Source organism: Leopardus geoffroyi, chromosome D4 (genome assembly GCF_018350155.1).
Source record: "Leopardus geoffroyi isolate Oge1 chromosome D4, O.geoffroyi_Oge1_pat1.0, whole genome shotgun sequence".
In the NCBI taxonomy this organism is placed as follows: Eukaryota; Metazoa; Chordata; class Mammalia; order Carnivora; family Felidae; genus Leopardus; species Leopardus geoffroyi.
In genome coordinates this window covers 69,904,748-70,113,415 of record NC_059342.1, presented here as the reverse complement: position 1 = coordinate 70,113,415, position 208,668 = coordinate 69,904,748, and the positions used below count along the sequence as shown (strand labels likewise).

The following is a 208,668-nucleotide window of genomic DNA, read 5'->3' as shown; positions in this document are numbered from 1 at the left end:
ACATTTCTTCATCGTTGTGATCAGTGTGTATATACTCTTTGGTTGTATTTCCCCACCTAACACATATCTTCCCTTTTTAACACAGATCCTGCTCTCACCAATTTAAATGTCTCTATATCCACATAACATGGTTAACCTCACTTATCCCCATTATCAGATATTTGAGTTCTATCCAATTTTTCACTCTTATAAATAGTGCTGCTATGAATGCCTTTGTAAAAGATGCTCCTTACTTTGGATTCTTCCCTTGGGAATATCTCCGAAGAGGGCTTACAAGGTCAAAGAGCATGAAATACTTTATAGCTCTTGTTTCATATTGCCAGATTGCTTTCTAGAAAGATCCAATCTCTGGGTTGGAAGGACCTTAAAGGTCATTAGTTCAACTCCCCTATTCCCTCTGAATGCTTGAATCCGTCTACGATTTATAATGCCACCAGCAATGTATAAGCATTTCTACTTACCAGTAGTTCTGCCAGTATTGGGTTTTGCCATTTTAATTTATTTTTGCTTGTTTAATAGATGTGTATAGTTGTTCTTGAAAGGTTGTTTTATTTCATTAATTGCTAGCAAGGCTGAGCACTTTTCCACGTGATGATTTACTAGCTGTATTTCCTTGTGTGTAGAATGTCCATCCATTTCTTATGACCACTTGTTAAGTGGAGTTGATCTCATATATTTGTATCAGAACTGTATTTTTATGTTGTATAGTTTGCTCTCCTGTCCCTATCCTTAAAACTGAATGGTGCCAATAATTTGATACTAATGATTATAAAAAAAAAAAAAGTAATGCCTCATTTACTAGCATTGTTGTAAAATGAGGTATGTAAGCAAATATTCAGATAACAGAGGATTAACCCTTTAAGTGCTGAACTTTAAAATTTTAATATTTTTTTTTGAGGGAAATCTTTCTAAAATGCATTACGTACTTCCCTGCCTTAGTAAACAGACTATACTGGAGAGTATTTAACCTTTTCTTGATGAGTCATGGTCATCGTTGTAAAAATCAGCCCCTTTTGTACCTTGGTGTGGTGCAGTGATGTCATCAGGAGCTATCAAAATACATAGGGCTTGGCTTTGCCTTTCACGGATTATTGTGCTGTTTTCACTGATGAATTTTACTGCTTTCTGCTCTATTGGTGAAGCCATCTGGGGCATTTGTGGTGTTTGGGACTTTTTACTCCCATACTGCATGACCCCTGGCTATACTTTGAAACAGCTTTACCTGTTCTTTATCTTGTGCACATGATACAAATGTGTTCCTGTACAAGACTGGGAAGCTATCTGTTTCTAGGGTTATAACCTCTTGCCAATCCAGCACCCTCCTCCTCTTCTAACCTGCTTTCTGAGTCTTCTGCTCTTCACTTCCTGCTCTCTGATGGAAACCTCCAGGGCAGAATGGAAGTGTTCTTGGGGAAGCCAGGAGACCAAGTATGACCTATGTGTCAGGTGTGCTTTGCTACTGAGGAGGGATGCATGGGCTTTTTTGGACGCTGTTTTCAGGAGGCTCTGAGTCTCCTGCTTTTCTCCCCACATCCTCCTGGGTTCACAGATGCTTCAGAAGTCGATGTCACTGGAAGTCTGATCGCAACAAGTTGGCTGTTACTGTATATGAAAACCCAGTACCTTTGGCAGCTCAGCTCTAACCAGTAAAATCAAGAAGATTCCACTGTTTCAGCAGTTGTCCTGGTTATTTGCCTACTTAGATGTAATGACAGGTGCCTGGCATGGTGACCTGAGGAGATGACATCATGTTGGGTGAATTCCTAGGGACAAAAATGAATTGCTATAATTGCTTCACCTTTTTTATATACTTAAAACAAACGACAGCACCATACGGTCACACAACACATACCTTATGTCTGGGGGTGGGGCTCAGCTTACTGACAGAATCATGTCAGAATAAGGGCTCCAAACTGTGGGCCACAGACTCCTGGTGGGCATGGGTGGGGGTAATACAAGAGGCCTGGGAATCCTGCAGTTCACAGAGTTTGTGGATTGCAGACGGCATAGAATATTGAGAAACTGGGTCCTAAAGCATTCAGAAGATTCCATCTGAATGCACCCCAAATTTTTTTCAGTTTTTTTGCAACTTGAAATTTTTTTTTTGTATGTTCCCAATGTTCTGCAAACATCACCACTAATTCCAGAACATCTCCATCGTTACAAAAAGAAACTGCCTATCTACAGTGACCACCAGTTCCCCCCACCTCCCTATCTCCTTAGCAACCACTAATTTACTCTCTGTCTCTGGATTTCTGCCTATGGATTTGCCTATTCTGAACATCTCATATAAATACAATCCTACAATATGTGGTCCTTCGTGCCTGGCTTCTTTCACTTAACACAATGTTCTCAAGGTTCATCCGTGTTGTAGCATGTATCAATCTTCATTCCTTTTTATGGGTGAATAATATACCATTGTATGGCTGTACCACATTTTATTTATCTATTCATCAGTTGATAGACATTTGAGTTGCTTTTCCTTTTTGGCTATTATGAATAATGTTAACATTCATATACAAGTTCTGTATGAACATATGTTTTCAGTTCTCCTGGGTATATAACTGAGATTGGAATACAGCTGGGTCATGTGAGAATTCTGTGTTTCACTTTTGGAGGAACTACCAAGATCATAACTTGTATTTCATAAACAACCAAAAGTGGGGGGAAAAATCGCATATACTAGGTGGTCAGAAGAATGGGCATATCTGTTACTGGTCAGACACTGTAATGCAGCACTGAGAGGGAGTTTTTATAAAGAAAAAAGTTGTTTTAGAGAAATGGTTTTGATGAGAAGAGAAAATAAAAGTGCTATCTGTCTTTTAAAAATGAAAATGAAATTAAACTCAGGTGCATCTGTAAGTTCTTATTTGAATTTCTGGCTCTTGGTTAGCCAGTAGTCTCAAAATGTTCAGGAAACGTGCCTCCCCCAGAAAATGTACACTATTGAGAAAACCACAGTATTTCTTGGCTGCTCAGCGAATTCACATCACTGGGGAGCAGAAGGTCTCTGAAAAACCAGGGATGTAACAAAGAGGGGAACAGGTCTCCCACCAGGGCTCAAATCTTATAAAAAGAAAATCCCAAAGGTAATTTAAGTGATTGGGGGAGAACTCCATGAAAAGAAGCAGCCAAGTCAGTAGGGAATTGAGGGCTGGAGTAGGTTCCAAGGTGCTGGTGACGCATGCAGACTTTGAGTGACCAGTGATACCTAGGAGTATTCTCCCTAGGAAAAAAACAAATCCATGCATCACATGCTCCAGCACTATCATAAGGTCCTTACACCACCCCTGGAACCTATCTGTGGCCCCTGTTGAGTCCGTGGACTCCAGGTCCCTCGATCCAGATTACCTGTAAGCCTCATTTTAAGCTATGGTTGCAAACCCACCTCCAACACCACCCTCAGCCCCCCCCCCCCCCATCAACAGCAACAACAAAAAGCCCACATGGTTTTATCAGACCAATTTACTGGAAGAATGACCTGGTTTTCATTTGCTTTCTATCTGGCACCGTCACTGTTAATTGTAGTTATTAAAATGAAGGGAATAAAAAAGAAAGTGAAAGATAACAGCTTGGATTCCAAAACCAGAAATGTTTGTTTATTTTTTGGTGGGGGAGGGGCAGAGAGAGAGGGAGACACAGAATCCGAAGCAGGTTCCAGGCTGAGCGGTCAGCACAGGGCCCAACACGGGACTCGAACTCATGAGCTGTGAGATCATGACCTGAGCCCAAGTCGGACACTTAACGGACTGAGCCACCCAGATGCTCCCATCTTATCTTTTAAATTTTATTTATTTATTTATTTATTTATTTATTTATTTATTTAATGTTTATTTATTTTGAGGTGGGGGGCCTAGCAGGGGAGGTGTAGAGAGACAGGGAGAGACAGAATCCCAAGCAGGCTCTGTGCTATTAGTGGGGCTCGAACCCACGAACCGTGAGATCATGACCTGAGCGGAAACCAAGAGTCAGACGCTTAACCAACTTAACTGAGCCATTCAGGCACCCTTCATCTTTTTTTCAGAGCAATAAATCTGATCTGTTTCTTGTAACAACTGGTGTATTGGGAGACCTAACAAAGCCCAAGCTTTTCATGAGTTACACCTGATTCACTTGTCAGGCTAAACGTGTTAAATTTCAGTTGGACAACTCACCATCCGTGCCAGCTGCTACACAATAGCAAATACCTGCCCTCTGGTTCACATAGTACTTTTGTGAGCCCCATCTCCCATCTACCCTGGGCCAAAAAAGGTTGAGATCACTAGTTTCTTTTGAATATTTGTATTTCATAATCTTCTGCATATACATTCATGTTATCTCTAGCACCAAACCCTGCTGAGCATTACCTCTGTCATCTTACCTAAGCTTCCTTGCCTTCACAGAGGTTACTGATATACTATTGCACAACAGTCTGACTTCTGGGCCTGCATTTGGAACCTCTGTGCTTTTCTGCCACCATAATTATTTTCTTTGTGTATGCAATGAAATAAAAAGAAATAGAAAAAGCAGGCTAAAAATGCTGGCTCTGCAATACCAGCATGAAAGGAATTGTATCCATGTTTTCTAACCAAAAACAGTTGAGCAGTTATCACTTCAAAACCATCAAAAGATCTCCAGGACCTAGTTGTATCTGGCTGGCTCAGTTGATGGAGCATATGACTCTTGACCTGAGTGTAGTACGTTTGAGCTTCATGTGGGGTATAGCGATTACTTAAAATAAAACACACACAAAATTCTAGGATCTGGCATGTTGTAAGTGCGAGTTGTGGGTAAACGGCTAAGTAAACAATGGAATGGATTTGAGAAAGAGAATTTAGTGTGGTCGTCACACATGGTGGAGTCCTGCCAGGATCTGCGCTGCCTGCTGAGGCTAAACCAGTTGCCTGTTTTGTTTTTTAAATATAATTTATTGTCAAGTTAGCTAACATATAGAGTTACAGTGTGCTCTTGGCTTTGGGAGTAGATTCCCATGATTCATCACTTACATACAACACCCAGTGCTCATCCCAACAAGTGCCCTCCTCAATGCCCATCACTCACTTCCCCCGCCCATCAACTCTCAGTTTGTTCTCTGTATTTAAGAGTCTCTTATGGTTTAACTCCCTCTCAGTTTGTAACTATTTTATTTTCCTTCCCGTCCTCCATGGTCTTCTGTTAAGCTCTCAAATTCCACATATGAGTGAAAACATACGATATCTGTCTTTCTCTGACTGACTTATTTCACTTAGCATAATACCCTCCAGTTCCATCCATGTTGTTGCAAATGGCAAGATTTCGCTCTTTTTCATTGCCGAATAGTATTCCATCGTGTATGTAAACCACATCTTCTTTATCTATTCGTCAGTTGATGGACATTTGGGCTTTTCCCATAATTTGACTATTGCTAATAGCACTGCTATAAAATTGGGATACATGCGCCCCTATGTATCAGCACTCCTATATCCTTTGGATAAATTCCTAGCAGTGCTATTGCTGGGTCATAGGGTAGATCTATTTTTAATTTTTTGAGGAACCTCCACACTGTTTTCCTGAGCAGCTGCACCAGCTTGCATTCCCACCAACAGTGCAAGAGGGTTCCCGTTTCTCCACATCCTCACCAACATCTGTTGTTCCCTGAGTTATTAATTTTAGCCACCCTGACAGTTGCCTCCTTTTGAAGGGGTTAGGTTATGCAAGGGCACCAGTCGTCTCCACTGTCCACACATTTCAAAATTCTGGAGGATAAGCCCTGAATTCGGCCCGAAAGCTGGGCTCTAGTTTCAGCTCTGGCTCTAAGTATCTTAGTTTACCTATCTGGATAGTGGGGATCCTGCTGTTTTAACTTCCTTCTGATATGATCCCAAGAAATAATGGGCATAGTGAGTGCTTCATATAAAACAAAAAGTGCTGGAACAAGATGATGGGGGAGGGCAGGAATTCTGGCAAGGTGTGTCCAAGGTACACTCTCCGGGGAGCACTTCTAAAATTTGGATGTGCACTGAGCTCTCTGGGGATCTTGGTAAAACGCACATCCTGACTCATGATTCTGCGGTGAGGCTTGGGATTGGTGATGCTAGCGAGCTTTCTGGGATGCCCATGCTGCACGCCCGCGGACCGCACAGAAGCAAGGGTCTAGAAGGGCCAAATCTGTGTGTGTGGCGGGGGTTGGGGATTCGTGGAGGGAGGAAGGGGAGATGGGGAGACTGGCATAAAGGGCGGAGGAAGACAAGCTGCTAGGCGAGGGTCCGAGCCGGGAGGAGATGCCAGGAGGCAGGACCAAGGCTTCGCGCCCGCTGGAGGATGCGCAGAGCGAGGAGCGGGGCGCGAGGAGGCTGGCGGGGAGCGCGGCCGCGCTGCTGCGCGGGATGCGGGCGGGGGCGGGCGCGTGCTGGCGGCGGCAGCGGCTGCGCAGTCCCGGCCCGGCGCCCGCGGCGCCCCCGCTGCGGCCGGAGCGGCCTGGCTTCGGGATCCGTGCGCAGCGATGGCACAGCCGCCCCGGCAGCGCCCGGGGGCCTGGGTGCCGCTGGTCTTGCTGCTGCTGGCCGGGCCCGCCACCTGCGCCGCCAGCCCCGCGGACGACGGCGCGGGCCCTGGGGGCCGGGGACCCCGGGGCCGAGCGCGGGGGGACGCCGGTGCAGACGAGGCGGTGCCGCGCCACGACTCCTCCTACGGCACCTTCGCCGGGGAGTTCTACGACCTGCGCTACCTGTCCGAGGAGGGTGAGGGGCTGCGGCTGGGAGACGCGGGGTGGGGGTGGGGGACCGAGGGGGCGCCGGGAGCGGGACCGGAGTGGCGATTTGGTAAGGATGCGAATGGAGGCAGCTCTGGGACCGCGGGGACCGGGGTGGGGAGTGCACTACTCAGACCCCCGCCGGCCTGCAGGAGGCACACGAAGAGCCGTCAGCCCCTTCCACCCGCCTCCTGCTTTACAGGCCAGGAGAGGGAGGTGGTCAGCAGAGGTCTGCGAGGCGAGGCTGCGGACCCGTGGGGCTGAGCCTAGTCTCCCCAGTTCTCAGCGGGTGGCCTCCACTTTCTCTGTCCGAGGTTGGGGTAACGGGTGGTAGGGGAGGAGGCCGCCATCTGGCCTGGGGTGTGTGAGAGCAGGGAAGCTGGTGGGGAGCAGAAATCACAGTTTAAAGTGATGCCTTATTTTCTCCCTATTTGTATTGACCTAAATTTGCGGTGACTAGGGCCCCAACCTACCGGCGTTCTGTTCCTGCTCACTGCCCTGCCATCAGAGCTGGGGCATAGCTCCTTCCCCACTTCCGTCCCAGTTCTTTTCTGTTACCACACACGTTAGGGTCCCCTAGTGTGAGCCATCATTGTTGGGGGCTGCTGGGCCCAGAAACTAGGGGGTTTGTCAGCCAGAGACCTCCCTGTGGTGTTGCTTCAGTGAACACAAAAGCCAAGCTGATTCTGTGCAGAAGAAATAGAAACTGGCCTCTTAACTGCTGCAATTTAGAAAGTAGTGATTTTCCTTTTCTTCTGCTAAGAGGGATATGCAAGAATAAAATTGGGGTTGAAATGTCCCTGCAACTGATATGATGCTGGGTATGTTTGCTATGTAGGATTCGGTTCAGCTGCATACAACAAGCACTCACTAATAGCTTCAATAAGATAGAAGTTTCTCTGTCATGTGAAGAAATCTAGAAGTAGGCAGTCTGGGCTGGTATCGGAAGCTCTGTGCTCATCAGAGACACTGGATCCTGGTCTTCTGTTTCTTCACGATTCTTAGCATGTAACTTCATGGTCCCAGATGGCTGCTTGATCTCCAGCCATTACATTCACTTTCTAGGCAGTGGGAAGGAAGAAGTGGGAAGAAGGTCACTGATTACCTTCATTGGCCACAGTTTAGTCATGTGGTCACATGCAAATTCAAAGGAGGCTGGGAAAGGTGGCCTTTTAGCTGAGAAGATGCCCAGTTAAAAAAATGGAATTATTGTATCAAAATGGAAAGAATGCATTTGGGGAAATAGTTGGGTAGAGGTTCAGGTGCTAAAACAGAGACACCTACATATAGTGGCTTAAGTAAGATACTTTGTTTTTTTCCTCACATGAGTCTGACTGGTCTGGGCAGGTGGGACAGCTCTGTTCCATAAGGACATTCAGCAACCTACACCCCTTCCATCTTGTTCCACCTTTCAGCAAAGCTTTGTCCTCATCGATGTGGTAGAAGTTGGGTTTCTTGCATGTCCTCGTTCAAGCTTGAGGAAAGGAGAAAGAGAGGAGGTTCGGGACAAGCAGTTACCTTTCAGGCTGCTTGCACAGATGACTGCTGCTCACGTTCCTTCGGCAAGAACGTAATTACATGACCTAGCTGCAAGAGAGGCTGGGAAATGTAGTCTTCTACCTGGGCAGCCATATGGCCGAGGGGGGGTGGGCAGGGAAGGAGAGAGAGGGGTAGTGGGAGGATGGCAAGCGGAAGCAGCATCTATCACTCTGGAAAAGAATAAACATTTCAAAGCCCATCTGTTTCTGAAAGCATCTAATACATATTTATTCTGTTGGTAGTCAGCCCAGCACACTGCCAGGTGACTCACACATGGCACACGAGAGCTCATATTCTCACTGGGCACAAGTGGAGGAGAGCAGGGGCAGACACTGTATGTCAGTTTGTATATACAGAGGGAATGAAACTGTAGAGTCCAGACGGTTTATGAACATGGACATCAGGCAGCTAAGGCCACAAGGAAGATTTTCTAGAGTCGAGCTAGGAAGCACAAAAGACTTTGGTGAGACAGAAAAGGAAGGGCTTTTAGGTGAGGTGACCCCACAGGGGCAGCAGGGCATGCGATGTGTGTAGACATCCCTACTTTGTCTGCTTCCCTTTGTCACCCATTCTGCACATACAGCCTGAAGCTTGGTTCTAACCCCCAGAAATCCGTGATGGTTCCAACCTGCTCATTAGATGAAGCTTCAACTCCTTTATCTGGAGTTTTCTGTTTGGCCCAGTTTCATTTTACAGCCATTTCTTACTCCTCCCCTTTGCTCACCCTGGGCTTTCACTGTCTTCTTCTCTCTCCAGTAGTCTCGCGCATCTTCGGATGCAGTCCTACAGCCATCTGGCGGGTGCTAGTGGGGACATTTGTGGGCTGAGCCTCTCGGGGCAGCACCTCCACCAGAAATCTCTGGGCCTCGGTTTTAGCCCTATGGGTCCTGAATACAGGCTTTCTCAAGATCCCTCGAAATAACCAGTGACATTGCCTTTGGGGACTGCCTGAGAGGGAGAAGCAGAAGCAGGAAATGTCCCAGGTGGATGTCCTAACCCAGAAAGCGAAGGGAAAGAAGATGTCAGGAAGCAGTGTCCCATGCTGTCGTGGGGCCCCATAGCATGAAGGTGCAAAGTAGTTGATGGATTCAGGAAATGAGAGGTGAATTTTCCTGGGATGAATTCAGTGGAGAAGGAAGTGGGGAGGGTGGGGGGTTGCTGATTGATTTTGAAGGAAGTGACAAGTGAAGAGCTAGAAATAGTGCCTTTAAACTACTCTTCCTATCAGTACAAATCTAGTGATAGGGCTTCCTGTTTCCTCTCTGCAGGGTACTCTCTTCTCTGGTTCAAAGTAGCCAACTAACTGAGTTTTCAATGAAAACATGAGCTGGTAGTGTGAAATCAGAAAAAGGCAATTAGAATAATGGGGATGGAGGAGTCACTGAAACCTTGTCTAGAAACCATTTCTCCAGTGTCCAGATAGTCCAAGACCCCCAAAGCCAGAGGCTGAAAACTGGCTGATTTGGGATCTTTAATTGCCTCCTAACTGTTCATTTTTTTTAATTTAATTTGTTTTGGTTTTATTATGCTAGTTCTCAGAATTCGTAGGGATTCCCATGGTCTTAGCCTATACAACTAATCCTTACATTCCTAACTCCTCCACTGCCACCTCTTTCAGGGAGCCTTCCATGATTTTCTCCTTCTCCCACCCTCTGCCACCGAGTGAGGGTATTCTCTCGTATCATACAATCTAACCCTACCATTGACCCTTTTTATTCTCTGTGATCAGGAGTTTCGATAGGGCCTTGGTGCTTGAATTCTACCACTCATACCCTTTCCTCTTGAGGTTCTTAAGGCAGAATCTATATGTGCAGAACAACAGAATGTAAAACAGATCACCTCATGATTATGGACAAAAATCCTATTCTGAGGGTTCTCTGAAAAAACTTAGCTGGATGTTGTTAGCTTAGCGTTAAATCCCAAGTAAAGCCTCCTGCTCTCGTCTCGTTGCCAGAAAGATCTGCAGGTCCTAAAGTCTTACTGCCAGCCATATGAATAGTGGTAGCTGGTTTGCCCTGCCTTGGAAGGAAAAGAGGAAACATATGCATGGTTGCTTATCTTTAAGGCACAGTGATGTGACCACTTGTAAAATGTGGCCCAATCAATGAGCTTCTGACCATTGAATTCTGACCACAGTTTTTCCTACTTGGTAAGAACTAGTAAGACAGTAGAGAGGACAGAGCTCGGGGAAAAGGGCACAAATTCCCTCATCTGCCTATATTCTTCCTACCTGTACCATGTGGTAGGTACTTGTATGTGGATCCTTTGCTCATCACCCTACCAATCTGGAAGTTCTTTAAAGGTAAATAATCTACATCTGATCTAACTATATATCCTCCATTAATGTAGTCTGGTAATAACACGAATTGGAGCTAACTTTTAATAAGTGCTTACTGTGTGCCAGGTATTGCCTTAAGTCCCTTATCCATATTAACTTAAAAAAAATTTTTTTACCGTTTATTTATTTTTGAGAGAAAGAGACAGAGCGTGAGGGGGAGAGGGACAGAGAGAGGGAGACACAGAATCGGAAGCAGGCTCCAGGCTCTGAGCTGTCAGCACAGAGCCCAATGCAGGGCTTGAACTCATGAACCGTGAGATCATGACCTGAGCTGAAGTCGGACACTGAACCGACTGAGCCACCCAGGTGCCCCTCCATGTTAACTTTAAATCTTAACAGCAACCCTCTGAGTTAGATGCTACTATTAGCCCCACTTCAGAGTTAAGGAAAGTGACCCACAGAAAATTTAAATATGTTAGTTAACTCACACAGCTAGAAAGTAGCAGAGAACTTTGTAGGTTTCTTGATTGACTTTATGGATAAGGTGGTGCAGGGTGTCCACAGCCTGTTGGTGAAGCAGAGGGTCCCTGTTGACCTGCACTATGAAATAGAGTGGGACAGGCTGAATGAGGTATTTTTGTGGGCAAACCTGAGGAAAGGGGCTCGGGATCGATGGAATAGTTGGGAACTGAAGGTTCCTGCATGGTGGAGTGCCACAATGAAGGCTTTGCTAAATGGGTGTTCTCATGTGTGTGGAGCTTTACATATTTTACATTATATAAAGTCCCTTGACGTTTTTACTTCATTATGACTCTGATAAGCAGAAATGATGATTCAAGCAGTTCAGAAAGAGAAAGAGGCTGGTGCAGTAGTTCTCAGACTTGAACAGACAGCTTCTGGTTAAAACTTCAAGGAATCAAGTACTAAATTAATACCTGAGGCTGTGAGCCAAGCAGTCAATTAGAAGCAATAAATAGCAAACCAGAAGCCATTAACCACCCAGTGGAGTATGGCAAAACAGGCTCAAGGGATTGCAGAAAAGAAACAGACAGTGTCTGTGAATTAGACAAGAATGGAAACCACCAATATTCATCAATTGATACATATCTGGGTTATTTCCCATTTTTGGCTATTATGAATCATGCTGCCATGAACATCTGTGTACAGGTTTTTGTGTGAATGTATGTTTTCTCTCTCTTGATATGAGTATTTACATAGAAAATCAGAAAGAACAAACATCTATAAATCAAGAGAATGCAATGAGGTCACCATAAACAAGATCAGCCTATGTAAACCAAAGGCTCTCTTCTTTAGCAACAATAAGCTAGAAAGTGTCAAAGAAAACAAGATATTATTTAAAATAGCAACAAAAATCTGTATAATGTCAAATTTTGCCTAACAAAGAATGCCCTGGTCCTGTGTAGAGAAAACTTTTGACCTATTAAGATATATAAAGGATAGGAATAAATGGGAAGTATACCATGATCTTGTAAGGAGTAACTTGGTATTATAAAGATGTCAGTTCTCCCCCTATTCACCTATCCATTTAATGCAATTCCAGACAAGAGCCCAGCAGTATTTGGGGAGAGAAATTGACAAATTATGATCTATCCTTTACATGGAAGAATCAAGTTCTGTGAATTGCTGAGATACGTTACAAAGCCTAGTAATTCATATAGTGTGGTCCTGGCTCAGGAACAGTCAGATAATCTAAAAACAAAGCAGAAAGTCCAGAAATAGACCTATGTTCATATGAGAACCAGTAAATTATTAAAGGTGTCATCATAAGTTGCTGGGGAAAGATGAATTATTTAATAAATGGTGTTGAGAAAAATTGATTCAATGTAGGGAGAAAAATAAAACTGTTTTCTTACCTCACATCATATAAAAAAGTAAATTCCAAATGGGTCAGGTCTAAATGTGAAAGGCAGTACCACAAAGTCAATAAATAATCGTGTGGGGAAATAAATCTCTTCCTATCCTTAGAATGGATGCTAATGTCTTAGACAAGACTCTAAAAGCACAAATCAAAAGAAGAAAAATTATTTCCTCAACTACATCAAATGTAAAGATTTTGGCCCAAGGAAGACTGTCAGAGAAAAAAAGTAAGATTGGTGACAGACGAGAAGGAAAGAAATGCATGTGAAAACAGCAAACTGATAATCTGGAATACACACAAAGTCCACAAGAAAGACTGAAAACCAAGGTTTAAAAAAAAAAAGGCAAAGGTATTTTCACATATACACATCATAGAGGAGGAAACCCAAGTAGCTGATACAGATATGAGGAAACATTTAACCCCATTAGTACTTAGGAAAATACAGATTAAAATCCTGAGAATGTTGGATGGCATCAGGTACAGGCAAAGGTGTGAGGAAACAGGGACCTTGTGCATTATGGATGGGATTGTAAACTGGTGCTCCCAGTCCGAATACTCATCTCATTGAGCTTTGTGGAATTACAGGTGGGACCCAATCATTGCTTTCCATGGTTTATTAAAACAAAACAAAAACCTCTTGCGTATGTCTACAAGAAACACACGTAAGAAAGTTTGTCTCCTTCATTATTTGACAAAGCAAACACTGAAGGCAATTTCAGTCTCTAAACTTCGGAGGTTATTTCAGAAAATGCCATTATATGTACATCATGGAATGCTACTCAGGAGTGATAACAGGTCTCACATTGACATATAGGGATGGACTTCCAAAGGGAAATAATAAACAGAATGAGATTTAACACACAGTGTCATTTATGCGGGTGAAAAGCATACACAAGCTATCTATTTTTCCAGAGCACACATATGTAAAAATAAACATGTGGACAGTGGTTGGTAGGTTGGGTGGGCCCTTGATAGTCTGCTCTGCTTGGGGGCTTCCAGACCTTGTGCATGGCCATGGAATGGTCAGTGCAGTGCAGCTGTGGACAGCATGGCAGGACAGCGCTGTTGGCATAGTGAAAAATTGGCCCTGGAACCTCAACTTTAGATCCAGGTTCAGCTGAAGGCACTTTAGAGATTAATTTATAATGTAATCATGCAAGACTTTCAGGATGGTGTCGTTGGGAATATGAAAGAATTTTTGCAACAAGGCAGGACCTTACCCTGGGCAGGCATGCCCATCCCCTATGAAGAGATGAGAAGCTTACCCCCCAACTCCATGTTGGCGGGTACCCATTATTACTAATGTGTGCTTTCAATTTATCAAGTAAAATAATGCTTTTTTAAGATATGTATGTCAGAGTTCTCACTTTGTGAAAACCTCCAGCCTTTGCTGAAGGATATACCTGAAATACACTACACCAAGTGTCTAAGATGGGGAGGAAAATGGTGTTAGGAATGGATTAGGGAAAATATTAAGATGGGCTTTACATAGACTGATAAGAATGTTCCATAAACAAAGAAATACCATCAGTTTAATTTGGTGTACCTATGTGCTTAAAATTCTACAATCAAGGGGCGCCTGGGTGGCGCAGTCGGTTAAGCGTCCGGCTTCAGCCAGGTCACGATCTTGCAGTCTGTGAGTTGGAGCCCCGCGTCAGGCTCTGGGCTGATGGCTCAGAGCCTGGAGACTGTTTCTGATTCTGTGTCTCCCTCTCTCTCTGCCCCTCCCCCGTTCATGCTCTGTCTCTCTCTGTCCCAAAAATGAATAAACGTTGAAAAAAAAAATTAAAAAAAAAAAAAATTCTACAATCAAAATGATTTTCCAGTAAAATTGTACAGTGCATGGAAAATGTCCTATTGAACAACACTATTATCTAGCTAGTTATCAAGATGATAACAGCTAATAAGGTACAGTCTTTACAGATACATTGCGTTGGTATTCAAGGATTAATCCATTTAGTCTCTATCAGGATCCAATCAGAAAGAAAGGCAGAAACCATATTTAAGCCTTTTTTTTTTTTTTTAACAGGATGCCCAGCCTGGGAATTATCTAAGTAGGTATTGGGGGACTGGAGAAGCAAAAAGGAGCACAGAGACAGTAACTGCAGGAAGCAGCCACCAGCCCTGGGCCTGGGGTGGTGGGAGGGGTGGGGGCAAAGAGAAAGGCTTGAGACTGTAAGAACCTAGAAGCTCAGACAAGAGACCACCCCCAGAAATGCAGCCCAGCCTCTGAGAATGGGGCTCTCTGCACAGCTGCTGATGGTTCCTTTGAAGGCATGATGGGGCTGGTTGTGGGAATCTAGAAAGAAGCTGGAAAAGGTGAAACCATCTGTCACCACAATGACGAAGTAGAATCACTGAGGACTTGTGTAGTGGACAACAAGTCAACTGGAAGGAATGGTCTTCTTTCCTTCCTCCTACCTCCCAGCCTCCCTCCAGTGTTTCCTTTTGACAGAGTCTAGCCAGCTGGCAAAGGAGAAATGTGGTTTGCAGAGTACTCAGCCCATCATAGAGTTGGCTATAGAAGGCTGGGTTGTAGCTCAGAGACCAAAGCTTAAATACTGGCACACAGTCCAAACTTATTTTATGCCAAATAGATTATTTAAATTCAAGGAAAAAAATTGTAATATTGCTGTGCTTAATATTGCTCTGCCAACCCCAACTAATCTAGTGAAATTAATTTCTGGTGCAGATAACCCAGCGTGAGTACACAGTTTAAATGGGGTGCTCCATAACAAGACTGCTCTCACGTTAGATCAGCTGGCTACCCACAAACCCCCTCAGGTTCTGTAACTCACTGGAATGTTTCACAGAGTTCAGGAAAGTGCTATACTTACACTGAAGGGTACAGTTCAGGAACAGCTGGTGAAGACACACAGGGTGAAGTCTGGGAGTCTCCCAAATGCAGTTTCTGTGCCCTCTTATGAAATCAGGCCTTGTCACTCTCCTGAATATTAGTTTGTTCACCCACCAGGAAGTGGCACTGAGTTTCAGTGTCCAGGGTTTCTACTGGGGTCTTACTACATAGGCATGATTTATTTAGTCACTGGCTACATAATTGAACACAGTCTCCAACCTCCCACCCCTCCCTGGAGATGGGGCTGTCTTACAGCCCCAAACCTCGAATCACCTGATTGGTCCCTCTGGTAACCAACCCCAATCATGTGATCCCAAGGTGCTCATGAATAACAAAGACAGTCCTGCTAGGGAATCCCAAAGATTTAGAGCCCTCTCTTCCCAGGGACCAGGGACAAAAACCAAATTATTATACAGCATCTTACAAAACAAGAGAAAAATGTGCCCAAATGCATTTGACAAAAGAAGTTCTCATTTCAAGTTTTAGAAGCATATACGATAATAGGAAACTAGTGCTAGAAAAGCCCTGAGAAGCCATTTTGCCAACAGTAATAAAGTAGTTTGGTACATTTATAAGTGAGTTTTGTTTCAAAAGTTGCTCTTATTTAGAACTAAGAAACCCATTCTTCTAGAGATGATCTTACCCAATAGTATTGGTTCTGTGTATTTTACAAAACTTAATAATAATCCAATAGTAATAATAATTGGCATTTATTGAGCTGGAAATAATGCCAGTGCATTATTCTAGATGCTAGGAAGTAGGAAAAAAATATGGAGAAACTGAGAAGCAGCATTATAAGAGATTGTCTTTTTCAGTTACTTATAGAATTTTTATTTTTTATTAGTAACTTTTTTTGAGAGAGAAGGAGAGCGTGTGTGCAAGCAGGGAAGGGGCAGAAAGAGAGGGAGAAAGAGAATCCTAAGTAGCTTCCATGCCCAGCACAGAGTTCTGTCTCACAAACGTGAGATCATGACCTGAACCAAAATCAAGAGTCAGTTGCTTAACTGACTGAGCACCCAGGCGTCCCGGTTACCTATAGAATTTTTTTTTTTTTTAATTTTTTTTTTCAACATTTATTTATTTTTGGGACAGAGAGAGACAGAGCATGAACGGGGGAGGGGCAGAGAGAGAGGGAGACACAGAATCGGAAACAGGCTCCAGGCTCCGAGCCGTCAGCCCAGAGCCCGACGCGGGGCTCGAACTCACGGACCGCGAGATCGTGACCTGGCTGAAGTCGGGCGCTTAACCGACTGCGCCACCCAGGCGCCCCTAGAATTTTTAAAATGTAAGTAGTCATTGTATTGTATTCTGAGAAAAAAAATAACGTCAGCATTGTAGTGAGAAATAAGAAGAACATATATACAGATGCTTAACATAGTTTGTAGCATTAAGCGGTTGCTCAATAAAATGTTAAGAGAAAAAAAAAAAACACCTCATCTAAGGCAGGTGTCAGTCTATAGTATCAAAATAGATTTAGGACTGAGCATATAATAAGCATAAAAGTGGAAAAACTGATGCATTTGGCTCAAATGCTTAAAGATGGCAAAAAGCTAGGGCTGTATTTTAGCATGTGGTCAAGATCTAGGGTAGTAGAAATGAACTGTCCATGGTGTACAGATGTGTGCCAAGAAAGTGTGGCCTGATGGCTTGTTAATTTTATTTTTATTTATTTATTTTTTAATGTTTATTTTTGAGAGAGAGAGAGAGTGTGTGTGTGTGTGAGCAGGCAAGGGGCAGAGAGAGAGGGAGACATAGAATCTGAAGCAGGATCCGGGCTCTGAGCTGTCAGCACAGAGCCCGACAGGGGGCTTGAACTCGCAAACCATGAGATCATGACCTGTGCCAAAGTCGTATGCTTAACCAACTGAGCCACCCAGGCGTCCTGGTGGCTTTTTTAATAAGGCATAACCTGATGGAACAAAGTAAACAAAGCCTCAAGTTTATATTTATTTACATTTCTTAATGTCTGTGGGTGATTTTATTTATTTGACAATCATGTGGTCACCATCCAATGCCAAGCACTATGCTGGACAGAGAACACAAGATGAATCACACATGGTTCCTGTGTGCCTGGAGTTAACAGCCGAGGAGAAAAATCTTGCTGTCACAGACTGGAAGTGTAATGTAGGGCTGCCCTTCAGTGTGTGGTTGAATGCATTATGATGTTAAGTCATCTTGCAAGAAAGATACTCAGCTGTTAGAAACGGTGTTGTTTGAAGAATTTAGTGAGATATGAAAATGTCCTATACAGCTTAATGAGGAATGGAAGTTCAGAGAAAGGGGAAAATCCTACTATTGTGTATAGATATAAATGGAAAGGAAAACCTGTACCATCAAATATATATTTCATTGTTGATTTTTTTTTTCTCTTCGAGCACATGTGCTGCGTGAAAACTGATTTTCACACTCCCAGAGACTGTGGTGAGCCAGTGGTTATATGGAATTTTGCCACCCCCTGACTCAGGTTCCTTGCCTGTAAAATGAGGGAAAGGCCACATATTTTCAGTTAACATGCAAGACTGTCTCAAAGATGTGTACTGTGCACCCTACCATCATGAAGAGGGTGATTAGGCTTAAACAAAGCCCTTTTCTGAGACCCGAAGCCTTTCTAGACACGTGTGATAGAAAATAGTCAATATATTAAAAAGAAAAACGTCTCCTTGGAAAAGCTGTCACTGGATTTTCTAACCATTGTTTATTCTCACCGTCTAGGTTACCCTTTCCCTACTGCTCCTCCCGTGGATCCATTTGCCAAAATCAAAGTGGATGACTGTGGAAAAACTAAGGGATGCTTTAGGTTGGTAGATCTGCGAGTTGGATATCTTTAAGGCTAAGACACTGATTTACTTCTCAAGGTAGTATTTAAATTGCATACAGTTTATTCTAATCAGGGCCTGTACCCCCTCACAGCTTCAGCAGGGATGTGGCCTGTTTCTGGTGGGCACCCCAGATTTCAGTCTTAGACACCATAAACTCTAGAATGCTACTTGGCACTGGAACGCTCTGACCTGGTTTTTCACTTATGACCATACTGCCATTGGCCCAGGTATCGACTCCTAACCAGTTGGCTATATGAAAAAGAATCGTGGCACAGGCTATGTCTTATTAGGCTGTGAGCGGGACAGACAATGATAGACATCTAAGACCTCCAGTTCCTTTTCAAGTAAAGACTCATGACTTAGGAATATCTGGATGATACTAAATAGTCATTAAACACTGATTATTATAGCTGGTTATCTTAGGTTTAGTGAGTCCTTCTGTGATTATTAGTAGTGTTCTATCAAGACATGATGGGAGCTGGCAAACACCAATACAGACAGTGAACCTCCCATCCAGACAGCTCCACGTTGTTGGAAAAGCCTCCTCCTCTTTGAATTTGTTATTTCCTAGGATAAATTGTCCTTGAGTAAAGGTTGTGATGGCCACTGCACTGGAAGTTCTGAATTTTTTTTTTCTTTTCTTTTCTTCAGTGCTCAAGGAGAAAAAATTGAATAAAGGGGTTTTGAGTTTTCTTTGGATTACAAAGGTATTTCTAAGGAATTTTTAAGAATCCAAATAATACTATTATTGAGGAACATGGCCAGCAATATTAAGCCTAGTGATGGGTGACATTTTTGAGGAGGGAAGGAATTTCAGTACCTGCTGGCTTCAGGGTGACTTGTTTTCTGGCACATTCATTTCTCCTTTAGCTTTCCTTACCCCCGTTCAGCATTTTCAGCCCATTCCATGTTGTCTTGAAACTTACATCTCTTCCCACCTACTCAGGGTACCTGCCAGCCTTGTGGCGTGTTCCCTGCCTCCTCAGTCAGCACTTGACAGCCTTGTGCCCTGTTTCTTCACATGCCTCCCACCTGAGCTTCTGTGGTCTCACCTGTTGCTAGTTTTCTGCTATTGTGAAAATGGTGTAAAAATGATGTTCCTCAACTAGGGCTTTCAGATTCTTAAAGGGTCCACAAGTCTTCTGTAAGAAAGTTTACATTTGCGTTTCCATTTCAATAGTGCTCCTTAAAAAGATTAATGTCTGCATAATCTGACTATCTGGATAACCAGTTTATACTGCCCTATACTCTGGTGTCTAAATTTGTAATTGTGTTAGCATCAGGTAGCCTGACAGAGCGCAGATTTTATAAATATTGATGCATTCGTGCTCAGTGAATACCAGATGAGGTATCCATTTGGTGTATTGTACATATAAGGGTTTTGCAGCGGTTCAAATAGATAAAAGTGGAGGAATGTGGAATTGTGTTTAGTGGAATTGTGTTTAGTGGTAGTGGTAAGAGCGTGTTCAACCAAGAGACCCTGCACAGTATAGTCAAATATACCCCTATGCAGGTATGCAAAATCCACCTTCAGTAACACTGCATTATCTATCGCACGGATGCTGGGAATTTGAATGTTCCTGGTTCTGTAGTTTAACTTATATTTCGTTTGTAAATTTTTGTTAGTTTAGTTGTATGGGAATTTGTAAGTAAAGAAGAACTGGTATACATTTAATTAACAAAGACAGTTTATTAACTCAGATTTTTTTTTTCCTCTGGAAGGGATTCAGAAATAATTCAGTAATAACTAGTCTCTGAGAAGCTCTAATATAATGTCAAGAATACTGGCTGGGAGTGGAGGCCCTACTGACTCACTGTGGAAGCCCCTTCCCATCTCTGGTCCCTCAGGATGTATGTGGATAAAAAGGAGCAGTTAGATCCTCTCTGTGTTCTCTCCTGAGTGAAACTGGTTTTGAGATCCCTGGTAGCAAAGATCTAATTTATCTGATAATCTTGCTGAGGTGTGCCTGATGCATTGATGACTTCTTAATGTATTTATGAAGAAGTAGTGATATGTTTTGATATGTCCTATAGATATGGCAAACCGGGCTGTAATGCAGAGACTTGTGACTACTTCCTTAGCTACCGGATGATAGGGGCTGATGTGGAATTTGAACTGAGCGCTGACACAGATGGTTGGGTAGCAGTTGGATTCTCTTCAGACAAGAAAATGGTAAGACGCGAATCATGATAAAAGGTGATTTTTTTTTTTCCTTCAGTTTGCTGTGCTACTTTAGATTTTAGAGAATGGGCATGGTTTTGTTTCTCTAGGTTCCCATGCCACTGTTAAATGTGAGAAGTGAATTTCTAGCATTTGATTTCCTTTTTCAAAGCAAAGCAAATAAATCGATCAAAGCATAATATGACTATATTGGTTATGGCTCTCTGATTGAAAGTTAAAAAAAATTTCAAGCTGGCATAAACAAAAGAAAGGGTTGGTTATGAGAATACAGGGTATCTTGTGGTACCCGCATTTATTAGTTGTTATGGCAATAATATTGCAAGAAGCGTCTCCAAAACTACACCGTTTATAAGCATTATTTCTCGTTCACATGTGTGTGATTTGGCTAGGGCTCAGCTGGGCTTGGCTCCTGTCCGTGGGTTGGATTCAGGTTTTCTCTAATCATTCTGGAACCAGCAGCTACCAAGGCATGTTGTTTTCTTGGCAGAGGCAGAAAGGCATGATCCATCCAAACTTACTTCCAACCTCTGCTTACATCACATCTGCTAACATTTCAATGCCCAGAGTAAGTCACACTGTGAAGCCCAGAATGAAGGGACAGGAGAGTTCACTTCTCTTACCAAGAGGCCCCTTGAAAGTGTGGGTATGTAATACTAGTACTGGGGATTGAATAATTGAGTCTAACAATTCATTCCTCCATAGTACACATGGGCAAGAACACATCTGGACCTGAGAAAGACCAGAAGCCAGGACCAGGAACAGGCAGGGCATTAGGATCCCAGGCAGCTGTCTGTCTCTTACCTGTGCTTCTCTCTGTGCCTCTGCTGTGTTTTTCCCCTCCTTGCTCTGTAGCACTATCATTTGCCATTTCACTGTGCCAGGGTGCTTTCCAACAGCCAGACTTTCTTGGGCCTCTGTACCTCTGCACATGCTGCTGTTCTATCAATAGGAGCCACCTTATTCTCTTCACCTGACCTGTTGTGAGGCTCCTGCAATGAGAGAAGGCCAGCTCAGACAGGGTTAGAGCAGTGGGAGTGGTGAGAAGTGCTCAGATTTGGGGTGTGTGTGTGTATGTGTGTGTGTGTGTGTGTGTGTGTGTGTTTTAATGTTTATTTAAGAGAGGGAGAGAGGGAGAGAACGGGGGAGGGACAGAACGAGAGAAAGAGAGAATCCTAAGCAGGCTGCATGGTCAATGCAGAGCCCAACATGGGGCTCAGTCCCACAACCCTGGGATCACGACCTGAGCCAAAATTAAGAGTCGGATGCTCCCTGCTTCCGATTCTGTGTCTCTCTCTCTCTCTCTGCCCCTCCCCCATTCATGCTCTGTCTCTTTCTGTCTCAAAAATAAATAAAAAACATTAAAAAAAAAAAAGAGTCGGACGCTCAACCAACTGAGCCACCCAGGTGCCGCTAAAGATTTTATTTTTAAGTAATTTCTACATCCTATATGGGGCTCAAACTCACAACACTGAGATCAATAGTCTCATGCTCTACTGACTGAGCCACCCATTTTTTGGACCTGTTTTTTAAAACTTTAAATGTACAGACAATCTGTAAGGATAGTGCAACACATTTGCTTCACCCAGATTCACCAAATAACTTTTTTATTGTGGTGAAATGTACATAACATAAAGTCTGCCATTTTTAGCCATTGTAAAATGTACACTTCAGTGGCATCAATTATATTCACAGTATACAACCATTACCACTGTCTACTTCCAAAACTTTTTTCTTTTTTTTTTTTTTAACAAATGATGTCACTTTTCCACACGTGCTTTATCTCACTGCCCTGCTGTTGCTGCTGGTACTTGCTATTATTTCTATTATTTTCTGGAAACTTTGGAGATTAAATCTATTTATTAAATTCAGGAAGTTAAACACTAATATGATAGTATTATCAAATATACAGCCCATTTTCCAGTGTTGTCCATTGTCGCAATACTATCCTTTATAGAAAGTTTTATTTTATGACTTAGGATTCTGTCTACGAACACTATTAGTTGTCATGCATTTCTTTATTTTGCAATCAATTCGTAGCCTTTTTTTTCTTTTTTTGGTCTTTCATGACATCGGTCCTTGTGAAGCTTGTAAGTATTTTTGTAATAGTTTTTGTAATCATTTTTTGTAGAAGTCTCAGTTTGGGTTTGTTTGATTGTTTCCTCATGATTAGGTTACTTTTGTGTTGTCAGCAGGAATACTAAATAGCTGGAGATGTATTCTTTGAACATCACATAAGGAGGCATTTGATGTCAGTTATTGTAATGCTAACTTCACTCACTTGGTTAAAGCTTTTTTAATAAAAAAAATAGGTTTCTTTGGGCGGGATTTCAAATTACAGAGGTAATGAAATGGATATATCTGAGTGAGATTTCCTTCTAGCAGAAAAGTTTGTGAAAGACACACCTTTGACTTCTTCCCCCATTGTTTTTCATGTTAGGGTGGTGATGACGTCATGGCCTGTGTCCATGATGACAATGGCAGGGTCCGCATACAGCACTTCTATAATGTAGGCCAGTGGGCAAAAGAGATTCAGAGAAACCCTGCCAGAGATGAAGAAGGAGTCTTTGAAAACAATCGGGTCACCTGCAGATTTAAACGCCCTGTGAACGTTCCCAGAGATGAAACAATTGTCGATCTGCATTTGAGTTGGTATTATCTGTTTGCTTGGGGTCCAGCCATTCAGGGTAAGCTCACACTTCGGCATCCTGTTTAAACACCAGACACTGCTTTGCTTGTGTTCATTATTTTTTGGGCAAGAGAGTGATAAGCCCTTTGGATGATACAACAGAAAAAGGAGATATGATCCTGCCTTCAGGAAGTTGTAATGGACTTAAATACACAGACATACAAATGGACAACTAATACACATACGTAGCTAGCACAGTACAAGGTAATTTATGATGAGCTGTGTGCTTAATGGAACAGATCATATATCTGCTATATGTGGGGGTATGTGCTGTATTAAATTCTCACAACATTCTCATTTACTCCTCACCACATCCTTGAAAGGTATAGATATTATCATCCTCATTTTGGAGAGATTAAGGAACTTGCTCAAGGCTATACAACTAATTAATGGAGGAACTAAAATTCAGTCCTAGGTCTGTCTGACTCCAAAGTCAGTGAGTACTCTTAGCTCCTATGTTCTGAATGTAAAAAATACTGAACAGGAAAGGACATCTTGAGACTTCTCTAGAGATTGACACCAAGCGTCTCATTAGTGTTCACTTTATGACTGTTCTGGTGGTCACAAACCCACCAAATTATCCTATAATTTAGCCCATTGCTCCTCAGATTTTAATATGTACAGGAATTGCCTGGCTCTATCATTAAAATGCAGTTTCAGTAGGTCTGGGGTGGGACCCAAGATTCTGTGTTTCTAACAAACTTCTCAGTGGATGCTGGTCCATTGATGACCTCACTCTGGGCGGCAAGGCTCTTCAACAGATCCCCCACAAAGACCCAAGGATATCATGAGACCTTTTGGAGGCTGCCAAAATCACGTTGCATGGTGTCTTCAGCCTTCCTCCTGGCTGATCAAGCCTAACGGCCTAAAAACGAAAGTGAGTTAGTTGTTCATGGTGCTTGTAGGAGAACTCATTCTGGCTCCTAGCAATTAATTGCATCTTTCTGTACTGTGTGCTCGGCAACTCTCTGTTGCCTAATCTTCTTCTTCGAGTTGTTTCCATTGATTAGTCTGGAGAGTTTATACCTTTTTTTTTGCCTGTTTCTAATTGGGAAATCATTTGGATGCCTGCAGATTTGTGACACCTTCCCCGTTTGCTTATTTCCCACGATACCAACAATGGGTCTGCAGTTATATCCTTGAGAACTTTCAGTACTCACGGAAATAAATTATATCTTAGCCTGGAGAAATGAACTCATTTAAAATGATAGCATTTGAAAATTAAAACTTTAGATTTGAGTGTGGGTTCTCCCTCTTGGTAGCTGTACCCAGCCTTTATCTAAATTCTGAACTCCCAATTTCTTTGTATCTAAAATGGGGATGATGATAATACCAACCTCATAGGATCATTGTAAGCATTAAGTAAAAACAAGTATTTGAAACTCCTTTACAAGTTGGAAAGTGCTGTACTTTGGAAAGTCATCATCTGGCGTAAATGGAATAATAGCCTAACATTCTAAGCCCTCCTCAAGTCTGATCCCACGTTGCCTGATTAGCCCTCTCGGGACAATTGTTCTTGTCTCTGTCCTCAAACAGAACAGACATATTCCTACCCCATATATGGGCTTGTGCTTTTCCTGTTTCTGGAGCACCTTCTGTGGATTAAATTACTCTCTATTGATCATATCTTATATACTCTCTTAAAGTCTCTCAGAGGGGATACACTTTAAGCTAAGGCTTGAAGGGGATATAGGATTAGGTTTCCCTCAAGGGAAGCCTGATGTGGAGGTGCATGGTTAAACCTTGGAGCCCATCATATGTGACCAATGAGGGAGGTAGGTTAGGTGGGAGAGGTGATGGGATCTGCTGAAAGAAAAATTTCCCAGGGTGCCTGGGTGGCTCTGTCAGTTAAGTGTCCAATTCCAGCTCAGGTCGTGATCTTATGGTGAGTGGGTTCGGGCCCCACATCGGGCTTTGTGATGACAGCGAGGAGCCAGCTTTGGGTTCTCTGTCTACCTCTCTCCCTGTCCCCTCCCCCACCAACACTCTCTCAAAAATAAACATTAAAATTTTTTTTTTATTAAGAAAAAATGAAAAATCTCCATGCCAATCTGAGGAGTTTGAATTTGTGTTGACAGGAGCCAGCACGGACCCTGGAGCAGGCAATTAATGTGTCAAATTTGTTGGGCTTCCCTGCCAGATGGGACTTTAAAAAACACTCACTCTGGGGCGCCTGGGTGGCTCAGTCGGTTAAGCCTCCGACTTCAGCTCAGGTCATGATCTCACAGTCCGTGAGTTTGAGCCCCGCGTCGGGCTTTGAGTTCCGAGTCGGGCTCTGTGCTGACCGCTCAGAGCCTGGAGCCTGTTTCGGATTCTGTGTCTCCCTCTGTCTCTGACCCTCCCCCATTCATGCTCTGTCTCTCTCTGTCTCAAAAATAAGTAAACGTTAAAAAAAATTAAAAAAAAAAAAACACTCACTCTGAGCCCTATTTCTTTTTTTTTTTTTATTTTTTTTTAATGTTTTTATTTATTTTTGAGACAGAGAGAGACAGAGCATGAATGGGGGAGGGGCAGAGAGAGAGGGAGGCAAAGAATCGGAAGCAGGCTCCAGGATCTGAGCCATCAGCCCACAGCCCGACGCGGGGCTCGAACTCATGGACCGTGAGATCGTGACCTGAGCTGAGATCGTGACCTGAGCTGAAGTCGGACACTTAACCGACTGAGCCACCCAGGCGCCCCTCTGAGCCCTATTTCTAAGGAGACCTTTGTATTGAATTCACATGCCTGTAGTCTCCTTAACCCGAGGTCCATGTGGCTTATTCAGGAGGTCAGGCACTTTGAATCAATTTCAGCTTATTAAGCATCCCATACACACAGCCTTCCTCTCTTTACATGTCTCACCAGATTAAAAAAAAAAAAAAAAAGTCTCCAGTCCAAACACTTGTTTGGTATCTGAATCCTTCTACTTTCTCTACTATTCCACCTCACTCTGCCTGTCAGACATACAGATGCACACATAGCACACCGCACACTCTCTGGTCTGGCCCTGGCAGGCCACCACTTCCTGTACCACAGACAATGAAAGAGACTTCCATCTGTAAGCAAGTATGACATGATCAGGAGTTGTTGATGATCCATTATATAAAAGATCTGTTTGAGGGAAAAAATAGTAGCTCTTGCTGCTTAAAATCAAAATACAGTTTTCCATTTGGTATTAGTAAGATAAAACTCATCAGACACCTTGTAAGTAGGCATTCATACAGTGCTAAGAAGCAACAAAGTGGGGTGCAATAGATCAATGGTATTGTTCTGGTAGGGCGGTGTGGATTCATGAAAGCCAGCCTTTTGGGGTAAATTTAGCTACTTTTTATGTTCTTTCCATTTCTGTGTATGTACAAACATTATGGAGAATTCTGATGATAATTCTAATACCTGATTCCAGATCTTTATAATCCTCGCTTATGTATTCAATGCGAAAGACTTGTCTAGTTTTTCTGTTGTTTGCATACATCATTTTAAATCTGTGCGCTTTTTTTGACTACCCCCTTCCTTTTGCTTTCTTTCCTAAAGGCTCTATCACCCGACATGATATAGACTCACCACCGACTTCAGAGCGTGTTGTCAGTATTTACAAGTATGAAGACATTTTTATGCCATCGGCTGCCTATCAAACCTTCTCTTCTCCATTTTGTTTGCTTCTCATTGTTGCCCTGACCTTCTACCTGTTGATGGGAACTCCTTAACCACAGCTGCAAAGCCAACATATTAAATGGATTAGAAAGTCTTTAGTATAATATATTTCTAAAGAGTATGCAGTATAATTTTAGTTTTTATTATTTAAAAAAAAAGACTTCTATGATTTCAGCTTTTTGGAGGAAAGAGCAAGCTTCTTTTCTAATCAAAGAAGATTGTTTAATATTGATCCCATACTTTTGGAAAGTAGTTACTTAAAATTTTTCTAAGCACTTTCAAATGTGTTTTCTTATTTCAGCTTTCATACCATCTCTGAGTTGGCTTGATGAAACTTATTAGTGCCAGCGTATTGAATGAGATTTGAAGTCGAAGAAAGCTGCCTTTTTGGTGACACCCATGCCATGTGGCCTTGGCTACTTGGTCAGATAACACATAACAAGGTAGAGAAAGAGCTAGGCACAGGGTCTCTAAACAACCTTTACTCTTCCGACTACAGCTCAATAGAGTTACCTGAAGCATTACTAAAGAGAACTTCACTGGATGGTCCTGGTTCACGACCAGCCTTTTGGGCAGAAGTTTCAAATTTCCATAAATGTGTTTGGATATTTATACAGCTGATGGGGAGAAAGGGAAAGGTTACAATGATAAGAAAATGGTTCGTATTTACTTGCAATTTCTTCTCAATCAGGGAGTAGTTACAAGAAAATATTTTTATTGCTGTTTGGAAAGGTTAGAAAAGGAACTGTGAGTGTACCTGAAGATGTACAACTATATTAATGATAAAAAAAAAATATGGGCATTCTTAGTGATTAGAATTTGGACTCTTCTATCACTGTATTTTATAAATTAAGGTATTCATCCGTGGTTACAGCTAATTGTATTGTCAAGAGTTGACATCCACTGGGTGTATGATTAAATATGTATTATAATAGGCAAAGCATCTTAATAAAAATGTAAGGCATTTTGAAAATAAATCAACATTTTTGAAGATTGTGGAGATTTGGAGTAGAAACTTTTTAAGATGACATTTTTCTTTAATTAGAAAATGGGAAATGACCCCTAAAGTGAATTCATCTGGAGTTATCCATTCAAAGTATTCAGACTTGTAAATTGGACCAGCAGTCAGCATAATTTATAATAATTCGTAGACTTAATGCATTCTGTTTTTTCAAAGGAACCCAAATGTTCCTTTGTTCCAAACGTCTCTGCTAACAGCCCATTCAGAGGAAAAGAGTCTATGGATATAGTTAATTGCTGATGGATTTGCATTGTAGAATTTTGGAGTCCTCTGGTTTGCGTCCCCGCCCCTTGTTGCTTTAGAGCTGGCTCCAACTTTGTGGATTTTGTGATTAAACAAGACTGGAGACTGTGATTTCTAATGCCATCCTTGGAATTCACATCAGGGTGAAAGTCCACCTGGGGAGAGAGCTTTCGAATTCTGGAACTGTACAAAAAAAAAGGAAAACATCGAGATTCTGTGACATGGTTTACCAGGTGCATCCGAGGAATGTAAGAGAAATAATCCTCTTGCAGATGTAGAGAGATTAAATGACATTTAGTGAGCGAAAGAGTTGGGTGTAGGCTTCAAACTCAGGTCATCTCGTTCAAGTCTGTGGCTCCACCTCACTGTGATTGCCTCGGACACAACTAAGCCCTCTGCTTGCTTCCAGCTGAGGATGGCCTGTGCACACCTTTTAAGTTGTATCTGTTGTTTAGTAGTAAGGATACGGAGTAGGCAGGCACCCACCTTGTATATAAGAAGGCAAATATTTTTATACTTCATGCTCATGTATATAGTATTTCGGCTATAAATAGATTGAGACTAAAGAGAGACAGGCTAGCCTCTGTAGCAGGCAGGGAATGAATAAATTAACGGATTTTCCTTCTGCTTACATTTCAAGTCAAGCTAATTTTTCCACAAATTATTTTACTTTGACGACCAGTTTTGCATATTTGTGCTTAGAACGTTTTCTGACTTCTTACTGCCACCAGGGTACAATGCAAACCATTTTTTTTTTTTTTTTTTTTGCAAACCATTTTGATTACCTCCAAAATCATCTTTTGCTCTCACTCACCTCTCATGGTGTTGCCCATGCCCAGACATCTTACACTTCTGTGCTTGCTGAACTCCTACTTATGTTTCAGGTCACGGCTTCAATTGTTCTTCCTCCACTCCCCTGGACTAGATAGGTTTTGGTCCCCGCTGTGTGCTCCCACAGCACACTGGGCTTCCCCATCGTATTACTCATTGCACTTCAAACTCTTGCTCACCCTCCCTTGCTAGCTCCCTGGTGCAGGGACCATTTCTTGTTCCTCATCATTGTAACAGGCACTGCTACACAGTAGGCACTCAGCAAACATTGTTCCACAGAATAAGTAAATGACTGTACTTCTGTGCCAAGTTTGGTTGGTTCAGAGGCTTATATTTCGTATACAGTGCCAAACTGGCCAGCCAACATTTTTGTATGCTCCCACTTGTGATCAAACCGTAAACCATTTCTTTAGTGAACACTGAACTTCTGAAACACAAATAGGAAGATGGTTCCTAGCCATGCTATTTTATCCTACAGCGAAACTTCGTGGATATTTTTAACAATAATGGTTGTTCACAAATAAGAATTCACAGACCAGGGATGCGGAACGGCATTGCACTGTCATTTCACAGAATCATTATAGGCACACTGAAATTAAAATTCTGTAGACTTCAATTTCATTTATTCTTACCTATTACAAAAATAAATTTCTATTTTATCTCTATATTCCCATTTTCCAGCATACTACTTGTCACAGGGGAGATGCCTAACCAGTTTTTTAAATAAAATTCCTGAAGAGAATAATAACAGCTAAATGTATTTAGTGCTGTTCTAAGCACTTAATGTGGATTAACCCACATTATCCTACACATTTATTAAATGGAACCCACTCTCCACACTCAAATTAGGTAGGTGCTTTTTCCTCTCTTTACTGATTCACAATAAACAGGAGGACTTTTATAGTTCTATTTGGGGAAAGGGGTACGGTTTATTTCAACTTCCTTCTTAAAAACATTTAGTCTTTGTTTTATCAGTCATTTTAGTGCTTTTAATAGTTGTTTTTTTTTAATGTACAGATTGGACAATACTGGAAGAATGTATTTGTCTTAGTTAATTTTTAGAAGTGATTTACCTAAAACCTCAGGTCTTCTTGTTTGGAACCCAGTGCCATTTTATTGTGCCACTGTAGTCTCAAAGCTGAATTTATAACCATGATTTCAAAAACAAAATGCAGGAGCCATATTTAATGATCTTAAGCTGGCTTTTGTTGTTAAGGAAATCGGAAAGTTGGGACCACTCAGGATAGATTTTTCATCCCAGATAGTTTTTCCTACAACTTCTGTAATTAAGTTTACCACCTATATTCTGGATTTTGTGTTTCCAAGATGTTACCCCTGAGGTTGTGTGTCCTTCTTGGCTCTAGCCTGGGGTCTGCATACTTTTTCTGTAAAGGGCCAGATGGTAAAGATTTTAGGCTTTGCAGTCTCCGTTTCCACTCCTCAGCTCTGTTGCAGTAAATTCAGAACCGAGTGAGCAGCAGTTTTAAATACTCTGAGCTATGGAAATCATGAATGACTTTTACTGTCGAATTGCTCTTCATGGTGGGGATTACAGTGTTTAAGAATAATTTATTTCCCTGTAGATTTCTTTTCAAGGGTTCTCTAAATCTGTTACACCCAGGAGAGAGTTTTACACACATGACTATAGCCTCTCCTTTGTGTATCCTAATGGAAAAATGTTCGGGAGCCCCTGCACTAGGCCAGATGCTGAGATGTGTATACTTTGTTGTATATAATTGTATATAAGTGTATATCCTTGTTCTCTAAACAGAATTGGTTATGTTTAGTGAACAGCTGGATTAATCTCAGTGTGTTTGTATATATATTTGTACATACATGATAAGATATACATAAATCTCTATATTTACATGCCATACCCATGTGAAGGTCTTTGTCAGGATTGTTCCTGTTTCTGATCTCTTGAACACTGTAAAACCCAAGAGATAAAAAAACATTGTGCAGATTGCAGGCAAAACTACCCTTTAGTTTATAGGAATTTAGTTTGTAGAAAGGATTCCTTTTTTTAAGCCTTGCCTCCACCACTCAACATTCTATGAATTGTTAAAAATATATAACGTATCATTGTTGAGTTTGACTTTTCTATACGTTTAGTTAAGAAACTAAAGCTAATGTTAACAGAGTAAATGGCATGTTGATACAGCCTGTACCTGATTTGTATTTAGATTCCCTATTCAGGTATTTAGTTTCAAGTTGGACTTCTTTGTTTTTATACTTAACAAACGACTTGAGTAGAAGTTCCTTGTCACAAAGTAGAGGCTATGCTAATGTGATTTTAAGTATGTCTGGAGACTGAAAATTGAAGTGATTCCTCAGGCTCTTTGAGATTTTTCACGTAAAATACACTGATGCTGGATTGTTTTCAGTTCTCCCTACCCCTCCCCCCCGCCTCCCCCAGGATATTTGCTATTAGGCAAATAGCTGTTAAGGTCTGTTCTTCTGGAGGGTAAGCGATTCCCGAGGGTCATGGGGTGTGGCGGGTGTTGTGGCATTCACCCAGGTCACTGGAGTAGTTACCATTTCATCACATACGATGTCCTGCCATCTGGAAGAGTGAGTGCAGCTTCCCCACTTGCCTTATTCCCACAGACATGCTGACATGCTGGAATAGTCTGGCTCCAGGAGTATTCATATACTTTTTTGAGACTGTCTACAAATACTATTTTGTAAAAAACTATGCCTTTAAATAGACACCGATGAGTTATATTTGTTTTATAATAATTGTGTACCTAATGTTCAATTGTTATTGATTTTGAGATTTATGTATATTTATAAGCCTGTCCTATGTGAATTTTTACTCCAAGACGTGAAACCTTACTAATAAAGACATGGATTTCTATTTATGTAAAGTAATTGTAGCAATATTCCTAGACGCTACCTAAATGATTATTCTGTCCATTTTCCATCTCAAATACTTTCACCTTTGAGAATTATGTCACAGTTAGGATACATTAGCCAGATTTAAACTTTAAACTATAAATTCTCAACATGGTTTGAAATTCTTCCTGTTGATGTAATTAAAGTTAGTTTGTAATTCCGTATTGCTTTGCTGTGGTCTGTTTTGGTTTTCTGTGGTTTGTTTTACATGCTTTCCATTAGTAAAGTCTTCCTGAATTCGTAGACCTTGGAGAAGATTGGCAGCCGGTCTTGTCTGACAAAGAGTAAAGTCATGTGGCAGTAGTCAGGTAAAAGTCCTTCTAGAGAAACAGTGTGCAGAACAAAATTGTGTTCATAGATTCAGCTTAATACCTTTATCAAATAGTAAATGGAGGCCTATGACCCCATTTCAGGTATACAGTATTAATCCGTTGTAGCACAAAACTAGCTCTCAGAATTTCAGTTACAGGTCTTACTGGGAGCTAAATCGTATTATATGTTAGAAATAGTTAGAGTTTAGTAGTAGAGTCTCCTGAATCATTATGGAGGTATGGGAATTGCAGAAAGTAGTAGCTGAGTGGTCAGTGCTATTGGGGCTCGATTGAGAAGCTCAAGGAATGTCACTTTAAGAAAGAATTAGGCATTACCACATTCTGCACTATAGGCTGTTCTTCAGCCCCCAAGAAAACAAATACAGTACAGTATTTCGTTATTTCTTGGTATTGTAAGTGTTCCCTGTGGTATTTATTTTGCAGGATACTCAGTGGATAGTTCATCTGTCAGACCTGCTCCTGGCTGATGTTTGACTTGGGATTTCCTTAGGGCTCATTGCCAGGGGCGAGGGCCAGGGGATAAGCTGCAAGAACAGACAGCAGAAGTGGAGTGGATGTCAAAGTCACCTGAATCTGGGAGGTCAAGAAGCTTTGACCACTTGTTCATTCGTTTCTTCAACACTTATTGGGGATTCTTATGTGCCAGTTCCTGTGCTAGACATGAAACGAGGGGACTGCAGGAAGAACAGCTTTTGATTTCTGCCCCTAAGAGGTGCACAGCTTAGTGGGGAGACAGACACATAAATACCATGATAATACCTATTGGTGACTGCTGTGGGAAGGATGTACTCAGGTGTGGTGCAAACCTGGAGTAGAGACCCTCACCCAGCCTGGGGCAACCAGGAGAGTAGGCACTGGGCCTAAAGCTGAATCTTAAGGAAGGGGTAGGAGTAAAGCAGGCAAAAGGTATGGGAGACACCCCCAGGAAAAAGGAGAGCAACTCCAGAAGAAAGACCAGCAGGATGTGTTCGGGAACCACTGCCATTGCACAAGGTTTGTATGAGTTTCCCATTGCTTCTGTAACAAATTACCATATATTTAGTCTTAAAATGACTGAAATGTGTTCTCTTGCAAGTCCGGAGGCCAGAAGTCTGAACTGAATCTTTTTTTTTTTTTTTTTCAACGTTTATTTATTTTTGGGACAGAGAGAGACAGAGCATGAACGGGGGAGGGGCAGAGAGAGAGGGAGACACAGAATCTGAAACAGGCTCCAGGCTCTGAGCCGTCAGCCCAGAGCCCGACGCGGGGCTCGAACTCACCGACCGCGAGATCGTGACCTGGCTGAAGTCAGACGCTCAACCGACTGCGCCACCCAGGCGCCCCTGAACTGAATCTTATGGAGCTAAAATCAAGATGATGGCAGGGCTGATTTCTTCTGGGAAATCCAGGGGAGAGGATCCTTCCTTTCCTCTTCCAGCTTCTGGTAGCTGTGGGCATTCCTTGGCCTGTGGCCCCACCACTCCAATTTCTCTGCATCCTAGGTCAGATTGCTTCTCCTCTTAGGTAGCCTCCTCTCTCTCCCTCACTCTGATAAAGATATTTGAGATTACACTTAGACTCTACCCGTATAACCCAGGCTAATCTCCCTTCTCAAAATCTTTAATCACATGTGCAAAGTTCCTCTTACCATGGAAGGCAGCACACCTAACAGGTTGTAGGGGTTAGGACGTGGCTATTATGCATTCCATCACAGTGCTGAGGGATAAAGGACGAGGCAGGGAGTGGGGAGTAAAGGTGAGTGTGGCCCCATCACAGAGGACCTTGGAAGGCATAGTAAAGAGCCTGGACTCTTCCCAGGGTTAAGGAGCCTTTGAAGGGATCAGATTGTATTTGAGAAAGGTCACTCTGGCTTCAATGTAGAGAATTGAGTGGAGCAGGAGGGCAGAGAGAGACTGCCCAGAAGCTTCAGTAACATCACCATGTGTTGCCAAGAACATATAAACAAGTGACACTTGATTCTCAAATGCCAATAGTTTACTTATAAATAAAGAAGGATTAGTTTGGCCAATTTGAAATGTATCCAGCATCTTCTGGTTTTCATTCTTACTCTGATTTACCCAGAAGGGTGGGTGTTTATACCCTGGGTGGCCTCAGCCTTCGTTTGAGTGTATTGTTAGGAGTAGAGCCAAGGAAGGGGCAGGCTAAGCATTCCAAATCCTGATCTGTGATTCTCAAATTCAACCATTCCAGAAAAAATGTAAGTCTGACCCGTAAAGACGCAGAGCCACAACTGAGGACACCTAAGACCAACCACTTTCAGGATAGGCACTCTGGCTTTCAGCACAGAATTGTTAATCATAAAATTCACCCATCTTCCCAACCCACCTTCCTCCCACCCTAGAAGAGTACGCTATCTTGGTTGCAGACTTAAAAATTTTTTTAGAGGGGGTGTGTGTGTTGGGGTGGGGGGGTGTTTCCCAAAAGAACTGCCCAAGCTTCTTAATCACCTGGTTCTCTCCTGGGTACATGGGCCTCAGTTGAGTTCCCTGAATCAATTTGATAATCTCTTCACTAATCCTTTCATTAACTAGTAAGATTATCTTTGTTGACGTGGCATGGAAGATTGGCTGAAGCTGGAAGGCACAGACCTGAAGGATGGGAGCCTAGAGGCAGGAAAGGCTACACTTTACTCAGGGAACTGGCAGGACCCATGCAGTAAGTGGGGTCATGTGTCCCAGATTGGGAAGGGGGGGGGGTTGTAGTTAGGGATGGTTTGCAATATTTGTTCTTCAGCCACTGAGATTTTTTTTAATCTCTTAGTAATTTCTCACATATGCACTAATTAACTTTCTAAACAATGTTTATTTTATGTTTGAGAGAGAGTGCACAGGCAAACAGGGGAGGGGTAGAGAGAGAGGGGGACAGAGGATCTGAAGCAGACTCCGTGCTGACATCCAAGAGCCCTGTGCGGGGCTCAAACTCACAGACTGGTGAGATCATGACCTGAGCCAGAGTCGGACACTTAACAGACCGAACCACTCAGGCACCCCCTTCCTAAGCTTCCTAAAACAGTCATCTACCTTTTTAGCCTGCCAGTTTTATCTAGTATCAGACATCCATGGTAGGGAAGGCAAGTAAATTTCATCTTTTGTGCCTACTTTGTTTAGTTGATAGTGGTTCCCTACAATGTTCTGCTGAGGAGTTTTCAAATATATTTATTTGTAAAGTTTACTTGTTTTTTGAGAGAGAGCACAAGACAGAGAGAGGGGGACAGAGGATCCAAGGTGGGCTGTGTGCTGACAACAGAGCCCGGTGTGGGGCTCGAACTTGCAAACTGTGAGATCACGACCTGAGCCGAAGTCAGACACTCAACCGACTGAGTCGCCTGGGTGCCCCAAGGATCTTGAGGCTATGTTAGGCTCAGGGAGAAAGAGATCAGTGGCTGATTAGCAATGTCTGCCTTGGACTTAGCAAAGAAAAGTGGTAATTGCTATTTGGAATTTGAATGCATGTCTGTTTGATTACTTTTTCACATGATCTCTCCTCCTCCACCGTGCATACATACTACTTGATACGTGACTTACACACTGCATGGTTTTTTGTTTTGCTTATTTTTTAATTCCAGTAGAGTTAACACAGTGTTAAATTAGTTTCAGGTGTACCATATAGTGATTCAACAATTCTCTATATTACTGGGTGCTCATTAAGATAAGTGTACTCTTAATCCCCTTCACCTAGTTCCCCTCTCCCTCCCCGCTTTGGTAACCATCTGTTCTCTACAGTTAAAGAGTCTATTGGTTTGTCTCTTTTGTTTCCTTTGTTCGTTCATACACACTCCATTGTAGGCACTGGATTTTGTGCACAGCAAGTGCTCAGCACAATTCAGCAAATGTTTGTAGAGACACTTGGAGAACTCCAAGACGCAATGCCCTGGAGAATCCTCTCCCGCCTGTGTTTGCTTTATCTCTGGGGCTTTTATCTCCATACCTTGGGGAAGGGGCGGGGGATCCTGTGGACATTAATTGTTGTTTAAGAGCTACCTCTTTGGCTTCAAGAGAGCCGCTTTGTCACCCTGAGGACCACTGTCAGATTCTCACCATATCCCAAGCACTATGCTGCTGCTTTAGACACACTCTTATTTCGCAAATCCCCACAGCAGCCAATGATGTAGGTATTGTTTTCTCTGCCAGACAGCTTTCTGTTGCAAGAAATGTGAAACCCGACTAAAACTGGTTTAAATGATCAGGGAATTGATGGGTTCTGCAACAGGAAGGCCAAAGGCAGCTTGATCCACTCCCGAGTCCATTTTACCTCCACTGTATTCTAGATGTCCGTGGAGGCTGTCCTTGCCTGAGGCGGTTGGAGTGGGGCCAACAAAGAAAACTCACGTAGCCTTGTGATTTGGAGGAGAGGCCTAAAAGCATACATCCTATGAGCTATAGGATCAGGTGGACTGTGCGTACCCTTCTCAAATTTAGTTTGTGGGTCCTACACCTCAGTATTTTAATTTGTCTCTGCTCTCAACCACAAGAATGCCTACCAGAAACTTTCTCAGTGTTTCAGTAGCATTTCCTGGAGGAAGCACAAACAGGCTTTTTGAAAGGCTACTGCTCATGCACTTGCTCAGCAAACCCTGAACTTCTGCTTTGTACTATGAATGTCATACGCGGTGTCTGGTGCTGGGGGCACAGAGATGAAGCAAACCCATGTAAACCGCTTAACTTTGACCATAGTGTGGTAAGTATAGCCATAGCATGGTGAGCAAAATTCTGTGGGAACCCAGACTTACATTAGACCATATAAATGTTAGTCTAGTTCGTTTCCAGTGCTGCGGCCATCATTTCTGTCAGACTTCCATTCTTGACTAGAAATTCTATTGGACACTTGTCAGTTCTATTACTTTGGCTATTAGAACAGTTTTGAAATAGTCAGCATTTTGCCTTTTGCTGTGACTTGGAAGCAGAACACCATGACAGGGAATTTTTGATTTTTGATTTGTTGAGCTGGGGCCCCAAACAGTTTAGGCAACCTTACTTCGGTAAAATGGAACTTTTTTTTTTTTTTTTTTCCTAACCAGAGGAAGAGAGCTGAGTCTTTGGTTGGAAGACAGAGGATGCTTGGTCTTTGTTACCTCACCTACTTTTTTGGGTAGGTTCTGAGCCCCTGTGGCTAGAGGACAGAAGGCCAGACATGGAAGGAACTCTTCATGGAAAGAGATACAATACACTGAGTACAAGTTGCCTGGTTTAGGGTTTGGGTCACAAAAGGGCACAGGGTGGGCAAGTCAGGGAGAGGGACTTCCTCCCCATCTCTGAGTGGAACCCAGCTCTTTGGCACTCTGAGGATTAGAAGTTTGGGAGTATCCAGGATCTGGGAATAGTGACATAGGCACTGGCAATTCTATGACAGGAACTGGAGTCAGGCAGCGGTGTGGGCAGCAGGGTGGATATAGGGTGGTTGGTGGTGGACTCATGGCTCTGGGCATTTGTAAGGTACCTTCTTTGGGATTCCCTACTCATTACTGAGGACTTTTTGGGAGGAAGGCTAAGACTTTATTGCAATATAAATAAGAGCTTGGGGTCAGTGTAAAACAGGCACTGAAAGCAAATGTGGCCACGATTGCAACCATAGTCTCAGCAGCTCTAGACAAAGTAAAGAAGTAAAGCAAATATAAGACCACTGAAGCAATATATTTACAGAGTCAAAGTCCAAAGACCACTTGAAAAACAAGAGCTGTGACCTGAAACCTAAAAAAAAAATGGGATGGAAAGGAATTATTTTTTCTTTTACTTTATGCTCTGAATCCCCTTGCCTCCAACCCTTAGTAAGCAACAATTTCGTCATCTGAAACCTGTGGATAATGACATTTGTCCTGTCTACTTTAGAAGAGAAACAAAAATTCTGTTTAAATTGGGGCACCTGGGTGGCTCAGTCGGTTGGGCGTCCGGCTTTGGCTCAGGTCACGATCTCACGGTTTGTGGGTTCAAGCCCCACGTTGGGCTCTGTGCTGACAGCTCAGAGCCTGGAGCCTGCTTCAGATTCTGTGTCTCCCTCTCTCTCTGCCCCTCCCCCACTTGTGTTCTTTCTCTCTCTCCAAAATAAACATTAAAAAAATTTTTTTTAAATTATGTTTAAATTAATATGAAAACTTATTGAAAACAGAAAAAGGGTAACCTGCAGGGTTTCAAAGCAATCACAGATTGGGTACTCAGTAAAGCCTGCCTGCTTGCCCTTTTTTTCTTTTTTCTTTTTCCTTTCTTCTGCCCTCCCTTCTTTCATCTCCTTTTAACAAAAATGTTGTTTTTAGGTGGTGTTTGAGGTGTTAGTAGGCTTGGATCCCAGGACCTTTCCAACATAATAACAGAAGCACTTTGCATTACCCTAGAGCTTATCTTTTTCTTTTCTGAGACAAGAGCTTCTGTTATTATCATTTCCATGTGACAGAGGGGAAATTGGGGTTGGGGCCTCAAGCGACCTGACCTTAGGTCTCAAAAAGAAATAGTGGCAGTTTGGGACTCTGGTCTAGGGCTCTTTTGCGAAGTTTAGATAGCTTGCTCACTGACACCTACCCCAATGGCAACAGTAGCTGTACATTACAGTCCACTGAGGAGCTTTAAAAAACATGCCAAAGATCACTTGTCACACCAGTTAGCATAGTAGGTAAAACAATTGACTTAGGAGCCAGATTCTGAGTTTGAATTACGCCTTTACTACTTAGTAGCTGTGTGACCTTGGCTAGGTACTTAACTTCTCTGTGCCTCAGTTTTCCTTTTTTAAAGTGGGGATAATAACACCATGTTCTCTGTAGTATTGTTCTAAGGATTCAGTGAATGAGGCACTTAGAACAAGGTCTGACATACAGTAATCTCCATTTTATTTATTAAAGAATTTTTTAAATGTTTTATTTATTTTTGAGAGAGACAGAGCATGAGCAGGGCAGGGGCAGAGAAAGAGGGAGACACAGAATCCAAAGCAGGCTCAAGGCTCTGAGCTGTCAGCACAGAGCCCCACGCAGGGCTCGAACCCACAAACTGTGAGATCATGACCTGAGCTGAAGTTGGACGCTTAACCGACTGAGCCACCTAGGTGCACCCCGGTAGTCGCTAGGAAAAAAAAAAAAATGTTTATTTATTTTGAAGGAGAGAGAGAGAGTGAGTGTGTGCACGAGCAGGGGAGGGACAGAGAGAGAGAATCCCAGGTAGGACCTGAGCCGTCAGCACAAAACCTGACCCAGAACCTGATGCAGGCTCCATCACCCCATTGAGATCATGACCTGAGCCGAAATGGAGTCAGATGCTTAATGAACTGAGCCAGCCAGGTGCCCCTGCTATTTAAAGTCCTACACCAGAGCAAGCACTTTGCTTCTTAAATAAACCAATAAAATTGAAGGTGGGGATCGTCTTGCACAAGTGCTCCTCCACCCTGGGATTCTAATGTACAGCCTGGATTTTCAAACTGTGAACGTAGTGCCTCTTGGAATTCCGCCCCTTGAAAAGTTAACTTTAACCAATGGGTGAGGAACTTTTTTTTTTCTCTCTCTGCAGATGATGAGCCCAGAAACCTGTTACCTGCATCTGCAGGGACCAATGGGCGGAGGAAATTGGGGGAGGAAGAACACTCTCCACACCCTCTGGGAATTGTAGTTCCCCATGGGGCCTGTAGGCGCTCAGTGGCCAGCTAGGAACTACAACGTCCATAATGCTGCGCGCAGAGCGCCTTTACCTCTTTCCCGCGACTCTCGCTCGGCTTTCCAGTACCGCCTCTTGGCGGCGGCAGCAGAGGCACCATGGCCGACGACGGCCGCCCTGCCGAGGCGCCCAGCCCACGGGGCTCCCCGGGTCGGGCGCCGCGGGTCCCGCGCGCGGTCGGGCCGGGAAGCGGGGTCAGCTGCGGGGAGACCCCTAGGACGCCGGCGCTGGCGCTGCGCTTCGATAAGCCCATCAAGCAGGCCTTCTACAATACGGGGGCCGTGCTGTTCGTGTGCCTGTGCTGCGGCGCCGCCGTGCTCGTCTACTTCATCCTGGAGGCCTTCCTGCGGCCACTGCTGTGGGCCGTGCTGTGCGGCACCTTCCTGCACCCCTTCAAGAGCTCGCTGACGCGCCTGGGCCGCCACTGGCTGCAGCGCCTGCACCGCGCGCACACGCCCATCGTGCTGGCCGCGCTGCTGCTGCCGCTCTGCTTCGCCGACTACGGCGTTGAGGCCCTGGGCGAGCAGGCGCTGCGCCGCCGCCGCCTGCTGCTGCTGCTGGGCGCCGGCGGCCCGCTCCTTTACGGCCTCTACTGCCTCGGCAGCTACCTGGGCGTGCAGGTGCTGCTGGCGCACGCCGGCGCGCTCATCTGCCGCGGGCTGGACTACTTCAGCAGCCTGTGGGTGAGTGAGCGGCCACTCGGACACGGTCCATGGGCCCAGGGCACCCCTCAACACACACCCGGCTCCCGAGGGTGCCATCCTGCAGCTCCTCCTCACTGTGCAGGGACCATCAGAAGTCTCCGCTCTCCTTCCCCTGCACCTAAGGAACTTGGCCCACTTCCTTCCAAAGAGAGGGCGGGTGTGGTTTGAAACAGCTGTTCTGTCCCCGCCCCCATCTTAATACTCTAAGGTGGTTGTGTCCCTAGTTTGGGAATCGCAGTTCCGCTTTTCAGGTTGACTTGAGCATGGGCAGGTGGACTTGAATTTACCCCTGGGCAGCGTGCGGGGCGGCGGGGGGTGGGGTCCGACCATCTTTAGTTCTCACGGGAGACTTTTCTGGATATCAGCTGGAAGGGACCTTAGAGATCCCAGTCCAGCTTGTCATCCTGCAGACGGGAGAAGTGACTACTTACCAGGCTAGGGCTAGTTAGGGACAAAGAAGGGACGGATTGACTCAAGTTTCTCAAGTCATAAGACGAAGTTTGCTTCAAAGGCCGTTGCTGCTTCTGAGTTCAGGAGCTTTCGAGTATACTTGGTGTGAGGCACCTGGGCCTGCTCCCACGCCACACTCGACTTCTTGGGAACCACTTGTGGAGGAACTGCTGTACCAGAGTACCTTGCCTCCCGCCTGGATTACTTAAGCAGACCGAGTAAAGAAGAGGTAGATTTGCTTCTTGGATCGCCCTGCGCTTATTCATAGAAAATTTGGGAGCTTTAGAATTGGAAAGGATTTCAAAGATAATCTAGTGGCACATTTCCTAACTCAGACTAGATTCTAGACCAGTTAATCCCCCAACTATTTAACCGAGGGCTATTAAAAACAGGTGAATATTTAATGCATGAGAATGCTAATTCGTCAATAAACAGTACCATTTAAAAATAATTTTCTTTGCTTTTGTCAGTGTTCAGTGCACCTTGACATCAAGTTGCAAAATGATACCCCTTATGTGTGAAACAAAGTTTTGAGTTGCTAAGGTTATTGGTGGAGTGATAATTGATTCCAGAACTCCTGTATTCTCTTGTTCTGTCACTACCACCTCTCAGTTTCCATTGAAAGGGGATTGAACGTGTTGATGGATGCTAGGGTTTGTAGGGGTTTAAAACGAGTAAGATGCAGGCTTTGTCTTCAAGGTCATGGAATCATACGTGAACATGTTCTCATGGAGATGGCAGACAAGCACGTCATTACCAACCCATTATGGGCCAGCGAGATATTGGGGAGCACCTCATCCATAATTTTGGGATGCTGTCTGTGTGTGCAACTGCTAAGTGATCAGACCAGCTTTGGCCTCCAAGTGGCCTGGGCTATTTCAGTTGTAGAAAAGAGGGATGTGGAATGACCTTTGAACTCCTGGGGCTTGCTGGATTGTCAGGTGGGAGTGATCCTGGAGTGTTTTTACTGCCAGATGCCTGCCACTTCTCAGGAGAGGCTTCTGAGGCACAGAGAATGTGATCGTCCCAAAGTCACATAACTTGTGAAGAAATCCAGAGTACGCTTCATCTCCTTTACCCTGTTATTTATACCTTCCGTGCTATTTCTTGTTTCACAGTTCAGTTGACTGCCTCATATAAGACCGAATACTATATGCTGTTAAGAAATATAAATACTGTGACCTGATTTCTACCCTCAAGAAATTCAGTCTTGTCAAAGGCAGACGCATGTACAGTTTCTGCTGACATTTTGACTGTTGATACTGCAATTTAGTGTAAATTACTGTTGGCAAGACCACACAGCATATCCACGAAACTATAGGAAATTGGAAAGTAAAAGATCTAACGTATAAATAACGTAATGTCATACTATACTAAGAAGTTGAATACATGGATAAATTGGCAAGATTAGTGGAAAGTGGGGCATTTCTGCCAGTTACTCCCAGTGAAAAATGAGATGAGGAATTGAGTACCAGTGAAGAAGTGCCTGTAGCTGAATGTATGTAGTTCTGAATATCTTTTTTTACAGAGGAGAAACCCTCAATTTTGTACTTTACTCGAATACCCTTGTATGAGTTGTGAATGAATGGAAGAGGGGTAAGGGCCAATATTAATTTGGCTAGAAGGCGGGAGGAAGGTCTAGCCAATTAATGATTTTTGTTGTTTGTTTATTTTGAGAGAGAGGGAGAGAGAGAGCGCTCAGGGGGAGGGGCAGATAGAAAAGGAGAGAGAATCCTAAGAGGCTCCTTGTTGTCAGCACAGAGCCCGGCCCTGGAGCTCTGTCTCATGAGCCATGAGAGCAAGACCTGAGCCGACATCAAGAGTTGATGTTTAACCCACTGAGCCACCCAGGCACCCCCGATTAGTGATTTTTAAAAGGCTTGCAAGAGCTGTTTGGCTACAGTGATGGGGGCACAGGAAAAGAGTGGAGGAAAACAAAACTATTGTAAAAGAGAGTATGACTTAACTAGAAGTGCATAGGAATGGTAGAGGGGCTTAAATCGAACCAGTGGGTCCCCTAGGTTGATCTGAATTTGAGAGAAACAAGGCTTGAAGTTGTGGTTTCTTGCAGCAACCCTTAGGGGTGGGCGGGTAGATGGGGGAGAGGTGTACTTGGGAGGCAGAGACGGGGAGTCCTCAGCTCTCCGCCAAAAGGGCAGATTAAGGCCTGACCTGAAGTGAAGGAACGTCGTGTGACTGGGCAAGGAGCCCACTCTGTAACTTTCCTGTCTCAGAGTTCACAGTCGGTGTGGTTCTGTGAGCCCACACAGAGCTGTCTTGGTATAGAGAAAGAGTCCATATTTTCTAGACAACTTGTAAATTTGAACCTGCTGCTGAAGAGAGACATAGATAGGAAAGGGAGGGAGAAAAGTTACATTTAAGCAAATCTACGTTTTGGGGAGCCGACATTTCATACCTTTAAGATCCAACTTTTGAGCATCTATCACATGCCAGGCACTGTATCAGGTGCTTTCATGGGTGTTGTTTTCTACTCGCAATTATCCTGTGAAGAATGAGAGAGGGATTTCATTGGTGTAAAGACTGGTTTAGAGATTGATCTGTTCATTCCGACAGTAAATGGTTCAGCAGCCCAATCAGCAAAATTCTTTTGTCAGCAAAACTCTTAGGAACCTTTTTTTTTTTTTTAATTTTTTTTTTTTCAACGTTTATTTATTTTTGGGACAGAGAGAGACAGAGCATGAACGGGGGAGGGGCAGAGAGAGAGGGAGACACAGAATCGGAAACAGGCTCCAGGCTCTGAGCCATCAGCCCAGAGCCCGACGCGGGGCTCGAACTCCTGGACCGCGAGATCGTGACCTGGCTGAAGTCGGACGCTTAACCGACTGCGCCACCCAGGCGCCCCTCTTAGGAACCTTTGATAAGAATTTTTAAAAGTTTCCCCCTACTTTGTTGTGTTTATTTTTATTTTATTTAAAAAATTTTTATAACGTTTTATTTATTTTTGACAGAGAGAGCATGAGCGGGGGAGGGGCAGAGAGAGAGGGAGACACAGAATCTGAAGCAGGCTCCAGGCTCTCAGCTGTCAGCACAGAGCCCGACATGGGGCTCAAACTCACCGCGAGATCATGACCTGAGCCGAAGTTGGACACAACTGACTGAGCCACCCAGGCGCCCCTACTTTGTCGTGTTTAAATGTTTTAGTTTAAGTTTTTAGAATAGAAACTGATTTTAGTTATTTGGGGAAAAATGTAGAAGAATATCAAGACTGGACTAACCATACATGTTCCCCCAAAGACCCTTGGATTCTAGTCTTCTAGAAACCTTGGTCATCACTTTCCTTCTTTTATCTTTGTATCTGTTCAGCTATTTCCAAGTCCTGTACAGTTTTCCTCTCTAGTGGCTTCCATACCTGTGTTCTCCTTTGTTGCCAATTTATCCTTCTAGTTCTGTTCCTCTTCACCTCATTTTTGGGTTTCTTCAGTCTCTTAACACCCTATTCTGCTTGCAAGTGAAAGACGAAGCATTTATGGTGTGAATAATTCTCTTAAACAGTTTGAAATATATTAGAATTTTGTAGGGACTTCAGAAGTGATTTCTAAGCACTTAAAAAAAAAAAAAATCACCTGTTGCACCAAGCTCACCTGTGACACAGTCCTTGGGGCCCATGGCATCTTCCCATGATGTAGAGTTATCAAGATAAAACTGAAAAGCAAATTCCCTCTCCTCCCCTGCCCCTTCTTCTTTGCTGGGAGTGTTTTGATCTTCCTGTCCCTCTTACTTAGTCCATACATGTTAGAAGATTTGGAGACCCTCTATAGTTTTTGTGTAATAGTAATAGATTTGATTTCTTCCACGGTTTCTGATCCCGTTGTTTCTATTTTACTTTATAAAGAAGTATGAGGTAGAAAGAATAGTGGCAGAAGGTGAGAAGACCGTAAATTCTACTTATTTAATTTTTTTTTTTTTCGTAAGTAATCTCCCCAGTGTGGGGCTCAGACTCATGACCCTGAGATCAAGAGTCCCATGCCCTTTTGACTGAGCCAGCCAGGTGCCCCGAGACTGTAAATTCTCAACTGAGCTCTGTCAATAGCTTGTTCTGTGACCTTTGACTGGCCAGGGCTCTTCTATGGGCCACTCCACTCCAGCTGTGTGAAGCGTAGGGTTGGCTTCCATGATTTCTCAGCTTCCTTGCACGGTTCCCAAGTGTTTGGCGGTACTGCCCAAGAGGCTCTTAGTCAGCCAGCCGGGCCCACTCTCTTCCACTTCTGAACCCTTGTCTAGGTGTGCTTTTGCTTGCCTGGCATCAGTAAGGAGGAAAGTTGCCAGTGCCTAGGTTCTTTCTCAAAGACGCTGATTATAAAAGATACTTGACTCTAAGTTGCCACACCACAAAAGAGAATAGTTTTCAAATTGGGATAAAGCTGTTTTAAAGGAGAATGAAATAGCTGAAGCAATCACTGATTGAGATTTGTACATTTGTGCAGTTGGGATTATGCATCAGGGGCTGCTGCTGGGAGGTTGTTCTCGCTGTGAAAGACTTGGGGAACTGTTTTTGCAAAAACATGCAACAGAAGCAAGCCCAGTTGTTTTTCCGGTTAGTGCCCACATGGCAATAAATAAAACCGTCTGAAAGGCAAAGTCTACTTATGTTTTATGCAGTTAGTATTTTATCAGAAAAGCCTATGTGGTTAATAAGCCTGATGAAAGGAAAATGTGATTATTAGTTAGTAGTGCTAAATAAATGTTGCCAGTTTTTATGGGACATTTTATGTGGTATTGAGCACACATTGGTGCTTTAAAGTGAGTATTAAATGTGTATTTTGAAAAGGATACATTGTTTTAAAGAACACACATTTGAGAAAGTATGCCCTCTTATATATAAACTGTGGTTCATTGATTTCCTCCATAGCTGGAAGCAAATTCATACTTGAACAGGATTGTTCAGCTACTAAACGTAGAGACAAATATAAAACTCTTAAAGACAGACTTTAGAAATCCATACTAGAAATTATATTTGTAATTTGAAAGTACAAAATCCTTATTTTTGGTGAATTTATTTTAAAGAATATTTAGCAATTTCAAAAATTGGTTCAAGTAAAACATGTTGTATGCAAAACAACTTAAGCAACATAGAAGTCTGTATGGTAAAGTGAATAGTTTCTTTGCCACCATTCCCACAGGGTAACATGTTACTATTGTTAACTGATGAATAACCAAAATTTCTTTGTGTGCTTATATGAACATATAAAGTATGGGGCATTTGTTTTTCAAAACAAAAATGGGGTAACATATATATACAATTTTGCACCTTGCTCTTTCATTTATCTTTGTATTATACACATCTTTCCTTGTTAGCACTAATAGATACAGCTCTTTCTTTTTAATAGTACTATAGTATATAAAAATTTTTTTTTCCAGATGTCTTTTAGAAAATATTCTTATTGTAGCTCTGAATATATGTTAGGATAATCTGATAAACATTTTTCAAACATTGGTAATTTATGTAATCATAACGGTTTAATAAGAAATCTATAAAGTGTTTATAAATGGTCATACTTTTTGAGCTAATAATATCCTGTGAATCTTTTCTGAGGAGACGCTTCAGAATATTGGGGGAAAAATATCCATAGGTCAAAAGAGGTGTTTTTTTTTTTTTAATTTTTTTTTTAACGTTTATTCATTTTTTGAGAGACAGAGTGTGAGTGGGGGAGGGGCAGAGAGAGAGGGAAACAGAATCCAAAGCAGGCTCCAGGCTCTGGATGGACAGCACAGAGCCTGATGTGGGGCTCAAACCCACAAACCGCGAGATCATGACCTGAGCCAATGTCGGACGCTTAACCCATTGAGCCACCCAGGCGCCCCAAAAGAGGTTTTTTAAGTTCAAAACATTTGCAGAGTGCCTGGGTGTCTCAGTCAGTTAAGCATCTGACTCTTGATTTCAGCTCAGGTCATGATCTCAACAAATGGTTTGTGGGATTGAGCTCTGCATTGGGCCCTGTGCTGTCAGTGTAGAGCCTGTTTGGGATTCTCTCTCTCCTCCTCCTCCTCCTCCTCCTCCTCCTCCTCCTCCTCCTCCTCCTCCTCTCTGGCTCTCCCCTGCTTATACTCTCTCTCTCTCAAAATAAATAAATAAACTTAAAAAAAATCTTTAAAAAAAAACCTCAAAAACCATATGCTGTTTATAAAGATGAAAATACTTTTAGAAAATTCAACACTTGAAGGAAAGCAGAAAGAAGCAAATTGCCCCCTGAAATCCAACTATCCAGAGATACTATTTTTAAATATTTGGGCTGAGTGTATTTTCACCAATACAGATTTACACACGTGTGCATTTATACTGTCATTGAATGTAGATATTCATCATTCCTCTGAAAGTCTGAAAAATTGTTCCAGTTTCTGGAGGTACCATTATTTAAAGAGTCCTTTACAAAATGACATTTAAGTTATTTTTTAAAATATTTTTTGCAGCCGCAGTGAACATTTTCAGATCTGTGTGCACAGTATATGGAACTTCTATAAACCAAACTAGGAACTTCCGTAAACCAAGTTCCTAGAAGTAGAATTGGGGACTGTATTTAATAAGTGGGTGTTTTAAACTGAAATAAGGCTATCAGTGGGTTTCAGGTTTACTAGGTGAAAACATGTGCTTCTCTTTAGACTATGAGTCTCCCTCTGAAATATGCAGTCTCTTTTCTCTCCCCGTAGGTGATACTGATTCCTTATGAGTACAGGTAAGAAACAGAAACTTACTAGAAGTCAGTTTAAAAACCATCATAGGCTTAATCTCTGAAAGCAGGTTCTTGTGCTTTGTTATCCCTGACTTATGGTCAGCTTTTGCTCACACAAAATATTCCATTTTTAGACAGCTATAGTTTGTTAGAAAAATTTATCCTCATTTGAGCTGCAGTGTGGTGTTTCTTGATTCCCACCTATTGTTTCTGCTCTCAGGACCACAGGGGTTAAGGTGAATGCCTCTCCCAGATGACTTTTTCCCAGCTGTTTGAAGATAGCTATCAAATCCTCATATTTTCTTCTTTTTTTTTCCTAAATGGAGCAGTTTTTTACCCCCCCCCCCCAACTATAGTTTGTATCTCCTATGTGGTGATTTCTATTTCCTTTCCCAGTCTGAACGTTATGGCTGTGGTTTTGATAGTGCGGAAGTCATTGAAACAATCATTTTTCCTGATATGAGCATTATTAATAGGCACTCACACTATTTATACTCCTGACTCACACTGAACCGAAAAGTAGCCTAGCCATCCTCTTCCCATTCAGTACTTTGCAGGTGAGTTTGAACCTAAGAGCAGATTTTTGTATCTTTCTATTAAATTTAATCTTTTTTGAATTAGCCATTGTTCTAGCTTCGGGATATCTTTTTGAATCATTATAGTCATCTCCGTTTTTATTGACTGTTGCCAATTTTGTGTAATCTGTGAATTCAATTAATATGCTTTCTAGTCTCTTACCTGAATTACTGACTCAATGTTTCATGGCGTGGGGCTGATTACCCCTGTGCGCACCGAAGACTGACCGTTTGCTGAGGATCATTTTTTAACAGATTTGGTATGCAAGTGTGCTATTATTATACTCTGATTTCATTCTGAGCTCTACAGCCCTGCTTCAAATTCTCTGAATTCCCAGGTTAAATTTGTGCAGTTCTGCAAGCTTGAACTCTTTTGATGCAGCTGTAGTTCCACTTCCCATGTGCTCATATAGCTGGGGCTTAAGATCTCTTGAATATTTCATCTAATAGAGTTGCTTGAAGAAATATCCTTTCCATTATAACAGAATTTGTGCTCATTAAAGGCACTTTGGAAGGTACAGAAAAAGGAAAAGGAAAACCAGAATCTTATCACCCAAATACAATTACTAACTTCTTAGTACATTTACTTTTCCTCCCACCATGCAGTAGCTATAATCATGTCACATATGTTTTTTATATTTTGCTTTTTCTTTAAGCATATCTTAAGAGTGTTTTTAACTCTATAGTTTTTGTTTAAAAAAAAAAACCAACACTGTAATGGTTGAATAACATTTTATTGAGTGAATCCTCTGTAGTTACTTCCCAGTTGAACTTTTGGGTTATTCACTTTTCACTATCCTAAATTTTACTCTGATGAGCTTCTTTATATTATAGAGACTTTTTCAGAATTTATTATTATTTAGTAAGGTTCCAAAGCTGAAGTCTAAGGTCAGAAGCTAAAAACATTTTTAAGACCAGAAGACTATTATTTTTTTGTTTTATTTATTATACAGTAGAGGGGAGGGGCAGAGAGGGAGAGAGAATCCCAAGCAGGTTCCGCACTGGTCAGCACAGAGCCTGACATGGGGCTCGATCCCAGGAACAATGAGATCATGACCTGAGCTGAAATCAAGTGGGATGCTTAACCAACTGAACCACCCAGGCTCCCCCAGAAGACTGTTTTTATTGATTGATACAACCCAAATAAAGTAGGAGATGGGTTTTTTTTTTTTTCCCTGTCTTTTGTGGTAATCACATCAGTTCCTTTTTCTTCATTCTCTGAATTGGAACTTAAAGTTCTTTTTTTTTTTTTTTTTTGCTTTAATTTGCCTCCCCCCCCCCCCCCCCCGCCCCAGGGTTCAGGTTATTTTAATAGGTTTATGATGCTCACATTGGTTTCCATCTTTTGTAAATATTATGAGAGTTTCTGTGTGGGCTGTGCAGGTGTTTCCAAGTGCTAGAGTCATTTAGTTTTGGTGTAGGGAAAACTGAGAGGGGGACCCTGGTGATTCCTCTGTTCTCAACTCTCTCTGTCTCTTCCTCTGGTAATATTTTTTTTCAGCTACACTTCTTCAGCTGTCCACATAACTCTGGACTAGGTTTAACCATCTCTTACCTAGATTACTTCAGGGGTCACACTTCAGCTGGCTGCCTTCTTGCTAGCTTTAAAAAAAATTCTTCTCACAGTTAACAACATATTTCATAGGCTGTGATGGAATCTTTTAACCCAATTGTTTTGGGAAAGCTTTCTTTTTTGTTGCTGTACTTTTCTAAATACTCATCTATAGAGCAAACTCGAAGAATTCCATGACTTAAGCTCTTGATTTAAGTCCATGGCTTAAAAATTGAATATTTTATCTTAAGTATCTTTATGCATCAAATAGTTTTGAACTTTAAAGTATCTTAAAACTTTGTGGGGTTCTTTTTGGTTAAGATTTTTTGCCTTTTAAGATTTTATTTTTATTTTTTATTTTTTTGAATGTTTATTTTTGAGAAAGCGAGAGCGCGAGCAGGGGAGGGGCAAGCGGGGGTGGGGGGTGGGGGGGGCAGAGGATCTGAAGCAGGCTCCGTTCTGACAGCAGAGAGCCAGATGTGGAGCTTGAACTCACCATGAGATCATGACCTGAGCTGAAGTTGGATGCTTAACTGACAGAGCCACCCAGTGCCCTTAAGATTTTATTTTTAAGTAATCTCTACACCCAATATGGGGCTGGGACTTGCAACCCAGGATCAAGAGTCACATGCTACACCAACTGAGCCAGCCAGGTGCCCCAAGACTATTGAAATAATATAACCATATATGCTGGATTTCAAATGCTTGTTTATTTCAAAACTTGATTTGTTTAAACAGAAGATCTATACACATGTCATTTAGCACCACCACCTTCATCTTATCTGTGTTATATCCACAACTCTCATGCTGTATAGATGTTTGCAGATTTTGTACTAATGTATGTTTATTTTCATGTGTATATATTAACAACTGTGTCTGTATTTCATTTATTTAAGATCTGGACACTGGTAGTTGGCTATGTGTTGGCTGTCTCATTCAAGTGGAATGCAAGCACTGAACGCTACTTGAGAGCAGTTTCCATTCCTGTCTGGATTATATTGCTTTTTCATTTAGGTGGGTCCCTTTCTCTAAGAAAGTCTAGCTTAAGATCAGCAGAGGCTGATTGTTTGAATTGAAGTGAATTTTTTTGTAGTGTTGTATGTTGCATTTAACATTCTTTAAAATAATCTTTAGAAAATGTTCTGCTTTAATCTTTCTTTAGTCTTTAATAAAGATGTTGTAACATGTCTATCTTTTGATTATACTGAATGTTCATTTTCAAAAGGTCCTTTAAAAATAAATATATCTTAAAAAGTAAAGCACACTTACAGTGTCATGGCATTTATGAGTGTCATACTTCAGGAGGATATAGATAAGCAGTTAAGTGTGTGAGAAACAGTTACAGGAACCAGAGGTATTTACGCCGGGTAAGAGAAGGGGACTGGGCTACACGAGTGGGGAGGAAGAGGAGGGAAGGAGAAAATAAAATATGGAAGCCTATTTGAAGGACTGTCCTGTGAAAGAATGGTTTAAACAGATCTCTCTACCTATGGGGGAGAGACGTCAGAGCAAGGAGTAGCTTCAGGGAGACAAATCTGTTCAACGTAAAGATGATTAGTGTCATCTGCTCAAAAGAATGAGTTTCCTGGTATTTGGGACTCTTTACTGTTAGCTGAATGGCTGCTAGGATGTTATAGAGTGATTTTTTTCAGGGACTCATCTCCAAGTTAAGACTTAGGGAACATTAGGTTCTAATTTAAAAACAAAATTCAGTAACCTAGAGCAGTAGTTAGCCTACTTAAAGTAGTTTTTAGAGCTACTTACAGTTAAAAATAAAACACCAGAGCTGATTGAAAGTCTTTGCTTAGAGACTGATGTGGAACAAAGCATTGCTTTCTAGCTTTGCTGATTTGGAATCCTAGAGGAGTATATTAGCAAGATCCCCTAATGTCCGATGTGACTCATTTTGAATTTGGGGAAGGCAGAGGAGGAGGCAGCAGTTCAGGAGGCTCTAGATTTACTCAGGGAAACACAAATGCCTGTGGGTAGGTACCTGGTCCTTGGCGCTTGTTAGCGTTTTTGCCTTTTAAACTGAGGATACATTGAAGCTTTTTGCAGTGCTGTTCTGGGCCATTTCACCCTCTCTTGAGAGATGGAGTTCACACCCAGTGGTATTTTCAGGAAATGAAATCAGGCTCCATGACTTTAGGTTCTATAACTGATGCAGGTAATTTTGAGGTTAAATGGAAGGTTTGAGTTCAGGATGGTCTTAAATCCTAGGTGTGCATTAGAATGGACTTGATTCCTCAGGTGATATGAGCCCATTAAGGGGAGGCTGGCACATACCCAATTTTATTTTTTTTTTAAATATTTTTAGTGTTTATTTTTGAGAGAGAGTACAAACAGGGGAGAGGCAGAGAGAGAGGGAGACACAGAATCCGAAGCAGGGTCCAGGCTGTGAGCTGTCAGCACAGAGCCCAATGCAGGGCTCAAACTCCCGAACCATGAGATCATGACCTGAGCCGAAGTTGGACGCCCAACCAACTGAGCCACCCAAGCTCCCCTGGCACATACCCAATTTTAGACGAGGGGCCTCAGCAGAGCTGGTTTTAACTGAGACAAACCCTGAATTGAGGCTTCATCTCTCTTAGGGCCTTTAAAAAAAAAAATTTCCCTGTGAAACAATTTTGTTAACGTCCTCTATGACAAATTGTTATGTCAGTTTACTAATTCTTTTAAAGATGTGTGCTAGGTTTTCAACTAAAAATGTTAACTCTTGATCATTTTCAGCATCCCTGGCAGGCTCATGGAGAATTCCAGTATTCCTGGTTATTGTTTTCCTGATGTCTGTGGGCACCCTCTATGAAAAACAGAATGGAAAAGAGTCTTCTGGTAAGAAATGGAACATTCTATTAATATTACTCTTAAGAAGTGTTTGAGAAAGTAGCTTTATTTTAAAAACATGCAAAGATGAAACTGCTTAACATCTGTTTAAAAATCTGTATTTTCTGAATAGAAAATAAACTTGTTTATAATATTTTAGGTTTTTGTTTTTTGTTTTTAAAGTAAGCTTCACATGTAGCATGGAGCCCAACATGTGGCTTGAATTCTAAGATCAAGACCTGAGCTGAGATCAGGTCAGACACTTAACCGACTGAGCCACCCAGGAGTCTCTAAAATATTTTAGGTTTTAAGACAGTGCCCCACTTCCCTTCCCCTGCCTTTTAAAAAAAATTTTTTTTTTTGCATTTTTAAAGGTATAATTCATATAACATAAAATTAACCATTAACTTTTTTAAGGTGGCATCTAGTACATTCACAATGTTATGTAACCGTTACTTCCGTCTAGTTTCAAGATCTTTTCATCACCCCAAGAGGAAACCCTGTACTCACAGCTAACTATAAAATTAGGTCATTTATTTGAAATCTTTTTTGTTTAAAAAACTTTTTTCTTAAGTTTATTTATTTTGAAAGAGAGATCACAAGTGGGGGAGGGTCGGAGAGAAGAAGAGACAGAATCCCAGGCAGACTCTGCACCATCAGCACAGAACCCAGCGGGGGGCTTGAACTCATGAACGCCGAGATCATGACCTGAGTGGAGATAAAGTGTCGGACGCTTAACTGACGGTGCCACCCAGACGCCCTGAGATCTTTTTTCTTAATGTAGGCATTTATCACTCTAAACTGTTCTCTTAGAACTGTTTTTCTGTCCCATAAATGTCATTTGTTGTGTTTCTGTTTTCTTTGGGTCAAGATACTCTTTGATTTCCTTTTTGATTTCTTCTTTGACACAGTGGTTAATGAGAATTCTACCATTTAATTTCCACATATTTGTGAGTTTTCCAGTTTTTCTGTTGCTTGTGCTTTGGTGGGTGTTCTGTCTAAAAGAAACCATTGCCAAATCCAAGATCATGAGTGTTTGATCTTGTGTCCTGTTGATCTTGTGTCCTGTTGATCTTGTGTCTTGTAACTTTGTTGAATTTATTCATAAGCTTTAATAATTTTTTGTGGTTACTTTAGGATCGTGCATATGTAAGAGAATCATCTGTGAATAAAAATACTTTTATTTCTTTCTAATTTAGGTGCTTTTTTTTGTTTTTTTTTTGTTTTTTTTTTTGTTTTTTTCCTTTTTTGCTTCGTTGCTCTGGCTAGAACTTCCAGTGCAATGTTGAATACACCATTTTCTTTTAAAGATTATTTTTGAGATACTATGGTTGCAAGTGATTTATATCCAAAAACAGTTTGTTAAAGATACAGGTTTCTTTCTTTCTTTTTTTTTTAATGTTTTTACTTTATTTTGTTTTATTTATTTTATAATTTTTTTTAATTTAATTTTTAATTTTTTTAAATTTACATCCAAATTAGTTAGCATATAGTGCAACAATGATTTCAGGAGTAGATTCCTTAGTGCCCTACCCATTTAGCCCATCACCTCTCCCACACCCCCTCCAGTAACCCTCTATTTGTTCTCCATATTTATGAGTCTCTTCTGTTTTGTCCCCCTCCCTTTTTTTATATTATTTTTGTTTCCCTTCCCTTATGTTCATCTGTTTTGTCTCTTAAAGTCCTCATATGAGGGAAGTCATATGATTTTTGTCTTTCTCTGACTGACTAATTTCACTTAGCATAATACTCTCCAGTTCCATCCACGTAGCTGCAAATGGCAAGATTTCATTCTTTTTGACTGCCGAGTAGTACTCCATTGTATATATATACATCTTCTTTATCCATTCATCCATCGATGGATATTTGGGCTCTTTCCATACTTTGGCTATTGTTGGTAGTGCTGCTATAAACATGGGGGTGCATGTGTCCCTTAGAAACAGCATACCTGTATCCCTTGGATAAATGCCTAGTAGTGCAATTGCTGGGTCATAGGGTAGTTCTAGTTTTAGTTTTTTGAGGAACCTCCATACCGTTTTCCAGAGTGGCTGCACCAGCTTGCATTCCCATGTTTTTATTTTATTTTTGAGAGAGAGACAGAATGCGAGCGGGGGAGGGACAGAGAGAGAGGGAGACAGAATCTGAAACAGGCTCCAGTCTCTGTAGCTCAGAGCCTGATGTGGGGCTCGAACTCACAGACTGTGAGATCATGACCTGAGCCGAAGTCAGACGCCCAACCGACTGAGCCACCCAGGTGCCTCTAAAGATAGAGGTTTTTAATGAGCTGTAAGATGGAGCATAGGGTGGCCGGATATTAATGGTCTGCACATCATCGATCAGACTGGACTTCTCCTTATCCATCCACGTGGAAACAGCTATGGCTGGAGAGGTAAATCTGAGCAGCACACGGTTTCTACAGCAACCGATGTTACTTCTTTCTGATGGTTATACATCAAGAAAAAGCAAATTACTAATTAATTGCAGCAGATTGTTAAAAGAAAAAAATTAATTTCTTAGATATCATTTTGTATAAATTAGAGAATACTACAGAGAAACAAAAAGAAGAAAATAAAAATTACTCAAAATCCCATTATGCATCTAAATGTTTACTAATGCCTTAAGACTTTTATGCCTTCAGAATTTAAAACACAAGAAAATTGGATTATAGTGAACATTCTGTTTTGTAATCTACATTTTAAATCTTATGTCATGAGCATCTTTCTATGTCAAATACACTTCTAAAACATTTTTAGCATCTTCATTTTATGCTAATCACAAGGCTATTTGTGGCATCCTTGTGTATTTGTATAGCTACCTTATAGTTTGTGTGTGTGTGTGTGTGTGTGTGTGTGTGTGTTTCCTTTTTTTAAGATTTTTTTAATTTTAATTTTTAGATAGTGCAAGCAGGGGAGAGGGAGGGAGGGAGGGCGGGAGAGAGAGAGAGAGAGAGAGAGAGGGAGGGAGGGAGAGAGAGAGAGAGAGAGAGAGAGGATCCCAAGCAGACTCCATGCTCCGTGTGCAGAGCCTGACGTGGGACTTGATTCCACAACCCTGGGATCATGATGTAGGCCAAAATCAATAGTCGACTACTCAACCAGCTGAGCCACCCAGGCCCCGTGTGTGTGTGTGTGTGTGTGTGTGTGTGTTTAATTAAATTGCTCTTTGTTTTTTTGTTTTTTGTTTTTTTTGTCTGGAAACCATCTCTCTCTGAGAGTGGAAAATAGGAGAGATTTTTTTTTGTTTTTTTTTCCAGTTTTCTTTATTCGCCCAATCTTCCTGGTCACAATCTATTAGTCTCTGTGGTTATATATCAAACCAGTAGAAGTAAACTTCTGTTTTGACAACTACTGTATGAAGCTTGGTGTTCACCACTTATTCCTCTGGGTAACTTTATCTCCCTTCCTCCCTCCCCTTTCTGCTAATAGCAATGGTTTATAGAGCTTGGCTTATCCCTCACCCCTCACCGCTTACCCCAGGATGGTTTCCTTTTTTTGTTTTTCTGGAAATCAGTTCTTTTCTTGTCTTTCTATCCTTATTTACCTTTTTACTTGAGGTGTATTTGACATATAACGTATCAATTTCAGGTGTACAACGTAATGATTCAATGCTTGAATAGTACATTGTGAAGTGATTATAATAATCTAGTTAACATCCATCACCTTGTGTAGTTACAAAAAAGTTTTTTTTTCTTGTGATGAGAACTTTTAAGATCTATTTTTAGCAACTCTCAAATATGCAATACAGCATTATTAGCTCTAGACACCATGCTGTGTATTACATCTCTGTGACTTATAACAAAGCATATACCTTTTGACTCCCTTCACCCATTTTTCCTATTTCCTTCTCCCAACTCTGGCCACCAAGCTTGTGTGTGTGTGTGTGTGTGTGTGTGTGTGTGTGTAACATTTCCACATATAAGTGAGATCATATGGTATTTGTCTTTCTTTGTCTGACTTATTTAGCTTAGCATAATGCCCTTGAAGTCCATCTAAGATTTCTTTTCTTTTCCTTTCTTTCCTTTTTTTTTTTTCTTTCTTTCTTTCTTTCTTTCTTTCTTTCTTTCTTTCTTTGGCTGAGTAATATTCCATTCTGTACTTATACCACATTTTCTTTATCCATTCATGCACTGATGGACACTTAGGTTGTTTCCATATCTTGAGGATTTTAAGTAATGCTGTAATGAACATGGGGTCATATAGATCTTTTCCAGTTAGTGTTTCTGTTTTCTTTGGATAAATACACTCAAGTGGAATTGCTGGATCTTATGGTAGTTCTATTTTTCACTTCTTAAGGACAGTTTTCTCCTTTTGACTGCTTTTGTACAGGGCCAAGTAAGTACTTCGTTGTAAGTTATGAATAATCTAGGTTAAAGCAGTGGTTTCAAATAGGTTTTCTCTTAGGTGTAAGTTCTCATCAGCTGGTGAAGGCAGCTCAGGGAGCTATGCAGACAGGGTTCTAAGACCAAGTTTTGAGCTGTGGGAAAAAGAAGGCCATGTTTGATTATTATTATCAGGCATAAACCCAGCATGGAGATGTGCTGGCATGCCAGGCAGATTTCTGGTATTTGTATTCTAGACTGTTACAAGGAAGGAAATCACAGGGACACAGAACATATGTTGAAAGCACATTTATAAATGTTGGGTTTTCTTGTTTTGTTTACTTTTATTCTAGCCTATTTCAGAATATTCATTTCTTTTTTAATTTTTTAAAGTTTATTTATTTTGAGAGAGATGCATGCGAGCAGGGGAGGGGCAGAGAGAAAGAGAATCCCAAGCAGGCTCCATGCTATCAGTACAGAGCCTGACATGGGGCTCGAACTCTGGAAACTGTGAGATCATGACCTGAGCCGAAACCAAAAGTCGGATACTTAACCACTGAGCCACCCAGACACCCCCAGAATAGATTATTCTTGATCTAGACTCCTTTTTATAGACTGCTAGTCTAGGTAATCTTCATCATAAAATAAATCTTTTAAACATTTTTTTTCTCTTAATTTGAGTATTTGTTTTTCCTCTTGCCCCTAGAACCTTGTTTCTTTTAGGCATCAGAACTCAAAACATCTAATCCAAATTAAGACAACCTTTCCCTTTTATTACAGCCAGTTCCCTCCTGTAGATGTCACTGTACTATAGTTAGGTACAGGAGTGCTTTAGTGCTCCACCAGGGCGGTACGTGCATTTATTCCTCACTGATCACTTCCATCGTCCTGTTGTACGACTTGTACTTGTTCCTAGGCACTATGTAGGCATCTTTCTCTGTGTCTTTTGAGCTTTGAATCTCACTGTTGTAGAAGCTTTTATGACCTATGATTCACTGGATTCACACAATTAATACTTTGGATTTGCTCAGATTTCAAAGCATGAAGTTTGTTTAGTTCCTAGATCTGGTAGAGTCTTCTTGTGGATCATTGTGGAGTTTCAGCTGTTCTTTCTGAGCCCAGGGGCCTTCCTCAGTGATTTTCTCATAGGCCTTGGGAGCTCTTACTTGGTATTTTCTGGAACATCAAGATAATGTATGGAAAAAATATTAAGTGTCAACTGTGTTTTAAAATGTACTTTTTTAATCCACAAATACTCCTCTCCCTGCCACCCCTCCAAAAAAAGACCCTTGTAAAGTAGATATGTCCATTTTGCTGATGAAGACCTTTAATTCTAGAGGTTAAGTAATCACTTAACCACAGTCACACAGGTGACCGGTGGAGCTAAGAATGAAAGCTTAGGGTCAAGGACTCCGGTGCTCTTTCCCTTCACCAGGCTCTTTGAACAAGCATCAGTCATCCGGAAAAGGTGTAGTGACTGCTGATCCCTCTTGTACTCAGTTGTAGTTTTATGGTTCTTAGTCTTTTTTTTTTTTTTTTTTGTGACGTTTTATTTATTTTTGAGAGCGAGCCTGAGTGGGGAGGGTAGAGAGAGAGGGGGACAGAGGATCTTAAGTGGGCTCTGCGCTGACAGCAGTGAGCCTGATGTGGCACTCGAACTCACAAACTGAGATCATGACCTGAGCCAAAGTCTGACGCTCAACTGACTGAGCTCCTCTGTCTTACGCATGGGCCTTGTTTGCCTCCCACAAGTGCAGGGACTAGCTACTCTGCTTCCTGGATCCTAGATGTCTCACTTGGTAGAAACCTGGAATCCAGCTTCAGTGTGAGTGCCCTTGGCCTTGCTTTATTGTTAATAATAGCAACATGGGCGAGGCCCTGCCGAGCTCTTTAAACATGCTCTTATTTAATTTTCTTTTTCTAAGTTTTCTTTTTATTTATTTTGAGAGAGAGCGCACGTGCGTGCGCAAACAGGGGAGGGGTAGAGAGAGAGGAAGAGAGAAAATCCCAAGCAGGCTCTGCGCTGTCAGCATGGAGCCTGATGTGGGGCTTGAACCCACGAACCGCGAGATCGTGACCTGAGCAGAAATCAAGAGTTGGACGCTTAACCGACTGAGCCACCCAGGCATCCCTCTTACTTAATTTTCTTAGTAATGAGTGGGATTAGTACTTCTACTTATTTTACAGATGAAGAAACATAGACTCAGCCTTTGACTCTGAGTAACTTTACACTAAGAAGTGCTTTTTCCAAAGCTAGGCAAACGAGCATCAGGTGTATCTTTAATACGCTGGACCCACAGTCTGAGAAGCATGAGCAAGTACAGCTGGATCTGTTCCTCCCAACACTGGTGATCGTTTATAAAAAAATCAGAAATGCCTTGGCAGGGAAGTCTTGGTGGTTGCCTTCATCATTTTGCAATAACATGCAACGTGAGTGAACAAGTTTGGTTCAGTTGAGGCTAAATCGGAAAAAGAAAAGGAACAGAGTAAACTTCTTACTGCTCATCTGCTACTGCCCTATCTGACACAGTCCAACAGGCCTAGGGAAACTTCGACTGGTCCATATCCAAGCCCTCGCTACTGACCAGTAGCATAATGAAGTGATGCTAGAAGCCACTGAGAGGGAGGTGTTTTTTCCACATTAGCAACGGAAACAGAAGCCTTCTTCAAAGGGAGCTTTACGTGCTAGGGAGATTTTACTTGGTATGCACAGCCTCTTTCCAGTAGGCATCACTGGATGTATTTCTGGCAACTGCCACTGTCACTGTGAAAGAGAACTAAGTAGATTGAGTATCTCCTTATTTGGAGCGTTTTCAAAACAAATTATGCTCTGTTTATTGAAAACGTTATTCTGCCTATTGTTGAGTTAGCCGTATTAACAGATCTGTTAATCTGTCAGAACATGTGATCTGTTTCTCTGTGCCAGACCGTGAGTTTCTGTCCCCTAGTGCTAGGCTGTTGGTGGCCTGCTTGTTTGGACTTGTGTAGATCCCTGTTATTTGGGCCTCCCCTTGATGCTGGCCCTGTCCCTGGGTAGATGGACACTTGAAACCTTGGATGTTCTTTCCTTTTTTAGGTTACAGTTCTTCGGTCCCAAGATTATGTTCCCTTGTCTGTATGCCTATTTTTAGCTGGGGTTTTTTCCAATACCATGACTTTGCCTAGATTCTCAGTCCTGGCATTCTTGCATTTGGTTTATCATTTCTGCCAGAACCCTTGGGGTTTTTGAAGCTCAGGAGGATATCACGAAGACAGAAGTCATTGAAGTGCCTGTTTGATAAGTAAGAGCAGTTGCCAAATCTTACGTCAATAATTTTCAAATACGCTTTTTGGATTTTTCCTGCTTGCTACTCCCTTCATTCCTTTGTCAAGTTTCAGGCCCTCTAAAAATTTGCCAAATTAGTTTGTGTATTAACTAGGATAATGCTGCATAGTTTTCATTGGTTTAGCTATGGTTCACTGAATATTTACTGCATTGTTTTAGTGATATCAGCAAGTTGGAGACAGGGTCTTTAAGGTGTGAGGGTTTAATTTATTGGCCTTAACTTTTCCTCAAGTCTTTCGGTGCCTACTATAGGTAAGATATTTTGCATAAATATCTGAAGATGTGTGCTAGGAGCATAAGACATTTAGGGAAATGGCCATAATATGAAGTAGAAAGGGGATGAGAGGCACAGATGAATACTGCACAAGTGTTAGTGGCTTACGCTTATAGTTTATTCTGCCAAAGCCAAAGGCTTTGAAATAGGTGGTGGTGATAGCTAACATTTACTGAGTGAGTCTTGCCTACCAGGTATTGTTCTGAATATTTCATATGTACTGTTTCACTTAATTCTCATATGAAATCAGAATTTAGAGAAGCCCCATTTCATACATGAGGAGACTGAGGCGCCTGGATTTTAAGTAACTCGCCAGTGGTCATCTAGCTAGTAAGGAGTAGATCTGGGATTTGAATGTGAGCAGTCTTGTTTCCTCACCTGTGCTCCCAAACACTGAGTTGTACTGATCGTGCTGCCTCTGTGCAGAGTAAACATGAGACCCTCCGTTCTCCCTCTGCATCCTGGTATCTCTCCGCTCTTCTCATTGTACCTTATGTCCTGGCCTTATCAGACTTCTTAAGAGTTCTTGGAACAGCACATGGTGTTTTTTTCTTGCCTTTGTGCTTTTACACTTGCTTTTTTGTCTTTCTGAAAAATTTTTCTCCTGCTGCCCTCTAAGACATAAACCTCTTTTTCCCCTCCAAGATAGACTGGTTCTGTTTTGTTTTGTTTTAATATGGCTAACATATTTTTTTTTAATGTTTGTTTATTTTTGAGAGAGAGAGCACATGCGCGCGAGAGAGAGCACGAGCGGGGCAGAGAGGGAGGGAGAGAGAGAGAATCTCAAGCAGGCTCTTCACTGTCAGTGCAGAGCCTGATGCGGGGCTTGAACCCATGAACTGTAAGATTATGACCTGAGCTGAAATTAAGAGTCAGACACTTAACCATCTGAACCACCCAGTGGCTAACATATTTAAACGGATTTAAAGGGTGGCATCTTTTACCATTCCTGTTAAGTAGCATCTTTGGAGATCCTTCCCTGACCTCCCAAGCATGGATTAGGTTGCCATCTTCTGTGCTCCCCAAATATGCTACACCTGTCTTTACATTAGCTTTTATACTGAATCATAACTGGTAGACTAAATATTAGACTGAGGTTGGGGCTTGGGTCTCAGTCTCTTAGCATGTAGCCTAGTCACCTGTTTGGTGAATGAGGACTTAGCGGGGGTTTAGAAATGTAAGTCAAACTACAGCCAAACTGAGAATCCATATTTGAGGATCTATAAAATTGTTACTTTGGAGCTACTGAAAGGACTTATTTTTCAGGCTCTCAAAGATGAGTCACTACTTCATTAAATAATTTGTGAAGAGGTAGGTTTAGTAATTTAGGACCCTTGACTAGTCTTTAATTTTTTTTTTTCAACAGTAAACCCCTTACCCATTTAGCCCATCCCCCCTCCCACAATCCCTCCAGTAACCCTCTGTTCTCTATGTTTAGTCTCTTATGTTTTGTTTTTATATTACTTTTGCTTCCCTTCCCTTACATTCATCTGTGTCTTAAAGTCCTCATATGAGTGAAGTCATATTTGTCTTTCTTTGACTAATTTCACTTAGCATAATACCCTCTAGTTCCATCCACGTAGTTGCAAATGGCAAGATTTCATTCTTTTTGATTGCCGAGTAATACTCCATTGTATATATGTACCACATCTTTATCCATTCATCCATCGATGGACATTTGGGCTCTTTCCATACTTTGGCTATTGTTGATAGTGCTGCTATAAACACTGGGGTGCGTGTGCCTCTTTGAAACAGCACACCTGTATCCCTTGGATAAATACCTCGTAGTGCAATTGCTGGATCATAGGGTTGTTCTGTTTTTAATTGTTTGAGGAACCTCCATACTGTTTTCCAGAGTAGTCTTTAATCTTATATAAGAAAGAAAACTTCGCTTTTTTTTTTCTTTAATTTTTTTTTTAACGTTTATTTATTTTTGAGACAGAGACAGAGCATGAACAGGGGAGGAGCAGAGAGAGAGGGAGACACAGAATCTGAAACAGGCTCCAGGCTCTGAGCTGTCAGCACAGAGCCCGATGCGGGGCTCGAACTCACGGACCGTGAGATCATGACCTGAGCCGAAGTCGGACGCTTAACCGACCAAGCCACCCAGGCGCCCCAAAACTTTGCTTTTTAAAATTTTACTGGAAGCATTTTTCTTTTCTTTCTCTACTCTGCTGTCCCAGGCTATTAATCATGTATTCCCTTCCTTTGCTCTTGAGTGGAGCCTGAGAAATCTCTCCTAGCTGCACAAGAAGCTAAATCCTGATTTGTCTCTGGTGTAATCAGTTTATTTTTGAAACTTCTATCTAGAATTCTAAAAAAAAATACCTAAAATGTCCAAAATTTTCCTCCATTTCCCCTCCCTGGTTGTTGACATGGTATTTCTCCATGGTTATCTCTCTAACCATAATCTGGAAATTTGGGGGTTGTTATCTTTGACACGTCATCTCCTTCATTACCTTTATGGGTTCATCATCAAGTCTGGTCCACTTTGACCACTCCATGTCTTAAATGCAGCCACTTTTCCAACATCTCCCCTTTAAACTGCTGCAGAGCATGCTGTCATCATGTCTTGCCTTCAGTGTTGCAGTAACTTCTCTCCCTGTACCCACTCTTGGTCCCTCCCAATTTGCTCTTGACCAAACAGCAAAAATGATTCTTTTTATATTTCAAAGCTGATCATTTACTTATGGACTGGGAAGGTGGGTGTGGTTATGAAAGGGCAACATGAGAGATCCTTGCATTGATGACACTGTTCTGTATCTTGTATCCATGCCGATATCTTTACTGTGATATTGTACTACAGTTTTGCAAGATGTTACCATTGGGGGAAACTGGATAAAGGGTACAGAGGGTCTCTCTCTATTATTTCTTATAACTGCATGTAAAGCTGTAAGTATCTCAGTTAAATTTCAGTAAAAACATCATTTCCTGTTTAAAACTCCTCAGTACTTTCCTACACCTTTTAGAATAAAGACTAAAGTATTTACTATGGTCTTCTATGACTTGGATCATCTGGCTCAACACGTCCAGCCTTATTTACTCAATACCACTTTCCCACTAGCGGTCTATGTTCCAGACACACTGTCTTTAACATGCCAGTGTCTTCACTCAGTGGCCTTCCTACTCACTTCTTCTGCCCCAAATATTATTTACATTCCTTTGATCAATTCCTTCTCATCCTTTGTATATCATTATTTTTATTTCTTAAAGAGAAGATGTTCCTGATTCTCTAGACTAAGATTTCTTCCACTAGGAGTTCATAAAATAGCTAGTGTGTTTCCTTTACAGCAGTCATTATAGTTTGTGTACATTCACATTTGTGTGCTTTTTTTTTTTTTAAGGTGAATTAACAAATTATCCCCAACTGTGGTAAGAATTTTTTTTTTTCCATGTGGATCTTCAATCCTTATGTGTCTCTTCCATCAGGCTCCACAGGGGCAGGGTCTGTGTCTTTATCCTCAGCATCCAATTCAGTGAATAGTGAGAATGTGTGAGACATGAAAGATTCTGTCTTTCCCTCTTTGTTCCCTTCTTGGTATCTAAGAAACAATTTAGATCCTTAGGCCAGGGGAATAAGTCCCAATCCAGATATCTTGTTCTCTTCCTAGATCAGGAGTTTGACTTGCTCTTTGATCGTCTGAAGATAAACCTCTTGTCAGATCACAGAGACGTTTATTAGAGGAAGGATAGGGTATGGTTGAGTAAGACGAATTCTCTTGATCCTCATGGTTCAGTCCACCAAAGAGCCATCTTAGGGCTTGGCTACTTGTCTCTGGGAGATGGCCAGCCTGGGATTTGCTAAGTAGGTGGAGCTCATTTGGAGTTTTCTGAATGGCCATGGCTGTTTTCACTGGCTTGGCAGAATTCTGTGCTGTCACACTGTGTATTGACCTACCCAAAGTAAGGTCCCATCTCCATGAGTGTGGGTGTATGATTTGGTGAGTGTTAGTATTCTTAGTTGTAGACAACAAAATCTGCCCTAGCTAGTCTAAATGGAAAGAGGTGTTGATTAGCACATAGAATTTTTACATATAGAATTTCGGGGAAGACCAGACAGTTAAACAAACTTAGATGTGTCACAGGCAGAAGCATTGCAAACAGGAGAAGTGCTCAGTGACAGCAAAGGACTATTTGAGTAGAAGTCCCATGGCTGCTGCTACCTGCCGCAAAGTAAAGATCAGGTAGCATTGCTTTTAGAACTTCTGCTAAGTTTTGACAGAAAAACCATATGCCTGCATGACTCTTTGACTTGAGAGCGTCCAAATTCCAGTGAGTCTCACTTTGGTCTTCTGGGTCTTGATAGGTGTGCCTTATTGGTGGAAACTGCATTTCACGTGGGACCTTAGCTGCAAGGGAGTCTAAGAAATACAATCTTTAAGCTTTCTAGTCTCTAGGAGGAGGAGAACATGCTAGAACCTGGTATTGTATGAGCTCATCTGTTGTTTGCCATAGTAGATTAAAGACTGACAGTTGACAGACCTCATTGGCCAGTAAATGTTTTATTTGACTTTAGTGCAAATGATTAAGCTTGGTGTACTATGTATTAGGAATTTAACATGGGAACATATAAAATGAAACAGAGTAATAAGATTACTTTAGATTTTCAGTGGTGGATTTTGCCTGTATTGAATTATGTACTTTATAGAGCTATATGATTTTTCATAGTACCCAGGCGTTTGCCTATGCATTCATGGAATGCAATTATCAAGAGCACTGAGTGTTGGCTGTTTCATACCGTATTAGGAGCTAGTGATACAAAAGAGAGTAAGACAGTCACAGTCTGCATTCAGGAAGCTCACAGACTTGGTGTGGCAGTGTTTTTCAATGTGCATTCAGATTGTGAAGTTTAAGAGAGCGGGACTCCAGGTTTATATATCCACTCTCAGCTGCATGCACCAGTGACTGATAAGCAGAGTCCAGGAACCAAATGTTTAGCAGACTTTCCTGTTGATTCTAAAGCATTCTCCCTTGGTGAAGAACCCCTGGTCCAGTGGGTCAATAATAACCATTTTGTTGTATTGCTTTTGAAAATTTAGTACTATGTTTCAGTTTGTAGCCGTTATTTCCCACTTGGTTTTAGAAAGTTTTGCAAACAGGTGCTTGTTTTACAGGAGCGGAGTTACCAGGGCAGGTTATCTCCATGGCAGCTTCTACTCTGGCAACCTTGGCCATCTCCATCACAGGGTATGAATCAAGTGCCGATGACCAGCCTTCCGACCAGCCTGCAGGTGACTGAAGGGATGTTTTCAAGTACAGTTCTGGAAATTGACATATACACATAAAGTATAAACTTAAGGACATGAGCATCACAGAATGCTATTTACTAGTCCTTCATTTTCCTTGATGTCTGTTTTTATACTTTTTCCTCCTCTCATCTTTGTTCTCACATACCACTTTTTTCATGCTTTTAATTATTTACCTTTTTTGTTTCTTTTCTTGAATCTTCATCTTTTCCCTTTTTTTTTTAAGAAAAATGCTTTTCTTTTAATTTTTCTTTTGTTATTCCTTCTCACTTTCCCTTCATATTATTTCCTTCTTCTCTGTGCCTCTTCTACGTTTTCCATTATTTTCTGCACTTAATCCTGTCCTTATTTTCTGTAGCCATCCGTTCTCCATTGTTCTGGTTTTGTTCTAACTCTTTACATTGCTTTTGTTGTTGATCCAACTTTTTCTTTTGGTTTTTATTTTCTGTCTTACAGTTCTCCCATTTCTCTGGCATTTCTTGCTTCTCAAAGTTTGCTTTGCGTGTCTTGTGCTGTTAATACATTGACTGTTTCCCCTGAAACCAACCTGTCTGCTTATTCTGGATACCATGCTCCTGCAAGATCAGCTGGTAGATTTATATCAGCTTTAAAGTCATACTGTACTCCCACAGAGTTCAGAAATGGAAAAGGCCATCTCTGTGCCAAGAAGTTTATTAGTGCCAGGGGCTTTGGAGTTAAGGAATATTTTTGGTGAGCTCTTCCTGAAGAACGGACTTTAGAAAAGTCTTAAAAGGAGAGATCAGCTAAGAAAAAAGCATTTGGGGTAGCAGGAAAACATATTTTTATTGCACATTGAGTTAGGTTTTCAAAATGAAGAGGGGATAATGTTTTGGTTAGGGACTTATTATTCTTCTGAGTATCTACCACACTTACCAGCATGAAGTTTCCAAATTAGAAAGATTCTCAAAGAGCAAAGTCAAACAGAAGTGTATTATAACTAGCTTGGGCTTTAGCCCCAAACCTCAGGATAGAATGTTACCTCTGATAAGATGGACTGACTTACCAGGATGCTAGTATATCAGTAGTAACAGTTTACTCACAGATAAACATTGAACATTATAAGAAACACTAAGGAGATTATAATATAACCATCAGAGTGCTACTATGTAGTTTCTTATGAACTTTATGAAATCACAGGGAAGGCTGTCTTTGAGCATTATTTAGTGAGTGTCCACTATTTAGTGAGCATCAGGTGCTATCCTATGTGCTGTTCAGCAGAGGGAGAACAAGACAGACAAGGTCTTAGCTCCCCTAGAAGTGACATTCAACTGAAGGAAGAAAGTGTGAAAGGGTAAGTGGAATGTGGTATAACTACATACAACTATGTAAAGACTGGGACAAATAGGGGGTTGGGGTTATGAGTGTTCTTGTTTCTTTCCTCTATTTTCTAGACTTTATGAAATATCTACTTTTTTTTTTTTTTAATTTTTTTTTTTTTTCAACGTTTATTTATTTTTGGGACAGAGAGAGACAGAGCATGAACGGGGGAGGGGCAGAGAGAGAGGGAGACACAGAATCGGAAACAGGCTCCAGGCTCTGAGCCATCAGCCCAGAGCCCGACGCGGGGCTCGAACTCACGGACCGCGAGATCGTGACCTGGCTGAAGTCGGACGCTCAACCGACTGCGCCACCCAGGCGCCCCTTTTAATGTTTATTATTTTAAGAGAGTGCACATGAGCATGCGGGGGAGGGACACCGAGAGAGAGGGGGAGAGAGAATCCTAAGTAGGCTCTGTGCCATCAGCATAGAGCCCGATGTGGGGCTCAAACTCATGAACTATGAGATCATGACCAAATCAGGAGTCCAACGCTTAACCAACTGAGCCATCTATGTGCTCCAAACAGTCTACTTTTGTCATTAACTTTTTTTTCTGGAAGGCAAAATGCAAGTTGTAGGGTCTTTATAATTTCCATCATCATGGCATATACTGAGTAACATTGCTTTAAGAGTTCTATGATTTCTGAGGCATGTGGTATATTTTGGTAAAACTAGGAAATAGAAAAATATAACCCTATAGTAAAATGTAACTTAGTAGTTGCTTTGTTAGAAAACAGTGTCTTATGTGAAATAATTCAGTGTGATCACCATTACTTGAATCCTCACCCCCAGCAATCTGTCACTGTTTTATTTCTCATTCTGAGAGAAAGACATGTTTCAAAGCCCTGGGTTCTTCTTGTAAGAGCAGTTGGCTCCATTTTAGTCGAATGACACTGAAAAGTCATGTTGCATCAGAAATATTAAAGATCTAATAAAATTATGTTAAAAGAGAAGTTTTTAAATGTAGGACTTCGGTATGTTAATATTTGTTGCTTTATACAGTTGAAGTAGTTTCCATGGGCTAATTATAATTCTTAGCTATTTTGTCATGTTTTTCCTTAGTTTTTCATTTAAATGATTCATAGATGAATACATGAGATAGATGACATTAAACCTTGAACAGCGTGAAGTGTATAAAGAGTAAAAAATTCCCCATCCCCAGCCCCACCCCCTAACAAACTTAATTTCCCTAGATTGAAATATGATCGGTAGTGTAACTCTCCACACACTTTTCAGTGCACATGCAGGCACGTCCAGATTCTTTTTCTTCTTTAACCCAGTGCGATCATACTATCAGAGTCCGTTTGCAGGCTTGAAACAGAGTAGCGTAGCAAGTTGCTCCGTGGGACTGTCAACTAATGTGGACTAATATGGTGGTAACTTTCTTCCTCCTCCTCAGAAACCATGGACACAGGAGAATCCCCCGCACCACTGTCCTCATCTCCTTCACCTTCTTCCCCCTCCCCTACTCTGGGTAGACAGAGGGCTGAAATGGGAACATTTCTCAGGAAGAAGAAAACCAGTGACATCTACTTCGTATCGCTCGTGTGGGCCATCGTTGGTGTCCAGCTCTGGTTGAACCTGTGGATTGTACAGTTGCTGCCGGTGCCTGTGGCAGGTAGTTGCTCACTTAGGGTCTTGTCTCCGAAGACATTTTTTCTTTAACTTTGGGATTTTATTTGATTTATTTATCTTATTTTTATTTTTGTAAACGTTTATTTATTTTTGAGAGAGTGAGTGAGTGGGGGAGGGGCAGAGAGAAGGGGACGGAGGCTCCCAAGCAGGCTCTGTGCTGACAGCAGCGAGCCCAGTGTGGGGCTGGAACTCACCGACCGTGAGATCATGACCTGAGCTGAAGTCGGACGCTCAACCAACTGAGCCATCCAGGCACCCCTAACTTTTGGATTTTAGTGTTTGAGATAATGCTACCCCCTTTTAAAACTAAAACAATTATATATTTAAAGGCATCTTCTAAGACTGGAAAAGTAAGTGACTCAGGTGCATTATTGAAGAGTTTGTTTATTTCTTTTTTATTTTTTTTTTTTAAGAGTTTGTTTATTTCGTACCTTCTTGATTGTTTGGGCTTACCTCTTACCACAGTCAGAAGCTTGGCCAAGTTTATTAACTCCTGAATTGATGCTTAGGAACCTGACATCCAGATACCTCCTACATTTGATTAGTTCTTTATCCTTTATCAAAGTTTTTCACTATTGATTTAAACAAAATTTTATTTTTGGAAGCCTGTTTTCCACCGCAGTTTAAAAATCTAAACTCATTGGACCATTTGCCTTCTAGATCATTACTTTTAAAACTTATTATTCTCATTAACTTGGACAGTTTTTAAAATTTTATTTTTTATTTATTTATTTTTTTTAAGTTTATTTATTTATTTTGAGAGAGTATTGCAAGCAGGGGAGGGGCAGAGAGAAAGGGAGAGAGAGAATCCCAAGCAGACTGTGTGCTATCAATGGGGAGCCTGATGCGGGGCTTGAACCCATGAAGTGTGAGATCATGACCTGAGCCGAAACCAAGAGTCAGATGCTTAACTGAGCCACCCAGGCACGCCCCCCCCCCCACCCCTTTTATTAAAGATTTGTTATGACCAGAACACTATTTAGTGCCTTTCCTTAGGGAACATAGAATATAAGAGGTTGAAGTTTGTTTCTGCTTCTTGCATCCTCAAACAGAACTTCTGTTCGGCAGTTGGAGTAAGACACAGTTGTCATTAAGCAAGCCACAGGGTATGTACTATAGCCATGGTTTCTATTAAGGAATTCATAGAAAAGCTTAGTGAAATCGTTTAAATTGCTCTTCTGGATTGCTCCATACTTTTTTGGTTTTGCCAGATGATTTATGCTGCCAAATGGTATCAGGTGCTGTTGGAACCCCTTTTCTTTAAAATCTGTTAGTAGGAGTTCCATTTGTCCTAGTCATTTCTTAACCTTCAGGCCATTATAGGAATTTGACACGTCCTTGAGAGAGCAGGCTGTAAGCAGGTGGCCCCCAGAACATTTTCCACAGCCTATAATTACTCTGGGCTTATTCTAGAGCCCTAGGAGCTTTCCTAGGACTTCTTTAGAGATTTAAAAATGTTAATGATGAAGTTGTTGAACTGGTATGTAACACTGAGCTCATGGTTCAAAAGAGTAAACTGTGAATCATTAGATTGCAAGGCCAGGGCTAAGGACACAGAAATCTCTGGAGTTAGGGAAATTATAGTAGTTGAGATCAATTATCCAGAGTCCAGACTTCAAGGCCCCTGCCCCCCACAGATGAGTAGCTCTTCCTTCTGGCCCCACCACTTTCTTAGTTGGCTTTTAACAGGAAGCTTAACGTCTGCTTGCAGGGCCCCCTTGCTGCCCAGAGTGGAGGGGTACCTTCATACTGTGCTCTGTGAGTGGTCTGTGCAGAAGTTGTGCAGTGCACAGCCTGGGGGCCACTTGTAACAGCCCTGCTTAAGCCCACTCTGCTTCTCCGCTGAACTCTGCTAAGAGATGCAGATGTACAGAGCAGCATCAGGTAGAGAAATCGGAGTACAGTGCACTGGTGTAAAATCATGATGTGAATGGAATACCTTCTACCCTTCGGGTCACTAAACATTAAACATCCAAGGAAAAGAATCACATTTGGCAAGAGCAGTGATAATAGCTAAGGAAATTAGGACATGTCAGGGGTTAGTATTCTTTACCCAAGAAGGGTGAGGGGTGAGGGGCCAAGATTGTAGTCCCCTAAATCTTCATGATCAGTGTTTTATGTTTATACGGGCTATGAAAGAATCGATGGCTCCTTCAAGGATTCAGATTTCACCATGAAGGTAATGTATGGGCAGATGGGGCTTGTAGGAAAAGTTATCGTCCCTAATTCTGTCTGTTTGGAATACCATGAACTTTTATCTCTTCCCCCTTGCCTTTTTTCCCCCCTTAATTGGTCTTTATTTAATATTAGCTTCACTGTTTTTTGAAAGGTCACATGAAATTAAAGGACCTTCTCATGTTCTGACTTTGTATGTTCTTTGTATGAGAAAGGACCTTTCTCATGTTCTGATTTTGGCTTTGTATGCTTTTCTTCGTTATAGTCTGGATCCTCAAAAAGCTTGTCATTCACTTTGGAGTCGTGGACTTCCTGGCGAAACGCTGCCGCGTGTGGTGGCAGGTGGCTGAGCACTTCCTCAAGGAGCGGCAGGAGGCTCTCGCACCATGGCCAGTTATTGGGCTTGGAAAATTCTTGTTGAAAGTTGATAGCAAGGTATTGTATTTTAAGACCTTGGGCTGTTTTGATGGAGTTTATAATACACATATTCCATTTCCTGGTATTTGGTGTTCATACTGGGATTGTTGATAACACATTTAACATCTAAATCTGTGATGAGATTTAAAGTTTAGAATTACGCCTTATGTGAGTATAGGATAGATTTAGTTTAAGTATTATGTAAGTAGTTTTCCCTCTTAAAAGTGGGAGAAAAGGATGTTCTAGAACACCTTGTTCAACTCCCTCATTTTATAAGGATCAAATTGAAATTTAGAGGGACTAAGTGACTTGCCTGAAATTATATTGCCAGGTAATGCCTCCTCAGTGTAGTGAGTATTTCTGGGGTAATTCCCACAGGTCAAATAATGTGTTAATAAGTCCTCAGGAAAATCTAGTGAATCACAGAAAACTGGGTGCAGCAGCCCTGTTTAGTGGAGAGACAGCAATCCATTAAAATTCGGAGGCAGTGGTTGAGAGCATGGACCCTGATTCCACACTGGTTTCAGATCCCGGTTATTCTACTCACTAGCTATGTGACCTTGAATGAGTTTCTTAACCTTTCTGTGCCTTGGTTTCCTTATCGATACAATAAATACAATAGAATGCACCTCATGGAATGGCTGTGAGGGTTAAGTGAGTTCCTAGATCAGTGCCCGGTATACAGTAAGTTTTGTGTAAGTGATAGCTGTGGTTGTTAATTTGTGTGTGTGTGTGTGTGTGTGTGTGTGTGTGTGTGTGTGTGAGAGAGAGAGAGAGGGGGGGGGGGAACACATGTACAGGATACAGTGGTCATACTGATCAAGAAAGGACTCACTGTTGGTGAGGTAGTGGGAGAAGGGAGGTTTTGCAGAAGAGGTGATGCCATAGCAGATTTTGAAGCACAAGTAGGGGTTTATTAGGTTGACAGGGCAAGAAGAACAGGTGGATGGAGCAGTGCACAGGTCGAGATGGCCACAGCATGACTTCTTAGGGAACACCAAGGAAACAGTCATGGCTGGAATATGCGAAGAGGTGAGGCTGGAGAGTCGGGTGAGACAGAATTGAGGCCTTCGTGGGTGCTGTGCCATGTGAGTTGGACTTCCTCACAGAGGCTCGGAAATCTTTGAGCGGGTCCATCCATAACTTCGGGTTGAGAAATACTGTTAGGTGAAACCAGCGTAGATAGGGATGAGAATAGTAACTGGAGTTCATGTGAGGTGGAAGGAAATAAATCTTTTAAACCCGTAGTAAAGTCTCCTGGGTCAACAGAGATGCAGGGGGATATGTTTCCTTACGTATTGTGTTGCCTTTCTGTCTTCCAGAAAGTTTGCCAGTTCTAATTCCCACCAGTGTAACCTGTGAGAATGCCCATTTCCTGAGCTCTTGCCGATACTAGATATTATAATGTAACAAAAAGTCCTTTTTATTTCAGAAAAAGAAGGATTTCAGTGTTTTAATTTGAAATTTTAAAAAATAAAAATGAGGTTGCTTATTGGCTATTAATATTTTACTTTTGTGATTTGCCTATTTGTTTCTTTTTTCAACTTTTTAAATAAGAAAGACTCAAAGACTTCTCACAGATTTTAACATATTGATCACATCTTCCTGGTATCGGGGTGAAGCTTTGTCTTACTAGCACAGATACAGTCTTTCAAACTGTTTAAAGAGGATGACTCCCATTTCAGTTAATTTTTGAAAGCCTTAGCACTGTCAGAAGGGATAGACACTAAATCTTGTTTTCAGAACCCCAGGTACTTGTATTTGGAACCCTTTACTCAAGAAAACTCTACAATTGTGTCAACTGAAGTTCCAGGGGCATCAAAAGTACTTTCTATGGAGCAGCCTTGTGAAAACTTGTCATTTTTTATTCAAATTTGTATGTCAGTTTGTTCATCATACAAAGGAAGGGAGACAGTAAAATGAATCAAACTAGGATTTGTGGTTTTGTATAATAAAACCTACCAAATGGCTATCAAAACTGAATATTTGTTTAATTATAACCGATACCATAATTATGTTTTATTTAGTATAATAATATACATGGGCTGCTGCTTTGGGGAATAAATCTCTTTCATATTTCTGTTAAATTTTAATTGATCGTACAGTGTTTTTAAAAATATTCCTCTATAGGAGATTGTTTGGAGTATATTTTTAAACATGCATCGAGTGTACTTTTAGTCAAAACTCTACAAACAGCATTTACATTTACCCTGATGAAATTATGCTTTTTAGCCTTTGTACTTTCTGGATCACTAATAATGCCGTAAATCTTATGTTTAGTGATTTTTAGATCCTGTGTTTACCAACTAGCATTAGTTATTATAGTGCTAAATATTGTGAGGTTTAGATGAGGTGACCGTTAGGTGAAAGAAAGGATGTTACAGAAAGTAGAAAGATATGTGCTTAAGTAATTGAGATGGAAGGAAATATACCCAATATTAACAGAATCTTAGATGGCCAGGTGTTCACTGTTCCAGATGAGCCCTGGAATGTTTTACTGTTTAAAAAAGATGAAATAATTAATACTATAAAGCTAAAAGTTCAGTGAACACATAGTATATGAACGTGAATTAATTTATACAGAGACTAAAAATCCTTTTGGTGCATGATATGTGAAAGAATCTTAATTATTCCTGTGATCTTTGGAATTTGGTGTGACTGTTTAAGCTGACAAGCATTCAGGTTATTTTATGTATTTTTAATGTTGAATTGCCAACAAAGCTTGTGTTGATTTCTGTCATTGTATATCTTAAAGGAATATTTTATTCACTTGATTTTAAAGCTTTGTTAATGCATTACAGTTATTTTTCTAGTTTTTTGTTTTCTTTTTTTTGTTTATTTTTGGTCTGGGATTATTTCCTCCTCATATTCTCGGTGACTTTCTTTTCTTTTCATACTATTATTGCATTCTCTAATGATATTCCACTGTTCTTATCTTTTCTTTCTTACCTTACCCCCTGTCCTCAAGCTCTGGCACTGGCTAAATAAGAAGGTAAATGAACACATGGATGTTGGTTTTTACTACTGAATTCCCCCTTTATCTCTATTCTCATTCTGTTTCTGTCCATATGTCAAACTTAGTTTATGCTTCTAAAAGTTCAAATTAATAAGCTATGGAAGGTCGTGAAGCATTAATACTGTCACAGTACAGTTTGCTAAACACCCAAAGCTATTTATTTTAGGATACATGGATGCTGTCTCCTTGCCTTGGTGTGTGTAAGAAGTTCTGTCTTGTAGTCCTTTTGTCCACTGTAAGTGATTGCTCTGTAATGTGGCCCAGCCTGATAACTCTATTCTTCTTTGATGTGTGAGAATACTTGATTCACTTGGCTGGTAATTTTATATAGTGTCTTTTTTTTTTTTTTTAATATAACTAGTATTCCAGAATTTCATTTTTAACTTAAAAAAAGATTGTGGTCATGGCCTGTGACATCTAATTTCATGTATTTCGCAAGGTATGAGATTGTATGTATGGTAAATGCTTCACATGATTTGCATGGAATAGGTTACATTTTTAATAACTTTGATAAAGGCTAATCTGGATAAATTAATGCTGTACCTCTGACATGTCCACATGTAGTAGTTCTAGACTTAAATTCATCAAATCTCTGGGACAGATAGCAAGAGATGACATTTATGCGTATTGTGTTTAAACACGATAAGACCCTAAAATTTTAACTGGAAATATTAGAACAGGTCTTAAGAAAGATGTACTTGTTGGAAATAGATCAAGGTGACATTTTTGACTCTAGAGATTAGGATTTCCTTCTTTTTTAATTTTTTTTTTAATGTTTATTAGAGTGAGCAGGGGAGGGGGAGGGAAGGAGGGGGAGAGAGAGAGAGAGAGAGAAAGAAAAGAAAAGAAAGAAAAGAAAAGAAAGAAAGAATTCCAAGCAGAGGATCCCAAGCAGACTCTGCTTTCAGCACAGAGCCCGATGTGGGGCTTGAACTCACAAATCCTGAGATTATGACCTGATCCGAGATCAAGAGTTGGACGCTTAAGCGACTGAGCCGCTCAGGTGCCCCAGGATTTCATTCTTTCAGTTGTAGAAGAAAGGGGAGACTTGACAATGCCTAAACGTGTGTAATAAACAGTGTGTAAAATAAATAAATACACTTATAAACCACCCCCCAATATATATGCTGCTGTCTATACCTCCATTCCCTGCAAAACTAATACGATTAAATAAGTTAAATCCTTGGCAAATGATAGTGCTGCAAACGGAAGTCACATTTTCTCATTTTGAGCAAAGTAGGTGGTTTTAAACACATCTCCAACTTGTGCATATTGAAATTAAATTGTCCTCAAGGGATGAGAGGAAGTAGAGTTAAAATCATTAGATTCAATTTGATTTAACCTTTGGTGACTACATGAATTAGATTACCTAATTTAGAAGTCTAACTCATAGCCAACTAGTGGTGACTTCAGTTATAAAAGGTTCCTAAGAGATCACGTGACGTTTTCCTTTTCTTTGATGATGTGGTGTAGCATAGATAAGACATTGGTGTTGAGCAGGAGTAAGTGCTTTAAGTTCTGAGGCTATATGTTTGAGGAAAGCACATAAGTAAGTTGATGTCTGTTTTATTACAATACGTCCATGGCCAGAAAATTTGAAGCACTGGTTATTTGGTATTTCAAGTTCAAGTTGGGTGAATTAGGAAACGAATTCAAGAGAAGTGAGGGTGAGAGAGAACACATCTATGGTTAGTTGAAACACAACCTATTTCCCAGGGCTTGTTTTTTTGTTTTTTTTTTTTTTAAATTTTTTTTTTTTTTTTTTTCAACGTTTATTTTATTTTTGGGACAGAGAGAGACAGAGCATGAATGGGGGAGGGGCAGAGAGAGAGGGAGACACAGAATCGGAAACAGGCTCCAGGCTCTGAGCCATCAGCCCAGAGCCCGACGCGGGGCTCGAACTCCCGGACCGTGAGATCGTGACCTGGCTGAAGTCGGACGCCTAACCGACTGCGCCACCCAGGCGCCCCACCAGGGCTTGTTTTATTTTGTAGTATTGATTATTTGCACTAAACCTCAACCATAATTTGGTTAAAAAAACAAAGTGAAATAAAAGCCTATAGGCCCAGAATAATGAAATAGGAAAACTCAGCAGTGGAACGATACTTTCTTAATAGGCTTGCTACATAAATAAAGCTAGTTTGGAATTTTCAGAGTCTTGGAGTATAACTGTACATTTACTGACATCTCTAAATTAAAAAAAAAAAAAAGAGCATTCCCTTTATTCACACTTGAAACACTCAGAATGTCATTTTAAGATGACTCCTCTTCCCCTTTAAGAAAATAAATTTAAAAACTAAAATAATTTCTCAGAATGTGGAAGACTGGGGAAATATCAGGGACTGAGTGATTTCATTGGGTAGGCAGTAATGACAGCTGGTGGCAGTGATAACAGGTGCTGTGGATTCCACTGCCCAAAGCTGAGCCCAGGACCAGTTCTGCCTCCTGGGACAGTGCCTCTGGCATTTCTTTAGGGATTCTCTCCTCCGTCCTCTTCTCCATACCATCTTTTGCCCATGTTTGTCTTTCTGTGTCTGAGTTGCTGTTTCCTTGAGAGTTTTGGTCCATTCACTCCAGGGGTTCTTTTCCTCCATCTGAGTTTTCTGTCCACTTTATTGTTTCCTTTTTATTGGTCCTTCATTCTATGCACCAACACCCCCTAGCCACACATTTTTTTCCTCCCATTTTGACTTTTTTTTTAATCTCCCTTTACTTTTTAATACTTTCTCTGTCTCTTTCCCACTCCTCTCTCCCTGTCTCTCTTTTTACCTCTCTCCCTTTTTATCCTGTTTTTTTTTTTAACCTTATTTTAACTGGCCATAATACGAATAGACACTTTCCCCCCACCCTGTCTTTTTTAGCTTAACGTATTGAGCATCTTATATGGTGTTATTTATTTTAAATTTTGAATGAAACATCTAACCCTCACTGTTATCTTTGCAATATAAATTTTCATTTAGATGACTCATAGTGTGGATTTTTTTCCAACCCTTAGGTAAATGACTTGTGATAGGAAAATTCTACCCTGGTTTAAAAACATAAAGCTTGATTTTGTAATGCTGATATACATAATTTGTTTGTGAATATCTCATGTTTTATGTTAGAAATACCCAGATACAAATTTAGATATACTTTCTAAATAAAGCATCATTTACATTAAAACATATTTCAGAATAGACATTTTTTAAAAAAATTGGGACTCCGAAGTTATTTTCAGAAATTGTTATTTGTGAATACAAATCTGGTCTTACTTCTGAAATTATTTATGCTTGGCTCTTTAAATCTATATTTGAGCTTTTACCATGTGCCATGCACTGCCAGGCTTGGGAACTACAGGGAGGAATCCTAGCACTAGCTCTTTCATCAGAAGCTGTCTCAAGAACCAAGTGTAGAATTGGTTTCTGATTGTGAAACTTTTCAGTTTCATTGATTTTAGAATGTACATTCAAATATGACATCTGACCTTCCATATCTTAGAAATGTGTTACTACTTTTTTAATCTCTACATTGTCTTTGATGCTTTGGTAGCATGCACTGAAAATTAACTCTGCTGTTTGAAGCTGTAATGGTCAAGATAAAAGTTGAACTTTTTATCTTTGAGTTCACTGCAGCATTGATTTCTTAGTGACAGTATCCGTTATGGAAGATAAAGGGATGCAAGCTTATAGCATGGAATGGAAAACAGATGTTTTAGAAGTCATGTTTTGTTTTTAACTACCATTCTTTGCTCTTGAGTGTTTAACTCACTGGAGAGCATAATTCAGATTTAAATTAGAACTCACTTCCTCCTCAATGCTGTAGCTCTTGTAGGGGTTGAGGGCCCAGTGTGGTTTCAGCAGCCATCAATGTAAATGATTGGCCTTTTGAAATGTTAAATGCCAGCTTTGCATGGCAGGAATTCTAGATAATCTATCAGAACTATTATATATTCTGAAAACAAAAATTTTGTTTTTGATATACGATTATTTGTGATTGTGAAAGATGAGAGAAGTTATATTCAAAATGGAATGTCAAGTAGCAGTTAGGGAGAGCATAATTTAATTATTGATTAAGGAATAACCATTACATTAATGATTAGTTTTTATTTATAGTCCATTTGTCCTAAAGCTTATGTTTTAAAAAGAATGGAAGTGTCAAATGGAATATCAGATTTAAAAAGTATTTGCTTATGAAGTCTCTCAAATACAAAAAGATGTAGAGAACATTGAGTCTGTCTCCAGCCTGATAAAACATTACCTGTATAATTAAAGCCCATTTTGTGACCTCCCTGATTGTACATCCACCTCCTAACTCTCCCCTCCCAGCCACCCTCATAATATTCTGAAGTTGATATTTCTGATGACCTTAACATTAGATTTTTATTATTACTGTTTTTGTAACCCCAGTGGCATCAAAAGGAAAAATATTTTTTTTATTAATTTTTTTAATGGTTTTATTTATTTTTGAGACAGAGAGAGACAGAGCATGAACAGGGAGGGGCAGAGAGAGAGGGAGACACAGAATCTGAAGCAGGCTCCAGGCTCTGAGCCATCAGCCCAGAGCCTGACGCGGGGCTCGAACTCACGGACTGCGAGATCGTGACCTGAGTGAAGTCGGATGCTTAACCGACTGAGCCATCCAGGCGCCCCAAAAGGAAAAATATTTTGAATATAATTTCCACTTTAATTTGCTTCTCTTTCATCTTGTGTCATTTAGGACATAACTGTTTTATAAGAGGCATACTTTTTCTAAAGCTATCTATTTGCTAATTGATAGTAAAATTTCATGAGATTTGAGGTCAGCTAATATATTACCATTATTTCCTTTAAAATATTAAAAGAATTTTTTTTAAATGTTTATTTTTGAAAGAGAGCACGAGCAGGAGAGGGACAGAAAGGGAGACACAGAATCTGAAGTAGGCTCCAGGCTCTGAGCTGTCAGCACAGAGCCTGACGCGGGGCTTGAACCCACAAACCGTGAGATCATGACCTGAGCCCAAGTCAGATGCTTAACTGAGCCACCCACGTGCCCCTAGAATGTATATTTTTCAAAGTTTATTTTGAGAGAGACAGAAAGCATGTGAGTGAGGGAGGAGCAGAGAGAGGGAGAATCCCAAGCAGGCTCCGTGGGGGCTTGAACTGAAATTGTGAGATCTTGACCTGGGCCAAAATCAAAAGTTGGACGCTTAATGGATTGAGCCACCTAGGTACCCTGAGATCTTTTTTTAAAATTTCATTTAGAATATTTACCAGATTCTAAATTACAACTTGAAATGTAAATATACCACTGTGTGAGAATTCAAACATAAATACAGGTTATGTTCAAATTGACTGCCATTTCTTAGATATGATGATAATAAATTCTTTATATAACAATGGTAATTAATGCTGTTAATTTTCTGAAGTTGCTTATGGCTTTCACTGCTTTAATCGTTATGCCATAGTTTGATTTGCAATGTTGAATATCCTATTTTGTCTTAATAATGTTTGAATACATATGCATTTTTATTAAGTTGTGCTTGAAAGATAAGTAATTCTCTTTTTCATTTCTGTACAGATGATCATCTGGTTGGAGAAGATGTTAGACAAAATAATTAGCATTTTCATCATATTTTTATTAGTGATAGGAACCCTTCTTTTAGCCCTACTCCTGACTGCAAAGGTAGAGTATAACAATTACTATTGCCATTAATAAACTCTTAATTGTTATAATTGTAGTATGCAGAAGAAGTTGGCAGAAGCCAGCATGGAAAATTTACTTTGCTTATAAATATATTTAACAATTAAATTATTTAAGATTTTTGCATTAGTAATTTTGTCACGAATTTGCCTAACTTTTATTTTTTTATGTGCATTTAAATTTTGTTATCAGAATCCTCAGAAGTAAGTGCAGATGAAAAAATTGATACTGAAGAATAAGTGGCTTCTTCTTTCAAAAGGAGAACTATGATCTGGTCTCATGACTCCTAAATTCATTAGTTCTTTGTTTCCTAGATCAGAATTTCTTGATTAGTTCCTTCCCTTCTTGTCTCATCAGTCTTTCTGCTAATTTACCATGGAATCTTTTTTGTTATCTTTTAATTTTTTTTTTTAATTTTTTTTTAACATTTATTTATTTTTGAGACAGAGAGAGACAGAGCATGAACGGGGGAGGGGCAGAGAGAGAGGGAGACACAGAATCGGAAACAGGCTCCAGGCTCTGAGCCATCAGCCCAGAGCCCGACGCGGGGCTCGAACTCACGGACCGCGAGATCGTGACCTGGCTGAAGTCGGACGCTTAACCGACTGCGCCACCCAGGCGCCCCTAATTTTTTTTTTTTTTAACGTTTATTTATCTTTGAGAGAGAGAGACAGAGACAGAGTGTGAGAGGGTTGGGGGCAGAGAGAGAGGGAGACACAGAATCTGAAGCAGGCTCCAGGCTCTGAGCTGTTAGCACAGAGCCCGACATGGAGCTTGAACTCACAAGCTGTGAGATCATGACCTGAGCTGAAGTTGGACGCTCAACTAACTGAGCCACCCAGGTGCCCCTACCATGTAATCTTTATTTCTTACTTTCTAGCTTACAATTCCTCTTTTTCTTCTTAGTTTGGACTATTAGAACATCACAGACTGGGTGGCTTAAACAATAGACATTTATGTCTCACAGTTCTGGAGGCTGGGAGTCCCAGATCAGGGTGCCAGTATGGTCAAGTTCTTGGCAGAGGGCCTCTTTCTGGTTCTCTTGTGTCTCTTCTAATGGCACTAATCCCATCATGAGGGCTCCACCTTCACAACCTCATTACTTCCCAAAGGTCCTGTCTCTCTCTCTCTCTTTTTTTTTTTTTAAATGTTTATTATTGAGAGAGAGACACAGAGTGTGAGCAGGGGAGGGGTAGAGAGAAGGGGAGACCCAGAATCTGAAGTAGGCTCCAGGCTCTGAGCTGTCAGCACAGAGCCTGACGCGGGGCTTGAACTCACAAACTGTGAGATCATGACCTGAGCCGAAGTCGGTTGCTTAACCAACTGGGTCACCCAGGAGCCCCCCAAAGGCCCTATCTCTTAACCATCATATTGGAGGTTAAGATTTGGACGTAAGAATTTTGGGAGTCTACAGACATTCAGGGTTTAACACCCTTCTTTCATCTAAGAAAACCATTCTCCAAAGTGCGACTAAAATTTTCTCTATATTTGATACATCTTCCTGACTTTTAAAACAAATGTTTATTCTGTATCTTAATCTTTATCTGAAATCCACTGAACTTCTCATCCTAGGTTTTGATATGTTGTTTTTCTAGGAGTTGTGAAGTTTATGTGAAATCATGGACATGAAAAATTTTCATATAGGTGCGCCTGGGTGGCTCAGAGGGTTGAGGGTCTGACTTTGGCTCAGGTCATGATCTTATGCTTTGTGGGTTTGAGCACCCTGTCAGGCTCTGTGCTGACAGCTCAGAGCCTGGAGCCTGCTTCAGATTCTGTGTCTTCCTTTCTCTCTCCCCTCCCCCTGCTCACACTCTGTCTGTCTCTCTCTCAAAAATAAACAAACATTAAAAAAATAAAAATAAAAACATTTTTTTTTCGTATAGTGCTGTAGAGGCATGGCAGTAAACGTTATCAATGGATAATCTGATACGCAGACTTTACTAAAGCATTGCATTGTTTCCTGCTGTGTCAGTTACCACTTGGAAGTCCTGTTCTCAGTCGTTCTCAGCCTCAGTATGTCCTCAGTCTTACCATTTGCTCCTAACAGCCTGCGCTCTCCATATTTCTGTTTCAGTTTCTGTGTGGTTCTTGTCTGTTCTTTGGATATGAATCATGTATAGTCACTTATAGAGACTGTATAGACTTTTTAAAGACCTTTTTTGTTTTTATTTTGCCTGAACCTGCCATTATATGTTCTTATCTTCTATTCTAGCTCCTAGAGAAATTTTACACCAGTATGATCTTCTGTTTTCCTTTTTCCTCTCTCCTGCTCTTCTTTCCCTTTTGTATTTCTCTGCATGGGGTCTTCTTGCCTGCTTATCTCAATTATGTTCATTTTTTTTAAAGTCCTTTTTCTTTGTTCAACCCATGCTTCAGTGAGCTTTTACTTTCCTGAACTTTGATAACATTTATTACCGAACCACTTCTTTGTGGTCTAGGACTCATGCAAACTGAGTTTTTGAAGGAAACTTACTGGTTATCTAGTCTTTTCTCCCAGCCAATAAAGGGATTATTCTCTAAAACACCATGAGGATATCCACTTTAATGTCTAATAGCCATTTCAAATGTAGTATGTCAAAAACCGAATTTCAGATCTTCCCTTGCTTATCTGTTCTCTTCCTCATAGTCTATTTCAGTGTAAATGACTACTCCATCCCACTTGCTTAGGTGAAAAGCCCCAGAGTCATCCTTGACTACTTCCCTTCTGTATCCACATCCAATTAGTCAGAAAATCCTTTTTGGCTTCATCTTGGGGTAGTAGCAGGGCAGCAATGTCAGGTAGTTCCTTTCCATCGAAAGCAAGAATAAAACAGTATAAAATTATTAAAAACACCATACCAGGGCATTGGAAAACCATTATGCAACAGTTTGAGGAGTATTTGCTCATGAAAAACTGTTACTGCATCTATTAAAACAGATAGTTTGTGGTTTTCTTGCTTGGAGATATTCTTATCCCGCCTAGCTTGGACAGCAGAAGCCTGTAGCTTTTCCCATGGAGGTGGTAGACTTGACTTGGGGCTGACAACAGAGTAGCTGTAAATTAAAGGGGGGAGATTCCGGAAGCAAGAGAGCCATGAAGAACTTAATAATAAGAGCATTAATAAACCATGCATCCTAGACTGGTATATGGGAGACCCCATGGAGTCCTGTGAACATTGAAAGCCTGGAGAGATTTGCAGATTGATTATGCCTTTGGTTGCATTTCTCAATTCTCATACATCTCAGGCTGCAGGGGATGAAGATTTCTATCGTGAAATATCTGGGCATGATTTCTGCCAAAATCGTTTGCTAACTGCTAAGCTGTGCAGGTTCAGGGGAAGGCTTTAGGCTTTAAAAAAATAATAAGATGAAAACACTGAGCAGAGACATCAATGACAGGGAAGGCAGATTTTGCGGTTTGACTGTAGATAAGTTAATTCCTTACTGAAAGAAACAACAGCTCTCAGAAAAACAAAACAAAATCCAGAGTTTCTACAATGCATTGTTTTAAATGTCTGATTTCTAACCCAAAATTATTAGACACACAAAGAAACAGAGAGGTATGACCTGGGGAGGAAAAAAAAAAAAAAAAAAAAACAGTCAAAGAAGTGGATATTTAAGTGGCTCATATGTTGGATTTAGTAAACATTTTAAAGCAGATATTATAAATAGATTTGCATATATATATGTACGTATCTATATATAAATATATCAAAAGAAGTAAAGTATGTTAATAATACATAAACAAATGCAGATGCTCAACAGAGAAATGGAGACTATAAAACAGAACCAAATAGAAATCCTAGAGCTGAAGAGAGCAGTAACTAGTGAAAAATTTACTAGATAGGCTTAACAGCAGATTTGGGATCCAGAAAAAAAACAATGAGTGAATTTGGAAAAAGATGAATAGAAGGTATCCAATCTGACACAATATTTGTCAAATAGTGGATGAGGAGAGACTCAAAGATTTGTAGGACAGTATCAAAGATTCTAACAGATACGTAATTGACATCCCAGAAAGTGAAAGGAGAAAGAGTGCAAAAAATATTTGAAGAAATTATGGCCTACGTTAAAAAAAATAAAAAAGAAATTATGGTCAAAAACTTTTCAAGTTTGATGAAAAACATTAAAATAGCCAAGAAGCTGAACAAACCCTGAGTGGAATAAATGCATATAAAACAAATACATACAAAACAAACCATACCTAGACAGATCATAGTCACCGAAAGCCAAAGAGAAAAAAATCTTTAATGAAGCAAGAGAAAAATTATGTATCACACACAGGAGAACAACAAAACAATGACTTCCTGTAATAAACCATGCATACCACAAGACATTGGAATGATATATTCAGTTTTGGGGAAAAAAAACAAGTAGTCAAGAATTTTATAATCAATGAAACTGTTCTTTAAAAGTACAGGCAAAATAAAAATATTTCTAGATAACCAAAACTGAGAATTTGTTAATAGCACACCTGCACTTTAAAGAACACTGAAGGAATTCCTTCAGACTGAAGAGAAATGACTCTAGAAATAACTTACGTCCAAAGGGAGGAATGAAGAGCATTTGGTAGATATGTGCATATGTATAAAAATTATATCCCCCACCCTTTTTCAGTTTGTTCAAATAACAGGACTATTTAAAAGTTTTAACACTGTATTGTAGAGTTTATAATACACATAGATGGACTATGTATGTATAACCATAGCACAAAGGAGAAGACTGGGATACAACCATAGTGGTATGGAGTTCTTATAAATATTTTATTGGAAGTAAGTCAGCATTAACTTGAGGTGATCTATGTTGAATTAAAGATGTGGTAAGCTTAAGCTTAAGATAAGGAAGCTTAAGGTAAATAGCAACCACTAACAAATTTTGGAGGAACTGAAATGGTATACTAAGAAATGTTGCTTCACACAAAAGAAGGCAGTAAAAGAATACCAGTAGGGATGAAACAGAAGACAAATCGCACAATGGCAGACTGAATCCAATCATATCAATGCGTATATTAAATATGAAGCAATTAAATGGCAGAGATTTTCAGACTGGGTATAAAATAGCAAGCTCCAGCTAAGTGGTATCTGTAAATGATACCCTTTAAGTTCAGAGCCCTAAAAAGTTTGATAGTCAGAAGATGAAAAAAGATACACCCACCACTCACACTGTAAACGTAAGGTTTGTAGGGTGATTATATTAATGTAAGAGCAGATAGTTTAAACAAACATTACTGAAGGTAAGTAAGAAATAAGGACTTGTCATAACGATAAAAGAGGTAACACTGCAGTAGGATTTACCAGTTTTAAAACGTGTGTATTCCTAATGGTAGAGCTAAATAGAAGGTGAAGCAAAATAGTCAGAATTAAAGGAGAAATAGACAAACCAGTGATTATGGTTAGGGATTCAGTAATACTCTTCTTGTGGTAACTGAGAGAATAAGTAGATAGAAAACTAGTTAAGAATAGAAAAGGCTTGAAAAACACTGTTAGTCAATGTGAAGTGACAACAGCAGAATGATGTTCTTGTCAAGTGAGCACGGAATACTCACCAGGGCAAACTGCCTGGTATGCCCAATTTGAAAATAGTAAAATATAGAGCATATTCTCTAAGGCTGGCTTGTTCCATTTTGTCTGTCTCATTTTTTGGTTATTGAGCAAGGTAAATTCTGAGATACAGTTTCAGCTGGCTTCCCTCCCCGCCCCCCTCAGAAACCTTGCTAAGTTCTTTATTTGCTTGTTTGTATGTCTCACACTGTTTCATAATTCTATAAGCACTGTTCATGCAGTGTTGATATTGCTTATATGTACTATACACACACACGTGTGTGAAATTAATATATTTATGTATTTGTCTTGTGTATATGTATAAATATTTGTATGTACCTATTCACATGTTGTTTTTCCTTAAGTTGTTGAGCTTCTTGAAGGTAGGGAGCTTTTATGTACTTTTTGTTTCCCATAGTGAGTGTCATAGGACATTATGTATAACAGCTGTTCAGTACAGGTTTCTAAATTAATTGAAACTAAGATGTGTAATTATTTAACTCTAAAAGCATTGTTCCAATAATAGTGTGGAAAAATAAATGTTAAATTGGGCTTATTTTTTATTGAGATTGTTTTTCTCTCCTATCCGTAATACAGGTGCATCAGGAGAGTGTGCACATGATTGAAGTCACAAGCAATTTGATTAATGAGACTCTAGCAAATCACCCTGAGTGGGCAAAGTAAGAGTATTATTTTGGCAAAATAGAAATGAATGGCCTACGTTCAGTATCTGCACAAAACGATCTGATCTTCATTGATGTATCTATGTTGGAAGAGAAAAGATGGAGTTTGCCAAAGCTTTGATGAATGTTGTTGTTTTTGCATCAGAACAGCATGTATTGGGGGATGGTGGGAGAGGGAAGAGTGTACCATTTTGGGAACAGTTTATGGTAAATGACTTTGTATTTGAATTGAGATTTATAGTTTACAACATGTATATGATTTGCAAAGGCCTTTCACCTACACTTGTATGTAGGTGTTCATCACAGTGACTGAGGAGGTTGAAGAGGCTATCCCCATTTCACAGATGAGGAAGCAGAATCAAAGGTTACAGAATTGGAGATAATCCCCCAGTGGCAGGGTCAGTAGTGTTTTCACATTGTGTCATTTTGGAGGCAGGGTAGGCAGTCTGTGGCTCAGGGCCAGATCTAGCCACCTGTTTTATTGGAACACATCCATACCCATTTATTTACATGTTGTCTGTGGTTGTTTGGGGGAGGGGGGGGTGCAAGAACAGGTAGAATTGAGTAGTCGTGATACAGATTTTATGTCCCGAAAAGCCTGAAATATTTTTACAGATAACATTTGCCAACCCCTGTCTTAGATAGGGTCTCTTTTTTACTTGCTTAATTTGGCTTCTGTGACAAGGGTTTTATGTCACCCTGTTGAATTTAATTGACAAACTGTATGGCCTTTTTTTTTTTCTTTTTTTTTTAATACCTTCAAAGTAGTCACTAATGTAAGTAGGAAGTACTCTGCCAGTTTTAGGATTGCAAATTGAGATTTCACTTGCTTTTCTACTTTGAATTGACTTTATTCCTTTATGTAAAACCTGCAAAGGACGTTTCTTGAACTTGGTTTAGAATCATATTTGAGTATCCTTAAGAAGGACATCTTTCAAAATGTGTTTCACACTCAAAGTGCTTGTCCTTAATATTCCTGGTTAGTTACCAATTGCAGTATATCCGTAGAAAGGAATAGCATTTCACTTAGCATTCAGTGACAATAAACTGTACATGCAGCAGCATGGATAGATCTCAGAATAAGTATGATGAGTGAAAGAAGTCAGGCAAAAAATAAAAAAACAAAAAACCCCAGAAAACCAACAACTGATACAGTATGATTCCATTTATGCTAAGTTCTAGGAAATGCAAACTAATCCATAGTGACAGAAAGATCAGTGGTGTCTGTGGATAGGGGTGGGCCCCAGGAAGGGAGTACATAGATGCACAAGGAGACTTTTGAAGGTGATAGATAATGTTTATTATCTTGATTAAGGACAGAAGAAGGGAAGTGGCATAATCAGATTTCATTCTAGAATAGTCTTTCCCTCTATACTATGGAGAAAAGATACACAGCATACAAGATTTGAGCCTTTTAGAGCTAGATGAGAGGTGATGAAGCCCTTAATTGTGGACATTTGTAGTGGAAATGAATAGGGTTAGTAAGATCTTAAGGAGGTTGGTTGGTGGTCAACTGGATATAGTTGGAAGAAATCTAGCATGACTTTTGTTTCTAGCTTTGAAAGTTGGTTGATGATGGTAGATTCAACTAGATAGGAAGTAGAGGAGCAGATACGGTGGGAAAAATAATTTGCTTCCTTTTTTTATCTTTTGTGTTTGAGGTGCCTATGATAGGCAGAGGCATCTGGAAGACCATTGGCTGTGTTGGTGTTTAGTTCAGAAGAGTGATCTGGAGTGAAGTTAAAAATCAGGCAGCGTTAATATCTCAAGGGCTCCTCTTTTTCGGCGGTCATTCTCCTGTAATGGAAATAAGCCCAGAGCCCCTCTATACTGGTTTTCAATGGCAATAGGACTGTCGCTGCTACTGTATTGAAGGCACACACAATCTGGGGAGCCCCAGATCAGAGCAGTTTAGAAAGTTGGTTGTTTTTATTTTTAAATTTTGTAATAATTCTAGATTCACCAGGCATGGCAAAGAAAGCCATAGGGAGGTCCATGGACTCTTCAGCCCATCTCCTCTAATGTTGACATCTTGCATGACTATGATACAATAACGAAACTAGGAAATGGACATTTTGCTAGTTTCACATGCATTTGTGTATATGTGTGTTTACAATTTTATCATATGTGTAGCTTCCTATAAGCTATCAAGACCATCAAGAACAGAACTGTTCCATAACCACAGGCTTCCTCATGCCACCCCTTTATAGCCACACCTACCCTCTACCTTCTCGTTTAACATATCCCTAACGCTTGGCAACCAATAATCTGTTCTCTGTATCTATAATATTGTTTCATGATTGATACATAGATCAAATCATAGTGTATGTAACCTTGTGAGATTGAAAGATTGGTAGTGAACAAAGTTCACTACTCATAATTCTGTTGAAGTTCATTGAAGACATTGTAGGTATCATTAGTGTGTTCCCTTTTATTGCTGTGTAATATTCCAAGCAGGAAGATGGAAGGAATTAAAAGCTGTTTAGGCTTTGATCATCTGTGGGAAGTCTGATTCTTTTGCAACAGATTAATGGAGGTAGACATGAATGAATACTAATGATTCTTGCAATCTCAGTACTCAGTGGATTCCTGTCCTGAAGATGGCAGTTGACTTTGTGGAAAATTCACGTAGATATATCTAGTGGGGGAGATACAGTTAAGAACTGGTTAGATATGCTGTCTTCCAGTGTGATGCACGTTTTATATACCCTACGTAGGTACCTCGACTTCCCATGAGTATGTTTTGTGAGCTGGTGGATAAATGACATAGGCAGGGTAGGGTCATCTTCACAGAGCTTCATAGAAAATGAAGTTGGAGCACATATTTATTCTTGTCTTGAACAATTTTGTTCACTTGGAGCCCATTTCTTGTTTTCTATTAACTAGTCTCAAGCCTGTTTATTCTCATGACCCTCCTCAGGAGATGGCATTAAAATGGTACTGAATGTGATTTAGCCTTCCCTTACTTGGGAGGAATCCCCCAGGCTAAGCTAAGTTGTTTTTAATGGGGCTGTTCTTTTGGTAAGTCACATTGTGATAGAGATTAACCTCTCTCCAGGAAGATGAGGGTAGGCCAGTCCAATTTCTAGGAACTTGGCTTCTCCTGACTGATCCCTCTTGACTTAGTGTAGTAGAATTAGTGATTGGTTCTGGTTGATAATAAGACCAAAGCACATCCCAGTTTGTCTCAGCCAGAGTTGCTCAGGTGTTTCTGGCCCTGTGTCTCTTACAGGGCGCTCATTGTGAGGAGGTCTGGATGGAACCAAGACCTTTGACTTAGCCTCACATCAGCTCTCCTCTCATCTGGAGCTCTTAGGACACCTGTGTGATGACGTTGGCAAAGTGTTTTCACAGTAGCCAGCAAGAGTTTATCAGGCCTTATAGATGCTTGTTAGTCATTAAGGATCTATTCAGATACTTCTGTCAATCTTCCTACTTTAACACTACAGGTTATGGGGCACCTGGGTGGCTCAGTCGGTTAAGCATCTGACTTGGACTCGGGTCATGATCTCGCAGTTTGTGAGTTCGAGCCCTGCGTTGGGCTCTGTGCTGACAGCTCAGAGCCTGGAGCCTGCTTGGGATTCTGTGTCTCTCTCTCTCTCTGACCCTCCCCCACTCACACTCTGTCTCTGTCTGCCTCTCTCTCTCAAGAATAAACAAACATTAAAAAACCAAAACAAAACACTACAGGTTATAATTTTCCCCATGAAATGTACTACCAGTTAATTGAAAACATTCAGCTCCCTTCAGAGCACTGATGAACCTGTAAATACTAGGATAATTTAAAAGGTACTTAATTTCTCCCAAATCCCATCTGTGTTTAAAGATCCCAGTTTCCTGGGGCGCCTGGGTGGCGCAGTCGGTTAAGCGTCCGACTTCAGCCAGGTCACGATCTCGCGGTCCGTGAGTTCGAGCCCCGCGTCGGGCTCTGGGCTGATGGCTCAGAGCCTGGAGCCTGTTTCCGATTCTGTGTCTCCCTCTCTCTGCCCCTCCCCCGTTCATGCTCTGTCTCTCTCTCTGTCCCAAAAATAAATAAAACGTTGAAAAAAAAAAAAAATTTTAAAGATCCCAGTTTCCTGTTCACATACTTAGATTATTATATTTGTAATCATCTCTTTTTGTCCTACCTGCTGAGAAATACAGTTATAGCAAGTTTTGTCCTACTTGCTGAGAAATAGTTGAGAATTTGCCGAAAGTTTCACAAATATTTTATTTGGAGTGTAGGAAGAACTGGTTAATATTAAAGGCTGAAACCATTACTAATTTGATGTTCCACTTTTTTTTTTTTAATTTTCTTTTAACATTTATATATTTTTGAGAGACTGAGCACAAGTGGGGAAGGGGCAGAAAGAGAAGGAGACACAGAATCCGAAGCTCGCTCCAGGCTCTGAGGTGTCAGCACAGAGCCCAATGTGGGGCCTGAACCCACAAACTGTGGGATCACGACCTGAACTGAGTCAGATGCTTAACTGACCGAGCCACCCAGGCGCCCCGACATTCCACTTTCTAATGTATCCAGAATGCCTTTTGCTCTGATTAAAGATCACTGCTGTCCTAGGCATCATTACTTTGTGGCTGTAGTGGCAGTTGGTTTTCTGTTTATGACCATCTCTCTCTCTCTCTCTCTCTCTCACACACACACACGCAAGTTACCACTTCTGATTTACTATATAAATTACTACAAGTATATAAAACTGCTGTGAGTTGTGAACATTGCAGATTTGACTTGACTCACTATTTGACTCTTTCCCATAAGCCAGCTTTGTGATGTGTGTCATATTTAGGCCTCAGGAAAGTACTTAGTTACTCCTTGCCTTGGCCTTTGGGCATCACTCATGTATAGTTGAGATCAGGACTATTATATTTGTGAATGTCAACATCTCTAGTAAACAATCTCTTGAGGTACAATTTAAAGAATATATGAAGATATTTCTTGTTGAGGAAACATTGAGTATATGTAACATATTCTTGATTAAGGCAGATGATGCAGCCTGCGTAGTTAACAGGAAAGTGAGGAGTCTGTCTCTCAAAGCACAAGGAGTAAAGCTTGTAGATGGAGCTCCTTGTATAGCTGAAACGCTGCTCAGGAGGTCCTCATATCTTAAAAAGATCTCCAGTGAGTACAAAATTGAAAACAATGATTCGCCCTCTTAATTTTCTTGTTTTCTTTCTGAGTTTTTCACATTCTTAGACCAGTGGTTCTCAAACTTCAGCATGTATCAGAACCATTCTTAGGGCTTGTTAAGGTACAGATTGCTGGGCCCCTGCCCAGTTTCTTTTTCAGTAGATCTGGAATTGAGCCCAAGAATTTGCATATCTAGCAGGTTTCCAAGCAGTCCTGATGCTGCTGGTCCATGGACCACACACTGAGAACCTCTGCCCAGGTACTGACTATCCCAGTGTCCCAGAACCACTTCTGCTGGTGCTGAATAAGGCAGATAACATGTATGGACAGAGCAGAATTAAAGGGAGTTTGTGGGGGAGAGTGGGTCTAATAGCTAAGGAAAGCTTGAAGGGAATCTTAAATGGTAGAAATAAGCATTAGGGTTGGAAGTCAAGGCTTCCTACATAGGATTCATTTGTAGCCGTGTGTGATAACTGATCAATAATTTGTCAGTTAATGATTGCTGAAATGCATTGAATTCCAAGAGTTACTGGTGCAGTACACTAAAAATGTGCTAGTTTTTAATTTTTTTCTTTTTTCTTTTAAATTAGTTGGCTTCCTGAAGCTCAGGTAGTCCAAAGAGCCCTCAATTCTGCGGCTAACAACGTGTATCAGTATGGAAGAGAGTGGATAACCCACAAGGTAAGGGAAGAGCCTCTCTTTGTGGCTTTCTCTTTGTAGGTTCTTCATTGGTAGGACTTACTGCTTTAATAAAGTATAAATGGAGATTCTGTTTCGAACAGTTTGTTTGTGAAATAGGCTTAAATCTACTAGACAACAAGAAATGTACAAGGAAATTAAACTTTCTGGATGATTGTATTTAATAGTGCTAGTGGGGCGCCAGGGTGGCTCAGTCAGTTAAGTGTCCGACTTCAGCTCAGGTCATGATCTCACAGTCCGTGAGTTCGAGCCCTGTGTCAGGCTCTGTGCTGACAGCTTGGAGCCTGGAGCCTGCTTCAGATTCTGTGTCTCCCTCTCTCTCTGCCCCTTCCCTGCTCATGCTCTGTCTCTCTCTGTCTCAAAAAAAAATAAAAACATTAAAAAAAAAAAAAATAGTGCTAGTAGCCTGAACAGAGAGATTTGTCCTTTGCTTCTTGTTCAAGGTAGATATTCATTCTGTCCTAATGCACAAATAATGATCATTAAGATTGGTCAAATAAGGCTTTGTGGAGAAGAAAACGTTGTTAGCAAATATTAAATATTATCTGCTGGTGACTGTGGTTGGCATTTCTAGTTTGTTTCTTTTCATCTTTCCAAGAAATTTGCAGTAGTCTGAATTATTTTACCCAGTTTACAGAGGAGGAAACAGGCTTAGCAAGGCTGAGTAAATTCCCAGTGGTCACGTTGTGAATTGCAGACTTGGTTTCAAACTGAAGACTAATTCTAAATCCCTTGTTGTTTCTACTATAGCATGCTTAGAAGTTCATGCCCAAAACTGGGTTAGGTGCTTTAACATGGCACTTGAGAGAAACGCTGAAGGAATGGTATATCTTAGATGAATAAAGAGAAAGAAGAGTGTATTTTTTTTTTTAATTTTTTTTTTTTCGTTTATTTATTTTTGGGACAGAGAGAGACAGAGCATGAATGGGGGAGGGGCAGAGAGAGAGGGAGACACAGAATCGGAAACAGGCTCCAGCCTCTGAGCCATCAGCCCAGAGCCTGACGCGGGGCTCGAACTCACGGACTGCGAGATCGTGACCTGGCTGAAGTCGGACGCTTAACCGACTGCGCCACCCAGGCGCCCCAAGAAGAGTGTATTTTAAGGAGTGTTTTTGTGAGCCAAGATGTGGAGACAGGAGTCTGCTTGAGGAGATTAGTCTATCTGAAGCTTTGTGGAAGGAAATGAAGGATAGAGGAAAAGGCACAGTTATTGCAGGTAAGGGTTAGACTCCATGGGACAAATTTGGGATATCCTTTTATTCTCTACCCCCCAGTAGTGCCTATGAGAAGGACGGTAATTTGGAGTTTTAATAGATTGAAGTAATTAGGATCATCTAGGGATTAACAAGGTTTGTTGCAGTTAGATGTATGCCCAGAAAAAAAGTATTGGTATGTGATTCCTTGTTCAAAATTCAAGAACAAAGTCTCAAAAAAAAATTATCTTGGAAATTACGCTGTCCACCTATGTATAGTAATGTAACCTAAGGATGGAATTATTGTTGAGTAAAAAGTTAAGAGAAAGATCTGTGTTACTGTTTTTCTTGAGCCCGTACCAGGTAACCAAATCAAATGCCACATGGAAGTCTTTAAAAAATATTTGGTGAATAAGTGAAAGATAAGTCTATTGGTATGGATCTCATAACTATCATAGAAGAAGATCCAGCCATTGCAGAAGCCTCTGAGACCTCTAGAAATATATTGGATGACTTACTCTGCTGAAAGCATAGTATTTAATTTTTTGGCTTATATATTTGTTTTGGTATATAATTTGTATTCTGAAAATCTACCTACTTGGGGAAAGCTGGAGAATGTTCCTTAGAAATTACTTAGAGAAAAGATAAGTTTGAAACCTTTTGTTCGAGACTGTAAAAGGAAAGACAGCTGAAGAGAGAAGAGTATTGCTAACAAAGATGGTAACATATACTCATGGTCCTGATTTAGAAGACATGAGGATAATATCTAAAACCAGCCATTGAATGTGTATTGACTGACGAATGGATAAATAAAATGTGGTGTATCTATATACGATTACCTGCCATAAAAAGGAAGGAAGCACTGATACATTCTACAATATAGATGAACCTTGAAAACATTATGCCAGTTGAAAGCAGTCATAAAAGAACACATACGTATGATTCCATTTGTATGAAACATCCAGAAGAGGCATATCTATAGAGACAGTACAGTAGTGGTTTCCAGGGGTAGGGAAGATTGGGGGAAATGGTGGAGTGACTGCTAAGAAGTATAGCGTTTCCTTTTGGGTTAAGGAAAATGTTTCAAAATTGCTTGTGGTGATGGTTGTGTAAGTTTGAATATACTACAAGAAATATTGAATTACTACACTTAGGTGGGTGAATTGTAAGGTGTGTGAATTATCTCAATAAGGTTTAAAAAAAAAAGAACCATTGAAATTATAGGGGTAGCTTTTCTTTTTTTTTTATTTCTTTTTTATTTTATTTTATGAATTTTTTTTTCAATATATGAAATTTATTGTCAAATTGGTTTCCATACAACACCCAGTGCTCATCCCAAAAGGTGCCCTCCTCCATACCCATCACCCACCCTCCCCTCCCTCCCACCCCCCATCAACCCTCAGTTCCCAGTTTTTAAGAGTCTCTTATGCTTTGGCTCTCTCCCACTCTAACCTCTTTTTTTTTTTTTTTTTTCCTTTTTTTTTTTTTTTCCCCTTCCCCTCTAGGGGTAGCTTTTCTAATAAGCTCAGATCTTATCCAGCTAAGAATCATGTAAGAATTGCGTCTCAGGAGCAAAAGTGTGGAAGGGTCTGAAGCTAGGGAAAAAGGTCATGCTCAGAAAGGGAAGAAAGTTTTTTTGGGGTATGTTTAGGTATGAGCAGAGAAGGTTCCTGTCTTCCTTCCCCCCGTCTATGTTGTCAGCCTTATCTCCTGTATCCTCTATGCATTATTTGGGTTCTATCAAGGCCTGCTAGTTTGCTGTTTTCTCAAATCCAGCTTACTTTCTTCATTCAGCATCCTTGTTTGAGCTAACCTTCCTGCCTCATAAGTTTTTTCCAAAATTTGTACCTGGAGGCAGCAGGAGAATAAGTCATGAATGGGTTTTCTCTGTCCCTTCTCCTATGACTAGAATGAAGAAAGTGACAGCCAAGTCCACAAATGTTCCAGGCACTGTCCTAAGTGCTGGGGGAAAGCAGGAGACCAGAAAGAGTTACCACCCTCCTGGAGCTTACTCTGGTGAGCGGGGGTAGACATGAAACATGTCAACAGGTAACCGTTTCAGATAGAAAAGTGCTGTGATCAGGTAACATGGTAGAGAATGACCTGGGGTGATACTTTAGCTGGAATGTCACAGAATGTCTCTGAGAAGGTGATCTTTTCACTAACACTGGAGATCTGGGAAAAGAAAGTTTCAAGTTGCGGGCATAGAAAATTCACAGGCTCTGATATTGGAACAAGATTGGTTTAAGGAAAGAAAGAAGGCCAACGTGGCTGGAACAGGGGATGTGGTAACAAGACTAGCCATAGGTCATAACAAGAAGTTAGGATTTTATTTTTGTTATAAAGGTAAATATAGATTTAAAACGAAAGGGATGTGACCTGATTTAGGATATTCAAAGCTCATTTTGGCTCCTTTATGGAGAGATAGGCAGGAATGGAGAAGGCAGGGCCCTGGCTAAAAGAATATTATTCCAACAGTCTAGAGGAGATTTTGAGAACTTTGACTAGGATGGTTGAAGTGGGAATTGAGAGAAATGGTCACATTTAACTTGTATTTCTGAGGTGGTTATGACAGGAATTACTTATAGATTGGGTATGGAATGAAAGGGAAAGAAGTTTTTGGTTCGCCTGACTGGAAGGGTAGCTGTGCCATTTACTGAGATGAACAGATCTTGGAGGTTGTGGGCGGTCAGGCGGGTTACAGATAGATCGAGCTATAATTCTGTTTGGGGCATGCGAAGTTTGAGATCCCTGTCAGATTTCTAAGTCGAGATATCAGAAAAGGCATTTGGACATACGTAGCTGGGGCTCAGGGGAGAGATCTGGGCTGTAGGTGGAAGTTTGAATGTTGTCAGACTCACTCTACCTGTTACTCTGCCCATCGGTGGAGGTGAACTGTATTAGTATGATAAGGCTGCCATGACAGAGTATCACAGACTGGGTGCTCAGACAACAGAAATTTATTTTCTTACAGTTCTGCAGTCTGGGAGTTCAAGATCAAGGTGTTGGTGGGATTGGTTTCTTATGGGGCCTCCCTCCTTGGCTTGTAGATGCCTGTGTCTTCTTCACATGGTCTTCTGTCTGTGTGTGTCTGTCTCCTAATCTCCTCTTTTTGTAAGGACACTGATCAGGGGTGCCTGGGTGGCTCAGTCGGTTAGGCGACTGACTTCAGCTCAGGTCATGATCTCACGAGTTCAAGTCCTGCGTCGGGCTCTGTGCTGACAGCTCAGAGCCTGGAGCCTGTTTCAGATTCTGTGTCTCCCTCTCTCTCTGCCCCTCCCCTACTCTGTCTGTCTCTCTGTCTCAAAAATAAACAAACATAAAAAAAAAAAAAAAAGGGGGCGCCTGGGTGGCTCAGTCGGTTAAGCGTCCGACTTCGGCTCAGGTCATGATCTCGCGGTTCGTGAGTTCAAGCCCCGCGTCGGGCTCTGTGCTGACGGCTCAGAGCCTGGAGCCTGTTTCGAATTCTGTGTCTCCCTCTCTCTCTGACCCTCCCCCGTTCATGCTCTGTCTCTCTCTGTCTCAAAAATAAATAAAGGTTAAAAAAAATAAATAAATAAATAAACAAACATTAAAAAAAATATTTTGTTTTAATTTATAAGGACACTGATCTTGTTGGATTAGGGCCCACCCTAATGACATCATTTTAATTTGATTACCTCTTTAAAGACCTTATTTCCAAATGTAGTCACATTCTAAGGTATAGGGTGGGGGGGGGGGTGTTAGGATTTAGGAGGGACACAATTTATCCCATGACATGGCCTAAGGAGAAAGTACATATAGAAGAGGACCAAAGATAGGTTCTTAGAGCAGCTTTTGAAGGTCACAGAAGCAAGCCAGCAGAGAAGGTGGAGGAGGAGTATTCTGTGAGGTGGGGGGGGAACAGCCTGTGTTTATCTTAGAGGCTGAGAGAAGATGTTTCCAGAAAGACTTGGTCAGCCTGTGGCAAATGGCTGTTAAGATTCCAAGCAAAGTGAGAACAGAGAACTGCCCACTGACTTACCATCCCCATTTTATAGATGAGGTTATTCACCTTAAGTTACCCAGCATTCAAATGGCATTCTGACGGCTCTTAGTGCTTCACTGTCTTTCGTCTGCAAAGAGCATCTCAGACACCACCAATAATAGCTGTGCTTTGGTGATTGTAGAGTTGTTTACTGTTGAGCTGTGCTGAAGTGGATGCCAGTTTGCGATAGTGCTTTATTGTGGTGAATGCCGCTATGCGGACAGCCTAGACTGGGGGCTCTTCTGGTTAAAGGGTGGGGGGGGGTGGTGTCTCAGAAACTGAGAGTAGAGGGACAGAAAGAACTGGTACTAGGCAGTCTGTGAGTATCTGGCAGTCATGATACCCAAAAGACAAATTTAAAGTAATTAAAAGAAGACCAGGGCTAATTGTGGCTTTTAGTTATTTTGGACAGTTTGCTGTGTTAGGTGTTTTTGGTTCATAGGTTATATATGCTGTAGTTGAAAGAGTACTAGAGAGTTTTTAATCCTGCCTCTGCCGGTTAGCTGCCTGACTTGGGCCTGTCGTAGGTTCTTTCTAAATCTGTTTTCTCATCTTGAAAGAACAAAGGTGATAAAGACCTTTTTCTGACCTAACCCTTGGGGTTGTTGTAATGATCACGTAATGTAGGTGAAAACCATTTGTAAGTTGTAAAATGCTATACGAAGATAATGGCTTCTATTATATTTACTAATTTGTGTTTGGTTTATGAATAAAGTATAGAGGAAAACATTGGGCAGATATGTTTGTACCAAATAAGTCTAAAAACTGGTTCAGATATCAGTAAGGACAGCATCAAGTAAGCAAAAGGTGTGGGTAGGCCACACAAAAGAAAACACTCATTGAAAACCAACACAGAAAAGTGGTCACTATCGTACCTGAAGAAGAAAATTATTTGGTTACAATTTCACAGCTATTAAATTATCTAAAAATTTATCAATCCATAAGGCTTTGGGAAAACTGGTTTATTCATACAATGTTGGAAAATGTTAATTGGTATACTCCCTATGGAAGACAGTGCATAGCAAGAGCCATTAAAGTGCCTATTTCCTTTGATTCCTATACATTTATCATGCTATTAGTAATAAGAAAAAAAAATTGTGTATAAGGACATTCATTGCATTGTTACTTGTGACATTAAAAATTGGGAACCATCTCCATATCCTATGATTGGGTAATGATAAACTAATATCAGAACTTAAGGTAGAGTGTGCAACTCTTGATCTTGGGGTTGTGAGTTTGTGCCCACCTTGGGCATAGAGATTACTGAAAAATAAAATCTTAAAAAAAAAAAAAAAAAAAACTAATATGGAACCATTAAAAGTAAGGATGAAAGTGATGAAGTGATGAAAAATTCTAAATTATGTTTATAAACACAAAAAGTCGCAGAGGATATAGAATAATGGAAGCATTTGTGGTAAGGAAGTGGGACTACAAATCAGTGTTTAGCTTTTAAAAAATGTTTTTATATTATGCTATTGTTTGTTTTTAGAGTGTGCAAGCAGAGGTGGGGGGCAGAGGTGGGGGGAGAGAGAATCTTAAGCAGGCTCCACACTCAGCATGGAGCCCAATACATGGCTCCATCTCATGACCCTGAGATCATGACCTGAACCAAAATCAAGAGGTGGACGCTCAACCAACTGAGCCACCCACACACCCCTATGTTATGGTTTTAATAACAAAAATGTGGCGTATTATAATGAATAACTTTCCTCAAAGTTATCTTGTCTCACTGTACTTGATTCCCACAAACCCTGAAGCCAGTCTCATCATCAGTCATAACTCTGAGACCTGATGCCTCTTAGCAAACTATGGGAAATATTTGTGTTTATAGCGAAGGTCCTAAAATTTTACTTGAAGTTCTGTGGTAATTCTTACACCAGTGATAAATGTAACATGAGATTTCTGTGTAATGGATAAACACTTGGGCCACATGCAACATATTTGTCTCTGGCCAGATAAGATTTGCTAAGTCAGTGATCATGGCTTCACATGTACCTTTCTCTTACAACCTGAGGTGGCTCTCTTAGAGACCCAGAAATAGAGGAAAGCAAAAAGCCAAAAAAAGCAAGGAAATTTGCTGGGAATATTGAAGAGTACAGAGTTTAAGGAAAGATTATAAGATGGCTAGAGGCAATTAAATAGTCTGGAACATTTTAGTTTGATTTGGAACAAATATAAAGACCCAGCATGAATTAATTTTACTGGATTGTTGCCTGAGATATTAAACCAGATTATGTCTATTTCTTCCAGCTTCATAAAATTCTGGGAGATAAGGTGAACAATACTGCTGTAATTGAAAAGCAAGTACTAGAACTTTGGGACAGATTGTATCATTCTTGGTTTGTAAAGGTAAGTTATTAGATGATTTCGATTTTAAACTTATAAAGTCCTTTTATTTTACAGATTCATTGACTAGATACATATTGACTAGATAGATATTAACATTGGATGTCATTTATTGAAATTTGGAAGCTACAGGGTCTTAAACCTCAGGTCACTAAAAGTCAGCTTGAGTTGATGGTTAATCTCCATGGCAGAACCCACCTGTCACTGTGCTGTATTGTATTCCATCCTCTGTTCATTGTTTTACTTTTTAAAAAATACTTTATTTATTTTTGAGAGAGCAAGCAAGTGGGAGAGGGGCAGAGATGGGAGACAGAGGATCCGAAGCAGGCTCTGCCCAGACAGCAACGAGCCCAATGGAGGGCTTGAACTCCCAAACTGTGAGATCATGACCTTAGCCCGAAGTCAGATGCTCACTGCGTGAGCCACCCAGGCACCCCTCCTCTGTTCATTATTTTCAACAGCATCTCATCTCTGTACAGTTGAAATGTAACATAAACCACAGATATAATGTTAATTTTTTTTTTTTTTTTAATTTTTTTTTTCAACGTTTATTTATTTTTGGGACGGAGAGAGAGACAGCATAAACGGGGGAGGGGCAGAGAGAGAGGGAGACACAGAATTGGAAACAGGCTCCAGGCTCCGAGCCATCAGCCCAGAGCCCGACGCGGGGCTCGAACTCCCGGACCGCGAGATCGTGACCTGGCTGAAGTCGGACGCTTAACCGACTGCGCCACCCAGGCGCCCCGTATAATGTTAATTTTTTAATGGCCACAATAAAAAGCTAAAACAGGTGAAATTAATTCTAAAAATATTTCACTTACATCACTATACCCAATATATTATTGTTTCAGTATATAAGCAGTGGAAGAAAAATCTTAATGCAATATTTTATAGCCTTTTTTTTTTTTTTCCTATAAGTCTTGGAAATCTGATATGTATTTCGTACTAATACCACATCTCAGTTTTTGGACTAGCCACATTTGAAGTGCTGATAGCCACATGTACATAGTGGCTACTGTTTTAGATAGTAGAGCTCTAGACATTAAGAACTTGTCTCTTTGAGGAAGGAAAATAGATCCAGCAGTTTGGAGATGTATATTTTTATCACCCTTACCTGCTACTTGTGCTGATACACTCTTCAGAATTTCTGGCGGAAAATAATACCATTTACCACTAAATTTAAAAACGATGGTTTTGAAAAGCAGCTGGTTGTTTGGGGCCATACTGTATACTGTGTTGGCAGGGCCTGTGGACCCTCAGGGGCTGTGCTATGGAAGATGACTGTCATATCCAATGGGGAAGGAGGTAGAGAATGAGATAAGGTGGTAAATTTTGACAGGGTTGATGGTAAGGAGAAGAGCATGTATATATCATCCTTTTAACTTGGGGTAGAAGGGAGGAAAGCTCAATCTCAAATTTGAGTTGGTTGCATAGTGACCTGTTTTCACTCCTGGGATGAATTGAGGGAAGCCGGCTGGTTTTTATGAGTTTCAAAGACTGGAGGTTAGAACTAATTGGGGAATCCCTAGGCAGTAATCTGCTGAAGTACTGGTCAATTGGAAAGGTTATATCTATTTTTTTTGCTGACTCTGGGACTTGTGCTTACAAACAGCTTTTTTTCTATGCCTCACCCCTTTTGAGTTTCATTGTATGGCCCAGGGAAGTCAGTGTTTTAGAAGCATAGGTTTGTAAGTAAGTAAGTATGTTGCTTTCTTTCCTAACACCTAATGTCTTCATTGCATAATGAAGGTTGATATATCACTATGATGTTAGCAAAAGTGTCAGAACAGAAACAAAATGTTAAGAACCTACTTATGTTTCTGAATTTTAACCTCACTAGTCATTTTGTTTATTCATATCTCTTTCAAATTTAATTATTCCTGCATTCTTGTCAATGTATTTCTCTTCCATATGGATGAGTTAGATTTTTCTCCCCATTTTTGTTTCTTTTTCATTTATCCCCCATTTTGTTGAGATATAAATGACATGTAACATTGTTTTAGTTTTTAATGTACTTTGTATTCCTCTCTCCCCCTTGCTTTCTTTATCTTGTATGGAAGGTTAATAATTAGGGGAGTGGGATGAGGAAAGGAAGAAAAAAGCAAAAATGGGGACCGCCAAAAAGGTAGAGGGGCTCAAAAGAGGAAAAAAAGAAAGTAAATGTTGTGTTGGTGTACAGTCAATATGTATTGAGAAATGAAGGTTGTACATAAATGTATTAAAAAGGAAGTGCTTGAGCTCAGCTGACAGGTGGTATCTAGAAGGTATCTAAAGAAGAAGAAAAAATGTGTTTCATATTTTAGGTCTTTAGGTAGAGTTCTTAGCTGATTTCTTAAATAATGCAAAGTTTTTCACCTTTGAGTAACTACTCAAGTGCTCAAGTGGACATAAAACAAAATAGAGTATTTATACTTCTTATGCTTTTGGAGATTTCATGTCTGAACCGTTTTATTCCATAGAATGTAACGCATTCTGGAAGGCACAAAGGACACAAGATGCATATAAATCGTCAGAATAGCTGGCTGGGAGACATCCTGGACTGGCAGGATATCGCTTCCTTTGTTCACGAGAACATTGAGACATTTCTTTCGGTAAGAAATAGAATTTTCAGTGAAACTGGACTTAGAAATAAAAATAGAAATTCTAATTTCCAGTTTTCTGTGCACACTTAGAGGCCTTTAGTTACCTTGTTTTTAATGCCACAACATTTGCCATTTTGAGAGTTCTAAATGCACTAGAAAGATGTCTAAACACCATAGGCCTCAGGAGTAGCTCCCCTGGTGCCTTCTCTGTGGTTGAAGAGTAACTGAGAAATGCTGAATCAGGAAGCATATGTGAAGTGTTGTGGGCTCTCAGATTCTAAGATAGGTATCTGTCCCTTAGGCTGACTAGAATGTCGCTGGACCACTAGAGAGAGATCGGCCTTTCTGGTGCGCAAAGTCTTTGGCAGATAGAAATCTGATTCCACTTACATTAGAGAGACTGGATGTCCTTCAAAGGCTCAGCTTGTTGTTTACCACCCATTTTCCCACCATGTTCCACCCACCTCTGCCTTGTTTGCCTAACGGTCGGTCGAAGGCAGCAAGGAACAGCTTGCAGCATTGCTGAAGTTTTAACAACCACTCTTGGTTCAACAGTGTGTTTTATAAAGTGTCCTGGCATGTGGCTTTTCACAGAGATGAGAGGATTTTCTTGTGAATGGACTGGTGACTTTCATCAGTTTAACAAAAGTTGAGGTTTGCAATGCTAGATTTTTTTTTTTTTTAAAGATTTTAAGTAATCTCTACAACCAGTGTGGGGCTCAGACTCAACCCTGAGATCAAGAGTTGCACCCTGTACTGGTTGAACCATCCAGGTGCCCCGCAATGCTAGATTTTTTTTTTTAATTTAATTTTTATCAAACTATTAATAGATGACCATAGCAGAGAGTCAATAATAGTTTAAGATTTTCAGTAAAAAAATGACAGTGCCCTGCTTTGTGCTTCTCCACTTCAGTCTCATTTTCTGGAAACAGCTGTCAGTTCTTTTAGCTTTCTCTGGTATTTATCTCTAAATTTCCAAAATAATATTTATACTGGTCTTTCTTGGTTTTGTAATTTTAGGTATTATCTTTTGGCTTCCTAATTTGGAAGATGAAGATAAAGATGTGACTTTGAAGTCCCTCAGTGCTCTCTTCTATCACCTGTGGGGTTTTCTTACAGCTCTTTTGGTTCCTCCCCCAATCCCTGCACTCACAGTTGCCCTTCTTCCCACTCACCTAATACAGCTACCACAGTGTGGAGTTAAATCTAGAAATTCATGTCCTTCAGTTCTAAGAGTTTATGTGTTTGATAATCTGTTTTCTCTAGTGCAGTGGTTGTCAAACTTCTTGGTCTGAGGATTCCAGGGTTTTTGTTTGTTCACGTGGGTTCTATGGATTATTATTGTATTAGCAGTTAAACCTGAGAACTTTAAAATATTTATCAGTTCACAAAAAATAACATTATATATTAACACATTTTTTGCATCTGCAAAATAACCATTTTCCAAAACAAAAAATGACTCAGTGAGAAGAGTGACTTTCTTTTACTTTTTTGCAAATCTCTTTAATGTCTGGCTTCTCATACCTGCTTCTGCATTTAGTCTATTGGAATACATTGTTTTGATCGAAGTATCTGAGGAAAATCCAGCCTCATACAGATACGTAGTTGGAAAAGAGGGGAGTCTTTTAATAGCCTTTTCAGATAATTGTGGCTATTCTTTGATACTACACCAAAACTCAACAAATGGTACTTTTTAAATGTTAATTGCAGTGTGGAATTTGAAACCATATCAATATAAACTTTTTTTGTACTGCCTTATATGGAAGTCCATTGATTTGTCTTGAATAGAAATGGGTCTTTTACATGCTTTTGTAATATGCACTGGTCATTTAGACTATTGGTTCACTGATTTTCTGTACATCCTCTAAATATCAACACATTTTCTTATAAAGTATAAAAAAAAAATCACATTCTTTAACGTCACTACCTGTCTCATCAGAAAAAAAATCTTAATGCGTCGAAGTCAACCCTTGATCGGATTTTTTATTTCTGCCTATATTCTTGTAATATCCGATAGCTCTCATGGTCTGAACCTTTCTTCCTAATCCCTTTGGGTACACAGAAATGTTACTTGATTGTTGTTGGAGACTACCAGTCTACAATTAATGTCTTCAGTTAATTTCTTAAGAATTGTCACAGAGTATTTCCTATCAGGGTGACCCAGAAACTATTTAAAAACTTTTTTAATAAAAATTCCAAAATGCCAGAAGCCCCCAAAAGAATGCATGTAAAAATCACAAATAAGGGTATTGTTGGTTTGTTTCTTGGAATCAGTGGTATTATTCATCCATTCTTTGTCCCACAAGGTCAAATGGTCAGTCATGCATATTTTTGTAGGCATTGCAAGGCATTTTGAAGATATTATGTAAGGAGTTATTGTAAATGAAACCAGCCTGCAAAGGCTCTCCTGTGAAGACTGAGCTGAGGTTTGCAAGAAATGCCGGAGACAACAAAATACGCCTTTATAAATGATACATTTGAGATAGGAAAGGAATGGATAGGCCTTTCATAGAACAGATGGTGTAACTTGCACATATGACAAAAAACAGAGCTGCTGTTTTGGAAAGGGCACACCAAAATAAAACCAGACGTTAGAGTTCTGGTCCCAGCTCTAGTTCCAATTATTAGCTCCAAGGCTCTTGGGCAAGTTTTAAAACATCTCTGAGCTTCAGTTTGTCTATCTTTAAAATGAAGTTGGTATCCTCTGCACTGCTTCTCTCACGGGACAGATATTGTCAAGAGGGAATTTAAGTTCCCGAGAAGATAGGAAATGAAAACATCTAGGTGTGCCACAGATATTGTACATCTTCTTCTAGTAGTGTTTAATGTGTATTATAGTAGCATTTAGCATATATTAGTGACCGTTTTAATAACTGATTCTAGTGAATTTACAGGTGATGGATCAAAGGAATTCAGTAGGGTCATCGTCTATCTGAAGAAAGATAGTCAGCTGTAGAGCTCTGCCCTTGACCCTATCCTACTTATTGTGATTTTAGTGAAATCATCGAAGTGATACTTTTGTATTTGTAGGCGAATCTAAGTTGGAGATGGCAAGAGGGGAGGCAGCTAATAAGACAAATACTAGAATGTTCATGTCTGCACTAATGATCCTATACAGGTTGCATTCTGGCATATTCTCCTGTAGGTTTTTTTTCTACACATATCATTTTTACATAGTTAAAATCATGCTATATATAAAATTTTTGTTTCCTACATTTTACTTTTTTTAATTATGATTTTTTAATGTTTATTTTGGGGAGAGAGACAGAGCATGAGTGGGGGAAGGGCAGAGAGAGAGAAGGAGACACAGAATCTGAAAGCAGGCTCCAGGCTCCAAGCTATCAGCACAGAGCCCAATGTGGGGCTCAAACCCACGAACTGTGAGATCATGACCTGAGCCAAAGTTGGAAGCTTAACCAACTGAGCCACCCAGATGCCCCGTTTTCAATTTATAATTATGTCATAAAATGTTTTTCTGTGTTATGATACACATATCTTTAATGGCTGCCTGATATGATTTGGAGCTAGATTCACTGTGATTTTCTTAACCATTTTCCTTACTATTCAATGTTCAAGTGTTTTCAGATGATAACGTATCCCCCCCCCCCATAAAATACTACTCCGTTCTTGTCTTTTCACTTTCTGGTACTAACGCTCTTGTATTGAAAGCAGAGTAGATAGCTGTCGGAACTTCTTTCCTCAGGATTAGTTCTAATGGTTCAGCTTTCCCTCTTCATCAGATCTTAGAGTCTCTGTGGATTGTCATGAGCCGGAACGTGAGCCTACTTTTCACCACGGTCACCACCCTCCTGACCATCCTCTTCTACAGCGGGACGGCCCTTCTCAATTTTGTGCTATCTCTGGTATGTACATGTAGATAAGAGCATGTTACCTCTCCTTCTTCAGTGAAGCATTTTCTTGGTTCCATTTGTGTTTCCTTCCTGTAGTTTCCAAATGTGATTTTTTAGGAGATACTGTCCTTTGTTTTGCAGATAATTTTCCTGACCACACTATTTTATCTATTAAGTTCCAGTGATGAGTACTACAAGCCAGTGAAGTGGGTGATAAGCCTGACACCACTATCTCAGCCAGGTCCTTCTTCTAATATTATTGGCCAGTCTGTGGAAGAAGCTATCAGGTAGGGATAAGATTTATGCTATTCTTATTTCCTTTAGACACTGCTTTCTGTGAGAAGCCTGTTTTCAGTCTTGAGCCTTTCTAATAATCAGTGCAAAACTAGTGACGGACCCTGGTATTTTCAAAATTTTTAATTTCCTTTTGAGAGAATAATGTGAGCAGCGCAAGTTTCGATAAGAAGAAAAATTCAGTTTCGGTATCCTGCTGTCAGCCCTGTGAGCTACAGCCCCCTCACCCCGTGCAGGCTCTTGCTCCCGCTGCAGCTCATGTCGCTTGCTGGGGAGAAACCCCTCTTGTACCATGCATACACCTCCCCCTTCTCTTAGAGCTCAGGAACTGCAGCTTTGTCCCGGGAGAAGAATAAATGGTCTTTCTATTTCTTCCTCTCTCCCTCTGCAGCTGGGCTCTGTGCCCTTTGCGTGAAGTTAGCCTGGAAACTGGAAATGCAAAGATTTTGGTTATTTTTAAGTCATGGGCTGGATGTGCATCACAGGTTCTGGCCAGAAACTTCCCATGTCTTCTGGGGTCCATGTATTGCAGGCTGGGCTTTTGAATGAGATGATTCCTCAACTATTTTTCTTCATATGCTCTTTCCAAGTCACTGGCTTCTGCCCTCCTTTTTCCTCTTTGTCATTTCAGGTAGGGAAAGGCCTTTTGCAGCTCAAACCTAGCTCTGCTCCTTCCCTACCCTTTCCTCTTATTGCTTGGGACTTGTTAGAGTTCTACTACATTTTTACTGCTTATGAATAGCTATACCCAAATTAAATCCTCATATCATCCGTTAGAGTTTCTTTTTGTAATAAGTTGTTAGCCAGGTGTTCTTAAACTTATTTTGAATAGTGAATCATTGGTTGGCATTTATGTTTCCACTTATTTTTAAGAAATAGCACAGGGGCGCCTGGGTGGCGCAGTCGGTTAAGCGTCCGACTTCAGCCAGGTCACGATCTCGCGGTCCGTGAGTTCGAGCCCCGCGTCGGGCTCTGGGCTGATGGCTCAGAGCCTGGAGCCTGTTTCCGATTCTGTGTCTCCCTCTCTCTCTGCCCCTCCCCCGTTCATGCTCTGTCTCTCCCCATCTCAAAAATAAATAAAACATTAAAAAAAAAAAAATTTAAAAAAAAAAGAAATAGCATTGCTTGGGGGCACCTGGGAGGCTCAAGTCAGTCGGTTAAGCATCCATCTCTTGATCTCCGCTGAGCTCATGATCTCACAGTTTGAGTTTGAGCCCTTCATCAGGCTCTGCACTGACAGTGCGGAGTCTGCTTGGGATTCCCTGTCTCCCTCACTCTCTGCCCCTCCTCTGCTCTCTTGTGTGCGCTCACTCTCTCTCTCTCTCAAGAATAAATAAAATAGAACATGAAAAAATTATTATAAAAAATAGCATTGCTTTGAACTAGTCTTCCACAGAAATCTTGATTTGACTGGATAATTTTCTCTGACTGATCTTGGCTTATTTCTTCATTGTGTTTATTTAATAACTGGTTGAGGATACCATTTTGGTCTCTGAAAAACCTTAGTTACATTCAAATAACACACATGTTCTTGAAATATATTCTTCCTAGAAAGTTTGCTGGGTTTTCTTTCTTTTTCCTACTAGCAAGGCCTGGGTAAAGTCTTCAATATCTTGCTTCCTTTATTAGCCATCAGGTAGAATTTTAAAAATGCCCTTATCCTCTCTGGTGCTCTTGGGTATCCACATGGGGCCATCTATGTAAAGATTCCAAGTTTGGGAGTGCATCATCTACTGTAACAGTTTTCAGGGTGAAGCTATCTTCGGGGAAGTCACTTGCTGGCTTTAGCATTCCTTTTAAGCCTGCACGACCATTGTTTATCATCTTTATTGAGTAAATAAAATGCTGAAAACTCTTAGCAATAAATTTACGTTAGTTTAAGTGACATCTGTCTGGCTTAAAGAAGTTTGTGTAAATAACTCGACCAGAAAGAAAAATAACCTTCAATCTTCCCAGTAGGATGAAACTAGTGAATCAACCCTATCAAAGGCTGACAGAATCCTTTCGGTCAGTGTAACTTAAGCCAAGCCTTACAGAAAAATATCTACCTTGTCCCATTAAGAACTTCAAGAAAGCTGATACTTCATTTTCCTGAAGTAATCTTTATTAGCACTGACTGTTATTTTCACAAAAGCTTTTCTGTTTTTAAATCACAGTTCTTGAGTTTTCTCTTGTTCGGCTTTCTTAGAGTGAACCGCTGGTCAACTGTCCTCTGTCTGTCTGGCATTGAGTCACTTTTGTTTTCATACAAATATGCCAACTCCTTTGTTTTAAACTTAATACTTTAATGTCATCATTGCTTGGAGTTGGTAAGCGGAGCTGTGACTTGCATGTCGGTCCAGCTGATTGAAAGCACATATCCTTCCGGTATACCACAGTGCCTTCTTCCAGGAGGAGCTGGTTGAGGCAGAAGATGATGACTTAACTTTGTGGTACTGTTAAGACTGTTTAAATAGTCACATGGGGCTGGTGGCTAAAAATTCAGGTCTTTGGCCCACAAGGGCATTTGAGGTTAGAAAGAGTGTGGTCATCTACAGAGAAAAGAAATAAATGCCTTTTTACAAATTAGATTTGCCTTATTTTCTTGGGATTGTACAGACTAAGTATGCACTGTAACAGTAGCCCATGTCTTGGTTCCAAAGCATACTAGTACAAAACCCATTTATTTTATCATGTCTTTTTTTTATTTTTTTATTTTTTTTTTAACGTTTTATTTATTTTTGAGACAGGGAGAGAAGAGCATGAACAGGGGAGGGTCAGAGAGAGGTAGACACAGAATCTGAAACAGGCTCCAGGCTCTGAGCTGTCAGCACAGAGCCCGACGCGGGGCTCGAACTCACGGACCGCGAGATCGTGACCTGAGCCGAAGTGGGCCGCTTAACCGACTGAGCCACCCAGGCGCCCCATATTTTATCGTGTTTTTAATATAGGAAAAAGCTTAAACCCTCAGTACCAGAACTGTAATCTTAATGGCTCTCAAAATCGAAAACTACAGTACAGACTAGTTAATTTGTCTGGCCCATTTGTGTAACCACGGCTATATCAAGTTATGTGAATTAAAGATTATAACTCCAGACGATTTTTAGCAGTCTCCGTGCTTATTGTCTCTTTCTTTCCTGGGTCAAATGCAAGACCTGGAATGTACAGGTTTTATAGAGATGCCTCTGTAGAACCTTCTCACATATGTAAGATAATAGTAAGTTCTAGTTTTAAGAGCTCTTGTCACATTTTTCATTCTGAAGGATTGTGTTCAAGATGGAATATGTTTCTTCACGGACAAAGATTTTAAGAGGAAAAATATTAAACAAGTGTTTATGAAAATGTTATTATACGGTCCTCAGAGGGCACTTCAGTCTACAAATTATCAGTGATCTCAGATTTTATAAACATCAATCATTAGTCATCATCAGTGTTGGAGTCAAGTGGAAATCGTTCAACTCATTTTATATGATCCATCAATAAGTTAAAAGTGGAATTGAAATTGGGAGTTAACTGCATGACCAGGCAGTGGCAGTGTCTTGGCTTTTGAAGCTTTGCCTTATGAAATATGTGGCTACTTGATGATCACCGTCTCGTTGAATTGTTGAACCTCAGTTAGGATTCTCAGATCTGAATAAGTGTTCTTCTAAATTGAATACGTTTGTGTGTTCATTTGGGTTTTCGTTTCATGAATTTTTCAGTTAGTGGCATGCATCCCCTACCCCCAAACCATTTTTGTCCCTTTAGAGCATGTCGTGTCCTGAATGTTTGCATCACATCCTTCTTCCCCGATGCTCCCATTCTGCTTGCTCTGGTGGAGATATTGCACATTACTAAGTTGCATGTTGTCACGGCCTCAGTGCAATTTAGTGTGTGTGATATTTTCACATGAGTGCATGCACACGGGTATGGCTCTTGCTTGTGGGATTACAGGTTTTCAGTGCCAGTGGGTGGTAGTCTTACTTACGAATTAGATGGGAGAATGTATGTACTGAGTTTTTTTTTTAATTTGGAAAATGAATGTACTTTTCACCTCTATCCCTCCAACTATGGAGAATTAAAGGTATTGGGTAAAAAAAATCAGTGCTGATCATTCAGTAATTCCGTATTTCCATTTTTGACTTTAAACAAATATTCGTTGCAAAGACATTCTCATGAATCTAAGGTTATAAACATTTGTTTAAATTAAAATGTGTAAGGAAGAGTTTAACGCTGTAAGAGTGTATTTTCGGGGCGCCTGGGTGGCGCAGTCGGTTAAGCGTCCGACTTCAGCCAGGTCACGATCTCGTGGTCCGTGAGTTCGAGCCCCGCGTCAGGCTCTGAGCTGATGGCTCAGAGCCTGGAGCCTGTTTCCGATTCTGTGTCTCCCTCTCTCTTTGCCCCTCCCCCATTCATGCTCTGTCTCTCTCTGTCCCAAAAATAAATAAACGTTGAAAAAAAAAAAAAAAAAGAGTGTATTTTCATTTATTTGAAGAGATAGCTCTCCTAACACTGGAATAGAGTGACACAATCTCTTATGCATATTTGGGAAAATCATATTAGCTGGAGTTCTTAAATAATAACCAACTCAGTAAAAAGAATGCCTTTTTAACCTACTTGATTAAAGATTGGTCTAATAATTCTAAACCTTTACATCAAGTTTCCAAGGGAATGACCTTAAGAAACTTTGTCTTGTATTTAGTTTCTCATTGTGATGCTTTAAAGAATTGCTAAATTAATTTTAATAGCCTTATAATAGAACTAGTGTTGAGATACAAATGTTTGCTATTTGCCTATATACTGTTCACTTTTTAATTAGTGTAAGCATCCATTATCAGCAGGCACTGTCAAAGACACAAAACCATGTAGTAATGATATAAAAACATTGAATTAATATTTCTACTGCCAAGGATTCCAGATGATTTAATGTGACGCCACTGTTGTACCCTTCTGTGTGTGACTGTGACTCACTGTTTTTCCCAGTGGGGATGGAAGGTTTCCGCAGAAGCGGCTTCTCCCTGTGCTTCTCAGCAGCATGCTAGGTCTGTGCGTACAGCGTGACCTTCCCTTCTGGAACAGGGAAATCCAGTGTCAACCAGGTTTCTGTGCTTTTTACTGTGTGGAGCTGGGTCTCTGGGACAGATGACCCCGGAAAGGAAGGGAGATGTAACTTCAAGAGAGGTTAGGTAGTAATGAAAAGAGCTGGGGGATACTATGTACGATTGGTAATTTTATATGCTGTGTTTCTGGAAGCCGGCCTGCCCTCTCTACTACCTGGCCTTCTCTTGAGGGGCAGTACAGAACGTTGGTAAGGTGACGCTTGTTGTTGTTGCCTGAGGGAACAATAATCTGATAGCCTTCCTAGTTGACCTTTAGAAAGAAAAGAGGGCAGAACCAGTGTAATGAAATGTTGGGAGCAGGCAGAATTTGATTTTGGATTCTTTCCTTTCTTTCCTTCTTACTTAGACACGTGAACGCTACCTGTCTATTGGTTTAGAGTCCTGTGTCCTCTGAGGGCATAGAGCTCCTTGACTGTGGCTTATCATTCTCCCCAACCCCCTCCTTGCTTCAAATCGCATTCCAGCAAAAGCAGATCATCTGATCAAATCCTGGGTTGTCTGGCCAGTTTTCTCCTTTTAGAAAAGTAACAACAAACCCATTTTTCTTTTTTTTTTTTTAAGCTTCCTCGTCATCTCTCTTCCCAAGAACACCCCTTTGGTCAGAATTGAGAGTGGGCTAAGAGTTGAAGGAAAGTATTAGCAAACTTGTAAGAGTTAACAGTTTCATCTTAGAGTTTGTAAAGAGTGAGGAGAGAGCTGGTTAAGAACTAAATCTTAACCAGGCGCTTGAAACCAGTTCAAGCCCCTGGTGCAGAGAAGTTAGATATACAGTTGACTCCTGAATAATGTGGGGGTTAGGAGACACCAGCGCCCTACACTGCCAAAAATCCACATAGGACTTTTGACTCTCCAGAAAGTTAACTGCTAATAGCTTACTGTTGACTGGAAACCTTACTTATAAGCAGTCAGTTAAAGCATACTTTGTATGTTGTTCTTATTGTATACCGTATTCTTAGTTTAGTAAGCCAGAGAAAAGAATATGTTATTAAGAGAATCATAAGAGAAAATACATTTTTTTAAAGTTTATTTATTTTGAGAGAGAAAGAGAGAGAGAGAGAGAGACAGTGTGAGTGGGGGAGGGGCAGAGAGAGGGACAGAGAGGGAATCCCAAGCAGGCTCCATGCTGCCAGCACAGAGCCTGATGTGGGGCTTGAACCCACAAAGCTCAGATCATGACCTGAACCCAAACCAAGAGTTGGATGCTTAACTGACTGAGCCACCCAGGTGCCCTGAAAATACATTTTCAATACCATATCAAAAAAAAAAAATCCGCATGTAAGTGGACTAGTGTAGTTCAAATGTGTTGTTTAAGGATCAGTCATACAGTTGTATAAACGAGGCATGGACACACATCTTTAGTACCATACAGTATAAATGCACAATAGTGTTTATTAGGGGAAAACTTAGACAAAGACTGATTGTGAATGAATTTGGAATTTTTATTCACAGAGAGGTATGTTTAGGGACCCCTGTTGGATTGGATGCCCTGTAGCCTGCCTTCCAGTTGAAGGGAACCCTGCCCTTTATGGCTCTGTGTATGATAGATAGGACTGTCTAACGGTGGAAGCTTTCTGAATGAGGATGCAACCTTGTTAGAAAGCGGGGAGCTTCCACCTCTGTGGCTGGTGTCAGTCCCATCCCTTGAGCTACATCAGACCTGCTAAGCCAGCTCAACTGAGCTACCAAAACATGGGAAGAAAAGAGCATCCAGTGTCTTCTGAATTTGATTCTGTTAAGTTGCTGAGTGCTGGGAAAGCCTGGAGATGCAGTTGGAGAATAATGTCAATGAGTTTTGAAGAATCACTGGAAAAAAAGAGGTCCCAGAAGACTGAGCACAGGCAAACACTCTATTCAAGAGAGAGGATTGAAGTAGACAGTAGAGGAAGACTAATGTTACATACCTATTATAGCCTGATGAATTTGATGCAGATTTTCCTGTAAATTTCCATAGTAGATGCTTGATCATATGGTTGTGAATAGTTACAAAGGGAAGGGTAATTTCCAGTGGCACCATGCATTCACCTGGCACGGGTCATATGTAACCACCCTTAGAAAAATGCCGCAAGCCAGAGCTTTTGTGATTTTTACAAGAGATTTGGTGAAGTATATCATAGTGTCTTTCCTGGATGGCAAGATAGAAGAATGCTTACTGAATTTGAATATCTAAAAAGTGTTGATTAATGGATTGACATCATTGAGTGAATGAAATGAGAGAATGATCTTTCATTGGTATGATTATAAGGAATAAATATGCCTGCATTGATTAAACTAGTGATTTCTGGTAACCCGTTCAAACTGTATTGTGTATGCCATTAATTTTGTGTCAAATGAAGTTGTGTTAGATTATGAAAATGAACAATTCCCAGTCTCTGAATTTCAGGTTCCAAAGAACCTGAGAGATGAGTGATTATACACTCAGTATTTTGGATTTTTGCTCCGGTAGCTTCATCGGTACCTTATAATTTAAAAAACTTAAGTCTAAAACTTTGTGGTATGCTGCTTTCACTCTCAGCTTTGCCGTACCCTGCACCCCTTTAGCACATAGCAAAGATTGGTTTTCTTCCAAAAACCACCAGGAGAAAAGAGAAAGTTACCACGTGCGTTATTTTTAGCCTTACTACAATGCTACCTGGTAATAGTGACACAATTCTCTGAAAGCACCAACTTAATTGCGTGCTTACTGTGCAACAGTCACTAAGCTTACCACTTGAGTTGCAGTGTTAATGTCCATCATACCGTTATGAAGTGAATGCTTGCCGTAATGCCAACATTATGAAGTTAAATGTTGTCTCTATTTGACAGTTAGGAAGAGTGAAGCTCAGAGAAGTTGTACAGTTTTGAAGATCATGCCACACTAATCAGTGATAGAATGGGATTCCAAAGCAGTGGGTGACAGAGCCAGAGCTCTTGTGGCCCCGTTGCCCTGTTCTTCCTGCCGAATCCATGTCCTGTTTGCCTTCACTAATGTTTCTCATTTATGAGCTCGTTCTTGACTGTTTGCTTCCTCAACACTCTTACGTTTCATTCATATGTTCCTTCTCTGAGCGGTCTCCTAACCTCCAAGCCAGTGGCCTTCACTTCTGTCCCTTCTTTTGTCCATCCTCTACACTGACATATGCTGAGCACCCACTGTGCCAAACCCTGACTTACACATTTTGCATGTATTATTTCATTGATCCCCTGTCTGGTCCCCTCATTCACTCAGGAAAGAGTCCGCTGGTCAGAAATCAAGAAAATTCTTTTAAACTGGGAGTGTAGTTCATGTTTTTTTTTTTTTTTTTTTAATGAAGGCTGGAAAAAGAATAAAAAATGAGGGCGTGAGTTATTCCCAAGTGAAAAGGCAATAACGACCCTCTTGAAATTGTTGGATCTGTGCACTAGATCACTCGGATGTACTAGCTCCCACGATAGGCATCCACCTGACTAAAAGCCAGTGCGTTGGGTGCGGAGTGGGTCATAGAGTTCTATGTAGCGTTGCACCAGCAAGGCACAGACACACACATTGTGGCCGCCACATGTGGCCTGTTGCATCTTTCATTGCTGCTCTGTTCCTCTCCCCTTTCCCCATGTTCTACTTCTATTTTCCAGAATGTTTCACTCTAATACGGTGATTAGGACCCCAGTTTGCCTCGGGATGGGTATACTGAGCCTTAGTCCCCTTTTGGAAGTGGTCAGCTAGGGTAGCCACTATTGAATAATGGTCCTGGCCAGAGCCAGATGCAGGTGTCATGCAGCTGCCCAGGCTTCTCTTGGTGGTCTCTTGGCCTTGAGGACCATTAAGTACATGTTTGGCCTGCAGGTGAATATCTTCGTAATATAGAATAGGAATCTGGATACCAAAAATACATCTTCATCCAACATCTTGATCTTTAGTGAGTTGGGTGACTGGATTTGGAGTTAGTGTACCAGAGTGATCTAGTACACCGATCCAACAATTCCCAGAAGAGTTCTCTTGCCTTTTAACTGTGACTGGCTCAGTACCATTCCTCCCACCCTCACCCTCATTTTGAACTTTCTTCTTCTTTTTCTTTTTTAGAGAAAAGATTTTAACAGATTTACCTGATTTTTGACCAAGAGTCTCTCTCTCTCTCTCTCTGTCTCTGTCTCTCTCTCTCTCTTTTTAAAGTTTATTTGAGAGAGAGAGAGTGTGCACAAGTGGGGAAGGGAGCAGAGGGAGAAAGAAAGAATGAATCCCAAACAGGCTCCTTGTAGAGCCTGACATGGTGCTGAAACCCACAAACTGTGAGATCATGACCTGAGCCAAAACCAAGAGTCGAATGTTTAACTGACTGAGCCACCCAAGTGCCCCAAGCGTCTGTTTTCTGGATGAATCAGAGGCACCAGCAAGGAGTCAATGGAACGACATAGACAAAGCATGTAACGCAGTGCTTAGCTCATACTGGATTGTGTTAGTTTCTGATTGTAGCTCTAACATTACCATAAGCTTAGTGGCTTAAACCACATAGATTTTTTTTATCTGACAGTTCTAGAGGTCAGAAGGCCTAAAATTAGACTGTCAGCAGGCCTGCGTTCTTTCTGGAAGCTTTATGGGAGAATCGGTTTCCTTGCCCTTTCCAGCCTCTGGAGGCTGCCTGCACTCCTTGGCTTGTGGTCCTTCATGTTCAAAGCTGGCAATGTAGTGTCTTCAAATGTCTCCTCTCTGACGTCTGGTTTTGTCCTCATGTCTCCTTCTGTAACTCTGACTCTCCTACATCCCTCTTTTTATAATTTTTTTTTTTTTTTTACTGAGATAAAATGCATACACATGAAATTCACCATTTTAACCATTTTAAAGTGTACAATTCAGTGGTTTTAATATATTCACAATTTGTGCATCCATCACCTCTGTCTTATATCAGCCACCTGCCTCTTATCAGCACTTCTGTGATTATATTGTGCCAATCCAGTAATCCAGGATAATCACCTTGATCTCACAATGCTTACTTAGCTCAGTCACATCTGCAAAGTCCCATTTGCCAAATAAGTAACATATTCATAGGGCCTGGGCATGGATGTAGACATTTTTGTGGGGCTGTTACTCAGTTTACCACATGGGGTACTTAGCAAACATTAGTGTCTCTTGACCTTACCTTCTTATTTCAGGAACACTCAGCTCTTGCACTACAACTTTCTGGAGTCTTCATCATCAGAATACTCTGAGCATCAATGAAACATACTGATCTCAAGAAATAGTAAATACCATAGCACCAAAAATAGCTACTGTTTATTGGGCACCTAGTGTACCACTGGGTCACTTAGTAGGGGCTTCAGATGCATTGTCATTTAGCTTTTCACGAGCTGAATTGCTCTTTCTGCCAGTATCCACCCCCATAATACTATAAATATTAAATTTAGCCTCACATCTTGAGGAGATGTGGTGTAATATAGCAGGCAGTGACTTCTGGCTGATTGTCCATGGACTCTACACTTTCTTTGAATTGAGAGATGAAAGGAATTGCTGGTGTTTCTTATAAAATTAAAACATACCGTATGACCCAGCATCTCCATTCCTAGGTATTTACTGAAACGCAATGAAGGTGTATGTCCATGTAAAGACTTCTGCTCAAGTGTTCATAGCAACATTATTCACAGTAGCTCCAAACTGGAAAAACCCAAATGTCCATCAGCTGGTGATTACATAATCTAATTGTGCTATATCCAAATAATGGACTACTCAGCAGTTAAAGAGGAACAAAGTGCTGATAACCATGTGGGTGAATCTCAAAATACTGAACGAGATTAAAGAAACCCAACACAAAAGCTACATAATGAAAGTATGAATGTCCTTGACACTCCTGAACCATACGCTTAAAAATGGCTAAATGGCAAATTGCTTGGTATGTATATTTTACCACAATTTTTTACAAAGCTGCATAATGTGGGGTGCCTGAGTGGCTCAATCCATTAAGCGTCCGACTTCGACTCAGGTCATGATCTCCCCGGTTCATGGGTTCGAGCCCCTGCGTCCGGCTCTGTGCTGACAGCTCAGAGCCTGGAGCCTGCTTCGGATTCTGTGTCTCCCTCTCTCTCTCTGCCCCTCCTCTGCTCACGCTCTGTCTCTCTCTGTCTCTCAAAAATAAATGTTTAAAAAAATAAAAAAACTGCATAATGTATGATTATGTTCATATGAAATTCTAGAAAAGGAAAAACCATTGTGGCAGAAAGCATATCTACTTGATGTCAGGGATCAGGATTCAGGGAGGGGTAGACTGTCGAAGGGCACGAGGGAACGTTTTGGGGTGACAGAAGTGTTATATCTTGATTGTGATGATGGTTACACAACTGTACACATTTGCCAAAATTTGTTGAATTTTATTGTTTGTAAATTATAGTTCAGTAAAGCTGATTAAAAAAGAAAAAAATGCTAGGAATTTGATGGAGCTAAAAAAAAATTCTGTCTACTAGTAAATTGTTAGGGGATTTTTGTTTGCTGTTTTATAAAAACCTTGTGTACCAGATCATAAGTAATAAGATAGAGGGGAATGCCTTGCCTTTTCATCCTTCATTGGGTTACATGAAAATGTTTAGTAACTGTAAACAGCATGGGATGCATTTAGGATCCACAAAATTACTTGCGAGTTGCCTTAGTGAGAATGTTACAGCAATCAGTATTCCCAGAGGTAAAGAAGAAGGGAGATTGTGTGCTGTTTCCTAGAAGTGGTCCTTTTTGGATTGAGTTTTGCCTACGTGCCACCCAGAGGGGGAGATTCAGTTGCAATATTTTGTTGCACCTTTGATGTCAACTTCATTTTGGCTTAAGAGTTTTTGAATAACATGAGGTTGGTGAAAAAATTTTTGAATAACATTAAGGTTGGTGAAAACATCTATCTTTTATCATTGACCTCCCCAGTTCTGTTCCAATTCTGTACTTTTTTTCCTTAGACATTATTCTTATTAATCTCCCTGGGGTATTTGACCTTAATATCATTCCCTCTTTCTCAAAAGCTTCTTTCTCCTTTGGTCTCTTGGAATACTACACTCTAGTGATTTTTCTCCCTACTGCAGAAGTGATTTCATGATCTCTTTGGCTGGTGTATTTTTGTCCTTAGGTTCCCTGTGGGAACGCAGCCCATTGCCCCATTTTTCTCTAGGTTTGCCCCTGGGGATATCTTCTCCTTTCCTATGATTCATCTCTTCTGGCATATCTCAAAGTTTTTGTCCCAAGTTCTCTATTGACTTTGTCTTTTATTTCCAGCTACCTCGAGGGTATTTTCATCATCCTTATTTCTTACCATTGCCCACACCAAATGTATTCCCTTATCTCCCGTGTCTTCGCTCATTCTGGGCTTTTCCACGTCTTTGAGGCAGTGCCATTCTCTCCCCCTCAGGTTTAAAACCTGAAGCTCTGCTAGTTTGTCTTTTTCCTCCGTCTCCTATTCAGTTCAGATCTTTTCTGTTTCCTCTGGGCTCTCTCCCTTCCTCTCGGTCTTTTTGATACGACTTTAATCTGCATCTTTTTGTCAGAAGGCACATGGCAACCCCATATTCTTGAGTGAAAGCTGCTGGTCAGGATGACGAAGAAGGTTTCACAATTTGGGGAGCCACCGTGTCACCAAATCCATGTGTCAGAACCCTGTTACAATGACTGAATTACTAGGTTGGCTTTGCTCTTACAGCACATCTCTTGGAATGCTTTGGAAAAGCGTATCGTTTCCTTTTGTGTGTACAGTGTCCCCTTTGCTGCCACGTTCCCTGACTTTTTAAAATTATAGACAGCTTTTCCTTCTCTCATGAGTATATGACCCTGCTTCCCCTGTACCCCCCAGAGTCCTGGTTTTGTAATTTTATGATACCTTTGGCATCATAAACTTATAGTTTGCTGCCTTTGTGTTCTCTCTGAGCAGTTCCTTATTACTCTTCACACAACACTACCTTAATCTTCCAGCTGGAAACCAAAGCTGAAGCACCTGCTATCGCAGATTTTCATGTACTTTGTTCCTACTAATCACCAACTATGTGGATCTGTTTTTACCCCTTTTGTGTTTTCCTCTCTCATTTTACTTGGGAGGTAATACGATTTTCTTTTGCTTCCATAAATTCTCTCCCAATAACCTGCATTCTTTGATAGCATTGTAGAAGTTACTCTGTAGGCTTGGTTGCAGAGTTGAAGGAATGTGGGAAAATTTTGTTAATAAGAGAAGACCCATGAAATGCAGGTTAAATTCTCTTGCACTTGTCTTCAAAGGGGAGGGTTGGCCACAGATTTCTTAGAGTTTATGTCCTCAGAAATAAGAGAGTCATACTTACTTTTTGTTTTCCATTTATTTTGGTGGTGGAAGATGTGCTTCAGAGGTGAAAAGTTGATTAATTATTTCAGCGAGCAGGGTATTTTAAGGTGTTTCATTTCAGTTATTTTTTTCATCAGAGAAATTTACTAAACTTGTTCTGGGGTTTTAAAATAAACGCTTTATGTTTCTTTGAAATAAAACGCAAAGGGCATTCTCAGGCCATTGGAAAAATTGAAGTTATCAGATTTGGAATGAAGTAGCCAGAGGCCTGGAACAACTTCCGTTTTTGCATCGCAATGGGATACTGTGTTTATTTACTTTCCTTTTTATCTTTGGGTATTCTAGAGGGGTGTTTGATGCTTCCCTCAAAATGGCTGGCTTCTACGGATTGTACACTTGGCTGACTCATACTATATTTGGCATCAATATTGTCTTCATACCATCAGGTAACAATAGTATCCTAACTTCCCCTGTCCTCTATTTAAGGAAAATGAAGCCATTTTACATACGTTGGGAAATGTCATCTTCCTCAAATTTAAAATACTAAATTTTGAGATGTAATCTAGTCTAGATTAGGAGCAGAAGTATGATTTGTAATGTTTATTTATGCTGTATCTCCAGTAGCTAGAATGATACCCAGCACTTAGAAAGCATTGCATAAGGGGCACCTGGGTGGCTCAGTTGATTAAGCCTCCGACTTCAGCTCAGGTCATGATCTCACAGTCTGTCTTGAGTTCAAGCCCTGCATCAGGCTCTGTGCTGATAGCTGGGAGCCTGGAGCCTGCTTCAGATTCTGTGTCTCCCTCTCTGTCTGCCCCTCCCCTGCTTATGCTCTTTGTTCCAAAAATAAATAAAACATTAAAAAACAGAAAGAAAGCACTGCAGAAGTACTTGATAAATGAGTGAATGTCCTAGCACTTAGCACAGCACACAGTACTCAGTAAATACTTGGTACTCAGTAATAATTGGCACTCAGTAAATGTTTGAATTGAACTGATAGGGAGCAATGAGTTGGTCGAATAGCTCTGTTCCGTGAAGGATACTGTCCCAGGGGCAAGACAAATGCCTCTGAGGGCACATAAGCTGTCTCCATACCTCTTAGGATCTATTCTGATAATGCCCTCATTCCATAAGCACCTTGATGATTCAATAACCATCTTTTACTTTTTCCTCTGCATTATTTCTGCTCCTCTCCTTCCATTTTTTCTTTATTTCTGTGGCTGCTTGTCTACCCTCTACCATTTCCCCCTTTTGTCCACACACTGTTCTTTACATCCCCAAGTTCATTCATGTTCTTTCCTACTTCAGTCTTGGCTAAGCCACTCTTTGACAAGCAAGCAGCCTGACAACACATGGAGGTCATTGTTTTATAATGATCTTGTGAGGCAGGCAGGGTAGGTAGTGTTCCTGTTGTGTAGGTGAGAAACCAAAAGTTTTCCAAGGTCACATACCTGGTTAGTGGTAGGACCAGAACTAGAATCCATATCTGCCTGACTTTTCCTCTGGAGGGGAACCAGATGAGAGAGAGTGGGCATACAGCTCTGGAAGGGGGTGAACTTGAAGTAACCTCCTTCAACTAGCAGGGCTTTTGTTCTTGTTTTTGTTTAGATTACATTTCATTTTTATTAGAAGCCAGGTGAAGATTATACATTCCTCTCTGAGGTTTAGAAACTAATTTTTAATTTGCCTTTGGACCCCGTACAAATTTGGACCAATGCTTTACAGTTACATTATAGGACTGTATATGAACTAACCATTGATTCAGAATAACAACTGCAGGGGGCACCTGGGTGGCCCAGTCGGTTCAGCTTAAGATCTCATGGTCATGAACTTGAGCCCCAACTTCGCGAAATCAAGCCTCACGTGGGGCTCTGTGCTAGGCATGGAGCCTGTGTAAGATTCTGTGTCTCCTGCCCTCTCTGTCCCTTTGCCCCTACCCTGCTCATGCATGTGCTCTTTCTCGTTCTCTCTCTCTCTCGGAGGAAAAAAAGAGACAACAACACCTGCAGGATACTAGAATTTTGTTGCTTAAGAAGAAACCCAGGATGTAGACACACACACTTTAGAAAGATTTTCAGCATCGGGTTTTAAGATATAAGGTATCAGACCTCCGTTTAACTAGCAGATTCAGTTACACAGGGCATTATCATGGGCTAAAATTTGAGTTTGTATTTATTTCCCTTGTTTTGGTGTAAACTTTTAAGTAGGAGGAACCAGTTGTGAGGTTCTGTTGTTCTGTCACTCTTTTAATGTCATGTTCAGTTGCTTTTCTTTCAATTTCTTATTAGCGTTAGCAGCAATCCTCGGAGCAGTGCCATTTCTGGGGACATACTGGGCGGCAATACCTGCCGTTCTAGACCTGTGGCTCACACAAGGCTTAGGGTGCAAAGCCATCTTACTGCTGGTTTTTCATCTCTTGCCAACATACTTTGTAGACACTGCCATCTACTCTGATATATCAGGGTAAGTACCCATAGAACTTCCCAAGTTGTTGGTGAATCCTATCCAGGGATTTATGTGACCTTTTTTTTAAGGAGAGTTGTTTGTTTTGTTTTGTTTTGTTTTGTTTTGTTTTGTTTTTCTTTTGGGGATGGGAAAAGGGACACATGGTAGGATTTTTCTGTGAAGTAGTCTGTCATGATCCCACTGATAGAATCAAAATTTAATGTGATATAATTAATACCATTTTCAAGGTATGCTATTTTCTTATTACATAAGTATTTAAAATGTATGAGACCCTGGGTTAACACAAAATTATGTATAATCTTCTGTCTTAGTGACATTAATCTAGGAAAGAAATATTACTAGATGTACATAAATAGCTGTAAGTACAATAACGAATTAGTGGTTATTTTCAGAACTACTTTGCTCTCGGAGAAAAACATTATTAAATTGTATGTCTGAGGATCCATGTGCAACCAAATCTCATCAAGTTAATGTCTGATAAGCAGAGTTCTCTTTACTTAAGATACTATAGTATGGTTCTGTGATGAATACAGGTTAAATTTAAGACAGAATCCAAACACTGACCGTATAATAAATAAATACCTGTTTTTATAGATTTTGGTACCTCTTTTCAAAATTGCACTAAGTAAATCAAGCCAATTCGCATTTAGTCATGTGTCCATATTCTCATTGCTTGTTAGAATCTAGGATGTGACCACATGCTGAACTCTAATCAGCTACCCCAGTTCAGAATACGCGTACTGAAACTATCATAATAGGTAATACAGTAAATTTTCTGCAAGTAAAACTTACTGTCGCAGTAAGTGTTCATGGAAAGAGTGACCTTCAGTTAATTTGAAACTATATAGGGACAAATTGCTACCTTGTTTTCTCTCTAGTAAGTTAAAGCAGAAACAAATGGTATATAACTGAAGGCCTAGACTTCCCAAGCAAAAGGAAATCAACAACTGCATATGCCAGCCTTAGTGGCACTTTTATGTCCAAAACTTGAAAGAGAAAATGAAAGACCAAAGGAGGACATCAGAGTATGGTTAACTAGTACTTAACAGTTGAAATTTAAACAGTAAGAGTAGTTATGTGATTTATGGTTAAATGATTTCATTTCTCTAAACTTTGCTATACATTTTTTATTGAGGTTTCTAGCTAGAATTTAATATTTATGTGATTTTATCTTAATACCTTATTTAACCAGCATCATCAGGAAATAAAGATTTTGTGTAATTGCTTTAGTTTTTAAATAAAGGAAGCCTTAATTTAAAAGCTTCCACACTTTTTTCTTTTTTAACTGTTAAGCATTTTTGAGAGAAAAAGTTTTTGATGTATTATTTAGGGGAAAAGCTTACTTATGTAGCATATGTGGAATATTGCCCTAAAGTTTTCCCCCCAATTTTTTTTGAATGAGGAAGATAGTTTATGAATATACTGTATTGGTTTTCTGAAGACTAGCTCACCTTAAATGTTATTTATTGAATTGTAACATAATTCAGAACAGAACATTATTCCGGAGTGTCAGCTATTTGCCCCTCAGTAAATTGTTCATGTCATCTGTGTTTGAAAACTAGAAATAGAACATACCTTATTTCCAAGTCCTTCTTATGTCCGTGGTCATTTGTTACTGTTATCAGTATGCCGTGCTGCTGTGATCTGCCTTACTGTACACCACTTATGTAAGTAATACTGTGATAAGCTGGAAGGCAATTAGGACTCTCCTGTGAAATAGAATCTTGGGCTTTGTGACAGATAGTTTCCTCATGAGGCCTTTTAGCATTACCTGTGTTTAATAACTATTTTAGAAGGTTGCCCCAAGTCTAACTTATGCATATCATGGGTGCTGTTATATTATCTTATAAAAAGCATAATTATTTGAATTACACACTGCATTGTGCCTACTTAACTATCCTTGATGGAAGTTAACTTAACAAGTGACTTGGCAACGATTCCTCAGTCAACACTCACCTAGGCCAGGCAGCTGTGTGAGGGGTGTAGGATACCTGTTAACAGTCTGACTTAACTCCTTCCATTTTGGGACCTTAGAAAAAGGAAAACGTTGTACGTGTTACCTAGGTAAGAAACTGTTTGGCTCTCATTATTATTACAACCGATGTTTAGTTACCTGCACTGATGTACTCTAAATAAAACTGGTCATGCAATCAATGGCCTTATCTGTTAGGAATGAACATTGTGTTAGAGATGTGTTTCAGATTGACTCCAAAGTTTATGTGTGTAAAAAACCATGAGCTAACCTGTATGCTCTTTATTCCAGAGGTGGGCATCCTTACTTGACAGGCTTGGCAGTGGCTGGTGGGGCGTACTACTTAGGCCTGGAAGGAGCAATCATTGGGCCCATACTTCTCTGCATACTCGTGGTCGCTTCCAATATCTACAGTGCCATGCTAGTGAGTCCCACGAATTCAGTGCCCACGCCAAACCAGACCCCATGGCCTGCTCAGACTCAGCGGTGAGTTAAAGCAGAATGATCATGAACCGTGTGTGAAACTGAACTATCCTGTCTCTATAGTTTTTCACCCCAATAGTCTGTCAGCATATAGGTATTTCAGTGTGCATGCTCTGCTTAAGATTGTAGAAGACACTAAGGAAAGAGAAACCATTTGTTTGCAGACATTTGGGTTTCAGATACCAGGAAAACTTAAAAACAAAATTGGGACAGAATGGTTCATGTCATGAAAGACTAAAAATAGATTAAAAAATTAACAAACCCACTTGGACATGGTGTACCCGATTAAAAGAGAGTCAGGAAATAGGACAACCAAATGCAGTGCTGTAATCAATGATAGGACTTTGGATTAGTGATGGAGAGAATCTATAAAGAACATTTCTGGAACAATTGGAGAAATCTGAATATGAGCTATATATTAAACAGTATTATTGTATCAGTGTTTAATTTCATAGGGATGATTAATGACACTCTGGTTGTATAGCAGAATATCCTCAAGGGGTGAGATGTCAAGATGTCTGCAACTTATTTTCAAATAGTTCAGCCAACACTAATAGTAACTAGAACAACATGTTAACAATTGGTGAATCTAGATGAAGGATATATTGTTGCTAATTGCACCAGTCTTTTGATTTTTCTTTAGGCTTACACTTTTTCAAATTAAAAAGTTGGAGGGGCCCCCGGATGGCTCAGTCAGTTAAGCATCTGACTCTTGGTTTCAGCTTAGGATCTCATGGTTCGGAAGATTGAACCCCACATTGGGCTGTGTGCTGAAGATGCAAAGCCTACTTGGGATTCTCTCTCTCTGCCCTTCCCCTGCTCTATCTCAAAATAAATAAATAAACATTCACATTAAAAAGTTGGGGGAGAAGTTTTTGAGTGCACCAGTATGGAGTTATAACTTATTTTGCATGTACAGACAGACATTGAACTCATAATTGCTGTCTTTTGTCACCAACATACCTTAAGATAAATTATAACGTAATGTAAATTGTAATTTAAAATTTTCCCCTGATTGTGCCAAAATTTAAAAAAATTATTTTTAAAGTTTATTTTTATTTGAGAGCACAAGCGGGGGAGGGGCAGAGAGAGGGGGAGAGAGAGAATCTCAAGCAGGCTCTGCGTTGTCAGCACAGAGCCCTACACTGGGTCCTCATCTGACAAACTTAGATCAGGACCTGAGCCAAGATCAAGAGTTGACAGTTAGCCAACTGAGCCACCCAGGCGCAATTAAAAAACAAAACAAAACAAAACAAAAACCTTTTTATTCAGGCATGTCTTACATGAACTGAGATGCACATCTTAAATATACAACTTGATGGGATGATTTTTTCATATACGTATACCCATGTAAGCATGGGTATTAAGATATAGAGTAGTAAGATATAGAGTATTAAGATACAGAGTATTTCCTTTACTCCAAAAGCCTTCCCCATACATCCTCTCAGTCAGACCCCTTCTCTGCTTATAATCTGACCACTACACCCTCTTAGACCCCTTCTCTGCTTATAATCTGACCACTACACCCTCTCAGTCAGACCCCTTCTCTGCTTATAATCTGACCACTGTCACCTTAGATTGGCTTTGCCTGTTTTTGAACTTCACGTAAAAGGAGTTGTGTCCTAAGTACTTGGGAGTCAGGCATCTTTTGCTCACCATTGTGTCTATCGCATCCACCCACATTGTTGCACGTCAAGCTCATTCTTTATTATTGCCACTTGGTATTCCAGTATACGAATAGACCACAATTTATTCATTGCAGTATTGATGGACATTTGCGTAGCTTCCAGTTTCTATTCTGAACCTGTCTTGTAGTACGTGTGTCCTGATAGACATGTGTACTTCATTTGTGTATATACCAAGAAGAGGAAGGGTGAAGTGCACACCTGGTTTAACTTTAGTGAATACTTGTTAAGCAGTTTTTCTTTGTGTATGTACCAGAAATCACATGTTAACAACCGAAAGGTAAGGTAAACTTTTAACAGTGCAAAAAAGTAAGAAGTCTCAGAATATAGGATTTTAACTTTTCAGAGACTACACTACATTGTCCTTCTTATTCTCAACTGGAAAATATTTTTTTCCTGCCATTAGGTGTTCTAGTGTAATCGAGGAGTCATTAACAAGTTGATTTTGAAAAAATATTTACTGAAACTATTTATCTTTTTATTTAAAATTCTTTAGAGACGTGGTTCTGCTCATTTTGTGTTGTGTTGTATGTTGTGAAGAAGACGTGGTCCTTTAACTCAGAACAGGTAGAATATAGTTTCTGAATTAGACCCAGTTGGTTAGAGGGCCATTTTAGCTAATGCAAGGCACCTACTTGATGGCAGGGAAAAAATCCATTTCCTTAAAAAGAATAAAAGGAGAGGCACTTACGCAGTTGTAACAAAAGCCATTTTGAAGGTGGTGACACTATGATACCCATTTCTGCCTTTGCCTCTTACAGGCAAGTATGTGGATACCTGAGAAACCAGTGGACAGTTGCTTGAAAGCAATAAAGAGCACATGATAACTGGAACCCTACTCCTTGGGTGTCCATACAAAAAACAGAGAGAACAGTGGTTGATCAATATTTTGCTGTTATTTTATTTATTTATGTTTTTAAACGTGAGTAATTAAGTATATACAGTGTATACAGTGTAGTCTGGCTTTGGGAGTAGATTCCTGTGATTCATCACTTATATACAACACCTAGCGCTCATCCCAATGAATGCCCTCCTCAATGCCCATCACCCATTTTCCCCACCCCCACCCTTAGTTCTCTGTATGTAAGAGTCTCTTACGGTTTGCCTCCTCTCTGTAACTTACTTTTCTTTCCCTTCCCCTATGGTCTTCTGTTAAATTTGTCAAATTCCACATATGAGTGAAAACATAGGATGTATGTCTTTCTCTGACTGACTTATTTCACTTAGCATAATACCCTCCAGTTCCATCCATGTTGTTGCAAATGGCGAGATTTCATTCTTTTTCATTGCTGCGTAGTATTCCAGTGTGTGTGTGTGTGTGTGTGTGTGTGTGTGTGTGTGTGTGTGTGTGTGTGCATGTGCACGCACACGCATACATACACACCGCATCTTTAAAAAAAATTTTTTTTTATTTATTTTTGAGAGACAAAGTGTCACATCTTTTTAAAACAATTTTTTTAACGTTGTTTTTTTTTTTATTTTTGAGAGACAAAGTGTGAGTGGGAGAGGGGCAGAGAGAGAGGGAGACACAGAATCCGAAGTAGGCTCCAGGCTCTGAGCTGTCAGCACAGAACCCGATGTGGTACTCAAACCCATGAACCATGAGATCATGACCTGAGCCGAAGTCGGACGCTCAACTGACTGAGCCACCCAGGTGCCCCCACATCTTCTTTATTCATTCACCACTTGATGGACATTTGGGTTTTGCTGTTATTTTAGAAAAACTTACAGTGATTCAAAGTTAGTAAAGCAGGAGTTGGTTCTTAAGGTGAAACAAAAGAAACTAATATAAATTCTTCCAGAGACAAATGACCTCTTTCCCCTTCTCCCTTTTGAAGGCAGAATGTTGTCACTTAGGTGAAGTGGGGGTTGAAAAATATAGCGTGAGGGCTTTTATAGTCTTCAACTTTTTTTTTTTTTCCTTAGAAATTACGTATACGTGTAGCTGAAAAGGTCAAAAATTTCTACAAAGCTTCTTGCGAAAAATATCCTTTGCCTTTTCCCTTTCCCTTCTTCTCTGAGAAGAACCACTTTTTGACTTTTTCGATTTGATTTTTTTCTCCATATCTTGAAATAGAATCTTTATTTCTTGATTTTTTTTCATGAATAGGCATTTTCTTTTTACTTCCCAGTTGGAAGGTGAAGAATTAGCTCTTTTACCACCACCCTCCCACTATTGAACCGTGATATTGGTTCGATCAGTATTTGGCCCTTAAATTATTATGACCGTAAATTATATTCCTGTTTGAACCTTCTTGTATATTCTGTATTTCCTTACTTTATACAACTTTTTGCTTTTCTTTGCATTATAAAGGTCCTGGTTTTTGTTGAATTTGTTTTCTGAGTACTCCTAACTAGCCTCAAGCTATGTGCCGGCTGTTTGCATATCTTCGCTCAGGATATTAGTTGCATTGAGTATGCTGCAAGCTTTATCTTCCTGGTAAAGTCTCTGCTGGAGCCTTCTCATCTGCTCCAGTGAATGCCGGCTGCCCTTTCGCCTACTCTTCAGCTATCAGCTGTCATTCCCTCAGTTCTCCCCTGTGTTGGAATGCTTACTTCCTGTATAATTTCCCATATCATTTTCTTTCCTGATTTATTTCCTTTTTGTTGGAGCACAGCCTCCTATAGATTTTTGGGAAAGAATGCATAGGAAATGAGTTTTGGTGATGATATAGGACTGGAAAGTTTCCTCTTAAGGCCGTACTTAATAGCTTGCCTCAGTTTAGAATTTTATGTTTGAAAATTTTTACCTTTAGACTTTCTGTTTATTTCTTCATTGTGTTCTGGCTTCCATGGTTGTTAAAAGTCTGAAGCCATTCTGATTCCTGGTTCTTTGTAATTTATTTGAAAACCGGTAGGATGCTCTTATTTTATTTTACTTTTTTTTGTTGGTGTTCTGATTGGTGCTGGATGAGACCTTTAAAATTGGAAACTTATGTTCTGTAGTCCTAAAGTTTTTCTTGAATTATTTGATCTGTGATTTCCTTCTCGCCCTTTCAGAAACTTATTTTGATGTTGAGTCTTATTCACTGGTCATCTCATTTTCTTATCTCTGCTGTTTTTCCATTTCTGATTCTTTGCTTCCATTTTCTGGGTGATTTCTTCAACTTTATCTTCCAATCCCTCCATAGAGATTTCCATTCTTATCACATTTTTTTTTCAGACTGGTTTATTGAGGTGTTATTTACATAGGTAAAATCTACCTGTTTAGGATTCAGGTATTTATTAGTGTGTGTGTGTGTGTGTGTGTGTGTGTGTGTGTGTGTGTGTGTGTGTGTGATGCATAATAAATTACCACTAAGTTAGTGGCTTAAAACAACATACATTTATTATATTAAAGTTTTCATGGGTCGGGAGTCCGGGCACAAGGTGGCCGAATTGTCTGCTTAGGCTCTGACAGGGCTGCAGTCAAGGTGTCAGCGGAGCTGGGGTTTCATCCGTGGGCTGGGTTTCAAGCTTGCTTCTTGTTGGCAGAGTTCATTTTCTTGCAGGTGTAGAACTGAGACTTGCAGCTATCCATAGGCAGTTTCCTAACATGGCTGTTTGTGTCTTCGAGGCCAGCAGAAGAGCATTTTCCTGGCTTCTCTTTCTGACCACTAAGACTCCTTTTTACTTTTTTTTTTTCAATGTTTGTTTATTTTTGAGACACAGAGAGACAGAGCATGAACAGGGGAGGGCCAGAGAGAGAGGGAGACACAGAATCGGAAGCAGGCTCCAGGCTCTGAGCTGTCAGCAGAGAGCCCGACGCAGGGCTCGAACTCACAGACCGTGAGATCATGACCTGAGCCGAAGTCGGACGCTTAACCGACTGAGCCACCCAGGTGCCCCTAAGACTCCTTTTTAAAGAGCTTGCCTGAATAGGTGTGGCCCACCCAGTATGCTCTGCTTTTGATTAATTTTTTTAATCCTTTTCTTTTTTTTTAAGTTTACTTACTTATTTTTGAGAGAGAGAGAGAGCACAAGCAGGGGAGGGACAGAGAGAAGGAGAGACAGAATCCCAAGCATTTTCTGCCAGTGATAGGGGCAGTTGGTTGGCCAGGTGGAGGTAGGTGAGGATATTGGAGCAGTGGAGTCGTGCTGCTTTTTAAACAGACTTTAAGACAGTTCTGCTGTATTTAGCCCCACCTAACACCACTTCCGGAAGTTTACTTGGTATCACCAGTTCCTGAGCCTCATGAGAGATTTTATGGAATAAATCAAATAGTTTCCTGGCTTTTTCCACTACTGGTCTAGGATCAGCTTTTTAGGGTATGCTGGGTCAGAGCAGTTGTCCCATCTGCTTTCCATCTTCTAAAAGTTTATTGCTCTTGGGGCACCTGGATGGCTCAGTCAAAGCTTCCCGACTCTTGCTTTTCAGCTCAGGTCATGATCTTCGGTTTATGGAATTGAATCCCTCATCAGGCTCTGTGCTGACAGCATGGAACCTGCTTGGGATTCTCTTTCTCTCTCTCTCTCTCCCTCTCAAAATAAATAAACAAACATTAAAAATAAATAAATATGCTTTAAAGGTTTATTGCTCTTACCTCTTATATTCTCTTAAAACATTTTTTTCCAGATAAGTTTATGCCTTAAAAAAATTACCTTTACTGGCATTTTAATAGGGTTTTGAGAGGGCCTGAAGGAAACATGAGTTCCAAACCTCACCCTTCAGTGGGAAGTCTAAAGGAGACCTTAAACAGTAACAAACATCACCTCTGCTGACACTTGCTGGGATGAAGTTCTGTGGTAAAACTTTATGTGTGTGATTTTATTTAATCTGTCCAGTGTTCACATATGAGGTTAGGAGCTGTAGGTTTCCATGTTTTATAGATGAGGGAATCAAGGCTTAGAGAGGTTAGCTTGCCCCTAGTCACATAGCTAAAAAGCAGGTGAGCTGGTGCCTTTGAGCCAATGATCTTTCTCTTCCTTCTTGAGCCATCCTCCACCCTTCCACCAGAACAAATGTTCCCCTGTTTCCTACCTCGGGGAATGCTATACTCCACTTCCATATGTCAGTTTGTGGTCATTCTTCCTGCTCCCCGTCTCCTCAGTCACCACCCTTACCAAGTCCTGTCTGCTTTCCCTCAGATCTCTTCTTCTTCTGTGTCTGAGGCCCTGAGAGAACGCCCGTATGGCAGCAGCTCAGACAGCTTGAGGAAACATGTCAGGAATAGATCACGTAGGGTCTTGCAGGCCACATCAAGGACTTTGATCTTCCTCCTAAAGCCAACGGGAGGCCATTTTTGTGGCCATGCCCCTGGTCTGAGCTGGGCGCAGCTGCTGCGTTTCTCACCCGGACTGTGTGGTCATCGTGGTCTCTAACCAGTCTCCCAGCCTCCTCTCTCACGGTTCTCTAGTTCCTTCACACTGCAGCTCACTTGTTCTCTTCCAAACGCAAGCATATCTGATCACAATACTCACTTACCCAAAATGGCCTCCCGTTGGTTTTAGGAGGAAGATCAAAGTCCTTGACGTGGCTTACAAGATCCTGCATGACCTGATCCTGACATGTTTGTTCTTGCTGTCTGAGCTGCTGCCACACTGGCGTTCTCTCAGGGCCTCAGGCACAGCAGGCTTGCTGCGGTGCGATAGCAGAGGCTGGATGGTGACATTTCATTAGGCAGACATACCTTCTGTTTGCAGAGGCAGGCACTGGCAGCTGACGGTACCCATCTGCAAGACTGCTTCTGTGTACTCCCATCTGTCTTCAGACGGATCGACAACTATCCACCTAAGGAAGAACGAAGGGGGGAGGGCCCCCTTTCTTTGATCTTCAGTGTTGATAGTGGTGTTTGCAGTATGATGGGGGTGGATGTCACGGACACCGCACAGTGTAAGGCTCCCAACTATTTTGGCCTTGATTCAGTAATTTGAGCACATCACCTCCTCTGTTCTCTGTCGACACTGGGGCTGTCTGGGAGGTGTGAGGGAGGGCAAAAACTCTCCTGCAGTCATGTGTCTTACAGTACTTCCTTGACTTTTAGACAGGATATTCAGATTTGCTTTGATATACTTATTTTACTCCTACCGAAAACTGAGCAGCAAAACCTGCAAGAAGGAAGTAGGAACATATCCCAGGGACTCCTCCAGGAATGCTGTTCTCTGTATTAAGGTTTTCCTTCCCTCTGTCACATCATGACAGTACAGAGTGCGACGCTGGAATGTGGTCCTTTAGGAACTCAACTTAATCTTTCACTAGCAGGAGTTATTAGTAGCCCACTGCTGTTTTTAGAAGCATTCTTTTAATCAGAGTGTGAATATCTTTCATAGTTTAATTTCTGAAGTTAAATCAAAAATGAGTGTCATGTTGTAAAAGAAATCATTTAGTAATTAAACTAAGGTTTAATGCGTCCAACTTTATAGAGCAAGAAGTTTTTTTTTTTTTCGTCTTTGCAAAATGAGCTACGAAGGTGTTCTCCAAAAAGTATCACCACTGCCACAGACCTTTACGTTAACGTTCAGAATATCAGCTGGAGTGCCCCTCACTCCCTGTCATGCTAGTTTGGGCTAAGGAGGAAAGAAAGAGAATTGAAGGAGGGAAGGGATGTACTTGGCTCACGCTCTGTTCACTGGTGCCTCTCCTTTGCTTCTGTCACTTGAAAACATCCTGAATCCTCTCATTCCTCTGTATTTCAGTGGTATAACCCAGTGCTGGGGTTACTCAGTAGCCTCTCCACTGGTCCCTGCACTCTGCTCTGTAGTGCAGCCTCTCTGGTTTTCCTTTCTTCTTCTTCTTTTTTTTAATAATGTTTTTTTTTTTTTTTTTTTTTTAATTTTTGAGAGAGAGAGAGAGAGTGCAAGCAGGGGAGGGGCAGAGAGACAGGGAGACACAGAATCCGAAGCAGGCTCCAGGCTCCAAGCTGTCAGCACAGAGCCCGACGGAAGGCTCGAACTCATGAGCTGCGAGATCATGACCTGAGGTGAAGTTGGACGCTTAGCCTCCTGAGCCACCCAGGTGCCCCGCCTCTCTGGTTTTTCTGAGGCATACATGTTATGTATGTCTACTGATAAAATTCCCACAGTAGCTTCCATGGCCTTCAAGATAGAGTGGGGACTTTAGGTTGGCCCATCAGACTTCCTTCCTGCCTTCTGTCTATATCTGTAGACTCTTCTCCCTCTCCGCTGCCATACTGAACTTGTTTTAGTTCTCTGAAGTCATTGTCATCTTTGCACATGTTTTCCCTCTTTGTAAAGAATATCACACCCTTTCCAGCCAAGCCCGGTACCGTGGCCTGTCCTCAGAGTACTCTTCTTCGGAAAAGCATTGCCAGAACTCTCTGGGCTAGGTAAGATATCCCTGCTTCATGGTCTCCCCGCCCCACAGCATCTTGTACTTATCCTGTTGGAACTTAACACACATTATATTTGTGTAGGTTTAATTAATTGTCTTTCCTAGTCGCCAGGAAGCTTTCTCAAAGTAGGCACTATGTCTCATCTGTTTGCCACTCTTTTACTATTCTTTTTTTTTTTTAATTTTTTTTTTTCAACGTTTATTTATTTTTGGGACAGAGAGAGACAGAGCATGAACAGGGGAGGGGCAGAGAGAGAGGGAGACCCAGAATCGGAAACAGGCTCCAGGCTCTGAGCCATCAGCCCAGAGCCTGATGCGGGGCTCGAACTCACAGACAGCGAGATCGTGACCTGGCTGAAGTCGGACGCTTAACCGACTGCGCCACCCAGGCGCCCCACTCTTTTACCATTCTTAGCATGACGTCCGGCACATAGAAAATGCCCAGTGAACATTTGATGAATTCATAGGTTAGTGAAACCAAGAACAGATCAGATAAAAAGATTTTTGCAATATCTCCTTGAGGCTGATAAAAGAGGATGGAACACAGTGAACCCCAGCCTTAGAGCTGTGTTCCAAACTAGTTGGAAAGGAAGGGATGTGCATAATAGTGATGACATGTGCTCTGTCACACGATTGTGTACCTGTGTGCTAAGTGAGGGTTTAGGAAATAGACACTCAGCTATGCCAGGCCAACTAAGTCAGTTAAAGCTTTTTATTTTTAAATGTCCAAAATTTATTCTGTATTTCTAGGAAGAAAGGAGTCAACAGCTCTTGAGATGTTAAGTCAGAACAAGTTTAAACATTTACATAAAGGAATTTTTAAAAATCTCACTGAAACTTTGAGGGAGGAAGATTCAGAAACATTTTCAAGGAGCAAGGGATTGTAAATGAGAAATCACACCACGCAGTCTCCATTGCCATTAAAGGAACTGTAAAATGTTAATAGCAGTTTCTGTCCCTCCAGGCACATGTCTTATTCTGCATTTCTTGCTCTTATATGAGAAATCTTACCACTGTAGTTCTTTTTTTTTTTTTTTTTTTTTAAGTTTATTTATTTTGAGAGAAAGATTGCACAAGCAGGGGAGGGGCAGAGAGGGAGGGAGAGAGAGTATCCCAAGCAGGCTCTCTACTGTCAGCGCAGAGCCTGACTCAGGGCTCTGTCTCACGAACCTTGAGATCATGATCTGAGCGAAAAATCCAGAGTCAGACACTTAACTGACTGAGCCACCCAGGCGCTCCCACCACTGTAGTTCTTAGCATAATGATCCCTATGGTTTGGAAAAGAATATTGTATTTAGATGATTGAGTAGGACATTTACCACTTCTAGAAATACTGTCAATGCAGTATTCTCCCTTTGTTTCTTCCTACTCTAGGAAGTTCAAGTTTAATGAGCCCTGCTGATGAGTTAGCTCAACGCCTCTCAATGAGGACCGAAATAAATCATTTCTGTGTTGCTAGATTAGAGAGTTTGTTTTCCGAGATATACAGGTTTGTTGAACATCAGTGTTAGTTCTGTAGGCTTCTACCCCCTACCCTCACACACACACTCCCCTACCATCGCCACTCTAAACATCTAGAGAAGATAGAATGTTGAGTTAGAAAACTGTAGATAACTTTTCTCAGCTTGCTTCACTTTGTTTTCTTTTTTCTGGGTCCTTTTGGAGGCCTTCTTGGCCTGAGGGCTGAACTGAATAGTAGGTATAAATTTCAAGGTTACAGCTAAGCTTACTTGTCAACAGAAAGCAGTCACCAGGCCAACCACACTCTTAATCTTATTTCATGCATCTTTGCCCTGAGGCAGAAGTTTCCATTCACAATTTAGAGGAGTTGAACAGAGATTCAAATTTGCAGGTATCTTAGAAATGTGAAAAGATGTCACAGGATGAATTTAGAAACCTGCTTGTTGCATATTGGGAAATGCCTTTTAATATTGGCCAGTTTTGGGTTATTGGTTTTAAAGATTTTCCAGGGGTCCCTAAATTGAGTACTATTTATGAAATTCATGTCATCTGAGACAGCTTGTAGACAACTGTACGCAAATGTAAGAACACAAATTTAGGTGAGATTGTGAAAAATAGACACATAGTCAGCTAGGGGCAGTGGTTGGGGGGGGGGCGGGGGGGGGCATGAGTTTTGCTCCCATCAGGAGATACTTGATAATGTATAGAGACATTTTGATTGTCACAAGTTCAGATAGAGGCAGCAATGCTGCTAAACATCTGAATAGTGCACAGAAATGTTGATGGTGCTGCTGTTGAGAAACCCCAATTTGATGTGCGGAGAGATAGTAACACATATAAAATCTGTGTGTATGTAAATCTTTGTTTTGGGGGATTTCATTCAGAGTGTAAAAAATATTTAAGGAAACAAAATTCATTCCAATTCTTTGACCTGCCAGCATATATTTAACATTGTGAGTTTGGCCACGACACATGCAAACCCTTTCAAAGCCATAGCCTGGAAGCTTGTCCACTCCTCAGAGCTGTTCCTTTGAAAGCGGAGCTGTGCTAGTTAGGGGTGCGTGTTGGAGGGATGAGGGGTTAGGGCGCCCACCGGTGAGGCAGCCTGGAGATAACAGAGCATCCTTGAATGTAATCTCTCTTCTCTAAGATTCTGCCTGTGCCCTCTTGATTCTGAAGTACTTCGTAGCTCGTGCTAGAGTGTTAGTCTTTACCTCTGCTCCACCCCGCTGGCCCTCCTCATTGTGTGAAAAGAACATTGAGAAAACAAAGGAATAAGGTAAAAGGGGTAAGAGAGGTGGCATGAGTGTGGAACTGAAGCCAAAGTTCAGATTATTTGCTTTATGTATCTGCACCCAATGACAACTTCTTGTCATCTTTTGTTTCTACAACTGAATTGGTCTCTGAATTTTTTGGAATACTTTCTTTACAGTCTACTTTGGGTCTATTTGTAATGACAACATTGAGTAATCTGTTTACAGTAACCAACACTTGGTTATAGGTATGAAAATAAAATGGGCTTTATTCGACAGATAAATAAACTAAGACGGTTCAACATATTACAGTGATGTGGCTGCAAATTGATATAACTTGGAGACATGAGAATTGTTCTGAAAAATGTAAACATTTTAACTTAACTATTTTTCTGAGTTCCTAGTTGGTGATTATGTTGTAAAGGAGCAACATCACTTCTGCCTGAAAGGGTGATACATGTGTGCTTTGTCTCTTTATCATTTAAGATAGATTTGACTGTATATAAGCAGAAAAACAAAAAGCGAGAAACCCCACCTTCAACAGAACTCAAAATAACAGTGACTTAGAACTGTGAGCTAGAGGTTTCTTTCTTAGGCAAAAGAAGCCAGGGTAGGCAGTCTGGGGCTCGTATGACTGTCCCACAAACATTTAGTCTTGAATCCTGTTCTGCCAGCCTTGGCATGAGGTCTTTTTGTGTAAGATGGGTTCTTGAGCACATCATTGATAAACTCTGACCTGGCTACTTCAGATACAGACCTGACTGGGTGACATCCTCCTAGCCTGGGCATGTAAATGACATAGCAGAGGTGAGCTAGCTACAGCAGTCCTGAGGTCGGCACCTTGGATATGTAGCAGACCACATCCAGCCAGACCAGATATTAGGAGTCTGGGGAAATCATCTTGGAAGGGAGGCCATGGACCCAGCAACAAACTAGAGTTCTTGTTACCAAAAACAGAGATAACTAGCAGACTTTGAAGTAATACTCAGTCAAAGTCTTAGCAAAAAATAGTGACTATCTGACCTCGTCAGGGCTCTCCGGTTATAAAAATAAGATATTGTTCTATGGCAACTAACTACTGGTTGGATACTGTTTTGGTTTTGTTTTGTTTTGTTTTGTTTTTTTCATGTATCTCTTTGGTTTTAGCCCTCCCCCCCCCCCCCCCCCCCCCATCCCTTTTCCAAAAGCAGAACTAATCGTTCTCCTCTTTTCTCCTTCAGGACTTTTCATGATATTTCTGAGGATCTGAAATCTTCAGTAGACTGACATGGTTTCCCCCGCAGTGATTTCTGTAGGAGGCTCCGTCTTGATAGTGAGTTCAGCTCAGCTGTGGCCTTCTGTCCTTTCATCCGTGCCTAGCAAGCAGAGCCCAGAAAAGAAGCAGAACCCTCCTGGCCTTCCCTACAGAATGCCTGGACAAGAGAGAGCTCGCTGTGGGGTGCTTTCCATTTTAAAGCACGGCTTTAGAGCTCAGAATTGCGGTTTGCTCACTTAATTGTTGCTAGGATGGCTTGAAGAGTTTCGATTTATACACTGGTACCATGGCTTGAAGTTTCCCCCTTTGGTTATCTATATTATTATAATATGTATTTATAAAGTTATTTCAAGAGCCCTAAACTACCTGCTGTTAAAAGTAGTTACAGTGTAATTTTCTCCTGCTTTAAGGAATCTGTTCTTAAATTTTTCTATGGTCGTCACTTTTTAATGAAGAGGGTTTTCACTTTTGAATTTGCAGTTTCTTGAGCAGGAAAAAGGAGTCGTCTTCCCTTCTTCCACCGTGTATGTTCCCCTTTGTAAGAAAGAACAAATCTTAAGTGTAAGACAGGGTGGCTTATTTGAATGTCAGTTAGTTGTGTGTTACAGCCATAGGAGACACAGAAAGACTGTCTCTGCCCTTTCTCTTCCTTCCATCCGCCATTACACTATGACCAACTTTCTAAAACTTGGTTGACCACTTTGAAGTAAAATACTGATGAAGCTGCTATTAATGGTAACAGTATGACAGAATTCACATTGTGGTTCAGTTTTTCTTTCCAGATACTTTAAGTGAAAAATCTCAGGAGTAGCAGTTCTCTGAGTTGTTGAATGTATCCCTGTTTGCTTATTTGAAATTCTGCCAATTAGTTACTTATTAGCAGTAGAATGTTACATTTATGTAGTAGTTTTCCATCACTTAGCACAGTGCCTTGCACATAAGACTCTAGATGAAGGCTTGTTGAATTATGACTTTTTGAAGTATCTCAGATATCACAATACCAGCATAGCGCTTTACATCTTACAAGTCGTTTTGCGCATATTTTTTCACAGCCACTCCCCATCAGCTTTCATGTAGCTTTATATTATTTTAGAACTGTTTCATACAGATGGGGAAACTAAGGTTCAGAAAAATTTAGTAAGATTTTTACCTCAAATCTTTCTGATTTAATAGTCTGCGGACCGTGCTGTACTGTAACATTTCTTCCAGTATCTTCCACAGTTTTCCTAGTGTTTGTCCTACAGTTAATGACAAGGCTGGGACTGGAACCTAGCTCTTAGCTCTGTGCCCTTTCCACTGTATAATGGCTCTTTATCTGTCCCCAAGGGAATATGGAGGAGAAAGGGTTCCTAAGTATCAAAGACCTCCCTTTGGAAAACGAAGGTAGAAGTCTTTTTTTTTTTTTTTTTTTTTTTTTCTAAAACATTGTCTCCCTAAAGCATAGTCAATAATAATTAGCTTAAATTTATTCTGATATTACTTAAGAAATTAGGTCCATCTAGGAAAGAGGCTACTGTGAAGGCTTGACTTTATACAGTAGACTACATGCGGGTCTCTTATTTTTGCTGTCACAATCTGATGTTACACCGAGTGTTCCTTTGGCCACTAACTGACTTCTGCTTTTCTTCAGTCATTTGTTCAGGAAAACTTGTCAAGAGTTTGCCAGCTCTGGTTCCCATGCCAAGTACTGTACAGGGTGCCACAGGCAATCATAAGAAGCCCTTCTCTCACCTTGAATCTTGGCCACATCATGTGCATTACTAAAATTAAAATTTTTGCATTAAAAGGCTTAAAGAAATCATATTTGTTTTTGTTAATTGTATGCTGGTTAAGTTTATAGCTATAGTTGGCACATAGTCAAAAGAGAGAAGTATTATATACACAGTGAGTTTCGTCTGCATATACAAATTATGTTCCTCTAAAGTGTTTTTAGCTGTATGAAGTGTTACTGAAAAAACTAACCTCGAGCTAATGTATGGCTGCTGCTGGTCATAATTACTGGTATAAATACCAGGATCATAGAAGGGAACTTAGAGCCCTAAGACAAGATTTTAGAGCTGCCAAAATTGACAATGACATCATATCACCTGAAATATCAGGAGCAGAGGTACCCCCAGAGTGCTACACAGTCCTCATCAGGAGACTGGAACTGCCCCAGTGCTCCAGCGACCGTGTAATGACTCAGAAAGTCAGCCAGCTCTGGGACGTCTTCCTGGAACCCCCAAACAGAGAAACACATCTCTTTGGATATAGTGAAGAGGGTTTACAGAAGTTTCACAGGACACAGATCACGTGGTGTGAAAAGGGGCGAGTCTCGAGCTCTGGTCTCAGAAATGACGTGTCCCCGATTCTCAGTTAGGGTTTGTCCCAGAAAAAGTCTCCCTAGGAGCAGACGGTGCATTGATGAAGTGGCTTCTGTAAAAACGGATCCAGAAATCTTACCACAATGTCTTACATTTATTTTATAGCTTCATTAGAGATTAGTTTTAAGTTCATATTCACTAGTTCAGTTTTAAACCAAATGGGGGGGATGGGAGAAAATGAAAGTCTCCACACAGATGTGCTCCTCTCTTTTCTGAGAAAGAATAAGGTATAGGGTTTTTAGCATAAACTCCATGCCCTATAAATTCTTCTTCGGTTCCAAAATTCCTGTCACATTCTCTGTTCCTGGAAGTGATCTCTTGTCAGACTGCCTGAGATACAAGTCTTATTTATGTTTAAATTTGTGAGGATTCCTAACACTCTCTTCCATTAGAGGTAGTTAGCTGGCAGAATTTTCCTGTGACTTGTGACACTGGTGTAGACGGACTCTTGACAAGGTCAAGAAGTGTAATGGAGGCTTGCTGTATTTAAACTCAGAACCTTTGGAAATAGCAGCTGCATATTCCAGTTAAAGGGTGGCTAAAGGGCTTGCAGCTGAGGTCCTCTGGCTAATGTTGGTCTTAAATACCCATTGTGACCCTAATCCTACCCCTAGTTTCCACATTGGTTGCATTTAGTGCTTCAGGATGTGTCACTACTGGGCAAGAGATACTCAGAGATTCAGGCCATGAAGGGTTTGATTAGAGCAAAGGAATTTTAGTGAGCTATCCAGGGCTCTCAACCTCAGGGTTTATAGGAAAAACCCCTTCATAACTTCCCATCCTCTGGTCCTGACTGGCAGTTTCCTCTCTGGGTCTTTCGAGATCCTTACAAGAGTATTATAGTAGGCATTTCACATTGGAAATAGCCTATGGCAGTATATTTCCAAGTGTTAGTTCCAGCTAAGAGCAAGTACTTTTTTTTTTTTTTTTTTTTTTTAACATTTATTTATTTTTGAGACAGAGAGAGAGAGAGAGAGAGAGAGAGAGAGCATGAACAGGGGAGGGTCAGAGAAAGAGGGAGACACAGAATCTGAAACAGGCTCCAGGCTCTGAGCTGTCAGCACAGAGCTCGACGCAGGGCTTGAACCCATGGACCGCGAGATCATGACCTGAGCCGAAGTCGGACGCTTAACCGACTGAGCCACCCAGGCGCCCCCAAGTACTTGATTTTTTATTAATTTTTTGTCCTTACACAATTGCCATCAAAACATATTCATTAATTGAGGACCTGCAAAAATATGCACATGCTAACTGAAACCACTGAGCAGTTATTTTTTGACAGTTTAAAAATAATCAAAAGAATTGTAAATCAAGATGTTCTCTCTACTAGAGTCATAAAAATTCTGTGCCAGGATGGGCCTTCTATAATTAGGTGATCCTGTCATTTTTCTAGGGGAGAAAAATCCATAGGCTTTTCTAGCACAGAGCTAGTAACAATTCTGAGTAGAATGCGGTTCTTTTGTCTCTCTCTTTTTTAATGTTTATTTACTTTTGAGAGAGTGAGTGGGGAGGGGCAGAGAGAGAGGGAGACAGAATTCCACGCAGGCTCTGCACAGACAGCAGAGAGCCTGATGCAGGGCTCGAACCCACAAACCATGAGATCATGACCTAAGCTGAAGTCAGACCCTTAACCTACTGAGTCACCCAGGTGCCCCCAGTGTTTTGTTTTGCTTTGTTTTTCTCTTAGCCCATTGTTCTACTTATCTTCCTTTTCCCTTTTGGTTGAGCAGCTTTTGGAAAAATGTGTTCCTTATGGCAGTAGTTCCAAGGGATGTTATTAGATGTTATAAGAAGTGTATATGAAGGGAAGGGACTCTATGGTCAATTAAAATTGAGGAATTCTGAGTTTGTTTCCTTTCGGTGGGACTTCCTAGAGTTTTTAAACCTGTTAAATATTGTGAATTTATGAGGGGACAAAGACTGTTTACTAGACTTACTTGACCTTAAACTGCTCCCCTGCCCTCCCCCTCTTAGCAGAGCTTCTCCAAGGACTTCTTGTCCTTTGGGAAACATGGCTTTTGAGGAAGTTTACAGCTCTTTTAGGAGACATCCTTAATGGAAACCCTGAATGGTAAATCTATTACCATGGTTCCATGTAAACTGTAATAAATCTCAGAGTTTAATGAGATACCAGAAAGAAAACATATTTGCTGTTCAGAGCTATACATAAAGTATAGAGATTCTTTTCCACCTATTATGGTGTGTAAAATCAGTATTTGTGTTTAGTTTTGCAAGTTTTTCAAGAATCTATTAATGTGCAAATATAGTGGTGGTATATTGATATTACATTTTAATGCTTTTGTATGTCACTTTATAGTTTTCAGACTGCTCTCATAACAACCCTGTGAGATAGGCAGGTGTTAAGTATTATTGAATGAGGCATTGGAGGCTCAGAAAGTTTTTTTTTGTGATTTTTCCCTTAAGTTTATACCACAAAATTATGGAGCCAGAATTCACTTGCAGAACTTCTGACTCCAAGTCCAGAGTTCTTTCCTCCACACCTGGTTTCTTATTTTAATTCTTGCTTTATATCTTAAAATGAAAGGTGTGGAAGTGAATCTTCAAATAACATCATGTTGGCTTATTATCAAATCCTATTTCTTTTTTTTTTTTTTTTTTTTTTTTTTTTGCAGTGGCCCAGAAAGTGTAACTCTTATTATAGCTATCCCAAAGAAAATACTTTTTCTGTCCTTTGTAGTGCCCCTTGTTTGGGTGACTGGAGGTTATTTCAGATACCATTTGATTTTAAAGCCAAGACTGGGTGTATAGTTGTAATTGCCTATATAACTTTTGGAAAGGTATCATCTCTGCATTCTCAGGCAAAGTAGAGATGGTTTGAAGGCAAAAAGAGTTTGTCCAAATACAATACATATTCTTTATTCTCACACAGAGCCTACTTCTTAGCTTTAACTTGCTTTGACAACCTACTGATGTAACTTCTTTGTACATGTGAAATATTTATATTTTGAAATAAAATTACTAGTGTTAAATGAATCAAGTGGTAAACTTAGTCTCATTTCTGTTGAGAAATCTGATCTTCAGTGAAGTGAAACTTTCATGAATACATCTGTCTCTTACTTAGGCCTTAAATATTTTCCTTTGGCACCAATGCCTACACTGAATTTTTATGTAACATGGGCAACTTACATAAGGGAAGATGTGTCTGGAGAGTGGATGCTGGGCACCTTAAAGAGGTGAAAAGGTCCAACGCTGAGGCTGGAGCCCTCAGTGCACTTGTGAAGGTGGCCTTGGTAGACAAGGAAGTGGTAAGGTAAGTGGTGGGGAGTAAGAATCCGAGGAAAAGCTGGTCAAAGGAACTGCACATTTTGCATGAAGAAAACAAGCCCATGTTAATGGCTATCTTCAAACGTGCAGCACTGGCAGATGGAGCTGAACCCCCACATGGGAAGCACATTTCAACAAGTGCTTGGGAAAGAGCCGCTGACAATTGGAGCTGGTGGTATTCTGCTCATCAATCTGACATCGATGGAGAAATGATCCTGGCAAAAATGAAAGGGTGGACTCACCAGCCTTGGATTATTTTCTACTCTGCTAGTTGCTTATTGGCAGATAGGCTAGTTCACAAATATTTCTCCATGCTTCTCAGTCTATTGCTTGAGCCTAGGACCCCTTCACTGGGTGTGTTTCTGACAGCTGCCTTTTTGGCTTTGCTTCTGGAACTCCTGAGGAAAGGGGTGTTCAGCCCTCCCTCCCATCTGATCATGCAGGGGCTCCCTGATAGCTTTACCTTTAAGTGAGTTTAACCAGAAATATACACTAATGGTTTTTTGTTTTTTTGTTTTTTTGTTTTTTTTTAAGAGAGAGCACCCACAAGTAGGGGAGAAGGGCAGGGGGAAGGGGGAGGGAGAGAGAGTATCTTAAGCAGGGTCCAGGCTCAGCCCAGAGCCCCACATGGGGCTTGATCTCATGATCCTGGGATCACAACCGGAACCAAAATCAAGAGTCAGAGCCTCAACCAACTGAGCTGACCGATCTTTTCAGTCAATAAGCAGCTATTAGGAAACTGCTCTGGCGTAGCCCTAGGAAAAGTAATTCTGAAAAGTAGTTTTAAAATGTAAAAGTGTTGAACAGTAGATGAAGCTTCCCATATGCTCTAGTTAATTTCCTTTTGAAAAGTAGCCTGAAAGATACCCAAATCACTGTCTCCTTGCCAAGTACCCAGGTACTCCTTAAGACTGCATCATCATATGTTTCATGCTCAATCGAGCCCAAAGTATGAGAAAGGGTCAGAAGAGGAGCAGGGGGAAATGGGACCTTCCGGAGAAGCTCCAGAAAAGACGCTTTACCGGTAGAATTCCTGTCTCAGGGTAGAAGACCCTTCCTACGCACCTGACTGTGGTTCTGCTCTACCAGTTAGTGCAGCTTCCAGAAGTCATCCTGGGAATCGGAGTTAGAACGAGTCACCTATCAGGAGGACGAAACGCTTTGCTAGGGACGATTGTCCTTGCCTCGGTAAGAGGCCACGTGGCCGTGGGAGGCTGGCAGGTGTCTGGTTTAATCAGCCCTGGCGAGAGAGAGAGACGGGGCGGGGAAGGGGGACAGACAGAGACTGACCCTCTCGCAGGGCGAGAGGGCGAACCCTAGACCCGAGCGCGCGGGGGCGTGGCCTCCGGGGGGCGGGGCCCCCGCGGGGGCGGGGCCTCGGGGCGGCGCGGGTGCATTGCCGCCGCCGCGGGCGTGCTGGCTGGCGGGCGGCTGGCCCGCAGTGGCGCGGCGTCCCGGCTGCGCGACGGGCCGAGCGCTATGGCCGCCTCTTTGGGCCCGGCCGGCGTCGGCGGCGCCGGCCCGTCGGGCTTCGCCTTCGACTCGGGACTCGAGATCAAAACTCGCTCGGTGGAGCAGACGCTGCTCCCGCTGGTCTCTCAGGTAAAGTGGCATCCGGAGCCGCCCCTCGTCTCCCTCCGGCCGCGGCCGCGATGGCGGCGGCCGCTCGCACGGCCCCGGGGCCGGGTCGGGCCCGGCGGGAGGCAGCCGCTGCCCCACATTCCGCACCGGGACTGCGGCGTCGGGTCGGGCGGCCCGTCTGAGGCTTGGGGGCCCGCCTCGGCCGCGGCGGCGGCGTTGGTCCGGACCATCCGAAATCCGGCGGGGAGGCCGCCTGGGCTGAGGGGCGGGGAGTCCCCCGCCGACCCGAGAGCCCGGCAGGCAGGTGCGCCGCCCGGCCTGCCCCACGGAACCCGCTCGGCTAGCCCTGCCCCTCCCCCCGGGCCCGCGAAGCCCTCCCCCATCCCCGGCTCCCCGGAGGCCCCCCACGTTTGCATCCCCAGTGCACCCCGCGACTGCCGGCCGCTCCGGCTGGGGCATTCCTGCCGGCCTCCAAGTCCGGCGTGCGCTCCCCGAGGCCTTTGTCCCCTTCCCTGCGCGTGTCTGCTCGCTGGGCTCCCGGGCACCCCGGGCCACCCTGCCTGCCCCTGCCCCTTAACCTGCCGGCTCGCTTCAGGCGCCCTTTGTCTGGCCTCGTTGGAGTGAGGTGAAGCACTGTCTGATAGTTGATCCGGATGCACATCTTTTTGCCCCAAATCCCGTCTGGGATGTATGCTTTATTGTATTCGTTGGTCATAACACAAGTCCGGAATCAGCTAATTGACGCGCCGAGTTTTAGAGAACTTTTTGTTCCTGGGAGCCGAGTTCTACGCAGCCTGAGGGCTAGAATTCCTCACCTAGATCTTGTTGAAATGTGCCAGGCTCCGTGGAGAGGGAAGAATTCTGTGCCTTCAGGAGCGCGTTGGCGATGTGTGACTCACAACTAGATTGTAACGTCTTGATGACTCACGCTGGTATTGCCAAGACTTTAGAAGTACTGGGAATCCTAAAGGTTATCTGACTCTAAATTAAAAAAAAAAAAAAAAAAAAAAAAAAATTCTTTCTTACAGCATCCTTTGCACCTGGTCACCAGGCTCCTGCTTCAACATGTTCAGTGATGGGGCGCCTGTAGCTGTTCCCTAGAATTTTAAATGCTGTCTCTTCTCCATCCCAGCCCTCCACATATTTAAAAATAGCAGTCACACGTGTCTCTAGATTCCTGTTATGCTGATTAAATAAACAGCTCCGTTTTCTTTACCTGTGCTCACTTTTAGCCTGGCTAACCCAACAGTGAATGAATACAGCTGACACTGCTCCTTCCTCTTCCCTTCCTTGTCTGGTAGAGGCACTGACCACCGGGAAGGAAGGCTATGATGTCTGCACTGCCCTCCTCCCCCAAAGATTGCCACCAGTACAACCACAACCCAAAATGAGAACTACGGGAGTAGTTTTAGGAGAGAGAGAAGAGAGCGGTTGGAGTTCAGCTTCATAATATTTGATCCATGTACTTAACAAAACGTGTGTGATGTGTTAGGCCATGTTTTAAGCACTTTGTAAATATTAATTCCTTTCATTCTCATAGCAATCTTATGAGGTACATATGTGTTTATTCTCACGATATGGGAGAGGAAACTGAGGAATAGTGAGGCTAAGTAACTTCCCCTGGGACTTTGAACTGTAAATGTCAAACTGGCATTTGAACCCAGGCATCCTGGTTCCAGATTCAGCGCTCTTAGCTACACCATATGCTGTGTTCTCTCTAGAGACCAGAAGCAGTGATGAGGTCAGCTAGTGGTAGGTACAGAGAAGAGAGTCCACAGTGGAAAAGCAAGGTGGAAAGTAGTTGTGATTTGGAGAAACGGTAACTTTTCACAGTAACCCTGTTAAAAATGTATCAGTTCTGCATTGTGTAATTCTGGAATGAAAGAGGGTGGAGTGGAGGAGGAAATGTGTGAATGTGTGAATCTTGTGAATTGCTGCTGAGAGTTAACTAGAGGTCAATGCCACAGGGGGGAAAATGCAAGCTTTTTAAATTTTTTTCTTCCTTGTTAAAGATTGATTCAGGGTCATAGCTGAGGTTCTGCATCCCACATGTGATGTATCCACAGCCATATCTTTAGCACAGTACCCTAAGTGACATTCCTGATGATTGACTGTACTCAATAAGTAAAAGTTGAATTTGCTCAAAACGAAATAAATAAAGCATGGCCAGAATACTGTTAACAAAGCAGGGGAGTATGGAGTAAAATTTAGAGTGATTTTTTAAGTTTCAGTGAGTATTAGCTGATTAACACTGCAGCTCTCTAGAAATTCAGGTCCAGAGTCTCATTTTCTAAGGATGCTGCATTATTATCCAACTCATGTTTCACCATTTTATCCCCAAGAATATTTAAGCATTTATTGTATACTTACTAGCTGCTCCTGGAGGGACTTGTAGTCATGTTGGGAGACAGGATCTGTATATATTAGCACATGCTAAGTGTCATATTAGCAACATCAATAGTAAATGTTCCTCAGAGGAGGCATGGATGATTCGTGAACAGTGCCAGAGAGGAGACAAGGTCTTGAGGTGAACAAGACTCACAAAATTCAGTGAGTTTTAAGCATATAGTTTCTATTCTGATATCATCCAACCTCTTCCGACTCTCCAACTACAAAGTTCTGGCTTACTGGCCTTATTCTAGGAATGCAAGGTTGAGTCAGTATTAGATAAATGTATATAATATTCTGCATTCACATATTAAAAAAGATATATGTTCTTATTAGTAGATACAGAAAGAGCATTCAATTAAATGCAACTTATAATCATGATAAAAAGCACTTAGCAAACTAGTAATAAAAGAAAACTTCCTTATAGAGAGTATCCACAGAAAACCTACAGTTAAAATTATAGCAACAAGTCAAATTTAAAACAGACATTTCCTTTAAAACTAGAAACAAGAGGAGAGATGTGTGCTATTGCAGCTTTTAGTCAGCACTGTGCTGGAAATCCTAACCAGTGCAATGAGATAAGAAGTGAAAGGTGTAAAGATACAGAAGGAAAAAACAAAGCTCTTGTTTTGATAAAATTATCTACATAGAAAACTCAAGAGTCTACAGATAAATCATAAAAACTAGGAGGCTTCGTAAGTTCACTGAATGTAGTATACTAAAGTCAACTGCATTTCTCTAATAACAAAAAAGTAATTCTAAAAGAAGCCTGTTAGAATAAAAATGAGGTTCCTAGGAGAGTGGATACACACACACACACACACACACACACACACACACACACACGCACACACATGGCCAAGCCTTAGGAAAAGATTTTAAAAAATTTTTTGAAAGCCAAAGTAGATCTAGGTAAATGGAATGAAGTACCATGTTCATGACTAGATTGACTTAATATTTTCCCCTTTATTCTCTAAATTTAACACAATTCCAGTGAAAATTTCAACAGGATTTTTGAACAGAATTTGATAAAAAGTAATTATAACATTAATATAAAAGAACAAAGAACCAAGAATAGCCAGAAGAGAAACAAAGTGGGAAGATTTCAAGACATTATAAAGCTCTCATAATTAAGACAATAGACCAGTGAAAGGGAATAGAGAACCTAGAAACAGATCCACATATATGTGGAAAATTGAGAAGTCACAGAATTGGCACTGCTGGTCTGTAGGGAAAGGAAAAACTTTTAAAAAATTGGGCTAAGACAATTGGTTATCCAGTAACACATGACTTTGGATCCCTGTCTCACACCATATACAAACATCAATTCCAGATGGATTAAGGACATCAATATGAAAGTGAAAACATGTAACAGTTTTAGGGGAAAAACAACTGGGCAGTATCTTTACCACCTCATGCTGGGAAGTGATTGAGTAAAAATTCTAAGCAAAGGTTGATAAATTTGACTCCTTTAGAACGAAGAACCTCTGTTTATCAAAACTGAAAGGATAAGCCATAAAGTGGAAGAATGTGGCTGCAACACAAATCACCAGTGAATGATTGGTAGTACCCAGAATAAATCAAGGATTGCAATAAATCACAAACAGAAAGATTACCTAATAAAGATTGGTAAAAAATCTTTACCACGGAAGAGGAAACTGATGGCTGAAAGATATGTTAAAAGATGTTCAATTTCATCAGAAACCAGTGAAGTACAAATTAAGACCACAATGAGAACAAGTGTTGGTGAGGCATGTGGAGCCAATGGGAATGTCAGTAGTAAACCACTTTGGAAGACAGTTCAATGTCATCTGAAGTTGAAGGTGGATAGTACCTATGGCCCAGCAATTCTCCAAAATCCATACCCTTAGAGAAACTCCTGAATGTGTGCTAGCCATGGATTGCAATGTTGACAGTTTCTTGTTTGTTTGTTTGTTTGTTTACTTTTAATGGCCCCAAACTGGAAACTGCCTAAATTCTTTTAACAATAGGATGTTTAAATAAGTTGTGCTATGTTCATACAGTAAGGTACTATGCAACAGTGAAATGAATGAACCACAGCTATAATTATCAGTAAAAAATACTGAAGGCTCAAAAACAGGCAAGATGAAACCATATATCATTAGGGATATAACATCTGTGCAGTAGTTATAGCAAGGAAAAGATGAGCACAAAATCAGGACAGTGGTTTCTTCTGGGGAGAAGGAGGTGGGGGGTGTGGAAAGGGAGGGGCCCTCAAGGCATGCCACATGCCTTGAGGGCCCCTCAACTGGTAATGTTGTCTTAAGCTTAATGCTGGTTGCATATATGTCTTCCCATGTCTTTGTACCATACATATATATGTTATATATACTCATTTGTTAGATATTTTCTAAATCAGATAGTTCTTTAAAAAGCCCTGGGCTAGGTCCCAAACACATTTTTTCAGAGCAACTCCCCACCTTCTTTAATAATCACTTTATTCTTCCTGTCAAAACCCCCACTCCCAGTCTTAAAATGTTTTTATCCAAGGAAGGGAACAGGGATATCTGCCACATACTCCACCCTAGTGTGGAATGTTATTCTACCACCCACTAGTCTTTTCCTGTCTGTGATAGATTTACTGCATTCACCATTGGACAGACCCTTCGAATTTCTAAGATAGCTCACCCCGTCTTTCCATTTCTCTCTGTATTGTCCTGGAGGCTTTTCAGGATCCTTCTCTCAATAATTGACGATGAATAGAGTACATATGAGGCCCTCTTTCCTGACTTATGTATATGAATATGTGTGTGTGTTTTTGGTTTTTTTGTTTTGCAAAGGTAAAACATATAAAGTAAGTTCTACTTCTTTTAAAGTACCTCCCATGATTTGGTGTGTTTTCTTCCATTTTGGTTTCTATAGCTGATTAGCGAATTTATTTTTTAATTTAATTTATTTTATTTCAAAGTAGGCTCTGTGCCAATGTGGGGCTTGAACTCATAACCCTGAGATCAAGAGTCACATACTTTACCGAATGAGCCAGCCAGGCACCCCTAATTTTTATATCTAATAATTTTAAGAACTCACTACTGAGTTAAGCCAAGAGATGAACTTCTCTGTACTGGGTTGGTTCCCTTATATTTCAGGCCCCTAGAATTAAGCCATTTTTCTTTTATCTGGGGTGCTACCAATTTTTTTTCTTCCTGGTCTTCACTTGCTTTCTGGCTTCCCCATAAAATAAGTAAACTAAGTGCTTGGGTGGCTCAGTTGGTTAAGCATCCGACTCTTGGTTTCGGCTCAGGTCATGATCTCACAGTTCGTGAGTTTGAGCCTTGCATTGGGCTCTGTGCTAGCAGCGCAAAACCTGCTTGGAAGTCTCTCTCCCTCTCTCACTGCCCCTTACCCACGCTCTCGCTTGCTCTCAGTCTCTCTCAAAATAAATATAAATAAACTTAAAAAAAAAGAAAAAAAGTAAACTAAGAAAATCCAGTTCAATGAAGAGATTACTGTCAGCTATTATAGAAAATAAGAATGACATCATAAACATGAGGAAATAGAGATTCTAGAAATGTCAGATGTGTAATACCTAACAATTATGTAGTGCTTACTATATACCAGACACTATTCTAAATACTTTATTTAATTTAGTAATGTATTTCCCACAATGACCTTGTGAAATGTACTATTATTATTCCTGTTTTTACAGACAAGAACACGGACTTGTAGAAAGCTAGATGACTTGCCACGTGGTCACATGATACAGCCAGGTTTCAAACCCAGGCAAAGTAAGCCAGAGTTCGTGCTCTTAACTGCTAGGATATACTTCGTTGGCGATTGGTACTTGTTGACACCCTTTGTTAGAAGGTATCAAGTAAGCACTAGTTCTTTCATTTATTCCACGCAGAATTCTTCAATATATCAGATCTCTTTATTCCCCATGGGCTGCCTTTCTGCCCTCTTTTTCCGGTTCATTCAGGCGTTCTCTCGACTCTGGTATGAGGGCAACTTGAGGTTGTGACTCTCAATTTAAAAATATGCCTCCTGGTTTTGCAGAATAATAGCTGAAATTTTATTTGGCACTGTATTTTACAAGGCACTCTCACCAGCTATCTTTCCTCTGGTCTTTATCATACTCCTGGGTGGACAGAAGCAATATGGTTACTAAAAGTGTAGGCAACTTTCTCCTTCTGTGACCTTGGGTAAATTCTTTACTTCTTCTAAGTTCAGATTCTTTATCTATAAAATGAGGACAATAATAGTGTTCACTTCATAGAGATGTAAACATTGAATGAATTAATACATATAAAACACATAGGATATGGGGCGCCTGGGTGGCGCAGTCGGTTAAGCGTCCGACTTCAGCCAGGTCACGATCTCGCGGTCCGTGAGTTCGAGCCCCGCGTCAGGCTCTGGGCTGATGGCTCAGAGCCTGGAGCCTGTTTCCGATTCTGTGTCTCCCTCTCTCTCTGCCCCTCCCCCGTTCATGCTCTGTCTCTCTCTGTCCCAAAAATAAATGTTGAAAAAAAAAAAATTAAAAAAAAAAACAAAACACATAGGATAGTGCCTTAGTGTTAAATGTTAGCTACTCTTATTTTTCATATGACAAGGAAATTGAACTTTTATCTCAGTTTTGTAAAACTGTGTGTTTAGGTGTGTAGATATATAAAACAAGACTGAGAAAAATTATGGCAAAATGCTCACAGGGTAGTGTGATTATGGGTAATTTTTTTGTTTCTTCAATCTTTCCTATACTTCTCGTTTTTAAAAAACAGTCAACATGTATAACTTTTTTGGGCCTCCTTTTTAAAAAGTTTGAGAATAAGGACATAAATCGACCTGTTAATAAAGAACTTTATAAATTGCCTTGGCTTCTGTAAATGTCAGTTTTAAATGCACACCTCGGGGCGCCTGGGTGGTGCAGTCGGTTAAGCGCCCGACTTCAGCCAGGTCACAATCTCGCGGTCCGTGAGTTCGAGCCCCGCATCAGGCTCTGGGCTGATGGCTCAGAGCCTGGAGCCTGTTTCCGATTCTGTGTCTCCCTCTCTCTCTGCCCCTCCCCCGTTCATGCTCTGTCTCTCTCTGTCCCAAAAATAAATAAACGTTGAAAAAAAAAATTAAAAAAAAAAATAAATGCACACCTCTATTTGGATTAAACATTTTCTAGACTGCTTCAAGTAAAAGGAAGGTAGCCACACCTAATTTTGCACTGGGTAGGATGCTGGAAATGAAAGCAACGTGTGTTTCAGAACTGAACAAGAGTTGGCATTTTAGCCTAATTGCAGGTCTTTTCTTTGTAATTGAAAATTTAAAACTTTTGGTAATAAACACAACTTAAACTCCTGTCCACTCCAGAGGCTTGTCCAAGTTAGTTGTTTGGAAGAGCCAATGGTGGTTAAGTCCTGTTCTTTAGGTGGTACTAAGAATTCCTTAGTGTTTATCAGGTGTGGAATAGGACCAAAGACTCCTAAAGACCACATACACACACACACACACACACACACACACACACACACACACACACACCCATAAAACTAATAAATGAATTCAGTAAAGTTGCAGGATAAAAAATCAACATGCGGAAATCAGTTGTGTTTCTATACACTGATAACAAAATATTTGAAAATGAAATAAAACAATTCCATTTACAGTAGCATCAAATTTAACCAAGGAGGTGAAAGATCTATAGACCGAAAACTCTAGGACTTTGATGAAAGAAATTGAAGGAGACACATAAATGGAAAGATATCCCATGTTCATGGATCTGAAGAATTAATATTATTAAAATGTTCATAACACCTAAAACCATCTAAAGGTTCAGTGAAATCCCTGTCATAATTCCAATGGCATTTTTTTTCCCCACAGAAATAGAAAATTCTAAAATTTGTATGGAAGCACAAAAGACCCCAACTAGCTAAAGCAATCTTGGGAAAGAAGGACAAAGCTAGAGGTATCCCACTTCCTGATTTCAAATTATACTATGAAGCTATAGTAATTAAACTATATGATGCTGACATGAAAACAGATTCATTGTCTAATGGAACAGAATCAAGAGACCAGAAATAAACCCATGCATATATGGTAAATTAGTATTTGACAAGGGAGCCAAGAATACAATGGGGAAAGGATAGTTTCTTCAATAAATGTTGTTGGGTTGGGGTGCCTAAGTGGCTCAGTAGGTTAAGCACCTGACTTTAGCTCAGGTCATTATCTCATGGTTTGCAAGTTCGAGCCCTGTGTTGGGCTCTGTGCCGACAGCCTAGAGCCTGGAGCCTGCTTTGGATTCTTTGTCTTATTCTCTCTCTGCCCCTCTCCTGCTCAGGCTGTCTCTCTCTCTCTCTCTCTCAAAAAATAAACATTAAAAGAATATATTTTTAAAAATGTGTTGGGAAAACTGGATAATTACATCCAAAAGAATGAAATTAGACCCCTTTCTTTTTTTTTTTTTTTTATTTTTTTATTTTTTTTTTTCAACGTTTATTTGTTTTTGGGACAGAGAGAGACAGAGCATGAACGGGGGAGGGGCAGAGAGAGAGGGAGACACAGAATTAGAAACAGGCTCCAGGCTCTGAGCCATCAGCCCAGAGCCTGACACGGGGCTCGAACTCACGGACCGCGAGATCGTGACCTGGCTGAAGTCGGACGCTTAACCGACTGTGCCACCCAGGCGCCCCAAAATTAGACCCCTTTCTTAACACCACTCACAAAATTAGCTGGATATGGATCAAAGACTTAAATGTAAGACTTGAAACTGTAAAACCCCTAGAAGAAAAGAGAGAAAAATCTCCTTGACTTTGGTCTTGGCAATGATTTTTGGATATGACACTAAGAATACAAGTAACAAGAGCAAAAACTAGCAAGTGAGACTATATCAAACTAAAAATCTTCTGCACAGCAAAAGAAACAACCAACAAAGTGAGAAGACACCTACCGAATGGGATAAAATATTGGTAAGCCATCTATCTGATAAGGGGTTAGTATCTTTTTTTTATATTACGTATAATTTATTGTCAAATTGGTTTCCATACAACACCCAGTGCTCATCCCAACAGGTGCCCTCCTCAATGCCCATGGGGTTAGTATCTTTAATATTAAATAGGGAGCTCATACCACTTCATAGCAAAAAAAAAAAAAAAAAAAAAAAAAAAAAAAAATCTGATTTAAAAATGGGCAGAGGAACTGAACAGTTTTTTAACGAAGACACACAAATGGCTAACAGATGTATGAAAATATGCTCAACATCACTAATCATCAAAGAAATGCAGATCAAAACCACAATGAGATATCACCTTAGATTGGCTATTATCAAAAATACAAGAAAACAAAGTGTTGGTGAAGATGTGGAGAAAAGAGAAGCCTTGTGCATTGTTGATGAGAATGGAAGTTGATACAGCCACTTTGGAAAACAGCATGAAGGTTCCACAAAAAAATTTAAATAGAACTATCATATGACTCAGCAATCCCACTTTTGGGTATATATTCTAAGGAAATGAAATCAGGATCTTGAAGAGAGATCTGCCCTCCCATATTCATTGCAGTATTATTCACAATAGCAGAGATATGGAAACAATCTCAGTGTCCTATTGATAAATAGATGGAGAAGATGTGGTATAAATTTACAATGGGATATTATTCAGCCATGAGAAAGAAGGAAATCTGGGCATTTGCTACAACATGGGTGGACCTTGAAGGCATTATGCTAAGTGAAATGAAATACATCAGAGAAGGCAAATACCAAATGATCTCACTTACATGAGGAATCTACAGAAGTCAAACCCACAGAAACCGAGAGTAGAATGATGGTTGTGAGGGCCTGTGTGGTGAGGGAAATGAGGAGATGTTGGCCAAAGGGTGCAAATTTCCAGTTACAAGATGAATAAATTCTGGAGATCTAATGTACAGTATGATGACTATAGTTAACAACTTTGTATTAAATACTTAAAAGTTGTTGAAAGAGTAGACCTTAAATGTTCTTATCACCACCACCACACACAAAAATATATGTAAGGTAGTAGATGTTTTAACTAACTCTGTTGTGGAAACATTTGCAGTTTATTGTGGAATCATTTGCAATATATATATGGATCTACTCATCACTTACATGTAAGTTAATCTCAGTAAAACTGGAAGAATAAAATATGCCTTTGAATCAAATTGACTGTGAATCGTGGCTTTACCTCTTAATAGCTGTGAGACCTTAAACAACCATCTTTTAGTGTCAGTTGCCTTATCCGTAAAAAGGGGATAAAGTAGTGCTTACATGCTAAGATTGTGAGGATTAATTTAGATTATTTGTGCCTGCCACGTAGAGATGTTAGTGTTATGCCAATGCTCCCTGTTTCTTCTACTACAAATTAGGGGTCATCTTTGACAACACCAGTCTAATCCATCAAGCAATCCAGTTTACCTGTTTTCCTTCATCTTGACTATTGTCACCTTGTTTCAAGCCAGCATCATCTTTTACCTGGACTATTGCAACAGTTTCCTAACTGGTCTTCCCCCTTCTGATTTTGCCACTTTATCAATCCACTCTTTTCCCCGAAGAGAGTGTTCTTTTAAAATAACATACATTTGAAATTGCGTTAGTTACTTACCATTGCAAAATAGACTACCTCAAACTTCATGGTTTGAAACAAACATTTATTATCTTAGATTCTGTGTTTCAGGAATTTGTGAGTGGCTTACCTGCCTGCTTTTATTTATTTTTTTATTATTATTTTTAATATGAAATTTATTGTCAAATTGGTTTCCATACAACACCCAGTGCTCATCCCAACAGGTGCCCTCCTCAATGCCCATCACCCACCGGTCTCCCTCTCACCCCCCACCAATCCTCAGTTTATTCTCAGTTTTTAAGAGTCTCTTGGGGTGCCTGGGTGGCTCAGTTGGTTAAGTGTCCGACTTCAGCTCAGGTCATGATCTCATAGTCCGTGAGTTCGAGCCCTGTGTCAGGCTCTGTGCTGACAGCTCAGAGCCTGGAGCCTGTGTCTCCCTCTCTCTCTGCCCCTCCCCTGCTCATGCTCTGTCTCTCTCTGTCTCAAAAATAAATAAAAACATTAAAAAAAATTTAAGGGTCTCTTATGGTTTGGCTCCCTCCCTCTCTTTTTTTTTCCTTCCTCTCCCCCATGGTCTTCTGTTAAGTTTCTCAGGATCCACATAAGAGTGAAAACATATGGTATCTGTCTTTCTCTGTATGACTTATTTCACTTAGCATAACACTCTCCAGTTCCATCCACGTTGCTACAAAGCGCCATATTTTATTCTTTCTCGTTGCCAAGTAATATTCCATTGTGTATATAAACCACAATTTCTTTATCCATTCATCAGTTGATGGACATTTAGGCTCTTTCTATAGTTTGGCTATTGTTGAAAGTGCTGTTATAAACGTTGGGGTACAAGTGCCCCTATGCATCAGCACTCCTGTATCCCTTGGGTAAATTCCTAGCAGTACTATTGCTAGGTCATAGGGTAGATCTATTTTTAATTTTTGAGGAATCTCCACACTGTTTTCCAGGGCGGCTGCACCAGTTTGCATTCCCACCAACAGTGCAAGAGGATTCCCGTTTCTTCACATCCTCACCAGCATCTGTAGTCTCCTGATTTGTTCATTTTAGCCATTCTGACTGGCGTGAGGTGGTATATTAGTGTGGTTTTGATTTGTATTTCCCTGATGAAGAGTGACGTTGAGCATCTTTTCATGTGCCTGTTGGCCATCTGGATGTCTTCTTTCGAGAAGTGTCTATTTATGTTTTCTGCCCATTTCTTCACTGGATTATTTGTTTTTCGGGTGTGGAGTTTGGTGAGTTCTTTATAGATTTTGGATACTAGCCCTTTGTCTGATATGTCAATTCTTCAATATTACTTTTCCCATTCCATTGGTTGCCTTTTAGTTTTGTTGATTCCCTTGCAGTGCAGAAGCTTTTTATCTTCCTGAGGTCCTAATAGTTCTTTTTTGCTTTTAATTCCCTTGCCTTTGGAGATGTGTCAAGTAAGAAATTGCTGCGGCTGAGGTCAGAGAGGTTTTTTCCTGCTTTCTCCTCTAGGGTTTTGATGATTTCCTGTCTCACATTTAGGTCTTCCACCTTTATTTATTTTGAGTTTATTTTTGTGTATGGTGCAAGAAAGTGGTCTAGTTTCATTCTTCTGTCCAGTTGCTGTCCAGTTCTCCCAGCACCATTTGCTAAAGAGGCTGTCTTTTTTCCATTGGATATTCTTTCCTGCTTTGTCAAAGATTAGTTAGCCATACTTTTGTGGGTCTAATTCTGGAGTCTCTGTTCTATTCCATTGGTCTGTGTGTCCGTTTTTGTGCCAATACCATGCTGTCTTGATGATTACAGCTTTGTAGTAGAGGCTAAAGTCTGGGATTGTGATGTCTCCTGCTTTGGTGTTCTTCAATATCACTTTGGCTATTTGGGGTCTTTTGTGGTTCCATACAAATTTTAGGATTGCTTGTTCTAGCTTCGAGAAGAATGCTGGTGCAATTTTGATTGGGATTACATTGAATGTGTAGATAGCTTTGGGTAGTATGGACATTTTAACAATATTTATTCTTCCAATCCATGAGCATGGAATGTTTTTCCATTTCTTTATATCTTCTTCAATTTCCTTCATAAGCTTTCTATAGTTTTCAGCATACAGATCTTTTACATCTTTGGCTAGGTTTATTGCTAGGTATTTTATGCTTCTTGGTGCAGTTGTGAATGGGATCAGTTTCTTTATTTGTCTTTCTGTTGCTTTATTATTAGTGTATAAGAATGCGACTGATTTCTGTACATTGATTTTGTATCCTGCGACTTTGCTGAATTCACCTGTCAGTTCTAGCAGACTTTTGGTGGAGTCTGTTGGGTTTTCCATGTGTAATATCATGTCATCTGCAAAAAGTGAAAGCTTTACTTCATCTTTGCCAATTTTGATGCCTTTGATTTCCTTTTGTTGTCTGATTGCTGATGCTAGAACTTCCAACACTATGTTAAACAACAGTGGTGAGAGTGGACATCCCTGTCATGTTCCTGATCTCAGGGGGAAAGCTCTCTGTTTTTCCCCATTGAGGATGATATTAGCTGTGGGCTTTTCATAAATGGCTTTTATGATGTTTAAGTATGTTCCTTCTATCCTGACTTTCTCAAGGGTTTTTATTAAGAAAGAATGCTGAATTTTGTCAAATGCTTTTTCTGCATCTATTGACAGGATAATATGGTTCTTTTCCTTTCTTTTATTAATGTGATGTATCACATTGATTGATTTGCGAATGTTGAACCAGCCCTGCAGCCCAGGAATGAATCCCACTTGATCATGGTGAATAATTCTTTTTATATGCTGTTGATTTTGATTTGCTAGTATCTTACTGAGAATTTTTTTTGCTGGGTCTCTGTCTGGTTTAGGAATCAAAGTAATGCTGGCTTCATAGAATGAGTCTGAAAGTTTTCCTTCCCTTTCTATTTTTTGAAACAGCTTGAGAAGGATAGGTATTATCTCTGCTTTAAATGTCTGGTAGAATTCCCCAGGGAAGCCGTCTGGTCCTGGACTCTTATTTGTTGGGAGATTTTTGATAACTGACCCAATTTCTTCCCTGGTTATGGGTCTGTTCAAGTTTTCTACTTCTTCCTGTTTGAGTTTTGGATGTATGTGGGTGCTTAGGAATTTGTCCATTTCTTCCAGGTTGTCCAGTTTGTTGGCATATAATTTTTCATAGTATTCCCTGATAATTGCTTGTATTTCTGAGGGATTGTTGTAATAATTGCATTTTCATTCATGATTTTATCTATTTGGGTCATCTCCCTTTTCTTTTTGAGAAGCCTGGCTAGAGGTTTATCAATTTTGTTTACTTTTTCAAAAAAAACACCTCTTGGTTTCGTTGATCTGCTCTACAGTTTTTTTAAATTCTATATTGTTTATTTCTGCTCTGATCTTTATTATTTCTCTTCTTCTGCTGGGTTTGGGGTGTCTTTGCTGTTCTGCTTCTATTTCCTTTAGGTGTGCTGTTAGATCCTAAGGGGGATTCTGTGAGTGAAATGTTGCAAGGACCTCAAAGTACCAGAGACATCACTACAAGCATGAAACCTACAGATATCACAATGACTCTAAGCCCATATCTTTCAGTAATAACACTGAATGTCAATGGACTAAATGCTCCAACCATAAGACATAGGGTATCAGAATGGATAAAAAAACAAGACCCATCTATTTTCTGTCTACAAGAGACTCATTTTAGACCCAAGGACACCTTCAAATTGAGAGTGAGGGGATGGAGAACAACTATCTGTCATGCTACTGGAAGTCAAAAGAAAGCTGGAGTAGCCATACTTATATCAGCCAAACTAGTTTTTAAATTAAAGGCTGTAACAAGAGATGAAGAAGGGCATTATATAATAATTACAGGGTCTATCCATCAGGAAGATTATAAATTATAATTATAACAATTATAAATGTCTATGCACCAAATATGGGAGCCCCCAAATATATAAAACAATCACAAACATAAGCAACCTTATTGATAAGAATGTGGTAATTGCAGGGGACTTTAATACCCCACTTACAGCAATGGATAGATCATCTAGACATAGGATCAATAAAGAAATAAGGGCCCTGAATGATACATTGGATCATTGGATACATTGGATAGATGGATTTGAGAAATATATTTAAAACTCTGCATCCCAAAGGAACAGAATATACTTTTGTTCTCGAGTGCCCATAGAACATTCTCCAAGATAGGTCACATACTGGGTCACAAAACAGCCCTTCATAAGTATACAAGAATTGAGATCATACCATGCACACTTTCAGACCACAATGCTATGAAACTTGAAATCAACCACAGGAAAAAGTCTGGAAAACCTCCAAAAGCATGGAGGTTAAAGAACACCCTACTAAAGAATGAATGGGTCAACCAGGCAGTTAGAGAAGAAATTAAAAAATAAATGGAAACAAATGAAAATGAGAAGACAACAATCCATATGCTTTGGAATGCAGCGAAGGCAGTCCTGAGAGGAAAATACATTGCAATCCAGGCCTATCTCAAGAAACAAGAAAAATCCTGCCTGCTTTTAGATTACTCACATGTCTGTAGGCAGGAGACTTCAGACTCTTGCTAGCTGTTGGTTGGATGCCTCACTCAGTTGTTTGTCATGTTGGACTTTGCATCAGGCTGGTCAGATGTCTTCATGACATGGCAAGTGGCCTCCTCTACAGGGAATAATCTCAGAGAGAGAGAGAGAGAGAGAGAGAGAGAGAATGATTGAAACCAGAATGCCTTTATGACCTCTCTCAAAAGTACCACACTGTCACTTCTGCTTGATTTATTAGTTAGAAGTAATTCACCAAGTTCAGCCCACACTCAAGGAGAGGGGATTGAGGCTCTACCTCTTAAAGGCAGGAATAGCAAAGAATTTTTGGACATATTTTAAAATCACTACATTCTACCCTCTGGCCACAGATTGTTTACTTTTCTTCCCATTTCTTCCCCCGCACCCCCAGGCCTCCACAAAGTCTCATCCCTTTATGGCATAGCTGGAAATTAAAGATTTGGCATCTAAATCTGATTCAGATGAGACTTCTTATATGTAGAGTTCCTTAGGTGTAGCTCCTTGAGTATAGTTCCATTTGATCTAAAGACCTATGAACTAAAGTGACAAGTTATCTGCTCCCAAGCACACAACTTTTAGTGGTGGGACAGGCAGAGGATAACCACTATGGATATTTTTGTTAAAACAACAACTAAAAACAAAATAAAACAGGAAGTAAGCATAGGATAACACCATATTTTTCTGCTTGAAAATGGGGAAACTAGGAGCCACTGGTTCACAGTATTCTGAAACCCACCCAAACACAGGTTAATGGTACCTTGATGAAGACATGAAGCCTGGGAATGTTTCTTCATGGCCATTAGCACTGCTCTGAGTCATCCTCACTCATGAAAGGGAGCCCATATTTATATCTGCGTGGTTTCTCAGCCTGCTCCCTGCTGATGGAAGCTTGGGGATGCAAAAAACTCTTCATTTTGTAGTGATCTATCTCCTTCAGTCCATGTCTCTTGACCTAATTGTACTGATCTGTCTCCTTCAGTCCATGTCTCTTGACCTAATTATCCTCAAAATTTTGTGAGTCTCCTGTGAATCTTATTGGGCTAACTTAATTAGACAAACCATACCCACAAGTCTCTTTATGATAAGCCCTGCTCTAACTTGGGCTTCTGCTGGGACTCCTGAGGGACAATACTCTTAAAGCTTCTCAGAGACCTGTTGTTTAAGTGAATGGATCTCTGGAACATCACCTTGAATCTTCCTGAGATCTTAACATAAAATTTTATAGTCACACTCTCAGCTTCATCTTTAGACCTTGCTTCCTGACAGTGCCCTAGATTTTGTTTTTGCCTGGAAGCCATTCTTAATTTTAGCATCATTTGTCTTTTGGAGAAGCAAGGAATTTTCACATCCAGCAAGTCCTGGCTTCTTTTTATTTAACAGGGTTTCCTTTCGCTTCTGTATCTCTTCTTACATTTTTACATTTTAAGCAAGAAGCTAAGTGGCACCTTCAAATTTTGTCTTGAAATCTCCTTAGCTAGATCACCCAGTTCATTAGGTTTATTCTCTAATTTACACATTCCTGGGGGTGATTTTCTGACACCACATAACAAAAATCTTCTTTTCTCCACTTTTCAATAAGATTTTTTTTATGACTTTAAGCTTTTACCCATAGCTTCCTTGAGGAACTTCTGCAAAGTGTATTCAATACTCTCTAACTCCTCAAAGTCCATTCAACTTCCACAGTCTGATGGCAAAGCCACTTCTACATTTTAGGTTTGTTACAGCATTGCCACATTCGAGATACCAAAATATGTATTCATTATCTATTGATACATAACGAATTACCCCAAATTTACTGCCTTAAAACAATAAATCAATATTTATCATCTCAGTTTCTGTGAGTCAAGAATTCTGGGATGGTTTGCCTCATGGTTCTGGATGGTCTTTTGTGAAATTGAAATCCAGATGTTGGCTGGGCCCACCGTAATCTGAAGGCATGACTGAGGGCGGAGAATCTGTTTCCATGTTCATTCTTCTCACTGTTGGCAGGAGGCCTCAGTTTTTCACTATCTTTTGGCCGGAAGCCTCAGTTTCTTCCCATGTGGGTATCTCCATCGAGTTGCGAGAGTGTCCTTCACAATATGGTAGCTGTTTTTGTCCGGCAGTGATTGATCTGAGATTGAGAGGGAGAGAGAGAGGGAGGTGGAAGGTAAAATGTGTTTATGATCTACTCTCAGAAGTGTGCCATTGCTTCCACTTTATTCATTAGAAGTAAGTCACTAAGTTCAGTTCATACTTCAGGGGAGAGAAATGAGTCTCTGCCTCTTGAAAGGAGAAATATCAAAGAATTTGTGGACACATTTAAAAATCACTGCAGAGATCATAGCACTTTCCTGTTTAGAAACCCTTCAGTGGCTGCCAGTCATATTTAGAATAAAATACATAGCCTTTCATGGCTGGTCCCTGCCCACCTGCTGGATATTGGTTTTCTACTTGCCTTCTTGTCACTGTTCTTTAACTGCTTCTAGCCTTACCTCATTCTTTGAACAAGATGGGCTTCCCTTCTCCTTCCGTCTCGCTCTCTCTCTCCTCCCCCTTCTTCACCTCCCTCTCCCTCTCCCTCTCTCTCTCTCTCTCCCTTTCTCTCTCCCCCCTCCAACAATTATTTCTTCTCCCTAGAATGCTTTGTCCCCTGATGTTTGCCAACTTGACTACTTTATATCATTTAGATCTTAGTTTACATATCACTTCCTCATAGAAGGAGGATCAACTAATCTGAGATAGCTACAAAAATACTTCTATCGTATTATACTATTTTAATATTTTGTATAGTATTTGCATTATTTTTACCTTTTTGTTTATCTTTTGTTTACCTTTTTGATTATCATCTGTCCTCCCTCCCACTTGAATGTAAGCTACATGAGAGTTTGGGTCTTTTCTTTGATTTACATTGCTTTTTCATCATTGCCTAAAATTTTATTTGGTATATGGTAGATGTGCAACAAATATATTTTATATGATTTTATAAATTATGTATAAATTTATTTTATATATTTTGTTATTCTGATAGACTGTAAACTGAACAAGGGCAGGATTGTGTTAGTCTTGTTCACTGATGCATTCTTAGGACCTGGCATCTAGGAAACATTCAAAATTTGAAAAATAATATAGGTGAGGAAATTTGGAGAGATTAAGTAAATTTCCCTAGGTCATTTAGCTAGTAGTGGCAGAACCAAGGCTCAAACCCAGGCCTTCCTGATTCTAAACTATTAGTACCATAACCTGTAAAGTTTCTCAAAGAGCCATTCCTCTTCTCTTAGTTCTGTATTCTGGTATTTGCTAATGCACTTATATAAATCATTTCACAGTTATATTTAGTGGACATGTACTATTTAAGATCCATAGTTTTCATGTAACATTCTTTAAATATTTTGATATGTCGGTATAGTTCACGTACTAGTTTTCTAGGACATTTTGAGGATTTATATTTGTTTCAACAAGCTTAACTTGTCACCTTCTATATTTTACTTCAGGGCCTGGAATCAGGTATTAAAACTCTTGGTATGTAATGTACTTTGGATCTACAACAACACTTAGAGAAGTATAAAACATAGATTACAGTGGTCATTCTAAAATGTCTGGCTAATTCAGTAAGCATGTATGGCATGCATACCATTTTGTACAACCTATACACTACTAGGCAGTGGAATGGAATGTCGTCTCTACTCTCACAGCAGCTCAAGCCATAGTCGAGGAAATTAGATCTCTACTGTGCCGTAAGCACTAAGAAGTGCTTTGGTTTTTTGTGAGGTGTTTGTTTTGTTTTGTTTTGTTTTGTTTTGTTTTGTTTTGTTTTTGAGTGTAATGAGCCTCCCTTTCCTACTTTTCTTCTGTCTTTAAGATTTGTTGGAATACCTGGAGGGCTTCTGGAACTATATGTCCCAGATAACCATCATCAGGTAAACTTGGGATTGTTATTAATAGAAACATTGTCTTGAGGAGGGATGCAGGATGCTTTACTGGTTGTCTCTGGGTTGAAGCATTAAAGCCGTCAATTTAGTCTACTAGGCCAAAGACTGTTGCCGTATGCCAGGCTTAATCCAGTATTCTGGGCTTAATTTTCTTGGCCTTTGTGATATAGTTTTAAAAGATATTGAGATACATTTTAAGCAAATGCTTTTATCTTCTTCTATTTTTAGATCACCACGCTTATTAATCATAAAGATAATACCAAAAAGTCTGATAAAACTCTGCAAGCAATTCAGCGTGTAGGACAAGCCGTCAACTTGGCAGTTGGAAGATTTGTTAAAGTAGGGGAAGCTATAGCAAATGAAAACTGGGACTTGAAAGAAGAAATAACTATTGCCTGTATTGAAGCTAAACAAGCAGGTATGTGATATTGATATTAAAGCTTTTTTATACCAATTTTATTGCTTTGGATACCATGACAGATTATTGTCTTATTTTGAGCAAAAATATGTTCTGTGCTTTAGCCCTGTGATTATAGATTCCTATAGATTCTGGATTAGCTTCCAGAAATATGGAACTTCTCTTGGCTCAAGTCCTAAATCTGACACACTGAATTCTTTCACTGGGTAGGGAGATGGTCTTCCATTCTTGCCATTAGCCATTGAAATGCCAGAGATACAGAGGAATGTGGGGCATAGTCTCTGTCCTCAAGGAGCAAATTAGCATGCTCGGGGTTGTAAGTTTGAGCCCCATGTTGAGTGTAGAGATCACTGAAAAATAAAATCTTAAAAAAAAAATTAGCATATTCCTATACTCTATAGCAGACAAATCATAGTGACTACAAATTTTATGAAGTCCCACAGTTCTCTATAGCTGGTGGCACAGAAGCCTGAGAGAACCTGGGGTATTTTGATGGATACAAATAGTTCAGCCTTGTTGAAGTATAATTTTTCCATTTTTTCTTTCAATAAATATTTAGTGAATGCTGGCTATATGCCAGGCTTTCTTTTAGGCCATTGGGAAATAGCTGTGTGTACATCAGTCAAATGTCTACCCTCATGGAGCTTGCATTCTAGTGAGGGAGACCAGAAACAAATGAATAGATATATAATTATTATTCATGAAAAAATAAAGCAGAGTAAGGGTTAGGAGACGAGAGGAGGTATGTTTTACAGAGGACAGCTTTTCTCAACTTTGATACTGTTGACATTTGGGGCCAGATAATTATTTGTTGATAATTCTTTGTTGGTGGTAGGGGCTGTCCTGTGCATTATAAAGTATTTACCAGAATCCCTAGCTTCTATCTATTAGAAGCCAGTAGATTCCCTCTTCTCCCACTGTGACACCAAATCTTGTAACATTCCAGACCTTGTCAAATGTCCTTTTTGGGGTCTAAATGGCCCCCAGTTGAGAACTACTAAGGTAGAGAGTCAGGAAATCCTCTAAGGAAGTAACATTGTTGCAGAGACTGAAAAATGAGGGCCACAGCTACATGAATGAATGAATATCTGAAAGAATGGTATTTCTGGAAAGGAGAAAAGTGAGAATAGGTATGTCCTTCTAGGCAGAGATAGGAACTTTGGACTGTGTTCTAAGTATAATAGGAAGCCTAACGGAAGGTTTCATACAGGGTGGTGGCATAATCTCATATTTTAAAAAGGTCACTGGTGGGGTGCCTGGGTGGCTCAGTCGGTTGAGCGTCCGATTTCGGCCCAGGTCGTGATCTTACAGCTCGTGAGTTCAAGCCCTGCGTCAGGCTCTGTGCTGACACCTCAGAGCCTGGAGCCTGTTCCAAATTCTGTGTCTCCCTCTCTCTCTGTCCCTCCGTCTGTCTGTCTGTCTGTCTCTCTCTTTCTCTCTCTCAAAAATAAATACACATTTATTTTATTTTTTTAATGTTTATTTTTGAGAGATAACGCCAAGGTTTGGATAACTCCAAGGTTTGGAGTATGAACAGCTAGGGAAGTGGTGGTGCTATTTACTGTGGGAGGAGCAGGTATATTTAGAGGGTCATCTGGGTGAGATAAGGCCAAGTAAATATGGAGGGGCCAACCAGGTCATATGTGGTCCTGTGTGTTCTATGAATGACTTCAGGTATTACTCTGTAGATGACAGACTGAGGAAATTTCAGCCAGATGAGAGACATAGTTTGTCTTTCTGGTAGCATGCAGGAAATGAACAAAGCGGGTTGATTTAGAGAGTTCAGACACAAGGAGGGAAATTACTATGGAAGCTTCTACAGTAAACCATGCTAAGCCAGGGCAATGTCTTAGAGATAATAAAGAGCAGGGAGGGCGTGCAAAATATTAAGGTGGTTAAATAGCTAGAACTTTGGTATTAGCTAAAAGAAAGGGAGGATTCTGAGTTGACTCTTGAATTTCTAGCCATTCACTGTGATAGTGAATAAACTTTAAGTGGGGAAGGAGGGATGGCCTCATTGTATTTATAACTTGTATTTTACCTACATTTTAAAGAGGATTTGAAATAGCTTACAATAAAAGATATATGTTTAATAAACCCGTTATAATAGGAGATGAAAATAAATATTCTGGAAAGTTTGGCCAACGTTGTTACTTTAATTAAGCATGAAATTTATCTTTGAAAATCCTGAAAGGCAAGACAAAAATGTGGAAAAGAAAGGGTTATATAATTCTCATTGTTTGTTGAAAGGAAACAGACCAGCTCGTCAAGAGGAGAGCAACTTTTTTCCTGGCACTAAATTATTGTGTGGGCACTTATACAACAGACATTACATAAGGCAGTGGACAATTCAACAGAAAATGTAGAGATGGTCTACATATTACTGTGTTTTTATAGCAACCCTTAATTAGATTTTTGAATAGGTTTTGAATAGAGTTTTTTTAATGAAAGGGCAAGTTGAGTCCTACTCACCTTATGGGCTTTGTAGGATGTCACTGTGCTCAGTGTATGGTGAGAAAAGAGGACATGGTCCACCGACCCGCACTCCTGTAGACTGTGGCTCTCTGTGAGTAACTCTAAGGCCAGGCGGCTCCATACAGGAATCTTTGAGAAGCCATCTGTTGTCATGGGCTCTGCCTGTTGTCTCTTTTCATTTGGAAGTTGCCTTTCCCCTCTTGAGAACTACCTCTTATGTCACTCTGGTAAGAGAATGAGAATGGCGCCTCCTGGAGTTGTATATATGGAAGCCCTAATTTCTCTTAACATGCACAAATTTAAGACTTAACTTGAATCACTCCTGAAATGTTTCTGGTCCACTCAGCCCATAGTAATCAATTTCTCCTCTGAACAATTTACTATTTATTTGAGGGGAATAATGTAAAGTAGTGATAAAGAACTAGGACTTTGGAGTCAGACTGCCTGGATTTTAGTCCCAGCTTTTCACTTGATACCAGTGTGATATTGAGCAAGCTATTAAACTTTTTTAAACCTCAGTTTTCTCATCAATAAAATAGGGGTGATGTTAGTGTTTACAGAAGTGTTTTGATACAATGCATGTATGCATTTGGCTCATAGAAAGTACTCGATAAGTATTAGTTGTTATACTTATTACTGTTTTTCTTTTTTCTTTCTTCTGTTGAGTTCTTTTTTTTTTTTTTAAAGATTTTTTTTTTTTTTTTAAAGTAATCTCTACACCCAACATGGGGCTTGAACTTATGACCTGCAGGATTAAGAGTCGCATGCTCCACTAACTGAGTCAGCCAGGGGCCCCTCCTCTGTTGAGTTCTTGCACTGTTTTTACCTTTTTTTAAAATTGAGGTATAATTGACATATAAAGTTAAGTTCGTTTTGATGTACAGCATAGTGACTCAATATTTGTACATACAGTTGGCTTTAGACAACGCAGGGATTAGGGGTACTGACCCCCTGTGCAGTTGGAAATTGATGTATAACTTTGACTCCCCAAAAACTTAACTGATAGCTTACTGTTGACCATAAGCCTTACCGATAACATAAACAGTTGGTTAACACATATTTTGCGTGTTATTACTGTATTCTTACAATAAAGGAAGCTAGAGAAAAAAAATATTAAGAAAGTCATAAGGAAGAGAATATACATTTGTAATACTATACTGTTTTTACTGAAAAAAAAAAATCTGCATGTAAATGGACCCACAGCATTCAAACCCATGTTGTTTAAGGGTCAACTACATTGTGAAATACTCACACAGTAAGTCTGGTTAATATCTGTCATCAGATATAGTTAAAAAAAATTTGTAATGAGAACTTTTAAGATTTAGTGTCTTAAAAATAAGCAATATTTTCAAAAATACGCAATACAGTATTGACTATAGCTGCCACGCTGTGTATCACATCCCATAACTTATTTATTTGGTAACTAGAAGTTTATAATTTTAGACTCCACCCAATTTGTGCCCCTCCTCCAATATTTTTACTTGTCTACTTAGTCAGGTTTTATATTTTATATGGGAGCTCAATAAATATTTGTATTTAACCGACTTTGGATTTTCACATTAAGACACAACAGTAATTACATATACAAGTTAAAAATGGCAACCACGAAGCTAAAAGGACAGCTCTGTGACTTTTTCAGAAAGCTAATTTCTGAACAGTCTACACTTTGAACAGCTTTATAATGTTAAGGAAGAATTTGACCATGTTGGTGGAGCTAACCAAATGTTACCATCCCACGTAGTTAGGAGTTTAATGCCTGGGTTTAGTCAGAAAAAGGAAAAGTTATATAATACCATATGTGCAGGCTCATATGTAGTATCTTTGAGGATTGAGAGCTGTAGGAAAAAGTAACATTTTCCAGAGGTAGAGAGGAAACATTTTTATCCTCTAAATTATTGCAAACTGATACTAATCCTCTTGCCCCCTTTTTGTGTACATAAAAGTTTAATTCTAACCTTTCTATTCCTCTGTATATTTTGCTATGTAAACTGTATTAGTAACCTATTGTGTAACAAATTAACTCAAACCTAGCAACTTAAAACCACATTTATTACCTCACATAGTTTCTGAAGGTCAGAAGTCAGAGAGTGGCTTAGCCACCTGGGTCTGGGTCACTGTCTCTCATGAGGTTGTACTCAAGGTGTCTGTTGGGCCTGTAGCTATCTGAAAGCTTGACTGGACCGCAGGATCTATTGCTTTCCTCTTTTGATTTTTGGCAGGCTTTACTTCTTTGTTGGCTTTGGCCAGAGGCCTCAGTTTCACCTTATCTATGCCTCTTTGTAGGAATGGCTACTTACAACATGGTAGTTGGCTTCCCTCAGACAGAGAGAGTGAGCGAGAGCAACCAAGATGGCTACCTTAGTGTCTTTAAAAACCTAATCTTGGAGGTGACAGACCATCCCTTCTACCCTACCAACCCTGGTGTGATGTGGGAGGAAACCACACAAAGATGTAGATTCCAGGAGGTGGGGAACTTTGGGAGCCATTTCGGAGGCTGGCTACCACAGACTTCCTCTTATTAGTAGAGTTTCAGCTGTTGTCATGATATGTAACCAATACATATCTAGTGGCTTATCCTTTGGGTTTTCCTGTGTTGTTTCAGATTCCTGTTGTCTGAAAGTAAATTTATCATACCCCTTTCTGTGACCTTCTTTCTGATTAAAAAAAAAATGATTTAGGTTCACAAACTTGAAGCCTTTTTTTTTTTTTTTTTTCATTTCTCCTTCTTTTCTTATCACTGTTCAGGTACGAATTTTATATTTTCTTCCCTTGGTATCTCTCAAATCATCTTTTTTATATTCCCATGGCTGCCATCCTTGCAAGATCCTTACTACTTCATACCCACCGATGACATAGCTGCCTCATTAGTACCCTGACTTTGAGTCTCTCCTTTCTAGTCCAGGTGCTTTCACCAGACTCATCCTAAATCTTGATTTCATTCTGTCGCACCCTATGACCTGTCCGTGAAAGTTCAGGTACTTTTATTCAGTATCATTAACCTATGGGCAGATACTTTATTGGATGTATATAATGATATTGACAAGGGGACTTTTGTGAGAAAATCAATCTATTATGTACTGAGGTTTACTTAGGATGTAAAAAATTATCTTGAACATTGCAAGATGATGGAAAGTTTTTTTTTTTTTTAAGTTGTTAGGTTAAACCGTAAAGTTTGGAAGAAATTATAGCCTGGTTTCATTTTTAAGGAGAACATATATTTGTATTGTTTTATTGATGCATAATTGCTATTACAGAAATCAAAGCATTTTGATGGCAACATTTTGATAGTGAAGAAGAGACTTTTTCTAGAAGGTTGGAAGTCTATTTGGTACAATGGGCATGGTATGCTAGGCATCGTAAGAAGTATAAATTCAAACAGCAGGTCTCAGGGTCAGCCTGTGGTTTGAGTTCTCAGGATAGATGCTTTCATTGTTTTCCCATGCAGAGCCCAGGTGCCCAACAGATAAACTAGATTGTTATTTCCCTTTGCCAGTGGATCATTTTTCTATGTCCCCTTTTCACTGAAGATGCCTCCCAAGGGGCACAAAGCTTTGTCTGTTTTCCGTGGGTGTTCATAAAAACCCTAGCCCCTTCAGGGTATGGAGATGTGCAGTGACCCCTACCCCTTACCCCAGTACACCTCTGTCTCCTCACCCCTGGCCAAAGCCATGGCAGCTGCTTACTGCTCTGCTTTGGGTTCTCCTTCTTTTTTTTAACTTTTTTAAAACTCTTTTTTAATGTTTACTTATTTTTGAGAGAGAGAGACAGAGACAGAGTGTGAGCCGGGAAGGGACAGAGAAGGAGACACAGAATCTGAAGCAGGCTCCGGGCTCAGCTGTCAGCACAAAACCCAATGTGGGCTCGAACTCACAAACTGTGAGATCGAGCTGAGCTGAAGTCAGACACTCAACTGACTGAGCCACCCAGGCACCCCTTAACTTTTTTTTTTAATGTTTATTCATTTTTGAGAGAGCGAGAGAGAGAGAAAGAGAGAGAGAATATGAATGGGGTAGGGGCAGAGAGAGAGGGAGACACAGAATCCGAAGCAGGCTCCAGGTTCCGAGCTGTCAGCACAGAGCGCCCCCCTTCTTCTTATTTTGTTTTTTTTAATGTTTATTTATTTTTGAGAGAGAAAACACGTGAGCAGGGGAGGGGCAGAGAGAGAGGAGACAAAGAATCCAAAGCAGGCTTTAGGCTCCAAGCTGTCAGCACAGAGCCTGATGCAGGACTCGAACCCACGAACCAGGAGATCACGATCTGAGCCATGGTCAGACGCTTAACCGACTGAGCTACCCAGGCGCCCCAGAGCAGGAGGCTTTTTAGATCATGTAGTTGGCTGTACCACTGGAAACAAAAGTTAATATATTTTTCAAACTTGGTGAAGGCAACAAATTTTTCAAAGTTCTCAAAGTTCATTATTTTGTCATTCAGGAGCCTCATATGATAATCCTTGTGTTCATCAAAGAGTAGCTATTTCTTCTTCTTGAAATTAAACTCCAAAGCCAATGTCTAACTGTTGAGCATGATCTCTCTTCAAGAGTAAAGTCTAGATTTTAATTTAAGTGCATCTTATTCCCAATTTAACTTTTCACCCTTGCCTTTCTTGTTAGGAGAAACAATTGCAGCACTTACAGATATAAGCAGCTTGAATCACCCAGAATCTGATGGCCAGATCACAATTTTTACGGATAAAACAGGCGTTATAAAGGCTGCAAGATTACTTCTTTCTTCAGTGACAAAAGTGTTGTTGTTGGCAGACCGAGTAGTCATTAAGCAGATAATAACATCAAGAAATAAGGTACTTGTCTTTCTTGTGTTTCTATACTTGTGACTTTCAGGGTTGTTCAAAAAGTATCTTTTAGGTTAATTACAGGTAATTTGGCAATGCTTGTCAGTTTTAATGTTTATAACTCCACTTGTCTCTTGCTTAAAAGTGGTATTTCTTCTGTACCTATAAGTCCTAAACAATGTGTGTTCTGGGTCTAAACTTTTAGATGCAAATAATATTTCTTCTCAGAAAACCATTATCTACTTGTTGAAGCTTATTCGTTAAAGCTTTTCATGTGTACAAATTCAGGAAGAAAAGCCAAGCACCATGACAACATATGTAGTGGAAACGTAGTTGATAAAAATACCAAATTCCTCAGTATCTTTTTTTTCAGAGTCAGAGGATAATAATTTATGAGCTTAAGAAAAAAAATTCAGTCATCTGAAACCACAATTATCCAAATTTCTACAAAATTTCTGCATGCAGTATCCCTAGAGACAATGGATAATCATGAGGCTTACAGAACAAATTTAAACTCTCCCGGCCTAGAACTTTTCCAGTCTCTTCAGCTAATGGTTGTGCTCCTCCATCATCTGGGAGGCCAGGGCATGTACAGTCACTTCTTTCCCTGGATGATTCCCTAGGCAAGGAGGAGGGGAGTCTGCCACGGAAGAGGTTGTCTTAGTCAAGTTTGAGGACAAAACTACCAGAGGAGTGTTGAGTGAATCAGAGTGTGAGTTTCAAAAGAAAAAGAATTTGGAGAGGTGGACCGGGCAGTGCCAGAGGGACAAGAGAAAACCTTCCTGTCTGTGAAAGATAAGAGTGTCCACTCAGTGGCGGCCATCGGCCTTATCTGTCCTAGGCGCCTGCACTTCCTGAGCTGCCAGGGCAGATTAACGCACCAAACATCCATCACATCCTCAGTTTAAAAAAGTAAACACAGGATATCTGTGTTTTCCTTACCTATCTTGGTCTGACGAAAGCTAATCCAGTGGTGTTATTTTAGAGAAAGGGATTTGAAAATATGTTTCACATTTACTTACTTTACTTCTAATATCAAGAAAACACCTAACATTGTCTGTTGACTCTGCTGGAGATTTCTCGCTTCTTTCACCCCAGCTTCCCAAAGCCTCTTGGCAACTGATTTATTCGACACAGGCAATTCCTGATTCATCCAAACCGTTTTCCTGCGCTCGAAGTGCCACAATTCCCTTTCCACTCCTCACAGTGCAGGTGACCTTCCTTCCACTTCTTGGGAAGAATGGGGTTCCTGGGTTCTGGTTCACTGAACCTCGAGGCTTCTGTGTGTCGTCTTTTTCCTCCCTCGCTCCCTAGTTCTCTGAAGATTTGATTACCTCCATCCTGCACACTTCCACCTTCTCCAGACTTTGCTACATGAATGATCTCCTCTGTCTATTGAGGCATTTCTTGTACTCTTTTTCCTTTTAACTTTCAGAGTAACACCAAGTCTTCCCATCCTAAAGATTCCCATCCAATCATTCACTAGATGATGTTAACTTTGGGTCTGCTTCACTACTGCTCTGGGCTCTTCCTTTCCTGCCTTCTCCTCCTTAGCTTTCCCCTGGAATTCAGAGTTTCTCCTTTTCCCTGTGTACTCAGCCTCAACATCTCAGTCTCTTTCACATTTACACATGACAATAAAATATTCTGTTTTGCAGGTTCTTGCAACTATGGAAAGACTGGAGAAAGTGAATAGCTTTCAAGAGTTTGTCCAAATATTCAGTCAATTTGGAAATGAAATGGTGGAGTTTGCACATCTAACTGGTGATAGACAAAATGTATGTATTTACCACATTTAAAAATCTTCAAATACATGCATACTTTTTAATTTGGATGGAGGTGTGATCTTTGTGATCATTTGGGTTGGTTTCTTTGCTTATTAAACTTGTAACCTTGCTGTTGAAAGCCTTTCATAAAAGAGCCAGGATAAAGTAAATATATCTGCATGGTGTTTTGTTTTTGTGTTTTTTTTTTTTTTTTTTTTTTGCATACATACAACTGTTAAATATGTTCTCACTACACACACTAAGAAAGGTCATACTTGCCTTTACGGCTCAAATCTAATATTCCCTCTTCTATGAAACTACATTTTACCGTCTACCCAGGCTCAGACAAATAAATTGAGTCATCATATATATTCTGATAGTATTTTGTTGTATATCTTGTTAATTCTTTTTGTAACTTGTTATATATTATTCTGCTCTGATCTGTTTCTGTAAGTTTTCTACATTAGATCACTAGTAATAACTCAAGCATTGTTTATCTGCATTAACTGTGTATTAGGTACTTAATGTACATGATCTCATTTAATTTTGAAAACATTCCTGCAAGGTAGGTATTGTTATTACTGTTTTACACCTGAGGAAACAGAACCTGAGATGATAATAAACTTTCCCAAGGTCACTCTTCTAGCAGATTCAACTCTGTTATGTCTAATTTTGGAGCCTGTAATTTTCAGCCTACACCGTGATATTAGTTCTTGTAGGTCTGTTCCCCAATTTAGACTATAAGCTCATAAGTTTAGGGAGGTGGAAAAGCATGTTGTATCTAGGGTTGACTTTTCTTTGTTGGGGTATTCTTGCATGAGTTCATCTTGTTAGCAGGTTAAATATATAATGACCTCTTCTTGAGATGTTTTGGTATAGTCACATAGGGTATCACGTTGGGCATGTACAATCCTGGTTGTAGCTGAAGTTAGAAGAAGCATATTGGCCTGGAAAGTGGCAGGCTGGATTGTATGCTTAACTTAGTGTTTCTTGGACCATCTGGATTTTCTGGAGACTTCTCTTGTGTCCTGTGAACCAGCCTTCTAACAGATTGAGATGCCATTTTCTTTTATCATTTGTTATCACCATACAATATGTGGTTCATGTATGACTTACAAGTCACAAATGAAAACACTAATATGACAGGTGAAATTTTTGTGTAATTCAGATTTCAATGACCATAAGTAAAGTTTTATTGGGACATAACCATGTTAGTCGAATATTGTCTAGAGGTGGCTTCCATACTATGATGGCAGAATTAAGTAGTTGTTTCAGAGAGCATTTGACCCAGAAAACCTAAAAAGTTTATTGTCTGGCCTTTTATTAAAAATGACTCCTGACCTCTGATTTAGATGGTCGTGACCAAAGTATTATGAGAGTATTTGGTTCTAGATTTGATCACAATATTTAGGTACTTTCTGTGATAGCACACATTCTATCAAGGGCTCTACGAAGAGAAACTAAAAGAAAAAAATTCAAAGCACAGTGCCTGCTTCAGACTTTATAATCTACTTGGAAGAAACTCTATGCCCAAGAAATGTCTTAAGAATATTTCAGAGCAGCATATTGGTTAAGTTTAGGACAAATAAAACTCCGTTTGAGATGAATAAATACTTGGAGGGGATTAATCAGACATGGTCTCTGAAAGAGGTGACTTCTACGTATCTATTTGGAAGGAAATATTAGCCCATAAATACTTGATTAATAAGCAACTGTTAATTGAGTAAAGGATAGGATGGTTGTTTCCGGTCACGAGAGAGGTGTGTCCACATAGGCATGAGAATGTCTGGCATGCAGGCCACCAGAGCGTGAGCCGCGAGGCAACACCCCCCTCGGTCTCAGTCCCTGGCTCTGCTGCCCTCAGTAGGGGCAGCTGTTTCTTCCCACACATCGTGTTGATGTATTTAGATCAAAGTGGTGACATTTTATAAAACTTTACCCTGGTTTTTTTTTTCACTTTGTCACCTTTTAAACAATGTTAGTTGGCTGAGTCTTGTTATCGTTGAACAAATGATTTTCCAAGAAATCGGATTGTTTATAGGATCCTAGACTGTTCAATGATTTTATTTCATTTTAGGATCTGAAAGATGAGAAGAAAAAGGCAAAAATGGCAGCAGCAAGGGCAGTTCTTGAAAAGTGTACAATGATGCTTCTCACAGCCTCAAAGGTAGGAACACTTTTGTTTTACCTGATTAAACGCATCTAACTTACGTATTTTACATTTTTAGAAAGATCAGAGTGATAAATCAGAACATAGGCCACAGCAGTCAAATCTGTTATTCTTTAGCAAGAATGCTAACTTCCTTCCCCAGTTCCAAACAGCAGTTAATCCGTGAGTCAGCTTTGAGTGAGCAGCCGAGCGGAAGATGGTGTATTGGGTGCTGTGACTCGGGCCTGTCACACACTGTCACTGCCTCTGCAGGGTTTGCCAGTCTCATTGGGGAGCCAGCACACGTGCTCTTGAAAAAGCTAGGCGAGTTAAAATCTGTTGAGTAACAGTGGAGTACTAATTCAGCCTTTAATTTGTTTATTCTGTCAATTCATACCTTTAATGCCTTATTCTTCTTTTAACAAAATTGTGAATTGAGCGCTTGTAATTCCAAACAGCAGCTGGCCAGCAAATTGGTACAATTCAAGAATGAACTAGTAAACAGCTCGTTAGCAGTTTATTTAGAACTGCCTTTTCTGCTCAGAATATTCATTCTAGCCTAGGATTAGTGAAGCCACAAAGTCCACTGGAGCCCACTTGGAAGGCCCTGTTCACATCTAGTCCCATGAGGAGTTTTCATTCTCATTTTTTAAACGCCAAAGATGCCTCCACAGTCATGCAACATTTGTTCGTTTTTCCTCATTCTTTTTTAGTTTTTGCACATGTAAGACAACATTTTAAAATAGTTTTAATCATGATAAAGATAGTTTTTCCCCCCAAATTTTAAGTAAACTTACTGAAGTATAAAGATACAGTTTTGCACTGTGCCTTTTTCACTTAACTTTGCTATCGCTTTTTACTCATCCTGCTTCCACTTGTAGTGAGGAGAAGCAGCTGGGTGAGCCAGGGACCCAGGAGATTTTGGTAAAGAACCATTTTTATTAGCATGACGTGTTCTCTGTAAGATTTTGTGTATTATGGTATGGGCCATGTCTTAAAAACTTGCAATTGTTTTGAAGACCTGTCTCAGGCATCCCAACTGCGAATCAGCGCATAAAAACAAAGAAGGAGTATTTGACCGAATGAAAGTGGCATTAGATAAGGTGATTGAAATCGTGACTGACTGCAAACCAAGTGGAGAGACTGACATGTCATCTGTCAGTATTTTTACTGGAATTAAAGAATTCAAGGTAAGAATCGAGAGAGTGTATTTTCTTTTTTTTTTTTCCTTCGTGTCAAAGGAACATCGTTAGATATAGTATCCGTATTTTGGCATGCTCTTTTAGAATAGACGCTTCACAAAAGTAGATATTTTTTCTTTCAGACAGTGCCACTGTGTATACACTTAATGTTCAGTAACATCTGGTGTGGCGTAGTTTGTACAAAGAACACTGGTCTTGGTTATGGTCACTACTCTGGCCCCGTGTGGCTGTCTGGTTCAGTGGGAGACTCCTATCCTCTGTTTAGAAGGGCGTTCGCAGTTTTTTGAGTTAGTGCTGTTCTATCCGTGGATGATGACCGACAGCAAATCATTTCTGCTGGAATCTCTACTCTTCCCTGGGCTCTAGGGTTGATACTTTGAGACTGTACTAATAGTATTAATGTTAATTTTAAAAAAATTGTTTAAGTTTATTTTGAGAGAGAGCGTGTGTGCATGTGTGCAGGTGGGGGAGGGGCAGAGAGAGGGAGAGAGACAGAATCTCAAGCAGGCTCTGATTTGTCAGTGCAGAGCCCGACGCAGGGCTCCAACTCATAAACTGTGAAATCGTGACCTCAGCCAAAATCAAGGGTCTAATGCTTACCAACAGGGCCACCGCCCCATTAATTAAAATTTCTAAATGAACACTAATACATGCTAACATGTATTACTGAGCACTTACTCTGTGCCAGTCCTGTTGGAATGCTTTAAATGTATGTGCCTGTAAAATCCTCATAAGAACTACAGTTGTTATTATCCCCCTTATACTGTTGAGGAGACTGGGAAACAGAGATTAAGTAATTTGCCAGCTAGAAGTGCCAGAGTTCGGGTTTGAAACCGGGTAGTGTGACCCAGAGTCCCTGCTATTTTGGGGCAGAACTTCTCAGGGGAAGTCAGAGAGGTGGTGAAGTCGCTCTCTGTGGAAGAGCAGGGGCTGCATCAGGGGGGCCTAGGACATCATCGAGCACAACCCCCTCTCTGACAGGGCCTTCGGAAGTCGTCTGATAGGCTAAGGGCTGCAACGAGGATGGAATTCTTTCATCTTTTTAATTGCGTGAAGGTCTAAGTAGGACCATGGGGTGAAAGAAAGGCATGGAAAGAACAGTTATTTTTAGGGGCCATTCTCTTCATTAAATTATCTAATTTAATCTCTAACTTCCCTTTTAGGTGGGTTTTATTATCGTCATGTTTTTGAGGAGGAAAGCTAGTAAGTGGCCGAGCCCCTCTTTAAACCAGGACTTGCGAATCCCACAGTCCATGACCTTTCAGGTTATACCTGTGAGTTTGCTGCCTGTCCTGCCCTCTCTTTCCGAGGGGAAAGAAGCTACAAAGATCAGTCATTCTCTTAGAGTTTTTATTGCTCTTTTTATAAAGGCTGAAAGGGTGGGGAGTAGGGGGGGGAGGAGACATCTTGTTAAGGGTTACACGATAATTAGGAAAACAAACAGGGCCAGAGCTAGGTCTTTTGCCTCTTGGTGCCATACTTCGGCTCCGGGTTAACTTGGCAGTGCTGTGCCTGTGGCTGCTGCCAGCTGCTCTGGCTGCCGCTTCACCGCCAGGCATTCTGGAGCGACTCCGTCTCGCGGCCAGTGGGTATCTTTTTGGCGTCTTACCTTCTTTTCTGATGGAGAGTATCATCTGTAGCAGGAAGCTGCATTACTATGCTCAGTACTGTGAGTGTGGACAAATCTTATGAACCATGTAAATGAATAGCTTTTGAAAAAACTAAGTTGCTATTTTTCTTAAATTTTTTAAAAGTTTATCTATTTCTGAGAGAGAGAGCATGAACAGGAGTGGGGCAGAGAGAGAGGGAGACACAGAATCTGAAGTAGGCTCCAGGCTCCAAGCTGTTAGCACAGAGCCCAGCACAGGGCTTGAACCCACCAACCACGAAATCATGACCTGAGCCAAAGTCGGATGCTTAACCAACTGAGCTACCCAGGCGGTCCTAAGTTGCTATTAAAAGCATATATATGTTTTCTCAAAAGGGAGAATCAAAAATCTTAAACATAAATGGTGTGTGGTCAACATGACTGATTTTTATGTTGTAATCCTGTTTAAATTCTAAATCTCAGAGGCTTATTGTTAATTCCATATGTCACTTTTATCCATGTTCTTTCCTAGCTTAAAAGAAAAAAATGCTGTTTACCTAGGATGGAGTAGTTCCTGGAGACAACCTGGGTCAAGAGGAGAAGGAAAAGCAAGCCCCCTCTTCCCCACCCATGGCATTTCCAAATCTGGGTATTTCCATGGGTCATGTGAAAATGGGTCAGATGTAAGGATTATCTGGAAACTATATTTATGAAAGGACTTTAAAGTGCTAAACAAGTGTAAGCTATCCTTATCAGCACATTCATTGTGACCACAGTCATGGTCATCACCATGGATCACCTCTTGGCCCAAGTTGTTTCTGCGACACATCTCATGGGCCAGAGGTTAAATGCCGCTGGAGTGGCAGAGTGGCAGTAGAAAGCTGAGAGAGAAAGACTGTGCCAGCGAGCATGTGTCAGTCGCATATTTAGGAAACTCTGAGCACAGGATGGCTGAAGTGACAGGTTGTTTGGGAAGTTGGGGGGTGGTGAGACAGACTGTCAGAAACATCTATAAAGTCAAGACCCTAGAGGATTTTGTGTTATGCAGTAGAAATTTGGGCTTAATTTTAGAGGTGGTGAGATGTCAATTAGAGGGAGTTGGCAATATCAGAAACTTTCCATTTTATAAAGATTATATAGGTAGAGAATGATGGGGAATGTTTTGGTCAGGGAGGTGCTGTTGGGGACATAAGACAAAATGTAGAGATAGATTGGGCGCCTAGGAGAGTTTGGCTGAATTGAGAAAGGAAAAACTGATTCCTTTCCCAGCCCTTGCCATTCCCACACCCTCCACACCCTTTCCCCCTGGGCTCAGCACAAGTTAGTATTTGGATGTAGCATCTTCCAGGACTTGGCCTCAGCATTTTCTCAGATGCACATTCTCTACCTGCAAGCTGATTCGTTTTTCCTACCAGTTGCTACACGATAATGCTTTTTCTGCCTTAGTGTTTACTGGTCTCCTAGGAATGTTGTATTAACAGCCATCGCAGTGAGTCTCTGCGTGGCCGCTGGTGGCTCCTGAGCAATGTGTACTGGAGAACAGAGGCATCACTAGAGGTTGTATTTCCCCTGAGCCCTCAGACCGGCGAAGAAATGGCTAGTGTCTCTCTGGGCACTGCTAAAAATTACAGCCCATTTGGTTCGGTGGGAATATTGACTCATAGATGTGTATCCTTTTTGTTCTCAGATGAACATTGAAGCTCTTCGGGAGAATCTTTATTTTCAGTCAAAAGAGAATCTTTCTGCGACTTTGGAAGTCATCTTGGAGCGCACAGAGGACTTTACTGATTCTGCCTACACCAGCCATGAGCACAGGGAGCGCATCTTGGAACTGTCCACTCAGGCGAGGCTGGAACTGCGGCAGTTGATTTCTGTGTGGATTCAAAGTGTAAGAACTTCTTTTCGTCCAAGTGAATCTTATACGTTAGCTTTTCCCTAAAGCTCTGAGCACTGTGGAAGCTAACGTAATCACCAGGAGTATGACTGTGGCCTGGAACGGGACAAGGGTATCTCATGTCTTTTCTCCCCACCCCTTGGCCAAAGCGCCCCTCCCATCCAGTGCTCACAATATTTGACATTTCTGGGCTTATTGTTTCTCAGTTTCCATGCTGGCCAGCCTGGATTCTGCACCACCATCACTATCACGAGTTCATCCCATAGTCCCCCCGTGTCCACCAAATGCACCTCTGGAAAATTCCTCCCCAAAATGCTTCAGAGTGAAGAGCAGAGGGGTAGACCCCCACCTAAAAGTTCTTGGGACCCGAGTCTTACTGCCAGAGCCATTCACACGTGCACAGTTCTTAACTCTGAGGACAGCTGATTTATAGAGACGACAATTTAGAAAACTTATTGAGGTCTAGAAGCAGTGAAGACAAGGGTAGATCCGCTAGCAAGTGAAAGATTTTTCACCCTTGCCCCAATTCCTGGTCAAAGATTGGTGAGCAACCATTCGAAGGTTAGACTGCTGGTGTGCATAAAGCCTGGGATGCTATGTGGACTAGAGTGGTAAAGATGGACAGAGTTGGGGGCACGTGGCTGGCTCAGTCGGTAGAGCTTGTGACATTTGGTCTCGTGCTATGAATTTGAGCCCCATACATAGTGTAGAGTTTACCTAGGATTAAAAAAAAAAAAAAAAAAAAAGATGGACAGAGTGGGACAACACAGAAAGTGTGTATCCAGACTCTTGTAGAGAGTGGTTACAGAATTGAAAGGTGGAGGCCTGAGACTCAGCTCTGGCACCACTTGTTCATTTCTTAGACCTAGGGTATGTCAAAAAAAGTATTTACCATGGTTTATAACATACAGCATAGATGGAACAAATCTGAAAGCCATGAACAAAAGTTTTGGCAGTAAAGATGAAAAAGGATGAGCACAGAGAGTGAAGCAGCAGTTGACTTTCTTGTAAAGATTGGTTTATCAATGCAGAGTAGACATAAATCAAGGTTTTCTCTTACATTCCTTGGCATCATGACAGTGCAAATGCTCCTATTAACAGGGAAATTAACCTAGAGTAGAGTGGTGTCAGGGCTAAAAGCATTATTTTGTGGTTAGTTTGAAATACCTCTGTGATATCTAATCTAAAGTATAGATTGCTTCAGTGTTAAATTTTAAACCCAAAAGTCAATATAAAGAGTTTCTCTGAGGAAGTGCTCTCTCTGTTGGGAATCCAAGTCTATCAATACTTAAATTTGCAATTAACACCTTTCCCATATTTCACAAGCACTCCGATCACTGGTTCTGCATGCCAGAACCATTGTTCATCCATTCATTTTTTTCAGCACTTGTTACTGAGTGCCTTTTATATGCCAGGCACTGGAAATCTAAAGATGAATAAGATAAAATCTTTGCCTGCAAGAATTTTGCAACGTAGAAAAATGTGGGAAGGAGTAAGATAAGTACAGAAAGTTTTGTAAGTGCCCAACAGAGGTACAGACCATGTTTTGCATGGAATTGAAAGAGGGCAAATTTATATTTAGGGAGAAGAATTAAGAAGACCTCTTAGGCTGCCTGGGTGGCTTAGTTGGCTGAGTGTCCAACTTTTGATTTTGGCTCAGGTCATGATCCCTGGGTTGTGGGATGGAGCCCTGCATCGGGTGCTGTGCTGAGCATGGAGCTTGCTTCAAATTCTCTCTTTCTCCCTCTGTCTCTCTCTCCCCCCTCCCTCTCTGCCCCTCTCCCTCTGCCCCTCTCACGCTCTCTGTCTCTCTCTAAAATAAAATAAATAAATAAGACTTCTTGAAGATAGGTGACATTTAACAATTTATTTATTCAAAGAAATGAGTACCTACTACCTTCCATTTGCTGTGCTAGGTATTGTGTATTCATTGGTGACTAAAATAAATGTAATCCCAGCCTTTCTGGAATTTACCAAGGCCTAGTGGGGGAATATAGGCTTTAAAAAAAGAAACAAACAAAACAGTTAACTATGTAATTGCAAGCGAGGATGATTACTTAGAAGATTAGAATGGATAAGAAGACGGCCTAATTTAGATTGTGTGAACTGAAAAAGCCTTTCTGAGAAAGAGACATTTATGTAGAGACTTGAAGGTAAATAGGATTTTAAGTTTTAACTCTGTTAAGAGTGAAGAGATGAGCATTCAAGGCAGAAGATAAAATTGATTCATTTTAGACATGATAAATTTATTAAAGAATTAGATTTAAAAAATTTTTTTATAGTCAGAATGGGAAAATGTAACTAAATAGGTAAAATTTTATTTTCCATTCCAGCCATAAACAGGTGAATTTTTTAAATCTACTTTTTTTATAATTCACAGAATGATATTAAACAGTTATTGTAATATATAGTTCAAGTAAAATTGGAATGATTAGATAAAAAGATGAAGTAACACTATATATATATTTTTCTATTATTAGCAAAGCAAGAAAACAAAAAGTATTGCTGAAGAGCTAGAACTCTCTGTATTGAAAATCAGCCACAGTCTCAATGAACTTAAGAAAGAAGTAAGTATAGTTCGAAACCTAGCCTCTTTTAAATCTTCGCTAATTTTCATGTTGTATGGTATGTATGTGATGCATTAGTATTAGTATGTCTATGTGCCCAGAAAATGGGTTTCCATTTGGAAGCCACCATTTAATTAGTGCCATCATTGTCAAAGCTTGTACATGGATGTTCACAGCAGCTTTATTTATAATAGCCCCAAACTGGAAACAGTCTAAATTTCTATCAACAGAGGAATCGATAAATGAATTTTGGTATAACTATAACAAATACTATTCAACAAAAAGGAACAGTATCAATACAGGTAATAATATGGGTGAATCACTAAAACATAACATGAAGAAGTCAGAGACAAGGAGCGCGCGCGCGCGTGCGTGTGTGTGTGTGTGTGTGTGTGTGTGTGTAATTCCATTTAGAAGAAATTCTAGAAAAGGCAATACTAATTTATAGTGACAGAAACCAGATCAGTGGCTGCCTGGGGCCAGAAGTTGGGGAAGAACTTTTTGGGGTAATGGAAATGCAGTAAATATTGATTGCAGTGGTAACCACCACCACAATATAGATATGTTTGTTAAAACTTATAAAACAGCATCCTTGGTATATTTTGCTGCATATAAACTATAACCTTAATAAAATTGATTTTTAAAAACATTCTTCTGGTTGAGATTTCCCTGCTTCCTGAATGAAAACTTGACCATCCTGTGACTTACTTGATCACTCTCAGGTAATTGCAAGTCTCTTTAAGTCAGATGTTTGCCAACTATGACCAGGTTGTCTTTTGTAAATAAAATTTTGGGAGACATAGTCCTGCCTGTGTGCTTACATGTTGTCTACTGTTTTTTCACTACAACAACAGAGTTAGGTGGTTGCAGTTGAAATTGTGCCTAAAATACTTGCTACCTGACCCTTTACAGAGTGACTTTGCCAGTTCGTGGCTTAGGTCCTGAGACACAATCTCAGTTCAAAAATGAGAATGTTTTCTCCAATATATTAATCGCTACTTTGATATTCATTTGATTGTAGGACTTAGCCCCTGTTCCCCAGCCCCACCTAGGGCTTTTGGGAAAGGTGTGGTCTCTGGTCTCTTTTCATTCTCTTCATCCCCCCTTTATCTAGCTTCTGTTCCTGATCTTTGCCAAGTGTGGCTCAGGGCCAGAAGAGAGAAAGTGGGGAGGTGGAAAGTTCTTTGGAACTGGCGCCTTTACAGGATGCTTTGAGCTCTGTTTCAAGCTGACTTTGTCTCTCAGGGATGCTTGAGTGTGTTCTGCAGAGCCCCTCGTGTGAGACCCTCAGCCCTTCACTGAGACTCCCATGTCACGCGGCTCCATCTACTTTGGGGGTTGCCTGGAGGTGGCACTCAGTAGGCACCTGTCCACTCTCCAAACAGAGCTTCCTTATCTCTAATCCCTTTATTCGTTTACACTTCTGCAGAGTCAAGGGTTCAAGGGAATGAAACTGGGTTTTATAAATTACATGTATGATGATTTGTTTCACATCTTACTTGGTACTGACCTCTATTGGAACCTTCATTTTTACATCCTGTTAAACATAGAAGGATGTTGTGGGTTATTTTGGTTTAAAAAAAGCCTATCCTTTTTTTTTTCCAGCCTATTCAATTTTAGCTAAATTACTGTTAAAACTTGACTATCAGTAAGAGAATAAAATCCTTTGCTGATAGACTGAGTGGCTTTCTACCAGCTTCATTTTCCTTACCTCTGAAATGGGTGTAACAACAGCAACCTGGAAGAATCTTCAGAAGGAGGAAGGCAGATGATGTCTGTAGAGCTATTGTCGGTTCGTTGCACAGAGCGGAACTTCCAGTTTGTTTGTCCTTTCTCCCTTATGGTTGGTAATAAGTTATCTCTAGACCCACTTATCAGATTTACGTGATTGTGGGCAAGTCACTTGGTCCCTAAGGACCTGTTTCATAGGCTGTAAAATAAAGGGCTGGCATTAGGTATTCTCTAAGGCCCTGATGGTTAAATAAAATATTTTCAAATTCTTATGTGGCATTTAGTTTCCAAAGGAAAGTACATTTTAATGTCTTTGTTTCTGACTGTAATTATTCTCACTTGGTAGCGTGAATGCAGACTACTCTATTGTTAATTTTGTAAATGTCCTATAGTCTGAAATGACGTTGGATTACTTCCAGGAAAAAAAAAATCAATGGGCTTAGTTCAAAGTCAGATTTTCCTTAGGACAGTGTTAATAAAAATGATCTCTTCCTGGAGAACCCCAGAATGACCCATCACATCATTTTTTTTTTAAAGACAAAAGGCAGAATGAAAAGATTTTGGAGTTATAGGACCCAAAGATACCTGCTGAGAGTGAGCTATGCTTAAAATCCGTTCCAAGCCAAATACAGCCTTGGGGTTTTGGTTACCCTTTGTCATTTCTCCTGCGATCCAAGAGTTGGGGAGTAAAGTTCTGGATAGAACTACAGAGAAGCTGTAACCCCCTGAGGGAAGGAGTTGTATCCTACTTGTCATGTATATCCAGCCTCTAATACAGTGTCTGCCATGGTCTGAACATTTAATAAAGTTGTGTTGAATACCTAACTGACTGAATCTCACATCAATACCTTTTTAAAAGTCTATGACTAACAAACACTAATCATCATGAACTGCCATTTGATTTTCCTCTTAGTACTCTGAATACCGTCCTCTTAATAAGGAACTGTTCTATTCCTAACTAACTTTTAGAGGAGCAGAAGCATTTTTTTAAGTAAGAGAAAAGCTGCGTGAGAAAGAGCTGGTTAATGGCAGGGTGAAATAGGGACCGGCCACTCTGCACGGGCTGAGCAGTCCATCTTCTACACACAGCATCACTGCCAACACTGGGGACTCAAAGATGTCGGTGTCACTCCCACCCTTGTAGAACTTACAAGCTGCCAGTGCTATACAGCTTCTACTATTACCACAAGAAACTTTGCACTTTCCTCTCAGTGGATCAAGTGAGATTGCTTTTTCATTTTTAAATGCTTGTGAGGTGCGTGATTACAGAACCTTCTTGTTTGTTGTCTTTCTTTCATTACCCTTCACCCCCCACATCTGCAGCTTCACAGTACAGCAACTCAGCTGGCAGCAGATCTGTTAAAATACCATGCTGATCATGTGGTTCTAAAAGCATTAAAACTTACTGGAGTAGAAGGAAATTTAGAAGGTTTGGCTGAATATGCCTGTAAACTCTCTGAACAGAAAGAGCAGCTTGTTGAGGTGAGTAATAGTTTCGTTTGTTAGAGTCATTATGGCTTCATGATAGTTGTACTATCATCAGGGAATATTAACAGCTTTTGGTTAACTTTATATGGGCATTTCCTCCATCTTTGCAGTTTTAAAGGTATAATGTTGATCTGTTCTAACAACAGTCTGGCCTCTAAAACCAAACAAAGAATGCTGGAACCCACAGATGCACTTATTATTAATCTTGTCTTTATTCTCTCAGAGAGATTAGGCTATGGAGTAGAGTAATGGAGATACGTTGTATGATTTGTTTGCATTTGAATCTGTGGGGTCTCAGCAGAAAGAGATGGCATACTTGAATTAGGATCATGTAAAAGGCTTTAATAAAGGAGCTATTCACAACTGCATAGACAGGGTGTGGGGGGGGACCATGGCAGTGCAGTAATTGGGGTTAGTGACAGTAGAGCTGGTATTGCTCCCTGGCCCAAATTAACAGGGGGAATGAGTGGTTCCTGGAGGCTGGACGGACACAGAGTCTTCCAGAAAGCTACCTTGAGAGGTTCGATTTCAGGACTAGACACAGAAACAGGCCGAGGCAACCTTGCAAGGAAAGAGCGGGAGAATAAAGGCTCTTACTCCTTTCATTCCTGCTGGTCTATTGCTGGGGCTTCTCGTTGGCCAAACATAGCTGTAGACCACATATGTCAGTGTCATAAGTTTAAAGTGTACAACATAATGATTTCATATATGTATGCATTATGAAATGATCACCACAGTAAATTTACTTAACATCTATCACCTCAGATAGTTACAGAAAATTCTTCCTTGTGATGGGAACTTCTAAGATCTTAGCAACTTTCAAATATACAAAACAGTACTTTTAACTATAGACTTATATATTATATCCCCAGAACTTATTTATCTTATAGCTGGAGATTTGTACCTTTTGATCACCTTCACTTAATTTTCCCCACCCCAGTGCTGTTATGTTTATAAACCAAATATTATGACTGTAAACAAAGTCGGCATTTATAGGAATCCTGCAGCAATTTTTTTAGTGGAAAAAATGCTTTGTGTCCTAAGTCTCAAGATTTGCAATAATTTTCTCTGATAAAGGTTCTCACTACATCAGCTTTGCCTAATCCAGTGTTATCTCCAGTGAAAGGTGTGTTAATTAAGTGACCCTGAGGAGAAGTGTTGTTTCTTGGTAGACAGAACATATAGCTTGACATAGTGTAGCTGAGGGATCTTGGGCAAGTCACTACTCTAAGTTTCTTCATACATACAATGTGTGGGTACTTACTACGAGATCCTTTCAAAGATTCATCCTGGTTCTAGTATTCTGTTCCCACTTGCCATTATCAGATAAGAAATAAAGACAAAGAGACAATATGCTCTACCCTTATTGGTTCCTGCTTTATTCCTAGAAAATTTATTGGTAACCAATATAGTGTTATAATAATCTTCTCAGTAATGTACAACTTGATTTTTAATAAGATTTAATTTAATAAGGTTTTAATAAGTTTATGTGTAAGGCTTTGTTTTCTTTCCTAATTATAAAATGAAAACCTGTATTGTGAAGAATGAGAATGTGGAAGTTGAACTATCGAAATGTTTTCTCGTAGGCCTGTCGATTGTTGCGTCATATATCTGGGACAGAACCTCTTGAAATAACCTGTGTACACGCAGAGGAGACATTTCAGGTGACTGGCCAACAGGTATGATCAATAGCAGATCATTGCTTTATATTATGTCTTGTCTGAGTGTCATAACAAATGTTGTGGAAGGAAGACGTGCATGGTTCTGCTAACTAGAAGCCAAATCTATTGTGAGTAACGAAGGTAATGGAGTTTTCATAGATAGCGTGCCTGAACAGAGATTACATTGCCTTGGGTTAGCTACTTATCTGCAAAACTGGAGATCAGCCCATTTAATTGATGTCCTAGTTTATATTTATTTTCAAGAAGCTGTTTACAATGAAGGTTGTTATGACACATTTGAAAAGTAAGTTACCGGGGCGACTGTGGCTCACTCATTTGGTGGAGTGTGGCTCTTGGTCTCAGGGTTGTGGGTTCAAGCCCTGCATCGGGTGTAGAGATTACTTAAAAAAATAAAATCTTTTAGGGGTGACTGGATGGCTCAGTTGGTTAAGCATCCAACTTCGACTCAGGTCATGATATCACAGTCCGTGAGTTCGAGCCCCGCGTCGGGTTCTGTGCTGACAGCTCAGAGCCTGGAGCCTGCTTAGATTCTGTGTTTCCCTTTCTCTCTGCCTCTTCCCCACTCATACTCTGTCTCTGTCTCTCTCTCAAAAATAAATAAACATTAAAAAATAAAATCTTTTAAAGAAGTAAGTTACTATTATGGACCAAGCCATAAAATTATTTACGTGTTTTGACCTAGGTTTCCTAGGACATAAGCAAATTAGAAAAACAAAAACTAAAGCAATGTTACAGCATTACTTACAATAAGATCCAGTTGGAAGCAAAATAACTATCTGAAGTCAGGCAAATAATACATTATGACCTTAAAATAATAATTATGACAACTAGAATTAGCAACATTTAAAAGTGTTTTGTTAAAATGTTAGATGATAAAAGCAGGATACAGATTTGTATATTTACTATAATCCTGCTATGAAAACGTACATAGGAATATGTGGAAATGAAAGTTCTTGTGCTTGTTTGGAAGAGTTGGGAATTATTTTTTTCTGACTTTTCTGAAATATTACTTTGTGTTTATAATTTCCAAGAGGCTTTTAAAAATTGATACCCCATTTAATACTGTCCCTGTCAAGTTAAAGAGAAAGGTGAGGGCCAGAACTTCATTTCTTTTTTAGGTCTAAGTTCTAAAATACAATTTACCAGGAGTTCTTATTTCATTTATCATGGTCAACCAAGGACTTACTCCTAACTCCTGTGTTTGGTGGTAGATGTAGAGCCCTTGGATTTATAGTTGAGAACAGTGCAAGTGACTTAGAGACAGTGGTGACGTGTGTCCTCTAGCAGAACCGTGATGAATGGACGTTAGAAGGACAATAAGCTTCCCTGTAGAGAATAGTGTCAAAGGCTTATTATGGAAGCAGGAACTACATGAGTGACCCTTAGCAATGATCATCAGCCGAACATTTTATTATAACCAGAGGATCTCTGTTTATTAGGAAAAACCAAGGCTTTAATATTTGCTTGTCCACTTGAGATTCATCCTGCTCACCTTGGCTATAAATGTATTTCAGTGGAATTGAAAGTTTTGACTCTCCTGCCATGTGCCGTCAGCTCTTGTTACCCTCAAGCCCTGCTTGCTACTTGGCTGTAATTCTCTGCTTGCTGTTTTTACTGCAGCAGGAATATCAGGGACCACCGTACTTTCTTCCGCAGGGCAGTGATCGAGCCTGTTGTCAACTTCTATGACTTGAGAAGTCTTTTTCTTCCCACAGCCTCAGCTGTTACTCCTAGTCTTTGCTATCTGTTTCACAAAGGGATCATGTAAAGAATTAGAGCATGTGTCTGGGATAATTTATATTTATTTCTGGACATCTCTACTTTAGCTATGTAATTTTTATAGTTCTTTTAAAATGTTAGATCCTAGGGGTGTCTGGATGGCTCAGTCAGTTGAGCGTCTGACTCTTTAAAATTTTTTTTTAGTATTTATTTATTTTTGAGAGAGAAAGAGAGAGAGACAGAGCATGGGTTGCGGGGGGAATGCACAGAGAGAGAGGGAGATACAGAATCTGAAGCAGGCTCTAAGCTGTCAGCGTAGAGCCTGATGAGGGGCTCGAACCCACGAACCTCGAGATCATGACCTGAGCTGATGTCAAATGCTTAACCGACTGAGCCACCCAGGTGCCCTGAGCATCTGACTCTTGATTCCAGCTCAGGTCATGCTCCCAGGGTTGTAGGATTGGGCTCCACACTGAGTGTGGAGCCTGCTTAAGATTCTCTCCACCCCCATTCTCTTTCTCCCTCTGCCTCTCTCCCTCCCTCTCTTCCTCTCTCTCTCTCTCTCTAATTAAAAAAACAAATACACACACACAGACACACACACACACAGACACACACACACACAGACACACACACACACACACACACATATATATAGTGCCCTGGTCAAGAGGGCACTCCTGCTGAAATCTAGCCCGTGGTTCTCTGGCAAGCCCATGTACCCACCTTCTCTGAAGATGGGGAGCCTTGTTATGCTCCTGAAGCTGCCACCTACTTGTCAAGCCCTGTGCCCGTGGGACTGTGCCAAACCAGGAGGAGCTTGTAGCTCTAATTCCCTTAGAGGGAGCATGGCATGGATCATATCAGTCTTCTGAAAGCTCTTCAGTGACTTCCTGTCTCACAGTAAAGTCCAGTCCTTACTGTGTATGTTCCTCATCACATGGCCACTGGTGACCTTCCTGTTTTTCATGTCAGTCTAGTCACACTGGCCTGCTGGCTGTTCCCTGAACATACTAGAAGTGTTCCCAGCTCATCCCAAATGACTCGCCCTAGATTCCCTCACGGCCTCCTTGACTTCTTCAGTTCTTTGTTTTTACATGCCTCCTTTTCCGTGACCTTCTAACACTGTCTATCTCTCTTACCCTTTATTGTCATACATACAATTTATCATCGCGGAAATATCTTAACATTTACTTGTATGTTTTTTATTGTCTGTCTCCCTCATAATGTGAGCCCCATGAAGACAGACAAATTTATCCATTTCATTCACAGCTGTTTCCCCAGCTCCTGGAACATGGGTACAGTACCTGGCACATAGTAGGTGAATGAATAGCCATATATTAGTTACTTGGTATCTCTGAGCCTCGGTTTCTCTAGCTGTATAACGGGAATAATGTGTATTTGGGAAGGATAGCCAGTATTTTGTCTGTGTGTTTCTGAAGATTAATACTAATGTATATCAAGCACCTAAAAGAGCATCTCAAGAACGTACCTGCCACGTACTCATAGATGTGTGTATACGTTACGACGACTGCCACTACCAGTAATACTACCCACTTGCCGCTGCCACTGCTGCTGCTGCCGTTATTACTACTATCATCATTACTATTACTACCCCTACTGCTACTGATACCAGTGCTGCTACTGCCACCGTTACCACTACCCCTGTGACTGTTGTTGCTGCCACGACTACTCCCCCATCTCTTGTACCTACAGTGCACAGTCTACTCTTTGTAGTCTGTGTAGATAACTCTTTGAATTCTGCAATGGAAGCAACTTCGTTGACCCAGTTTTCCTGAAATAAAGGTCACTGCTCCCTGAATAAATGCTTGTGTAGAATCGTGCATCCTATTTATTTGTGGATCAGCTTATAAGAAACAGTGAGGTTTGTTCTTTGGGTTTCCACATTGGCCAACATGGAGCTTACGTGTGGAAATCATTTCATAGTTGTTTGTTGAGTTGAACAGCACAGACTTAAGTTTGGTCTCCAGCATGATTCTAAGAACTAAGAGTTTGAAATGCACACCTGTGTCTGTTGTGTTTTATTAGATAATTTCTGCTGCTGAAACATTGACATTGCATCCATCTAGTAAAATTGCTAAAGAAAACCTAGATGTCTTTTGTGAAGCTTGGGAATCCCAAATTAGTGACATATCAACACTGCTCAGAGAAATCAATGATGTTTTCGAAGGAAGACGAGGTGAGAAACTATCCACATATTTAAACACATTATTATTGTAATTAATTCTATTAGTTTTTTAATGTCAAACCTCAGTTACAAGATGAATTATCTTGTTATCACCCAATGGGTTATTTTTATAGTAACATATCTCCCACAGAAAAATTGGGACGGTGTTGTCTATCCTTTATTATAGCATCTAAGCAGTATAATTTATTGTACAACAGTGTTGTAGATTTCATTGAAATGTTAATATTCTAGTTTTCTGATTGAAATCCAGTCATTTTATATTTTATCTAAATTGTTTTTTGGTTTTAGTATAAAAGCTCTTCTGTAATACAATTATTCTCTGATTTAATTCTACTAACTTCATAATGAAATGAATGTAGTTATTTGATTTTTGAATTGCTTTCCTTCCACTTGGATGGAATCTCTTTCTCTGATGACTGCATAATCTTGGAATATTTCCTGTGGTGGGTAAGTTCATTGGTATTTCTACAACATGTAGAATAGCACTGCACAATGTATAGGAAGGCATCCTCTTTATTTTAATATCAACTGGGAGTTTTGTTTCTTTCCCATTGTATGGTGTATCCTCTTATGTTTATGTCTTGCCATGTACTTTTTTCCCTTTGAATGGCTTCTGTTAGTGTCAAGCATGCTTGTTTTTTTTTTTTAAATAAAATGTCATTTAAGTCACAGTAACATCAAATTACATACTTATTTTTATTGAATTGCACATTTAAACATTTCATATTTAAAAAAATATGTATTTAGGATAATTGCTGATTTGTTTTTAAAAATCAGGAAATGATAGACTTTGTAAATATAGTGTAATTTGTAAAATATAATAAATGTTTGCCATGCTTCTACATTTAAAGATTTCTGTGATAATCTAAATGGCTTATCATTTTGATGCTTTTATAAAGCATTAATAGGCACATGGATTTTTATGTGAGGCAAGTTTCATATATTAACAGGTAACGTGATATAATTGATCCACATTTAAAGAGGAATGATAATTTAGGCATAGGACTTGTTTAGGGAACGAAGAGAAGTGGCTTCCCTGCCCTTCTCAGCACTAGCATCCGCTACCGATAGACCAGAGTTGAAACAGGAAAATCCTACACTTATTTTTGGACTACATAGTCAATTATGGTTTCTTTTCCTTTTAAGCTGGATGTTATGTAAACAGTTTCTTCTTTAGATGTGGGTAACCTGTCCTTGGAAAACCTTAACTTCCTTAGGGCTGAACAGAAATTCTTCTTTAGGTGGGAAATTCTGTTGCCTTTAATCAATACTCCATCCATTGTTTACTGGTAAAGTATCTTGTTGTTCAGAAGGATCCTTATGTGGAATTAATTGAGATAGAGTTGGTTGATTTCTTGTACTGCCTTTCTTTGTCCTGACTTTTATCACTAAGCTCATAAGAATAGCTTTTCTGACAAAGAAGTCCAATTCTGGGTTAGCCATCATTGGCTGGACTGAGTCCAGTGTCACAGTGTTGTTTTTCCTGAGCTGTACGGTTATTATGACAAGCCTGCCTGTTACCTTGTACCTGTCCACTGCTTCCCTAAAAGGACAGAGTGTATTCTTCAGATCCTCATTTCTCTCTGCTACTGTTGTAACTCACGTTACAGCTATTATTGAAAAGCCTTTGCCGTATTCTAGCTACCTTTGTTCTGCTCTGAATATCTTGACTCTCATTACTAGAAAAATTATCAGATACGTTGCAAGTATCGTTTCACCAACCAATTAAGTAGCACACAACATGGTAAGCAATGAGAAGAGACTTTAGTGTTCTCATACTTGAAGTCAGTCTCAGAGCTAGGTCATTGTCCCCCTTACCGTGAGACACTCAAATTGCACAATAGGGCCTCCTGGGATTGTTTTAAGAACTCAAAAATCAATACTTGCCTTACTGCCTTTCTATCTTCATCCATTTCTGCCTTCTTACCCAAACCTCCTGGGAAGCCATGGTCTTCTTTTTGGAAGGGACCCAATCAGGAAGATTCTACTTTCCCTTAGTGCTGAATATGTAATTACAGCATTTAGAATTTGAGCTTATTCTAGGTACCTAAATGTGAAAAGGAGACTTCTCTCATAGTCTGTAGACTCTATCTCTCCTTTAAGGAAGCTGAATTTCTCTTGTTCTGTTTGAACCATCTTAGAATTAATATGACTGGGCTTCAGGTTATAGGGATGCACCTAGCAGCCCTGTTCCATAGCTCTGCGCTTACCATGTCACTTGGCAGATTGGATACATAAGGTGCTGTTCACTGAAATAGGGAGCATAGAAGGGGGAACAATATGAGCTTGTTTGGGGGACATGGAGTTCGAATCAAGGCAGTGGTCCATCAGACAAGAGATAATGAGATGATAATAATAGAAATGGAGATAGATAAGAGGCCTGATTTAAGAAAAACTTTATAAGTAATATTGGTAGGATTTGGTGATTAATTGAATGAGAGACGAGGGAAAGTTTGAGGATGACAACTGGGTTTGGATTAGAATACCCCAGTCCTACTCCGGTGGTTACTTAATAATCGCCTTTCCTTCAGTACTTAGCCATTCATTTTAAGTGGGTCTGGGGACGTGGTCATTCTGGTCATGCCATGTAGAACTCCTTCCAGAATCAAAAGAGCTAATTGTAGGAACTTCTAATAGGGAATAACATAGCCCATCTCTAGTGAAATAATGAGGCTTTTCTGTCCTTGGGATATTAGCTTTAGTTTGTAGAGATGCAGAAAAGTTCTGGGTATTGAAAATGAGAGCAGCATTTCTCAATTAGGTTTTCAAAAGAAATCATTTTGGTACTCCCATAAGATGAGAGGGGCTTTTGAGCTGAATTGTGAACTTAATTTATCTGGAGGTTAAAGTGGGAAGTAAAGATGGTACAGCTGTCGTGTTGATTTAGGGAGTATTAAACTTACGATACCCCTGTGAAAACAGTTCTTTGAAAACCATTTTATAAATCAAATATCAAGTATGTTTTCCCCATAAACATTCTGTTTTTCCAGTGACTTCTAATGTTTGTTTTCAGAAGATGAAAATTGTTTTGTCTAATGTTTTCATCAGAGATACAAATTGCTTATGCCACTTCTTTAATTTGATGTAATAGCTAAACATAACTGAGTCAATACATTTGCTCTGCTTAGAATCAATGGCAATAATTAGACTTGTATGGAAAAAACAACTATAAAATTAATACAAAATGATTCAGATTAATGATTTTTGGTATCTTTATTAACTTTTTTTTTTTTTTTTTTTGTATTATTATCAACTTAACTTGGCTTATATTGGAACTGGGGGAATGAGGGACAACCTTACCTGAATAGCATTATGGGGAAAAACTATTTGAAGAATGGTCAGTTTTGCAATTTTCCTCAAATATGCAAACCATTCTTAGTCCAACTGAATGATGGAAATAGGGAGCAAAACAAAGTACCTATAAGACACCCTCAGGGACTGGAAGTGCCAGTTAATTAATTGGTGAATAGCAAACCAGATTATATAAAGGCTCTTTGTTTCTTTGCATTTATTTCTCCGTGCCTTCTGGTTTCTTTAACTCTGTTGATTCTTGGAGAGATAAGAGATTAATATAGTTCTCTTTTTTTTCCTCTTGGAGAGTAAAGGTGAACATTTCAGGGATATGGGCACTATGGAGGAACATAAGAGTAGATAATAATACAAGACTGCTCACACCTAAGCTAATTACGTTAAGTAATGATTATGCTTATTTCTGTAGCTTATTAAGACCACTTTTTTAGGGATATTACGGACAGGATTTGGACTTTGAATTAAGATAAATGGTGAATTTTGAGGTTCTAAATGACTTAAAGTCTTCTATTCACACCTAATTCAGGCACTTTTTATATCAGGGCTGGGAGAAAAGGCATGGAATAATGCCTTCTTTAAGTTTTATTTCTCTCAATTCTGAGAACAGAACACCATTAATAAAATTCCCTTACAACTCTGATATTACAAACAAATTATTTGAATCATAAAACATATCCTAAGTACCAATGGCTGACCCATAATGACAGTTCATTTTCTAGATCAGCACTGTTCAATAGAAATATAACGTGATGGGGCGCCTGGGTGGCGCAGTCGGTTAAGCGTCCGACTTCAGCCAGGTCACGATCTCGTGGTCCGTGAGTTCGAGCCCCGCGTCGGGCTCTGGGCTGACAGCTCAGAGCCTGGAGCCTGTTTCCAATTCTGTGTCTCCCTCTCTCTCTGCCCCTCCCCCGTTCATGCTCTGTCTCTCTCTGTCCCAAAAATAAATAAACGTTGAAAAAAAAAATTAAAAAAAAAAAAAGAAATACAACGTGAGCCACATATGTAATTTAAAATTTTATAGGAGGCACATGAAAATTTTCAAAAGAATCAGGTGAAATTCATTTTAATATTTTTTATTTAATCCAATGTATCCAAAATACTGTTTCAGTTTATAATCAGTACTTAAAAAGTATTAATGAGGTCTTTTACATTTTCTCCCATTATATTAAGTCTTCAAAATCCATTATGTATTTTATTTAGTTTTTAAGATATTTTTGAGAGAGTGAGAGTGTGCATGAGAGTGGGGGAGGGGCCGAGAGAGGGAGACAGAGGATCCAGGGCAGAGCCTGATGCAGGGCTTGAACTCACACACTGTGCGGTCATGACCTGAGCTGAAGTCAGACACTTAACCGACTGAGCCACCCAGATGCCCCTTCAATATGTATTTTATATTTTAAAGCACATCTCCATTGAGACTGGTCATATTTCAGTTGCTCACTAGTCACATGGCTAGTGGATTCCATATTCAACAGCACAGTTCCAGATGAAGATGTAAATATGTTATGAGCAGGCTCACCTTGTTCATGTAATAGTTGTTCTATAAGAAAGTGTGTGACTTAGTACTCTGACATTGTATTCACTTTTATTAGGTGAAACTATATGAAATTGCTATTTTTGTATTTCAAAGTGGTTGAATATCAGCAATTTCACATGGTTCTACCTAATATATTACAGCTGAACAAAACTTCATTCCTTGAAATCAGGAAGTAGTTACTGTTCAAATCTTGTAAATTCTTTCCTCAGATATAACAAACTAAGCTTAAAAAAAAATCTACCATCTGTTGTAATCTGACTTTATACATGATCCAGAAGTTTGAAAGAGGAAAGCACAGGGATGAAGCGGGCATTATACAGTACCTTACTTTCTATAGTTACTGTGCTTCCTGCCATGTGTTAATTCACAGCGAAGAGACTGTTATTTGGTTTATTTCATCTTCCTATCTTATGCACTAGAGTTGCTCTCTGACTAGAAGAATACTTTATGAAGTGAGCTGTAAATGATTTGCTTTGATGCTCGCAGAAAAGCAAGTAAGCACTGATAACTCATACTGAGAAAAGAAGAATCTGGTTTCATTAGAGGCAAGCTACTGTAAAAGATTCCACTGTGAATGAAGCTTGTTGTCAATTTAAGTAATTATCACTGAGATATTTTGCCTTTCTGCCATTACATTGGGGGAGGTAGAGATTGTCCAACCAGGTACCTTAGGGATACAACTGTTGACAATCTTCATGTTCACCAATCAAATTACAATTTTGTTTCTGAGACACATTTCATCAATAGACTAAATTATCAAAACTAATGTACTAGCATTCCTATTTAATATTTTAAAAATTAAATGTGAATAATAGAAAATATGCTAATAGAAAATTTGTTTTAAGTTGTATGTGTTATTTGTAGGAGAGAAGTATGGCTACCTTTCACTTCCAAGGCCAATGGTAAGTAGAAGAGTTTTGTACATTTTGGAATGTTTTATTCAAAATTCGAATGATATATTTGAAACTGATGCGTCTGACTGCGTTCCAAAATAGTGTCCACTAGGTGACCCGCTTGGTTACATGCATTAAGATGGTTTCTGTACCTTTTCAGGCGTTCCCTTTCAGTCTTCGTTAAACACTCTAATAAAAATAACTTGTAAAAGTAAAAATAAAAATGATGAAAACACAACTAAATTTAAAAGAATGAGACAGGGTGTAAAATTCTAAATAAAATCTAAAAACTTGCAGGGCATTCTTTTTTAAATGTTCTATCAGTTGCGTTTTAGTCTATCAGACTAAGGAGGAAGATGGACATGATGTGACTGTACAAGGAAGGGCCAGAGATCACAGATCATCTGTATTTTCCAGTGAACATAAGAGGCAGCTTGTATTTGTACATGTGTGCAACTTTATGGTTTCTCTGTTTTCATTTTCTGTCCCATTTCTTCTATAGTAAGCAGCATTAGAAAATCTCAAAAGGGCTATGTTAAATGAGCAAGTATAAACCATGAGACAGAAAACAAAAGGGAAAAGTTAAGGCTCTTGAGTGTTCTGCAGTGAAACTCCTGACAGAATAGCTGGTCAGAAGGATCAAGTCATGGTAATAATAAGAGAAACAAAAAATGAGGAGGTACACATATGCCTCAAAAGTATTGGTGATGATCTTTTTCTTTAGCTAAGGGGGTTAGGGTATTTTGTTTTATTCTGTTATAATTTATGCTTTGTGTACATCTACTCAGTGTGTGTGTGTGTGTGTGTGTGTGTGTGTGTGTGTGTGTGTGTGTGTTTATAGTTTAAGTATATGTTAAAAGGAAAAAAAAAAAAAAAAAAAAAGGGCTCCCAGCCTCTCCTGCACCTTTCTGTTCACTAGCCCCAGCCATTGTGGCCCAACTAGGGGAGCTCCTACCAGACCTCAGAGTGGGGGAATGGCCAACCTAGGCTGCTGTCTCCTAAGAGCTTCTGCATATATGTTACAAAGAAACATTGCTATTGGTGGTGGTTTCTACTTATGTAAATAGGCATCTGTGTGCTAGCCTGATAACGTAACTACAATATTTTCACCTTAGGGGAACTATATTCTGAGTTCCATATAGCTTACATAGAAAAAATTACCATTTCAAAAATAGTGGCCCAGCAAACATGTTGATTCAAATATGAAGTGCTAAATTCTAAGTATGATCTCCTATAGGACCTGGGGTAAAGCATTAAGAACTGGGATGTCAATGGCACTTGGGGGCCAAAATTAGCCCTCATAGGACAAACTGGTTAAAGGAACTGAACTCCAGAATCATAACAATAGGAGTATATGGAAAACTACATATAGTAGCTAATTTTATGACATCATTTCATAAGAATAACTCAACAGAGGGCCCAGGAATGTTTGGAGATATAATACCTGGACTCTGACAAGGTGCACAGGTCCTTAAGTCCTTCTGGGGCATGATCTGCTTTCCCTGGCCTCGGCTTTCTAACTAACTACCTATTCAAAGCTGAACCCACATGCTAGGAGAGTGTTTGCAATTAGTTTGTTTCAACGTGCTTTAATGTAGCTTAAGTATGTTCTGAAAATGTTCAAATTAAAATTTTATTACAGGTACTTTGTTATGCTTTCTATTACTACTGTATTTCCTCACCATAACTGTACTGTTTTTTAAGATGTCTTAATCTTTTCATTGTCACAGAAGAATAATGCAAACCTGAAATCATTAAAGACAGACAAGCCTGACTCTGAGGTAAGACCTCTTCCTTTTAACAGTCTTACTTCTAAACTTCCATTTACATTAATAATGACAATATTGTGGTGATGAAAACGTGTATTTTATAGGAGCAAGCCAAGATAGCAAAGCTTGGACTTAAGCTGGGTTTGCTTACCTCTGATGCCAACTGTGAGATCAAGAAATGGGAGGATCAGGAAAATGAGATTGTTCGAAATGGGCGGAACATGTCCAGTATGGCCTATTCTCTATATTTATTTACTAGGTAAATATAGTGATGTTTTGATCCTTTTAAATCAATTTGATAGTATCCAGTGTAAAGAAAAACTCATGTTAAATCATTGACAGGTTAAAGTCAACTTCCAATATATGGTTAAAAAAAGACCATAAGTTCTTATAATTAAGTGAATGCAACAAGAAGGCATTTATTTAATTAGGATTTAGATTTAGAAGATATTCTCTTTCAGGTTTGTGTCCTTTTCATAATTTTGAAATAATTTTGCATTCTGCTTTTTGTCATTCTATGTATCTGTTTCTCCTAGCCAGCATCAATAAGTTTAGAAAACCTGCCTTTTAACTCTTTATGTAAGTGATTGGTACTTGATTAGATAATACAGATCAAAGAATACAACCATGAGGCCTACCACCTCAATGGGGTGCCAAATCTCCAGGAATCAGTATTCATAGCAGAGTATTTCCCTAACTTCACTGTTACAAGGCCTACCTTCTCTGTCTTGTCCACATTACAAGAGTCTTGATCACATGCCTCATTGAAGTCCATGTTGATCACATTCCACAATCTTCCACAACAAGCTATACATATGGTGTAGTAATTTATGTTGCTAAACATTCATCAGTTATCTGGTCAATAATCTGTTCTAGAATTTTCTCAAAAATGACTTCAAACTTTTCACTAACTTTCTGAAACCTGTCTTTTTTATTTTTAGAAACCTGGAAAATATTTGGGTCTTCTACTCATTTTGATTTTGAAAATATTATCAGCAGTGGGCCACATCTATAAGTTGTTACAGTATTCTGGAATGTAATCCATTTGGTCTGGAGTCTTAAGCTCAATTAAAATAGGATCTCCACTACTCTATGGACATTGGGGTTCAATAAACAGCACCCTTTTTCCCACCCAAGTTCTGAACAAAATGAAAACATAAGCAAAAGAATGGCAGATAGGGGCCAGTAACATTTATATTGATAAAGCTATTATTGGATAATGTCGTTTATGTCCACAAGCAAGTAGCTTTTAAAATGATCTCTAGAATTAAGAAATTGTACTTCATAGGGACAGAATGTGTCTCTGAACACCTGGAAGAGCAGGTGTCTCCCAAAGGCATCTTTACTTCCAAGAGAAAAAGGAGAAAGGAGAGGGCTACATGTCCAACTTATTTTTGCAAAGTCACCAAAAAACTGAAAAGTCCACACACTTCTACAGGATGGAATAAGTGGGAGAGCTGAGAGAAGTGAGGGATGTTGTGCTAGTGAAGATTCCTTTGCATGGAAGGAAGATCAGAGTGAGGAAGAAACATTCATTTCCCTGTTGATGAAATCTTCTAGCTTTTCAAGATAGAGTATTCTGGAGGGTGAGGGAGAAATGATAGGAGTTGAGTAATTTTGCCTCTGTTTAGCAGTCATCTGTTAATACTTTACTGTACTTTCCAGCTTTGGTGACCTTTCCTCTTTGGTGGTTTCCTTCTTTTGTTCTTGTTTTTAGCAAGCTTCTCCTGGGATTGAGTCTTCCTAACACAATTATGGCCTTTTTTTCTTAGTTCCTGTCTTTCAAAAATCAGATGAGCCAAGTGTGCAGAAGAAAGTACAATGGAACTCCTTCGTTTGCCCACACCAAATGTGCACAGATTAGCAGAGATAACAAAGATCTTGACATTTGGCTGCAATCATGCTAGTTTCCTCATGGTGATAAAAATCAGCAGATCTTTAAACAAAATCTTTTTTTTTTTTTTTTGATCGGTGAAAACTAGAGAAATATCTTTACTAAGTGAATGTAGTTTGACACATAAAATCATCCTAAACAGAGAATTCATCAGAAATTTTTTAAAGGTTTTATGTATGTATGTATGTTTTGAGAGAGAGAGAAAACATGCTTGTAAGCTAGGGAGGGACAGAGGGAGAGAGAGGGAGAAAATTTTAGGCAGGCTTCACACTCAGCACAGGGCCAGATGTGGAGCTCAGTCTCGCGACCATGAGATTATGACCTGAGCCAAAATTAAAAGAGTCGGATGCTCAACCGACTTAGCCACTCAGGTGGCTCCTTTGTTAAGTTTTTAACTGTCTCTTTTAGTTCTTGTTTCTTGTTTCAGGATATTTCAGGATGATATGGTCAGCATTTTTTGTTTCAGAGTCAGGATAGTGTATGACATGCATCCCATAGAGAGAGGGAAGCATGAGTGGCTGCATTATGAGGGGTGGGGATCACTAAAGCTCTGTGGAATGGGACTAGATGTAGATGGATGGTCACTAGATGTAGTGATTGCACAGGAATGCTGAGTTCAGGGAAAAAATGGGTTTTCCATAATGGGTGACACCTGGTGCCATTTGACACATCTTGGTGATTTATCTGTGGTCAAATCTCATACTGGCTTTGCTTTCTGCCCACACACTCAGTGTATCTGTTTTCCCCCAACAAATTTTGGTTTTGTTTTGTTTTCCCTTAATACCTGTGGTTTACCGACCTCATGTAGTTGCTTGTTTCTGAGACTCACGTGTTAGCCTTCACAGGATCCAGTTTTATAGTTTTCCTGGGTAGTTTTATAGCTTTTCCTCAGGCTATTGTTATCTTAACAATTTACAGAATTTCTTAGTAATTTATAGATGATTATTCATATTTCTCGATGATTTTAAAGGTTTTATTTTTAAGTAATCTCTACACTCAATATGGGGCTCAAATTTACAATCCCAAGATCGAGAGTTGCATACTCTACCAACTCAGCCAGCCAGGCACCCCTCTTTCTTGATAATTTATATATTTAAGATTTTTTGGTACCTTATAGTTTAAAAAAATTTCAAACTTACAAGTGCCTTATAGGTTTTTAAGTGGTTTCTGCTTCATAATTTCATTTGATCAGCACAACAATTTATCAGAGAACAGGAATAATTTGTTCACCATCTTACAGATGTTAAGGGTAGAATTGGTTAATAGATTTCTTCTGATTCATGCCAGTCTACTGCTCTTCTTAATGCATTCTGTTGTTCACTTTGCTGTGATTTGCTTTTCATTTGTAGAGGTCTTGTTTCTTGGTAGTTTTCAATCTGATGTTCCCTATTCTGATGAGAGTGGTAGCACAAATATTATTATGACTATTTTATATACTCAGCATTGAAACCTAAATGACATGCCTTATCAAAGTTTTAGAATTAAAAATGAGAATTTTTTGAGTTTTGGTCTGATCCTCTTTCCATTATGTAACAAAGGCCTTTTGGTTAAGACATGTTGTCATATCTCATGTATTTAATTTATGAAGCAAAATGAAAAAGGTTAAAAAGGAAAAATAAAATTTAAATATTACTTGTCAGTGTTAAGTTCCTTTACATTATAAAATTAACATATATAAAGTTCACTGAAAAATTTTAAAGTGCCCTAAGAAGTAATAGTTAAATATTAAAGTTGTTTAAGAATAAAGTCACAGTATTATAAGTCTGTTCAGTATTCTTCTTCAAAATTTAGGATCTATTAATACTCAAAATGCTCTAAAAGTTTTATATTATACAACCAAATTTCAGGCAGTAACTTTTTCTTAGACCTCCTTGATAATTCATTTTATTTCAGAGGAGAGGGGCCACTGAAAACTTCCCAGGATTTAATTCATCAACTAGAGGTATGTTTTATTTCCATTTTATGCTACTAATTTAATTCTGGGCTAAAAGTGGGTAATAACTGGGTTTTCTAAGTGATTTACCATGTCACGTTTGTATGCTTACCTGTGCACACACATGTGTAGAGAAAAGTGAAAAAGTAGAGGGCTCGCAATAGCATTTTGTCGAGCGTTTTTGGTTATCTTGTTGAGTAAAACTCAAATATTATCAGGATATAGCAGAATGGGCTTTGCTGACAGTATGTGCAATCACAGTAGTTCTAGGTTTTCCTAAGGAGGTGAAAGTATCTTGTTAGCAGATGCATATCCTGCATGCTTTCCTGAATGGCTTTTTGGCCTCTTCATTAATGGATTGGATGAATGATATTGATTGCATGAGAACAACACATGAGAAACCATTTGTCATATGCTTGAGACAGAGAGTGCTTGGTACAGTTTTCCTTCTTCCCTTTCACATCCCTGCTGAGCTAAGGCATTCAGGAAGAGACAGACATTCTCGCACCCACCCTTGTGCCTCTGTATCTGTGGAAGTCCTCATATGCCCATCTCAAATTCCCCTCCTTCACGTAGAGGCTTTAGATTGGCAAGTGGGTTGCTAGATTACTTTCCCTAACTCTCACATTAGTTTGTTTGCTTTTCTGGAACGAAGGGCGTTCTTGCATTTGGAATGTGCAGTTTCTATCACCTTTGATGGTTTCCTTTGGTATTCCCGTGTGCTGCCACCTGAGCCCCGTCAGGAAAGGGATTTCACCTTGGGAGGGTGATCATCATCAGAGTCGGAAGACTCATAGAGAACATTTCTTGTAACATTTCTTGTATGTATTTTTTGTAAAGTCAACTATAAATGAGCTATTCCCCTTAAAACAGTTTTAATAAATTCTGGATTCATTCTGTTCAGTTTGGCTCATATCCATTTGAACTCCTACCATACCACAAGGGATATTTCACTGCAAAAGATCTACTTGTCACCTTCTTCCTGTGTGAGCTTATTCATTAAACCAATGTCTACTGAATTGACTACTAACTGGTGGACGTGAAATGTTCATCAAATATTTATTGAACTTGTACTGTGTGTCAGATCCTGGGGGTAAGTGCTGTTTGGAGAAAAGAGAACAAAACAAAGCCACTGCTGCCCTCTGCCCTGCAGCATACATTCTAGTGGGAGGAGGTAGACAGTAGAGAGTTAAGTACACAATGTCCATATATAAGCATTTAGAGATAAAATTATAAAAGATAAAAAGAGGTGATAGGAGGGTGACAAGAAAAGACCTCTAAGGGGGTAACATTTGAGTAATTAATGAAGTGAGAGAGTGAGCAGGGTGGTTATCTGGGGATAGAATATTTCAGGCAAACAGAGCAAGTGCAAAGGCGCTGAGATGTTGGGGTAGGCTGGAGGGATCTGAAGAACAATAAAGAGGCAAGTGTGGATGCAATGGAATAAGCCAGAAGGAAAGTGGTAAAGTATGGCATCTCTGTAGCCACTGGAAGAACTTTAACTTTTATTTTCCAAGTAGGATGGAAAACCCATTGAGGGTTTTGATCCTGAGTGGCAGGATCTGACTTTGGTTTTAAAGGTTTTGGGTTTAACTAACAGAGTAAATGGTATTGCCATTTACTTAGCTAGGGAACACTGAGGGAGAAAACCAGATTTAGAGGTTGGAAATCAAGCATTCTGTTTTGTTCAAGTAGTATATAAAAGACAGGTGTCAGGATCGTTCAAGAATGGAGAGAGAGATTTGAAAGTCATCGGCTTTAAGTTGGTTGTAAAACCACGGTACTCCAGGAGACAGACATGGATCTTGCTCCCGAGAGGTTTGTGGGCCAGAAGGGAAGAGATGTAAACAGAAAGTGGTAATGTGGGATAATGAGGAATGTATGGGTAAGTGAGTCATTCCATTTGGTTAGGATCTAGGTATAAAACTCACTGGTTTCCCTTTTAAAGGATAAGGAAGGGAGTGAAGGATTTTTGACCTTGAGATCAGTTCATCCAATGATAGCAAGGTGCTAAGGCTGTTGGATAAAGGGTTAAGGTTAACCCTGAAAGTATTGCCTTCTCTTTATGTTCTTTATCTAATTCATTACCAAGGCTTGTTACTTTTCTTCACAAACCACCCTCACATTTGCCCTGTTCTCATCTGCTGCCACCTAAAGCTAAGTCTCCCACCCTTTTCTCCCCTGGTGTCTCTTACTCTGAAACATTCTGTTACCATTTAAAAATAATCATCCTAAATATTCCTAATCTTATCTGTCCAACCTTATTTTTCACTGTTCTTTGCCATCATCCTGTTCAACTCATTAAACTATAAAATGCATGGTGAATATTCAAGAACCGATCTGAACCGGTCCTCTCAAATGGCTGGTTAAGGAATGTGTACAGGTGACAAATTTTATCTTGCTTAGCTGGAAGTAGGAAAGTCCTAACCCTTTTGATCTCATGTTCTACAATTCATCACCTTTTTATAGTTGGGGTATTATAAGATGAGCTCCAGATCCTTCTGGGAGCCTGGACATAATTTGTATGGTTAAGTGTCATATGTCTGTATGGCCCTCCAGAGCAACTGGAGGTTTCCAGGTGCAGAGGAGAGTCTCCAGGGATTGATTCTGCATCAGGTCTGGGAAATCTTCTGAATACAGTTGAACACTTGTGTTTCCTGGGTAGAAGAAAAACTTCAGGAGTTCCATGACAGATATGACAATTAGCCATGAGTATATTTCTTATGAACTATCCATAAGATATACATCTAAGTAGTGATACTTTTTCTTTCCACTAGGTTTTTGCTGAAGAGGGCTTAAAGCTTGCTTCAAATGTGCAAGTTTTCTCAAAACAGGTAATGCAACAGATCTGCCTGCTTGGTGATAGTGGTGATGTGAATACCCACTGTGGGGGTATATTATTAAGGTATAAGGGTATTTAGGGTTTAAAAGATGATGATTTTTATTGAAGTTATTATAACTTCCTGAATTATTTTTCAGCTGAAAGATGATGACAAGCTTATGCTTCTCCTGGAAATAAACAAACTAAGTCCTTTATGCCACCAGCTCCAGACAATAACTAAGACACCTTTGCAAAATCAAGTGTTTCTAAAGGTAAAAGGCAGAGTGGGTTATTCAGGGAGAAGCTTGAGAAACTTTCACACTTAACCAGGTTTGCTTCTAGCCCATTTTTCAAAGAGTGTTATTACCCACAGAAGGGCAGTTTACTTCCATTTTTCAGGCTTTGATTCTAAGAATCATTTATCATCTGTAGTTATAACAGACTCCAGGGAGCACTAGGTTCACTAAATTAGCTTTTTGGACATAATTAATTCCACAACACTGAGCAGCTACCCTTAAATCCTGATGTCATCACATGTCTAACCAGGGCCAAAATTCCTCAGAGTAGGGGCTCCTGTTGTTTGTCTTGGGGAATTTAAGCCTCTGCCAACAAAGCAGAGTGCCAGAAGTTACAAAGTAGGGGGTTCACTGCCACTATTTGGAGTGTTTTAAAAAGCACCTAAACAACTCGAAATAGAACTGGTTGGTTTTCCATCCACTCTTCCTTGGGCTCCATGAAATAGGCATGAGTCCTAATGGCAGTCCTGCACTTGTATTCTGGGGCGTCAGGTCAGCTCCTGTGCCCTAATCCTTATGACTTTTAAGATCCTTTAGATTTCCATAATAATGAAATGTTATCAGTTTAAAACTAAATCAGTGACACAGTCTTCTGAAGTACTCCTTCTAGAAGCTGATTTGCTTGGCTGTTGTCATTATAGGTTGATAAGTGTATTACGAAGACAAGATCCATGATGGCTATTTTGGTCCAACTTCTCTCGCTTTGCTATAAACTGCTGAAGAAGGTAAGATAATTTTTCTGTCTGAAAATCACATCTTAAAACTAGTTTCAAGGAAAATGCAAAAGAAATAGTTATTATTTAATTTTGTAATTTTTATTGTAAAAGCAAAGGAGAAACTAATTGCCTTCACTCTTTCCAGCTTCAGATGGAAAACAACAGATGGGTCTCAGTTACCAATAAAGACTCCATGGATGGTAAAACTTGAGAAGCTTTTGGGGGCAGATCTCTGGAACTGCATGTGGCAAAGCTGATATTTTAAAAAAGCAAATGATCCTTTATATTTTCAGAAATTCAACAATTTTATAAAGAAAGCAGTAATGAAATCTTGCTTTATTTTCTGATCTTGAAAGTGATTGTGAAGCTTTTTGACAACTAATAAATGCCATGGTAGTTTCTAGATTCCTAATTGTGGTGTGAATTTAAAATGGCACATTGCCACTAACAACATTCTTGAAAGTCAAACCAAATATCCCAACTGTCTTAATGACAGTTTAATCCAAAGAAGCTACTTTGAATATGTGCTCACCTTTGGCCTAAAATACCTTAATCTCCTCTTTTCTCTTTTTATTTAAGCTTACCATCTAGAACACTAATTTTCAGCAGAAATATAGTCGACTGGGTGAACACAGGGGTTTCCTTAAGTCTGTGGATTCTTCAATTGCTCTGTGCACCAATTGTGACTGGCCTCTTTGCTGTCCTGTCACAGATCATCCATGCTACTTGCACACGTTTGTTCTCTTAACACGCATTTCATAGCACAGGTATCTCTTGGGCTGCATGTGTCCCTCCCTCATTCCCAAACGCAGGGTCATGGAGCTCACTCCACGGAATCCTATAGGAGCTCATTAGGAGATGGCTCTCACTTCTCCTTCCACCATAGCTGGCCAGTCTGCTTCAGTATTAGCTGGGATCCTAAGCCTATCTTACTGGTATAAAAAAATAGTCTTTGAACTATCCTTTTCTGTGCTGATGGAATGGAAAACATGAGAGTAATTAATGGAACCGAGAGGTTTTAAAATAAATTCTGAATAATTGTTCATTTTGTATATGTGCCTTTGGAATGTTCATTATAAAACAAACAAACATCTTACATCTTTTTAATTTTAGGGTTTAAAGCTTTTCTTGTTTTTGTTTGGTGTGGGGTTTTGATCGAAGGATCTGGTTTATATGTTCTGTCCTTACGGTAAACTTCGTTTTGAACTCTTTTGATAGTGCTTACATCTCAGTGCTTTGAAATTCATTTTGAAATCTGATAGGACATGTCAGTTGCCAAATGGTGGTAGTTATAAGCTTGTCTGATGATCGTTATCTGGGTCATCCATCACAATCAATATTCACAAGATCCTGAAGAACCACAGTGCTACCAATTAGCTAGTCACTATTTTATCGAAGGAAACTAAACTTACTTTAAGCCTTCAGGAGAAAATGGGATACATTCAGCTTGGTCAGTGCCCCGTATAAAATTATCAAGCATGGTTTTTATGCCCTGAAACCAAAATATTCTTGAAAACTACAAGGGAAGTAATGGGAGAACAGTGTGAGGTAATGTTATATGTAAAATACATCTGTGTATATTACATACATACAGTGTATACACACACACACACACACACACAATTACTATTTACTGTCTTTAGTATCTTTGTTTTATGGTGTCTTCAGCTACTCAAAATGGGGATCTGCTCGTTTGTGCTTAGATTTTCAGCTCACGGCACCATTGATGTAGGTGTTTGTAGAGTTACTACCTATATTGTGTCTGGTGCATATATTTAGGGGATAGTCATGCTGGCACTCAAGTCAAGAAGTTTTTCTTGTGAGTCAAAAATAACTTGTAGATTTACAGAGTACTTTTACGTTCCTGAAATGAGAATATTCTGCTAAGTTCAGGTGGGGTGAGGAAGGGATGACTCATGACTTCAACAGCATGAGGATCCAAAACCAAAGGAATTCACAAGTAAAAGGCGAAAGATTTATGCAATCTGAAGAGAAACCTGAGCATGCAAAGGAATTCACAAGTAAGGTGATTTCTTCTGTATTAAATTAAATCTTCTGTTTTATTTACAGAGATCTTTAAAT

At 40.2% G+C, this 208,668-nt stretch overlaps 3 protein-coding genes across 9 annotated transcripts; all 3 read left to right on the top strand.

Annotated features, from left to right (window-relative positions):
• Window positions 1–6,264: 6,264 nt before the first annotated feature.
• FRRS1L (ferric chelate reductase 1 like) lies at window positions 6,265–31,733 on the top strand. Its single transcript, XM_045467732.1, is given in 6 exon segments — window positions 6,265–6,402; window positions 6,404–6,698; window positions 17,975–18,059; window positions 20,116–20,254; window positions 22,701–22,947; window positions 26,460–31,733. Coding segments are annotated over 6 exon segments (1,062 nt in total). The 5' UTR covers window positions 6,265–6,279; the 3' UTR covers window positions 26,633–31,733.
• Window positions 31,734–39,588: 7,855 nt separating this feature from the next.
• Window positions 39,589–142,530, top strand: TMEM245 (transmembrane protein 245). Of its 7 annotated transcripts, none has more exons than XM_045467724.1 (18): window positions 39,590–40,212; window positions 50,396–50,513; window positions 52,230–52,331; window positions 65,354–65,470; window positions 68,223–68,441; window positions 70,899–71,068; window positions 74,019–74,042; window positions 79,602–79,706; window positions 85,841–85,923; window positions 91,642–91,732; window positions 99,200–99,298; window positions 101,755–101,886; window positions 105,618–105,740; window positions 105,870–106,015; window positions 119,674–119,774; window positions 121,617–121,791; window positions 124,058–124,252; window positions 131,557–132,492. In XM_045467724.1, exons 1-18 carry the CDS (start codon window positions 39,628–39,630, stop codon window positions 131,681–131,683), a joined length of 2,712 nt encoding a protein of 903 aa, XP_045323680.1. In that variant the 5' UTR covers window positions 39,590–39,627; the 3' UTR covers window positions 131,684–132,492. The 7 variants fall into 7 exon arrangements, with proteins under 7 accessions (XP_045323685.1, XP_045323680.1, XP_045323681.1 ...); XM_045467727.1 differs by lacking the exon at window positions 131,557–132,492 and adding an exon at window positions 137,139–142,530 and having other exon boundaries at window positions 39,591–40,212; XM_045467729.1 differs by lacking the exon at window positions 65,354–65,470 and having other exon boundaries at window positions 39,589–40,212; window positions 131,557–132,502.
• A 1,659-nt stretch (window positions 142,531–144,189) lies between these two features.
• On the top strand, window positions 144,190–206,991 carry CTNNAL1 (catenin alpha like 1). The gene is made up of 19 exons (XM_045467718.1): window positions 144,190–144,423; window positions 163,973–164,162; window positions 171,248–171,435; window positions 173,085–173,204; window positions 175,270–175,359; window positions 176,361–176,531; window positions 179,819–180,019; window positions 182,506–182,592; window positions 185,647–185,805; window positions 187,398–187,490; window positions 191,262–191,412; window positions 197,129–197,166; window positions 198,888–198,938; window positions 199,031–199,185; window positions 202,714–202,762; window positions 205,531–205,587; window positions 205,733–205,846; window positions 206,512–206,595; window positions 206,732–206,991. The coding sequence occupies exons 1-19, from the start codon at window positions 144,301–144,303 to the stop codon at window positions 206,795–206,797; spliced, it is 2,187 nt and encodes a 728-aa protein (XP_045323674.1). The 5' UTR covers window positions 144,190–144,300; the 3' UTR covers window positions 206,798–206,991.
• Window positions 206,992–208,668: the final 1,677 nt, after the last annotated feature.

Bases quoted from the DNA above. Each gene is read 5' to 3' on its own strand.
- CTNNAL1 (XM_045467718.1), top strand. From the start codon at position 144,301: ATGGCCGCCTCTTTGGGCCCGGCCGGCGTCGGCGGCGCCGGCCCGTCG. The intron at 205,847-206,511 runs GTAAAAGGCAGA...TTGTCATTATAG, and splicing joins AAAATCAAGTGTTTCTAAAG to GTTGATAAGTGTATTACGAA. The intron at 206,596-206,731 runs GTAAGATAATTT...CACTCTTTCCAG, and splicing joins GCTATAAACTGCTGAAGAAG to CTTCAGATGGAAAACAACAG.
- TMEM245 (XM_045467724.1), top strand. From the start codon at position 39,628: ATGGCCGACGACGGCCGCCCTGCCGAGGCGCCCAGCCCACGGGGCTCC. The intron at 101,887-105,617 runs GTAAGAAATAGA...CCTCTTCATCAG, and splicing joins ACATTGAGACATTTCTTTCG to ATCTTAGAGTCTCTGTGGAT. The intron at 124,253-131,556 runs GTGAGTTAAAGC...TTCTGTTTGCAG, and splicing joins TGGCCTGCTCAGACTCAGCG to AGGCAGGCACTGGCAGCTGA.